A 251804-nucleotide genomic window follows, 5' to 3' on the forward strand; every position below is an offset into this window, starting at 1 on the left:
CTGTTAATTGATAGCTAACAAACACTCAACTTGCGCAACCAGAAGTTGCAACATACAGTACAATAAATCCAAAACACATAGAACACAGCCAAACTAACATCAAGCATTACCCTTTAAGTGAAGCACTGAGCATACAAAGTAATTATGAAGAAAAAATTAACATTTGCTTACAGTGACCTTCATACAGACCATCATGCAGTAGTTCCCCGTCAATGCTCATGAGGTTGGCCGCATGCCTTTTTTACATTTTTCTTAACTCCTTTTAGGTTTTATGAAAGGAATAAACTGTATTCCACCTTTTAAACATTTGGGATAGCATGTGGCTGAATTGTACTTTTCCGTTTAAGCATTTTTACTGATGTTTTTTAAAGAAATTTCTCTGACACAAAATCCCAGATCAAAAATACATTGGAGTTTGTGGACGTAAAGTGACAAAATGTGAATATTGCAAGGGACTTTAAATATCTATTTTATCTCTGTTTTTTGTGATATTAGATGCCTTTCTCCACAACAAATCATGCAACAAATCATGCACAGTGCTACCCCGCTGCGCTTAGCGCAACCCATATATGGAGGCTTTAGTACTCGAAAAGGTCGACCCGAGTTCGAATCCGACCCGCGGTCCTTTGCCGCATGTCTCACCCCCCTTCCTGTCAGCCTACTTTCAGAAAAAAGCGAGCCACTAGAGCTGCAACCCCCCCCCCCCCCCCCCCCCAAAAAAAAAAAAAAAAAAGATATCAGTTGACATTTTTTATATATAATTTCTTTAAAAAGTGGAAGATGTTCACTAGGCTGTATACTGGTGGTACCAAATCTCAACGTGAAGTCAATTGTGGTAAATTTAACCTCCCTAAACTAGCTTGAAAACAGGGCTTTCCTCTTAGATGTATTAATAATAGAACTATACAGCATTTCTCTCTCACTCTTTCTTTCTCTCTCTCTCTCTCGATAGGAGACAGCTTTTCTTGACAAATGAAGGAAATCTCTGCCATCTTGCAGCCCCGGGTCAAACTCATCACCAAGCTCTACATTGATGAAGGGGGTGCTGAATACTAATGAAAGTGTCCTTGACTCACTCACATCAGGTTAGGTGATGTGTGCTTAGATCCCTTAAGAGAAGCTTGTCAGGCCAGCTACCAATTTGGGGCTGTTTTCTTTGCATTTTATTGCCCATAAATATATATATTTTTCAGTTCTTATTTCGTGTTCATTTTCTGTTGCATAAAGTATAATCTCAGAAAACTGTTCCTGAAGTGTTTGAGCTAGAAAACTGTGAAGTTCAAATAGACTTAACAGAAACAACTTTGGACTGAGAGTTTATTTCACTTATGATTGTCTTTAGGTACACAATGCTTTGTGAAACACTTGGTGCAAACAAGGTCTTTTAAAAAATCATATTAGCAATTGTAGTTTAGTTCTGTGCAAAATCCTTAAGCTAATATCGCACCATTTATTTTTTTCTCAATGTATGGTGGCATATTGGACAGCATGTCTTAATCAGGTATAAATCTGAGGAAACAAGGGATCTTATATTAAATAATTAATTATGTCATATCTTTGAAGTGTGCTTAGCTTTCAATGCACTGCAAGGTTCAAGACATCAAATAATTATTAGCCGATTTAATCAGAAAGTAAGGTGTGCTATCAGTTTAATCAACCAGCATGCTGAGGTGGATGCATATAACCACAGATCATGAAGCTGTCTCTACACTGTAATCTCCTTGGGTCAATGTCATAAGAATGAAAGGTGATAAAGGAATTAAAGTTAATCTCAAAAATCTATAAATTGTACTTCACAATTAATAAAGTTAGACAATTGCCGAATGTTTAAGCTTCAGGTTAATTATGGCTTATGTCATATTCTGATGACTATTGTACTTGATGGCAATAGCTTACTCTAAAGAAATTTATAAGTGCAAATGTTATCAAACGAAAGTGGCATGATAGCAGTTAAGGAGGATAAAGTATTGTATAGGCACAGAGGTTTAATTATATCCAAAGAAAACTTAATCAAGAGATCAGGCATGAAACATAACAGGCACGGAAGAATCAGGGTGGTAAGAGGCAAGAGAACATTCAGAATCAGTGTTGCCAACTTAACGACTTTTCAGACCCCTCTAGCACCTTTTTTGTAAATGATATGGTGACTTTAGCCACTTTACGTGAATGCACCAAATGATCTGCCGTTACTGTTTTGAGGCAGCAGCGAGTGCTGCCGTGAGTCTCTCTTTACTTCCCCAAGCGCTGTTTCAAATACACAGACAGCTGCAGCCTGAAAGCCCCACCTGCAGTCAGATCGACGAGAGCAGAGAGAAGACCTTCCCCACCCCAACTGTATATTGCAAATGAATAACTCATGCGCAAAGCTGCTGCTGATTTCACCCTGAATTACAAAGCGCACTAAAATAATCCTTGAATTTGATTTACACACAGCTTAAATCTGTTATTCTATGCATTGACTGTGTGCCTGTTGTAATAGTCTTTTTGTTAGAATTTGGTGTATGTATTGAAAATAGGTAGTGACGGCTCCAGAGATATCTTTTTTTCTTCTGCAGGTGCTTGGGGGGGGGGGCTAAGCATTTTTCTGAGAGTGCTATGAAGGATAATTTTTCCTACATTTCTCAACACGCACAGACACAAGCACAAGAGGATCCAGAACTCTGACATATGCAACAGTCACCAATTAAGTTGATAATGTGGCATTCTGCTGTTCAATTAAGGCATATCCAAACATGACATGACTGGATAGTGTATGTAAACTTTTACAATGGATTCACTGTATTCTGCTTTCATTTTTGATGTGATGTTATTAGACTTTGCCACAATATGTATTTATAAAAGCAATACTTGATTTTTGCTAAGTAAAAGCCAAATTAGTTGCACACTGTCCCTTTAAGGTTTTAACAAAGTTTATTTTCTTAACGGTTTTTAACTACTGATGTGACAATTATGGTTGTGCTTTCCAGTCCACTCATTATAGAAATGTGGCAAAAGTATTTTGTCGTGCATGCACAGCAATTTCAATGTCTTCTTACTGATAAGTGCTACATAAATAAACTTACCTTACCTTTTGAATAAGACGGCTACAGATTGCTCCTAACAAGATTAAACATAACTATGGTTTGTTTAAACATGACACTTGTTTTCGTTTAGCTTCATAGTCGTCCGATAGTGCCACGAGTGTTCGTACGTAATTAATAGTGGTCAATAAAGTTGATTAATGGCATTTTGTGTAACTTGAGATAAAGCTATCAAGCTAATGGCCATGTGACCCGGATGTGCCCCAACATCACTAAGGTCATCTTCACATTACAGTGGGGTTGCCAACTGTCCTGTATGTACTGGGAAGACCTGTGTTTTGAGCCAGATTAAAGTTTCCCACTGGGGACACTCTTTGTACCGTATATAGTATATATATGCACAATTCAGGTAAACTACATTATATAACAGATGAGCAATGATTTCTGCTGATAAATTCTTATACTTGAAGATAAGTTGTCATTTATTGCGTATGTGTGCAGATTTTGCTGTTTGAAGAATGCCAGTACTTGAATCATTCTTTTAACTACTGTCCTCATATCAAATCCAAAATGGACCGGTATTGGCTGGTCAATACTTTACCTAATAGACCAAGATTTATTTGATAAACACTAAATAACATAAAAGCATGTCAAATTGCACAACAGAGTGAAGAAACCAATGTGTTTAAATACAGAGGAAGGTGTGGAGAAAAGTGAACACTCGTGAAAGTAATCAGATGAGAAATGAGCACAGCTGAGAAGAACGGGGGCAGAGAGCTGAGGGAGAGGGAAAATAATTGTCAAGAATGGACAGGGAGGAACACAAAAATGAAATGTGTTATATTTATTTCAGACACATAAGTATATAATAAATGACAGTATATGTCCATGTAACATAAATTAAAACAGTCTAAAAAGAGTGTATTGGCAGAAGCAATGAGCTTACAATGCCCAAATCTAAGCAAATCCACAAGAAAGAATCAAGAACCTAATCTAAAATGTTTGAACTAAAATAGGAGCAACAAGAACACAAGAAGGAAGACATATTATAGATACTAAAAACATAAACACTTATCGCAGGAGGATCATGACAGAAAGACTGACAGTGGGAAGTATCACTGCCTGGATTAAATCTGACTTTACTTTGTTGTACTGGTCATCTGAATAAAACTGTTTGCTGGACCTTGCTCTCCAGACCTTGACTCTTTCAAATGGAATTTCACTTTGACACTACTTCATCTTCTCTTTTGCTAATTAGTATTGTCGTTCCCTCTGGGACGTTGTGGTTGTAAAGACGATCAGCTCTCTGTCCCTTGGGTCAGGGTCAGCTTTAAATGGCTATACGGGGAGGGCCCACAATTCCTATCCTCATAAAGTTGGAAATTAGGACATATTGGGCCTGATCTTCAAAAGGTTTGTACGTATTAAAACAAATGCAAACTAATTAGCATGTACAAAGCTGATCCTCAAACCAGGAGCAAAGCAGTTTGCTTGTATAAAATGAGAACAGTGGGTGCAAACTTTGTTGCGTGTGTGCCCTAGTGAATATGCAGATCACATGCTAATGACCACACTCTTCAAAATCGATGGGATGGAGATATGCAGATGTAAATACTTACCACCTGCAAAGTGAGGCACTGGTTTAATGACAGATGAAGAACGTCACAGACTTCTGGCTAACCAATTTTGAAAATTGGCCTTTCTCATTTCTTTGAAAGTATTATTTTAGGTTGAAAAATGAAAATGTTCTGTTAACTCACACAACTCATTACACCGTCGCCAGCATACTACAAAAATGGGCAATCGTGTTCATGTTTTATGTGCTGCGACCTGGAGGGTGGCGGAGTATGAAGTGCCTCTTTGAGATTTAAAGAGACCGCACCAAAATGAGCTGTTTTTTTGGCCTTACTGCAACGGTGTCTTCACAAGTCTGGCAAAAAAAAAAAAAAAAAAAAAAACCTCAGTCAGACAGCTGCAGTTGATGCACTAAGACTAAGAAAGTAGAGCATATCACCCCAGCATTCTCTGCACTGTTCTTACACAAGTCACCATCACTTCACTGGGATTCCCAAGTGAAGCGATATGACTATTGTGATATGGTAATACCTTGTGTGGAATATTGTATATATATATATATATATATATATATATATATATATATAACAATGTGTGTATTCTGGAGCATGTAACAAAAGTAATTTCCCCCTGGGATCATTAAAGTATGGCTGAGTCTGAGTTCTGAAGTACACTGGCTCCCTGTATCTCAGAGAATAGACTTTAATTACTTCTGTTAGTCTTTAAATCCCTGGATAGCTTAGCACCTAAATACATCAAAGACTTGTTATCAGTGTATCAACCCTCCAGACCACTCAGGTCTTCTAGCTCAAACCTACTTTTCATACCCAGAACCAGAACCAAACATAGAGACGCAGCATTTAATTATTATGCTCCACTAATGTGGCACAACCTCCCAGAAGACCAGAAGTGCTGAAACCCTGAGTTTGTTTAAATCAAAGTTAGTAACACACTATTTGTCTGAAGTTGCCTTTGAATGTTAATGTTGACGTTTGTAATCCAACTTGTCTTGACCTGCTGCTACTATTCCACTGCAATGTACTTTCTTCTGTAATGTTTTCGTGTCTTATGTTCCGTTCACGTCCAGCACTTTGAATTGTCATCTTACCAAAATGTCTGTACAAATTCACATTGCCTTCTTGCCTTGAAGAAGTAGCATACCTCCAGTGTGTGCATCCAAAACATAACACATTTATATAATTGTACAGCAGTCAAATGAATAAAAGAGGTTTCTGTAGACCTCAGGAAAAAAAAAAGTTACTGATGGTCATCAGACTAAAAAAATTACACAGCACTGTCCTGAATGGGATTGGTCTACACCAATCAATCAGAGAGATTGTATTTATGTGGTATTTTCATCCTACTGTTAACCTTCTCAGCCAGCAACCCTCATCAACCAGCCAACATCTCTGTGTATTAGTTAAAAACCCAGCAGGATTTCTATGCAAGGTAAAAATCGGAAGTTATTTTTTTTTAAAATACAACTCCCTCTCTGCTGACTATTCATTTTTAAATTTTGTTTCATGTGTTCCAGTCCGAATGCTTCTGGCAAACAACCTAGTGCCCACTTTTCCTGATTTCATTTCCTGGACATGAATAATCCCTCATTCATACTTTTTCTAAAGTCTATAATTTGCTATTCATGCCAATAGCTGAACTTAAATGCAATATAATTGTTCGGATGGTTCTTCGCTCCGCCGTTGTTAGATATCTGAAGTGTTTCCATATGAAGTAATGTATTATTACTGTATAAATGGATGCTATCTTGTACTAAGAGGAAATTTCAATCTCTTTGCCTCTCAGAGATAAAATATGATTACTCTCCCAATACTAATTACAAAAAATAACCTTTTCTATGTATATTTTTTTATTTAAAGGTTTCCCCTTGACAATCAAATTTGTCGATTGGCCAAGTTTAAATAGTTTGCCTGACTATATATTCTGATATACACATCACTTTACAATATGAGTAACCTGCTCACAGTCATCATGTTCCACTTTAAGACCATATTATGCCCTTTCTGCCCGTGTTTTTGTGTTCTTCAACGATTGTTCGTCTCTGAAGAGCCACTCCAAAGATTCTCTGTGGAGAAGACCAACAGAGCATGTGATATCTCCCCAAGGCGTTTTCTCAGGGAGCTATTAATAGGTTCAAGGGACATCCTCCACCCCTCCTCAACTCCAGACACTCCCAACAACTTACACCCTCTTCACAAAACTGTCCACAGATGGGTGAACCTCTCTCCTGGCATGGCTGCTGAAAGGGCGGTGGGCAGTCAACCTTGATGTGCTTGCATTAAAAAAGCCTGTTGAGGGAGGATGCCACTTCCATACGGGGTACCAGTCTCGCATTTATGTTTCAGACTTTTAGGGAGCTGTTGAACATTAAGGTTCAAAAAAGATAAACAAAAACATTATGTTTGTAAACATACAAACACAAAATGTTAATAGTTATCTGTGATTTCAGTTGTATCTTTGCACTGTTTACAGATTCATGTTTAGAAACAAAGGGCAAAATAAAATTATTTAATGTTTGTGGATCTGATTTGATCAGTCTGAATGTTTTTTTTAGAAGCACTTATTTTTTCCATTTTGTAAACAAGAACCTGGATTGTAAATAATTAGATTTATGGATAGAATGCTGGTTGCTTTGTTGGTTGATGATATGGCTATGGTAGCTTACCTACAGGATGTTAAAATCCCTCCTACTCTAGGTATGTCAACCATTTCATTACTTCCTTCGTTAGCAACTATTTTGACCTCAGTATCAGTAAAACCAACTAGCAGCATCTGGGAGGGAGGTTGAAAGATACAAAGCCGCAACAGGATGTTATTTAGTTTAATAATCAGAAAATATCAGGAAGTGGGGCAGGTTACTAATTTTAAATGCATGGGTACAGTTGTGAACAACAGACTTTCTTGCAATTTCATCCAGATCACATTTATAAAAAGTCAAGACAACACCTCTATCTTTTGAGGAAATAGTGACATTTTAATGCCAGTAAACATATGCAGACCATACTTTGTAAGTTATTCACTGAGAGTGTTGTCTCCTTTAATATATTACCTTGGTGTGGAGATCTCTTAACTAAACATCAAAACAAACTAAATCAGGTGGCCAATCAGGTCAGTAAGATCACTGGCTCAAAACAGCTCTGATTCCATAAATAATTTGATTGATCCATGCATAAGAAAGGCACTCAGGTCTATGACTCATGTCTTCCTTTTCACTCATTGTTTCAATAAGTCCCATTTGGCAGAAGATTTAAAGTACACTTAGCACTCTAAAACGAATATATATATATATTTTATTCCTTTAACTGTAACTTTTTCAAATAAAGAAATTGTGAAATTGTTTCCCTTTCACCAAATTTATTCGAAGTTTAATGAGTAATGCTGTTTAAATGCTATAGTTTTCAAACATTAATTGCCTCCGTGAATGGATTTTTGAGGACATGTTCTCAACTTGTTTACTTTTGCCAATGAGCTTTGTGCATTTTAGGATTTATTTGTATGGTCCCTTCTTGCTAGTTGCTGAAGAGAAATTTCTTTATCAGAATAAGAATAAACTTTATTGGTCAAGTTTTTGCACACAAAAAAGGAATCTGAATTCAATTTCATTATGCTGTCAATGCCCGGACATTTTTAATGTAAACATATAAATCAAGGTGGGATTTATTTTCTTTATGAATTAGTGCAAATATGCGTAGTATTGCTCTAACTATTAAATGTACATCAGAATGACAACCTGTCTTTTGCAAATAGTGGTCTTTAGTGCCAACCTGAGGGTAAAAGTTTAAATAGTTCATGTCCAGGATGTGTGGGGTCCTGAGATGTTAGTTGCCCTTTTCCCGGACCCTAGACCTGTACAAGTCCTGGATGGAGCGAAGGTCGATCTTGATGATCCTCTTTGCAGACGTATTGCTTTTGTTGTTGTTGCAGTCTGACCCTGTCGTGTTTTATGGCTAAGCTTATTCAAACAGTGATGGATGTTCACAGGGGAGACTGAATAATCACAGTGTCGAAGATGACCAGCAGCTCTTGTGTCAGGTTGCGATTCTTAATTTACTGTAGGTATAGTATAGTCTCTGCTTCCAAACAGTGTTTATGTGTGAGGACCATCTCAGGTCCTGAGAAAGGGTGGTTCCTGGGAACCGAAAGTGATCAACAGCGGACACGGTGTCAAAGAATGGTGAGGGGACTGAATGTTGGGGGTGTCCAATGTCATTTCCACAGTCCATAATCCTTAAATCTTCTTGCCTGGTATGCAAACTTAAGGGGTCCAGCAGGTGGCCTGTAATATTATTCAGATGGTTTAGCACCAGTCACTCGAATGATCTTATGACCACAAACATCTCGGAAATAGATCTGTAGTTCTTTAAACTTGTAATGGTGCATTTCTTAATGACCAAGATGATGGTGGAGCGTTTGTTGCAGGAGGGAACCATGAATCATCCAGAGTTGTTGAAAATCTGAGGACCAATGGGGCTAGGTCATCTGCATAGGCTCTCTGTCAGAAGAGGGACACGCCATAAGGTCCTGAAGAACTCAAAGGGCCTATTCACATCTTCTTCAAAGATCTCTAGCCCAGTAAGGAGGTCTGAGGAGAAGAGGGTGGTTGCATTTTAACACTTTTGTGTCAGTGAGATGTGGAAGAGTTGGTGAGAGGTGTGAGCGGCTTATTTTCTAACTTACAGAATAACCTTTAATGGTCATCAGCCTTATGAGGGTTCTGCTCATGATGACGGTTTAGTCACTTGTAGCTGTAGATATTTTGGGGCCGTTACAAACTAAGGTTGGGTATTTTGCTGAAAAGCTGCTGTTTAGCTTTTCACTGTATGTAAAGTTAATGGGCATTGGTGTCATATCTATTTTAACAAACACACCAGTCTGTGCATTTCCACACTTTTTATATGAAACATGTTCGCAGAAATTCAAAATTATTTTCAAGATACGTGTTCTGTTTAGATCACACTGGTTTGGTCACATGTTTGAATATTGAGAAAAAACTGACCATAACAAATGTGGACACTGCTGTCATAAGTTTGCAAACACCAAACATATTTTATTTATATTTAGTAATGCTTCAAATCAATTAAAGTAAGACTTCCTAAGGGATGGACAAGATAAAGCAGAATCTAATTGAAATATTAAAATTAACCTGCAATAAAACTTGTACCCAAGTTAATGCTTGAATATAACTGTCTCCTACATTTTATTTTAAGCTAAGGTTTATTTTTACACATGATAAAAACAGTATGAATGCATTTCCAATATTGATTAAGATCAAGTCATTAAAAGAGGAAAATACATAAGATGGGAGGGTGGGTTGCTGTGTCCCTAACATTGTTGAAGCCGAACCTGTGCCCTTGGTCTTTCCATGAACAATCTACATGCACAGACAACGTCTGAATACTAATAACACATTATGGTTTGCCCATGGACAACAATTAAAGTGTCTCCTTGGCTAGGTCAGTCTGCATGATAATAAATTCCTGTGACTCAGTATTTAAATGTAGTATTACCATAGTAAACCTAGAAACACAAATAAAATTAGTTTATTGGAAAGGAAGCATCAGCTAAATGATTCTAAGGCTAAAGGTTATTGTGATTTTCAGCAAAAAGATTTGAGTGATGACAATTCTAACCTTGGTATGCTCTTCTTGAAGTTCTATTCAGTCTGAATGATTGCTCATATTGTTACCGCATGTAAATCAGTCTCTGCTGCTTCTGTTTTTCATCCAGAATGAAGGGCAGTACAATTACAATGATACTGCATGTCACAGGATATTAGTTATTATTACAGAGATTATACAGATAATGTTCAGATATTTATGTACTGGCATCCTACCTCAAGTATTTAGCATAATGTAGTCTAGTGCTTTCCTAATTGTCAGGACCCTAAATGCAGACAGGAAAGGAGGATCAGCCTGGTGGGTTGAATATAAAAAAAGACATGAAACATGAAACATTTTTTTTTTTTACAATTAAACAATGAGATAACAGGAGTATAAAGGTGCATTGAACAAGTTTTGAAATTAAATATAATTTATCTTCTTTCCCATACATGCGCTTACAATTGCCCTATGTGTAAAATTAGTTTTCCTGTATTTACAGCAATTGCCTTTATATGCTGGATTAGTGAGTTCAAGAGAGAGTGATTCAGGCCGGATTCTGTGGGTGTGCACATTGGTGTGACATGCTGCGTACTCTCGTTCACCTGGCTACTTTGTTGAGTCTCTGTGTAAAAGATGCATTAGCGAGAGAACATGGATAACTTAAATATGTATAGCTTTCTTACCACAGAAGACATCTCACCTCTAAACAAAAGACCTGTGCAGTGGCAGCAGCAGCTCTCAACACTGGTGTCATTTAAATTTGTCGCAGGAGGGGACCGATGTTTGCAAAAATCCTGCCACTTGCACTATGCTACGGAACCGTTTTACTGCCAGAAATAAATGTATTAAATTAAACAAATTTAAGAACAGTATCTCATTAAAACAAGAAAGCTATCTTGTTATAACGAGAAAGTTTCTCATAATGAGATAGTTTTCTTGTTAAAACGAGATATTTTCCTGAATTTTTATCCGTTTTAACAGTTAGGCACTATCCAAGCGGTCATTTAGACTGCTGCATATGAACCTCAATTAATTCACCTTGTAAGTTTATAACTTAGTGAATTTAATTAGCCAAACAATATTTTATGAAACAAAATGACACCAAAAGAGTATTTTTAATTTACTATTTTTTATTTTATTTTAAGCTTTTACTTGTACCAATCATCTTCAATTAACCGACAAACTAAACAAACAAATATTGGCAAGCAATATGACACATTGACATATACAATAGTAGACACCCTTATCACAGAAACTAAATCTAAAAATCAATATTTATATTACTGAATAATGTTTAATAAACAGCAATCAACAAGTATGAATTTAACAGAACATAACTGGATTTATATCACTCTAACTATTTAGACTATTTATATTGAGGCTAATAAAACTTGCAACTGGTGCCGATCTCCTCTTCATCTGGCAGATGCACCAGCCAAAGTGGGATGGATGCCGTCTCTCCAGATGAGACCAGGTTTTTTTCAGAAAGTTCGGCAGTTATCAATGTAGCCCACGTCTTTTTCAGGACACCACCTAGACGACCAGCGGTTGAACGATGACATGCGGCTAAACATGCCATCACTGGTCAGATCAGGCAAGGGACCAGAGAAAATTGCGTAGTTCGACATTGTTTTAGCAAACTTAAACAATGAGCTCCAAGGTAAAAAAGTTCAAACAAAAAAAAAACAATTGAAAAGTCAAAGACCTCAATCATGACATTAATAGTATTGTCTCAATGATTGTTTGAATAGCCTGACTTTTGTAAATGATGAGTTGTAACAATCTCGCTTGACAGGCAGATTTAGTTAAAAGGTTCTGCATATTTATTAGTAAATTGATGGATTTCAGTGTGTCCCTGTCACATTGTAGATGGATAGATAAATGTGTAAATGAACATGTAATTTGGTCAAAATAAAATATTTTTCAAAGGCAGATATGGAATACATTTTTCTAGTCTTCCTATTAAATCGTTTTACTATTTGTAATTCCAAGAATAACCTACAGGATGATTTTTTTTTTTTATCTGTGTGAGATATAAAACAACAGGCCATCTTCTGAATGCCTCACCGTTTTTTTGTGTGCTTGTTTCCTACCTTGAGTCATACTGCAAACCAAGCAAGCCAAATCCGTCCCATCATCATCATCATCAACCTTGACATGCAACTGGAGCAGTGCCCAGTCTTTGGGGGTTGTTCTGGCTGTTCTGTTTGATGCAAGTTGCCTCTTATCTTTGCAATCTGTGTCACTCATTATGTCACTGCTAACACAGTTGAGGGTATCTTGACAATCACCCATGCTAAAAATGATCCAAAAAGTTGGGGTCTTTGACACCTATGATGCACCTGCCTCGGGCAGGTCATTTATTTCTTAACCTTGAGGTACCTTATTTATATTGTGCCATTGTTTTTTTATTTTTTATTATTATTATTTCTTACTTCATCTTCCGTTCTGTATTGTGTGTCAAACACATAAGATAAGACTGCATGGTGTATCCCTTTAAATGCGTGAGTTCTCTCTGGGTAGTCTGTCCAAAAACATGACTGCTAGATTAATTACTTTCTCCAAGTTGCCCTTAAGGTTGTGTGTGTCTTTATGTAAGCATTATGGAGCTGACCCTTTATGGACATTTTTTTTGTTCTTTTTTTTTTTTTTCCCTTAAGGCATTTGTGTCCAGAGACTGTGTGAGTGACAATGCTTCCATGGTTTACGTCAGAGATTAGCTGTTAGCTCTAGGTAGCTCTGCTGTATGGGCCAAAATCAATATCACGCTATATTGAGCAGTCCACCTCGGTAACGATAAATGGACAATAACATTAACCCCTCCACCTGTCCACCCAACACGGAGACATACTTAACCACTAGTTATATTTATGGTTAGATTCCCCTGGACAGTCACAGCTAAATGATCACAATAGATGAACCTCCCAACTACACACATTTCCCTAATAGGGCATATAAATTAAAAAAATTATAATAACCCCTATGGAGCGGCCGAACCTATGGTCAACTTTACACAAAAATAATTCTGTTAAGATATGCGCACTTACCGACTGCCAGGTGCAGCCTGTGACCAAAACACTGCACTCACATCCATCTATTGAGCTCAGCAGCTCTCTGGTGCACAGATTCCATTTGTCATTTATGAATGAGGATGGAAACATTGATGAGTTTCTGTGATTTACCCCATTTTCTTAATTTGATATTTGAGTACTAATATGTTGAAATAAACTTTTAATGATGTTGCTCTTTGCTGCTAAGTTAAAGTTTTTCAACATGCAAATATTTGTAGTGTTCTGTGGTTTTGTGGTTGTGTGGCTTTTGTTTGTGTTTTGTGAGAATGAAGTGCTGTTGTAAGTGTGGGATTATATGTCCTCTTTAAAGCTGGAGTGTTTGCAGGACAGTTGGTGGATGTGAGAACATATGATAGATTTATTTGAAATTTTTTTTTGGATTGTACTTTTTATTTAGATATAACTGGTGTGGTGATTTGTAATGGCCAGGAAGAAGGCCACAAGCCGAAACATGTTAGAAATATTTGGAGCCATCTCTAAGAAAGATGGCTCCAAATATTTCAAGTGTTGCCGAAGTTTTCATTTTACCTCCTCATGGGAAAGACATTGACCACATCACAGAATGCCACACGGACTACATAAACCTTTGTGTGGACAACACTCTGTCCTCACAAAGGTATGATGTTTCTCGAAAAACAGGACCTGGATCAACCCTGAATTAAAATAGCCTTCAGTTCAGGAAAAAAAAGAGATGCTGAGAGGTGTGCATCAGAAACTGAGAAGGAAGATAAGGGATGGAAAAAGTATCTACAGGAAGAAGATGGAGGGCCACATGCAGCAGAACAACATCAGATGAGCTTGAAACAATTTTTAAACCAAACTCCCAGGCTTTAGGGTAGTGGTCCTCAATTCCGGTGATCGAGGTCCAGCGTCCAGAAACTTTCAGATGTGTCCCTGGTCCAATACCACTGAACCAAATGGCTGAATTACCTCCTCAGTGTGCAGTCAAGTTCTCCAGAGTCCTGTTAATGAGCTGATCCTTTGATTCACGGGTGTTGGATCAGGGGCACATCTAGATGCCTAAATGCATCTAGATGTGCTGAAAACAACCTGCATATGAAGTCGACATATGAAGTCTGGTCATATGTCACTTGTCTCACATCTGTTAATCCATTGGACGACTTCATGTACAACAAAAAGGTAAGATCCCTTTATTGTTTTATTTAATGTGAATGATTTGTCTTCAGCAGATCAATTTAAAAAAAAATGTATGGCTGTGTGAGAAAGATAAATGCTTGATCTACACTGCAGGTGTGTGTGTTTGTGTGTGTGTGTTCTTGCTGAGCGAGAACAATATTTTGTTAATTTTACTAGTAAAGGGAGTACTTTGATGTAAAGTGAGGGCCAAAAAAAGGTCCTTACTTTTTTCTGGGCAATGGCTTAGGTTTAGGACTAAGGTGTCAAGTTAGGGTTAGGTTTAAACTCCCAAAGTGCCGAGGATTTTGGTTAGGGTCAGGGTTAGAAAGGCTTGAAAATGAATGGAAGTCAGGGCACAATCCTCACTATGCACATTAAACAAGGGTGTGTATGTGTGTATGTATGTTTCTGGGAGGGAGGAATACATTTGTGTAAGTTGGATTTAAAAGTTACATTGCTAACTAGTAATTTTTTCTGGTCTCTCTGACGGCATAGTTAGGAAAGTGATTGTATGATGATCATTTGGTTGCAGGCTTTCATACTTTGTCAAGCCTCTTTGTGCAATCTTTTTCCTTTGTTTTAATAGAGCTGTTTGCCTGTGATGAGTTCTTGTGTGTGATAGTTTTATCCTTTTTATCATGAGCTTGATGAGACGAGGTTTGGGCTGTTTTTTTTTTTATTGAGGCAAGCAGCTTTTACATTGTATTGTGGTTAAAAACTCTGGTAACCCTGAATGATGGTCATCTTAGCAGTAAGCGGTTAGCTTCCACTAATTTCTCTAATTGTTTAGTGGTTTAGTATTAGCGAAGCTAATATTTTAGTTAGTGAAACAAGAGTTAGTGAGGCTATGTTTTTGGTTAGTTGTGCCCACACCTCCAAGCCTACCCGAATGAGTTCCCTGAATTCCATACCTCAATTTAGAAATTTGAAGTTTAGCTCATTTGATTAGAATTTAGATTAAATTTTAAATAGAAATTCAAATAAACTTATCTCTTATGAATCTTTATATGTAGTACGTCTCCGTTTTGTTGTGACTTTTAAGCCTGGTCTTATATATGGTCCACCTTTTTTTTCTTTTGGTTACAGCTTATACCACAGCACAAACAAAACATTGTGGCTAAGGAAATGGCCCAGGAGTTTCTCAAGAGCATGCAAGTAAGTGTAACCATTTGGTATTTCTAAATTAATCACAACATACTGAATTAACTTAAGAATTTACTCGAAGAAACAAAAAAGTCTCTTAGAACCTCCATCACCACCACCACTTAATTCCAGCCCAGTTTAACCAAATATTATAATTAACTGATCATCATAAAGGTTAATTAATAGATGACAGTAAAGTCTTTTTTCACCTAATACAACAGTCCTACAGGTATCTTGTTCAATTCTTGAAAGCTGGAAATTCACATCTGGAACATGTTGACCATGTTCTACTGACAAGTACCAAAACTTGTCAGTAGATTTGCTTATTGTTGTGCTTAGTGACTATTTGTGATCCAGTCAATAACAACAATTAAATACATTAAAACAATGTGTCAATGTGTCCCCTAACATAGTATGAGCTGCAATGTGTATGACTCATTTGATGCATACAAACCATTAGAAGAGTAAATACATAATTTATTGTTGCTGCTATCAAAAACCTATATTAGATTCTGAGGTCAGGTCAGTTAGAAACTTCTTACTTTACTTTCCTAGTGGCAATTCTGACTTGAATTGCTGTCCTTATTGATTTTTCTCAAGGATATCTGATCAACCCTGATTTAGCTAAACATTTGCTTTTTCAATTAGCTCACCAGTGCTACTCAATGGCTTTAAATATTTATTTGCATACATCCAACCATAGTCACTAATCTTCAGCATAAAATAGCACAGGTGAGTTGTAGACACGTGTCTTTAAACTACAGTGAATATGCTTTTTAGCTCCCTTGTCCTCAAAGGATTGCCAAGCTGCTACTGTCTCAAATATTTCCAAAGAAAAAAACACTTCATCAAGGAGCAAATAAAAGACAAATATGAGTCATACAACATGAACCTGAGAAGCGGTTCTGACAAATATACAGGCTGACACAGAAGGAAACTTTTTTTTTTAAACTGCCCACGTTATTTTCATTTATGCCTTCAATGGTCTGATTGGCTTATTTAGATTGGGGGAAGGCAGAGGGAATGTTTCAGTCCTTTTTCTATTTCCATCACTGTGTCAAAGTTGTTGCTATATCAAACCAATATGTACACTATAACTTGGGTCTAGATGGTGTCTGACTCAAAGGCATGGGCATTATCAGGAGAATGGATTTCTGAAATATGAATAGGATCTTTTGCCACCTAATGTTTCTGATTGTCTAATGTGCAGAGTATTCCATCAACTCTGTTGTTTCAGCTCTAGATTACATGCATTTAAAAAACACACATCGATACTATTTAACATGTAGTACTGTCAGGGGAATTCAGACTGGGCACCGTTAAAACCTCTCAATATTTCCTCATGTTGCTGAAGTGATTTTGTTTGATATGAAATACACATTGGGTGCATTAGTGTTCCAGCTATGTGGGTGGGAAATGCTCCTCTTCTTCCACTCAGCAAAGGAGACTTTCCAGTGCTATTAGACATGTAAATGTAAATTGCAGGTAGGTGGTTATGCTTTCTGCCTCTTAAAGCTGTGCAGGCTCTTTATTGGAAGACCAGTGCCACCCAGTGGTGTGATTTATAGCCAAATGTAATTTATGAAAAGTGGCTTAATTTATAAAAAGTGGTTCGCATATTTACTATTTTGTAGCTGTGTAAGCTTAGTAGTCATGTTCAGGGTCACTGCTTGGGCTTCATTTTGTCTTATTATAAATAGCTTGCTGTGGCTGCAGGATTCTTCCATTTTGTGCTCTTAGGAAACCATCCTTTCCTTAAGGCTTCATCAGTATAATTATATTTTATTGTTCATTGAGAAGGGATTCACAAGATGCAGCTGTGTACATTGTTCAGGCACCCACAAAACAAACATGAGCACATATATAATTTTTCATGGTGGCAAAATATGTCAACCAATCAGCAAAAGAAAACTCTTAACATACAATTATTACATGTTACAGAATTTAAGCAAAGACTTACCTAGTCAAATTATATGCCTTTGAGACACAAGTTTGTGTTTTAGCCTTCAAAAGATCCACTATTTTCTCTGTGCAAGAAAACTTTTATTGCACATCACTCTGAAGACACAATGTTCACAGTAAAACGTAGTGACATCAGCATCACGATGTCGGGAATATGGATTTTTTGCAGGGAGAAGAAAGCGTGTCAGCATTGATGGGAAGCTGAATGGGGCTAAATAAAGGATAACAACCTTAAACATTCATCCATAGCTACAGTTAAGTGGTTAAGATCCCAACGTATCCGTGTGCAAGAATGGCCCAGTCAAAGTCCAGTTGAGAATCTGTGGCAATATTTATTAATCCGTGTTCATAGACGCTATCCTTCAAATATGAACCAAATGACTGTTGAGATTTCTACTAGAAAACATTTTAGAAAATCATGTATCATGTTCCTCTTACTTTATAAATGTCCACTACTTTGTGTTGGTCTATTACATAAGATCCTTATAAAAATACACCACCTATATCAGCATCAGTTTCCACTCATCTGACTTCACTTACATATGAACCTGAGTTATGTCTCCTTCTAAATTCAACTAGATGCTTGCCAACTCTTTGCACCAATAACAGCTTAAGTTCTTTGGGGGAGGTTTCCCACATTGTTTAAAGGATGGTCAAAGATATTTTTGGCCAATTCTCCAGCATTTGCAAGGTCAGACACTGATGCTGGATGACCTCAGGCAAGTTGTCCAAATGCCTTGGTTTGCTGAAGCATCAAGAGCTATTTTTTCTAGAATAGGCTTCACTGTAGAAAAACAGTCACGTTCCATAATTCCTTCTACACTAAACTTTATACTTAACACAATCCAACCAAGATATTACCATTCTCATGTGAAATTCCTGATTTGTTAATTGAATTGACGGATAGAGATTCTGCTTCATGTTTCACTTTGTGACGCAAGGTTCCAATCTAGCTGCCTGCTCATAGCAACCCATTTCATGGTGATCTCTACCGATTGTCCTTGAGTTAATCTGAAGGTCACTTGAAGTTTGGAGGTCTATAACAACTAACTCTCCGCAGAAGTGGGTAACTTCCGTACACTCTGTGCCTCAGCATCTGTGATACTGGTCTTTGATTTTCTGTGGCCTCCAACTTTCTGGCTATTGGTTGCTGTCATTCCCAATCAATTTCACTTTCTGAAAATACTGCAGACAATGGAATGTGGAATATTTATTACTGCGGAAATGTCTTGAAAGGGCTTCTTGCACAGGTTGCATCCTTTATTCAGTGATCTGGATAGGACAGCATAATACTTTTGGATGTGTAATATACATTTGAAGTTTTGGTTGTAATATGATACAATGATAAAATGTTTGAGAAGCATGACACTATTAATACATTGTAAAATAATAGTATAAATTGTATTACTTGCAGGAATCTAAACTACCAAATAAGATCACTTAGTGGAAAAGCTTCTCTGGTGATCAGGTTTGAAGGTGTGTGTTGTCTTGTTTTCGAAATGATTAATCAACATTAATAAAAATAAGCTACCAGGACCTATTGGCTTGTAAAAAGCGTGTCAGCACATAGATTTGCATACATATTGCAAGATATAAGTAGTTCAGGCAGAATTCACACTTGTTTAGATCCTAGATTGAATTATGCTAACTTAATCAGACACTGTTTAATGAATATAATTTTGCTTCTGAGTTGTGACAAATTTGATCAATCTACATTTTCAGTTTCCTTTTTTGTTGTTTTAAAAAAATACATTTAAGAAATCTAATTTACTAAAGTAGTATATTCATTTTTTTCATAATGAATAGGTTCTAGTATAGGTAAAAAAAAACTATGGATTCTATAGGTTTAAGTTAATCCTTTTTTTTTCTAATTGTCTCTCATTATCTTCACCTCAGGCTGTATTGTTCAACTAATGATGGACGACGACGTTGCTGGAAGCCAAGATGGGTTCTCACTTTGACCACACAAATGCTGCGCTTTCAATACCTCTCCAGAAAGATTCATTACTGTAATTAGAGTTTTGTTTTCTCACATTATTCCACAGAAGTCGCTCATTGCAATTGTTCCCTACTCTCGGCAGAAGCTGAGTCCGCTGTGGTTCCGCTGGCATCAGGAGTGGGTGGCTAGACGGGTTTTCTATTTTTATCGAGGTGGACATCACCAGCTTGGATAATCAACTCCAACAGATTGCTCTCTGAAAAACAAATTGCTTCATTTAAGCATGAAAATGATTGAGCAAAAGGCTGACAAACACAGCGGAGTGCATTTATCAAAGCTGTTTACACGAGACACGAATCATGGCTGCTGGAACCACTTGAAAAATTGCTTTGTTATAGTTACAATTTATCATTGACATGTTGTATTTACCAAAAAACAAATCTGTCAAATGTTTGTAGAGATGAATCCAACAAGTCAATTATTACCCCTGACTGAATTTGCAGAGAAATCCGACGTCTGTGCAGCACATGCTAGAGCATTAAAGGTCAAAGCCTAATAAGGTTTCATAAATCAAATCACATTAAAGTTTCCAATGCACAGCTGGAGCTTATCTGTAACCTTGTTGAGTTTCAAATCAGTTCACTTTACCATGCTTGACAACATGTTTCCTGCATTGAGACCTGTTTTATTTAAATGTTATTTTTTTGTGGATTGTCTCTAATTCAAACATCCAAAATAATAAAGATTTCAAATATATAGACACAGTGTCATATAATATATGGACTAATGGCAGTAAGAAGCTGCATTTTCTAGTTATCAACAGTAATTTAGCATAATTCTGGGTTGATAGCAAACCATTATTTTTGACCAAATTAGTACAGCTCAACTAATAAGTTGATAGGGTGCCTAGCAGTTCATAGCACGTCCTCAATATTTCAAATTTTCAGAGGGGTTGAAGTTGGGTTTTGTGGGAAGGTCATTCAACAGGCTTATTTTGTCCTTTCCAAAATTCTCTTTTGCATCCAGAAACCATCCAGGCTCAAGGCTGTAATCAACTGTACACTGCTGAAACACATCGTGTCCACAGTGACACAGCGGCTCCTGTCCCAAAATGAACACATTTAACCTCAACTCAAATCTGCAACTGGCCACAAAGTGAAGCCAAATGACAATGACAAGGGCAGTCTTGCCACTACAGGTGATGATTGGCTCAAGATGGATGCACAATCTCTGATTCTATATTTTTTTTCTCAAGTTGGAGAGAAAAGTTAAAGAGTCGTACAATTATGTTCATGCCAGCAACACAAAGGAACCTAAAGAGGAATGTTGGTGCCATGGAAAAACATATTTTAGTCATTACCTGTAATATTTCAGGATAAGTCTTGGAAGGTAAAAACTAAGTTACTTTCATTGTCTAATTGTCACTTGTTTCATACCAAGTGTTAAGGTAAATAAATCCTCACAGCAAGACAGAACATTTTACACTGTTGTTCATCCTAAAATGACTAACGTAGCCAAGTCCTTACATCCTTACTCATTGTATAGGGATAGAAATGATGTGGAAGGCTGGTAAAAAGAAAGAAAATATCTGAAATATAAAATTGCTGTCTATTGAAACAACTATACAACTATACAAAATTTACTTAGAAAACTGTTAGCTACTTCAAATGTTTTCTTTTTGTTAAGCGTGGCTGTATAGCTATTTCCCGTCATGAACAGACTGTGCACTCTTTAGTTAATTAAACTATTTAAAAAGCCAGGCCTTCACTTCTGTCTTTACAGGGCTTGGTAAGCAATCTCCAGCTGTTGTTGGTGTTTTGATTTTATTTTGACCACTTCTTCATTATGGTCCCTAGGTTTTATTTTCTTTAGTTATTCACTTTCAATTATGTCTTATTGTTAGGTGTTTTTTCTTGTTAGTTTATTTTTGTACTTTGAGATTATTTGTATGCCTTTCTTTGTGGTTCGAATATGTTTTGCCTTTGATTCTGTCAGCTGCTCCACATTTCTCTGATTGCTCTCCCTTCACTCTGCCCCAGCTCCTCCTTTCTCCTGATTAGCTCTTCTGGTTGGCCTGTCTTTTCTCCACCCTGCCCCGGTATATATTGTCTCCCATTCGCACTGTTTTCTCTGTTGGATTTTCCTCTCTCCCTATTATTCTGTTTCATGCTCCACGTGTCTCCATTGCTCCGGCTGATTCTCTGCCCATCAACCGGAGTCAAGCCCTGTTCCTGCTTAACAGTTTTTGTATGTTGTTCTTATTATGAAGGACATATGCGAAACCCACAGTTTTTCAAGCCCTTCATTTTTTGTGTGTGTACTTGGAGACTGTACAAATGCAGAATAGGTTGAATCTAGTCTCTCCAGGTACTGCGTAGATATCTATATTGTTGGTCATATCTGTTCACTTTTCTCTATGCTCTATAATGTTTTTCTAAAAAAAAAAGTGTCACAGTATTTGATGTAGAACTGCTAAACAAGGTCATGGACTTCCAGCTTAACAGTGTTGTGAATCTGGCACTTTTATTTTTCGCAGCCGTTTGTAGTGCAAGCTGAAGGACTGGCAAAGCTATAAGTGGATAAGTGAAAATGTTTGCTTTTTGGGTGCATTAACCCACAATTCATTACACCGACCCCCAGGATACTACCGAGGCGACAGAGGCTTGGGTGATAGTTCATCCTGTAACCGACGTGTTGCCGTCCACTCTGATCGTCTCAGTCATTGTATCCCTGGGCAAGACACTTCACCAGCCTCACCTGCTGCCGGTGCCCTGTGGTGCCGAATGTATGGCAGCTCCACTCTGTCAGTCTGCACCAGGCCATCTGTGAATGTTGCTTACCACCCTCAGCATGTGAATGTGTGAGTGTATAGGTGCAAGACTGATTGTAGTATGAAACACTTTTGGAGTCCTTGAACTTCTCAAAGGGCTATACTTGTACAGGACATTTACCATTTACTACGAAAATGGTCGCACGGGGTGGAGTGTCACATTCAGCAACCTGGAAGAGGGTGTTGGCTGAAGTGCCTACTTTAAATTTAAAGAGACCACACCATAAAGTTGTACTCATAAAGTTATACGCACCTCATAACAGGAGCAAAGGAATTCGCCCCAAAATATTGCAGTTCCACTTTTTATAGACGACAACTGAAACTGAATTTCAATGTGAGAAAGAACTGAAAAGCAAATGTCCTCTTTAATTAACTATATTTTTCCTACACCATGTGTTGCATTTGGGTCCTCCTTTCAACTACGCTATGACACGTTATCAGATTAAAAATTGGAAAGTACAACAAAAGTGTGGAATGAGTTTATTTACTTAACTGAGACTAAAAATAAAGTATATATACACTTTATCAGTGTATGTTTTAGGACACTTCAGGAAGTGTCCTAAAATAAGTCCTCAAAAATAAAGCTCCATGGATAATGTAGCTGTGACAAGCTAACAAACTAAAATGTGATTTTTAATCAGATATGGTCAAGTCACAGACTTTTAAGGGATCAAAACATAGGATATATTACTGATAATTTAATATCTTACCCATAAATTACTGGTAATTTGTCTTTCTTTAATTACTTATCCATGACGAAAGTTCCTCTCTCCGCAGAAGCACGCAGCTGCGTACTTTGCACCGTCTGGTGTAAATTAACGGTTTTAAAAATATGCATGCAAGCCACGCAGCTTACATTACACGGCCAGTGTATTTCCTCCTTAAGGTGACCAGATTTGATTTCTCAAATCAAAACTGGGGACGTCTCTGATTTTGTTAAGCACAGAATCTGTCCATGGGGGTTGGTTTGTTTTGTCTGAAATGCAACGCCGACGGGGTGCATTGGGCAAGCTCTGCTACATCAGGACAGCGGCAGGACCGGGTAAATACCTCTTGTTGCACTAAAGTTTTTTACTCCATCATGATGCACTGAAATCGGGGACATTTGCTGGGACAGCTTTTGCTGGGGACAGGTCATCCAAAACCCCGTTTTGGATGACCTGTCCCCAGAAATCAGGGGCATCTGGTCACCCTAGCGGAGGGGCGGAGTGATGTAACAGACTTAGGAAGAATATATTACGCACCTTATAGTCCGGTGTGTCCTAAATGTGGACAAAGACACGCATAGACTCGTAAATTCTGGGTGCGCCTTATAATCCGAAAAATACGGTAACAAATTTAAGATAAGAACCAGATCAATTTCAAATGTGTTATAAAATGTAAAACATTAGAAAATGTATTAATTTTCCCAAAACCTGATGCATTTCAGCTGTTTCAGAAGCTAAAGATTATTATCTGCAATGTTTTGGTTTGTCTAATACTTACACTTATTCAAGAGCCTGATGCATTGACTCTGATCAGTGCACTGTGTGCCCCCTAAGTATCACTCTTGAACGTACAGGATTTAATCAGCTGGTACTATAATAGTTATGAGAGCCACTTGTCTTTGAGGCTATAGGAGAATAAAACAAGTGTAAAACTTTTAATCTACACAGCTTAGTTTGATTCTTGTGTTAAATCGTCATCATATCTGTATTAAAAAGGTGGATGCTTGCTCTGTTTTCAATTACTGGGCGATTAGGTTTGTGCAGGTTGCTCTAACTTTGTGGCAGTTTTGTAGTTTTGGTAAAAGTTTACTTTGTTTCAGAATTAAGTATTTGATTACTGTGATGAAAGTATTTGCACTGGAATGAATACCAAATTAAATAAGTCACGGATTTGTTTAAAATATTAGAAATTGATATATGAATATCTTTAATACTTATTTTCCGCATTAGACATTATGCAATCTCAGTTACTGAGCATGGATTGGCCAGAATTATCTATTAATAAACAACTTTCTCTTTACAATGATAAAACAAATTGTTTATTTCTTCTGAAAAGCGAGATTTTATGTATTTTACATATTCCGAGCAAACCAGCAATTGTGTGGTGCTGACATGTGCACAAAATTTTAAAACCAGGCTAAAAGAGATATGACAATGGTCTACCTCAAATGCCAAGGGATTGAATTCATGGTTTGCCATTTGGTAAGAAAATCATGTGAGTTTGATTAGACGCGGCTTTCCGTCCCATTTCCTTCCAAAAGTCAACAACTGGTTTTTCAGTTCTTGTGAATATTCTCCTAACCTTTCCCACATTGGCACGCCATCATTTTCTATAAATAGGTAAAAAAGAGAGAAATTAGGCTGCATACTCTTTTGTGAGCAACTTTTGAAATGCTTATGCACCCAAAAATTGGCTTCATTTACATTGAAATTACTTAAGAAATCCCCTCATACACAATAAAGGAATATCTGTTGTCAGAAAGATTTGCATTCACATTCATGAAGCTACATTGGTCTTTTTTAATGTCTGAAAATGTTTTTTAACTACATAACAGACCAACTACAATTATATGAATGTAATTTATTCATGCAACATTTTAGAATAGTATATCCTCACTTTAAAGTTGTTTAGTGAAAGCTTAAATGAAAGACGAGTTAGTCAGAGAAAAGTTCAACATTCTGCCACACATTCAATGATTATTTTTTTTAGATCAATATTTGACATACTTGGGAATTAACTGTGAAGCAAGTGACATTTTCTTATTGCATCTACCCTGTTCTGTTCATGTTCTTTACCACATCCTTTACCATGAGCCGACACAGATTCACATTCCAAGAGCCTGAATATATATATATATATATATATATATATATATATATATATATATATATATATATATATATATATATATATATATAGGAGAATTTACAAGAAGGCTTAGGAAACTATAAAGACCTTGCTGAAAAGGAACTGAAGATGGAAAGAAAACTGTGACATAGAAAAGCTGATTTGGAAGGCACGGTTCCAGTGAATTTAAAACAGCTTGACCAAAAGGGAGAACTCCACTTTGCAACTGAATTAATATTAAGTCATATTCAATGAATTGGAATATTATTGAAAAATTCATTTATTTCAATAACTCATTTCACTAAGGGAGACTGAGGGTGTTTTACATCCTTTTTATTTGTTTCATTTTGTTCCACCTCCAGCTAGTAAGATTATAATATTGCATCAGACCAATAAAAAAAAACATTTCCATGCAGAAATGGGGCTTAATGAAAAGTATGGGTAATACCAGCTTAAAGTTCTTTTTTTAAAATGTGCTTTTAATCTGACAGCCCTCATAGAAATACATACTCTAATTTATTGAATATGACTGTTCAAATGAGTGTGCATGCTAAAATTACACTATTGGTGTAGTAAAGTTACTATGCTTTTTCTCCTGTTTCCTCCCATTAGTGTTACTAGTATGTCTGTATGGTAAGAAATCAACATGAGCATGATGCAATTTAAGTTTGTGCTTATCAGAGCTTTCTGGAGAGTTGGGGCTATGCTTAAGTGAGATTTCTTGCCACAATGTTCGTTTTCACAACAAAAGCTTAGAAAATTGGCAAGGACATCAAAGTATGAAGTCTGTGAATCGGCGAGTGGTGTGTGCGCTTCAGAGATTTCAGCAGAAGTCTCTTGATTTCCCTGGAAGCAACATTAAATCCTATTCAGCCAGGCCGGCCATATTTTTTAGCTTGTGTCCAAAAACGAGCTTGGAAAGAGCCCAGTTGTTTTCCTCATCAAGATTTAATGGCTCTGCACTCGACAGTTTTAAGGTGCATGATGACAGTTTTCTCATTGAAATCAGATTCATTGTTCCAGCTACCCCAGATGGCACTTAATGCACACAGCCTTAAATTCTTACATTATAAGCATTCAGTGTCTTCTGTTTGAATTGCTTTTCTTCCTGACAGTGAAGTTGTGTTCCTTTTACATAAAGAGAGCCATCTAAGACAACACGTTTTTATCAACTTTTTGAGAATATCTTTGTGATTCAACTGAGGAGAGCAACAATGTTTAATTAGACCAATCAAAAAAAAAAATACTGACATTAAGCTATGTTGAATCATGGAGTCAGAAAAATAAGGTTGGCTATAATGTTGCTCTAAAGTATGGGAGATTTGTTGATGTAAAAATGCAAGACGTGCTTGCCTACAGATGGAGACATTTGTATGGTAAGTGGCGGGATGCTGGCACAGGCACCACTAAATTAGAGATTGTCCATTTGAATTTCCACCTACAATTAGTTTGATTTCAGTATAATATAATTTGAGCAACATTGGGAACAATGGGACTCAAACAATTTCCAGTATAACACGTTTTTCTGTTAATGCTGCTTTATGTCAAATAGGCTTTGAAACTGTTTAGCAACGTATGTCAATAAGCAACTTTTATGTTTCCTTGTTTTTCCCTTCAGTGTTTCCACATATGGCTAAACACTGTGAAATCACTTTGCTGCATAGTCCCAGGTGTCGCTCTTTCTGCCTCTGCAATAGGAAATTAGCACTCCATTACTGCCTAATGTAGTGAAAACATGACACATGGCTTACATTCTTTTGACATGTTAGGTGTACATGTCACATAAATAGTACTACAGTAAAGTTATATATAGAGAGAATAAAGATCTAGATTTAAGCTGTAAAACATACTTCTGTAGCAGCTTTATTTGTTCCCCACTATGTGTCAGGCCCTTAGCTTTTAGAAACTCCTCATGAAAGTAGCATGTTTTCATCAGAGCGTTATAGGCCTCAGGATAGAAATCTGCCAGTCTGACATGGCACAATTTTGTTTCAGAAAATATTTGACACTTGGTGAGACTCTGTATCTCTCAGACCTCCGTTGGCTTTGCTATAAATTGCTTTTGTGAGACAGGCCCCAAGCTCCATTACCCTCGGTGGAAAACCATCTAATGCAAGGAGTTGTCAGCTTGAGGCTGATGTGTTCTCACGACTGACTGACAGAATTCCCTCTCTCTCATTCGCTGCCTCTCTCTGTCTGGGCTCTGCTATCTCCATCTTCCATCTCTGCACACCCTCACTGTGCACTGTGTTAGGATCATACTGCTCCTGCAAGCATTTCTGATTTTCAATCGATTGCAAGAGCAGCTCCTTTCAGCGTTGTCAGCCCGTCGGTCCTCAGAACACCCACTGCTGATGGGAGAGGAAGCTGAATCCATTAGGGACACAAACTGATAGCATTTGCCATTTATATTTGAGCCTGAGAAATATTCCCTGACCACAATAATACCTTCTCTCATTTAACACTAATAATATCCACAAATTCTGCTGTAAGCTTCAAAGTCAACAAAATAGTTGCTGGAGGGTGAAGACGATAAATGCATTAGAGATGCAAACCTTTTACTTGCCAGTTTAAAATGTAAAGAAATGGATGAAAAATTGTTTTATGGAAATAATCTTATTGTGTCAACAGAATATTTTATTAAGAGATGGGGGCATGGTGTCCAGCTCTGTTTTCAGCACCACGATTACATGCTTTGTAAATAACACAGTATCAACTAATGCATCAAGCAACCCTATTAGGCTATCACTAACTAATTATACAAGGGAGTCTTCAGTAATCACAGAACGTTTTCTTGAAGCGAACAAACACTGACGGGGGCTTTAATCATTCAAGGTAATTGTAAAAAGAATGCTGTGTTAAAAATAGGTTAATAGGTTTTGTAGTCATTTATTAAAAGATTATTTTCTCGAGTAAGCCATGCATATTTTGAGCTACATTGTAGGCAGTAAGGCTGAACAATTTCAGAGTGTCACTCTTTATATGTGTCAAAATGGCTCAAAGTCTTTTTAGGGTAGAACAAAGTGATGCAATTCACTGCTATTATAAAGGCAGAGGAGGTAAATATCAATTTGTGGCATTCAAAATAACAATTTGTCTGCAGAATCCTCATTCCAGACAGAAAAAAATAATGACACTATGCATACTTATGAAGTAACATTTCAACAATGGGGAACTCCCTGTCATTGTGTTGCATCAACTACTTTTTTGGCAATACCCTGTAATTGTTTTGAGACCTTAAAAAGCCATTTCAGAATCTCTGTTACATAATAATTTGAATCATTAATTTTCATAGATTTTAAAGCTAACAATTATGAGGTGTATCTTTCTGGGACTGTTTAAGTCCCAGAAAAATCTTTATTTCCAAATAATCTTTTATGCAGTGTTGAATTGTATAATGCTTGTGGTAACAAATTCAGAAGCTTTTCAAGACACACAAACATTTTACTTTTAAAATTGTTTTTAAGGTGCGTGACAAACATGAACTGGGTGAATTTTATGCATTGACCACCTGCTGTTAGTTGTTTGACATTTTACCTCTCTCTCCCAAAAGATTTGCGTGGACAACATGGTGAAATTTCACCCAGTTCACTTTACCGGCTATCTGCTTGCTGGTTCCTCTTGTCTGTTCAACTTGTCTGTTCAACTCACCATGGCGGACCTTGATTCTTGCTCGGACCACTTTCCGAGCAAGTCAAAGTGCCATTTATAATGTGGAAAACAAGACAATGATGTCGGCGTCCCTGGGCCCACCAGAATCTGCAGAGATGCATCCGGTTTGGCGGGTACCACCAAATGCTCCAGGAGCTGCATTTGGATGATGTCACTTCCAGCGGTACTTACGTCTGCCCAGGACCCACATGGATTAGTTTTTTCCCAATCTTGCTGAGATACTAGTCATTTAATCCTGGAAATGTTTTTTCAGGTGATAGAAGGCTGACTTTGTAATTGTGTTTAGATACCTTTGGAGGTTTAGGTCTCAGTCCATCACTGCACCCAGAATTTGAGACTGATCAGTAGTTACTAGCAGTAGCAGCTGAAGAGTTCTAACTTTTGATTGCTCCTCTATTGGTCCAAATTCAATTCAATTGAAGATAAATGTTGGCACATAAATGTGTTAATTTCTTCTAAGCATTTACTCAGCAATTGAATGGGTTCATTGTCACCTGGTGACATGGTGATATAGAGCTGTGTGTCAACTACATAGACATGGTAACTGATGTTGTTTTTTTTAGGATCTGAGCTAAAGAGAGCATACAGATATTGAATAGGGGGGGACCCAGGATGGACCCTTGGGGAACCCCACATGTGATTTTTGTCATCTCTAAATTAAAGTGACCTACTGAGACAAAAAAGTCCCTGTCCTTTAAGTAGGTTTTAAACCAGTCAAGTACTGTGCTAGAAAGGCCCAGAAAGGAATTTTGTTTCATCTTAGAGAATGTTATTGCAAGACAAGTTTTTTTATATACCAAGAATCAAAGTGCTGTACATGAAGAGGGAAACATTAGAGAGGGAAATATCACATAGGAAAAATAAAAACATTACTTTAATAAAGGAATAAATTAACAACATTTTTGACTCTACTTCTTTCTTACATTAACAAACATACAGGAAGTATAAAATCACATAACTTAATTGTTTCTATTGATAATAAGAAATAAACTACTAAGTAAATTCTTGGAGGTTTCTGATCTAAATAAATTTTGTCCAACTTTTCTAAAGCCACAACTAGAAAAACTTCTTTTGTTTCATTGTTTCCCTGGAACAAGCTTCATCACTAACATTTCAAAGCTTAATTATTTCTATTCATATATTACCAAAAGAAAAAACATTACATAAAGCTAAGTAACCGTTGTCTAGACTTTTTTATTTTCACTGAAACAAGTTTGATCACTCAAAATTCAAAGCTTAATTTTTTCTATCCATACACTACCAACATCCTTAAAGATCCAACTGAAGGTTGCTGATCTGACCTTTCTGAAGTACAACTAAAATAGGAGGCAAGTAAGGGGGAAAAACACAGCAAAGGCGGTGTGTGTGTGTGTGCCTGTGTGTTTTTGTGTAATCATGTGAGTGTGTGCACGTGTGTTAGCGTAGGTCTGTGAAGTGTGGCAGATAGCCCTCGCAGCAGTAACCATGTATAGTGATGGGACATTATCAGGCAGTTCACTAGCGCTCTGTTCCCCGCCCACAGATGTCACAGAGCGTCTTGTTTACAGAAAATTCAACAGAACATTAAGATTGTCTGCTTTTCAAGGCCAACACAGGGAGGCCATGAATAACATTAATAACATTTGTTTTCATGCAAGCAGACCCTGTTTTTTTCTGTCTGCCTTAAACTCTCATTGGTTCTTCTCAATGATTATTCCAAACAGCCAAATCTGTGGTCATTCTGCCAAAGCCAGGCATCCAACTGCTCCAAGATCTATTCTACCCTGCAAGCAAGTTCAGGAACCACAGCTGGCCTGCAGTTCTGCTTACACAGCATTTCAGTCTGAGTGTTGGTAGCAGACATATCCCTCACATAGTTCAGGCAACCTTGATATGGGCCGAAATAGCTGCCAAAGTTTTTCGAATTTCTCCATACTCCAGGTGACCACCAGCTCCAAAGGCAGAAATGATATTATCATAAATCCAATCTTGAAAGCATTTTCAACATCCTCGACCAACAAAATGGACAGACACACAATCTTCCTCCCAGGAGTCCACCGTGTGTGGCTCTCCTTTGCCCAGTCTTCTCGTTGAGAAATTTTTATCATTTACATTGAGAGTCCAGCTGACCAGATCCATAATTAAAAATTTGGAGGATATGTAAAAAGAGGCGCCAAAAAGATTGATAGAAACCAAAGCAGGGCAGATATGGGGAAGGGAGCGGAAAAACAAAAGGTCCGCCTTCACAGAGAGCAGGAAGAGAAAAAACTGCTTGAATCCCTCTTTGACCTATTGTCATTATATAATAGCCAAGTTGGGCTGATATTCACTGGACAAAACCTGACAGACTGAGGGTAATTTGATAAGACATTAAATAACTTAAAAGCATGTGATTGCACTTGAGTCACATTTATAAATCACCTTGTATTTTTCTTTTATGAAAAAGCAGAACATCTTGCTTTTTTCAGTGGTTTTGAATTAAACATTCTGTAATTGCTTCATATGAATGTTTGAGTTTCCTTTTCGAAATAAAGCACCTCATAGTTCTCAGACTTCATGACACTGCATTATATGGTCAGCTTTGCATATAGAATTTCTAAATAAAACTACTATTATTACTAATGTAAAAAAATGTTAGCAAAGGTTAGTCCATCTGGCATTACCAGTATGGGAACTGTTCTGTACTTGTAAATAAAATGTTGTATCGTTGTGAAATAATTTGCCTGAAAAACTTAATTTGTGAGATTGGCGAAAAGACTGCATTGTCAAACTCAGTATGTTCCCCTTGAAGAGCACATTTCAACACTCTTTACCCTTCAAACTGATTGGACAGACAAATTGGCCTGTCACAACAATGATGTTGTGTTGTGTTTGGAGTTCCTAAGAAATAAGGGTATACAATGGGGTTTAACTGCTTAGCTTTTTTTCAATCTGACCTTGTTATTTCTGCTCTTATGTAAAGCCTAATTTTAGAATAAGCAATATGTAGGACTTTTTTTTTTTAAAGGCACATTACACAGTATGTTTCACTGTAGGTAGTAATCTGTAGCAATGGGATTCTCTAATTTCTAAAGCACAAATGCATTTTTAATCATCATGTGGTATTGCACTGCACAACCTCTTTAAGATGCTCCAGAATGTATGTATTTTCAGCTGAAAAACTAACAATACCCTTAGGATACCAATATAATAAAAATGAAAGAGCCTGGTTGCATAAGCATGTAAACACACTAATAATTTGCTCTTTAATTACAGCAAACCTGATTAAAGTTCCTTGCAATGTTTTTTCTTGCATTTTGTCATTTGCCTCCTTTAGCTAAAGCTATAGCTTGCAGATATGCTTTGTTGTCAAAAGGTACTCATTGTTCAAAGTTATCAGGCAGCAAAATGGCACAAGTGGTAAAAGAGTGCCACTGGTGGTACTTGTGTTGCCTGAAGAGCTACTCTCCAGAGATTTTTGGATCAACAATTTATAAAGTACACACTGTGACACGGAGCACAAAGGTACAAAAAGTTGAGCTTGTCAAATGTACTGATCTTTGCTTCAAACTTGCCTACTCCAAAGACAAGGAGTGAGGATTTATTTTCAGGACACCAAGTTTAAACTGAAGCAGACAACCCTGAACTTAGAGCAAGTGCTGGTTGTTGTTGTTGTTAGTGGTGGTGTGTTTTATTTATTTATTTATTTATTTATTTGTATTATTATTTACCCCTAAACTCAAATTTGAAAATATCACAGAACCTTAACCAATATCCTATTGCAAGTCAGACTATCAGTCAAATATGCCGATAGCTGTGCTTATTAAGATGCTAACCACAATTTGCAATACATGCTACTAATATTGTATTTTTGTATTATTATTGTACATATATTTGCACACTGACCCTTAAATGTTTACTAACATAGGTTGTAGATGTGTTTGAATGGCTGTACTCCATGTTATGAAATGTAAGGTGTTAGAAGTACAAGTAAAGTCTTCCTCCAGCTGTAGCAACACTTTAAGCATAGCACAGCCATAATGCATTTTGAGTTTGGGTTTGCTGAAATATCCACTTTTCCTTTATAAATTCAAACCTCATGGTATCCCCTCATTTATCAGTTCAGCTTGGAATGTAGAATATTAAGTATAATCAAATCATTCAACTTGACACAATGTGTGTTTACAAAACAATCTTTGTATTTTTTTGTGTTTCAAAATACACAACAGCTTATCAGTATGGTGGTGCTTTGAAACAATGAAAAGCACATGATATTATTTTATAAAAGCCTTTTGTTTTAATATCACATAATGTACAGTGCCAGAAGAAAATTACATCCTGGCATCTCTGTTCTTGCCATGCATTTGAGTCTGTCGCTTATACAGTTTGATCTGCAGATAAACCACAATGTCACAGATCATTTAGACACGTGGATAAACATCACAGCATGAACACCAAAGCTCATACATGCAATGGATAAGGCACATGTGCACCACTGCTACAGAACTCATAAAACACTGACTCAAATATGAAAGGAATGACCCAATTATTACATTATTGTTCAAGGTTCCCCGTCCTATAACAGCTGCACGCTATGACCACCACACCCTTCATCTCAATATAGATACGCAATTCAGAACTGATGGCATCAAAAGTGGATCACATACCTCAAATGTGCGGCCTGACTTGTTCACATTTGGACAAAAATTACCTAATATTAGAAGCAATGTCTTTTGTCACAACTTACTCATTTTTGCCATCTGTAACCAGTAGCTCGATCCTTTTAGTGTCTTATGAAAAAAGGAAAGTGGATTTTGAACCAAATCTACTGTAATTAAGTTCACTGGATGAATCATCAGCAACAATCAACAAGAGAGGAAGTCAAGTTGAGAGGGCACAGAAGCAATGCAATGTAAGATTTCACAGAAACGTCTGATCCAGTTTAAGTAATGAATTGCTTCATGCCATATGTACTTGTACATACTTCGTTTTTATGACTTCGGCTCCAGAAGACTGTGGACCAACCATGTCTCACAACCCCACACTAGGCAGCATCCATGGAACAGGGGGTTGGTCTCACAGTGTTGCAAGAGGGGTAAAGTGTAATTTAAATGAGGTAGGGGGTGTGGAAGAAACAGCTGGCAGACAGTGGAGCTCTTTGACATGCTCCCCCTAACCGGGGACCCTCAGTTTCAGGCAATGTCAAAGGCAGGGCACGCTGCAGAATTGGGAGCGCGGCCCAAGTAGCGACTCTCCAAGTTCAGGCAATGCCCACCAGCTTCTGCACAGCACTTCTATGCCCAACAGCAGTGTATGTGTGTGGTGTAAGAGAGTAGTATGAGATGGCCATTAATGCATGATTAAAACTAAGAGGTAAGTGTGCAGAAAGTGCGGAAAACGGAGCTCTCTGGATGACCCCCTACATTTATTCCCCCTGCAAAATTTACAAATAAATAAGTGTGTGGGTGTGTGTTGTGGACTGAGATCAGAGAGGAGAGGGGTGAAAACACCAACTGGAGAGAGGCTACCCCGGATAAGAAAGCCAGACAGCTAGAGTAATAATATTAAAGAATAAATAATAAAAAATAAAAAAACTACTCTGATCCCAAATACACATTTAACATTGTAGTTTTCATAATTTTACCACCGGCCATGCAATTCTGCCATCATTTTTTTTTCTTTTTTCTCAGACATATCCCAACATTCAGCAGAATGAGTGCTACAGCTCTCATGTGTACCTCAACAACCTAGCAACTGTTACTCAAGTAGGACAGCAATTGCCCAATAACAACATTACTCCATCTTATGAAACAATATGTAGACACTCTCTCTACATTGATGCTGTTCACACATCTTAAGATGAAAGACGCTAGAAACTAAGTGAAACTAACGACATAACTTACTTCCTGATTGATTATACTTATTTGACCACTTTGGGGCACTAAAATAGTCTTCAGATTGCATTACTATATGGTCAGTTAATAGTTATGTATGGGCGAAAAATTAGACAGTGATGCCACAACAAAATGAGGTACCCCATCTAGTTGCAGCAAAACACTGTAAATTTCACAACCTTGATCTTAAGCCACATGCGCTCTTCAAACTACAAGCACATCAAAGTCAGCAGTTATAAAGATGCAACAGAACTCAATGTTCTTAGTTTCCACTTATCCACTTAGTTTATTTACATTCAGACCTATGTATCATAATTTTTAGTGCAGAAACATGTATGGCGAGACAGGAAAAGCTGTGAGAGCAGCAAAAGACTCTGCAAATTGTACCTGGTGTTGCCTGTCATCTCCTCATCCTCGTGTCTCTATTTAAGGATCTGTTGACGTAGTGACAATAGATAAGCTGTGAGGTGGTTAGTCTAAGGAATCACCATCTGAAGTCAGTGAACTTAAACTTATGGTTGGTGACCATTACCAGAGCCGCAATAAAATACAGGTCCCTCCAAGATGTGCATTTCTGGTGACAGCGCCCTGACAAGCTCTGCTTCATTCCACCGTGCATCCTTCATTAACTTTTCCATTTACCTGAGAGTGACTGGTGCCTAGAAGGGAAGCAGGGTTTTCTTCACCTTGCGACTTCTCTTCCATTTACTCCCCCTGTGGCTAACAGAGCTCGCTCTCTAACTCTTGGATAGCTGGATCATCTTGATCCAGCAATCCTCATTTGCTTGTCCTCATTAATGATAAAGTTAGAAAGGTTCATTTGCTGATGGAGACTTCTGCGCTTTTCCCCTTAACACTCATGTTCCATGCATTATTACCAGGAGGGTTGAGGAGGAGATTAAACAAGTGCAAAAGTTCAACCTCAAATCTTTAATTGCCTCTGTAGCACATGTATCTGTAGGGGAACGGTATATTTAGGGTTTAAAGTTAATGTTTGACTTGTACGCTTGCCTTGTAGGAGTATGCATCATTTTTGAAGGGTTCCTCACATTAAACTCTTCCATGCATTCATTTATATTTTGAAAAAGTTTTGTTTCTGTCATTGTGCCTCAGATTTGTGCTCATGACTGGGAACAAAAATATAGTCCTTTAGCACCCTCTAAATCTAAACATCAAGTTATAGTAGTCCCAGTTTTATTGAAGTAGCATGTACAAGAAGCAAAGAGAAAAAAAAAATCAAGGTTCTTCTTTTGTAGGAACTAATAATCTCAGAGAGCAATGGTTTGCTGATTGATAAGTAAATGGTTAAATATCTTTCTACCAAAATGTAAAGTCATAAGATTTTGCCCTTAAATAACTCCTAAAGCTATTTGTTAAAAAATACTTATATTTCTTCAGCAGCATTTAAGAAAGCCCATTGCATGGCTACCACATGCACAATAACAGAAACTGTTGTGAGGTGTCTTGTCACGATTAAAATTATTTAACTTTCATGCAGACAGGCTTTGAAAACATAAAATATGTTTTGGATGCTCTAATGATTATCAATTTTAACAAATGATCACTAAAATGTAGCATCATCATCGTCAAAAGGTCATGTTTGGATAATAGTCTCGTTCCTGAAATAAAGCGTTTCATATACATTATAGCATGCTGAACTGAATGTTACATTTACTGACACGTTAAAAACAATCATGAAATTGATATAGAAATGGCACTTCTGGGATTTGAGTTGCCTAGATATTTTCTATTCACATGTAGCAAGGGCTCTTTTTTGTGAGATATTTAGTGAAATATTTCTGTTTGACAAACTGGCTAATTCTTGTCAGTCTTCTGGATCTTTTTGTTTCATGAGTTAACCTCTGTATTTTATTCTTATGCTTTGGTGCTGATTAGTGTAGTTTTTGGTTTTCCAATACTTTTTTTAAAACAAAAGTCTAAAGTATATTTGATTAAGTTATGTTTCCAGCTCCTTAGTCATCAACTGTCTCACACACTCCTATCATCCAATCAGAATTTGGATCTGAAGAGGACGTCCCACCAACCTTAACCATGTTCTGGTAATGAGGCAAAGCCAAAGAGTCGGATTTTCCAATTGTTTTCTTATGGGAAAATGCTAAGAAACTCATGTTCTGCTGTACTGTGGATGCCAGCCTCTATTATACTGCACTGTACTTTTCTCACCAAGCCTAATTTGAGACACAAATCAGCAAATGCAAAATAGGAAAGGTTAATTACTGCCACTTTTAACACTTTCTTGTTTGCAGTATTGGGTTTTAAGGTCAGGGTTGGGTAAAAACTTCAAATGTTCCAAGTCAAAATATCACTTCGGGGAGGCTAGCCAATTGGAGGTTTAGACTTTAAATTCTAAAACCCAACTTCAAATGGAAGTTCAATGTCAGATTGTCTTATTTGAGGCATCATTGAAGCAATTTGTGAGAATAGTGGGAATAAAAGCTGATTGATCTGGTTCATGTTTATAAATTTCGACAAATGTTTTTATGGTTTGAATGTTGCAAAAAGAATAAAAAATAAAAGAATAACAGAGGGCTATATTACACTAAATATGATAGTGCTAAAAGATATTGGCATTCTTTGAAAAATACATTCTTCTAATTGATTTGTTCATGAATCTCTATCACAACATTAACAAATCTAATTCAAATTAAAGTAGTTGCAAAATATTTGTACTCGTTTAGTCTTTAAGAGCTGTTAGATTTATGGCGCCTCCCTCTCTTTTTCAGGAAACCGACAGAGATGTGCAATCATCTCCTCCTCTAGTATTTGTCTCCATTATATCTGAATGAAAAAGAGCTCACGAAACTGTCTCTGACAGCCCTTTTTATAGGAAAAGAGACATTTCAAAGAAAGTCCAATTAGTGTCACAACCTCAATAGGAAAGAAACGCATGCAGCACATCTTGAATGTGTAAGATGTATACATTTAAAGTAAAACATTTTGTCATGTGTTTGGAGCCGTGTTTATTTCTGCAACCTTAGAATGCAACATGTGCCATACTATAAAACAAAGACTGGTGCTTGTTGTAAAATGTTTGAGGGTAATTTTCTTCTTTCTAGCTGACTCAACTCTGAGAATGCAACTGTTGTGTAAAAAAAGAAAAACAGCAAATGGATATATCTAAAAACGGCTAGAGAAGGTCTTGTTTAGCTGTGGTGTTGTTTAATGTCCCTCCGTGTGTATATGTGTGGTTTGTGTGGGGTGAATGTTGGCCAGACTGAGGATTAACTTGCCTCAAAGTATCCCTGAGTATACCATTACCTCCCACATGTCTGGAATCAACAGGTCTGTATTGTACAGTGTCATATTCAGCAATGTCTTATATCTTTGCCCAAGACTTTCATTCACTTCTGCTTCTGCTTGAAAGGTGGTTGTACAGTGACACCTTCTGGTCAACTTTTTAAACAAGGACTGAGAGAATTACATGTACCAGTGCATATAATACACACGCACGCACGCGCGCGCGCACACACACACACACACACACACACACACACACACATATATATATATATATATATATATATATATATATATATATATATATATATATATATATATATATATATATATATATATATATATATATATATATATATATATATATATATGGGCACAAACATTTCGGTTTGTCTGGGACTTTCTCTAATTTGCACAGGGTCAGATTTATGCCTGCAGACTCACATATTTTGATACAAACTCAGTAATAGTTGCATACATTTTCCTTAAGGAGCTAAACCCACACAGACTTTTCCTAAGCACCAACAGCTTACAGCTAGGACTTAGACCTAATGCAAATATCTTAAATATGTCCTTGAGTTAAGGTTAGGGCATGGAAAAGGCTATTCTAGACATTTTTTTTAATCCAAATCCTTTCTGTTGTAAAACTAAGCTGTGTACAAGTTTCAACTATCAACCTGCTGATTTGACATCATTTTGAAGAAATTAATGGTAGTCTGGATTCCTCATTTATTTAACCCATTTTGTGTAATATATTAGTACCGCTGGTCACAGAACTGCCCCGTAGGATGGGTCTACCACCACTCTGCTTGACAGTGGCTTTAGTGTTATTTGGCTTCAAGGCCTTATCTTGATTGTTCAAAACAAAACTTACTGTTATTGTGGTAAAACAAGTCAATATTTATCGTCTCACTATGTCCCACGATCTACCTGAAGGCCCTTGCTATTTAATCTTGGTATCTGCAATTTACAGTAAAGCCTTCAAGCTGCCAATTTTTTACCAGATGCTTATTTTTTTGCTGGCATTCAGGTTTATGCCAGACACTTTTTGAAGGATAAGAAAAGTCATATAGTATTAGTTACCATGCTAAGGTAAATCTAAACAATTTCTAGTGGCTGTGTATTCCAGCCTACGAGTATAATTTTGACTTGGGTGGATTAGAAAAAATGGCACATGCGTTTAAACGTTTTCACACATTTCAGCAGTCAACTCCAAAACATTTTTCTGAATTCAACATTATAAAATTTCATCTGTAAAGTTGTGCATAAAAGGAAAGCATGTGGTAAATGTTTTAAGCAATGTTGCCTGTAAGAAGAAGGACCTTTTTGTGTAGTTTTTATGTTCTCCCTCTCCAGAGATGGGTTTTCTCTGGGTACTCAGCTGCTTCTTACTGTCAAGAAAAATACACATTACGTTGATTGGCCACTTCAGTTAACCTGAAGTGGGAACGTTTCTGTGCTTGCACAGTTATCTGTCCTTTGTGATGGACAAGAGGCATTTAAAGTTGTATACTTAACACAATTGAACATAATCTCTGCCAGTACAATTATTAAAAAAGAAAAGAAAAGTGGATTTTATGCAATCATCTTAATGTGCTGGTTACAAGGCCATTTAGACTGAATTTAAGAGAGCCCCAAATTAAAGTGCTGCTACTTCTTTGTGTCAGTTGGGGGTGCTGTCTACCTATGCATTGATGAAACCCTTGCTTACTGTAAACCTGGAATGACTGAATAGACTGAATAATATCCATTAATCTTCATGATAGATTCTGTGCAAGGGATGCAGCACTGGATAATGAATATGCATATTTATGAGCTCCTTCACTCATGACCAAGATAATCCTGGCATGCATAAGTTACATATTTCTCCGCAGCCATTTTACTCCCATTTCCAGGAAGCTTTATTGGGTCACCCACAGCATGAAGCTCCCACCGCTGGACCTTTAACCCCGCTAATTTCCCACCAGTCTCCACGGCACAGAGAAGCATATAGAAAATGGTAATTACTGGAGCCTCCGACTACCCACATATTATAACTGGATAGAATACAATTACCATATTACTGGAATGGTCAAGTGCTTTTGCACATATAACTCTTGTGCAGCACAACACCGTAGTAGCATTTAAGAACATGAGCAAAAATGAAAAGAAGCGAGACAACTTGTGTGTAAAAGAAAGCATTTGATGCTGAAAAATGTCTACAACATAGTTTCTGTCATTCTGAAGAGCAGCACAATGAAGCATCACTGTCATTATTCAGATAAATGTCAAAGTCATCCTGGCTATGGCTTAAATCTCATCCCATCTCTATGCAGACCTGTACAATGTGTAGGATAATTGTGTCCACAGATAACCACAAAGCACTGAGTTTGTCAAAAACAGTGTAGTAAAATAAAGCCAACATAGCTTTACATGAACAGAAAAGCAGACTGTCATCAGCCTGATAGCAGGAATGAAGGCCCAAGAGGCAAGCCCAAGTGCCCAATAGCTTCCTACAATCAAGACAGTGAGGGGAAAGTCCTAAACAAGCAGTTTTTATAATATAATTAGGATTAAAACAAGATTTGCGATCAGGAGATTGTTAACGCAGTTGCTGGAGAGGGCATGTTACGTTCTATATGTTGCATTTTCTTTCTTTTGCTTTTATTAGTGCTTGAGGCACCTAAGAGAATGTTAGTTCGTTAGGTAGTGGTACCTTTTATTTGAAGGGAAGATCGGATGACTTATTAGCAGTCACTGTATCTGCAAGAACAAACTGTCAAAACAGAAACGGAAATAGGTTTTCACCGGAGAGTCTATCCATTAGGCAGAGCGAGGCCTGTTCAACAGCTTATTTTTACCCATCAAAAAAAAAAAAAATATAGCTGTGTCTGCAAATATTATTTTGTTAGGAAATAGAAAGCATCACTTTCACATAGCATGGTTACTTGGTAACAGAGGTAATTTATTTGGCTGGAATAAGTATTATATATAGAAAGCTAAACAAAGTATGTACTAAGAATAGGTTAAAGGGAAATAGGTTATTTCCTTTAACACAAATTTAATAGTTAATGTTATAAAGACAGAATTTACATCATCTATGTCAAACATTGGTTTTGAAAAGAAACTACTGAATTATTTGTCACTGACTGCTATTTTGGACTTTAGAATGATCTGATTAGATTTGACTGACCCTCTTTCAAAGGATGAAATTAGATATGGTTAGATGGTCAAATTCAGCTGCATAATACAGCTGATGTCGTTGTGTTGATGGCTTTAGGTCACACCCGAGAGTGCGTTTGTTTACTCAAGAGGAGATTACTCTTTCACCTGCTGAGTAGTTACCACAAGTCAGCGCAAGCTGTGTTTGACATTTACAGACGGACCAATGAATACGTCATAAAGTCAATGTAGACAGGCAATATTTTATACGACAGTATTTAGTAAGATTGAGTTCTAAGATGCTCAACATGTTAGAAAACACTCTAAATTCCCAGTAACTGTGTGTGCATGGTTGTCCTGCGTGTTTCCCTACAGTACATAACCATGTCTTGCAGCTGCCCTGGGTGGAACAGGGCCATCACCCATTAACCCCCTAACATTAGACACTTGAACCCATTGTACTGGGCTGATAATCTAATTTAGCACAATGTGTCAAGCTCATAACCCAACAATGTTGTGTTGGGTTATGGGCACAAAATTGTCCATATTTTGCCCAGGGCTTGGTTTGCAAAATAACCCAGGTTATTATTATTATTATTATTATTATCTATTTTATTTAAAATTTTTTGCACTTACCACATTATAAATTTAACCTGCTACATTGCAGAGTAACTATTCGACGCAAAAGTAGCAGCTATCAAAAATATTTTGATTGGTTTAGGTGAGCACTCTGAATTACTTTTCCAGTCTGTGCGTCATCCTTTACTTTGAGGAGACCTCTCTTGTATTTTTCGGGCTTCAGATAATCTTTCTCCAATTATATACAAGGTACGAGGTCTCTAACAGGTTTGACAGGCCTTTTACTGAATAAAATTAAACTCATCTGAGAAAAAAAAAATGAATGTGACTGGAAGACCCAGATTCTGTTGTTTACTGCCGGGAAAGAATACCCAAGGAAACAATCCCACGCCATGAATGCAGACAAAACCAGGAATCATTAGCCAATTTTATTTACTTCATTTATAACAACGAATCATACAGAAACATAAATGGCTAAAGAGTGAGTGTGACCCAGAAAATACATAAATACATGTAGCATTGAAAGAACACTGTTATCTCTGTCGGTCAATATACAATAGTAATGCTGAATGTATTGACATATTCATTTATACAACCTTGTGTATCTCGATGTGTTACATTTATGCTATACGTCGTAGAGAATTGTCATATATGCTCATCAAAGTTCAATAGGTTTGAGAGAGAAAGAACATTAACATATCAACTCATTCATACCCTGATTTCTTTTCACCCTACTATCATCACACAGTACCAACAGTGTCTCCTGTAAGCCCTGTGTTAATTGCTCCTTTAGTTCACTGGAACGTATTTGTTGTTTTGCACATTTAGAAACACCAAAGCCAGTCTGTGTAAACTAACTTAAAGATATATTTAGTCTTTTTTTTTTTTGCGTGTGGATTAAGCCTCTGCTGATTTTCAGCTTGTTCTGCCAGCTAACATTCATTTTAATTACAAAGATGTTTTCTTGTGCAGATGCACAACATTTCTCCCATGTAAGGCATTATATAAGATCTTTCCTTGAATCAAAGAATCATTTCAGTCTGCAGCAAGTGTCTTCAGTTGCCTAGCAACTCCAGCCCTGGTGCGGACTAATGCTGTCTGGTGTGTGGAGGTAAATCGGGGGGCAATCTGATTTCAAAATAGGTTGCGTGTAGGCGCGGGTCAAACTTTGTTGTCGCTTTAGTACGGCTACTTTCCCAAGCGTCCCAGGTTTCTTATTGTGCAGCTTGTCTTTGAGAATAGAGTATATATAGATACTAAAATGAAGGATGAAGCTCAGAGGGGAAGCTGTGCCTCAATTAAAACAAGCTTAAGAGACTAGAATCCAAGGTAAAAGTATGAATCAGACAGAAGCTAGTCATGGGAAAGTAATGTGTTTTTTTTTTTTTCTTTTGACCACGTAGATTAAAGCTCTAAAAGTTATCCGAAACAGTGAAATTAACCATGCTTGCCACCTGAGCTGCCAAGTCCGGAGGCAAGCTGTGGCTCCGTTCAAAGCATGGAAATTCACTCTGTGGACAACAGCCATGTCCTTACTCGTTGGTATGTATAATTGCAGCTTGGGCTCCTATGTGCACATGTGAAATGTGAGCGCCTATAGCAATTGTTCTTCAACAAGATTTCCTGTTCCATGTTCGCTACGCTTCACTAAAAAAACGTCCACACCGCCTTCAGCAAGTCGTATTCTCTTTTTCACTGCTCCCTTCTTTATATATATATTTTTTGGTCATTAAGATTACATAGCAGATTGTTGCTCTTAATAATGAAGGCACACTGTGTGTCTCCCGTGTTAGTTGCAGGTGCATTGTCACAAACATTATATAAGCCTTTTGCAACTGTACATATGTGCCACTTATGAAGCAGTTTGTGTCTGTGTTAAAACAAATCTGTTCCGGAGGTGTTACTAGATAAAAAGAATACACCACTGGATATATTGTTTCAGTTTATTTTAGATGTGTTTATTTATTTATTTTTTAACATGTCCTGTCTGACAATGTAGCATTAATAATTGATGTCTTAATGCCAAAGAGATCCCAACGGATTTTACTTTCACAAGTCCAGCATTACTTTGCCATAGTGCTTCGCTCGATTTATATATATGCATAAAGCTTAATTATATTTTATTCTGGGACTATTTCATGTTCAATGGACACAAACGGGACTGTAGAAGAGAAAAAAGAAGAGGAAAAGATGAGACAAAATGCTCAAAGGGAGAGAAGGTAACTAAAATAGAGAAAAGGGAAAGGAGAGAATAAGATAACATCTTCAGAGTCTGCTTCTACACCTGCGAAGAGAGATATAAAAACAACAGCAAAACCAACCGATAAAGTATCACAGGTACAAACAACCAAGGCCTTGATAACATAACAATACATAGTATTATTTAATACGTGATGTATGAAGTTACAGCTAAAGCTAATAATAGAGGCCTTCTGTATAGAAGTGAATCTGTAAGCACCTGAATCCAAGCACCTGTAAATGTTTGTGAGAGTGCACTTGTGCATGTAAGGTTCATCCATATGAAAAATGCTCAATAGTGGTTGTGTGGAGTTAAAGACCCATCTCCTAGAGCGCCGAGGCAGACGCCTGGAGAACCAGAACCCCAGATGCCCTAAAGGGCCATCAGACCAAAGGTGTAAAAGGTGACTTTATTTGCATTTAAATGGTGCTACAACTAATTCTCGATGGAAGAAATTATTTTTGATTTTCTCAGACGTCATAACAGACGTCTTTGGCTAGTTGGGTGGAGTTTTATTCATTCATCAACACGCTTTGATTTCAAGCAGTTGCAGCATTTTACACTGATCACAGCTCAGGTAAATTTCAGCCTTTTGAAAAAAAAGATAAAATGTCGTTTAAAAAGGACCACCACTCTCAACTAAAGTCTCAGGCTCAAGTCTTTGGCAGCCTCAAGCAGTTTTCATGGTTTTCTTCTATTTTTTTCCTGGATTTAGTACCAAACCCCAGCTAAACCACTGGCACAATATCCTCTTTAATTAATAATTAAATGAAATTTAAAAATCTAATGTATATATTTATCTCCAAAATCCAATCTGAAAGGTTTTATGTATTTCAATAAGGGTCTTCATTATGTATTTTAACTGAAAAATTTGAGTCTCTTCTTGCCTTTGTTTGTTTTCTATTGTGATTTTTTTTCTCACTATGTTCTTCTCCATCTGACACTGTAACATTAAACATTTAAAATTGACTCGCAGCTAACATTGTTTCCCAGCCTATATTTTACATGTGCTGTTGCTGACTTCCGTTGGCACTCAGGTTTGCAATCAATTCACACTACAGGATAGCCAAAATCTGGCTGAAAAAAAACTCAAACATGCTTTCTGACTGCCACTGAGTTTGAATCTGTTCCCCTGTCACATTTGCAGACTTCTGACTTTTCCCTTTCTCATGCTAACAGATTGTTATGCCACCTCGTCCTGCCGACTGACCCCATCTAGTTCAGCCTTAAGCCGACTATTCCTGACTGGGAATCCATGGTAAAATCAGGGAAAATTATGCAGTACATCCCCAGCTTTAGTGCTGAGCGGTGTTTTTGTTGGTAATCAAGCAGCATCATGAAAACCAAGGAAAACACCAGATGGGTCAAAAAGAAGAGTTCAAAGAATAATTATGCTATAAAAAAACTGCTTTGAATATCTTTTGAAGAACAATTTAATCCATCCTCTGACAATTAAGAGTTTGGTACAACTGCAAAGCTACCTTGACATGGCAAACAGCTTTGATCAGAGCAAAAGATAAAAGAGGTCAATGGAAACTCTGGACGACCTGCACAGACTCACATCCAAGTTGGGAAAATCTGTAAAAAGGACAACAAGCCACGCAGCCCCACAAATCTGGCCTATATGTAAGAGTAGCAACAATTCTTAATTGTTGGGAGAAAACCAGAATAATTTCCCTCTGCAGTTTGAAACAAAGCATAGGAGACACAGCGAGCACATGACAGAAGCTAACCTGGTTAGATGACATTAAAACTGAACTTTTTTGCCCTGATGCAAAACAGTATGGGTGCAGACAGCGCACACTCCTAATTTACAAAGCTCGCTGTGGAAAACAGTGGGGGCAGCGTCCTTCCGTGTGGTTACTTTTTTCTAAACAGGAAAGGAGAGCTGGTCAGAGCTGATGGAAAGGTGGAGTTAAAAACAGGAAAGTCCTGATAGAAAACCTGTCTGAGGGAGGAGGTTCACTTTTAAGCAGAACAATAGAACAAATAGCCAGAGCTTTACTGTGTTACAATTACTTTGGAGGCAAATAGAATTAAAAAAGGGAGTGAAAAGTTGAAACATTTTTGTTTTTCAGACACTATCTTTTCCAATCTGACCAGGCCTGAAGTGTTTTGCACAGAAGAATAGAGGAACAAATACATGTGTACATATGCGTGGCTAGTGGCGACTAGCTGATGTAGTTGAAACTAAAAGGTACTTCTACAAAGTACATAATAGATTCAGATGAGGAGAACACATGAGTCAGCCACGCTTTGCAAATTTTTTATTTCTAGCGAAAATATTGGGAAACCATGCAACATTTCTTTCCTCTTAAAATGATAAACTAATTTGTGTTGGTCTGTAACATAAAGACCCATGGAAATGCATTGAAATCTGTGGTTGTAGTTTGAAACATTGTGAGCAAGTTTATGGTGTATTCATACTTTTTATAAACCACAGTAACATCTGCATAGTGGCATCAAAAAATAGAGAAATCCCTTTCAAGGTGCATTACCAACAGTCTGCTCTCCGTGTGTAAAGGATAAGAAAGGCAATTGAAAAAACTTGTAGCCTGCTAAATATTTACCAATCAGATAAAATATGTTATCATTTATTAGTTTGTTTATATATGGCTGATATTTGAATAAGACTGTCTCTCCTTTTTCCTAAAGCTGTTTGATGCATTTGGTTAACTTTCTTCCTGCCCCAAAAACTCACTTTGTCACATAGTGACGCATCATTTCACATGCTGAATTTTTAAAAACTGGAACTGGAAATCCTTTCTCAGCATGCAATATCCATTAGGGAGAAAATTATTCATGTGATTCCTCTGCATTATTTATTGCTTAATGAAGAGAAATATGTGCCACTCATGCTCTCACCATTGTGACTTTCCCCCCCTTCAGGATTTCGAGTCTTTTATTGGATCCTCCTGTGCCAAGAATGGAGAATTGATCGAAATTGTAAAAGATCTTAAGCCCTTACTTAAATATTGCTCCTTTTAAAGAGCTGTAGAGATCAACAGCGTTGTTTATTATACATTTGATAGAATTTTACTAGGCTTGTGCAGACAGCTTGCTCCTAGAGTAGATTCATGTAAATAACTTATAGAAGGCCAAAGTCTAGATTTTGCATCATACCTTTTTTATTTTCTCCATTTCTGCTGGGGCAACTCTGTCCGACTGCAGACAGGGGGTTTCAAGAGTTAAGATACAGTACAACCCAGGGTTCAGAGTGTAATTTTGACAGAAAAAAAAAAATGATATCACATATAATACATCAAATACATTCATCCAGCAGACATTTATTGGCTCTGAAAAAGACTGCAAAAGCATCAAGCAGACATGCCTGTTTCACATACTGACTGTCACACAACGTTACAGTCAAGGCTGGCTTGCCTCCGTCGCTGGTTTTGGAGTTTTTCTTGTTGTTGTGCAGCGCAGAGGGAGCAGATGGAGACGTTGCAGGTGGGAGAATCAAGCTTCTGTTCTGGGTTGGAAGCTGGGAGAGGCGGAGCTGTATGTGTGCCGCTAATATATCCCATCCTCTTCAGGGTTCCTAATATCACAGTACAGAGGGTGATAAATGGACCTGCAAAGGCGACACTAACCATGTTCACAGTTCAGTGATTTGGTCACTTGTTTTTTTTTTTTTTTCTCCTCTTGTTGAACAGAATTAATAGTAATTCTTGTACAGACACATGTGAGAACTGTTTCTGTTTAGAACACACCAGTTTTCACAGTGCAATGCTCTAAAGGAATCCAATAAAATTTGACTGCTTGAGCTTACATGTTTGCAAACTGGGGTAAAGACCATAGTATTTGTAAATGAGCCGTCACTGACCTTTTGCTGCAAATAAACAGTAGAGGCTTTTGCTGCTGGTTCTATGTAACCTGCAGCTTTTATGGGTCACACAGAACACTTAAATGTGCACACAAGTGGAAACATTAATGCTTTTGGCTATAGTGCGTGGTTCAACAATCCAAAGAAATTTGATTTGAAGGTTATCTTTTTTTTTTTTTACATTGCCGCATTTCATCTTTCACTCTTCTCAGCACCATCCTGCAGAACCTTACCTTTGTTTACTCTCTCGCCCTTTCGGTTCTCGGCTCACTTTGATAAATAATTGACATGTTCTTCTTCTGATGTGCACTTTTAATGCATTTTAAAAAAAAAAAAAAATTGTGAAAATCATCTCTCTTAGTGTTCCTATCCTGCTGAGTTCAGAGTGCACCTCAGCAGGTTCAGAGCCAAGGACAGGTTAGCTTCTTTAGTTTGTTGAATGCATTAATGTGTTTCATTTACCAAAAGTGAACATAAATAAACATGAAAACCAGCTATTCACTTGATGCTACACTGTAATTCTACCGTGGATTGTTATCTGTCTCTTAACTTTTCTTTGTTCCAGTCATGTTCCAATATTTTCAGTTCAAATGCCTTTTAATGTGCTTGTTTGTTGGAGTCTTGTTAAACAACACGGTGCACCTACAGCTCATAGTATTTAGTGTGTTGTTGACAAAAGTTGCCGCTTGCTCATCGGAGCCTCATTTGTTTGAAGGCTCCTGGCAAAAGGTATTTCAAAGTGAAAACCGTCTTTGAGAGAGACCTTTCTTCCCCCCTTGCTATTACAATTGCTGAATTTGTAATGGAATTGCTCGGCAGATATACTGCAAATGCTAACAAAGTGTTTCAACATGGGTACAAGGGCAACCTCAAAAATGTTTAAACTCCCACATTACAAAAGCACATTATTATATTCGACTGAAAATCAATACATTTTGTTGTTACTTCTCATCACAATACGCACAGGGCCTTCAAATGTACTTCATCGTGAATGTATTTGACAGACCAACACAAAAAAAGTGCAGAGCTAGAGCGTAAGGGAACTGATTTGCTATTTACAAAATATTTACAAATACAATTGTAGAAGGTGGATCATACACTAAATGGCATCGTAAAGATTGAGGAACAAACCACTCAAGTCAGGGAAATATGCAGATATGGTTTAAAGCAGTTAAATTGAATGCAAATGCAAGCCACACTATTTAGATGCAATCTGCAAAAAATATTAAAAACATGTTTCTTTTTCCCCCCAACTTCCCAACTAATTGCTGTTTTTTTTTCCATCACATAAAGCAAATTGAAGCTTGAGGTTGTAAAATGATAACGTGTGAAAAATCAAGAAACTGTTCTTAGTTTATTTATTTTTTTTACAAAGCACTGTGCAGTTAATCACTCAGCATGACTATGTGGGCAGGTCTGTTGTGCTGATCATTAATTAATAGTTTATATGGAGAACAGATGATTTGAATTAATTAAATGTCAAAACAAAAATTTTGCAGACAAAAACAAAAAGAAAGCGGGAGGGAAAGGGAAATAGTGCATTTTACCCCTTTCTTCATAACCTTGCTAGGGCTCATCTGGCTGCAGCCCTGACATCAGCCAACCCGCTAATTAGTTCCCACTGTGATGAAGCAGGGCTCCAAACGTCCCCAGCTGTCATTACTAACAATAATAAATGAAAACATTGTGGTCTGCTCTGGGTATACGACTGAGATTTATAGTAATTTCTACTAACAGGTCAGTGACAACTGCTAAACACCCATCTTAACGGCGAGGACTGCTACATTTATGATCCTGCTTTCTGTTCAATCAGGTATGTAATTATATGTAAAACAACACGGCACACTGTCTTGAGAATCCCCACAAGTAAAAAGTTCAGAAAGTCTCAAAAAAAGTTCTTAAAAGGAATAATAGATTTCTTTTTTCTATATAAAAACAGTTTCCTGTGTTTTCATCTTATTACAGTTCATTGAAGACAATTTGACACAAAAGTGATTACGAATCCAGGCTGGGAAATGGGAAGCGTGAACAACAATGGCATGCAGATTCAAGAAGCCAGTGAAAAGTGATATTCTGTTGAAATGCAAATTCTCTGAGGAGTTTGTTCCAGAGGCATGCACAATGAAATTGCCCTTTAAATGCATTGGCATACTAATATCTTAAGATGCCATGACCCTTAGCCTATTCAGAATAGCTGTGGCATTATAATTGACTTGTAGTTCAGACCATAGTATATATCATCAGATAGACTTACCTTTGCTCATCAGTGTATGTGGGACTGTGGACACAGTACACACTGTTTCTGAAGGTACAAAGGGAATACACTGTGTACATTGCATTTTTTTTCATCCCCCCCCCCCAACAACACACGCTCCATTTTGAGCGGCCACCCTCCAGGCTTCAGTGCTTTACTGAAAACTATGAAACTTGAAGGTTCTACACAATATGTTTTCATGCAACAATGTTCTTTTGGATAAATATCTCAGATGCTGTTCCTGGAATGTGACGCCACCACTCTCCCAGTTTTGGGATCACAGGACCGCGGTGTCCTTTTCAGGCACAGTGGCCTGCAAAAATATTACACCCCACCACCCTCTTGACATTTAGCGTGTTTTGTTGTCTCACAAACCTGGAATTAAAATGGATTGATTGGGACTTTGTGGATTGATGGAGATTTCATATACAGAACATGCTTTCAACGTTAAAGATGTACTATTTTGTATTATGAACCTAACAATAAAAGAGACAAAATATCTGAAAATGTCTGCGTAACTTTCCACACCCCTAAAGTCAGTACTTTGTAGAGCTAGTTTTTGCAGATTACAGCAATCTTATCTTTATGGATAAGTCTATGAGCTCGCCACATCTTGCCACTGAGATTTGAATCTATTCGTCAAGGTGACCCTGCTCCAGCTCCCTCGTGTTGGATGGTTTTGGCTTGTGAACATCAATCTTTAAGGCTAACCAAAGACTCTCAGTTGGATTGAGGTCTGGACTCTGACTAGGCCATTTCAACATATCTAAAAGTTTCCCCCTAAATCCCTCGGGTGTTGCTTTAGCAGTATGCTGCGGGTCATATTCCAGCTGGGAGGTGGACCTCTGTCACTGTCTCAAATCAGAGGCAGACTGCCACAGCTTCTACTCATGAATATCCCCGTATTCAGCACCATCCATCTTTCCCTCGACTTGGACCAGTTATGTCAGATCAGAAAATCTAAATTTTTTCTTGTTGACTAATATTCTCAACTTGCTCTGTTTTGCAGTTTAGAACATGCCTTGAAACATATCTACCTCATGAGCATGATCATTTTCTTTTATTCAGATTTAGAACATTTACATTTAGATTCACTCCCATCTTATGTTTCACAATAATTTACAGCACCAGATTTTCCACTTGTTGAACTGAATGTTCGGAGAAATAAGATGTTAAATGTACGTATGTTATGTTAGACACAATGATAATTATTTAAATTAATTGGCTTCAGCAATTCCGTGTCAAGGCAGGATAGAAAGCATGCATCTGGTAGGAAAATTGAGACGATGAACCCCTATTTCAAACAAGAATAAAAATAATTGCCCTCTGAAACCAGAATTCAAACTTGGAAAGTCAGAGGCGTCAAAGTCTAACATTGCTGCCTTACACATGGGTAGTAAGGCTAATGCTCATATGCATAAAATCCAGCATAATACGCCCTTATCACGATTGAGGTTGAGATGAAAATGTCATTCCCACATTTGTGATGCAAATTCCAAGGTAAATGCAAGGCAGAGTAAGCCCGGTTATTCTCGACTATTTCAAAGGTGTCTTCTATTTTAGCATCATTGCTGCTAAATTATATGAACCCACTTGGTTGTGGTGTTCCATATGCTCTGAACCGGGCCTTATCTTCTCCACCGCTCTGTGTTGGATTAAAGGAGATAAATCATGAGTCCAAAACAAACTGAGGTAAATCATGCAGTGAAACCTGTAACTTGGAAAAAAGGGGGAAAAAAAGGTTATGAATCTCTTTATCTGGCTAAAAACCCACCTACACTATATGCACAAAGATTTTATTGACCTCCTTGTTGAAGCCCTTAATGTCAAAGCAACCAGGGTTATTCAGTGAAGGAAAAAACCTGGAGCTTTGCTCACAATGGTAAAGCATTAATGTTTGCCCAGGCTAGGTCTCAAACCGTCCACAGAGGAAGAGAGGCTTCAAACTTCAGTAGGAAAATACTTAAGAAATGTGTTATATTGAAACATTGAAGAAGCTAAGAGAGAAGCTATGGTGTTCATATTAGTTATGAACTTGCAGCAGAAAAAGAAGACAAACTCAAGGAGTAATATTAAATTAACTAAATTTGCATATGTCTTCTGTCTAACTCAAACGAAAACACAGCTGAAACCAGATATTTGGATACACTTTATAAAAGGACATACAAACATTAATCTTGTCTGATATTATATAATTCCAAACCTTTCCTGCTTTAGATCAGTTAAGACTATCGAAATAATTATTTTAAATGCCAAACTCGTGAGAGACATATTTCTTTAGAGATTTCCTATTACATTGTTTAAAATCAGAAGTTAACATATGCCAAGATTGCTCAGCTTTTAAACAATTTGGGAAAATGCAGATTTCAATGTCATTGTTAACTACTAATAGGTTAACTACTGATGGGTTAATTCACATTTGTTAAATAGAGGCTCACCGGTCAGTGTATTTTAATATTTTAAGGCATCATATCAAACATACTACTTCCTAGACCTAGAGTGACATTTTGTTAAACAAAAAACTAAACAAACAAAACTAAATAAATAAATAAACCAACCAGGATATCAGATATGTAAACAAGTCTGATTAATCTTTGGATACAATTTCCAGATGCCTGAAGGTGACGCGTTGCTCTCCTCAAACAATTATATGCAAGTATAAACATCATGAGAATGTCTAACCCCCTAACCCAATCAAGAAATAGATGGGTTCTGTGTGTAATTGGTTTAGAATGTGCACATAAACTCCAGAACAAAGGCAGGATGTTGGTTAAAGCTGGTAAGCGTGTGTGTTTACACAGAGCAAAATGTGTATCCTGTATTACCATAGTCTGAAAGACAACTCAGAGAGGAAGAAATCGTTAATCCAAAAACATTGAAAACCAGATTACAACTTGCAAAAGTGCTCTGTAACATCGATATTGAGTTTTGGAGACATGTCCTATTGTGTAATGAAACTGACATTGTGATACAACAACATAAATAAACTTTTCATTACAACTCTTTCTCATTATTGTATTGTTGATAAAGCAAATAGAATTATTTTGGTGATAAAACGGGAAAAGTAAAATACGTAATGTTTAGTCTGATAAAATATCAGGCGCTGACAAAATAGAGCGGTATCTTTTTATACAGTGTTCAGAAGACTGTCAGGCGTAAGAGTTAGTAAATATTACTCTTTTTCAGCATGCATAAAATCCACAACAAGCTCGACTGCTCTCTTCGCTTCTATTTATGAAACAGTGCTCAAAACCAACTAACTTGTATATTAACAAGTTTTTTTTGTGTTGATTCATTTGTCACCCTCCACTCAATGCCATCCTTTTTTCTTCACCATCCTAAATTGGATGAAGTTTCAAATAGTGAATATGTCTTTTTAGGGAAACATGGGTTCTGTCCATGTAATTTCCCATTGCTGTATGATTATTGCAATATAAAAAAGATGGAAGGCAATGAGCTCTTTTACAATTCAAGTGAGATACTTACTCTATACTATAATGCTGAGCTTTAAATATAGGTTTGAATCAATCAAGTACTATACAGTATGGGGTCTGTAGCAGGGCTCAGAGTGTAGATACATACTTGCATTGGTGAGTCAGCTCTACGATTGGCATTCAGTTGAACTCCCTGCAGGATTTCAAGCAATAAATATGGAAATCTGAGTATGAGAGCCAAGCTCTTGTCTAGCTGCTTTTTGCCTATTGCACAGTTTAGTCAAGTATCACTTTAGGATAAACAGACTAATAGCAAACAGGGAAATTGGGGGGTTTTCACTACCGGCATTTCATTGATGATGGCTTGAAAAACATGTTGGATGCAATAATCAACCATTTCCAATTTGCACGACCCCTTGTTCCCTAGCCTGCTTTGTTTTCCAGAAACCACACAGGGGATGTATGATGACTGGAACAGAAAAATTCAATGTCTACAATAGATTTTGCGTGCTAGATTTGGCTTTCCGTTGGACTTGTGCAAGGAAAAGATCAGCCAAGCCTCAGGCTCTTGGCACAAAAATATCCGTAAATCCCCTCTCCCACCATGGGCAGTGACACATGCTGTGACTAACCCTTTTGCTTGATAATGCCTTTAAGTATACAATACAGAAAAGTGCATGAGCTAATAAATACTGTGTGGCGGTAAACATTAAAACCAGCAAAAACTGTGTCTGATGTAAACATTGGTATTAGGAGCATGCTTCAGCAGCTTGATTAAAACTCTTTATTTGCTCAACTATTGGCAACCCAGGGAGATTTGCTGATTTTTGAGACTACTTTGTAATCAGCCTCTACCTGAGATCCAATCACGACAAGTGGAGAAGGTCTCAAAATACCATAAATGTGTTCTGAGACCAAAAAAAAAAAGCAGTCAGACCCTAGCTGGAGCTGGATGTTTATGTTGGGGAAACGATGAAATGGTATGAACTGTAACCAGAGGGATTAACACGACTTGCATTTGTACATAAACTTCAAGAGCAGTTATGATGTAGTGTAATGTTATTATAAAAGTCTGCGAAAAAAAACACAATAGTTTTACTTATGTAAACTCCTCCTGCAGCTTCTAATAAAGGAAACTGCATTCTTCCATCATTTCTGCTAAAATTTAATCTTAGCTTGAACGATGGAATTATCATTCTGGATTGAGATTCTGCCTGTGTGCACGGTGTGGCTGTCTCATGTCCGCTGGAATTAAAATAGGAAGACAATAAACTAAAAGGCCTATTAATGAAATACAAGGTTATCTTTCCCGCAGTATTGGATGTAATATTGCATTAATTTATGTCATGCAACATCTGCCCTGTACTCACTTAAATTTTTTAATCTTCAAACCGGAGGCTGAATAGCATAAAAGGTGCTTTGAAAGTTAATCAAGCTATGACAGACATACAAGTCTTTGGAATAATCCTGCAATTACAAGAGAGGAAGGGAGGAGAAAAAAAACATGCTAATCACTCAAAATGAAGCAGGAATTATTTCGTGCCACCCATATGAGGACAGTGTAATTCTTTGCACTGGACATCTGTTACAGACAGAACTGACAGAAGCACTCAGATCATCCGACCGTAAACAAATGAGGGAAAACAGAGGATCTTAATTAATCTGTTGAAGGTCCAACTAAAATAAATGATGTCAGCTTGAAAAAAAAAAAGCATGACTCATATTTGCTTTAATATGACAGACAGATTGTTTTTTTTTTTTACTGTTTTTGCTATGTTTATTTGCCTTGTTAAAAAGTATAATATATATTTGCATCTGGGTTTTACCAATTAAATAAAACACAAATGACATTTGTAAAAGAAAAACTGCATGTGCACTTTAATAATCTAGTAATTTAACCGAGCATGTTGTTTGATGTTGTTTGTTGTTGATGTGCAATGTTAACGTTAGGTAAAAGCGTGCTCCTGCGGTGGAAACTGCAGCCATTGTCTGCAAGATCTTTGATATGACAGAGGTGGAAATGAGAAGAGACACGTATGATAAGATCACTGATCAAAAAAGGGAAGACAAGTCAAGAGATGCAAAAATCATTTGAAGACATGAAAGTGTCTCTTTTAGTGTGTTTGACTTCATTATCTATTGTCAAAGAAAGGGCATGTTAAAGATGTAAATCTCACACCTCAAGTCTACTACAGCACTCTGTCTCTCTTGCAAATTAATGGAAATATTGATGGTCATTGAATAAAGAACGTTGTGTACAAAACAATACCCCCATCTACATTCATCACTAGCTCAGGGATTTATGTCCCTCATTGGGTCCAGAGTTTCCCGACAGGCAGATGCCATCTTGAATTATTGAGGGTTTCCTTTGTATTAGGAAGTCAGATTTTTCAAGTTGTATGCTGGAAAAATAGACTTAAAAATATCTGAGTTCTGCATACTGACCTGGAAACATAACAGTACCTCAAAAACCCCAACCACATAATCCACAATGGCTGCTCTTCAAATAAAAATGCACAGTTTCTTGTATCACATTATGTAAGACATACACATAGTGTTAAAAAATATAAATGTCTGCATATATAGTATACAGCCTGTGCAGCTGACATCACAGAATGTAAGTTTACCTGGACAATGGAGAAAGAGGCGTGGGGAGCAAAGGATTATTTGCTGTTAGGTCATTGCATTGTGATTTAACTTTCAAGCTAACTTTAAGAAATTATAGGATTATCACTTATTCTGTGTTTGGTCGGAAAATCTTTCAGCCAAACCAAACATACTTTTTTCAGTGTTTCCTGAGCAATGTCCAAGAACAAAGGGTGCACTGGATTGAGCTCATTCCATAGGAACATTAGGAATCAAGCCATTTTACTTGTTTAATGGCTCGGGATATACTGTGTGCAGTGCTTATGCCAGTCTGTTACACTAGGCAGAATGACATCTTCAGGATTACATGTCCATTTAATTTTTTTTGTGATCCTACAAACTTTAATAATATAAATATACTGTATGTATGTGTAATATGTCCCACAGAGTGCCATCGGGTTTTTTGAGCTGTACATGGCTTATTTGGGTGCATGAGTAATGTCAGGCTCCCATCTGTGATCAAAGCTCTGATCTTTGTTGTGTGATTGCGATTTTGGCCATCTGAAAAAGTAACAACATGCATCCATTTTGCAACCAGACTTTCAGGCTCACAGTATATCAGCAGAACACAGTCTCAAAGTTTAATGATTGGGCCATGATCATTTGTTTCACCATTACTAGTCTATATAATGGTGAAAATGCCGGTATTGCTTTCATCTATACTCGTATCTCTCTGCATCCCAGAACCACCAAATGCAATGTTTTTGCTTTATTAAAAGAAAAAAAGACAACACACACACATACACAAAAAAAACACTTAAAATCCACCTGCTTGAACAGAAACACAAGGCTTTTACTTAATCCACGACCTTTTGAAATTATAATTTTCATCTTGATCATTTTAGGCCACTTGTGAAAATTATTTCACAATGGAGATTGATTGTAATGGTTTTATTATATTTCTTAATTAAGAGCTTCCGGGGGGAAAAGCAAAATTCATAAGATGTGCAACCACGTAAAAAACAAAGAATTGCCGTCCCTTAATACAGATTTATCATTACAGCTTTTTTACAATATCCCTGTGTGCGAAAATTGAGTAATTTACCACTCAGGCCAATGTGTCATTATTAACAGTTCATATAAATGTCAGAAAGGTGGAGAGGGGGACTTGCCGTGGACACACACAGAGAAACAATGATGAAGATAAATGGCTTAAAATATTTTTTTTTCATTAAAGCCACAGGCATCACAAAGCCCAGGCACAAGGCGATGTGTAAAATGATCAACCTTATTGCCAAGTTTGCATATAGTGCCCACAGGCCCAAATATACAACAATAACACAAGTGAGACCTCAACGCAGCATCAGAGATCCACAACTTTGGATTGAAAAATGTAAACACAAATATTCTAAATTATCATACAACCTAATTTGTTGTTGATCTAAATGTAATTTTAGTATTGTAAAATTGCCCTAACGAGATCTCGATAACCCATGATTTGATTAAGCTAAACCCTGCTGCTTAGCTTATTTGTTTTCTGCGAAAATATGCCATTCCTTCAAGATACTACATGGAGCAAAATAAAAAATCGTATTAAAGTGAAACGAGGAGCTCTGGATGTTGTCAACCAAAGCCCAAGAATCACTTTGCTTTCTGTGATAATTCATCAACAATGTAATAAACGTCAGATGAACAGACCCACTCCCACTGTAAAACATGCTTCTAACAAACGGCAGAGAGCTGACCACAGAGCGCTACTTTACTGCTTCCTTGTTAGAAACTGATTCATTGCTGACAATGATCTCATGCACAGTCACTCCAGAGCACAGTGCAAGTTTATTATGACAAAAAGACTTTAAAAAGCCAATGTTTTTGTTATGCCCCTCATCATCTAATGAGATACACAAAAAATACAGGAATTAAGAAACAAAACCGCGCTGACGGAAAACTGCCAAGAATGTTTCAGTCACATAGGAGGATGCTTACGGTTGAAAGTGTGGCAATTAGACTAATCATCTTTTTTATGTAGGGTGGTACAATCAGGCTGTGGGCAAACTTCAATCTGCCTACCAAATTAGTGTTTTTCTCCACTTTGCATCTCAAATTACCCGCATTATCTTTAAGATATCAGGCTATTTTAAGACCAGCAGTATAATTCTAATTCTAGCCACAAGCTCACTTGGGCATTCAGTCTTAACACTGATCACGATAGAGACAAAACAGATACACTATTAATTAAATTTGAGGAATTTATGTTCACAGCTTTCTGCATCTTAAAAAAAAAATACAAATTGTTAAATTGAGTTTTAAGATTTTAGTGTCGGCAAACATGTTTTGATTGAAGGTTATGGCCAAAGAAGCAGAGAAATACTGAAAAGTAATAATTGTGTACGAGAGCAGTCCGATTCAAGTTTTAGATGGGAACATTAAAGTGAAGTGTCAAAAAAATGCTTTAAATAAACCCTAAAAAAAACTTTGTTTCTGATCCAGTGCATGTCATCTGGTCTGCCTGTGACATTGCAGGAGGATAGGAATCAAAAACATCTATTGTTTGTCTAGATACATAATTTGAAACATGAACATTTCACAATATTCTTTCATCTTTAACATTGTATTCAATATGCACAAATATGTTTAGAGTTTTTTTATTATTTGAAACACTGATAATGTTTATTATATTTTACCAATATTTACCTAATTAGATATATATCTACACATTTGTTTATGAAAAATAATAGGAATATACTTGTTAATGTCAAATTTCTCAATTGCTTATTTATTCCGCCCTACATTCTGCATTAAATGTTTTTTCCTGCTCATGCTGGGTATAAAAACTATCAAGTTTATTAGTAAACCACGCTTTAAGTCTACATTTACATATTCTTCAGTCATTGAAGACCAACAAGGCCAACCAAAGGAAACCCTTATTAGCCCTTACTTCACCTTCCTGTCTCCCATCTCATCCACCTCTGGATTCTCGACTCCCTCTCCAACACATCCAGTTGCTTAACATCCGTCACCCTACCTTAGAGCTGCTTCTACATGTGATCATTATGTTAATATGTAATGCTAACACAAGAAAAGAACATTATCTTTATAGGAATTCTCAAAAATGTGGCTCCAGTGAAAATTCGAATAGATTTCACGTTGTTTTTTTTTTTTTTTTTTGTTTTTTTCAGTTTCTGTGTGTAATCACCTTCAGAAGACGCTATCATGGCAATATAAGAGAGAAAACTCGGCCTTTAACATTGAGGACGTTTTCATCCTACCAGCTAAAATGACTCTTTATTGATATACAGTCCTGTTCATCAGAATGGCAGTTGTCCTTTTTACTATTCTGCTGACTCTCTCGTCTTGCTGACCTGTCGTATTTATTTGTCTTTTCCTTCTTGTATCCCCAACTTGACTGTACCGTACTTGACAGGTTTGAGCTTTGCTGTCCGACGTTTGTTCTTTTTTTAGCCCTTCTACCCTTTCCCCCTTTCTTCTTTTCAGTCTGTTGCCTTTAGTTACCTTCATGTATCGGAACCAAATTTCGTAACTTTCACATTGATATTAACATTGTTGAGATTAAATATAGAAAAACGTCTCAGAGGCAATAGTTAGTAGGCAATAGTTTTCAACTCGTTACTGCGCCCTCCTTCTCTAGGCATTCAGCTTCCTTGGGCTCAGCGTTGTTTTGTTTGTCGCTGGGTTGATATCCTTTAGGAGAGGGGAGAAAAAAAACTTGCCCTTGTGATGACTGAACTTGTAAAGCTTAGCACGCACTTCATGCCACAGTGGTGCAGCTCGGTAAGGGTAAGGCCACCAGATACCCTTTCAGTGGTAACATTTTCTTGTTATTCATGTGTGTTTTTCCAGCATCTTGTCCAACCATCGCATGCCCGGCACCCTGGCCAGTATCAGTTTCTTTGCCTCTTTTATATGTATGATTGCTGTTTGATTTGAATGTCAAACGCGAAAAAGCCACTGTGGCATCCACCCCTTGCTGTTCCATAATTACAAAATCTCTGCACACAGGCGTGGCATAACCCCTTGTATGGATGCAGGTTTTTGTTCCACATCACTAAATGGGTTATAAATGAGTGGAACTAAAAATAAAATGTTTGAAACGCTGCTTTAATTGCCGACTCTCTCTCTGTTTTTCTCTATTTAGGCCCGAGCTGGTGATGTCTATTTTAATGTTTTTATTAGCTTAAAAGGTGCTTTGTTTGCATTCAAGCTGTTCTGAACTGCACTTAAGGGTCAGCCTTTTGTGTAAAATAGCATCCTGATAAACAGACCGAAACTTAATAGACTATATATGAAAGAAATGCTCTTTAAAACCTATTTCATCATTGTAATGAAACACTCTTAAACAAGTGCTGGGCCTAATTACAGTTTTTCCATCAAAAAAAAAAATAAAAAAATAAAAATCTCTCTCTCTATATATATATATATATATATATATATATATATATATATATATATATATATATATATATATATATATATATATATATATATATATATATAATTTATTTATCTATTTATTTCAAGTAAGGAAAACTAATAAACCAAAAGACACAACACCAGGATAAAAACAAGTCAACATGTAAATAATTGGGTTATGAAATTCACCACATGGCTCTCTGTTTCTTTGAGTTATTGTGTTATTTCCTGATGCAATTTGTAACCGGGACAAAGTTTCTCTTGCTTACCTGTGCAGTCAATTAGGAATTTGCATCACCTTTATTGCTACTGAATAACCATTGTGGATTCCAGTTTCGTCCATATTTTATTAGGCTATTTCACAGTTTTCCTAAGAAATTTGCACAACAATTGATATTTTTGAGTTTGAGAAATAAATTCAGACATTGTCTTGAAAGACCTGAACTGGCTCTACATTGTAGAGATAGTTAGATTTATGACATCTTTATTGTACTTATTTATACAAAAAAGAACACTTTCACTTTTTCATTAGGACAATCTTGGATTAATAAAGCATGAAAACTGCAATTTACAAATAAGGAAACATGGCCTGATTATTTTACCCTAATAATTGATTATTTAACACATCCTTTTTAATCTGTTGAACTTTTTAAACTAATTGCAGAAATGGAAACATTGGTATCTGGCACAGAATGAGGGGCTTTCTTGGGTTACCATACATGTTAGTACTGCAACTGCATGCAATTATACATGGCAAAAAAACATTTTTTAATTTGTTTGCCATATATCATGAATACATACTCTCACACTGATAAAAAAAAAAAACCTGTAGATTGGGTGCATGTTAAGAAACAATTGCTTTTAATAAATTTACTGTTGTCACGTTTACAAGGATTCCTAACTATTTATATAAAACAAATGTTAATGGAGTACTTTGTTTCAATGTATACTCAACTATTTAAACTGGAACAAAGTCCCCAGGAACTTTTAATTAGTAGTCCATGATGGCCTGTTTCCCTGTAAATATAAAATGACACAAATGCCTATTTATTTTAGCCACTTTTAAACTTAGGAAGGACAAAATAACATGTTGTTCAAGTGAAGCACATCAAATTTCATAAGTTAGAGAATAACCACAAAAAAGGCTACTTACCAGATGTCACCCATATCTACAATCTGATCAACAGTTAAGTGTTTCTGAAATGCGGCCCAGACAGACAACCCACATTTTTCCTGCCACTGCACACAGAGGATGGTAGAGGAGGGAAAAAAATCTGAAAGTCTCACTCTTAGACAACTCCTGCAATGAGTTACATCTCTGTGTCTCTGTATCAACAACTTATTATAGGTTTTCATGCAAATCTTCACTGGGGATGCGCATCACTTTGGAGGACTAAACTTTTCTATGTTATAATGGGTTGTAATTATGACTACTTTCCGAAAATTACTTCATTTTTTTTAAATAGACTGTTTACACACCAGCATGCTGTAAATTGTTTAATTTACAAGAGGTGTGTTAATATTTGACTAATAAATAGATTAGAAAGAAGACTTTGGAGGTTTTTGATGCTCTTTGTCTTATTTTACATGTGTGTATTAGAAGCATTCAGGCTTTACCAGTAATGCTCGTATTTTCGACCAAAACCCAGAGTTACAATTCTCCTTCATTGTTATTTTTTTGGTCAGAGGTTGAGCAGTTTGAGAACTGCTTGTGTAAAGCATGGTTTGACTGCAGCTAGAAATGCTGTGTTAAAAAAGGGAAATTTCCATCAAGGTTTTATGGACTGATTTGTGCTTATTGTAGGGTTTTGATAAAACAAGGTAAAAAAGCTGATCATATATAAGAGTAACGGGAATTAAGTAGTAAAATAAACCGGCTTTTCTCTAGTTTCCTTCACAGGTCAAGAACCACAAAATGCTTTAAACTAACAATATTTGCCTAAACAAGCATGCTTCCTTGGGGAAGTATTTACCGATTGAAATAGTATGATCAACTGTATCTGCCTTGCAGCAAGAAGGCTCTGGGTTTGAATCCCGGCCAGGGGTTCTTTTGCATGGAGTTGGCTTGTATCTTCCCATGCATATGTGGCTTTTCTCTAGTTCCGATAGACTGGCAACCTATGCAAAATGAATGGATGGATGGGTTTCGGTGATACGGCTTTCGTATTGCTTATTTAAGTGCTGTAAGATAATTTGACTAGACCATGGCTGGCTAAGGTTGCTGTGTGATTTGGACTTTCTGATATGGTGCTTCTAAGGGTTTATCCACAGCTTTTAAGGGCCTAACAGAGCACTTTCTTCTACATGGGTGGGTCACCTTCGTGGCTCGAGGCAACCAACAAACTACTTTGAACGGCTTTCTTTCAACAGATCAAGACTCTTGAGCTCCTCCAGAGTTTCCATGGGCATCTTGAGCTTTAACAGTGCTGCACGAAGATATTCCAAGGCTGGAATATTGTTTTATGGTCTAACTATACATTAGATTTCTACACATCTTTATTCCTGAGCTGTCTGGTGGGTCCTTTAGTTTTCATGAAGCTGTTTGTTTTGAACAGCTGCATTTATACTGACATTAAACTAAACACATGTAAACTCTAATTACTAATTGGGTGACATCTGAAGGCAGTTGGGTGCAGTGGATGCTGCTCAGGGGTATCGGAGTAAACAGGGCTGAATACAAATGCACGCCACACTTTTCAGATTTTTATCTGTAGAATATATTGAAAACCGTGTCTCATTTGTTCCCCACTTCACTATTATGTCACATATAATCCTAATAAAAAAAAAAAAATCTGACGTTCAATTGTGGCTCAAATGTGAGAACATGTGTGGGTGTTTAAAGAGTATTGATAATTTTACAAGGCACTGTACGGATTTGGAGACTTTGTCACTATCTCTTAAAAGTGATTTGTTTCAGAAAGGTAAGACGAAGTACTAAATTTACTGTTAAACTTATTAGGATTCTAAGTCGCCCGCTCGGCATGCTCTTCATTCATTAATTTCCCCCTGCCCGATAAAAACAAGCCTCCATCCTGATCATAACTGTCATCTTTGTAAACATCCCATCAGAATTTAATCTTCGTTTTAAACTTTGCTTCCGCTCCCGGGTTGGGTCATCTGCGGGGGACATTAAAGAGTGACCCCTTCGGCGTAATAAAACAAGGTTATATTTGACGAGTCGTCAAAGGAGGCAACGCAGATGGGCAGAGGAAGGATAGTTGGGTGGCATAAATCGTCCGCTTCTTTTCATGTATGATGCGAGTGCCCTTGGTTACCTAGTAACTCTCTTTCTCCGTCTCCAGTTGGCGCTCCCGCACACACGTCTGCTCGGGAGAGCGCGGCGCGGTCCCGCTATGCTCGCGTTGAGCAGAGTCGAGGCGAAAGCGTCAAAACGCGCCAGGACTTGGAGGGGAGCTTCCCGCTGGAGTAACAAAACAAAAAAAACAAAAAAGATAAATGCGTGTCGACATTGCCTTAATGGCATGGGAATCCGTTACTGTGAGAGCAAAGAGAGGACAATGAAAGCCGAGATCGCTTCGCAAGAAGGTTATTCCCTAAAAACATAAGCTTTGAGCAGAATACCAGGATATTTGGAGTACACAGACTACAACTGCAAGTGAAGACCCGGAGACGGTCAAAGATACTCCCGGCTTATTAATATTATTCTTATTCTATTCTTATTCTAAGCAAGACATGGGGAGATTTTAACCTCGGCGAAGCAGGTGAGTCATTTCAAAAAGATACTTAGGGCTGCCTGTGTGCTGAGGATGCAGGGAGATGGGCACTTGCATTTAAATATGACTTTCTATTTATTTATTTTTTTCCCCTCTTAGAAGAGTTGTAAATCGCAACGCGACGTCGAACCTGCCCTGCAGCCAAAGCACACGCCGCCTATAAGCGCTTGGCTTATTTTAGACTTTTTCATGTTAGAATACGGGATTTAGGATGCTGATGCCCGAAATGCATCTTTTGCCCAGACGTGCTGTATGTTGCTTCAGAGACCAGCCACGGCTCGCTCTCAGCTTCGATGCGGTAAATTTAATGTTCTGTGGCGTAAACGTGCGGGGCACTTGTTACTTGGGCATAAAGACATCTTGTGCGTGTGATGGAGCGATGACGCGCAAGCTCCCTGTCATTGCTCTGGCTGAAAGACAAATAAACTAGGATACACTTGAGGAATTCAAAACAAGTGGAGGAGATTATGACTTTCATTTTGCGGGATTCAGGGGGTCTGTAGCAAGCGTTCTGTACAACACTAGCGAGGAGATCCAAATTTTACGCATGGACTACATATATATATATATATATATATATATATATATATATATATATATATATATATATATATATATATATATATATATATATATATATATATATATATATATATATATATATATATATATATATATATATAGCTTTTCACATTTGCTAACTTATTGGAGGTTGCCCCATATTCACCCCAAGTGTTTGAGTTCTATCTAATAATATCCAGTCACTGAGCAGAGGGCTTCATAATAATTGCATGCAGTATTTGAACTGAAACTCGGTTATATTTCAGAGCTCATCTCTGCTGTTTGCCAAACTAAACTGATCATTTGGCTTTTCAAGTCTCAGCCTTTAGATTCTTCTAAATGCTGCACAAATTGCTCTGAAGAAGAGCCTATTAATCAATGCAGGCCTTGTGTGCGTCTGTGTGTGCGCGCGCGCGCGGGTGCGTGCGTGTGTTTGTGTGCGCGCGCGCCTGAAAGTGTGATATTCCTGGAGACATGACACACGCTCAGAAATAAGTGGTCCGATTGTAGTTGGTGGCAAAAAAAGGAATAATTAACTGACTGAGAGTTGAATTCCAAAGAGGGAAGAAGAGGAAGTGAAAAATGTCATACAAGAGTTGTCATGGTGATAAGTTGAATAAGCAAAGTGTCCCTGTAGCCTGAGCATTTAGGAAATAATCCAGCCTTTTATTCGCCTTGCGCGGCACTCTCTTGATGAAAGAGGCTCTTAATTGGTGATGATGACACACACACACTTGGAATTCCTGGTTTCTCTTGCATATATTTAAAAGCCACTGCAGGATTTTGCATTAGAACTAATTTTTTGTTTGTTTGCAAGCAAATTGTGTTCATTTATATGGTATGCTGCTCCACTATATCATGTGAGGGATTATGCATGCTGCTGCTGTAGTCGCTTGTTAATTCTCTCTCTCTCTCTCTCTCTTCTTTGGCCCTCTGTATTTGTATTCCAGCCCTGCTGTTTCAAGTTCCCCTGCTGTTTTAATATCCACTTTTCACTCCTTTTGTGATTTTTTTTTTTATTATTATGTTCTTGGATGTACTTGAGCTGTGGAACAATCACGGCCGCTTCATTTACACCACAAAATAAAAAAAAAAAAAACTGAGCTGTCGGTCTGAGCTGTGGGAGAGTAATTACAGGGAGCGCGGCCCGCTGAATGCGTTCATTTGCTGTAGCCAGATTACACCGGAAAAGGCCGAGGCCATCAAGATGTGGTCAGTGCGTGATCACCGGCAGGCGCTAGCACACACCCGGAGACACAGACATTCATTTCAAAGTGAGGCATAGAGTCTGTTGTTTACCCATGTGAGTCTCAGGGCTGCTCGAGGAAAGCTCCATGAGACTCTTTTGTCCGCTGCAAAGGTCAGCGAGGCTTCCTCTTGACCTAAAGAGAATACACCTGGGTACACCTTGGCCCCGATTTAACATGGATGAGCCACACATTGGTTTTTTGGCCCGGGAGGCCTCTTGTGCTCTGCCTTTACTCGTTCTTTCAGCATGCACATGTTGTTGCTCTCAAATCCAGAGAGAGGCAGAGGTGTGCAAGTTTGTGTCATCCTGCCTTAATGCAGAGGAGCCCTGATGCACATATGAGAGAGGCGGGACAGCTTATTTGTGTTTTCTAATATTCTTTATTGTGCTGGACGTGTTGCCTTGAAGAAACAGGAGCAGGAGCTGAATAATTTCCCAAATGGTTGTCACTGACCTTCTGAAAAGTATGCCTAATCACAGCCTATTTTTGTAGCTGCACAGGTTGTCATAGCACTGGTTTCACAATTAGTTTCACAAAAGCAAGGAAGCAGTGAGTGAGCATTGGCTGTTTACAGGGATCAAGGTTACCGAGGTTTTAAAACGTTCCTCTGTCCGTCGCGCCGTTCCTGCGGTTTACAGTGCCTTCAATCAAATGGGAAAAAGTGCCAAAGTACTCGGGAGTTTATCTTATCTGCACCTGACCATAGGGTCCGCCAGGACTCCGCGCGGAGATCTGCATGCAGTCCAGGTAGTTGTGACCAGACCGACTGCAAGAGCAGACAGAGGCAATGCTGTTCCCTTTCAAAGGGGGTGGGCACCAAACAAACATCTGTTTAAATCAGAAGAATGAGAAAATGCAGTTCAGCTCAGTTTATTTATATTGCACCAATTGACAACACAAGTCATCTCAAGGCACTTTACAAAGTCAATTATCCTAACAGATGGGTTAAAATGTTTCTAAGGAAACCCAGCTGATTGCATGGAGTCACCGGGTTGCGGCATTCGCTCCTACCAGGATGAGCCTGTAGAGATCATTGTTTTGAAGAAGAACGTGAAGAGAGATTTGCTGGTTTCCCCATTTGGATAATTTATCTCTCAGGTACCACAAGGACAAAAACATCACATTCCCATCTTTGGCAGAAATCAGCTTATTCATTCTCTTTAGTTAGGTTTTTTCCTCTTCTCTTTTAAACAGTCTGTGTAAAACTCAAAAAATTACACACACACCCCCTACCATGATGCTCAAGTGAAAACTGTATTTCTGAGTGGCTTTGTGTGGCTGAACAGACCCAAAATACTGTGTGTATATGAATGAGGGTGCATGCTTGTTGGGAAGGTCAGCGCCGAGGCATGTTAAGGTCTTAATGCAGTGCTTTCCCGTCCCACCATGTTACTGCACACTCCTGGCCAGCCAGCTGAAGGAAAGCAAGTATGTATTGCTCATACTTACAGAAAGGACCAATATGATTGTTTAATATTTCTCTTCACGAACAAAATGGATAGTCATGGTATGGAAACCACCCATCACGCTTATGAAGGCAACACCGTTTGAAACTCACAGCTCACAATACAAGTTATGCAGTTGAAACTGAATATAATTTTTGCTCCTTTGCATATAATATCATATATCTTAAACCACAAAATGACCCAATGTGTCACTGTAAGAATTAATCTGGCCTTTTTTGCCCATTCAGACAATTTCAAAACATCAAACTGGCTTCTTTTAAACAGTTGCAAGAACAGAGACTCATTAGGAAGAAGAATTCTGCCTTTCACGTATTTACCACTTAAAACGGAGGTTATTCAGAGGTCTCTTGGATATATTTTAACATTGCTGCACAGTAACTGAAGTAGAGGAAGCTCTGTCGACACGTGACACAAAGCAGCAAAATCTGGACGCACATTACTGCTGCAGAGACCTTGAATTACCTCAGCTATATCAACGGGGAATCATGATGACATGGTGACTTGGATTTCCGGTTATAGTGAAAATCGGGATTGCTTGGTTCAATGTGGGGATCTCAAGCATTTAACTGGATTACTCCCCTGACTCTGGAAACGGCACTTTTTTTTTTCCCAAGCCTTCTTTTTTTCGCCATCCTCTTTTCGGCTTTAACTGGTTTTATCTCTCTTGTTGACCAAAGGCGCTCTCTTCCACCGTTTTGGTTTCTCATCTCATCTTCTGCCAGGTTGTGGTTGAAGACGGCACATCTTGGCAGCAAATGGATTGGGCTTTCTGAGAGAGACACATTTGTTCGCACTCCTGGTCAAGATGTGTAAAAACCCTGAGAAGAAATTAATCTTTTATTGAAGAAGCATCATCTTACACAAAACTTGTGGAGAAATACCCCATCGTAAGAAATGTAAAAACAAAAGCCTTCTGATAGTATTTTGCACAAATCTTTTGCCATACAACTGCACTTAGTCTTCTCCTATATTTTTTAAGGTTGGAGCATACAGAAACGCTCAGATCTCAGACCACTAGCACAATCTGCCTTGGTCATTCAGAGTCTTATACTCTTTTCTCTTCAGCTTTTCACATGTTTTCTTTATGATTTAGGTCTGAGGGCTGGGATGGCCAGGGAAGAAGCTTGGTTTTGTTTCTGACAAACCAGTTGAATGTTGATTTGGCCGTACGTTTTAGCATTGTAATGCCGAATGAACAAATTATTAATTTTCTGATAGAAGCAAACGTTTTTTTTTTTTTTTATTCAAAATATCCTGGTGTTTTAAAAAAGTTTGCAATTACCTTGTCTTTTGACGAGAATTCAAGAAGCCAAGCAGACCCACTGCATCACGTGTCTTATGCCATCTTCAATAGTGGCCATGAGCTGCTTAATCGAAGCTGAATCACGTCCCGCTGTTAAAGTCCCAGCAGAGTTTAGCAAATTCCACTCCTTTATATTTTGTTAAAGAAGAAAAGCATTTTTTTTTCAGGCATCACTCCCAAACATTTGGTTGGCTTGTAAATGGTTATCAAATAGTCTATTAGTTGTTATAGTGATTTGGTGACCTAAGAAAACATTCTGTGCTGCAATTCTCTTAACAGCGAGCTCTGGAGGTTGTTCCTTTCCCTTCCTTCCCCATCCTGCTCACTGTGTGTGGTGGCAAGATAAATATGGGTCGTTGTCCACCCTAGTGGCCTGTGGCTAAAAATATAGGCTTCAGTGTGGTGTTATATTTTAACCCCAAGGTAACAGAAAGTTGTGGCTTATTAACTGGATATCCCAACACCCTTTGATCAACTAAAAAAAAAAAAAAAAAAAAAGAAAAAAGATACATTTAAAATACTTGAGTAACATTCTTTTTTAAAAACATTTATTTCTAACATCAGTTTTTTTGCCCTCTCATTAAATGTATTTAAAGGTACTAAAATGTCTGTTTTTTAAGTTTGAAATGAAGCCTTTTCACACATGTTTACTTGCTCATCTCGTGTGGATCTCTGTCATGCACTTTTGTAATATCTAGTCATCTTGCCTTATTCCCATTAAAAGGCAACGTTGGGAGGGAGAATCAAATTCATTTTAATGCACACTCAAGCTGAGCACCTCACTTGTCCCTCACAGACGTGGCTGCGCTGTGACTAATGCAGGAGGATCAACTTGTCTCTTCGTATTTACTTGTGAGGATGCGCTTCTGTCACCATCAAATCGCACCTATTGTGACAAAATATCCAGGAAGAACACAGAGGGGCTGTTTCTGGTGTCATTATTAATAATGTATCAGACATAATTGTTTGAACTGTTGAGAAGATGGAAGGATCTTTGGGTGACTAACAAAGTGATTTTGGCCCCAGGCACAAAGAAATGCCTCAATGCCTGCTGCACATAACATATTTAACAGCGATATTACATTGTTCATGGCCCAAAAACATCTCCCCTGACTAACAGGTTTCTCTGCCAAAGACCAGTGTCTGCTTAGTAAACAAGATTCTTTTGGACTTCGCCTTTGTAACTACAAAGCAGATGTCACACAGTATGTCTCCGCTCAGTGTCTGGCAGAAGTTATCCACTTATTAATTAATTATTAATTAGGCTATTTACACTCAATAACACACAGCCAGAGCACGCTGGGTTCAAATCAGAGATGTAGCCCGACACGCAGCTGCAGCGAGGGGCTATTTTTGATGATTCTGCTTTAGAAGATGGACTTTAAAAAAATGAAACGTACAGGGAGAAACACCAACAGTATTCGGAGGAATGGGGTGCGCAAAAGTGCAGTCTCTCTGAGGCAAAGCTGTACTTTAGGCTTACATATGCTTAGTTTGTGATAAATAAAGCTGAGCTCGTCCATTCATGTCATCCGCAGAACAAACAAAAGACCATTTCCTCTGGTGCAAGAATCAATCCACTGAAGCAGTGTGTGCATGTTTGTTTATGTTCCCCCAGCTTTATTTAAAGAAATTTGTGTGCTTTGGAATTACTGTGACCGTGCGGTTAGAAGTGACTTACAGTAATATGTGACCATGACTCGGGCATTAAATGCTGCTGGTTTGTTTTGGATTAATGGAAAGTGTCTTTCAGGATCAGCGATGCAATTGTGAGGTACTGAATAATGTGAAAACAACAAAGTCCACATGGGATGGCGGGCTTTGCTATTGCAGCTTTTTCGTTTTAGCTTCGCTTATTGTTTAGTTTTGGTTTAAACATGATGGCCATGGTGGTTTGGCTGATTTGACCAAGATTTTACCGTAACACTCTGTTCCCTTTGGAAAAAGGAAAAAGGTTCTGTTTACCTTTGCTTTGATTTGGAAGGGCAAAAGTTACTGATTAAGTGCAATGTGACCCAAAAGAAAAGAGATTGGCCTTATGAACAGTCTGATATTAGAGGCAAATTTGTCTATTTGGCCAGAATTTATGGTTCACTCTGCCATCAGGCCTAAATGAACCAAAGTGCTTCATCCTTCCCCATCTGTTTTTTGGCCGTCTGAAAATGGATACCAGCAAGGAATGACTTGACGATAAAACATATGCAGTACATGTTTTGGTCAATATTGAAATCTTAATTATTTGTCACAAATTATTTGTCAGATTGTTTTTGGAAACAAACCGAATGTGCTCCAGCCATAATCCTAATGCTGTCAGATTTTTGACATCCATTTCTATAATGGAGCTAATGTTTTTTTTTCACCTACATATTACCTAATCAAATTTTTTTTGTAAGAAATTTCAACAATTCTGTCGCAAAATATAAAAATGTCAAAAAACAGCAATACATTGTAATTAAAAGACAGGAAATTAGGAGCAGTGGTGGTGCTGGGGTAGTGTGCAGAACCCATGTATGGAGGCCTCAGTCCTCAGTGCAGCAGTCCCGGGTCCAACTCACGGCCCGTGGACCTTTGCCACTTGTCTTCCACCTTTCTCTCAACCCTATTTCCTGTCATTCCACTTTTGAATAAAGGCCACTATTGCCATGAAAATTAAAAATAAAAAAAACACAGAGAATTATGTTTCAGTTTGTTTGATGCTTTTTTGTAAAGTTGCGTGTACAAATATACCTCTCAGTCACTTAAACATATTATTGTTTTGTAAAGCAAATTTGCTCAGATATGTATTTCTCATAGATGTGATTATGGTCCATACTGATTTTCTGATGCCGCGCCGACATTCACTGCTGTCTGTTCTTTTACACGACAGCAGCATTTTATCCATGCAGGAGTTTCTGCAGGACACCCTCTTCTCCAACATAGTACTAACAGGGTTTTTGTTAGTTGTTCTAATGAACTCAGTTAATTTCTACATTAAAGTCTGACTCAGTTTATACATCTACAAGCCTTCAGTAAATCTGTGGGCATAGTGATCTAGTGGTTATAGCAGGGCTTTTGAATCCTGGAGAGGCCCAATATTCCCTTGTTTGAATCCCAAAAACTATTACTCTGGGTCTCTGAGCAAGACCCCTGGCCCCAGAATGCTCCCCCAAGTGTTGCTGAGTGGCAGCCCACTGCTCTCCGGAAAAAAGGGATGGGGTTAAATGTGGAAGATAAATTTCATTGGAATGTATGTTGCAACGACAATAAAGATGATACATTATTCTTGCATCCGCTGAAGAACCAATGTCTCTTGCCTTATAAATGTAGCGCTTTGCTTTGAGCACCATTCTAAAGGACCAGTTTTTCCTTCAGATAGGTATGTTAGTGGCTGTCTGATGGAGATCCAAGTCTTGATCAGATTGAGCTTGAATAGAAATGTAAAACAGTCAGCCTTTGTGTTTTATTCTGAACCCTAAGCCTACGTTTTCCAGGACCAGTGAATAATTTTTTTGTGTTCTAATGCATTGCATTAGCCATCACTGTCCACCATTTTAAACAAAGGTAAAAAAAAAAAAACTGTGTTATATTTCTTCCTCATAGATATTTTACCTTATTACACCAGTGTTTAGTATAATTTATTCCTATCTGTTATAACTGGTTTTATATTTCCATTCTTCCCAAACAACCTTAGAAAATTAATGTGCATGCCAACATCTGCTGCTAGGTTTAAAACATATGACAAGGCATACACAGGCTTTTTGACTGGACATCTGTTTACATATAAGGAAGTAGCATTACTTGATAATGTGTTGTGTTCTTATAAGAGGTTACCATGTGAAACTCAGATATTTCAGATGTAACTTGAATAAAGTGCTAAGAGATGGCAGAGGTGCAAGTGTATAAGTAACAAAATTATATTTGGCATTAGAGTCAAACAATGAGCAGAGGAAGAAATAAAACATCAGCCTTCTTTTGAGAAGATTGTAGTTAACCATTGAGGAGTTATTACTCAGGTGTCACAAGAAGAGGAAAATTGTGCAGAATCAATGGAGAGACCATTTCTACCATTTTTATCCTCTCATTATTTTCTTTTGAAAGGACAGTTAACAGTCTGCCCATCACCATCACCTATTATACCAGAGTAAAAAACTGTTGACCCGTAATTTGAACGCTGTGGTGCAGCTGTCCTAAAAACAGTAATGACAAGAGCTGGTGAACGCCAACAAGATCCCACCAACTTTCATCCCACGAATGGGGCTTTAAAACATCCCCGAATGAGACATGCCAGCGCAGTTAATCCTTAAAAAAATATTATAGGCCAATTTGTTATTGAACAGCTTAAACGCTGTCTCTTTTTTTAATGAACCTGACCGAGGTGAAGCCCGGCGTGTTTGTTTTCAAAAATTGCTTGTTAATCCGGATGATTCAAATAGCTTTTCTTTTTTCTTTTTTTTTTTTTGTTTCACTTAATCCACCCCGAAAATGTGGAAGCAGGTGACAGGAAGTCAACAGTTTTTAATTCCAGGAATGAGTGTTACTGCCCAGGTGAGACTGATGTGGCAGTTTGCCTTCCTCTTGTCATATCCCCCCCTGGCTTCTTATCCCTCTAAGCGATCGCAAAGCCCCTCTCTCTCTCCTCATTTTCCTAACATGGAGTGATTATTGTGTTGGTCTGGCAGGACACGGAGACAAGGGGCCGTCTAATTCATGGGGTAAATTAGTGCAGATAAGGCCTGAGTCAGTACCTTCAGCCTACCATAGATCCCCTGGGGCAGACTCTTAAGGAGCTTAGTAAAAGCCTGTCGTATGAAGACATGACATGGAGCTGGCTAAATGGGCTACGTTGGAGTGTTTTCCATCAGCCTAATATTTATATATGGGTCACTGTCGTTCAAGCTTTAATCCCATTCCATTTATTCAGTTTTTTTTAAGTCAGAGTTTCAGGAAAATACAGCACTGTGAGTAAGAAAGGTGGAAGAAGGTCTATTTGTGAGTCTCTAATGTAGCTGTGCATTAAACTGACACGACACTTAGGGCCCACTTAGAAGGCTATATTCTGCAAAACTATGAATCTGTGCCACCAAATCAATAATGAGTCCTAGTTTATCCACAGCAAAAGAACAAGGAAGCACTCTTCCAGAGTCACTGGGTCACATTCACTGGGGAAACAATTAAAGGCTCCTCCACACTGCCACAGCTTTCTTCCATTCTCCTTCCTCCTTTTTTTTTTTTTTTTTTTTTTTCAATCTCACGCATTTGCCTTAATTTTTCTCTTGGGTCCGGCTGCATGTCTGTTCCGCTGTTGAGAAATTACAGACACTGGCTGCTAAGTCTCTTCCAGCCAGAACGACAAAAGGCCGTGTCAGGTCCTCAATGATGGATGTGGGGCCATGCGAAGTGGAAGGCAAAATGACGGATAGGACACCAGACTTGCGGGCGTGTGTTCGTCGCATAATGCTGACAGATTACAGATTTAAATATTTTAGATCTCGCAGAGCACATGCTGCTGGTGATGAAGAGAGTGGAAATGACGGCAGTAATGCCACAGATTAATAGATTTCCCTCCTCTCTCTCCCACGCACACATATATTAGCATACACACAAACTTTTTTTCCCCACTGCAACTAGATGGCCATCACAAAACCCCGTCTTGACAGTTATCCTCATTTGGCAGTTTTTGACTTTTATTTTGGTCTTTCTCTTGCTGCCTGTTTTACTTACTTGAAAAGCCCAAATAAGTTATTTCGAAGTTCTTGTTGTTTTTCAACTTAATTTGTGTTAACTGTTTTCCCAAGGTAACTTGTAAATAGCAAATAGCCACTTACTTTTCTGTATTTTAAAAGTCAGCTTTAAGCAGACTGGTCTTGAAAATTTAGGTTGCTATTTATTTCAAATAACCAAATATGCAGATTTAGAGATTTTCTTCGTCTACAGGGAAACTACAAAACGTTTACTGATGAAATGTCCTTCAAGCTGAAAGCTGAGCTGAAACGTCTTAAAGTTTCAGCTCCTATGTTTTAGATCCAATTTCCCAGCACACATGGCAAGATGGGAAGCAGTGTTACTGCAGCATGAAGTTTTAGTTTTAACCAGAGATATCGTTGCAAGAATTTCACCATAATTTTAAAAACACGCATCCTTAACTACCTAATTGCTCAGTTAGGGCCACAGCCAAATTTGCTGCATGCTTTTGTTTTGTTTTGCTTCTCTGGCAAAGGTGGATTTTTTTTTTTTGCCACCATGTGTTTTGATGCAAGATTTTATTTTTCCTGGTTTTCAGTGGAGATAAGGACAATCACTGAAGTTGAATTGATGATGATAGATTAGCCTTGCCTGCAAGATAAATTCTCGTGGTATTTGTGCATTCCTGAACACACGGCAATCCATCTTGTATCATTTGTGTCTGAATCAATCGTTTGTGTCTGAAACAAAAACAGTTAAGGCCAATCACGTGGCAGTACTGTGGTTTAAGGCGGGACATACCGGTGCAGCGACAGCAAGAGCTGCTGTGCCGACAGCTGGACCAACATAAACATGGCAGCTCAGGAGGATGCATGCGTAACTACTGCTATCACATCTGTTTTGCCATAATCCATGGTTCTATCTTTAAAAGAATAACAGCAAGAAGTGCGTTAACTAGCTTACTTTCTTGCGTTTTTTCATGACGCGTGCTGCTTACGTTTTAATTTGATACTGTGATTGGCTAAAACCAACCTTTGGTAGGCGGGCACTAGGTGTTGCTTCGTCCAATCGCTTGAAGAGTTCTGCTGAATGTCCCTCCTTTCCCCAAACGTATTCATTAGGAGCAGTCCCAGGTTGATAATGTGCAGAGCGTAGAGTGCTACACATTATCAGCCTGGCTGGCCAGGTCAGTGATAGATGGCTTTTATCGAGAATCATTTACTGAGGAAGCAGCCAACTGAGGAACCTGGCAAAGTGAGAATGTATGAAGCGCTGTATGCTTGACAATGGCATGGCTTTGAGCTAAACCTACTAATGCCCCTTCCTCAGAGGGGAGTAAGAGTCTTTTACAAGGTCAACATTTTTCAATATTAAACTTCATTAAAATCTGGGATCTTTCATCAGTTTGTGTTGGATTCAGAACCAGTGACTTTACAGGCTCCGTGATTAAATTAGCAAGCACAAAAAATCCCTATTAAAAGCTAACATTAAAGATGCAATGGTACCTGTATTGGCATTGATTAATTTTAGAAGAAAGTTAGATTTAGCTGGCTCTCCTTTCAGCCCAAATGTTTTCTTTTATCTCTTTTGTATTTGTTTTTTTCTTAATCTTAGCAAGAAGATTTAATAAAATATGATTTTTCACTGTAGTGTTGCATGTAGGGATTCCGATAATTTACTAAAAACTGTATGGAAATGGATGAATCTAACTGACGCAACTGATGCATGTACGGTTGACATGTGGTAAAATGCAGAGGATCCTCTGAATAAAATGTGTTTAATTTAAACATGCAATTTGCATCTTACTAATTTACGTGTGGAAAATAAATAATTAAATAAATTGTTCAAACTATTTTTAGCATAATAGTGTCATCAAACCTAACTATAACACAGACGCACTGCAATCATGGCATTTGTGACATATCAATGAAACCTAAATAATGACCACAAAATAGATTTTCTTTGGGTTTTCTTTGAGTTCATATTGCAACATATATTTTGCTTTCCTTTGTTTTATTTTTTTATGAAAAATAAGACATTTTCATTATAATCTTAAGGAAGATATCACGGTTGCTCTCTGTCTTAGAACATTATACCCTGATTCTGTCACCCAACAAAATGGCCGCACATTCATGGCACTTCTGGAATCCCATACAGAATGTCGATACAGCTGCTGGCAGAACTTGTGTCACTATCTCCAGGCTTGCAATTAAGAATGGTCTGAGGCACTTTTTTTTCCTGCCTGGATTTTAATAAAAATAGTGAAAGTGCTTAAAAATTATGGTGCAGAGATATGCTGCATAGTAGCCACCCGTTATTTGGGTGATGCTGTGCACAGCTTCTTCTTTTTTTTATTCCAGCTTTGTGCACACCTCTCTGATAGTGCTGGATGACAGGTTAACAGCATGGTAGATGCAGCGGGCTTGTTGTAGTAACAAGAGTAGGAAATATTGGCAAATGGCGGGGGCATGCCTGGCATGGTTCCACGATTGTGAGCTTGGCGCTCTTCCTTTGTAACACATTTTCTGTTCGATGTAAGATATCAAGTCTTTTCAAGTTAAAGTGTCCAAGTCCAAGTGAAGTTATAAGTCATTGGTGGGAAGGTCCAACTCCTTTCTAAAGTATTTTATAAAATCATCAAGTCGGGTCTGAGGTCATTAAATTTCTGATTTGAGTCGAACTTGATTCTAGGTCACATGACACCTTTGCTGAACAGTAATTGAAGTGTTTGGGGCTATTGCCACCCCGTGATCATTACAAATATTTACTATGAGGGTTGAAAGCGGGCCAGTAAAGGGGCATTGCTTGCCAAGGATTCACACTGATTTCTTCTTTGGTAACTCCTCCTGCTGCTTGGTCATTAGGAGATGTGTTTGGTGCTTCTCTGGTCCCAGGTGTTTCTTGAGCTTCTAATAACTGAAGAAATATTCCTCTTTGTTAATATCCTCAAGAAAAGAAAGAATGCAATTTAATTTAGGCATTTGAATACACATCAAAATGAAAATCGAATATGTATTAAAGTAGATATAACAATTATTTTCTTGCTTTATTTCAGTTAATTTCAGTACAGTGCCGATGGCTCCTTTTAAAGCTGTTTAAAACCTGAAATTTAATTTAACAGCAATGGATTTGTTAACATTTAATTAAAAAAATTCCTCACCTAGGGTTTAATGTTAATATTGTGCTTTATAAAACCCGAATCTAATGCTTGTGTAGAAGAAGAACATAAGTCCCTCTTCAGATCCTTACATTCCCTACATTTCTAACTCCATCTGGAGGACATGTCCTTAATATCTGAAGACGTGCCTGTGTCTCTGTCTTCCCACTCACACTCCAAACCACAATTACAAAAGACTTTCAAATGCCTGTTGGGACAGTGTGAATGTGATTCAATGTATCTGCGGCCATTGCATCCTGTTCCTTCTGTTGTGGGATCCGCTCTGGCGCTGGGATGGCGTCTTGTGACCAGAAGTGGTTGGTTTCCCTGCCCAGCAGGAGAAAATGTGGGCCTATATGAGCAGTGGCAGGGAATGATGAATGCTGAACAGCTGAAGTGCTCCAGAGCAAGGCACCCTTTCCCTACTCACCCCACAGCTACAGTTATACCACTCTGTAGAGCACTAGAAAGGGCTCTTTATTCTCTGCCGGCATGTGCTCTTTGTCCTGCTCTGTGTGTGTGTGTGCTTACAACTTGTGGTGAGGGTAGATGAATGGTACAAGTTTGAGTCTGTGTAAAAGGATGCTGGTAAATCAACCTATCGTTTTTAAAAGAAAAAACTGTAGCGTTAATGAAGAGTAAGACACACACACACACACACACACACATAGATATAGATATAGAAATAAATCAAATCTTAAAGCTTGAAAGTCGTTATACTTTCCTTAACAACATTGTAAACCCTCCTGAATTCCTGTGTAATAGGGTTTCCTACAATGTATTTTGGAGCTTACAAGTAGACCTACTCCTGACTGTTGGTTATTTATATCTCTTGCCATCTTGGCAAAGCCTCCTGATAGACTTTGAGAAGAGAGAAATTACTTTATCAAGCTCAGGGCCCATCTGTGCCCATATTCCTCCCAAAAGGAGCCATCTCCTACTATTATAGCTTTCCTCCAATGATACCATCATCATGCCATCTCTCTTTGTAAGAACAGGCTCCAGGAAATTGACTTGATATTTATCTGACAACACCACCAAGAAAGGAAATTAGGCGAGGGGGGTTTGTGCTTTTTTTTTTTTTTTTGATGTACCAATTCAGTTTTAAAGGCAGGATGTGTACCTTTTGGATCAATCTTAATTGGATTATTTTAATCAGTTTTCTTTTTATCTGGACAGAAAATTAAATGTTAAATTGTGAAAAAGGGAAAGATGGCACATTTGACTTAATGTGTTCTCTTTGATTTGCAGCAGCTCATTACAATGACACAGATCAAGACTCACCTGAAAATCTGGGTCATTACAAAAATAGCCTTTTGACTTACTCTCCTAAGATGGCAGCTCTTGATGAAGTGTTCCCTCTAGGCCATTATGACAGCAATTCTGAGTGGAAAAAGTAAGGTTGAAGGGAGGAGCTTTGGGTTAGGCTTTGATTTATTTATTTTTTTATCATTATTTGATTTATCTATTGATGCGGGGGAACACACAGGCCTAAAGAAGTCCTGTCGGCACTTTTTTGATCCTTTAAGCAGATGGGATTTGTGGGGTTTTGCTAAAATGCCACAAATTATATGTCCCAAAAGCTTTTAATCGCATATTATCTGCATAAAGCTGTGAATGTGTGGGGCGACTGAACCCACTAAGTTTTTTGTGGGCTAAAAGATTGAAATGGGAAACTTAAAAATGGGTTTATAAGTTACTTTTTGGTGTTTCAGAATTTTGATGTTCCAACATGCATTACAGTGCCTTGCAAAAAATATCTGTACTCCTTGAATGAGTTCATACTTTGTCATGTTACAACCACAAACATCAACGTGTTTCAATGAGACTTTATATGACTAACACCAAGTAGTGTTTAAATGCAGACTTACTTACACATTGCTGTCCACCTAAACTGTCAGAGTGGACAAAAATAGTATTAATTAAGGAAGCAGCCAAGAGCCTAAAGGGTAACTTTGAAGCTGGAGAGATCTACAGCTCAAGTAGGAAGAAAGCTAGTATATACTCCACAATTCTGGAGGTTCAAGAAGATATGTACATACAGCCATTGTTTCAAGAAAGTCTAAATTCCAGTTTACCCCCAGCCATGTAGGGGATCTGACAAGCATAGGGAAGAAGGTGGTCTGGTCAGGTAAAACCAAAATTAAATTGTGGGGTCTACATGGAAAATACTATCTTGGGATGAAAGAACTCTGCACATCATCTCCACAATAGACTATGTATTTTGGCAGCATAATGCCGGTCAGAATTAATGGTATGGATGGTAGAGCTGATACAGGACAACACTGGTAGAAAACCTGTTCAAGTTCAAGTCCAAGTTCAGACCTAAACTGCAATGAGAATCTGGTGCAAAACTCGGACATTTATTTTCGCAGATTCTTTCCATCCAATCTGGCTCGGCTTGAGCTATTTTTCATAGAAAATTTCAGTCTCCAAATCTGCACAGCTGCTGGAGACATGCCTCAAAAGACCCGCAGTTGTAACTGTAATAAGCGGTGGTTTAACAAAATATAGACTCAGGGCAATGAATACAAATTCACACCTCTCTTCAGATTTCTATTAGTAAGGAAGAGAAGAATAATTTAAAACCATGCATAATTTCCCTTCGACTCTGCAAGTACATGCTACTCTGTGTTGGTCTATCCAGTAAACTCCTAGCAAAATGCGTTTAAGTTTCCACTATGAAACAGTTCAGGGGGTGTGAATACTTCTTCAAGAGCCGGTGTTTGAAACATAAAACTATATTGACAAGAATAGACCCCAGAGTTGTAGCTTTTGTCGCGGTCACGTCTTTCCAGGCCACTTCTGTGAATTTCGACACTGTTTAAGTACAGGTGTTGAATGACATAATAGTGGTGGGCAGTTCCGTTCCCGGAGCGGGGGAGCGAGTTGATACTGTTGGATAGAAATGGTTCACTGAGAGCAGCCGAAGTGGAGAGGGGATCATCAAGGATAAGAGGAAAGACAGAAGGAAGGGGTGAGATTGAAAAGAAACAAGAGGAAAATGGCCGGGGTGGAGGACGGTAAGCGCGGATAAGTCTTTAGACAAGTGAGCTCTGAGCTAAAGAAAGCCAGTGAGACAAAAAAAAAATCTGCCAAGTTTGTTTTATTCATACTGTGGACAGCTACAGCTTCACTATGTACTTTTAAAGCCAACACACAGATAGTAAGTAGAATACAAACGCTTCCGGACTGCTTTCCAGAGTGTTTCCTGTTTTGTGATGTTTCAGTGAAGCAGATCTCTGTGTCATGTTGAAGATTATTAAATGATTCAACATTGTCTGACAGCCCAGAACTCGCTGGCATCCTCGTCTCCTATTCTCTTTAATCACGTCCTCTTTGAATCCAAACCTGTTTTGCTCAATTTTTCGTGCATCTAAAAAAAAAAAAAAAAAAATAAATCCCACAGAAAGCCCCAACTCCAAAGTAAACAGTGACAATCAGCATTTATTGTTGAAGCTTTTTGATTTCCTGGCACCTAATAATATGTTCGGTAATGGGATGTTTGAATGGAGTTATTTGTTGCTGCTGTTCAAGAATAACAATCCAGCGGTATATTGAATTTAGCTCTTTGAGGTCCCTCTCAAAGACAAGCTATCTCCTAAGTCGGAAATGAATTATTTAAATTAAGCTGAAGTTTTTGTGTGTTTTACAGGCCACTAGGCATTGGAGCAAAAAATATATTTCAGGAGCTCTGCCAAACTGCTTCACTTGATTGGATGTTGAAGGAAAAAAATAAAAATTCTTCTGAAAAGTCACAAGCCAGCTTGCTCACAGACACACACTCAGTTAACGCAACACACCAGAAAACTCCTCAGGGTTCGTTCTAATGATACCCGTGTGATTTATGCAGCAGATGAGTGAGTAAAAAAAGAACTGGAGAACTGACCTAATAAAACCCAAATCTTTGCCTTTGTTTCCCACTATGCTTTTCTTTTTCTTTTTTCTTTTTTTTTTTTTGAAAGAAGCCAAAACTGGCAAACCTTATCACAAAAGACGCTGGAACTATGACATATTTCCTTGAGCGTAAATGCGCGTTGTTGCTCTTTGTGGCCCACATTTCCTGACGCTTGATGCTTTCAGACGAACAAATGACAAACGGTTGCATATTGCAACAACATTGTATTTCCCATTTGGGATTAATAAAGTATTTCCTTGAATGGAATCGGATAAGATTTTACTTAATCCATTGTCAAATCTTCAGAAAAGAGAAGTGTCCTACAGAATAACTCCCCGCGTTGTTTTTGCACACAGTGAATCAACTTAACATTTTGGCTTTCGTAAGTTTTCCATTTTCATCTGAAACTCAAAAACTAAATGGTGCCGGAGATAAAACATTGGCCTAAACAGTGAAGCATGGATATAGTGGTGAAAAGCTCACAGAGGATACTTTATGTAATCTCAGGGCACCAGGGTTGGCTCACACTAGACTCCAAGCCGCTGTTGCAGAAAGAAACCCAAAGACAGTAGCAAATTTTCTAAATCCCTTGTAGACACAGAAAGTTAAGACAAGCAGGCGCTATGAAACAAAGCCCCAACCCGTATATCTAAACATCCCACAAAACCCTTGGCACAGAGTTATAGCCCTTGGCATTTTGAGTTCCCCAAATCTTCTTGCAGCCAGATATTGATAAAAAAAAAAGCGTGAAAATCCCACCTAGGAATTCTTTGCTTCCCAAAGCATGAGCTGTTTCTGCAAAATAAGCAATAGGAAACCTTATGTGCTATAATCGCATTGTAAATTTGATTTATTTTTTTTGATGTTACTCTCTTTGACATTTCCCTCTTTCCTTCAACTTGTTCTGCAAGTATCTTGTGCTACGTGGCAATAGGAGTTTATAAGGATTTCTCGACAAAGCCGAGTCTTTTGATGAGCATTTGTACCCTCCGGAGACAGAACACAGCCGCTATTCCATTAAGAGCGAAATGCTTGCTTGAAAACAAATAAAAACAGGGCCTCTCTCATCATTAGATCTTAAGCGCTTAATCCCACACGGAGGCGGGTCCACTCTTCCATGGTAAATCTTCTCATTGTATCTAGTACATATGGATTTTCCTCCCGGAGTGTCGTCGCATGCCAAGTGGTGGATGCTGACCCCTCGAGGCAGAGGGCAATCTTTGCCATCAGGAAGCTCTTTTGGGTCAATCCGGGGGGATCGGGAAAAAAAGTGACTTATGGACTTACGGATTAAGTGGTGAAAGAGGTCTAAAATTGAGATGGAAAAGATCATTACTGGTTCAAACAAATGCTTTTGTTCCTGAAAACCTTGCAGAATTGCCGTTGTTTTGTGATGCTATGCATATGAGCTTTGAATCAAAGCTGGATTTTTTTTTTTTCCTGCTGAGAGTGAAAATGCAGACTTGATTTATGTCTCCTTTCTTTTCTTCGCCTACTCATAAAAGACGCCCACACGCATACACACAAAGAAATCCTTACCTACGTGCAGTATTTATTCAAGTCAGAGTTGCTCTTCACCATAGGGGTAAATATTGATAATAGGTGACGAACTCAGCACAAAGGGTTTTGCTTTTAGCATTTATAAAAACTGCCGGCAGTCTTTGTAATCACATGGCATTTATAGCAGGCATGCAGGCAATTTTATTGTTGTCTTTGCTCCTTGTGAAAGCTTCAAGGCTCCTCAGTGAGAAAACAACAATAGCCTCGTTGTTCTGTCTTTTCTACATCCGTCTCCTCGAAGAGAGAACATAAAACTCTTCCTACTGTGCGCTCCAGCTAGTCTCACTTGTATCTGTGCTGCTTCGGTGCAGAAGGGATATTTTGTAAAGCGTTACAGTTTAGGGCATGGCAAGCATGTCAGCAGTGAAATCAATAAATAATGTGCCTTCAGGTCTCATTTGAAGAAGCAGAATCTGATCTGAAATGACTTTTCAGTCTGGGTAAACCTATAGCATCTAGATGTTAGAGAGGAAGTCTTCTCTCCTTCTGTCTGCTTAAAACAGATGGGGCAGGAGTTGAGGTGCACCGAATATTTTGTGGCTGTTTTCTGATCTTTTATTTATTAATTTTTTTGTATAGATAGGCTTTAGGTATCAAGTTAAATCATGCTGATTCTGTGGTTTAAAGTTATATTATTGGTATGCCAGAGAACTTGTTGTGGTGACTGGAGTTTTCACCTGCTGTATGAAGCACAAAGTGGTGTCACTCACACTCCTCTCTCCAAATTCTGCTGATGAGTTGGCTTCAAGACACCTACTGCACGTTTTCTTTGCTAACGAGAAAGATACAATTGTCTCTTTGGGAACATTTCTGGTCGCACAAAACCAGTCATGGCTTGGAATCTAAAGTAGTGGCAGCTTTTGCTAATTTCAAATCTACAGTTGGCAAACAATGACAAGCATATCTCTTACGAAGACAATTGTAGCCAGGCACCCTGAGCAGATAGCCCAACTAAATATCCAACTAAAATCAGCTGGTTATACTTCCAGTGTCACTCCACAAAGAGCACAATGGTAAAAACATATACTGGTTTTGGCCAATAAGCACCAAAAGCCCACTACTAAATTAAGTTGGTATGTATTTTGTTTATTGTGGTATTTCTTGTTGACCTTTCTTTTGCTTAGATATATGTATAAAATCAAAAGAAGAGATAACATTCTTGTAGATCTATAAATCTTCAGGATACTGTAGATTTGAGTAATTATTAATTGGCAAGGCAAGGCAAATTTATTTATATAGCACAGTTCAGTACACAGACAATGCAAAGTGCTTTACATGATTAAAATACAGGAAATAAAGCAGAAAAAAAGCAAGTAGGAAAAAGCAGTTGGATTATATATTAAAAAAAATAAAAAAATGCATTTGACTGTTTAACTAGTGCAGTCGAAGGCAGTCCTAAACAAATTAGTTTTTAGTCTTGATTTAAAGGAACTCAGGCTTTCAGCACTTTTACAGTCCTCTGGAAGTTTGTTCCAGATAAGTGGAGCATAGGAACTGAATGCTGCTTCTCCGTGTTTGGTTCTGGTTCTAGGTATGCACAGCAGGCTGGAGCCAGAAGACCTGAGTGGTCTGGAGGGTTGATACACTGATAACAAGTCTGTGATGTATTTAGGTGCTAAGCCATTCAGGGATTTATAGACTAACAGAAGTATTTTAAAGTCTATTCTCTAAGATAGAGGGAGCCAGTGTAAGGACTTTAGAACTGGGGTGATGTGCTCTACTTTCTTAGTCTTAGTGAGGATGCAGGCAGCAGCGTTCTGGATCAGCTGCAGCTGTCTGATCCACTTTTTAGGCAGACCTGTGAAAACACAGTTGCAGTAATCTATTCGACTAAAAATAAACGCAATTGTAATTCTATTGGCAGCAATGGTGACATTGCGCCATCTGTGTGAGTAAGCAGTGACTGCAGAGCTGTGTTTTGAAGCTGTCCTTAGGACCCTATATTAGCATTGTTAGTGCTGTACTAAAACTTTATTTACTGACTTTTAGAAAATAGATCCTTTCCTTATAGCGAAGTTCGTCAGCTTCAAGAGCCAAAATAAAATCCAGTTGCATTGCAAAGAGCCACTCAACAAAGTGTCCACACATTTCTATAACTTGAATGCCTTGATTAAAACCTAAACTACTTTGAACATTTTCATATCAAATTTTCTTGTTCCTTAAAGCTGCAGTAGGTTACTTTTGTAAAAAATAATTTATTCTTTTTACAGATTTGTTAAAACTGCCACTATCCCCTAACAGTATGACATTAGACAGATAATCTGTGAAAAAGTCAGGCTCCTCTGGCTCCTCCGAGTGGTCCTACTGTCATTTGCAGAAATACGCTGCTCCTGGGCAGAAACAACCAATCAGAGCCAAGAGGAATGCCTAAGCAGTTTCAGTCACTCTCGTGTACGTGCCGCTCACACCCATCCCCTGCTCAGACCCAACTGTCATTCAAGGTCAAGATCGTAGAAACAACCTAACCTTACAGGAAAACTGACAATTTCTTGAGTGGCAACTCCTCAGAAAACAAAGACCGGCAAATGAAAGCTAAAAAGAAAGAGAGAGACCAAAATAAAACATCGGAGCAGCACAGCAGGCTCCGATGTGGGGGAGGAGCTGTGGACGGAAGATTGTCTCACAGCAGAGAGCAAGGGCGAGGGACCTGTAAGGTGTACTTGTTTAAATGTTCAGGCTAAGGCCATGAATAAAAATAAAAACAGCTGAAATCACAAAATGTCCTCAGGAAGTTTGGCTCTGGTCCCCCTAGTGGATCAGTAGTGGTAACTGCAGTAAAGATGGCTGAACTCTAGACGTGTCAAGTGTCCTCACTGGATAAAGAAGTGGAACACAGGCAAAGTTAATATCCATCCATTTTCCGAACCGCTTTATCCCTCATGGGGTCGCGGGGGGTGCTGGTGCCTATCTCCAGCGTTCACTGGGCGAGAGGCAGGGTACACCCTGGACAGGTCGCCAGTCTGTCGCAGGGCAACACAGAGACAAACAGGACAAACAACCATTCACGCACACACTCACACCTAAGGACAATTTGGAGAAGCCAATTAACCTAACAGTCATGTTTTTGGTCTGTGGGAGGAAGCCGGAGTACCCGGAGAGAACCCACGCATGCACAGGGAGAACATGCAAACTCCATGCAGAAAGACCCAGGGGTGTACTCGAACCCAGGACCTTCTTGCTGCAAGGCAACAGCGCTAACCACTGCGCCACTGTGCAGCAAAGTTAATATATTAAAAAAAAAAAAAAAAACTTCACAACCTGAAATTAATATGAGAACCTGGACAGATCAATCAAGACGCTGTGAATCGCACAGGTCAGGAACAGGAAATGGAGCCCCATGTGGCTTGGGAGTTGCACGTTCGCTTTGTGCACCTTAGATGTCGAAAGCTCCAAAGGATAAAACAAAGTGACTTTATTGTACTCCAATTAGCCTTACCGTTCTCTGCTTTGAGGCTTAAGCGTTCTCACTCTCTTACATTCAGAGTGAATCACAGACATTTTTAGAAATAGTGTTTCCTTTAAAACGGCACCTTACATTTCTATGTTTTATACTTTACTGATGCTGAAAATAGATAATTTCTTCACTCTGTAACAACACCAACACAGAAGTCGGTCCTGTTAAAAATAGGACCTATACAGTCCACACTTGGACCAGAATTTCAAAGTGAACACTCATTGGTGTGGGCAGATCAACCTAAAAATTATCCGATTTGGGTCGACAGTCGAATCTCTAAGGGCCTGTTGTTGTTCCAACAATAATATTTGGAGGGAAAGTTTGAAACAGGGACATCAGAAAAAAATGAGGGGGAAATGCTGCAAATGTTTGGAAGTGCAGTCTAAACTATCACTGCCTATCTTCGGTCTTTGCTCTGGTCTTTGATGCAAAACAGGCACAGAATAGGAGAAAAAGATTCAGTGGTGTTGTGCAGTGTGTGTGTGTGTTGTGTGCGGTTTTCTCGGAAGCACAGACGACTTGAGGCCACATTTGCCCGCAGCTCTTGGACGTGGCCTACTTCTAAGTGTGCAGTCATTAATGTGCTCCGCTTTAAGTACACAAATGGGATTTTAATTCATACCCAGAATTCTGTATGCAGGCCATCTGTTCTGTGTCTTTTCGTTCATTAAATTCAGAGCTGTGTTAAATACATAAATATGAACTGCATAAAAATAGTACGGATTTGAAAAAGTGCCACTTTGCTGGTTGTAACCTTGACCATTCTAAAAAATGTGGCGACGTTAAATCATGTATGGGACCACTTGTGTCTTGTGGATGTTGTGCTTGAATGATGTCTTGCAGGAGACGCTCTAAGTGCAATGTCTAGAGCTCAGGCGTCTGCAATGATATCAGGTCAAGCTCTCCTCTCCTCTGTGTGCAATGGCATGCCAATGTGATATTAAAGCATTTTACAATGCATAAATTATAGCCATATTGGTTAGGTCATTGTTAGATCAGTTTCTACTATCGTGGTACCGGTGGAAAGATTGAAAAGGAGAAGTAAGGGTTATAAAAAATTAAACCTTTTGGGTGCTGCCCTCCTTTTTGATCTTAAGGCTGCCATGCTATCATAGAGCGAGGCATGGCTGAGTGTTCCGTACCACAGTAAATGGATAAGTGCACTTTTCAAAGAGGGGTGTGGAGGTGGGTTGGGGGGCAACCAGCACAATAACAAAGGATGCATTACCTAATAGATCTGGCAGAAATACAGAGCTCAGGGTGGTCTTATAAAGCTGGGTTACAGTACTTTAATCAATCACGAAGAACACAAGCCAATTTAGGAAGAAGGCTGACATTCAAGATAGGCTTTCAGACAGGATTAGAAATAGTGAATGGAAAGTAAACATATCTGCCGGGCCGAGCTGAAAGGACTTTTGTCAGCAGACGGTGTTCCCCTCTCCCTGTGTGATACTGAAGCATGTCTCTGGCTCACACCTCACCGTCAGCCAACCCTGCCCATCTTTCTGTGTTTGAAAGGTAACATTATGTCTTACCAGCTTATCTCCTTGGATGTTTTCCTTTTTTCACGAAATGCAAATGTGTGTTTGTACAAAAAGACAGCAGTGACCGCCTCAGTAGTTTACTCTCCCTTCAGGAAAGGGCACTGTCATTTAAAATCTTCCTCGGGAGCTCATTCTTCTGGATTCTCAAGGCTGACTAATGATATCCAGAATGCCAATGTGAGCAAGCAAGACAACCATGATAACGGTGGAAAGAAGATGGTGTTTCTCCCCGCAACCTATTATTCTTATTTATCTAAAACTAAACCACTCTTATGTTATTGTTAAATAATTAACTGGTCATAAAGGAATTATATTATTGCACCAGAAATGAAAAATTAAAGGTAGAGTCAGCGATTTTCCCAGAAGTTTCCCCAAGACCGTCTTACCTGCTTTTCCACTACTCGGGGGTTGTGTGGAAAAAAAGCATTCCCAAAGTCACTCTGGTCTTATTTCTTTCTACTGAGGTCTTCCTCTTCTTCTTATAAACTTGTACAGGGTTTGCTACTTGTGACTCTCGGCCATGTTCAAAGTATACGGTACCAGCGGAGCTGCAATGAACGGCTAATACCGAAGCTAACTACTAGGCTAACCGGATACATACAACTCTAACCAAATCCTGCCATTCGGACCAAACGGCAAGGATTGGTTAGAGTTTTACAGGCCTGAAGCTTTCACAGAGATCTATTTTTTTAAACTCCTTTTTCTGAATACATAAAGTATTGACTACCTTCAGGATGGAAGGACCATTATACTCAGTAAAATAAAAAGTGATTCTGAACAGGAATACCAACTATAGCTTTAAGGGTATCTTGTCTCAAATAGACGTAGGCAAATATGAGATTCTCATAGCATGATAATCCTGAGGAAAATGCAGTTGATTTATGTTATCAGAACATTTGAATTAATATTTAATATGTAACACCATAGGGGTGTAACAAAACACCCAGCTCATGAAATGGGATCATACGTTTCACACAAGACAAGATAGAGACATGATTTTAGTACTATTTTGCTAAAAACATTTACCACTGCTATTTTTTGTTTTCAAAAAACACAAACTGTGTTTGAGGAACATGAAATCCTCTTGGAATGATTGACTGGAACACATGTTCAGTCTTTGAATCATAGGTGATCATAATAATAAAACGATGGCATAATAGAAATATTTGAAAAGAAAATATTAAAAGCTCTATAAAAAAAGCTGTTTAGGTTAAAATTTCCCAGTTCAAGTTTGATCAGTCTATGTATTTTAAATTTAGAACTGAATGTGGAGGAGGGTGACCATTTCCACAACACCAAAAAGGAGGACATGTGGAATATCAATAAATTACTACAGTGTACATACAACTCTGGTATGCTCTTTTATAGTACAATTTTGAGTGGTTTAAAGATGTTTTTGTGGCTGAAAAGGAAAAAAATATTAATGAAAAGTGAAAAACTGTTGGTTCACAATATTTGTATTCATTCACTACATTGTGGTGGTCAAAAAGTGACCACTGAGATGAATCATGTATAGAGTGCCACAAAGCATGTTATAACATGTGTGGACTTAAATGTGGAAAAACAATTAACAGGTAACATACATAATAAAAATGCTTTTAAAAAGAGCCTAAATAACCTGTTATGCAAACAACAAGAGATTGTCAAAAAAAAATACATTCAACTGCTCAAAAAGTATAACATTTTTAAAGTGCTTCAGTCTTTTGAGGACTTGTCTTCAGTGTCTGTGTGTGTGTAGCAGACATGTCTTTAAGGAAACTCCACATTTACCCTCTGTAGCATTTGAAACCCTCAATTTTGGTGCTTTCCCATTCGGGGTTTTAGAGACTCTGTTCAGCATAGTATAAGTAAGCCTGGTTAAAAAAAACAATATTATTTATTAGCAGCACTGTTTTATTTTCTTTATGTTCCACATGTCTAGTCGTAAACATAACGACAACCAAGTTTCAAGCTTCAAGTACTAAGTTAATTATGTGTAAGCTATTACTATGGGGCTAAGTAACAACTGGATAGTGTTTTGTTAGACAAACTTCAACGTGATGTAGCATTCTAAATTGCAAACCCCTATAATGTTAGTAATATTGCTGTTGATAACATTTATTTATGTTTCATAGAAATACATAGATACAAAACATCAGTTTTTAAGTTCTTAGGGCAGAATAATGGCTTTTCAGCTAAATCTGATGTCTTAGGTTAATTGTGACATTGTTATGTTATACATTGATGGGTGGTGCAACATTTGTTTCCACACCATGGCTTACCAACTGCCAAGGCCTTTAAAATTGTAATTTTTAAATACCTTTTTTCAGCCATCTGACTAGAAGTAAGCTCTCTCCTCTACCGGGGATGAGAGAATCATTATTCATTCTTGACAGATTATTCTGTGGTCTTTAAACCAGAACTTTTTAAATCTCAGCTACACCTTGAACCCAAAAATCACCAGATGCCTAGTTTCAATCTTGGAAATTTGAAGACAGATTTTTAGATTCTTCAAACCTCATTTGTTTCCCAACATTCAAACAAAGCCCTTAATTCTAACTCTGAGCACATAACATTTTAATGATTACTATACAAAGCAGTTATGACTGTGATAAGGCCATTGTTCAACAGTGCTTATTGATATCACTCAGTAATCCCTTTATATTTACTGTAAATCCACCTACCTCTGAAGGAGTCTTAATGTGATGAATTATGATTGAAAGACTGGAACCATGTTTGAATTTCCAAACATAGATGATGTGTTATTGGACTGAGGTGAAAGCATTAAGGATTTATATCGACATTTTACCAATTTAAATTTTCACTCCTCTGTATTCATGCTCTGGGTGCCAAACATCTTTATTTGACCTTCCTTAGATCAGAAATCTTCCCTCAGAAAACCAGCATCTTTTACTCAAATGTCAAAGATTATATGTTAAAAAGCTCTTCTGCATAATAAAATGTGATTCAATTCTTAAACACCCCTTATTATTGGCTGATAGAGGCCGTGCAGCTCAGTGTGCATGTGTTTGGTCTTTGTTTATGCTGGAGATGAAGGTCAGCCCCTCATTAGTGCTGCTGCATCGTTTTTGATGTTGTGATATACATAGCAATCAAGTGCGGCTCGCATTGGTAGTTACTGTTGACCTTTAGTTAAAAGCACATCAAAGTCTGGTTCTTTCAAAACTTAATTATCCAATAAAACTCCTGGCTTCATGTACAGTGGACAGACCTCATTTAATCTTATGTCATTAAGCTACAGTAACCCTAAACATACCCCATGTGTGCAACAGAGCACATGCTGTCATGTTCATGAGTCCATTATGCTTTTATGATCACTGCTCAAACTTGCACATTTTTTTTATGTTCATACATTAGATACTCTGGGTTTTGCTGTTTGAGGTGCACTGGCTCCCAGATTTGTATTTAAAAATTCAGCTTCTTACACGGCATTGCACACTGGCAGCTTTAACTTTTGTGCAACTACCAGGCATTTGCATGTCAATAACATAATTTTACCACTGTGCTCCTGGCATTTGTAAGCGCTCTGCAAGGAAGCCAAGTAATCAAGAACTGTGAACGGGAACCTTAGATAGATTTATTGTACATTGCTGCATTTCTGAACATTCAATTTTTCTCAAACATCATCCGAGCTTAATTGATCAGCGCTAACAATTAAAGACTCTCAGACACATGATTTAGGACTGTTTTAAAAAAAAAAAATACAAGTAATATTTAAATGAATCTCCCTAGGGAAAAGTTGATGATATAGCCGAAAATGCTGCCTGCGATGCAGTAGCAACCGTATAAAGACACAGTGTGATACTTTCAGATCTGAGCCATTTAATTAATTTATGTTCCTTCAGGAAGTCCAGATCTGAAACCATATCCTACCTGAATGAGAAAAATCTTGCAGCTTGAACATTAGCGCTGCAAACGTTGAGGCACATAATGTGTTATTAGCTCATTAAATCTACAGGCAGCATCTGGGTCATATCTCTGCTTGCTGTATGTGGGATTATGAGAGGCTTTTCACATTCAATGATAAAGCTGAAATTTCAATTTTAACAAAGAGCAGCATCCACCTTCCCTTAAATTAATATCTTATTTAGCTTATTAGGCCACTGAAAGACTCATCTCATCTTGCTTTCAGCACTTGCTGTTCATGTGTGCACCTTTGAGCACATACACAAATCTTTTACATATTCTTATTATTATTATTTCAAGTAGTTTTCAAAGGGCATATATTGCTTAAAGGGGAAAAAAATGCTGTAGGTTCTTTGAATAAGACAGTAGTTTAAAATCCAGAAATGTTATGCGTTTATAGACTGAAAATGATGAGAGTGATTTGTTTCAGCGCATTCAGTGAATTGAAGAAGAGTATGAGTAAGTAGCTAACTAGCCAGTCACAAATAAGACCCAATGAAGGAAAAACTGTCTGTTTCCAATCTCTAGCCTGTTGAAATGTTCATCTGTTCTTGGCCAATACAGATTTCTGTTTTTTTGTCAATTTTCACTTTCTGAGTTCTTTGTAGTTATTATTAAATTATTACAACCCTATTAAAGTGCATGCTTTTCTTAAAGCATTTCTAGACCAAACAGCAGTTCCAGGTTTTAGTTTTGAAGCATCCATTAAAAAAAGAAAAAAATAGCTAACCAATATTTGATCTACTGGCTGATTCTGATCTCTGGCAGATTGTTTGGTGCATCTTTATGTATTTATTTCATTTTTTCTGTAAACGTTTGTCATTTTGGGAGGTAAAATTTGTTATATCTTCAAACAACAGAATTTAACATGCAATTGGATCAAACTGATGGATAGTTTTCATCAATACATGACTCTACTGCTTTTTAAAGTAATGCACAGCTAAGGGATTTCCAGTTGGCGACGAGGTCTTCAAAGGGCTGGCACAGAACGAGGACCTTGTTTGTGTTTCAGCTTCTTCAGTTGAGAATCAGATAGCTGGGGCAGGAATTTGTTTTCTGCATCTGCAGGAAATGTTGGCCAGAATAAACGTTCCCCTTAACACAATGTAGATTACACACATCATTCAATTATTATACCAATATGGTGCAGTTTCTATTTTATTTTATTTATTTTTCAAATAACCTCCACATTAGAACCAGCATTCCTTCTTGCTTGATGAGGCCATTTCCCCCCTTCTAAATCAGCAAATTAACTTGTTTTAAAGACATCTGTATTTGATACTGGTTGAGTACTTTATTAACTGCCTGGTTGCTTTCACTGAAAGAAATAAAAGTCAACATCACACGTATGAGCTGATTTAATAATTTAGTACCAATGAACTCAAAACAAAGGTTGTGAGATCAGCTCCATGTTGCAATTAGCAGCCAAATCAAATTAGCTCACATGGAATCCTCAGTTCAACACTGTATGCTCTTTAGGTTTTAAAAGCTGCTTAAGGGGAAACAAAATGTTTCCTCACTCCTTTCTATTGATACCCGTAACTGATCCACTCTGATCAATGTTCAATGCACAGCATGTGACTGCCACATTTGTTAAGTAGTGTTCAGAGAAGCAATGGAAAATAACCCGAGTGATTCCCTGCAGGTCCTTCAAAATGTAGATGTGTTGACCAACTCCCATTTAAAGCATAATTTACACAAGAGAGCTGGGGAATAATTGATGATTTAAATTTCAGATGACAGTTCTAAACTCTGATCTGCTTTATATACGCAATGCCATAGCAATGCTGTTCAGATTCCCTGCCCTTGCCTGACTTTTATTAGAGAAAGATCCCAGAAGGCTGAAAAAATCCATCCTCCTTTTCACTGTAAGCCAGAAATTGATGTTTGTGCTGCCATGTTATACGTGCTGTCCTCACAGCTGAGCAGATGAGAAGAGCAGCTTGAAATATCAGCTGAATTCTCCTTGGTATGCTTGAGTGGATCCTACTCACTATATCTAATAAAAACTTACTTCCAACAGATGATGGGCAATCAGAAGACATAACATTTTGGATGTTTTAATATTTTATATAAATAGATTATACACGAGGCAGGTTGTATATTATAAGAGTGTGTTTTTGATCTACATGCCACGTTAAATAAAAATAATATATTCTAGCTTCAAAACCCACCTCTACTACATCAAGCCGTAAGCTATTTTCTTTCATTGTTTAGTTTGCATTATTAAAAATACAGAGGAACCTCTGAATACATATTGTATTTATTTGAACAGTTTGTTATTTCAAACATGTGACCCCAGTGAAAAATTTAATGAATAATAAATAAATATTGAATAAACTGAGTTGAAAACATTTCCAGCCACCCTACTGTCCAAACATGCTCAGCACTCAGAACCGGTCATTATTAACATCAAAAAGTAATTGCTAGAAGTATCCTACAATGATATAATAATAATAATAATAATAATAATAATAATAATAATAATAATAATAATAATAATAATAATAATAATAACAACAACATTATACACTTTTTTTTTCTGGGACACCCCTTTGTTGTGGACTACAACCTCTAAAGTGATTTTTAATCTGGCCCATTGCCAGTTTAACAACCATGAATTTCCAAATTACAAGCATCCTATCCCTACCTACCTGGAAACCCCAGTAGAAACCACATCATTATCTCTAAGTTTGCAATCAAAAAATATGTTTATCAACACTTGCTTAACACAATCTGAGGTCCCGTATAGCAAGTCCCTATTTAAATCACCCCGAAGACTGAACTCAGAGCTATTTAAGCCACATAGATATCTGACATGCCAATTGATCATCCTTTACATAGCGGTTCTGTTCTTTATAACCGTCAATCGAACTTTATTGATCTATCATGCATTTCTTAAGCCAGGTTTCAGAAAACATGATTATATGAGGATTCAGTGTACGTATTTGCTCAGATTCTGCTCACTTAGGAGCAAGACTTCTAACAATTGAAGAAAAGAAAAAACCCATATCTGATTTGCTTTTAAAGTCAGTTGGAGTTGAAAGACTGTACAAAGAGGTGGTAGCCTCTGGATTACGTTGAGAAATGTACCTTTAGATTGTATTGTCAAACAACCAGAAAGAGATGTAAAGGTCATTAAAGTGAGCAGCAAAAAAAAAAAAAAACATCCAATCAGGAAACTATCTGTCCAAGTAGACAAGTAGCAGTGCAGAGACGCCGCTCAAAGCTGGCCACTTGAACAAACAACTAAAGCCGTAATACCAAGTCACTGACACTGTCACTCCGTAGCCAGGCCAGAAACCCAACTTTAGCAGAATGGCTGCCCTCTGTTTAAAGCGACAACACAGCACATAAATACAGCAGGTGACTCACCAAGAGTAGGCAAAGTAGATGCAGTGATATCCACTGCATACCAAGAGGAAACACCAGCTTGCTTAGACTGCACAGTCTAAGAGTCTAGAGTCTCCACAGTCCAGGTTTAGATTGCTGTAGTAATCCTAAGACTTCTGGCCAAAAAAAATACTCCAGAAAATACTCAATTAAGTGGAGATGTTCTTGAGAAATATCACTCAAAAACGTTATATTAAAATTCTATAAAATATCACACAAAAGACCCATAAAAACCCAGACAACAGTCATGGACAAACAGTGAAATCACTTGGATTGGGCACATAGCCAAATGTATTGCTCAACCATTCTGTCATGTCATTCGATAACCCTAAAATGACACGCAAAAGGCAATTTGTGCAATTTTTGCAATCATAAATCCACAATTTACTAAGCTTGACAATACCACTGCCTGAAATCCTGCAAGCCTCCTATGTATTTTACAAAATCTGTTCTTCCCTGTTTGCTTACATGCATATGGATAACGGTTTTTGGTTTTCAGCACTTTAGAATGTAATTGATATTAATTGGCACAAAATGCTGCGCTTTCCTTGTTGAGGTTTAATTATGGACCTTATCATAGAGGAGCAGCAAAAGGATCAGGTGTGTGTGCTGCTTGTTATGTGCATACTCAGCAATGGTTGAACATTTCAGAGAGGTGCTTTTCCTGGCTGATGGTTAATGCTTCAATATTATTTTAGGAAGGCTTAACAACACTACATTCAGTGGTATCCATGCTATATAATGTATAAAATTTTAAGGTATCCATTTAAATGCTGTCTCTGTCTAACACTTTTCCTGGAGGTATCATCACCTTCTGCTCTTTGGTTAGCAGAACGTCATGCCTACTTCTGTTGATTAAGCGGGTTAAGGCTTGTTTTATTAACATTGCATCACAAACATAGTCCCAGACTGCAATTGCAACCGTGACAGTTTTGAATATCACCATGCCATGTATAAATCTTAAATATATTTACATTGGCAATCAATCCCCGTGGCTCATTTGCGTGATTACCACCTTTAAGTTTTATCAGCGATAGTATCTTGTGGGAATCTTCACAGATCAATGAAAGTTAGAATATTGAACTCCTTCTGAAATGTAATTATCAATTTTCACACGTAAGCTTCATTTGTTTCCACGACATAACACCACTGAAAGTTGTTTTCCTACTCGGTATTTGCACACGTTCACAAAAAACAAAAAAAAAGAAGTTGTAATGGGTCGCTGGGTCTGGTTACAGCTTTAAGGTTTCTACATCAAACCTGTCCTTAGACAGATTGCCACTGATTGCACCCACCTGGGCAATGCACTGTTTGCCCCTCTTCCATTACGTTAACATTTCAGGAACATTAAATCCAAAACTAACAAACTTAGACACAGCCTATTTGCAAAAGCTGCGAGAGCTATCGCCCCCTGCTGAGAAAATACTATTGAAAACACTATGTCTGTAGTGTCTACATTCTATACATTGTTTGTGTGCATCTTAAGCCTGTGTCTGTCTAAAAAAGAATTTCACAATGACTATAAAAGATTCTTGAGTCTGTCATTTTAGTCATAAAGAGAAAACGGTTGATTTAAGCATTGTCAGCAGTTAAGAGAGAGGCCATTATTTATTTGCAGTGCAGCAAGATCCTCAACATGTGTTCACCTGCAAATCTGTCTTTATTCATGCCGCCCAGCTTCCTTATTTGAATTTTCTAGTTCATTTGGCCAGTAATGACACTCATGGCAGACTTTATGCAGTGGCCAAGAAATGAGATAGCGACACACGGCTTCGCCAACAATCAAAACAGCAGCAAAGGCCTTGCTCACCATATTCTACATGGTTGGTCAAAAGCCTCAGAAGGTGCTACCATTTTGTCCTTGAATTTTATGCCAAATCTCCTAAGTAACAATGACTGTACCAGCTCTGTGTTTGATGAAAAAGCTAATGAAAGGACAAGGAGGCCCTTATAGCTCACTGTTGTAGTGGCACTCATTCCCAGCAGGAGTCTTTATGAGGCCACAGTTTGGTTTGACATTTTGTAAATGTTGGTTCTGAAACATGCCAATCACCTTGATTTAACGTGGCACGGTGTTGTTCATCAAGTTCAGGAGCTTATATCAAAGAGAGTGCCTTCGAGTGCAGGTGTTCAGTATGTGTGTGCATTTATCATTGATTTTCCTGTATTGAAACATGTGATTTAAAGCACACTTTTTTGAGCAAGCAATTTAGGAAAATGTTTTCAACATTAGTGGGTTACAGCCATAATGCCAGGGAGCCGTTCTGTCACAAGTTGAAGTTCTTGTACAAGGTAAACTGTGTCCGGATGTGTATTGCTGTCTTTGGAGAGCAGAACTGGAGTATGGTGACAAGAGATTGTATTTTTGATATTTCTTTGTGATGTTTCAATTTTTTCATTTTTATTCTTTTTTTTGTATTAGCCTCACAAGAATGAACCACATTTTTTGTAATATGTTTTTGAAAAACTAAGAGTCCAATTTTTTTTCATTCACAAATGAAAAAAGGTTTCAAAAACCATCTTCTGGAATCTGGAACCAATATAGAATATTTTAATCTCTATACAGAGGATTTAATGCCTGTCAAATAAGGTATAAGTAGGTATAAGGATGTATAGGTGCTCTGCGATGTTTCTGAATAGTACTTGTCATTAAAAGGAGTGAATAGCTGCTTTCAAGCTTGGCTTTTTTTCATTCAATGTTGCCAACAAGCAAAGATTTACAGTTGTTTCCTCCTATTTGATTTATCAATACGAAATATTTACAGTTAATGGACAACCTATCTTTCTTAACACCTTTTTATGCTTTTACTGAAATAATCCTTTTCAGAACATAAAAAAGCTTGACTTACCTCCAACATTCTGTTCTCCTTTTCAAGCTATCATTAAACTACATGTTCAGTTCTGAAAGGGGACTGATTATGCAGAATTCATGTTTTGCACATTTTTGTACTTCCATTTGGGTCTCTACTGATTCTAGAAACAGTCCAAGTGCTAACAAAAAAAAAAAAAAAAACAAAGAAAAGAACATCCAGCCATTTTTGTTTTATTTTGCAATAAATAAATGTTTTATTGGTGTCTGGAAAATGAGCCCTTTCAGGAACCTCCCGATTATTACGTCACAATTCACAAGCAGTGCCCCTCACCTAGCAACCCCGACCCCTCACCTAGCAACCCAAGCAGAGCTTCGCCCACTTCATCAGAAGAAGAGTAGGTTTGGTCAGCTGGTTTTATCACAGTATGTGCTGCCACAATGGCTGCTGGAAAAGGCAAATATTTTATTGTTGGCTGCAATAAAGAACATGCGTCCATGCTCACTCTCCCAGTCATGGAGAATAGAGCTGTGTGCCTTCATTTTTTTTTTATTTCAGTGTCTCAGTCACGTTGCCACAGAACGTGCGGGTGTGAGCATTGAGTTAAGGGGGGGTGCAGCCAGCTACAGCTTATTTGCATGAAAGTAACAGAGCCCTAAAACAGCTCATTCTGAAAGGAGTTTAAAATAGGCAGGACCAAGGAGTTGAAATCTCTTTGTGCAAAAAAAGTTTAGGAACATGTTTTGTATAGCACATAGACCTATGTTTACTTCTTTAAAGCCCCAATATGCAAGATTTACTCTCATCTAGTGGTGCACTAAAGAAATTACTAACAACTGAGAAGCGCTCTCTGATGCCACGCTGTAATAATATGGAAGCCAAGGAGTGTTAAAAAATGTGACAATGTCAACATACCCTAACCCTCTCTGAAAATATAGCTGAAAGAACTGTATGGTCGCGTGCTGGTATGACTTCTGTGAAGGATAAAAGCAACTGATTGCTGTTGCAACGGTGCTTGTCCAGTGTTAGCTAACAAACAAACTAGCCGTCTGTGCCGGGAGGACAGAGTAGTTGCTGGACTACACTGCCCAGTTTCTAACATAACGTCAAAATGAGCTTCACTGTTATATTGAATTAACTTAGCTGTCCAGTGGAAAGCCTGAAACCTCCGCATCCTTTTGAAGCCTCACTCCCTCATGAATTATCTCCAGCTGGTAATAGCTACACCAATGTAGACTCTCGTTTTCTCCCGGTTATTACTACTTTTTCTTTTCTCGGTTACTTTCTCTTCCCTCTCGCTGGGCAAAGAGTATGGATGGTCCTCCATTTCAACAGAAAACGGCAAGTAGAATGATCTACGGTCATCTTTGCTAGTTTTGTACTTCTCCACCGACAGCATGTGTTCATATACAGATAAAACATTAATACGTGTGTCCGCCTTTTGGCTACTGTAATAAAAAATGGCGACGTAACATGGAGTCTTCCATTAAGTGCACCGCCACCTAAACAACTCAGTCTAAGCAATGTGAACGCTTTCATTTTTGATGCGATTGTCACATTGTCACATGGTAGAATATATATTTATGAAAGCAATACTTGATTTTTTTCTAATAAAAAGCCAAATTAGTTACACAATGTCCCTTTAAATATATTAGCGCTCAATGTTTAATTTATTTCGAAACTTGACATTATCTTGTGTTAACTATTTTCAGCTAATTTATTTTACATACATGCATATTCGAATTTCTAGTAGGGCAAATATCACACCTTACTAATAACATTATTTTACATGTTGAGTGTTGTAATAAGAGATATAGATCTTAACTGTTAATTTCTTCAATTAGGGTTGAAATAGCAACTAGAATCATTAACAAATGTGTATTCTGTGTTTTAAGCAGATTGTGTTCAGCAGAGGGGACAATATGTATTTCGGTCTTTAGAGACTTAACTGAGTCTTGAGGTGAAAGACATGAGACTTAACTTGGACTTGAAAAAATCGCTTGTTCACATCTCAGGTTCTACTACTTAAAAAGCATTGGGAACATAAATATTAATGTTTCCCCAAATTAGTTTTAAAGACTCTGTTCAGTATGGAAATACCTAATTCTGGTAGGACCAGCCTGTAGTTTAAATTTCAAACTAAAGATCAATCAAATACAATTGACGCTCATTTAAGGAGGTATAATTTGTTAGCTGGGATTCTTGTTTTTTTTTCTGCCAAGTGCCTAAAATACTGCCTCACAAATAACGTACCGTGGGTGAAGTGGAGTATTGTCTGCCTGGCTAATAACGCTCCACCTTCTATCAGATCTTTATAGGCAAACTATTACAACACAATGGGGCAACAACTCATTACCTATTTCCTTTCTTACTTCAAAATAAGAATCTTACACTACGACACGAGTAGCATACGATACAAGATTAAAGTATAAATATTATACTCTCAATGCCAGATGAAGTGCATTGTCAAGGCAATTGGATAGCACTTCACGCGCAAACTTTACTTTGACAAGAACCATTGTGGCCCGTTAATATCACCAGATCTTTGCACCCGTAGAAACTGACTAATGTATGGATTTTGTGGTTTCAGTCATCTTTTCCTTCTGTAATTGCACATTCTGCCAAGCTAACAATATAACAGCAACTGATTCCTTTGTAATCAGTGATTACGCCTTCTCAGGTCAGGATACCTTGCTTCGTTTGAAGTTTGATGTTACGGAGCACTAATGCAGCTTTGCGAGTGTCTTTGTTGCAGTGTAGTTACTATAATAACAGTGTGGAGAGTCAGATCCTCCATCTACTCAGAAACCCTTATTTGTTCCTTTTTTTTATCAGAGTCCATTCAGCCTCTCTCTCAGGGATGTTGGGGCGTAGGAGTACATTTGGCAGTGCGCACAGACTTTTTATTGCAATGCACAGTTCTCCCTGCTGTAGGAGAATAAAGGCTCTGCTACAGTATGCGCTCAAAGAGGAATGAACTATATGCATTTTCCTCTGCATATGGGATCAGTTAGGGGACATTCAAAGTGTTGTGCCAGCGGGGCCATTTTGAATAATGATGAATAGGAATTGGACTAGCAGAATCCAACATGTCCCATTAATCAGGCACTGAAGAATTGGGGAGGAGGGTCTTTAATGGCATGTACTTGTTGGAGTGCCATCTTGCATTAAGGGCTAATAACCTGATTTAGAGTCAGCACAGCGCCCACCTCTTCTCCCCTCTCCCCACAGCTTCCACCCCCCTGCCTCCTATTTCCATCACCCCAGTTGTATTTATTATGGGCTGCAAGGCCACGGTGATGAGACGATCAATACATCTGGGATGATGAGGGAGAGCTCATGCAGTCTCTCCCTCTCACTGTTTCGTCCCTTGGCAGTGCTTCAGCAGGTAGGGAGATCAAAGCCGAGAGGACCTCTGAGATGCTGCTTGTGAAGAGACTGATGAAGTCCTCTGTGCTGCGTGTGTCCTCCAAACACACACACTTCATAACAATGTTCCCCGTCCTTGCTCTGTCCTGATTAGAAAGTTTGACCTGATGTGGTTTATGTTTGAGTGGAATTAGTGTTATCCCACATATACTGCGGCGATGTGGCAATTCAAACATAAAAAAGGCTGGGCTGAAATTGGAATGGATCATCAAATACATATATGTACACTTATAGATTTATAGTATGAAGCTTTGAAGCCCTTCGGTTGATATGCATTTTTCTCTGCTCAGGGGATCAATAAAGGGCGCTTTTACCAGCTGAAGCTTTAACATATATTGTGTGACAGATCTTAATTTAAAGTGAAAGAAGCCAATGTCACTATAAAGAGTGAGGGCTTGAAAGTGAGGGGGTAAGAATTGGACCTGCAAATAGACATAAAATTAAATAAAAAATAAAAAGAGATAATGATGTTATTTAATGATATTGCATTTGGTACAGTTGCATTACATATATGTAATGCCAGTGTACCAAATTTAATATCTTGGTCAACCTGTGTTCACATTTCAGAACTAGAATCGGCTTTATTGGCCAGCAGTGTGTACACTAACAAGAAATGTGACTTTGATTTCGAGCGTTGACAGTGTACAGAAAAATATATAGAGTTCAGAGGAAATAAAATAAAAGATGAAAGGAACAGCATGCACTTGCCTGTGCATGTACATCCAATTGTTAATCTTTTACAAATCAAGAAAAGAAAAAAAAGAAAGGCAAGTTGTTGTAATGTAAATATGCTTATTTTGTTTCACAGCAGAGCAGCTGCCTAATCAGGCTGTAAGGTGTTCATTGTGTTCATCAGAGAGACAGCCTGGGGGAAGAAACTGTCTCTGTGGTGACTTTTCTTTTTTTTTCTTTTTTTTTAATGAATAGTGTTCTGTAGCGCTGACATGAAGGTAAAAGCCTATATAGCTTGTGTCCAGGGTGTGTGGGGTCTGCACAAATGTTAGCTGCCTTTTTCCAGACCATGTTCTTGTACAACTGTATTTAGGTAAAGTCAGCCGGTCCTGATGGTCTGCTCTGCAGGCCTAAATGTTTTTTTTTAGTCTGGGTGAGTCTTTTTTTGTGTATGACCCAAACCACACAGTGATGGACGAACATAGGACTGGCTGAATGATGACAGTGTAGAAGATCACCTGCAACTCTAGTAGAAGACGACCAGCAGCTCTTGTGGAAGGCTGTGCTTCTTGAGCTCCTGCAGGAAGCTAATGGGCTTGGAACTGAAAGTGATTTGTCATACTGCTAATAAACATGAAAGAAAGTTGTAAAGAATAACATATTTCTCAAGTGTTAGACTTATTTTATCATCACAGCAACCGTTAAAATGCTTAGTTTGTATCGTTTTCAATGCCGCTGAACAAGTTAAATGAAAATGGAAAATAACAGTATTTCTCTGTTTAAAATAAAGTGGCACCCTTCTGTTAAAATGCAGGGGGGGGGGGGGGGGGGGTGACTGATGAATCATCTCAAAATGTTTTTCAAATATAATGTGGCATATCTTATCTAAAGTTTAACTAAAACACAAACAAAACTATTAGAAGGAAATAAACAAAAGAATTGAGCTTATCCTTAAAATGATACAGCGTTGAAGTAACAGCATTTACCCTTCTTTGATAGGAGTCTATCAGCATCCCACACCTTGACTTGACATTTCTCGTAACTACTTTTCAAAATATCTCTATATCTATCAGATGTCCATATGGTCAGATTCCATTCAGGCTTCTGGCTTTTCTATTTCAAAACTTCATTCATAAAGTCTTTCATATGTGGAGTTTGGTATCCGCCTGGACACCTGAAGGTTTTGGGTCAAAGCTGACCAGTATTTAGAATTGTTCGCACTTTTGTCCGCCTTGATATAAACTTTGGTTCTATCTGAAGAAAAGTACCAGAGCATCATGGTGGCACTGTCATGTTTTACTTTGGGTATGTGCTCTTCTGGTGATCTTAAGTACTGTATTTGTAACAAACATACTCTTCGAAATCTAACCTCTTGGCCTAACTATATGGTGCTTTTATCCTTTAGATCAACTGTATATTTTCAAAAGAACTCAAACTCAACAGCCACTTCTGTGTGTTTTTGATGTATTTGGATTAACTTAGTTTTGTAATTCCAAGCGAAAAACAAGCATTAAATATAAGAGTAATTTCATTCCTACACCGGCTGCACGATTGATGACTGTTTGTACACCAAATGAAGACACACAAAGACACTTACACTGTGTTTCTGTGTAAACAGACGATATATCAGCTTCTCAAAGTAGTAACCCATTTCTCTATGGAATATTTAAACCATTACCTGATTTCAGTTGGTTAGCGTCTGGGGGTAGGAAAAAAGGGTAAGGATAAACCCTCAACCAAAAAAAATAGACCCTTGTGTTTCTCTTGTTGGTTTACTGTATTTATGTGAAGATTATTCATCAAAACAGCAGTGTTAGGTTTGCACAACAGTTTCCTAAGGCAATCTAATATATTTAAAGTTAAAGAGTCAAAACAAGATGCCTAGAGTTTGGAAAAAATCCTTATACTGTTATTGAAATACATTTAAACATATCTTTAAATGCTTAATTGAGATGCATTTTAAGGAAGCATGCTATGGATGGATGGACAGATAGATTTTTTTTTTCTTTTTTGGCAGGGTGTAGCAACAAAATGCAATCGTGCAGAATTTAAATTCCAGTCAGATCTGCTATTTACAATCTAAACTGCAAACAAATTTGTATGCTACCAAAAGAATCATCCACAAGACAGATCAATAATTTAAAATAATATCTATGCTTTATTTGATTGAGAAGAGTAAAACAATTCTTTAAAAAGGAAGTTTCTTCACATTAACTAATATGTGCTTATTTGGAAAGCTGTTTTTAGAAAAGCTGGGATAGGAGCTTGTTTACCCCTGCGTTGCATCACCTCTTCTTTTGACACATGAACTGAAGATCTCCTGTAAATTTAAAACAGAAATATTTTTGCACTCTTGTGGCATATAGAAACGTTACCCTCTCCATCCTTCAGAGCTGTTTTATCTAATTTTTTCCTTTCATATGGAGTCATATATTTTCAGTCAATAACATGTCTAGACTGCTAGTTGATATTTACACTGTTTCAGTCATACTTTTTTTAAATAATTGCATAATCCAGTTTTATAGTGTATTATTAAGATACACAGTGGGTTATTTGACAGAGGACATAATCTAGATTACAGTAGGGGTTGATCTTGCATAGTTTACATAGTTCAAGATCATCAGAGACGCTGATTTCATCTAGGTAACTTTGTTCTTTTTCTTTTCTTTTCTTTCTTTTTTTCTTTTGTATTTAAAGCTTTACTTGTTGTGTTCACAGAAGACTGTTTTCAGAAGTGGTCTTAATTCCAGGCATAAGTAACTTCAACAGAAATGGGTCTGCTTGTATTCTTCAAAACATTTATCAGTATTCTGATCTAGCAAATAGATGAAAACATTGCTAATCCCAACTGACTTAAATCAGAAAACATTTTAATGTCAGCCAGTGAGAGAAAAAAAAAGGTTATGCATCTATATTTAAACAGTTTAAATATCTGGTTTCAACAGCAAAAATGCAAATTTACCACGAGAACCCTTAATTTCTAAACATTTATATTTCCAAACATTTATATGTATATATAGACAGCTTTTTATCCAGTAACGCTCTTCCCTGCCTTGAATTTATGAAGGTACCTCTTTTTTGCAATGCTGTTGCTTTAACATATATTGCTAACGAGATGGACGATACGGCCACATGTGGCGTTGGATTTCCTAATGGATAATTTCACTTGGAGGTCTTTGAAAGATGTCTCGTCTTTGTAATTAAATGCATTGTTCTGCTTTGAAATTGCAGAACAATATATGTTGCAGAATTTAGCTGCAACATACACTCATTCAGAGTTGTTATCCCAATATTAGTGTGTGTAATATTGCAATCGCAAGGGACTGCTTAGACGCAATATTTGGTAGGTTGATATATTTTAAGTGTCACTCGTTTACAATTTTGCATTTCAATAATATACTGTGTGTGACAAGTTGGTTGCACTCAACTGCCCTTAATTACCAAGGAGCTAATGGGATTGGCATTATACAAAGAACAAAGACAGAGACAGGAAAATATGGGTTGATCGTGATCAGTATTGTAATTTCCGTTTTACCCATAAAATTGCAAATAAATATTTCCCTGATTTTTGAGCGGCCCCGGTAATTCTAAGAAAGTAGGTATAACCAAGTTTGAAAAAAATAAGAAAGAGTACTGTAGTGTTTATGATGGTAATATATAGGGGCACACTGTTAGATTTTGTTCGATTCTTTTAAAGATCTTTACCTATTGGACGGTGTTCCGTAAAAATGGTTGGGATCTGGGGTAGTTCGTAGTCTTGTATTGTACGGACATAAGCAGGAATTCAATGTTTCCGTTGCTTTAGTGCGTAATCCTTTGAACACTAGGATATGACAGTAAAGTCTACTAGTCTTTTTTTGGCTCTGCGACAGGAATCCCACTGAGCCAGGGAGGCATTTTGTCAGTATGACTTCTCTAGCATTTTGAAGGCTTTGTCAGCCCTTTGCCCCCAGCAATTCATGCCTTGTAGTCCCCAGATTGGATATGGATGGCTTTTCATGTATTATAACATAGCAGGTGCTGGTTTTGTTGGCTTCTCTGAGCCATATTGTCCACGGCAAATATTCCATTTGCAGAGGTATCGGAGCAGGTGGAATCATCTACAGCACTAACAAAATATACGTATGTATTGTAAATAAAATGAGGGCTTTTTATCTAAAGCTGAGAGTGTGTATGCCACCAGCAGGTAATCTGGCAATGCGCGGCTGCAGCGATAACAGCACCTTCAGGGACGTCAGGATTGCTTTCTCTCACTGGTTGCGTGCCCTCCAACGGCTGTTGATACATTATAAATCATTTACACAGTCATTTTGGAATGCAATATCCCCCTCTAAATGCTGGCTCCTCTTTTCTGTGGTTATTAGAATGAACTCGGCAGTAGGCATGCAAGTCTGAGGGGGACCCTAAGCCATAGAAATTGAAAATTGATCAGCAAGTGTGGGGAGCTTTTAGTCCTGGCACCACTGCTTGCACCTTGGGACTATTGATTAGCATTTACTGTACAACACGCTCCGTTGTGGCGCCTGCAGCTTGATGCCCCATCCCTCTGCCCCTTCCTGGGTTCTTCCCAAAGTGTGATCACCTGTAAGAGCAAACAAGAGGGATGAAATTTTAAAAAAGGGGAAATGAAGAGAGGAAATTATTCGTGACACTAAACAGGACATTAACCTTTTATTGTGTTATTAGTTTTCAGTGATTGGCTCATGCTTTAGGGTTTAAGCACACGCTGTAAATGCCCCTGCTGATAACATGCAGTTCTTTGGAAAAGTATTCCTCTTTTTGCAACATTAAAACAAAAGAGGATTTCATGTAATAGACCAACAAAAGAAGTGGATAGTAAACAAACCTTGATATCTGATGGAGCTGCAGAACATTTCAAGTCACAATCATCTTTGCAATGTGATTGTTCTGTGTATATTTATATATATATATATATATATATATATATATATATATATATATATATATATATATATATATATATATATATATATACATATATATATATATATATATATATATATATATATATATATATTTATATATGAATATTACAGACAGATCTAAAAAAATCCTATCTTAAAAAAGATGAATATTTTATTTCAGAAAGTCAAAGTCATGCATTATAAAGATTCACAGAATAAAATCATTTAGGTGTTTATTACTTTTAATTTTGATGAATATGTTTTACACATAATGAAAATCCAAAACTCACTGTCTGAGAAAATTATGAAAAAGTTAATTATTGGAAAATTACAGTGCCACAACCCAATCATTCAGTTAAGTTCAAACACATGCAAAGATTTCCCCAAGCCTCCAAATGATCTCTTGGTCTGGGTCAGAAGGCTAAACAATCATGGGGAGGACTTTTGCCTTGGCAGATGTCCAGAAGACACTCAATGACAGCCTCCACAAGGAGGGTAAATCACAAAGTCATTGCTAAATAAGTTATTTGTCTACAGAGTGCTGTATCAAAGCATACAGGAAGTTAAGTGGAAAGAAAAAGTATGATAGGAAAGGTGCACCAGCAACAAGGATTACCATCTATTTGATAGGATTGTCAAGTAAAATCCACTGAATCTGCAATCAGTGCATTGTGAGCCCAGTCCAACTCTACACATGAGTTTTCCTGAGACAACAAGATATATTTGCTTTCACCTATCCCAACCTTACTGTTTTGGCTTTGTTGAGGGCCGTGCCCCATTGAAAACATTACATGTTCTCTAGTCTCCAGTGTGTGTTACCTATATAAGACTTTCTTTTCAAAGTTATTTGTGTTTAGCTCTGTCCATACCACCATCAACTCTAAGAAGTTTCCGTATACCTACTGAAAAAAGTATCCCCACATCACAATGCTTCCACCACCATGTTTCACAGTTGAACATATTGTATTTTCTCAGGGGGATATGTAGTTCTAGGTTTCTTTCCCCTCACATAGCATTAGTGTCCCCCATACTGTCTATTGCAAACTACAAACAGGAGTGCTGATGACTTGAAACAGGGTTAGGTTTTTAAACAATATTAGTAAAGTGAAAATAGCACACTAGAAAACCTAGGACCTTCCTGGCCTAAACTTACAAGCCATCCAAAAGAGTTAACTGGAAAAACAAAGTAGCCATAAGTAATCCTCAAGAAGCTGTAAAAACGCACAGCTCTGGTGGAAGAGTCTCTTGACAGGACAACTATTAGTCGTGCACTCCACAAATCTGTTTCTCTAACCAAACTCTGAGGCCTTAACTGAACCGCTGCATTTTTACTGAGATTAAATTATACACAAGTGGAATCTGCTTAATAATTGATTTCTGAAGCCAGTTGGTTGTACTAGTTTTCAATATGGAGTTCAAGAGAAAAGGGGGTACTACTAATATGTGCTAAAAGTTCTACAATGTGTTTTTTTTTTTTTTATGAAAACCATGCGTCATTTCCTGCCACTACACAATTCTATATCACTTTATGTAGGTGCATCATTTAAAATCCCAATAAAAGGTTTGTTCTGATAAGGTGATAGAATGTGGGAAAGTTCAAACGGTATGAATATGCTAGGAAAAATAATTGGCTTTGCCTCAACTACAGAATAACTACAGTACCTACTGACAGTTTTATGCCTTTTCCATACAAGTTATCTTATTAGCATCTTCAGGCACAGCTTGGCAGGTTGCACCACACTTAATTATGTTATGGATTGATGACAGCACTAAGAGCTGTATCATGTTTGTGCGAACTGTTTAATATCATGACATTAAAGGACTCCAAGAGTCAATAACAATGACTGGCTAAAAATGGTGGGTTGTCAGGGAGCATGCACTAATTTTCCTGTCCTCTTCCTTTTGCAGCACTGGGTGGAAGATCTGACAAGCGCACCGGGAGGAAAGTGAGCGAGGATCCGCATCACTGTGGCTGTTTTTCATCATTTGTAAGCTGGTGGGCTTCTATATCACAGCTGATGACTGTCCCTCCGGAGGCTGGATTACAGGGGTTAGCGGCAAGCCGGCGCGTTTGCTGAAGGGCGTGCCCCAGCTTGTATGTTGGTCACCTACGCTCGCTCTTGCTCACAGGGATCATGTGGCTTTGTCCAAGGAGAAATCGTTTCCCCTTGCAGAACTGGCACGGCGTCCACAATTGCACCAATTTCAGCGTGTCCTTGTGGGTTTTAAGCTTTTGTTGGTGCTTTGCGGCCCTGAGAAGTCATACCTACCACCCCACTGTGAACACACAGTACGGGAAGCTCCGCGGCGTGAGGGTACCCCTGCCGAGTGAGATCCTGGGGCCGGTCGACCAGTATCTGGGGGTCCCCTACGCGGCTCCCCCCGTGGGAGAGAAGCGCTTCATGCCCCCGGAACCCCCTTCTTCCTGGTCAGGGATCAAGAACGCCACCCATTTCGCCCCTGTCTGCCCCCAAAACATTCACAATGCCGTGCCAGAAATCATGATGCCAATATGGTTCACCTTCAACCTGGATATAGTTACCACATACATACAGGATCAGCACGAAGACTGTCTTTACCTAAACATTTATGTGCCAACGGAGGATGGTGAGTGTGTCGAGTATGAAATCCAAACTGTCCTCCTCTTTTCTCCTGTCTCTTCTTCCCCCCTCCTTCTGTCCTCTCTCAGAAACTCTGTCACTTTTTTGTTTCTTTTGAGCGGAGCATGACCTGTTGTCTGGCGCATGCTGTGTCCGTGTCCATTAGCTCAGCCTTCCATCTTGACTAGATCTTCCACTTAGTCTTTTCATCAACTCTCCCCTTCCATGCCAATGTTAGAGGTTCCTCTTTTGACCAATAAACGACTCCTCGATATGACTAAATATGAAAGAAAAGCAAATCTAATGCAAGAGACAGATTGGAAATACTCGATGCACCTTTTTTGCCCTCACTGTCTTGACTTGCTCTGGGGATATGACCAATAATAGCCTGCCTCATAAGTGAATGATCTATTGTAGGGTTGGTGAAATATTCTGTCTGGTACATGAGAAGCCTGTGGCATCAGCCTGATCTATGTAAGACCCTTTACTCTCCTGTCTTTGTCCAGAGTGTTTACTACAAAGTTTATTGCCAGAAAAAAGTAGAGCATTAGAATGTACAGAAAGCCAGACTCCTTAATGTTTTTCTTTTCTTTTTTTTCAATTTCTGGATATTGACTTCTTAAATTGCATCCATTATTGACCACTTAAAGGAGAGCCACACAGCAAAATGGACTCGAAATAATAAATTAAATGGGCAATGGCAAAAAAACAAACAAACACTGAAACGCTTTGGAAAGTTCTACCTCTCTCGCCGCTGTGTGGCTGTAATGGGTCTTAAATAGAAGTGCATGTGAATATGGGCTTCTTGTGTCCCAAGGTGCAGCAAATTCATTCCACAATTTCAGAATATTTCTGCAGCAACACCCCAGTTACTTTTTTCAACAGGTCCTCTGTTGTTCTTGTTGTTGATAAGTCTATTGAGGGTGGGTGGCAGGGGAAAAAGGGAGAATAAATCTCAGCTGTTGCATGTCACATGGGTTCTGTTCCAGAGCTCGCTGTTATTTTGTAGTTTTTCCATTCATTTTACAGTCAAAAGAATATCCAAGGAATGTGCGAGGAAACCCAACAAGAAAATATGTAGAAAAGGAGGTATGTAAAAAAAAAGCAACATGGAGCGAAAGGGAAGGAAATGAAAGAGTGAAGAGAGTGGTTCGTGCTTCCTCCCAAAGCCGTCAATATCACCATCTACCAACTCCAAAATCAAAGTGCTAATTGGGAAAAAATGTGGGCCGTGTGACTCAAATCAACCTTGACATAAGTGTGAGGGTTGAGTAAGTGGTTATGTGTGTCAGTATGTGTGGAGATTGTACTGTGGTCTCAGTGCGTGAGTGAGTCAAGGGGTGAGAAACATGGTCCTTAAATAAATAATGGGTTGAGAACGAGTTTTTGGTATACAACATATTTTACTCTGTGGCTTTTTTAGGAAGTTTATTTTGAAAATGTCAAATTTCTTTTAAAGGGATAGTTCAGATTTTATGAAGTGGGGTTCTGTGCAGCAGCTATCGGCACTTGTAACCTTATCTGGAGTGGAAGATCCTTTGAAGGATGTAGGAGGAAAACTGAGAGCAACAGTTAAAGCAATTTCAGCCTTAACAAAAGCACAGAGGTCGAAAGTTAACTATGCATGGTGGTCGTTCACCACCCAAACAAACTGAAAAAAATTAAAGTTGCAACATCAGCTAAGTCCGCTTAATATAGGTTCAAACTGAATTAGTTCATGTTTATTGTTCATTATAGTCTGTTCGCTACCAAGCTAACATACTGCTAACATACTACAAAGGTGTAAGCAAGTTCTTCTGGCTCTCTTTCATCAGACGTAGCTAAGCAAAAGCCATCTGGATAGCATGCCAACTAGACATTGGATTATGCATTTTTGCAAAGTATGAGAAAGTACTCAACAAAGCAAACTGACTAATCATTACAAGAAGAAGATATTTGAAAACTATATGCATCACATACACTTAAAGTAGGGTCACCAGAAACCCCGATTTCCGGGGACGGTCCCTGTTTTGGATGACATGTCCCTGGAAATGCCCCCAGTTTCAGTGTATCATGATGGAATAAAAAACGTTTGACACAGCCAAAGGTATTTACCCGGTCCTGCCACTATCTGGATGTAGTAAAGGAGCTGAGAGACGCCTTCCCCGCACCGTCGGCGTAGCAGATCGGGCAAAACAAACCAACCCCCAGACCGAGACTCTGTGTCGTCATCATCGTTACCCCCTCCCGTCCCCACCAGCCCTAACCCTAATGCCACAATTAGAGCACACCATCAATCAAACAGCCTCCCCGCTCCCCTCTCCTTCTCTTCTCCTTCCCCTAGCTGATACATCAGCCGGCTAATTCAAAGGTGTGAGTCGCACTAGCATGTGTGACTACTCAGCTCGAGCAGAGGATGGCTACTAAAAAGGGGAGTTTTGTCAGAGGGTGTTCAAAAACTGATGGAAGTTTCCACTTACTTCTGAAGGATGATATAATTAAAGTGAATGAAGTCTATTTATGGGGAAGTACCACACAATTATAACCCCAGTTTGAACCGCTGTGAAGTTAGTTTTAGATCGCATATTGGATATTCGTGTTGCATGCCTTCAGCAACACCTGCCTTTAGTTTGAGCCAATATAGGGAGGTTGATCTGAGACTACCACTCTATGTCTGCTCATTCGCCAGTGAAGCCGTGGAGCACACGTATCCAATATGCGACCTAAAACTAACTTCACCGCCATCCAATACGAGACTGTGTTATGTTGCAGCAGGCCGTGGACTGTGTTCCCACTGTGTGAATGATAAATCACGCCGCCTGGTTAAAGCCTTTGGTCAACTTGGCCTCGCCTGTCTGACACTCAGCAATACAAATCCACTAGCCATAATGCCAAGAAGAGAGGTGTTGATGGACGGAGAAAGGGCGTGTGGGGGGCACGTTTGACCAGTTTCCCAAATATGGTTGTAGCCAATCAGAGTGAAGTCAACGACGCAGAGCCACATATCATTACCCTACCAAACCATTTTACTGAAGACGGACATGTAGCATGCCAAAACAACGTTTTTTTTTTTTGTTTTTTTTCTAATTAAATTCTTTGGAGAGTTTACATATGTAGCAATATGAACAACATGAAATAGTCATGGTCTCTTTAATAATGTGTTACATATAGGTGTGGATTCCTTTCTCTGCTCATCTCTCTAAACCCCCATGAACTCAGTCTCTGCCCGCAGCAGGCTCATGGGCAATAACAATAAAACAGGGGTTCACAGCAAGGACCAAGCTTAGAGGGGAAATATCTTGACTCTTTTGTGCATGAAAATGCCTATAGACTCCACTTGCCTTCAAATGATAAATGGCGTTGTTTGATGATGCCTGGGAGTGCTCAGTTCAAGTCTGTCAAGAACAAAACAGAATTGTTAAGTTCATTCAACTTCAAAAGCTTAAGAACATTCTCATTTAAATATGCTTATAAAAAACATTGATTAATAGTTTGGCCCCCAATAGATTGTGGGTTGTGAGGTGTACTTTAGTCTTATATGACAACTCAGACTGCTGTATCAATCAATTGTAAACCTTATGCTTACAGTAGTTTTTTTTTTAGTTAATTCATTTGTTTTTATGTACTTGTTCTGTGCCCCCTCACTATCAGATTTTTGGCAAAGATCATGTTTTTGCCAAATCTAAGCCCAGCAAGATTTGGAGCAAACTTATGGATCATCCCCTCTAGTGTTGGATGTTTTATCTAATTCAGCTATGGAAAAAATAAAAATAAATAAAAAATAAAAGGTCAATAAAACACTAGAATCCAGGAATCCTAGGAAGTCTGCACGTTGTGTGATACAAACTGAAAAACTGGCATCCTCCCTGGATAGACCGTGAAGTTATGTCTTTGCCAAGTTCCCTTCATAGCAGCAACAGCAGCAGGGATGTTATGGCAGCCGAATACAGTCATTGCATTTGCACCACCAGGTAGCTCGTGTTCTCTTTGGAGTTCATATTTCCTCTCTGTGCTGTCCCTCTGTTCTTTCTCTCCAGCCAACAATTCTTCCTCAGCCTATTCTGGCGAAAACAGATATCATCATGCCAGAAATATGTCATAGTCCCCCATTTTTATTGGCTTGCAGTTGTTTAAAAGATTGAACAGGTAAACTGAAGCAACCAGAAGCATCACAACCCATTTCTTTTGGTAACATCAATGTTATCTGGCTGAGGGAAGAACTCTGCAAACTAAACCACTATTTAATGAAAAAGTGCAAAGGTTTACATTACGTTTGCATGGCATTTGGTTGGGCTTTTTTTCTTTTATAAAGCTGATGTCTGCTCTATGGACTTTGGTCTGTTTTTTACTGAGTCTGATTGGTATTACCACTGCAAAGCATTTTATTTATCACTATTTATGGCTACTGCACAGAACCCCTCTTCAAAACATCCAAACTACCCCTTAAGGTGAAACACAGCTGCTGATTAAATCAGAAGCACGAGTGCTGGCTTTGAGTCGTGAGACTTCATCAACTATGGCAACTGAAAAATTTCAAGTCCTAATTATTTAGATAATTTGAACTAAAAGTAGAATAATTATTTTTTGTTGCAATGACAACTTTAATCTATCCATGAGACAGTTTCTTACACACAGCAATGGAGAAATACATTAATAATAGCTAAATTATCACTGCTTGTAACCGCAGAGGGATCATTTTCCATGAGTGCCTGAAGGCAACACGTAGCCTTAACATTACGATCCTGAGCATATTTTGTGCCACAGCAAAGATTCACTTTCAACTGGGAGACCTTTGCCACTGATTTCCACAGAGGCAGAAGGCAGCTACTGCCCTCATGGTGCCCACTTCATTCGTTCATTCTGCTTTGGTAAACCAATTTTGTCAGAGACAGACTGGCCCTTCAGGCGCTCCTGCTTCTGAATTAGTCCCAGATGTGGAATGTACGCAGAAATATCTATTTAATATTTCCCTTCCAGTTTGAAATTTTTTAATTATCTTCCATGTGTATGGTAATGAGAAAGGGGTTTATAAAAAGTTTCCAATGCCACTATTTTGGTATCTTAATATGAAATAACTCCATGGTTTGTTGTCTCTTATTGATGACAATCTAAGTATGTGATGTGAAAAAAAATGTTATTAATATTGCAATTTTCCTAAGCAATGCTCATTTTTGGCCTGTGGCAAATTTGTTGTAATTTGGTTTTAATATGAAAACACATGAATGTATCTGTGCTGGTGTGTGAGACTGTGTTTGTCAATACAGAGGGGTGACAAATCAAGATAAATGGCAACAGAAAGTATTTCAGGTGCTTAGCCCTTATTTGTCAAAATGTGAGCTTTAATCCTAATGATGTAAAGGTCTGTTGGACTTCATAGGAAAGGTGGAATTGGATTATTTCAAAGATTTTTCTTCATTGGGTGTTTTATTAGTGGTGAGACAGGGAAACCTGCTGGTCCCAAAAGATTCTCGATTTGATTGAAATTGCAGTCTCTGTCAAAAAAATAATAATCCAAAACCAATAACGGTCTTAGAGGATTTCCATTCTGTTATTTTAATTTCATGGATCTAAGCGAAATCTATTTCATTTAACTGCTGAACATTAGGGTTTTGTTAAACGGAGGCTAATACAAATAAATTACATGGTAATAAAGTTGAAAAAAAAAAAACTACAATCCTCTTGTAATTTGTATTTCTATAACAACACAGGTAAAGGTCTAAACATGCAAACTAATGCCCTGTTAAAATAGATCATTTGCATGATTTGAAATAGCTAGTGTGGGTTGAAACAATCAAAAGGGTTCTAAAACACCTTGGAAAAAGGTGAATTAAAAAGGAGATAAGCAGGATATGTTAATTGTTCCCAGTAAGGTGGATTAACATTTCCGAGAAACTATAATCATGCAGAGAAACTGCAAGATTGCATTGTTTTTTTCTTTTTTATGGCTACCGTCCCAAAGAAACAGGTAAAGAAGCCCGTCTGGAGAAAACAAATAGGTCTCAACAGTCAGTAGTGATGGGAATGTTCAGTGTAAGGTAAAGGAGACGGAGTTGATCCGTCAAGTGCGATATAAGAACGTTGGGACCTGGTTGTTGAAGAATATTGTTTTTCACGAGGAAATTCTGGCCTCACTTCAAGTTGTCATAAAAGCCACAGGATTTGCAACACAGTATTAATTGGGATGATTTCTAATTCATGATTCCATTAAATGTTTTTATCAGTTTTATTGGGGGGGGGGGATATCTGCCTCTAATTACAACAATGTCATTTACTTATTTTTGAGGTATGTTTTACAAAGCCACAATGTTCAAGAGTCCATTTTTAGTAATTCTTAAAATATTTGGTGAGACTTTATTCCCTATGGATGAAGGTGTTGTCTTTACTGAGAGAGACCACTGTCATCAGCATAGAAACGCTCAATGAAAGAATAAAGAGGTATCCCTCAACTACATTGCCGTGCAAAAGTATTCATACACCCTGAGCTTTTGAGGATTTTTAAAACAAAATGTGAGCTGCACATTGGAACAGTTGGTAGCAGTGTTGCCTTGTAGCAAGAAGGTCATAGGTTTGAATCCTGACCTGGAGTCCTTCTGCATACGCATATGTGGTTCTCTCCGGGTACTCCAGCTTCCTCCCACAAACTGTTAGGTTAATTCGGCTCTCCAAATTGTCCTTAGGTATGAGTGAGTGGCTTCTCTTCAGCAGAAACAGGCAAGCTGGTCGGATTTGATGGGATTTAGTGGATCTGAAAGACCAGCCAATCCTGGAAGCAAACCTGTTAGATGTTGCCAGACTTCCGATTGAATGGTTTGGGTAAAAGCATACGTGTGTGCTAATGTGGTCCTGTCAAAGTCCAAACAACTTTGGTTGTAATGTAAGAAACTGTGAAAATGTTCAAAGGGCCATGAATACTTTTGCATGGTAAACTCTGTACCAGAGCAAACAATATGTTGTTATCAAGACTTAGACTTTCTATTAATTTGCCACCTATCTGAAAGCAGTTTTCATTTGCAAAGCATTCAGTGTAAACCTGTTTAATGCATCCGAGTCATACACACTGTGCATATTCAGGAGTGATATACATATATTAAATGATTCATTATTATGATCAATAAGGTCCTGCTAGACTTTTCCTCCCTGTAGGAAGCCATTTGATGTTTGATACTAAAGACGCAGCTTTTTGTCCCCCATTACCCCAAAGGAAACTCTGCCCTGAAAAAGATAGGCTCAGTAAATAGACAGACAGACAGACATTAATGAAAACAGACTATTTTCTATCTTTTTCACCACCTAAACAGATGTTCTGGCAAGCAATTCCTTAGGTCATGAGTAGGTTATCTAATGTGCAGCCTCAGCACCAGAGCCCCCCCACTTTGTCCCTTTGAAGGAGCCTTATAGCAAGTGCTCAGAGCAAAGAGCAGTGACAGAGCTGTGGGACACTGGGGCCTTGGTCATATCACTCAGTCATTTTCTCTGCTCTGAGTTAGAGTGAATGGAGTGAGGAGAGGGGTAATGATGTGCAGGGACACAGCTAAGCACTATTCAGCCTCCGAGTGTTAGATATGTTCGAGATGGCCCAATTTTTTCCCTAGAAAAAACCCAAAGGAGATCTGTGTTTATCTTTGAAAGAGGTTTAAAGTACATTCTTAAATTAATTGACAAACTTTAAAGACAGTTACTACGATCACAATATTTTTGATGAGACACCCACTTGGGGATAATACAATTAGTGAATTGTGTCCTGGATGCATACAGTCTATATGCAATACATAATTTTGAACTCGGATTTACAATATGTTTCTCTCCTGTTTTGAAGCAAGCTTGGAAAATCCTCTGTGGAGTAGGGTTATGGTTGGCGGTCACTATTCTCTCTGAGTTGCACTGCATTTTGGGTAATACTCTAAGATCAACCTTCCTCGTTTCCAGATTTATCTCACCGCAGGAGTTTATTTTGAAAGACAAAATCTGGTTTTGGTTTTGGCTTGATCTGGAATGCCCAGCTATCATTCCCATGCAGCTCTCACAAGCAGCGGGCTGCCATGTTTTAATGTAGCTCCATGCCAGTGCTGAATGGTCCAATCAGCTGCCAAACCTGTAGATTAACTACCCCAGCAGAAACACTGGACATTCTTTCCACTTTCAACATGACCTCCAGTTGTTAGAGAGCTTGGAAATCTACAGCACAACTCCGGTCCCGGCTAGACTGCACGAGGGCCATGGCAAACAGTAACACACCGTGCTAATCCAATTGGTTGGCCGACTCAGACTCGCCTCAGGGAAGGATGGGCCACTCCCTGAGTGCTGCCGAGGAAATCTGTACGCCAAGCAGACTGGGGCTAAAAACTTTCCAAGAAAACGAGAACAAAAAACTGCTTCTGTGTCTTGAAAACAGAGCGGATTCACCATAAAAACGACAGAACTGTTTCTTCATAGGATCTTATTCCTATGAGTCTATAGAATTGTTTATTTTCGACCATTTTGCACACTAGAGTGAGAAGTGATTTAAAAAAAAAAGTAACTCCAATCAGACTGACTTAAGATGCACAATGTGACTAAAGCAGGAAGTTCCTGTTCAGCTTTTTTTTGAGCCCTCCTGTTGTTGTGCTGTCCAGCTTCCAGTCAGCCCCCTCAGTCTGTTCTTGTTGTTTTTCCCAAGTTTAAAGGGAACAGCAGGAACCGTCCAAGAAGTCCTCAAGCTCACTCAAAGAGGAAGACTCTGAAATAGGTCTCTTGTTAGTGTTGCTTCTTATTAGGCATGGCTGGTGGGACATTGTCATGATCTGAGAAGAATATGTGAAAATATAATGTTTATATTAGAAGCAAAATTATTCCTAATTCTGCTCAAATCATATATTGATTACTACAGTTATAATAATGTTGTATGTAACACTTATTCATTGTTATTTTGATTTTGTGCCATAGCCAGACCCTAACCCTAACCCTAACCCTAGAAAAACACCGTAGAAATTTCACCATAGAAATTTCTCAGAGGCTATCTATACTTGTGTTAACGAGTATAAATAGCTGATATTAACTGGTTAATTTGTTAGGCTGTGTTAATTTGTTAGCTTGTCAACTGTAGCTAGCTGCCTTACCTCGATAAGAGTGATGGGTGCCACTTATTTAGTTTCTACACCAGGACTGTCTGTGTTGTGACCAGAGGTGTTTCTGAAAAGCCAATTTTGTCTATCTTGTGAGAGAAGGAAAATCACCTAATAGCGTTCTTTTAGCCAGCTGACTATCAGAGCGTGGCAGCACACAGGGCAGGGGCAGTGTGTATGCTGCATACAGCCCGAGAAGCTCCAGTTACTCCAAAACTTTCCCTGGCATATCATTTAAAGAACTCAAAACCTCTGCTCTTAGCTTACCAAGTGAGGCCAGCAGTCGCAGTTAGTGATGGCTGGCGCCCTGATACTTTCTTGAGCAACGCTGTTGAGATTACCAGAAGCACTGTCTGAACGGTCGAATTTGTCTTCTTTTATGTAGGCAGGATAAAGGTGTGGGGGTGGGGCAGTGCCACTTTATGCTTTATATAGCCGGAGAAAACCCACCATGGCACTTTCCCTTGCACATCATTAAAAGGCGTTTAAACCTTTTGCACTGTTAAAAAGGGAAATTTGCCGCTCATGGGTTTCGGTTTGCAGTTGCAGTCTGCAGCTTTATAGTACTAACCAGGGCTATGGTTAGTGGTTCTTTATTTTCCACACTATGACTGTACAGGTTTTCCACAATTATAAATCTTTATTTATTATAATATTACACTATGCCACATTAAGGCATATAAAGGCCTGGTCAATTATACACATTATCTTAATAACTAAGCCTATCTTGTCTTTTGACACACGTCATATATTATTGCACCTGTCATAACATTTGCAGGGACAAGCGGGTTAAAGATGCCCTGTGGATGTTCGTTGTCAAAAGGCATTGCTCATAAAAGTGCTTGCCTTCTATCCTCCTTGAAGATTCCTAAATATTTTAAACTCATGCATTGGTCAAAATTCCACCTTTTATGTGTTTAGTTTTCCGCTTCTTTCTGCTGGTCTGTGCTTTGTATTCCGGTGGATTCTTACAAATATTAGGACTTTTCTTATATGTTGGGATCAGCTGTGGCGCAGTGTGAGTTTTGGCTGTCCTTTACTGCAGGATTATTGCATCCTTAACCTTTTAGCTGCATTCTCCATCATTCTCTCTCATGTGTCCTTCCCAAGCTGTTCCTTAACCTCTGCACTGGGAGACAGATTGCGAGAGAAGGAGAAGGACAGACAGGCTGGAAGGCAGACATACAGCGAGAGAAAGAGAGGATCGAGAGCCTAAATGCAAGAAACAAATCCAGGCAGTGAGAGAAGTGGCCACCTGAGGATTAGAGACTGAATATAACTGCTCTGAATTGTCAAGGCCGAAACATTTCACAAAGTCTCTTTCCACATCCTGACCTTTCTGATATTTAACTCCAAGGCCCATCTATTGTCATTGAACCTTTATGCAGCAAAAGGAAAGGCAGTTAACATTCAGCCCTTCCACAGCGTATTGAGTGAATCGTGGATTCAGTCCAGAAGTCTCTGGAGTCCGAGGGGCACTCTCTGTGTATTTATGTCTTTGAGTGTGTCAGTTCATGTGTGCGCATGCTTCGGTTCGTTCGTGTAAAACGCTTTAGCCAATTACTACAATGCGTTCTGCTTGAGATTTCATCCTGCTGAAATGCTACATTTCAATACCCTTTATGCAACAAGGCCCGTCTAGTGTGGCTTCTTTGCTCCTGAACTGATAAACGTGACAGCTTTCTATTAATCCTGTCAAAGGAACATAAATAATAGATGTTATTCAAGATGCTACCTGTTTTTTATGCGATGCAAATTGTGACTCCTGAAGGCCACCAGTGCAAAAGCTCCTCTTCTTGTTATTTTATTCCATCGTTACATTCTCCCACTAATGCGTCGTTTTGATAGATCCAAGGTCAAATTTTGGCTTGCTCACCTTCCTCGACTCATGTACAGATTTTGCATGTTTTTAGCTTGAGCCCAGGATGTCCTGACAAAGGCATAAACACACATACACAGGCTCAAAGACTACAAAATTCAAAGTGACAGAGCTTCCCTGTCGACACCTGCCATCTAATCTATGGTTGTCTGAAGCTCTATCACTCAATAAACCTATTGTTTAGCCATGTCAGTAACACAGGCCTCACCGCAATAATAGTACCTATTCAAATGCTTAACCTTTTTTGATTAATGTGAACACATTGTTGATAAAATGCTGTTGATAGAATGTTGTCTCATAAAAGTCATAGTACAATTTGTTATGCTAAACAATGATGGTTAAACAATGGTATAAAAAAACCATTATAATAATCATACAGAAAATTTGATTACTGACTCAAATTGTTTAGTTGTTATGCTAAACAATGATGGTTAAACAATGGTAAAAAAACATTATAATAATCATACAGAAAATTTGATTACTGAATCATACAAAAAAGAGACTGGCCTTCAAATGTTATTTAATCCACTTGTTCTCAGTCTTCTATGAAATAACACTAATAGGTTTTGTTGAGAGAAAATCTAACAAGGGATGTAACACACAATGAAGGACATGTTATCTAGGAGTGCCGAGGCATTTAATTCCAGCAAAGTTGTTCCTGGTTGATTAACCACCTCTATGGAATATGGTCCAGCAAAATTTAAAACAACCATTTTGATATATTAGTTCCAATTGACACCACCGTGGCCTTCCAGAAATATCCCTTGTTTTGACTGGTGCAACAGCTATATTTACTGTGTTATTACATTCTTAGCAATAACACAGTATGTAATGAGTATTTATGTTCGCTAGTAATTGTGGTAGACCGATAAACTAACTGGTTAAAAAAGACAAAAATGAAATTCCTCTTGCAATAAGTGAATTCATATCACAATTTCACTTGTTTACATACAAGTTCATTACAGTACACAAAAAACAATGGTCAATATGTAGCTCGATGGTGAAGTCTTAGTTAGACTGTAAAAACTGCCTAAACATAAATGTTCTAGTGAGGCAAAATATCTAAAAAGGAAAAACATACCGTATTTTTTGGACTATAAGTCGCACTTTTTTTCATAGTTTGGCCGATCCTGCACCTGACCCCCAGATTCCACATCCTCCGCTCCAGTACATGTCCGCTCCGTTCCAAACCGCCTTCGTGAGTCCATGAAAAACAATGCCTACTACATCTGCGGTCACTCCGTCTTGCTCCGCTCTGAGTTCCTTGGAGCTCGAGGAGAGCATGCAAAAGAGGTAGAAGTTCACGTGATAAAAAAGGAGATATAAAGGAGCCGGAAACAAAACAAAATTTCTAGTCATCCTTTTTGACAGTGTCCAAAAAGTTATGTGTTGCTGATTATACATCTATGTGTATTTTTACTTCAATCAAGTATGGGTGAGTACATTGGGCACCACAAACCTTTTGTATTTATATTAGGGCTGGGCAACGATTAAAATATTTTATCGCGATTAATCGCCCTGATTAATCGTGATTAATCGCGATTAATCGCATTGTATTTACAAACTCCAAGAATGAATTCAAAAGTAGTGTAAAGAGCACTTTTATTTTAATGTTCTGCTGCCATATGAACAAAAGTGTTTTAACATTTGTAGCACTTATCAGTAACACATATTTAGTGTAAAGCTCAACTTAAACATGTAAAACAAAAAATAGCAATAATAATAAATTAAAGCTTATTGCCACTGACAGGGAATTCTCTTTATGGGGAAAAAATCTACCAAAAACAGGCAATTTCTGAGGTAACAGCAGGGAGCAGCATTACCATTTTATGTTCAATACCAAAGTTTAACTTGGCAGTGGTTACAACTAACTTGTTTCTGTCATACTCGATGCTGGAAGAACTTTAAACTGAAATGCTTGCTAACTCGATATGCTTGCGTTGCTTGCGTTTATTTGACGTTAACACGCGGTTTTTTGTTGTTGCTTTCTCACGTGCATATAGTGAATGGCAGGGAAAAACAGGCAAAAATACATGGATACTTTGAAACGAGAAGCGACTTCACCGACTGCGTCGATGCAGACCCCCCCGCTCCGCACAAAACTTGTTCCGGCCGCCAATTCACCGCCTCGCCTAAGCAAATTCCTGCGGGAAACACCGCCTTCCCCATGTCGGCTTTGTTTTTTTCCGGGCAGCACTTTTCTTCCTCTGAATCCGAGGTTTGGCTGACAGCGAGGTTATTGGCGCATTATCGCCACCTACTGTTCTGATTCAAACCCCTACACCGCAGCAACAGACCTTTACAAAATAAAAGCATCTGAGCAACATGCGTTAATGCGCGTTAAAGAAAATATCGCCGTTAATAGTCTAATGAGTTAACGCGAAATTAACGCGTTAACTTGCCCAGCCCTAATTTATATACAAAGCCTATATATATTAAATGACAAATCCGCTTCCTTGTTCGGTGTAAAACCAGTAGTTTGCATCCAATATTCAAATAAAACAGTCAACTTTATTGGGAATATTTAAAAAAGGATGTTTTAATTTGTAATTACTGATCCCTCGCTACCCAGATCTTGTTGACGTTTTTTTGTCCTCTTTAATACGGTTGAAGTGGTGGAGCTTGACATGGCTGGAGTCTGACGGACTGGAACGGAGCAGAAAATTGGACTTGTTCTGTATTTTGATGGTGAATGAAAACAAACTTGACCCCTGACGGTGATGTTTGGAGAAGTCACAGAGAATGTAGAACTGTTCTCATTAATTCAAATCACAATGTAGTTGCACAGTCGGACGTACGTGAACAGAACGGAGCGGTCATGGAGGATGTGGAATTTGTGGGCTATAGTCAGGTGCGACTTGTATATCAATTTTAAATGGTAAATCAAACTGATCAACATGAACCAAGTGTTAAACATTACCGTCTATAGCCGCAAGAGGGCGCTCTAGGCTTGTGAAAACTATATGCTGCTCCTGTACCACTTGAAAACTAATTGAAACATTAACTTATTGACAACAAAGACTGAATACGGTTGTATGTTGTTTCGCTGTTTCAGTCAGCGTTAAAGCAGAGCGTTGCATGGTGCAGCTTGAAAGGAGAGCCCAGACTGGTACAGAACGCTGTTATCGGGCTGTCCGTGAAGCTTTTAACAGCTAGTTCTAGCTTATAGGTCTGTTCTCCAGACCTTTTACAACTTCACTGATGCTGCATGTCAGCTTTATATTGCTTTCAAACATCCATGTCATACTGTTAGCTTAGCACATAACACCGCTAAATTTACGGTCTAATTTCAGCATAATTCTAACAACGCTCAGCGTAATGGGCCCTTATGCTAAAATGCGCTGACAAGAACTTTCTGGTTAGGGGGCTTGTTATTCTAATTTAACCCATTCAACCCCTCAGGCATGTTTCATATTTTTTCAGCCGATTGTGGATGCAGCTGTGCAATTGAATCAGTTGCCTTATCAAATTAAATGATTAAATGTCAGTTTTTTGTCTTGGATTGAGTGAAATAAATTTCTAAATAAATGTGACTTATAGTCTGGTGTGACTTATATATGTATTTTACTTCTTTATCACACATTTTCTGACTGTTGGGAACAATATTCCGGAGCGATTTATAGTCCGAAAAATATGGTAATAAAAGTTGACATTTAAAACATTAACTCTACTTCACCAATGTTGTGTTTGTATTCAAACTAGTATTACCACCAGCATCAAAAGGAAGTAGCACCAGCCTTTGATAAGTGGCATAATACCACAATATATTAATGGAACAAACAGATTAGTCCAATTTCTATCAAAAAGGGATCTCATAAATCACAGTGAATATGAAACGTAAAAAGAGAGACTAGCCGGTTTCAACTGGTTAAAAAAAGTCCAAATAACAGCATGCAATGTTATGAGGTGGATTAGCTTTGCCTGGACTTCCTGTGTGTATTTTCATCAACAACAACAGGATATTAGTTAAATTATTTAGCCAAATTTAATAAATAGGTTGGCTCAAGTCTGGTTTTCAGTGAAAGTCACTGAATGTTTGTGCTGTTATTTGCTATGAAATTAAATTAAAAGAAATAACACATGCTTTAGGTAAGATAAATACATTGTGCTGCACCTTATATTTCCTATTTTAAGATCTCCATTTGTATCTTCCTCGCATCGGTAAAAATTGCACACTGACATTTTCTTTCACATGTATATCTGCACCAACAGGCCAAGTTAACGAACAAAAACTATTCCATTCTTGAACTGTAGTTGAGGGTCACACAAAATCATGCCAAGGCTCATGGGCTGCGCCTTGAACACCCCTGGTGTAGGCACTGCTAGCCGACAGACGCCTTACAACTGGTGTGACCGAGTCGTGGCATAAGCCTTTGCTAAAGCGTTTAAGTGGATAGGAGCCATCTATTAAGCACTTTACAGGCTAACATCAGTGACTTAGATTTGATGCGGGTGGTTAAGGGTAGCCAAAGGAGCTCAATGAACAGTGAGGTTACTTGTGCTCTTTTGGGCTGATTGAAGACCAGCCGGTCTGCTGTGTTTATTTCACAACACAGGTTGGTAACATAGTTATAAATGCAGAGGGTTTTAGAAGCAATTTGAACCTGAAAATATGCAACTTAAATAAATCAACAATGACTCCACAATTATCAGATCTAAATGCAACCTTACAGTACCTCTGTAAAGGTAAGACACATTTTTTTTTCTAGTGAAACCACTATCACAACTGTTATTATGCCTGATTTATTAATCAGACAAAATAATAATAGATCACAGTGTTTTTTGTTCTAAGTAAATGGTGAAATACACCATGGAAGTCCTTTTGAGAACTTAGGGGACGCCTCAGATTGTATTTACCAGCATCTTGACTATACCTGCAGCACATCTGGATTAAATCAGCTGCAGCATATTTGTTCCACAAAGGTTTTAGTGGGCAGTGTGCCAGGCGAAGCTGTTATTTTGGCAAAATTTCCGCCAAATGTACCAAAACTGTGCCAAATGTGTATTTCACCTCATAAAAGGTTTCCTGGTTAAATAAAAGTGCTTTCCATTGTAAGACTAATTCTGCACATGACAGAGCCTTTGATCATGATGTTTGTGCTGTATATCATCAACTGTGTCCGGAGCAGTTCATAAAGCGTACTGGGCTTTACACACAGAGGTTAACTGACATAAATTATGAACAGTTCATACTGATTTAATGTCAGACATTAGAAACAGTCATGTGCCTTTTAGACATGGTGCCTTTTTAGAGATGGTATATTAATTTCTCGTTACAACTATAGTAATCATGCGTGACACTATAGTAAGTGTCATGCATACAAATACAAAACATTTACAAAAATAAATGATATATGAAAAAATATACTGTTTGGACTATTATTAGGAGTGATAGTTCCAACAAAGTCAGTCATTTAAAATTTGTATTTTTGCTTGCATGTATTGAATATTTATTTATACATTTTACTTTAAACTATACATTTGGAATAAATTGATTAAAATAAGAATTTAAATGTGTTGTCTGGAGGGTGACCCCACACACCCACAAAATAAAAAATATTTAATAGTTTCAATTTACTTATGTGACGTTGTAACTGGAATAAGTTAACAATATTGTTTATTTCAAATCCAAAAATTAGGTTTTCAACTATTTTGAAAAATAAACTAATAATAAAATAGTTATTGCCATACAGTAAAGAAAAACATTTATTTTGCAAAAACTGGCTTAATTTACTAACAATGAATCTTAAAACTATGATGTTAAAACCTGTTATTCCAATTCGGCTGAGATTTGGCAAATGTTTTTATCATTTTCCCTTAACCGAAGCAACCTGGAAACCTTCTGCCTCGACATAAATCCATTCAAACCACAGTGTCATATGCGAATGCTAGGTTTTGCAGCTGTAGCGCATATCACATCCCATATTCTTTAAACTGCATTATTCATGGTGATGCAAAACTGATGAACACACTTAACAAGGTCATTGTAGTTGCTATGGAATCAAAGCAAATATGCTCTTTACTTCGCAGAATAAATGTAAGTGAGTAAATGTCATGACACTCCACCTTTTACATTATGCATCATAGTGTGTTGCACCTACAGAATCAATTAGGAAGGCAGAAGACAAGTAAGGACACGAGGGGAGAGAATCAGGATGGAGCACATGGATCCATATACACATGAAGATACAACAATAACAAACAAGCAGCACGTAAGATACATACAATCCACATACTGTCATAGTATAAATAATTCCACTGAACAGCCTTATGAATCCTCAAGCTATTAGCTGTGTTGAAGTATAAGTAGATGATTTCAAAGGTAGTAGAGGAAATGTGATTTCAGAGCGACCAGACTTTCCTAGAGAAAACGTTTTTTCAATTATCTTTTAATTGATATTAGCAGCAGCGACCTAAGCCTCAGCAAAGGGTCAAGCCCAACTCTGCTAATAAAACATTATTCCACAAAGACATCTTGTAATAATGAAAGGATTAGCTCATGTTTTTTTTGTCAATAAGCCTGTAAGATTTGTTATTGATTTATATTTTTGCTGTTGTAGAGATTGGAGGAAAAGTCCAAAGTCACCGGCAGCATTATGATCTACTGTATTAGGCGCTGTTCGAGTGGAAAATATAAACTGACAGGGTGCTGGATAAAAGGTCATCTCCAAAAATAACATTTCTTTAAAGTCCTGTCAGAAGATGATAGACTGCTGTATAGACGGATTGATAGCTAAGTCAGTTTACTAATTGGTATTGATATCCTAAAGCCTTTTGGCTGCTGGCGTTAGGCAACAAAGAATCATTACTAGTTGTAAATGATGAGTGACTCGGTTATCCTAAGGGTAGAACTTTCATAACTATGGCACATAACAGAAGGACAAAATTGATAACATCACCGCATGATGGCCAGTAACATTGTAAATCAATGTTGCTCATTTTGTAACTTGCCCCATCACAATGTTTAAAGGAATGTGCAGAAACAGATCAGCACTCCCCTAGTATCGTTACCAACAACCAAGAGAACAACTCCGCATATGATCGACTGCAAAAAATGACTTGGTCCAATGGGATTTTCTTGCCTCTCCAGATACCAATCTTTTTGGCGTCTGATTTTATTTCTGAGGAGTTAACCGCTCCCTACAATCCAAGCCGCCTAAGTAATTAGGCATGGTGTGTAAAGAAATATTTATACCTTTCTCAATGATAAATATCAATGCATTATAGCAATTAAATGCTTCTTATAATTGCAGACAAGCTTTATATATACACAGTTTATCCCTGGTATTTTGACAATTTGTCTTTAGTCATGAGTTTCAAGTCTTTAAGGTTAAAAAGCCTCTTTGCCATTACCCTAATCTATAACTCCTTTGGCTCCTTTTAACTCATTCTCAGTTTGATTCAAGTCAGGATTCTGGTCGGGCCACTCCAAAATGTTAATATTACTCCCTCTCAAAAGAAACATGTTGGTCAAATTAAAAGGCTACATAATGAATATTTACTCTTCCAGAATGTAGAATTATTTTGGGCTCAACTGCACATTTAAGAAATGTGCATTTCGACTTAGACATTTGCTTGTGATTGACACCATTATTCTACCTGATCTCTATTGGCTCGACAGGTAATTTATCATAGCCTCCTTCGCTTTCATTATTTACATGTTTTAAATTATTTTCTTCACTGCAGCATTTCACAGCGGAGCCAACGCTTTGTCATCTGGGTGGAAGGATAATAGTAACTGATAAAAACAACCACATCCAGGTGGATTCAAAGATGCTGGTCAAAGACAAAAACACACCAGTCCCTTACCTGTGGGTGCACACATTGTATATGTACTTTTGCCTGCTTTTGATCCTGTTATCCTAGGGACTTAACAGAAAAAAAGCAGTGGTTTAGTTGTTTCATTAATGTCTGCTCTTACCATTCCTATCTCTTTTGAGCTCTGAGAAAACTACATTGTAGCACATGGAGACAAAAATAAATATATTTACCTGGAGAAATAGCAGCTATTGTGGGCGTTCCTAAATATTCTCAAATTTAAACACATCTGAATACTTGTCTTGTGCTTTTTTTATCTTTTTAGCTGGAAAATAAAATATACAAAAAGTGGGGGAGTATTTAAGAGAGAGGATACTAAAATACAGAAGAAAGGTTTTACAAATCTTTATTTTAGAACAATCTTGGAACACTTTAGCTTGATTATTTCCCCCCTGATCATTCTTAAAGTTTCTTTTCTAAGATGTCAGTGCTGTATGACTCTGGGTTAAATATGTTACATTAACAGGTGAGCTTTGCATAAATCAGGTTTTAAAACCTGTGTTCTCATACGACTCAGTGTAATTCTTTGAATGTGTATCCAAAATGAATGATTTATGTTTATGTAAGTTATAGGCATTGTGTAGAAAGTTAAATGTGTGCTTTTGGGTTGTATTTAAGTGAACATTGTTCTATTCCCATGCATTTTTAAATGCTGCTGTCAATGAAATGACTCCTTCCCCCATTTGTCTTTTTTTGCCAAACATGCTATTTTGAATTTCTCTGCACGTCTCTATGTTTTTCTCCTTACTTCAACAACAGGGGCCCATGCAAAAAAACAGGGCGAAGAGTTGTCTGAAAACGACGGTGACGAAGATGAAGGTATTTTCCACGGTGAACAAAGACGGTGCATGATTTCCTTTAAAAACAAAATGTCACTGTTTTATAATCCTTTATAGGTTTTTTTTGATTGCATAGGCACTCATCAAGCACCCATGTCTCATCACCATCTGTAGAGCATCATTTTCACAGAGATTGCACGGGAGTGAATGTGATGGCTCTTGTTCTCAAGGATTTATATTCAGTGGATGGATGAGGAGAGTTTTTGACTTTAGAGACCGATAACATCCAGTACCTGTCATGACAACTAAACCCTAAGTTGACTCTTGTTAATATCTCATGCCGTGAGAGCAACAGCTGATATTGAAGGGGCAGGGTTAGCAGTTAGAGCCCTTTTGTTAAGGTGTGGCCACAAGCTGTGGGTTGGTGGCGATAATAACAAAGGAAAGAGATGCAGCAGTGTAATATCAGACTGTTCTCCAGGTCTGCTTGCTCATTCAGATGAGGAGCGGCAGTTCAGGAGCGATGCTGAAGAGGATTAGAGATGAGAGGTGTAGAAAATGGGAAGTTGCTGCTCAGCACTCACATTGTTCTCTTTCCATATTTATCTTGGGATATTCCTGGCTCAGGGTGGATCGCTGCCGAGATTAGAATGAGAGACAGCTCTTGTGCTGCAACAGAAACAGCTTAAGTCTCTGAATCTAAATCAAAACCCTTGATATAGCACGGCCCTTCTCTTATGTTGCCACTGTAGGGAAGGTGATGAAAGCCTGATGTTTTGTATCATCACAAAGCCCTTGATTTACACTCAGTTTCAATAATAATGACACCCTGGATTTTCACATCACTTGAACAGCTGCATCTCAGTAAATTAGAATATCAAACTGGTAATTTATTTTAATATTTCAATTCAGGAAGTTAAACTCATATGGATTCATTACACCGAGTTATTTATTTAGAGAATTTATTTGTGAGACTTGATGATAATGGGTTACACCAATATTCTGTTTTTCAGAAAATTTTAATATTTCACATTGCCAAGCATGCAGAAATGTTATGGCCATGTTATGGCTTTACAGGCATGTCCAAAATGCGGCACTGGGGCCATTTGCGGCCACTGTAACGAGCGTGTGCGGCCCCCCCAACTGCATTTCAAGAAAGATTTTTGCCCACCAACACAGGTGGCTGGTGCAGATGTAAACTTTTATTTATTTTCAATTAGGGCAAAATTATTACAGACAAGTTAATATCTTCAGTTGAAAATGTTTGGTACAACACAAAGCATTTGTCTTTTAATAATACTTTTTTCTTTACATTCTCCTTAATTTCACAATAAATAGGATCAAAGCTTTCCAATGACTTGTACTCAAATGTAGACTTTGGTGCATTAATATCAGCTTTGAATGCATTTATTAAAATTGGTTAAATATAGCAGGTGTTTTCAAAGAAATACTGACCCAAGGTCTGTTCTTATATTGCTAGTCCAAAAAACAAAAATCAGATTTTTCTATTGAACCCAAAATGATTTACTAGCTGGATTACCATCTTTTATGGCAAATTTTAAAACCTTTTTTAAAATTCTGGATCTAAAATGATTTACACATACCTTTCCTATAGAAATAGAAAAAGTCTGGACACCCCTGCTTTACAATCATAGAGAAGTTCTCAAGCAGGTAATTGTTGATATGCTCCAAAAGGAGGTAAGCCACAAATCTCATTGCTAAATAAGCTGGCTGTTCGCAAAGTGACAAGTTGAGTGGAAGGAAAAAGTGTTCAAAAAGATGATCAAGCAACAGGTATAACCAAAGTTTTGAGATTTCGAACCAAAGTCTATTGAAGAATTTGGGGGCTAATCCTTTTGTATTGTCTTTTGAAATAATTATATTTTCTGAAATATTATAATTTTGGGTTCTCTTTAGCTGTAAGCCAAAATGGCCATTTTAACAAAAATAGATGCTAGAAGTACATAACTTTGTGTGTAATTAATATATGTTTCCATTTTTTTATTACATTAGTAAAACTGTTCATTTTTGATTATATGAAAAATATTTTACCATTATTAACATTTTGGGGTGTTTAGATTGCCCAGTTAAGGATACTGAAAATGTTAATTTTCTACACAAACTGAAGCAGGTAAATTAGACAATTATTTTACTCGTCTTGAAAATATTCAAGAATACCATTGTTGTTGCCTTCTATGCTTCCTGTATAATTATTGTAAATTGAAAGTGGGACAACAAGAGACCTGAAGCTGTAAATCAATGATGTTTCCTCCAGATGTTCAAGGGTTATTCGGGAAGGTCCTTCCTTATTGCCAACAGGCTCATCGTTCAAAAAGAAGCCTCCTGCTGGCCTGGATCATATATCAGGAAGTGTTGCCATGGCACCACTTTGACACACAGGTGTTTCTTTATTCATGCCCAGGGCAAGCTTTCACAACTACGGCCAAGCTGTCTTGATTTTCGACCTGTGTCTGTGTGCACACACAGCTCATGCATGTGCAGCTCTGTCCTGCTTCAAGTGGGCTTACGTGTGTCTGTATGTAGCCCCCTTTGTATGTTTAAAATTGCTGACAAGTGCCAATCCTTTTGTCTGGCAAGTCGTTGCATGCATACACATTGGCTTGGTCTCTGAGCTGTTGTGCTAGACTAGCCTCACCGAAAATGTGACAAGTCTATTCTTTACCGAGCGCAACTAATGCTGTTTGCAGAGCATCGCTGAGGACACGCAATATAGTCCCAGAAGCATCTTTGCTGCAGAACTGTATCTAATGCAAGCATGACAGAGTTGGCCATGACTTTCTAAAATTAAGATTTTCATTGTTCGGCTGATTGTGTTTAATAGGTATTGCTTTAGGTGGGTTACCCTTCTATTCCTCCTTTATTTTACTTTGGTAGAAAAAGAAATGGTACACTGCACATACCACACTGTCCTTGTCCAGTGAGAAAATGAAATATTGAAACGGCTCCATTTGTCTCTAAATATATTTGGGAGAAGACTATTGACATGATTTTCAAACCAGATTTTGAAAAAACCCAGGTAGTCCACAGGTACAAATATATTTTAACAAATGATCCTATAAATCAAGAAATAAGAACACTTAAAAAATAATAATAATAATGTGAAAAGGTTTGACACTTTGTGTCACTCATTAAAGAAAACGAAACTCATATAATATAGATTCAAAATATATATATTGAAAATTATGGCTTACAGATAATGAACACTTTTAATTTAGTTTCTCAAAATATTAAAATAATACATAGAACAAATCATATTGAGTGAAATAGAAAGTGCAGTAAGAGAAGGTGCACCAGTGATATGGAGAACCGCAGCCTTGAATGGAATGTCAGTCCAAATCACAAGGAGTAAGTAATTACTGATTAAGTAATTTCCCTCTGGAATTATTAAAATATGTCTGATTCTGATTCTGATTCTGAGTGGACTGAGGCTGGAGTCAACCCAGATGAATCCTACGCATGGCCTACCACCGTCATGTTCCTTAAGTCAAGCCACTGCTGAATGGATGTCAGAAGTGTATTACCAGGATTAAGGAGAAAAGGAACATTATATATCAATTTTTATTGTTTATTATTATTATTTTCTGAGATACTGAATTTTGAGTTTTCATTGTCTGTCAAGCGTAATCATCAAAATGACATAAAGGATTGAACTATTTCACTGTGTTTTAACTCTATACAATATGTGAGTTTGACTTTCTGAAATGAGTAACAGGAAATATTGAACTTTTTTACAATATTAAAATTTTTTCAACAATACTTATATGTCCAAAAACGTACAGCATCTGAATTACGTTTGAAAAATTGGACCATAGGAGGTGCCAAATTCAACTGAAATCTGTCAGGGTTTAACAAACAGGGCAAGTGCTTCTTCATCTCAGTGCGAATTAGTCAGGAAATGTATTATTAATTGATAACCTGTAAAAAGAAGGTTTCCCATCACCAAGGTATTGCACTTGAATGTCATGATGGGTAAAGGCAAACAGCTCTTTTAAGATACTGATACTGATGAAGCTATTTACATTTAACCTTGCCAGCAAGATGAATTCTCGCTGTAGTTGTGCATTGAGAATCCATCTTGTACGGCTCCGGCTTCAACCGTTTATGTCCGAACCAAAAACGATTTGGGCCAATCACGTTGCAGGGTTGAGGTCTAAGGCGGGACACACTGCTGTGATGAAAGCCGAGTCATCATACCCATGGCAGCGCAGGAGGACGCATGCGTAGCTGCCGATATCCAGTGTTGGCTCTACACTGAAACTGGCCTCCTCAGCCACAAATAACAATAACAGCAACAATAATAAACATTATAGAATGGACAGTGTTAGAACACAAATACAATAAAAAAAAAATTCGGAAAGCGCTAAACACAAACAAAGTAAGACAATTACTCAATTGCTTTCTATTTTTCTTGGGGTTGTAAAAATGGTTAATGTAGAAACACAACAGGAAAACAGAATGTAACCTATAGTTATCAAAATGTAATCTTTTCAATTCAGTCTCCCCTGTAGTGTCTTTCTATTCCTGGTCAGCCAGTATGGATTGACATTCATTTTAATTGATAAAGCAGAGTAGTTATTTATGCTCGTATAGTGTAACCTTTAATGTTCTGTGTACGCTGAACACACCCAAAACCCACTCATAGTATCTGCCTAGTATGGGATGGGCTAACCTGTAGTCATGCTGCTCGGTCCACTACTGGCCCGGCTGACTGGAATCATGCTGACTATGGCCCCTCCAGTAAAGAACTGTGGTCCCACAGTTGATGGCAGCAACAAAAAAACGTAACAAATAATTTTGCGCACAGGCTGCATCCTGCAGAGGGTTTCTGTACTGCTTTTTTGGGGCGCAGATTATATTTAATTTCTTTTTTTTTTTTTTTTTTTTACCACTAGTGCCGCCCCCTATGTATTGTTGAAAAAAAAAGTGCCACCTCGGTCAGCTGCCCGGTTCGCCCGTGCCAAAACCCTCTACTGCTGATATCACATCTGTTTTGTACAAATCCACGTCTTCATCTTTGAAAGAAGAACAGCAAGAAGCACCTTTACTTGCCTTCTTGTGGTTTCTCATGACACCTGCTGCTTACATTTTAATTTGACACAACGTGATTGGCTAAAACCAACCTTTGGTAGGCGGGCACTAGATGTCATGTCGCCCAATCAGCTCAACGAGTTCTGCTGAGGGTCCCTCCTTTCCCCGAATGGATTCAATGGGAGTAGTCCTAGATTGATAATGTGCAGAACGTAAAGTGCTACACATTATCAGTCTGGCTGGCCAGGTTACTTTACATTCATATTTCCAAACTTCTGAGTGTTTTCTCCCGTGAGCACCACTCAGGCTTTCATCCAGAGGTGAAAATAATATTATTTCACCATTATTCAGCCCCAGCCAGCAGCTCCTTTCAATACTTCTGGCAGAGGAGTCAGAAGAATAATTATAAGATTTGGGCAAGAGATAAGGGCCCTTTGGAAATATCTGTAATTGGCCGATTCAGTTTTTCCATGAAAACTATAAGCAACGAAACAAAAGACGTTTGATGACATTTTACATGCCATGTTTTGAGGAGGAATGGCACTGCACATCACCCCAGAAAGGGCAGACTGTACTAACAGGGTGGTTTGGAGGTAGGAACATCATTGTGTTGGGTTGTTTTTCAGCCTGTTTCGCTGGAAGCCTTCAGCTGAATGAAGATAAATGGAGACCTTCTTGATAGGAATCTCAAGATAAGGCAAGGGTGGATTTTGAAGATCGACAATGATCTTAAACACAAAACCAAGAAAACTCTCAGTTAGTTTCAGAATAAGAAAATACAGCTAGTGAAATACCACAGGCCATCACCCAAATTGAATACGATTGAAAATCAATGGCAAGCACTAAAGATCTCAGGGGGCCCCCAGAGCTTTGAAGATTTGAAGATAGAAAAATGGATTAAAATTTCTCCTTAGCAATAGAAGTGGCTGTTTTCTTAAGACTGGAGAAGTCTTGAAACTGTCATTACCAAAAATGGCTTTTCTCTAAAGTAGTTAATACATTTAAATAAGCCTGATCAATACTTGTTCCCTTTGTCACTCCATTTTTTACTACACATAAATTATAGACTTATTTGTTTTGATTATATGTTTGGATTAATTAGGTCATCACCAACGTCTAGTGTGATTTCTTTGTGAAAAGCCAATTAGAAGAATTTTTCTTCATTACTTACTTTTCCTGCTGTATGTACTCTCACCAACTTTGGCTCTCACAAGTGGCCATTCTTTTATTGCTGATAATAGCGCCATCATAGTTTCTAGTAATTTTACTTCATGCATTGCTGATGAAAAATGAAACATTTGTATTCATGCTGAAGAGCAAGAACAAATCAGAACCCAGGCCAAATTCCCCCTTCTCACTCTCCGGCTGACGTATCTCTTATCCAGAAATTCTCATTCAGCTGAGGGAGTAGCTGCCTCGTCTGGTTTCTCGGCGTAACCCCTTCTATCTCTCCCTCTGTTCTTCCCAGCATCACCATGGTCATCCTCTTGGCCATTCGTCTATCCTGGGCTAATTTGCTCCCTTCATCCAACATATTGGAATGGCCCTCCCCCTTGTTAAAACCCTCTGGGCACGTTCTTCAGTTTTAATCCTGATAAATATAAGAACAATAAAGGATTTTGTCCGCTGCCAAAGGAATAAAGAATATGTAATGAAAATGTAATATATAAATTAACCATAAAAAAAGGCTGCAGAGCAGCCAATAAAACATTTAACTCAGACAAACGGACAAGCATAATTAAATATATACAGAGGAATATAATTTTGTTTTGTATGTGTTTAAGTTCCTGAGACTATCCGTCTTCATTTTTTCTGTTTGTAACTGGGCATCGGCTCTTTTTTTTTGCATCCGCCTGTCTACGTGAGCACCAGTCAAGTCCTAGGCGCCCCTAAGAGCATTCAAATTCTGCACTACACTCCCTCCAGCAGCACAAGCGTGTGGGCCAAACAGCAGTGATTTACAACAGCCCACAATCAAGACTCAATTTTACAGAGGCAGTTATTGCACTGTAAAATGGAGTGCAAGCTTTCAATCACTTACCTGCCGTTGTTAGATAAAGCTGGGTATGTAAATAAAGGACTGAGGTCTGTGCAGGAGGTAAATTTCCCAAGTGAAGCGTGGCAAGTGGTGTTGAGGGGCTGGACCTGGTGACAGGCACCGGGAGGCAACCACCTACCCACCCCCCTCAGCCCCAGCGTACCACGACAGATGAAAAATAGATCCGTATTCATGTCTGCCATTTGAGGCTCTAAGGACTGCCTCCGCCAAGAGTGACTGCACATTTGCACAAGCATGTTCGTGCACACGATGCCTTCTTCCGAGCTCTAGAAGCAAGCCCCCGAGGAAGGCACACACACACAAATATAGACACCCTGCCACTACCCTCAGAGACACTCTCCATCGCTGCTGTGCCAGAGAGCAGAGCTGAGCTCCACCTGCCTGGGTATTACCATTAATTCCATTGCACAGTTCTGGCTGGATCCCCATCCAGCAAAGCCCTTAGCTGAGGCAGGCTGGAGAGTGGTAAATCGACAGTAGGGGGAATTCACGCTCCGCTCTCTCCTTTCTGCCACTATACTATTCTCTCTGATGTAGGACTGAGATGAAAATTCATAGCCCCTAAAGTCCATCTATTCAGAAATCCTTGGATTGCTGAAGGGTCTGCTTCTTCCTAGGATGAGCATTTCTGCTAATAGCTGATCCACAAGACATCATCTCAGCCATTTCAAAGCAAGTCTCTACTGTGAGCTGTTTTGTTGTGCTTGTTTTCTCCTGCTTTTGGCCTTTACCTTTGAGTGGAAGAAAATAATGGATATGCAAAAATGTTAAAAGACCCTGCTTCACAAAAATAGGAAGTAAAGGGCAATTAACTTGCAGAAGAACATTTCATGAAAAGTTGAGGAAAGTATTGCATTCAAAAAAGGGCACTTTCTAAATTATGTTTTTATGTTGCAGACAGCCAAGAAAAGAAACATACTTTTTTTAAATTTCATCTATTTGTTAATAAACTACAATCACCTCAGGATTAGCGTTTTTGAGCGACAAAGATTTCACCACATAATGCTGTGAAAATGAAATTCTTCACAAACTGTCAATGATTCTGCAATTTTTCTTGGTAATCAGAGCACTTATCGTATATGGATCACACATGAAAAAATTCGTCAAAGAGCCTCTATGTCATCCTGACAACAAGACTCCTGAAATGCTCCTTTATTTATTACTTTTACTTGTTCGAATCAATATATCTGATTCGATGGATATACCCCGTCTTATTCATGCTGATGATGTTTTCATGCAGTTTGCAGTTCAACAAACTGCATGAAAACATAAAAAAATGATAAAATATATTTAAGAAGTGACTTTTTTAATATATTTTAACTTTAACATATTTCAGTGCAAATCCAGTTCTTGCAGAAAAAAAAACACTTAAAGAAAAAGTGTTCCTGCTTTGTAAAACTTGTGCTTTGCTTTAAACACAGTACAATTCAATCACACGTTTCAGGTGCTCTCTGCACGGCAGGACAAGGACAGCTGTCTGAGCAAAGAACAAAGGTCACATGACACACGTCTTTCCTCTCTTGTGAAGGGTGAATTGTTATGACTTGTCAGAGAAACAAGAAAATTAGCAGTCAATATGCTGTATTTTTTTTTTTCAAACTAAGCATTATAAATAGAACATTTTAGGAACCGGAGGTGCAAACCACAGCCATATAGTTCACTGGGGAGGCTTTGGCTTTCAAAAGAGGACAGACGTTACACCAGCAAGCAGAGTTTCATCAGGATCGCCGATGCCCATTATTTCAAAAGGGCGTAAAGCATTTCTTATCTTTTTTTTTTTTAACTCATGAGGCTAAATAGACTAGACGTGAAGCAGCTCTCTGAAACACTGCATTATAAAAGTCACTCGAGGAGCACACTTTCTCTGCGTCTTTTTGGATGACAACATCTCCACTGCCTTGGCCTCTCATCCAGATTGAAGCCAGAAGGGGAGGGGGGCTTTCTCTAATAGCCTAGTTGGCTTCCCAGTCTCATCCCTCTAATTTAACTCAGACAGTGTCTGTCCACATCTTTCTATTCTCTCGTCTCTCATTCATGTACATGCTCATCCTGGTCTGCCGCCAACCTCAGCGGCCAGGGAGCAGTAAGTCAGATTTTCAGAAAGTGTGTTGTTCTCATTACATCTAGTTGTGTCAATATTTGCAGAGGTGCACACACCAACAGTCACCTCCATCTCTATGAAGTCTGCTCAATCCTGTGATTAGGCTTTCTTTACCTAAAGTCACATGTGACATCACTCTGTTACTCAGAGCTGTCAGAATTTCTGGAGAAAACTGCTCAGTGCGATATTCTCTGGCTGTAGAGTGCTTCCTCCTGCCAAACCCATCACTTCTGATAATGTGCTGGCTTTTAAACTTGCCTGCCTTAAAGGTTCAGTGTGATGACTTTCGAACAGTACAACAGGAAATGGTTATTTGCTATTATCGAAGACATTTTGTGAAATAATTGTAAAATAGTGACACTCTTAGCAAAGGATAAAAAGATATGACTTCACACAATCTGCCACTCAGTGTTTTTAGAAGCTATTCATTTCCTTTTGAATCATATAGCTCTTAAACATGAAACGACAGACCTTCTCTACAAAAGTGTAAAAGAGTGACAGAGTGTAATGTGGATCAGCAGGAGCCTGGCTTTTTAGATTTCCCTTCGATAAAAAACATTGCATTCTTCACCCTAAAAGGGCTGAGATGTGGGAAGGGACAAGACCGGTGTTAATGTTGCCTGGCCTGAGATAAAACAAGCCTTCAGATCGCCTGTGTTCTCTTGGTTTTTGTTTAAGATGCTGGTGCCCCTGTTGCCTGGCAGCTAAAAGGTTTGTTTAAAAAAAACATTTTACAGCTTTTAAAGACTGTTAGGATAAAAGCCAGCTGTTTCCAAAAATAGTGGAATGTTGAATGAATACTTCTACATTCTGAGTTAGATGCAAACTCCAAATCTTGGTATAATCACCTAAGAGAAGCGAGAAGGCGATTACAGTACACTTCACCAGACGCTTTGCAGGCTACTGTTGGTTATCTTCTTATCTAAGTTTGCCAAGTCAATCTGGTTCAGCTGCCTAACGAGGTAAATATTCAGTAGTTCCTGAATGCTTCACACAGCAGAGTTTAAGGCAATCAAATTGGAAGTGGGCTGTGAAAGAGGGGCCTGACAGCAGAAGAAGAAGGAAAGCAACAAGCTTATAAGTGAAAAAAAATTTATTTAGCTGGGACAAACTAAGCATGAAGCTGCATTCACATTGAACGCGAATGGCGCCACAATGTCGCCACTTTTGATGCTGTCACTCGCCTGACATTATCGGCGGCCATTCTCATGGCAGGCGAGAGCAATTGCACAGCGGGCGCTTTGCGTCACATCGCTCTTGTGTTGCACCTGTGCATAGGGATATCATGTCAATCCGTCACTCTGCCTGACACATTCGGGTTCAATGTGAACACACTTTAAGAATCAAGAATCTTACTATTATGTGTTACCGTAATAACATTTTTACGAGGCCGGCACTGTCTCAGAAGGCACAAAATCACACATAACATGCTGAAACAACAAGACTTGATCTTTCCATTTTTTATTTTTTTTAAGTTGACAGCACTGGCCAACAGCACTACCTGCGGAGCATGCAAACAGTCCTTAGCTGCTAATCAACTCATTTACCAGTCACAAATCAGACATCGCTGTGTAATACTGTGCAATAATTGCAAAACTGTACAATTTGCATAGTTGTCTAAACACAGTCTCTGATTTGCCTGAAGTCGGCAAATACACATTTGCAAGTGAGAGGTTTCAGGCAGGCAGGGACTATGGAGAGCTGCAGGGAGAGATTGAAGATCTCCAGAAAAAGAACAGCAGGTTGGTCAGAATATGGGATTAGCATCCAATCTGACACAATGTCGGGACCTTCAGCCTTGTTGCTGCTGATCTTCTTTAAGGTGGAGGTATCTAGGTTCAGCTGAAGGAAAAGAGGCTGATGCTGCACCTCTGGCTGAGGTCTGCCAGAGGTGCAGCATCACCTCTGACAGACTGTCTGCTGCTTGGAGAGTTGAAGCGTGCAAAGAAGCTGTTTGAGGTGTCAGGGAGAGCTGGGTCATTGCTGAGCTGCTGGTTGCTGTGCTTGTAGTCTGTGATGGTCCTGATGCCTCTCCACATATTGCATGGGTTATTGTAGCTGAGGTGGTTCTCGTGCTTTGCCGTCTGGATGCCTCTTTTCAATTCACTTCTAGCCCTACTGTAGACCAGTGTGTCTGCTGATCTGAATGCTGTATCCCAGGGCTCCAGCAGCGAATGCACTGTGCTGTCTATCCATGGTTTCAGGTTAGGTAACAGTCGGATTGTCTTTGTGGGTAGGACAGCATTAGTGCAGATGCGAATATATGACAGAACAGATGATGTGTTATCATATAGATCAGTGCCCTCTTTAAACACATCCCAGTCTGTGTTCAAAGAGTCCTATAAACCTTAGGTCTCCTCTGTCCAAACCTGAATGGTTTTGATCACAGGTCTGGTTCTGCAGATCAGCGGTTTGCAGGCAGGAATCATTGGGGAATCCAAAGTTAAGAGCTGCTGCAGCCTTATATACTCCTGGGATGTTGCAGTAGACCTGATCTAATATACTATTGTCTCCAACATTTTATGAATTGATGGAATTTGGGGAGCAGAGCTTTTAATTCTACCTGATTAAATTCTCCAGCTATAATCAGAGATGTCTCTGGATTACTGTTCATTTGGCTGCTGATGAAACAAAAGAGCTCCTCCAGGACTAATTTAGCATTAGCTTTAGGCTTAATGTATGCTGCAATAATAATCACAGAGCTGAACTCTCTAACCAATTTAAATGGCAGCACATAACTGAAAGATATTCCAGATAGGGGGAGCAGAAGTTTCCTGTCGCTTTTGCAGCTGTGCAACAAGAGTTGGGGATGCACATAGCCGAACCTCGGCCATTGCTCCTCTGTATGGCTTCAGTCCGGTCGGCTCAAAACAAAGAGCGGCCTGCTAGCTCAACTACAGCGTCAGGGATGTTTTTATCCAGCTAGGTCTCCGTGAAGATCGCTACATAGCTTTCCATCTTACATGAGGCGATTGTCAGCTGGATCTCGTCCAGTTTGTGATTATTGATCTGACATTGGCCAGGAGAAGACCGGGTAGAACTGCCCTGTGTGGATTAGCCTTTAGCCTAGTGTGGAGGCCACCGCAGCTGCCGATCTCCTTGGGATCGTCTGCCTGCGTATAGGCCTCAGAGCCGGGGTATTGCAGCCTCTGTTGTTCGCTGCAGTTCGGGTAGAATAAAGTCTGGTTTCAACAATTGGTACAATCCGTAGAATTTGTGGTTTAACACCTGTTCAAGTGGCTCTCCTCTACTATACTGGAAATGGTGATAAGTTGCATAAAAACATGAGAAAAACATAAAGAGCCAGAGGCCTCGGGTAGCTGCAGGCTGCTGCGCCGCCATCTTAAGCTTAAACCCACTGTACTAGAATGCTGACTAACAAAAAAATAGAAACTAAAAAAGGTAATCAGCAACTAAAGATATGGCAAAGCATAATTCAAAGTATTGTAAGTAGGGCTGGGCAAGTTAACGCGTTAATTTCGCGTTAACTCATTAGACTATTAACGGCGATATTTTCTTTAACGCGCGTTAACGCATGTTGGTCACATGCTTTTATTTTGTGAAGGTCTGTTGCTGCGGTGTAGGGGTTTGAATCAGAACAGTAGGTGGCGATAATGCGCCAATAACCTCGCTGTCAGCCCAGCCTCAGATTCAAAGAGGAAGAAAGGTGCTGGCCGGAAAAAAACACAGCTGACATGCGGAAGGCGGTGTTTCCCGCAGGTACCGCGAGCGAGCTTAGGCGAGGCGAGGCGGTGAGTTGGCGGCCGGAACAAGTTTTGTGCGGAGCGGAGCGGGGGGGGGGGGGGGTCTGCATCGACGCCGTCGGTGAAGTCGCTTCTCGTTTCAAAGTATCCATGTATTTTTGCCTGTTTTCCCCCTGCCATTCACTATATGCGCGCGAGAAAGCAACAACAAAAATCCGCGTGTCAACGTCAAATAAACGCAAGCATATCGAGTTAGCAAGCATTTCAGTTTAAAGTTCTTCCAGCATGGAATATGACAGAAACAAGTTAGTTGGAACCACTGCCAAGTTAAACTTTGGTATTGAACATAAAATGGTAATGCTGCTCCCTGCTGTTACCTCAGAAATTGCCTGTTTTTGGTAGATTTTTTTCCCATAAAGAGAATTCCCTGTCAGTGGCAATAAGCTTTAATTTATTATTATTGCTATTTTTTGTTTTACATGTTTAAGTTGAGCTTTACACTAAATATGTGTTACTGATAAGTGCTACAAATGTTACAACACTTTTGTTCATATGGCAGCAGAACATTAAAATAAAAGTGCTCTTTACACTACTTTTGAATTCATTCTTGGAGTTTGTAAATACAATGCGATTAATCGCGATTAATCGCGATTAATCAGTGCGATTAATCGCGATTAAATATTTTAATCGTTGCCCAGCCCTAATTGTAAGAAAACGTTAAACAAAATGATTGGGAGCAAATTTATAGTGGATGTTTCTAAATCAAAGATTAAAATTCTACAGTAAGGTGCAAACAACCGCAGACAGCCCTTTGCCAACCCAATTAATTTGGTTAAAAATCCCTTAGCAAGTTACATCTCAACCAGAGTTATGGTAGCCATCAGCAATGCTCTATATAGGCAGATTTTGAAGAGTAAATTTAAATAGCTTGAGTTTAGCATTTGAGTCTGGTTTTTAAAAATTTAGTAAGGCTTTGGTTAGGGCTTCAGGGATGTCATTCAAGAAGTTTTGATAGTCTGGGTTATTATTTCGGAACCCATTTTTCTGTGTGTTCACAGACTCAGTTGGGTCACGGTCATTTCTGAACCATTTAGCTTGTTCAGACCATCACCCACATAAGGAAGAGTTAGTATATTTGGGAACATTGGTCAGCTTGTTTAGGAACAACCCGGAATCCACCATGGCTTAAGTCCGCTAACAACAGGAAACTGCTAGAACACTATCTACGGTTCCCATAGCAAATTAGGTTTAACATTATCATGGACAGTAAGTATATCAACTAAGAAAGAAGACCCTGCTCTAAAATTAGGGTTACAGCCTTACAACCATCAAATTATGGGCAACTATACTTTTTAAAAAGAGTTTTTTCAAATAGGCCTGTTTGTGAAGAAAAAACATAGCCCTGATACATAATTTATCTGAAAATTGTATTCTTATTTATTCTCTTCCTATTGTCCTTAAAATATATTTAAAAAATCTCTTTATCTATTTCTAATCATCATATATAACAATTTATATTGTAACAATCTAAGAACCTATTTATTTTTGGGATTTGTCTCATTGTTTGTGATCCAAAGTATGGAGCGGATGGGAGTGGGGTGGGGGTTTGGGATAAAGAATGACATACGTGATGGAAAAAAGGTGACAGAATACAGCATCAATCATGTCTTGAACAGGTAAATATTAATTAATTCCTAGTTATAGAATGTCATGGGTGGGGGCCCATCTCAAATTATCTTCTTCTGGGACCAGGCAAGATTGTCAGCCTGCCTGCTGGTGCATTGCACAAAGTGGGGGGTTGATGAAGGAGGAGGACAGTCTCCAAATTTCTTCATATCGCCTGAAATTAACAACTCGACAGCTGAGACTTGGGCACTGTTGGTTATTGCACCATTTGTTGTTTCTAAATGTGTGTTATAAAGAAAATTGGATTGCATTGGATTGCAACAGTGGAACAACCCCAAACACAAATTAATACTCATTTTTGAATACACAAAAGTGACAAAAATTTAACCCTCTAGAACGGACCCTCTAAAACACCTGGAAAAAGTGATCTGAAACTAGCTGCTGTACATGATTTTACCATCTGTTTTGTGAGGGCCACCCAAGACTTTTCCTAAACGTGAACATTGCTTGTAATGGACCTGTCAGAAATGTACCATATAGCCTGGCCTGACACGAGCACTACAGTAGGGTACATGACATGTCGTACCACATCCGGACATAGTCACCCTTTCCCTCCCTCCCTCAGACCTCATTGATAGCCGCTGACAGCCACCATGTTTCCCCAAGCGTTGACACAGTGCTTGCCACAACACTTATCTCCACTCAGCTTTGTCCCGTCCCATGTCGCAGTGTTCTGGGGCTTTCAGTGTCATATATATATATTTATATATATATATATATATATATATATATATATATATATATGTATGTATATATATATATATATATATATATATATATATATATATATATATATATAGACAACTTCTTTCAGTCCTGGGAAAAGGCTAAGGGCAAGAAGGTGCGGGGTACAGCTGGAGAGAGACAGTAAGATAACAGAGGAAGGAAGGAGTGCTCAAAGCCCTCCTGGCTGGTTTCACTTGCAGCAGCAACACTAAGAGGCTTGGCATCAGCATGAGTTATGCCTCCCACCGACACTTCAATCAGTCCAGAGGCACCTTTGAAAGGTTGTGCCCCTTAGTCCTTTTCTAAAATTCATGCCCTGTGATGTATTTGTAGGTCTAACTGTCGCCGCTGTCCAAGCAGAGAACCTTTGATTTATTTATGCGCCGGGCAATAGTAAGTTAATTTGTTCCGCTGTGGTGCAATAATCTCCAGTTTATAGAATAAGTGTTGGGAGTGTATGGATGTACATCTCTGCGCAGTAGGTGCTGCATGATTGCACTCATCTGTGGGAAAAAAATATATAAGAGAAAGGAGATTTGTGTAAGCATTACTTTTTGCACATTACATTTCAACATTTCCATCATTCACAGTTTTTATATTTTTTTGTTTTTTGGTTGTTTTAGCTTCCTCAAAACATGACTGAGTTTGTTTTCCCTTCACATTTTGATTTAATCTTGCATGGACTTTTAATGAAGCATACCAATAGGCATGGACCAAGATTACTCAAGGTATGACAACCTTAAGTAAAAATGCCACGATTTAACGGTATCACGGTATTGTACATGATCTAGATCCCTCAAAACAGAAAAGCAACTGTTCCTACTGCTATTGAAACAATAAAACGTGTTGACTATCGTATTTTCAAAAATGCCATCTCTATTGTAAATCTCTTGGGGGGTGGGGGGGGGGGGTTGTACAGAGAGTTAAGCAAAGATGTAGAATAAACACTTATTAGATATATATTTTTGCCATTCTGCTCTACTTCAAGTAACAGCAACATAACAAGCTTATCTTTGCGTATTAAGACCCAACGATTTTACATCTATTTGTGGTGTATACGTGTGGACCAGATATACCAAATTTATTTATTTTTATTTTTAAAATGATGACATAGAAACCAAATTTGCACATGCCCAATCTGTCAAGTGTACTCTTTAAATATTGGTTTATGAAGTAAATGACAGTCCAAACGGGGGCTATACTTGTTTTGCTCGAAACCTAGCCATGTGTGGTCATTGTTAGCCACGGCCTATCCAATCCATAGCTCTAGTCATGGTCAGGATCTTCGTATTTTAAAGAAAATAAGAGATTCTTTCCCTGTTTTTAAAAAAAAATTTAAAATAAGGAAAGAATCTGGAGTAGTGCAGGTGGTGCCTAAGAGCACATTTACACATTTCCGCTGATATTTGCGTGTTAATTAATTGGAATGTCTGCACAGCTAGGAGCCATGTCTACTGAACAGCCATGGTGTTTGAATTTTTAAACTGTAGTTTAAAACTCCATTAGCTTAGCAGCCTTTGTTTGTTTGTTTTTGTTTTATTTGCTTGTTTGAAAGTGGGAAGTGCAGCAGACTTTTTTGAGCCAGCTGCTAATCAGTGCACAGCAGCAGGTTGGGACAGAGGAGTGCTGTGCTGTTCTATGCTCCAAATAGCCAAAATAAAAGTCTGACAACTCAGTCAGTTTCTCTATCATGTCATCAAAAATACTTTAAACAAAAGGAACAGCATGACATTCAATTTTTTGCAGTTTTAGATCCATAACTTTTTTAAACCTTGACATACCGTGATACCGCTAACCAGCCAATGTATATATATATATATACACCTCTCTGTGCATTAATTAATGTATCTCTCTTTTTTTTCAGCAAAAGCTTGGTGCTGAATCTTGATGCTAATAATAATACATGTGTTAATGTAATGATGTGTTTACCTCCAGGGAAATTGTGAATCAGGACGCTTTCTAATGAAAGCAACTTAGTCACCTTGTTCAGCAGATTTGGCCATCCGGAGTAGCCAATAAAAACACTCCTATGACACTCCAAATTGTCCTTTTCGCTGCGCATCTGGTGCAGATGCGTTTGTAAAAAAAAAAAAAAAAAAGTTGTTATTTTATTTTGTCTGCGAAGCATCACTCTAGGTGAGACCTTGTATATGCTTATACATTCCTCTGACGAAAGAAAAAAAAATCACTGTCAGGAAGATCATATCTGTGACACTTCCCATGTCAGATCGACTTAATAAATAGATTAGAATAAGTGGGAGCTTCTCCCAAACGGAAACCCAATGTGAATCAACAAAAGAGGTGACTGATAACATTGACACGACTAATCTCTCTCTTTTTTTTCCTGTTTCTGCTCCCTCTTCCTTCTACCTCTCTGCCATTCTCTTTTTATCTGTGGCCCTTTTGTTTGAATAGCTTGTGGAGAATATCGTTCTGCTGCTCCCTTGTCCCTCCTCACCTCACCTCTCTGTTCTTTCTCTCCTCTCTGACTGTACTTTTAATGCTTTTTCTCACCACCTGCCCCCCCCCCCCCCGCCCCTCCTCCTGCCCGCCCGCCCCCTCCTCCTCCTTCTCCTCCCCCTCTTGTCTAAGATAAGTGTGTCCAGAGAAGTGTCAGCTATAAATCACATTTCACCGTGTAGCCTTCTCAGATACCAGCAAGATAAAGGTAGCCATAAATAAGTCCACATCATAAACAAGTTACTGCTTTGCTTTTAAACCTAACAGAGTCACGGATAACCTACAAGATAGTACAATAAAGAGGAAAGAAAGCAAGGTTCTGCCCTGAAATGTGGGTTAAATGAAAAAAGGTGTCCCATTTTTGCAGTTATCCTCTGCAATTAGCAGATAAAACATGGGGTTGTATGATCAGGAGGAGTGCCTGTAGATTGATGCAGGCTATTCTGAACAAGATAGCTGAGGATTTTGGCTCTCTGTAACCAGAGCAACCAGAACACAATGCCATCCCTTTTAAATCTGACTCATTCCTTCTCTCCTTTTATGCTGTTTTACTGTTTCCCCCTTCCCCCCCCCCCTCCATTCTTTTCTCTCCGTCTGTTTTATTCCTCTCTCCCTCTGTCTTCATCACTCTTCGCCCTCCTACCCCTTCTCATTCTCGCCGCTGCAAAAAAGGAGAGGGTGTTGGACAGAGATGGAGGGAAGGCATGGGAGAAACAGGGAGAGACAGGGGAGAGAGAGAGAGAGAGTGTGAGTGAAAGTGATACAAAGAAGGAGGGGAAAAAAGGCGGGGGGGGGGGGTAGTGGGTGGAGGCAAAGAGCTACACAAGAAACGCTGGGGGTAGAAGGAGTGAAAATGAGGGAGAGTTTCTTGTCTTGTCTCCCAGCTCCAGTTAGTCAGTCAGTAATTCAAGTCTCTTCCTTTGACAGAGGCTTTTTTCTTTCCTTCCTCTACCTCTGGATGTGCTGTATTCGGCTGGAGTGTCGCCCCAGCTGGGCATGAAAACCCCTCCTTTGGGAGCAAAATAAACAACATTTTACCAAAAACTGAAGCAGAAAATGTAGCCTGCAGCGATCGCCAGACTGGAACTGTGCAAACAATTGGCTGTTGCTTGGTGGGCCTGTGTAAGAAAGGAGGCGCAAGATAGCATTGTGTAATTAGCTGGTGCGGTTTCCCTCTCTTACTGTCAGGCGAGATTAGCCTTCTCCATGCTTAGGAGATGTGTCAGAGTACCTATCTCTTTATTCCCCCTAATGGTTTTCTGCATGTTTATATTAAATAGTGGCAATGCCCCTGGAAGGCAACATGCAGCAAATGCAAACTAATACTTTGGCACGACCATAGTGCTTTGCAAACATTTTTCCACGTTTTTTTATGTCATCAATATGTTGTTTTTTTCTGGGACAGTAAGCCACAGACATACACAAAATAGCACATAATTGTGAAGTGGCAGTAATTTGTTTTTATTATATTATTACAGAATTTTTTAAGTAATCATTTAAGTAATTTTGGAATTTCTAACAAATTGCAAAAAAAAAAATGTATTCAACCCCCTCAGTCAATGTATGGTATAACCACCTGCTGCAAAGTAGAGCTAATAGTAGAGTCTATTTAGATGCTTTGTAAACAGAGAGTGAAATTTCTCCCAACTATATCTATCTGTCAGAATGGACGGACATCATCTTTAAACGTCCGTTTTTAAGTTGTGCCACAGATTCCCCATTCGATTTAGATCTTTATCTTTGAGTAAGCCATTCTAAAACATGAAATTTCGATATTTAGATGTAACCCATTCCAGTGTAGCTGTAACTGTAGTTTTTGGGTCGTTGGGCTGCAGGAAGATGAGACTTTACCACTCTGTGAAGTCTTTACAGCTTTTGTCAGGCTTCTCCCAGGTCCGCCTTGTATCTAGCTCTACTGATCTTCCCATCAGCTCTGACCAGCTTCCCTGTACCTGCTGAACAAAAAGCATTTCCATGGCATGATGCTGCCATCACTGCGTCTTTTAATTTGTTCAGTCCCATCTGCTCTAAAAGTAGCTTTCTGTATGCTTTTGCAAAGCACCCTATATATATAATATATATATATATATATATATATATATATATATATATATATATATATATATATATATATATATTGCACTAGAGTTTACCTCAAGTGGACTTAAATAGCGGATGCAATAGAAGAATTTTGCATCAGTTCCCACAAGCAGGCCAGCACGCTGTACCGTGTGATTCCAGCTGGTATCTGGGAGGGGGCTGTCAGTTTGTTTGTTTGTGGCCACCATGTGCTGAATCTGAGTTGACCCTTTGACCGCAGCGGGTGGACGACTATGTGAACATGTTAACAATGGCCGCTCTTGCAGACATACGAGATACCGGGGCCAAACCAGTGATGGTCTACATCCACGGAGGGTCCTACATGGAGGGGACGGGCAACATGATCGATGGGAGCGTCCTGGCCAGCTATGGAAACGTCATCGTTATCACTCTCAACTATCGAGTCGGCGTCCTCGGTAAGCGTACTTTCCTCTGTTTTTCCCTACCTTTTCCTTCAAGGGCATTTTTCTGGGGCGTCTTTATAGGGCATCTGGGTGTAATGAGCGCTGCTGATTGCCTCACACACTCTAAATGAGGCCTAATGAAAAACACAGGCACAACTGTAAAATATGGACTGTCCTTTAAGCTTCTTGTTGATGTGCTGCCTGCATCCAGTCTGGCTGTGGATGAAATTGCAGTAATTGAGTTGACAGAGTGTGGGTTTGTTGTTGTGGCTGTGATTTGGAATAAATTAGGAAATTGTTGTAATGAGGTTGAAAAATGATGAGAAGGGTGTGATGCAGGAGGGATAGAGGGGAGGAAAGGGGTTTGGTAGTGGTAATAGAGGATCTCCCTGAGTTGCGTTTGGCCGCAGACAAACTCACGCAGACGAATCCCCCTTTCAGACACTTGTGTGTTTATGTGTGTGTTTCTGTGGTTTGAGGAGGGCAGAGGGAAAAAAACGAGAGAGGGAGACAGCAGAAGAGAGCGGCTGAGAGCTCCATGGAAACAGCTAAAGCCACACAAAATGGAGTTTGTTAGTGTATTTCCCAAGCTTTTTACCTTTTCCATCCATCTCTGGGACAGAATTGATCTCCATCCATGCATATTTTTCACATTTAAAGTGGTTATGGACAAACCATTTGAATGGGAAATCAAATCTCCCTGCTGTTTGCTTGTTGATATATTGTCTCAGAATGTAACTAATTGGTTGCTGGCTGTTAATATAAAGTGTGTCTGGTGTCACTATGTCCTTTTTAAATTGATAAGAAATTCTTGTAACAACACCAAAGGGCCTATTTGTTAGTCAGTTAATACTGTCCCATTTTCCTGGGGTGTTCCAGCTTCTCGGCCTTAAGGAAAATCTCTTCCAACTGAATTCCTACAGTAAGGAGCCTTTACGGTAATTATAACGTTATTCACCATGTAACAGGAGCAGTGTGGAGGTTCTGAAGTAAGGTTCTGATGAAACATTGTGAGCAGTTTTTATTTACTTGCAACTGGCAACTCTCACAATCGTTCATTGCTTGTTAATTTGTCGAAGCTTATAGCTAGGAAGAGAGGGATCAAGATCAAGGGGCACTTCTTTTGTCTTTAAGCACCTTTAGTCTCAAATATGGTTTTGTGGGTTGTGCGAATTAATATAATGCAACAAATGATATGAACCTTCAAACCAACACTACATTTGCCTTGGGTGGTTTTGCACAGAGACGCATTGACTTTTCACAGGTAATGGAGGTTGGAGGTCGTCGACCCTCAAGGATCTTCCTGTGTGAAACAGGTATTTAGAAAAGAGAATGTGCTCCTTTTGGTCAGATTAACTCCGTAATAGATAAAAATAACCTTCAATACAATATTCTTTAACTGAAATGCTGTAATATTTAAACATTTATTTCTTTCTAACCCAATAACCTGGATTACAAGTTTTTGTCTAGGATTTGGATAAAACTAGACCAACCTCTCTCCCAAAACAAAAAACTTTTTAACCAACACAAAAGCATCGTATGTTATCAGTGGGTATGGTACACATGTACAGGCTTCACCTCTTTGTTTTCATGTGTCCTTTTTTCTGTCAAGGTTTGGCCTTTACTATTGTGCTTTTGAATTCAGGTCACGAGTTTGAAGCAGCACAATCTCAGAACATTTGTGTCGCTCTATTCATCTTCCTCTTTTCATTTCCAAAGAAAATAAAAAAATAATCTAAACCAGGTGTTGTCCTATGTGCATGTAGCTCTGCCTCATTATATTTAACAGAGAAACACAATATACTATACTAGAATATTCTACATATCTGCAAGTCATAATATGCTAACTGAATCACTGGGAAATATTCCTAAACTGAAAGCTTCTTAAAAAATATTAAATGATTTCACATTCTTTAGGTAAGCCACTTTGAACAAGGCAACCTGCATGGTAGCCAAATTCCTATTCAAAGTGTTCCCACAGTCTTATGGTCAATATGAAATGTTCCGAAATTTAACTGTTATTATAAGTCTGGAAGGTGATGGATGTTTGAGAAGAACGCTGAAGTATTGCTTATTCCATCATCTAAAAGACAAATCTAAATTTCTGAATTTATATTCATATAAGGTCTGTTTCATTTTCATTTGCTACATACATTCGCTCTAAATTTACCATTTTCATAAAAACTTACCCAACCAATAGCATCTAAAAAAATGCCATTTAAAAAAACATCACATGAAAAGTACAACTGTGTACTGCAAACTGTGAAAACCTGTAACTTCTATCACTGTTGCCGTACAGCAAGAAGGTCAATGTTTTAAATCCTGGTCCTCCGTGGAGTTTGCATGTTCTCCATGTGCGTGAGGGTATTCGCTCAGTGTTCTCTTGGTTCCTGCCACAGTGCAAAATGGGTTGGTGACTCTTCACTATTGTTTGTCTCTGGGATCGGAAAGCTCCATGTGCAGTATTAACCCTGCTCCCCCGTAATAATACCAATCGATGGATAGATAACCATAAGCATTCATTCCTTTTGGACTATCCTTTTAAAATCCTGTTAGACTGGATCCGGTGATTACACAGCAAAGATTATTGTTATGAAGGATCGTATTGGAAGCACTTAGCAGCAACCACCAATTAGCAGTCAAAGTGTGGACAATAACCGGTTTTCATCTTAGAGTATTGAGCTGCATTTGGAATACTTTGATGATAGCTAAGCTTGGAGTGGACAGAAATACTGTTTGTCTTAGTTTCATTTCAAAGCTACGTTTAGCCAATGCAGTGTCAACAAAACAATCCATACTTAATTTACAATCACCTTGACAACAACACAAAACGTTTGTGATGCAATATTCAAGCAGTGAGGATTTAAATAATGACATCAAATGTGTGAAAGAGTCCTTTAATCAGAAGTGTAGTAAATAACTCCCTTTGTCTGTTGTTTCTGTCATGGATTGTGGCAAGCTTCTGACCCACATGTAAGAGATCTCTCAGGAGGCAATGGTTAAAAAATAAAAAAAAAAGTTTAATTGAAATACAAAGAATATGTCGATGCCTGGTCCAAAGAGAGTCGAGTAACTCTGAATGGTGGATCACTGAGGAAAAAAAGGACAGGAGATGAGCGGAGGGAACAAATGGTGAATTTTGAGAGAAGAGTTATAGAAATTGATCTTACAGGTGAGATGTAGATGACTTGGAGAACAGGGGAGTGAACAGAGTGGGGGGGTGTTGGTCCGTGGGGTGAGCTGCATCCCAGCACGAAGCTGAAGGCTGAGCGTTGCAGGGCGGACAGGTAGGCTGGAGGTTCCTGAAGGAGTGAGGAGCCAGTTGTTGCCTGCCTCGCAGGAAACTGTCTAGGAGGGTATGCTGCAAGCAGGTTTGAGCTGGTAATCCACGAAGCATCACTGAGAGACAGATCCAGGGGACCTTAAGAGCAGTTAGAGAGAGCAGGTTTGACATAAGCCAGGGAGCGCAGGGGGAAAACAATTAAGAAAGACTCAGAGGGCTAGAGGGACCAATTGGGTTGACACTCAGGCATTGTATGATTGGCGGCCAGAGGTGTGGAATCCGGCTTCGGGAAGTTAAACACCCTGCCCGGTCGTTCCTTCATCCTATTCACTTTACCAGGTGATTTTAATCCCTGTCTATGCTGTGGAGCTGGAATTGCAAATGGTACTAATCTCTGTACCGGCTTTTTATTTTCCCCGAACCTGGATTCCCCATCTCTGTTGGCGGCCAGTTTGTCTTAAGCTAGTTGAACAGGAGCAGGTGGAGAACACCACACAGTCACACCCAGATCCCTCACGTTGTTATTATTTTTGGAGACAGTAAACCTCAACTGATGTACTGTACTCAAATCCCCACATTGTTTAAAAAGAAAGTGGCTATTTGAGTCTAGAAACATGAGTGATAAATAAAATACATTTTATTTATTTTTTACATCTCCTGTCCGGCAGTGTAGTGTTAAGAATTGCTGTCTTGATGGCAAAGAGAGCATTACTGCTTCCGCCATTGTGCTCTACTTGAGATCATGTTCTATGGACACAAAAACGGAGAGGTATAAGAGAAAGAAAGGAAGGGAAAAGGATGAGACAAGATACTGAAAGGTAGAAATGTAATAATTATATAAAAGTTTACCTTTAGATGGATTCAAAATAAACCTCAGTTCCCGTGTTGACCATACTGATAGCCATCGGGACAATGTAACTCACTGTGCTCATATGTGTTTAAATGGTGCGTAAAGGAGGTCTTAGCTCAGAGAAATAAAGACGTATTAAACGTTTTTGTCAACGAGGCCTTAAAGTCCTTGAAGAGATCTATAACTGCGACAATAATTTCTTTAACGGTCAAGCAATCACTGAACTGACACAGACAACATTTTTTTTTTTTTATCTATCACAATTTATGTGCTGACAACAAATTGAGACACAAAAGATGTCTACCTTTACCATTTAAAGGGCAGCCTGCCTTAGCTTTCAGCACAGAGAGCTCTACATGTGAGTAGCAAGAGGGTGACTGAGGAGTGCTGCTTTATCCTCCAGGACATTGAGATGATTGCTGTGGGTGAATCGCAGAAGCACAGCTACATTCATCCTGAGACTCTCTTTTTGATGGAGATGAGAGCGCTACGGCCTATCGATTTTGTCATCAGGATGGCTCGCCTTGAATACGCTGTGTTTTCCTCTATCATTTTTGTGGAGTATCCTTTTGAGCGTTGTAATCAGCCTTCAGGGTGGGAAGGTAGTCAGGCTGAGCATGCTGCCTCCTGCTCCTGCCACTGCTTTAAAGCTGAGCACATAAGCCTAATACAGATTCATGACCATATTTCTTTCATGGCACTTCAATTATGAGTCAGATGTTTCCTCTCCCGCCGCCACGTTTCACCAAATGTCATTCTACAAGCCTGCGCACCCTGCTGACAAACACCACGTACAAATTCTAGCAGCACGCCCGCACAAGCACACACACGCTAGGTCTCACATCATCTAACACACTGCAGACACAGTCAGTGAGACGAAACAAGAACAAGCCATACATGCGCGCGCACACACACACACACACACACACACACACTCAAGAGCACCAAAACACACACGTTCGCAGACACAAATACAGTTTACAAAGCATCTCTCGTGGCGAGCTCCCCAACCACTATTCCAACCAATGAGCGGAGAAGAAGTGATGCATGTAGTAGAGTGATAATGTCCATCGCTGTAGCATGGTCAGATAATCTCTCCATGGTACGGCATTAAAGCTTTATTACAGGCACGCTCATATAAACCAAATAAAACTGAGGCCAGAGAGAAATAAGACCGTGATGGGCCAATTAACACTAAGCTGTGTGAAGATATTCAGTCATAAACTGCAACAGCATGAGAAACTGGGATTTCCTGTCCTCCGTTTCATACATCAATATTTGTGCCTGCAGTTTTAGAGGTAATCTACATCAAACAGAATTAGGTAAGCTTGATAGATAAGGTAAGCTTGTTTGTTTTGGATGTACGCGTAATATCAGGTCACCTGACGTCTGGATTAATGTAAATCCCAAAGCGTTATTTCATTATATTACATGTCAATAGATTCCACACAGAAGAAGTAATTGCACCAAGAAAAGAAAGGCTAGATCCATAAACAGAGAAATATAGGAAAAGGAAACTCTATTAAATTAGGTGACCTAAAGGGAAAAAGGAACAGTGAAAGCAGAGAGAATTGGATATGAAGATGACTTTAAGTCAAAAGCAGACGAGACATCTGAAACTAGACTTTCTGACGTTATCATAGCTCTCGCACCCTCCCCTTGCAATCTGGTTGTCTCATTAATAATGCAGCAAAACACCTTTGAAATCCACACAACATACTGAATATTTGACACAACTAGCAGAAACAATATGTCTAAAGCTATTAGATGTACCCTCCCCAACAAGCCCGTTGAAGAGTTACAACGCGGAGAGTGAGAAAAACATTTTCATCAACAAATTCTTTCTGATTACAAAAAATGCAAACCATGATAAATAGAATTATAGAATGTCTTTTTTTGTGTGTGTGTGTGTCTCTGGCAGCCATTTCAGATAAGCACTCCCATTCTGCTGTCATTTAAGCATTATATTTGCAGAGCTTCTCGCTCAAATGCAGCAGAATAATAGATTTTTCTCTCTGCTATAAAATATAGATTAAGGGTGAGGTGGGTACTTTGCTATGGACTCCGCTGTGGACTTTCCATACCGGTTTGTGCAACATGACTTGTAGCTCTGGCCAGACATTTAGGCTCCCAGTCCCTGTGAAAGAAAAACATCGCCATGCTGCGGCGATGCTTTTCTTTCACAGGGACTGGGAGACTGCCCATTGTTGTTTGAGAGTTTGATGGAGCTAAAAACAGGGCAATCTACAAAGAAATCTCTTAGAGGCTTCCAAAGACTGGAGACTGGGGTGAAGGTTCACCGTCAAGCAGAAAAACAACCCTAAATGTTTGGAAAGAGGTCGAATTCAATCGTTTCAGTCGGAGCGTGCTCATTTTGTACAATGGCCCAATCAAGGTTGAGATGTAAATCCAATTGTTAGTATGTGGTAAAACTAAAAAAAAAATGTTTTTCTACAGATTCTCTCAATGCTGTCAGACTGAGCTTTTGCTATGTTGTGCAAAATAATCAAGAAAATGGTCTCTAGATAAAAAAGGCTGCCTCAGACCTAACCCAAAAGTCTTGAGGCTGAACGGTGGCTGGACCAACGATTGACAGTTATGGGTTGCTAAAATAAAATGCCAACAATACATTGATATATGGGAATATTCAAACATATGCACCAACATCTGTACTGTCATTCAAGTTTTACATTTCGGAGCGCTTTCACTCAAATGCTATGAAATGATATAACTATTGCTCAGTGTGTTGTGAAATATAGATTTAAATGAAAACCTATGTATCTAGTTTAGCAGGAGCTTCTATAATTACCATGGGGCAACAGCAGGGAAAAGGAAATATAATTGGAAAGAAAGCTAAATTCAGGTGAAATCCTTACAAGAGCTGAATATCGGGGTAAGGCATCCTGATTCGTTTCAGGGAATCTGATCGGTCGAGTCTCCATGTCCCAATTAAAGAGGAGTCTCTGCGATTCCTATTGGAGCTCCATCAGCCCCTCCCTCCTGCGACTCTTAGCCCCGCGCTGCTGCATTGGTAATTATTGCTTCAAAGGGTGGACCACAATTTTCCTTGCAGCCCCATTTGCAAACTTTCATATTTGAACCTGTTAAGATGAATGAGAATTCATTTTTAGATCTTATCTTTAATTAGTTATTGACCCAACGCAGAACGCTTATCACCGGATGAATTATCGAGTGTAGAGTTTTACACCATTCAGACTGTCCTCTTACTACTTGTCTAACTGGGCTTGGGTCAGGGCCCCGAGGTGGAGGGTTTGTTTACCAGAGACAAACAGTGTTTGGATTTCTGCTCATTGATCTGTGTGTGTGCATGTGTGTGTGTGTGTGTATATCTGTGGATATGAGTTTGTGTGTGTGAATGAGAGAGAGATGGAAAGAGAAAGCGAATAAGACATTGTACGTGCGTGTGTGTGTTTGGTCGCATGCGCAGGATGCATGTGCACAAGCCTCATTGCGGCTCTCTTCTAATGATGTGTAATCAGTCCCAGTCAGGGGGGAGTATCTTGTATCACTGCTCTTTACAAATATAATTACTCACTGGGTCTCCAGAGCATGTCAATTTTTCAGTCCATGGGAGGTGGAGGGGGGTTAAAAACTTGGAGGTGGTGTGTCTGAGTATGTGGGAGGTTGGAGGTGTGGGCGCTTAATTACTAGTTTCCAAATGCATCAGAAATTAACAAAGGCTGGCTTACTTGCCAAAGCCAAGGTGAGGCTCTTCATCGCCGCCAAGTGCTTGTAAAAAGGAGAGTGGTCAAGTACAGGCCGTGCGGTACTTGTGGAGAGTTTCCACCTCCAACGGGGATTATTTTGTGACCTTTGATGTTTATCTGCCATATCTCACTGATCGCAGCCTTTTTATGGTCAGGCCATCCACACTGTGTACTGTCATCTCAGTCCGCTCTTAAGTTTTTTTTCTGTCTCTCAAAGAATAGTTTCCAGATCAAATCTATATAACCTTCTGTATGAGTGAAACAGTGAAAGCAGCAGCGTTGTTGCCGAAGCAGCAGTGCAGGTGGTTCGGCTGCGTTTCCCCGTTGTTTTGTGTGATTCTTCCCTCTCTCTCTGTTACGTTCCTCTCTTTGCTGTTGTGACCGTCAGTAATTCAGACAGGGATTTGGGGAGCGGAGGATATTTGCCGCTGTGTGTGAACAATGATGTGGAGCAAAACGCGGTCTGCCACCCAAGTTTGCGGAGCGGTTTTCACCAGCGAATGACAGCGCAGCTCCTCTGAGGGTCGAGCAGCACGCAGTGGGCTTCTGGCCTCCTGACCCCAGCGCTGTACTCTGCTGGGTGTTCGTTGGGCCCTACTGTAAGATCGTCCTGCCTGGGCTTTAAAAGCATTTTTGCAGGTTCACTGGTCTTTCTGAAATTGCATTTGATTCTCACTGCGGTAAAATTTAAGAATATCAACTAGTCATTTCTTTACAAAAAATATGTCTTTGCCCAGTCAAGGCACAGCTCTGCAGTGAAGTATAGATTTCCGCTGCAGGACTTAACAAAACACAAGGTGTTGGAAAAGCTCTCTGAAGAAAGAAATGTTAATTCTGCTGCGTCTATATCACAAGGACCTGAAGAATCGAGCTGATGAGCTGACATCAGTTAACATTATGGCAGACCAGTGACTATTGGCGTCTGATTGGTTTCTTTGCTCATTCGCCACTCATATAATGACTACATGCCATATTATGCTTGTTTTAGCTGACATAGGGATGTGATTTGTTAGTACAGCGTAGCATACAGTTTGATTTTCAGTTATCTATTTCCGACTGCTGAGTGAAGGTACTTCTTACTTTTCCCTTGTGGTGTTGTCTGAAATAGAGATTGCTAGATTTTTAAGGCCAATGCCAATACCGATTATTTTGATTGATGTCAGTCTAACCAATGCCCAATATGTGCTGCCGATTTTTGGGGAGCTGATTCTTGAAGCCGATATTGCTTTTGCTTCCTCTATTTACATGCTAAAAATAAGAAACGCAAGTTCTGAGACACAGCGATAACATTTGTTGCTTCTTCTGTTCAGCGGGGAGAAGGAGCAGAAAAGACTGACCACTGCCACGGAGGGAGCAACAATATATGCACTTCACATGATGTCAAGGCATGGCTGCTGAATGCGCTAATGGATGCATGCACATATCGGCCGATGGAGACCCGGGAAGAAAACAACAATATCGGCCAAAAATATTAGCCGGACGATGTATCGGTTGTCCTCAAGTCTGTAACAATAGTGATAATATGGGAAAATCTGGAAGCGCTTGACTGATAGGACTGGGCTCATCAGATATCCGTTTATATGTCTGCTTGGTAACTGTTTTTAGCAGAAGTAGCAAGCGATGCAGAAGTCCTGCAGGAAACATCGACATCTGGTCGATATGTTCCATTAGGATGATTTTTGATATAGACATCTAGCCATTCCACCCTGCCCTGGTCCTCTTCGGAAACTGCATTTGTGTGTTTTATTGTTGCCCTTTCTTCCACCCCCCGCTGGAGTCCCTCCAGCATCCTCACACAGGGATCAAAAGAATACAAGAACTCTCCTTAGAAGGATGACGTTCATTTGAAATATTGCAAAAAAGAGAGAGATAAACAGAAAGACACAAATGGTTCGAACCAAAAGGAAGCTGATGAGTTTACAGACACGGTCTTCCGGCGACGTGCTCGTAGAAGCTTGTTTTTGGTAGACAACATTTTTATTGTGAGTAGATATACACACAATAAACACAATGGGGAGTGGTGGCCTAGTGGTTAGAGCATTGCGCTTGTGCCCCGGAGGTTCTGAGTTCAACTCCCACAGACTGCCACTTTGGCTCCATGAGCCTTAACACCCTGGGTGCTGCACACTGCTCCCCAAGGGGATGGGCTAAATGCAAATTTCATTGGAATGTATGTTGCAATGAGAGTAAAGGTGATTATTATCTACAACAATGTAGCAAAACAAATAGAAGAACTTGTTGTTCTACATCTGGTGATAGATTTTACTAAAAAATTCTGTTAGTGCCGTTAAAATGTCTTCAGCTTTAGATCTTTAACTTAATCTGCTGGGGTGGTGGGGGGCATTTACTGTTGTGCACTCTGAGAAGCTACAACATTACAATCAACCTCGTATTGTGTTGTTTCCCATTGATCTTTGACCTAAGCTGCCCCCAAATTTTCTTTGTATTGTTTTCCTGCTTTTGTAAGGTTGTTGTGTCTTTGATGTTTGACAAGGCACTGTTTATTTAGTACGATTTGTGTGCCTTATTGAGTAAATCAAATGTCTAAAAAAAGCAACCTTTTACTGCAATACCTGCAAAGGAGCATTCCCTCCGACCACCCTCTTCCAGGCAAGAGTGAATTGACTTAAAACAAACCCTTTCCATAAATCAAAACCTGCTCCAGTACATATTCCCAGTCTAGGTCATTTTGTTTAGCATCTGATATATGAGCTCAGCGCAAAATACATTCACAAAAGTAGGTGGTGGGTATAAGGGGGAGAGCAAAAGCTGAGTGAGCTTCCTTGGTCTTTTTTTATCTGTAGCGAAGCAGAGATGGATATTTACTTGTTTTCATTGGCATTTGGATAAATTCATCCAAATTAAGAAGGGAACAAAACATTTATTCATCCTATTAATGTCAGGGAGTGAGGGATTGAAGTAATGGTTTTCATGCTCCAGTCTGCGGCAGCTTGTTGATGCTTCTCTCCCACAAATCACAGCCAGGAAATTAACTCTTAGGCTGTTCTTGCAAGACACACTGCTACAAATGTCTGGCTCTTCAAGACGGGGCCAAGAAGAGGCCAATTGTTTCTCACTGCTCGGCTTTTCAGCGTCCCCGAGAAGATGTTTCGTGTCTTGCCGCATCAAACCAAGGCAAAGTATTGATTACGACTGAAAGGGAAACGTGCGTAGTGGGGCAGAGCTTTGCGAAATGAGGAAACATTTGGACTCAGACGAGCTTCTCACAGCAGGACGCACAGTCTTCTTTCTGTCTCATAATTTTGTTACAAAGCACCTCGAAACATTTTAAGTTTCAATATTATTGGCTTTAGATGAATAATTTTTTTTTTTTATCTGTGCTCTATTGAAATATAAGTTGAAGCACAGCAGGCAGTGACTGGCACAATCATTGTGATGTCAGAGAGAGGCTTCGGTTTGATGAGTCACCTACTCTGCAGCTTTCACGCACTAATTAGTTAGACAACAAAATTAGACGGAGGTATTTTAAAAAATTGCTTTAGATCTGTTTCAGGAGTGCAGAGTTTGTCGTCTATACTTCAACTATAAAAATATAGGTGACTTATTTCAATTAAATCTGTTTGTGGTTACTGTGCTAGATTTTCATTATGTTTTTCGGTTTTATAGGAAGTAATCAGTAGTCTGTATTACTCAATAACTGCCCAGATATTCAGATGGAAAACGGAGACAAACTGTGCTTTTTCTTCCAGAATGATGCCCATGGGGATTTTTTTCAAGGGGGAAAATGTGTTTAAGTTTAATAAGTTTAAAATAATTTGATTATGAAAAGATGTGGACTTGAGCACCGCTCTACGCTACCCTCCTAGATGACTAGGTTGTTCATATTCAGCTGGGTTGTTATTTGAATCTTGGCTGCAGGCTTTCTGTGCACAACAGGAGGCAGCATTAGTTTCTGTGCTCCTCCACTCTGGAGCTTCCTGTAGATGTGATGTAGAGAGGCGGTTGGCTCCTTTAAATCGGGAATAAAAACAGTATAGTTTGATGCAACCATGCAGTAATGGCTATAGGTTTATTTGATCAGGTAATTTATCAATGATGGCTCAATGATCCTAAAATTGCATTTTTATGTTATGTTTATGTCATGCATAATTTTAGTGCAATGATCTTTATGTAACTGCCTATTTATTTAGTTCTTTAAATGTAGTTCATTTAGGCTTAGTATAGTACTTGTGTATAAATTAAGGGTACAGGAATACATCCAGCTCACAAGACGAGGCGGCTTCATGAGAAGGAGGTAAGATTTTAACATTTTTGGGTACGTTAAAAATAGAGCAAAGGTTTCACAAATCACAAACTGTGTTAAAAATAATCTAATCAGTATAGAACATTCAAGCCCATATTTATATGTTGTGGTATTTGTGCTCGTCTAACTCCAAATGGTCCTGATGCCCCCAATGCATTGACATTTCCACAAATGCGATAAAGATTTTGATAAATCTCTAAAATGCTTTTTAAAGAATCTGGTGCTGCTGGTGCAGCTTTATCTAGTTCTGATTTAATCAGTCTAAGCATTTTACATTTTGAGCTAATCAAAAGACTCACTAAAAAAATTGCATTTTTATCTTAATAAAGGCCCTATTTTCAATAATTGCACAATATTTTCTTTTTTTGCCCTTCTCATAAGTTCATTTTCTTTTGCTTTAGAACTTAATTTTAAATTAGCTTGTTATTCATATTACTGATCTAGTGTGTAACTCTGTGTTTTTGCCGCTGTTGTGCCTAAATTTCCCCGTTGGGGGACTATAAAGGTATTTTCTTATCTTATTAGGAGCTATTTGCCACTCTAAACATTCTGCCTGAACATCATTTGTATCTCATCTGTCACTCTGTTTTTTTTTTTTCTACCGAGTATCTATAATGGTGGATCTGCCGACAGCACCTTTATTATTGTGAACACGACAGGGCAGCGGAACATAAAAAAACGCCTTTCCAACCTTAAAAGTCTGTGTCCTAAACATAGATAAAAGCAATTTTAATGGCTCACATGCTGAGAACAACTGGATGGTGCTTTGCAAGATAAACTTCACTTTGATGAGAAGTATTGTGGTATTGTTATATCATAAGATGTACTTACATCCCTACCTTGTTTGACATTTGCATGTTTATTGCCTACAGTATTTGGCAGCTCACAGAACAGGGAAGTTGTGTTTGAAAACATTGCCCAAAAAAAGGCCTTTCTGATTGCCCTTTCCACTAAGCATAAGTTTGGAGTAGTTGATACAAATTATAGATTATCTTTGTTTCTTCTTGTCACTGCAGAGTTAAAATGTATTAAAAAAAACATTGCAGTGACACCTGTATGCCAGGTTATTTACCACATATACTTTGGAAACATTGGATATTGTGGTGGCGCTCCTATGGATCTTTCAGTGGACAGGACATGCTGGCTCATTTAGGTGTCATCAGTAAACTAAACAACAAACAGTAAAGTAGAAAACTTAATATCTTCGGAGATTTAGGGTTAAAGCAGTGCAATTCCCTACATCTTTCACAGTTGTTTTCTCCTGCTATTTGCTTTTTTATTCCCAGTAATGGATTCTGAAAGCAATGTGCGCCAAATAAATGCAGGAGCAGTCCTGCTCATCAAGCCCAGCAGATGGGAGCAATTTGCACCAACTTTTTTATCAGGTCGCAGTTCTGCCTTCAATCGCAAACACCACGGGTGCAGAAGTTGTGGGGAAATATGTTTTACCTTTTTAGTATTATTTTTGATTAACTCTTCAGAGCCCTTTGGACATTTTGTTGTTGTATATTTCCTTTTTTTTCATAAAGTTTGCTGTGTTAATGAAAATCGTGTAACACGTGGCCAGGTTGTCATGAATTCTTTTCTTCAAATCATTCACATGCCTGTCCCTTTCTGCATTTTCCGTGCTGTCGCCTCCCACTCCAAATAATTTATTTTGACTACACTGCTCCTGCAGTGTGATTTCTTTTTTATTCCCTGGTGTTGAAATCCTTTTAAAATTTCATGTTTCACTGTCACTGTTTCTTGTTTTGTTGTGTTTTTTTCTGGCATAATAAATTGAGAAAAAGTCTTTGATCCCATCACGGTGCACTGGCGGCGTGCTCGCTTAGGAGCCACCCACTGCGCCCGACCTGTTCCCTCAAACTGACCCCTTCACTCGCTATTCGCCACTCCCACCTCTCACCCCTTTTTTTTAAGCTGTAGGGGCAGGGATTCTGCAGTGGGCCTCACCCTAAAGACCGAATAAAGATGGATCTTGGTTAATCTATTTACTATTTATTTATTAAAATTAGTATGTAAGGCATCTGTTGGAATGTCCCGCTGTAAAATGACAAATTGATTCCAAATAAATTTTTACTGATTTATTTCCACATTAAAAACATTCGCAAAAACATCAGGGAGACTTTGTATGAGACAGAATCAATTACCTGACTGGTGTTTTTTTTTGTTTTTTTTTTTTGTCTTTTTGCAGTTTTTCTGTAATGTCAGCAATGCAGATCTCACTTTCTCTTCATTCTTCTGCAATGCCAAAATTATCACTAGCTTTATCCGCTGCACTAGATTTTCTTTCAGGGGAATCTGTAAAACATAAATGATTTTGGTGATCAAGAATGAGGAAATATTTTCTCTGGTTGCATAAATATACATAAATATTGGTGGCGTCTCCCTTAAATGAATGCATAATGCCTAATACAAAAACAAAACAAAACAGTGTTTGCTTTGTTAGGCCATCTTTGGAGCAAATCTACCTGTGTCCCTATTTTATAAATCATGTGCAAACTCAGGTTTGATAAGACAAGATACCTTTATCGTCCCAGAATGGGGAAACATGGGTGTGACAGGTGCAAAGACACAGTGTTACACACTAGACTGGTAATATGAATAACAAGCTGATTTAAAGTTACGTTCTAAAACAAAAGCAAAAACAAACTCATCAGAGACGGGAAAATATCGTGAAATCATTGACAATACGGCACATTTAGATGATAATGCAATCTTTTAAGTTAAATAGAGGAAAGACGGCAGGCGATTTCCAGACCATCAAGACATGCATTTGCAACATGCCTCTTGTTTTATTGAGATTTTCCATGAGTCACTGGTGGTCGAAGCCATGAATATGAAAAAGTTTGAGTTCCTAGCGAGTAATGGCTTCGGTTGATCGGGTGGATGTAGACGCTTGTGTTTGGCTATTCACTAAAAAGGATCGACGTATCAAACTGTATTTTTTTTTTTTTTAAAAAGTGTTGAAGTTAGATTGCATTCAGGCTGTTTCATTGCATAAACTTCAATAACCGTTGATGCTACAAATTCAAATCCAATCATTCTGCTCCTTCTACTTCACTAAAAGACAACACCGTGGCATAAAAAAAGAGGATGGCTTTTATGTGCACCTGTCACTGGTGATACAGTATATTTGTCAGGGAGTTAGGAAGTGACAGGGGTCATTTATCATGACTGCATCTACAAAACAAGACAGGTTTTTTTTTTCCCCCAGCATTCTAGACATGGAGATTGATTTAAAATACAGCCAGGTAACACAGCAGTTTACATATCGGATGTCATAGGTTCATTTATTCAAATGACAATTACCATCTGATCTTTTTTTTTTTTAGCCTTCTGCTGAGAAATGCTTTGTTTTCTTTTTGTTTCACCCAGCAAAGGTCAGGGGAGCTCAAAAACTGGATACCGTTGTAAAACTCCACATATATAAAAAATAGCTAAAACAAGGGACTTATTAATACAATGGCTGAATTATTTCTATTTATCGTTCCTTTTTAACCACCAGCTGAGTGGCAGTGTCACCAGGTTGTACGACATGTCTACACCAAATTAATACATTTCATCTTGCTTGAATTAATGTGTTTTGTCTTTTTTTTTTTTTTTTAAATTGAGATTGGTGGTGCATTGTTAATAAGAGTTTGTCCTTCCCCTTCCTCCTGGAACAAATGGAAACAAGAACAGAGCTCATTATATTTCATGAGCATGACATTTTTGGAAAACTGTGACATTAAGAAATTAATGTCTATGGTACAGAAGGGCTTTTCACTATGCAAAGCAAGCCCTGCTGTAGCACAGTCCAGAGATGAAAACACGTTTATATGATTGTAGTACTTTCACCAAAGCCGCAAATATGCATTACAAAGACATCAGAGAGCTAACCGACAATTGCTTTCATCTGGTCAAGGGGTCCTTCAGAGCATCTCGTGTAAAAATGGAGCACTTCAGTCAAAGATGGCAATATGAAATGCAAAGATGGAGCTGCAGTTCACGGAGGGAAAATGTCAGCCTTGTGTCAGTGTTTGTGGATGAGAAGGTTTAGCGCTGGAAGTTTGACCTTTACTGTTAGTGAATGAGGATGTGCTTCGTGGGGAGCATCTGCAGACAAAACATTTGTAAACCTTATTCTGATACAGTGCAAAAATCCACAAAGATCTGCGTTAGATAACTCGATAACCATACAGTACCTTGCAACAGTGTCTACATCACTTGAGCTAATATTTCAAATATAAAAATGGAAAAGAAAATTGGCATTTGTTTGTATTTGTTTATATTGAGCCTGACTGTTCCTGTTTGCAAAAGAGCTAAAGCTTCATTAGAATTGAAGGGTAGCATCTGTTTACATCAACATGCTTTCATTTAAACCTTTAAACCCAATCTTTGTGCTGACAACATATCACTCATTTCTTATGCTATAGACTGAATGTAGAATAGTAGTGTTGCCAATACAGTGATTAAAATATTCCATGATTCCTTTGATTTTATTTAGGTCAAAGCTATAAATCCTTCCCAAATGGAGTTTTTATGTGAATGCATGACCTTTTCTTTCCCTTTCAGAGCCAGATGCCCCTTTAACAGTCATAATAATGCATGAAAGAATATATTCACACCAACTGCTCCTTTTGTGTGACCTGCAGTACTTCGGCTTGTTTGGGTTGGTTTATTGCCTAGCACATGAAAAACAACCTTAGCTTTTATTGATTTGACTTGAAGGTCCCTTCCACCTTAAATGAATAGCAGCAAAACATGTGAAATGCATAAAATGCTTTGAAATATGTTGCTATAAAGCTAAGCCCAAAATTAGCTATCATAAATACAGGGCAATCCAGCAAGACGGCTGTTCGTAAGTTGCACGACTTGAGACTGGGGCAAAGGTCCACCTGCCAGCAGGACAACAACTCTGAACATAATGCCGGAGCTACAATTAAATTACTTGAGTCAAAGAATATTCATGTTGTAGAATGGTCCAATTATAGTGCAGATCCAGCTGAATACTTTGTTTGTCTGATTACATTATTTTTAAACCCAAATATTCTGGTCAAATACTTACTCAGTAACTGAGTAGCTTTTTGACTAAATACTTTTGCACTCCTACTTGAGCAATTGTTACACGGCTGCTTTGTATTGAAGTAATACTAAGGCTCAACTCGGTTATTAGGGTTTTCCATAATGTTTAATTGGTACTAGCCCCTTTTTAGTACCTTCTTGGCAGGGAATCAAATGCCAAATCACTCTACACCCTCTCTCTCTCTCACACACACACACACACACACACACACACACACACACACACACACACACACACACACACACACACCTTAGCTGTTCTGTATTCTACTCCCGTTGGTTATCCACAGACCCAGCGTGACAGAAGCAGAGAGGAGAGACGAGACTGTCTGATTTGCTCCAAAATCTAAGGCTTTATGAGGAGGTTTTTGCCTCAGCCATGATGAGAACTTTTGAAAGAAGGACTTTAAAATCATTTTTATAGTAGCAGAGCAAAGCTCTCCTCCCCGTTCAGCCGTTTCTTTTGCTGTTTGATGGCAGACCAGCGATTATCTAGCCGCACAGAACCTTTCGGATGTTGGGGAACAGTGTAATGAATTGTATGGGTTGATACACCCATCAACCGAACATTTTCACTTATCCACCTGAAGCGTTTGCATCCTTGAAGTTGGGCAATAAAATTGCTGTAAGAGATAATAATTGTTGAATTTGTGAAATTGGTTAGCCTGAAGTCCATGATCTTGTTTAGACCCTCTGCAGCAAATACCTTAGGATCATTGTTGAAACATTTATTGTTAAAACATTTTTTAAAAAGAATAGAGAAAACTGAACGGATTGAACAATGTGACCCAAGCAGAATACAAAGATATCTTGCACCAGCACCTGGAAAGACTCCATTCAACTTTAATGCACTCCTTGAGACTTCAAGTGCACAACAAAATGTAAAAGGCTAAAAAAAAGTGGACTTTGCATGATATGTCCCATTTAAGGGGCACACATTCACTGAAAGTCGTGGCTTGTGCCTCCAGAGCGAGATGCAGTTTGTTGCACAGCAAGCTAAACATTTTTTTCGCACATCCTAAAGTTTTGCAACCGCTGCACGTTCATGAAACCGGGCATAATGACATTCCACCCCTGAGAGGCTCGGTTGAACGCCCAGATAGACAGTTTGCATCAATATATTTGCAACAGCACGGTCATGAGAAACACCCACAGCGTATATATTACCATACCTAACATCTTCAATCATTAAATCGTTGTACGTTGAGTTTATTGTATATATGACCGCCATCGCAAGCTAACGTTGGGTCCCATCAGCTTACGCTCCCACGTCATCTGGCTCATACTCTTCCGTTTGATACAGCTCTATAGCTTCCTACACGCTCCTGCATCAAGAGTGTTTCATCTTAATGGTCTCACCAACGTTAAGGTGGTTCCCCATTGTTGTGGAAAACGGCCCAAACAATGTAAAGTTGAGTAGAAGCTAGTCCAGCTTGAGCAGAGCAGTGCTAATGGAAAAGGACCATTAGTTGTGCAACACCCCCTGTGATGCCTAGAAGAAACAACATTAAGAATTACCCAAAAGGTTATTATTCTTTAATCCAACTGATTATGTTAAAAAAATATTTTATTAAAATAATGTGGGTTTTTTTTACCCTTCTGCTTTGTATCGTGAACTGGCTGTTTAAACACAAACAGTGCCGTTCTTAATGGGTTTTAAAGCTAATTTTACCTTAACCCCAGTTTCTCCAAACTATGGTTTGTCATCAGACATACACTGAACTCTGACATCACTGCTTTGATATACTGGTCTTTGGCTTCAATTCAAATCTTTCATTTGTGACTTTTTGGGCCACACAGAATCATTCGGGGGTCAGCAAAAGGCTCCCAGGCCTTACTATGGACCTCCTTAGCCTACCACAAAAAAAACAAAACAATAAAATACATTGACGTTTGTGGTTGCAACGTGACACAGTGTGGAAAATATTCTGGGGGTCCGATCACTTTAGCAAGCTGCCATACAGGAATCTAAACGGAAACGTCTGAGCCTGTATGTAATTATACAATAAATGAAGAATGAACTAAATAATGCAAAGGTTTTCACATTACTTTGCTTAAGTGAATTTAAGGACACAAAGCACTGCAGAAGGGAAAATAAAAACAATGCAGTCTGTGTAATGGGAACAGCAAATTACTGCTCGGCTTCTCCACTAGAGATATTGACACAGGGACAAAAAAATCAATTAAATGAAAACAGTACATATCTCTGTATGAAGTCTTTGAACAAATATCATTCTGTCAGGAGATGACACCGGCAAGATATATTGTACACCCGAAGGTGAATATTTGTATTTCTGAGACTATTATAACTTTAGTCTATTCCCAGCTTGTATTAGGATTCTTGTTTATGGTGCCTGAAAGATCTATCTGAGTTGATTCATTGCTTGAATGCTTTGTTTTGCTTTATGCTCCGCGCCAGGAGGGAGCATGGGACTCCTAATGGCAGCACAGCTTTTCTTCTTAGCGCATTTGTCCTTGAGGGATTTTTAACTTCACAACCACAAAACACACAGGCGCTTCTTCTTCCTGAGGGTAAAACGCAAACTGGTAAACTGCCTTATCGAACAACAGCCAGCATGTACACCTTCCAGATGAGCCCAGTACAACGTGTTTCATCATTCTGAAAGGGGGAGAAAACCAAAAAAAAAAAAAAAAAATGTGTTTGTGAAGCTAAAACTCCCCTGTTTGCAGTTGTTCGCTCCCTCTCTTCAGCAGCAGTTTTGAAGAGAAGATTGGTGTATCATGAGGACAAATCTTTTACACGCATCATCTCTCGGACGGGGAAGATTAGTGTTAAAAGATATAGACTGGCTGAGGCAGGTGGAGGTAGGGGCTTCTTGTCTTGTAGAGGCATTAATCATGGCGGTGACCAAGCCTAAACACCAAGGTCAACAATTCTTGCTTGTGTGGGAAACGCTCTCCACAGCTGCTGCCTCGCAGCGTCTCTGCAGAAGTGCTAACAGAGGCAGGCGCTGGAGACAGTGAGGACAAAAATGACAAACTGACAAGGTGAAAAAGTAGGCGGAAGAGAGCGGGGAGAGGAACGCGCTTCAATTAGCGACGTTCCGAGGAGAGCTGCAGGTAAAAAGTGTAACATCTCGGCTGGTGGCGAACGCGACCACCGAGCGACGGTAGGGTGACAATCTTGGAGTGATGGATTAAAACGGGAAGCAGGGTTGTTTTGGGGGAGGGTGGGAAATTAACAGCTTGTGTTGCACTGTCACAGTGGATGCAACCAACAATCAGGGGGGAGGAAGGATGGGAGACAGAGTACGAACAAGGTCTGGTCACAGTTCTTTTAATTACACACCTCGAGTGGGAGTTTTCTATTAATAAAACGGGACAAGAGGTGAGAGTTGCGTTTCTTGGGAGAGAGACTTGTGACTGCGTAGAGTTTGGAGGAAGACGCCACGGTGGTGTGAAAAAGTGCTTCCCCCACTTACAGATTGCTGCTGCCGTTGCTTTCTTGTCACGCTGAAATGTTTCCGATCAAACAAATGTCAGTATGAAAAGAAAACCCTGAGTACTGATGAGTTCATTTATTTAGGGGAAAAAAAGCACTCTGATCCCGTAAGAAGTAATTGCCGTAGACCTAATGACTACTTGTGCCTCCCTTGGCAGCAACAACTATGTTCGAATCTTTGTAAAAGCTGGCAATGAGTCTTTAGCGTCGCTGTGGAGGAATTTTACATAACTGCTTGAGTTAAGATTGTGCTTCTGCATCTCAGATACATTAAAGTCCAGACTTTGACCAAATCCTTCATTTTGTTCTGTTCTATCTGTTTGTTTTTTGTAGCAGTTTTCTTATTTTCGGACATTTAACGTAAGACTAGCTGGTGGTCTTTGGATCCGTGTCCTGCATGATTCAAGTGCACTTTAGCTGAAGGTTTTAACTGATGGCCAAGCATTCTCCTTCAGGATTTTCTGTTAGATACCAGATTTCAGGATCCATTGATTAAACCATGCTGCCCGGGTCTATCTTTCTTTTTTCTTTCTTTTTTTTTTTTGTCCAGCTGTTCCAAGCTTTTTATGGCAAATGAGAGTCAGTCCTCTGCATTATTTTCGGTCAGCAGTTGATTTTACCTTGGGACTCTGCCTCAGACGCCATTTTTGCCCAGTCTGTGTGTGTTATTGTTAAAACCTTGAACGCTAATTTTAAATCAGGCAAGTGAGGCCTGCAGGGCTTTAGATACTGTTCTGTGTTCTTTTGCGACCTTCTGGATTAGTTAGCGATTGAGGATGTTGGTAAGCCCGCCTCTCCTAGGAAGGTGGGGAAAATGATTTTGTTTTAAATTAAAATATCGTTTGAATACATTATTGCTGCAATTGCTATGACTATTTTTGTGTGATATTAAAATTTATTTGCTCATAAGAGACAATTAGGTCTGACAAAATCATCAAAATTAGAAGAAATCTGTGAGCAAACTGAACATGATAGAAGTGCTTATTACCTAAGCAAAAATATTCACAGAAACATCATAGGCAGTGTTTCTTTGCAGATCATGTGGAATCTATTGTGCACTATGTTCCCCACAGAGAACAAATTTTAAAAGAAGGTCATTTGTGGATTTGTATACAGCCTAAGATAACCTTAAGGAAGTCTAGCAACGTGTGGGTGGGCACTTTCACTCAAGCAGCGAGGAGAAAAATACAATTGTTTTTCAGCTGCAGTGTGAAATTCAATATAGCCTCTTATTCTCTAGTCAAAGAAGCCATGGCTGCAGTCCAACTCAGTCCAACTTTATTTTCTTCACTGAAAAGCCATGATTGGTATAAAATAGATCCATGTTGGATTCTGTACCACATTTTTTGCCCACTCCTTCTTTTCAGCTCAGTTAAAAAGTAGATAGTCTTGTGAGGAAATGTTGAGAATTAGAGGATACTGGAATGGCTTTAATGTTGCAAGCCAGCATACAAAAAAAATGCTGGGTTTTTACCAAGTGCCAGAGTGATTATTGAAGCACTGCGATGATTTTAGGCTGGTAGGTGAAAATGTGTTTTCCCTGGTCTGTAGGCATTATAGAATTATGTAAGAAGTGCACATAATTTATTGTTGGAATTCTTGACGTTAAAGGAAAGAACACAAGCAAACATTTTTCTGCTGTATGTTTGTTTCTGTTTAGACAAATTTCTTTCAGAATCAAAGGAAAAACACAAATTGATGCACAGAGGTAGATGGTAAGGAGCTACATTTACTCAGTTACATTTAATTGAGTTACATTTTGAACAAAATGTATTTTTGGGAGTAATTTTACTGTGCTGTCCTTACTTTTACTTGAGTAAATATAATGAAGAATTATCACTACTCTTACTTGAGTAAAATGTCTGGCTACCCTCTCCACTGTGAGTAACTTTACTGAATAAAGAACAACCAAAAATTCACCAGACAGACACACATGTACAGTTTATATTAAGGTGAGACTTTTTGTTTGCACACAAGATTTGTTGTTTTAATGGTATTTTCTATCTGCTGAGATAGAAAATACCATTCACAACACATGTTATCTCATCCAGCCATTTACAGGTGAAGTAACCTTGCAGTAAACAGTAGATGTTGTTATTGGAACAAATACCTTTTTACTCTTACTTGAGTAATTTCTTGGCGTGGTACTTTTTACTTTGACTTGAGTAAAAGTATGTTGAAGTGTTACTCTTACTTGAGTAAAATCTCTGGCTACTCTACCCACCTCTGTTTATGCATTACACGTTGTGACTAAAGAAGTCAACAGATATGTTATCCCCACGAAGGGGCCTTATGCCTAAAGGATTTTAATGATAAAGTCACCAGGAGCAGAGAGAAAAATAGAAAGTTTAAAACAGTGGTAAAATAAATCCCCAAAAGTTTAAATGATTTACTGCTGATTTTACTGTTTGGTTGGCAAATTATTTTCAATTTAATTGTTTTCCAAGATAGGTCTTGGTTCTGGTGACAGTTCTTTATCACACAATATGTAAAACAGCCTCAGATGTCTGGAAAGGAATGTTTTGCCTTTGTAATAACTTTAATAAAAAAAAATCTTAATAATTATAATATTAGAAAAAAAAATAACAGAAAATGTTTTGTTTTGGCAATGTATGTGAGTCCTGTCTAAGTTAACTCCGGTGCTTCATGAAAAGAATCCAAAGTATAAGATTAATTTACTGCAAGTTTGATATATCTCTGTTGTAATAAAGCCAACAACTGTAACAAAAGATTATTTTTGTACCAAGGGAGTTTAAAACATTCATACATTACATCACAGCATGACAGAGCTGCTTACTAAGAGGAGGAAACAGCGCAGATGTTCATAAATTTATTTTAGTATCAGTCATTAACTGAGCTATGGAGACATGATTTCCTTAAAAAATAAAAAGGGGGAAAAAAACTGGATAAATTAAGAAAACTTTTTACCCAGCAGTATTTGTGCGTATGCTTTTGGGGAGGAGGAAGAAGCTTAACGCAAGCTGCACAGTTCTACTTTCTCGGTTTTTATCATTTAATTCGATTTGTTATGTTCATCAGAGGATTAAATATGTTTTTCAAGGGTTGGGGTTTTAAGCAAAAGGGCTTCATGGGTAATGATTCAGCAAATACAAATGGGTGATGTAATGATAAATCCTGAACCAATAAAGTTATTGAAATGTTGTAAGTCCCAGAAGTTTTGTTTAATTTAATCAGATTTAGTCGGTTTATGTCATAAGAGTTCTATTAATTCACATTACACACCAGAGCACACTTTTGTGCCACGTTTTCAATTTAAGGGATACAAAGAGTGAGAGAGGGTAAAATAAATTAAGTGTTTTTAGCCAACTACAGCCACATTGCAATAGAGTTCAGCCTTCGTTAATATAACAAGTGCTAAAGCACCGCCTGGTCTGAAAGGAAAATTTAAAGGTACTCATGTGAAGAATAAACGAGACTGAAATTACTTATTTTTTCCATCATAAGGTATTTGTATGCACCATGCAGAAATTTGCCAATGTTGCAATGAGTTGCTGTACATCAGTGTAATTTTGATTCAGCGCCATGCAGAAGTAATTATACTTTTTTCAACATTTTGTCACCTTACAACAAGTAGGCACAATTATGTGCTGCACTAACACAACATAGCACATGTACAAATATACGTTTACTTTCTATGGTAGCTCTATAGTTAGGCCCCTCCATCTTCCCATCAACTCTGACCAGCTTACCTGTTTCATCTGAAGAGAATAATCCCCACAGCATGATGTTGATACCACCCTGTTTTACCATATGGATAGTGTGCACAAGGGGTTAGTTTCCTGCCATACATAGCATTTTGTATACAAGGCCAGATAATATAGTATTGGTCTTATGTAACCAGAGCATTTTCACTGTTTGATATATCCCATACATGACTTGTGACAGCCTGTAAACTTAATGTCTCATGGTTTTCCTCGTGTCATAATACCATATAGAGCATATTTTTGCAGTGGCTGACTAAAAGTAGGTCCAGTGAACAGATTCTCCCACCTGAGCTGTGGATCTCTGCAGCTCCTCCAGAGTTGTTATAGGCCTCCTTGCTGCTTCTCTAAATAATGGCATCCTTGACTGGTCTATCTATTTTATGGTGTGCCTGCAGTTGTACCAGACTCTTTCTGTTATAGTTTTATATATTTGAGAGTGCCCTTTGTGATGTTCAGTGGTTGGACATTGTTGTTAAAAAATATGTACCTTAAAGAACTTCACAATTTCATCCCAAATCCCTTTTTTTCTAAGAGAACGGCTGTATTTTTACTAAAATTTCCTTACATGCAGGTATTATCTATATACTTTTCAGGCAAATTCTTAAGGAAATTGTTTGTGCTGGATTTTTTTTATTTCTGTTGATTTTTTTTCACGGTTACCCAAAAAAGGGAGATAAATATAAATTTGCGGTAAACTTCAGATTTTTATATGTAAGTTATTCATCTCCTCTTTCTCACTTATGCTCTGCTTTGTGTCAGTCACAGAAAAACCCAACAAAATACAATGAAGTTTGTGGTTGTAAGCTGACAAAATGGGAATAATTTCGACGGGAATTAATAGCTTTGCAAGTGACCGCAAATATTGAGCGCCTCAATGTGTTTGATGCCAGTCAAGTCTTTATTAGGCTATAAGAACACCGTCGCTGAAACCCACCGTCATATTTTTCAACAGCGCTGTTTCTGCACTTAAATATCCTGCTTCTCCTCTGTTGTGGCGAGAGTTTTATTGAAAATCTGTAACCTCAATAGTGTTGGCTGTCCTCCCTCATAATCCAAGGTTTCATTTGTTCCTGTTTTGTTTACATACTTACGAGCCTCCCTGTTTTTTTTCCCCCTACCCCATATCAAACTCTATTAGTTTCTGTCATCACATAACCTGACGTAGCAGACTAATAAAAGCATCAGTGAGGAGAGCAGCACCTGGCAGCCGCTCTGGGAATGGGATTGCTGCACAGAAACAGCTCTCATCTGGTTTGGAAAACCCTGGCTACTGCTGCCATGTATTGGCCAGGAGCCTGTGTGAATTGTGAACCCTGGCCACTTGGCCTTTACACTTGCAGGCTACATACTGGCAAGTTGACCTTTATCATTAACCCCGCTGCGTGCTTGTCATTTCAAGTCTTTATTATTCACGCTTCCCTTTGGGTGTATTGTATACGGGGGAGCATTGAGGAGGATCCTGTGCTACCTAGCACATTCTTGCGCAGCTTTCATTGCACTTAGTCTCTGCTGAGTGATTGAAAGAATTATAGACAATGCAGTTTGGTAAAAACACAAAAATGTGTCTACACTGGGTAGTGTCGGTTTTACCATGGCTATGGAATGGTGGATCAGTTTATATCCCCTCAGAATTGCTGAAGGGGTCATAGGAGTTTAGTTGACCAATAATGTGTCATTTCTGGATCTGGATTTTTTTGATCGAGGGTTCTGGAGGAGGTGAGGCACCTTGGCTTCTTTAAACCATCCCCAAACGACCAAAACAAGAACTTCCAGTCCAGATAATCTGCCCAAAAAAACAAACTTCTTCTACCCAGTGCAGGCTGCGCTCGGTCAGGGTCCCTTTTCAAGAATCTGGTTAGTGATGTTTATGTGCAGAAACCTTAGGAGAAATCCTGAGGGGGTCTTATCTGAGAAGCTCAAGGTCAGAGATTAGCTTTTTTTTCAGATGATATAAAATACAAATAGATTTTGATCTAGTACTTTTCCATCTATACCAATCGGTCAAAGTGAGGCACATTAGGGCCAGATGATAATTCACGAACAATAAATATTGATCAATAGACGTGTGGTGGGACAGAAAAAAGGATCAATAAAAAGTTCAATAGAAGAACAGTTTTCCTTCCTTTTGCATTCTAGTCTATCATGTTGGTTAATGCTGCAGTCATTACGTTCTCCCAACGAATCACAAATGCAGACCCAGGAATGCTCTGTCACCAAGCTCCGCCCCCTTCAAAAACTTCATAGAGCATGTTTTCCCTTATAATTTTAAAACTTGCAGTTTTGGTAAAAACTTGTTTGAAAAATGAGTTGATTTGAATTCAGTGTTTGTGTGTTCTTTATTTAACAATAGGTCATTAAGCAACAGCATAAAATGGCCAGTTCAGCACTTAGAATATATGTTTTATAGATATGCTTTTTTTCTATATTGTGAAGCCCTGAGCCACATTCATAATTGCACACACATTCATACACTGATAGGTAGGCAATTTGAGGTATTCGCCTTGCCCAGGGACACATCAACATGTGATAGGAGGAAGCTGGAATGTAACCCACTACTTTTGGATTGCAAGACGACTTCTTTTCCCACGGAGACACAGTCATCTCTGCGGTTGTGTTGTCATCTTCAAACCATGACCTTCAGTGCCCAGTGGAGCAGTGCGATTCAATACAATTCATTTCAGTTTTATTCATATAGCGGAAATTCACAACACATGTCATCTCAAGGCACTTTACAAAGTCAAATTCAATCATATCATACAGACAAATTGGTCAAAAGGTTTCCTATCTAAGGAAACCCAGACTTGCATCAAGTCTTGATGAGCAGCATTCACTGCTCCTGAAGTAGCGTAGAGCCATAGTGGACAGCCATCTGTCTTGTCAATGGCTCTGCAGCAATCCCTCATATTGAGCAAGCATGAAGCGACAGTGGAGAGGAAAACTCCCCATTAACGGGAAGTAAAAATCTCCAGCAGAGCCAGGCTCAGTGTGAACGGTCATCTGCCTTGACCGACAGGGGTTAGAGAAGACAGAGCAGAGACACAAAAAAGCACAGAAGCACACATTGATCCAGGAATCCTGTGTATGTTATAAGGTAATAGCTGATGATCTGTCTCCCCTGGATGGTGTCACAGCTAAGAGAACACCACACCAGGGGTACCTACTATGAAGAGAAAAATGTCAGAGAACTCAAAGTTGAAATAACAACAAACAATGCGAATTGGAGAACAGTAGGAGAACTCATCAAAGTGAGAAAAATAGACCCTGATGTCCTCCAGCAGCCTAAGCCTATAGCAGCATAACTACAGAGATAGCTCAGGATAACTTAAGCCACTCTAACTATAAGCTTTGTCAAAAAGGAACGTTTTAAGCCTGGTCTTAAAAGTAGACAGGGTGTCCTCCTCACGGACTAAAACTGGGAGTTGGTTCCACGGGAGAGGAGCCTGACAACTAAAGGATCTGCCTCCCGTTCTACTTTTATAGACTCTAGGAACCACCAATAGACCTGCAGTCTGAGAGTGAAGTCAAGAGTGAAGCACCCGAGATCAGAGTCCCTTCAGGAGCTGTTACCTCCACAACCCAATCAGGGAAAGGCGTATGATGATGGACCATCTATCCATCCATTCGTCTATCGACAGACAAAGCTGGCAGAAATAAATTGTTACTATATCTTTTTTGGTAAAATAGATCCTACTCTATCAACCCCAGCCACATACATTAGCTTCGGAAAAGTGCATCATTTACATAAATGCCCAAACAAACTTACATCAGACTAAACAGATTTTTCTACTGATTCGTCTTATCTCTTTACACTCCCTGTTTTACGGGCCATTTAGACTCTGAACTTTTGAGAACCAGCCAGACCAGAGGCGCACAGCGACGGCTGAGGCACTGTTGATATCCACTGAGCAGTCGTCTTTGGTCGCAGCTTGCGCTAACCAGCAGCCATTCTAATTAAACTCAGTTTGCTCTTGAAATACTTTAAAACATGTTCAAACACTTCTGAACGACAACTGTTTGATTGGACACATTTCCGCCTCCATCCTGTTCACAGGTGATAAGAGCAGCGTTTGCAAAGGGAGTCGGCAGGGATGTATTTTTTATTTATTTTTTTTAAGTGCAGTTCCAGCATGTGCAATGAGACCAGCCCAATCCATGTCACGCACACACTGCCTATGATAATATTCATGACTGTTTCTCTCTTTTTCTTGCACACATTCCACATCCATTACATCTTTATCACAACTATGTTTTATTATCATCCAACTCTGCGACTTGCCTTCGCTCAACCCCATTCTGCTGTGTGCAGAAGTCAGCAGTCTGCACAAAAAAAGTAATCCACTGCCTCTCCTGATGGGATGCGATATAGCTCTCATCACTTTCAGTGCCGCTGCAGCAGCTGCAGAATGTGGCAAAGAGGCTGTTGACACCCCCACTTCTGCTCTGTCAAACACTCCATTTGAACAAAGCGCCGTCAAAATAAATCCTATCAAATTACTGGATTACATTAATCAATCGCAGTGTTTTGCAGCATCCGCCATCACGCTAGCTGTTTTATTTGGAAGAGAGCGCCGTGTTTCGTAGTCTGAGTTTAATGATACCGCTCGGCTCTGCCTCATATTTGCATGTACACTTGCTTGTACACCACTAGCCAGAGGACAGATTACAAAAAAAACGCTGTTTTAGCCTTGCATTATTAAAAACAGAGCCCTGGAAAGCTATCCAGATTACAAATGTGAAAATTGGAAATGCATGTTCCCCCTCCTCTCCCATACCCTGTCGGAATCAATTGAACCATCCGCCATGATATTTGATGGCTTGTGAGCTCCAATTATTAGAGCACTATTATGGCAAGTCCGGGATACTCCGGTGGAATTCCAATAGTGTTTGGGAGCTGTTGGTGTTGGTGCTAGTCCTTCAGGGGCTGCAGAAGGGCATACAGCTCAATAACTCAATTCTGAACAATTAGCCCCTGACATGTCCCACAGAAATCAGATAGAGAGAGCCCCAGTGAATTATATTTTGTAAAGCACAGACATCAGTGTATCAGAGGCCTAAGCAGCCGTCTGGAAAAAAAAAAACAAAGTTGTGACTTTGTTTTCTAAACATATTACTGATTAAATCAAAGCGCTGATAAGTGTTGAAGTCTTCACCTCTCAGCTGTTTAGAGAGGGGCTTTTTATTTTGGCAGCATCAGCATGGAGCACATCACAACCAATGGCTGCTTTTTTTTTTCTTTTTCAGCCGTAGCGAGGGGAAAAAAAGGTCACTTATTATCAACTGCACAGTTGGAAACACTTTCGGTGGCACAATCCTTATCGCTCTCAATTTTAACTGTATTCTAGTGAAATCAAAGGTGCTCCAGGATATGTGAGCAGATCTCATCTAACTGGCCACGAGTCACCCTCCCCCCTCCCCCCCCCCCTTTCCGGCAGAGTGACCTTGGGCTGCGGCCGACTTTGCTGCATCACCGCGGCCTGATGTTATTAGATTGTCCAGGAAGGAGAAAGGTTAAAATAGCATACGCAGTCCATCTTGCTGTGGTTTGGTCCCCGCTGCACTTCCAAGGGGACGGGAGAGAACAAATAGAGCTGCTGGTGGACGTTTGACTTTTGTGTGCCACACGTGTCCGAGCTCACGTGTCTGATCAGCACCTAACCTGCACGCCATCAAGAGGATGAGGTGGTATTTGAAGCATCATGCTCAGGGTGGAATGCTTGAGGGGATCAGACAGGATCTCCTTTGGGTTCTGATGAGCTGTGGGCTGTGGCCTGATTGCAAAGAGGTTAAAGCTCTGTGAAGGAAGCCCAAGAGGCCCGATAGAACAATTAGAAATATGTGTTTCTGGGTCACTGGAGCACAAGTCTGGTAATGTGTTGTTTTTTTTCCCATTTTCTGACAATGGGGCATGTGGAAGTGGCTTTTTTTTTCTGGCTTTTGTCTGATCTGTTATGTGAGCATCTTTATGCACTTATCACCCAGTTCACTGCTGTTTTCTCCTGTTCTAGTATATTATGGATCAGTGGTTGTCAAACACCTCATTACAGGTACTACTTAAGTAAATTCTGTTTCTGAGTATCGCCACCATTATAAGGCTTTGTAAAGCAATGTTGCAATGACTTAGACTTTACTAATTTCTGTTATTCCATAAAAAACTAAATCTTTTTTATTCATTGGCACTGCATAATTGGTTGGTGATTGCAGTTTTTTTTTTTTTTTTTTACTTAATCCGGGTTACAAAAAAGTAAAAAAAAAACTGACAAAAAGGTGTCAAGTCATCTTTAGTAATAGAATAAATAAATAGCAATACCAGCTGAATAAATCATACAAAATTCTGGGAACAAAGACATATAGGTAATCCTGGAAAATACAACAAACAGGAACAGGAGAGGAATCAGGGGCATAACAGGCATGACAACAGGGTTGATCCAAACAGGTGTTGCAGTACAAGCGGGAAGTAAATGGAACACAAGAGACAACAGATTACCAAAATAAAACAGAGCTACAACTCATGAAGAACACATGAGAACACGTGAAAAGCCTCAAGTAGAGGAAAAAAAACATGACATAGAAAATTATAGTCATACTGATTATGACAAAAGCTCATAAGAAGTTGGAATTTGAATAAAAAAGACTAAATTACTCAAATCAATTAATCAAATGAATCATGGAAAATTGTAAACAAACTATATAATATTCATACATGAATATAAACTGCTTTTTTGTCAAATGATTTGAACAGATCTATTTGTAAGTAGAACTTAATCAAGTTTGAACTTTTTATTGAACAATAAAGTCATTCATAAATACTACATACAACCACCATCATGCCCATTCAAAATACCACCAAAAAATAAATAAAAACAGAAGTCCCATTGAATGAAAGGCTCCCTCTAAAAAATAAATGTGTTAATCAAAACCTATACTTCCCTTTCTTTGTGTTTGCCAACCCTTTCAGGCAATGGTCTCTTACTTGGCGTTTTTAGCATTCTCCACGACAAATGCGGCCTCAAAAACGCAGGATTCTCAAAATCATACATTATCTATAGCAAGCATTGTTCTATGTGCACACAATTAAGAAATAGTAATAATATCCTCAATAATAATATCCTTAATCTATTTGCATAAACTTTTGTTGTCAACAATATGGTAAAACATAGGTTACCCAACTAAATTTAAATTCACTGTTATTTTCCAATGATCAGTATTTTAAATTTCAGGTATGGTCCAATAAATTCCTACTAATTACAACTGTAAATTTCAATAACAATGAATAATTTAGCTACCCTGGGTAGAACACAGTAGTAATTGCCAATACCACTTGTTCCTGTTTCACAGTTGCTAAGTATTTATTCACCTTGTAAATAATTGATAACAAATTTTGTCTTCAGTACCACCTAGACAGCCCAAGTGTTACCAGTGGTGCTCGCACCACAGGTTGAGAAGCATGGCCCTGGATTTCCTTCTACCTTGTATTGCATATCAAATCTTTCTTCTCCAAATGTACTGGTTGTTGCATCAACAGCAAGCTGTGCTGCAAACACTGTAGTGGCAATATAAATGATTGAGCTGTGGGCCTTCTACCTGTAAGCTTACCCCAAAATAAACAAAGCCATAATTTCACATATGCTTAGGGCAGCATGTACAGAGGAAATGCGAGCAGTACATCCTGGAAAATTGGCCTCTGTCATAAATATTTGATGAAATCAAAAAACACAGAGCACACACACACACCACAACGCAACCTTACAAATTTAATTCACTTCTCACAAAACACGGCTGTTGGCCCTGTGCTTCCATGGCCATGAGCTGTATACATCTCCACTCAGGCAGCATATCTGCTGCTTAATTTAGCAGTAAAGAAGTTAACAATGCTTGACAGCGGCTGCAATGGATACGGATTCCTGAGTGTCAGAAATTTAATGGTACAGATCGTATTAGTTGAACTACTAAAAGTGCCAGACCATGAAGTTTGAAGATGCATATGTTTTGCTCCTGATTTATTCAGAAACAATGTCATTTTTATAGTTGAAAACTTAAAGGGCCAGTGTGTAATTCCTTTGGCCTTTTATTAGCAAAAATAAAGTATTTATTTAAGGAATACATATTCTGACAAAGTCTAATAACAATCATGTCGAAAATGAAATTGTTCTCATAGCTTAGAATGAGTAATTTATAAATACATAGTTGGCAGTGCACCCAATGGAAGAGGCCATGTTGCGTCACCATTTTTGTGATTACAGTAGCCGAAAGGGGACAAACTTGTCACCCTTACGTGTTTTACCTGTATATGAAGACGTGCTGTCAGTGGAGGAGGAGTATAAAACAAGCAAAGATGACTGTAGATAATTCTATTTGTTGTTTTTTGTTAAAATGGAGAACCATCCATACTCTTTGCCCAGCGAGAGGGAAGAGAAAGTAACCAAGAAAAAAAAGAAGCAATAAGTGGAAGAAACGAGAGGCTACATCACTGTAAATGTTACCAGGTGGAGACAATTCATGAGGGAGCAGGGCTTCAAAACAGATGCAGAGGTTACAGGCTTTCTGCTGGACAGGTGAGTTAATTCAATATAACAGCGAAGTTTATTTAGTCATTATGTTAGAAACAGGGCAGTGTAGTCCAGGACCTTCTCTGTTCGTCTTCCTCTCCCTCGCATTTCATCAGATGATCTCTGAGCCTGCAGGTCACCAAAAACCCTTTCAACACGATGACCGTAGCTATTAGCTTTTAGCAGTATCTTGGTACCAAATACATGGAGGACATACTTGTTGACATTGTCACATTTATGAAACTCCACAGCTTCCGTAGTAGTTATGATGCATTATATAGTGATTTTGTTTGTAATTCATTTAGCGCACCACTAAATGGGTGGAAATCTTACACACTGGGGCTGTCAAATTGCTTGTACCTGGATTTTCAAGTTTTATTTTCATAAAACAAGAAAGTTAATAAACACAACAATTTTACTTTGCCGTTAATTCATGCAGCTTTTTTACACTGTCTCACGTTACAACCATAATCTTGAATGTTTTGGGATTTTGTTTGGTAGACCAACACAATGTAGTACAAGTTTTTATACAGGAATAGTGTGTCCGAAAGCTCTGGACAAAATGTTAGCATATTGAAACACGGTTGTGGCAGTATTAAAGAATGCATTTCTTCAGCAGCGATAGTGTAACCAGACAAAATGGGAAAAAAAAGGTCTAATCATGGCAGTACTTCTAATAATGAAATGGTGATGTTTCAATCAGACCAGTTCAGAAGATCTGAGGAACACCCTGAGCCTGGAAGATGAGTTAACTGTGTCAAACCACATGCAGAATCCTATTTAAATAATTAACTGAATTGAACTGAACAGCCTTGTGAGACCCAGCTATTAACAAGAGATACAGAAATACAAAACAAAACGTGTGCTGTTTGATTTACAAAATAAAGTAAAGTTGGACGCTGGTCTTTAATAGTCTCTGGCTTCCCCAGTTATGTCAGTCTGTGAACAGCAGGTATGAAATAAAAACGTTCCAGTGATCTAAGCATGCAGTGTAGCTTGTCCGATCACACAGTGGGCAACCAGAATAGGTTTTTTAAATGAGCAGTGGCTCTTCATTAATGTAAAATCCCCTAAGGTTTTCACGCTCATGGATCCAGTCTCTCATTTAACTCCAGTTCTCCAGATCTTGACAGCAACAAAATAACCTGACCTGGGGACAATGTAAAAATCAAACTACTCTTATGCTGTATATAAAACCAAAGCCATTACTAATCATGTGATAAAGATTAAAGCAGCACCATGTAAGTTTTGAAACAAGAATTAGCTTGATTTGAGACATAGCAAATGATTTTTCAGGTCAATATACAGCACTTGGTGCGTATCGATGCTCTGTGCGGGCTGCTCTTCTCATAAACTCGCCTGTGTAACTTCAGAGGGTCGGCTCCATTGCTTAGTGAATCATGTGATCTAGAGAGGTGCTCTAGGTCACATGACCCAATCTAGATCATGGCAGTCTGGGCAACAACAAAGCAAAACAGATATGACACTTACCTGATCAGACATACTTTTTGTTCTCTGATGTAGAAATTAATCTAGAGGGGTGAATGTGGCCTTGCCTTTACAAGTAGCTCCGTTAATTCTCCATCTGCTGGTTTAAAGTAGTCTGCTATCAGATTCCCAAACATGGAGGGAGACTGTTTAATTTTGCAAGACTGTGCAGTGTTGCTAGTGGCCTTCAGGGGCTCTAAACCTGGAAGTCACAGCTCTAGGCCCCCTTGGTGGCTAAAAGTTACATCGTGCTACTTTAAATGTAACTCTTCTAATATTTAACTTCCATTTCTGTTTTACAACTACTTAACTCCATTAAACACCTCACACTTTTATTAATATTCATGAATCCAAATAAAATAGTATTATCCAGTTAACACACAAAACTTACACTCTTAAGGTAAAATAACACAATAAATGAATTATTTAGCAAAAAGGAAAAAAACAAAGTGCACTGCAAAAATAGTTTGTTATCTGTGTATCCTTTCTAGCTTGAGTAAATCAAGATTTTACCCATTTTCTTTTGCTATTTAGCTCATGGACTCACACATTACCTGTTCTAGTATAAGTCATGGGAGTTTACTGTAGTATATGTTAGCATAGCAGCTAATGGACCCACAAAGTCAATGTGAATTTAACACACTCAGCATAGGTTGCCAGTCTTCTGCTTGGGTAGTAACATCAAATATACAGTCTATGCAGTTAAACATATACTAAATATGTCAAATTTGAGCATTAACCGCAAATAAATATAATGCGGTATCAAAGTACACAAATTTTACCACGACGCATGGAAGTTTTTCTCATCACAACAAATGGGATCCCTTTGCTCACTGTGACTAGCTAAGGGCAGGACAACCAATGTGATTGGCTGAGGTTAGCTGAAACCTCTCGTTCTCTTGGCTGCTCTACAAGCTCTTGAAGATACACATTCATATATTTACATACTGTCTTAACATCTTTTTTTACACACTGTTTTAACATCTTTAACACATTAGTTTTAGTTTTTAACCCCCAGGTTTTATGGATTTTAAACTGTCATTTCAATCATACACTATAATGAAAGTAATTATTTTATCATCATTTTATCAGTTTCTAATGTGGGTTACAATAGGGGTCTGGTAAGAGTTTATGGAATGGTGCTTGGATCAAAATACAGGACAATCTTGGAAGAGAAACCATTAGATCTTATATGAAATAAAATAAAATAAATCTTGCAGTAACAAAATCTTAAGCATACAGGAGGAGCTACAATTGACTGGCTTAGAATGAGATAAGTTAAAATACAGCTCTAAATCCAAATGGGAATCTGTGGCAGGACTTGGAAATTGATAATCACAGACACTCTCCATCCATTCTGACTCTGCTGGATTTATTTTGCAAAGAAAAATAGGGACGTTTTTCAGCTTTTATATTTGCAAAAGCTGGTATAGACATAACGAGGGTTGCAAGACTTGACTGACAGTTTCCAGCCCAAACATAACATAAAACGCATCCACTTTAATAAAAACAAGCCCATATCTCAACCTCTCAGGAAACTCATGCACACATAATAAATAACTTGTCATAGGCGCACACAACTGATCTAAAACAAAGAAAAAGGTTACATCGACAGACTCCCTAGTATGTAATCAGGCAACCAAACAACCAACACAAAGATAACTTACACGACTCTGCCATCATAGCGGCTTCAAAAAGGTTCTTCACTCCAGCATATCAGCACAGAATGTAGATTGATCTGACATTTCTGTTTCACACACAGCCATGAAACATATCTAAGATGATCAACATAAGATGAATCACCCCTAAGAATTAAGTCAGGCGCACACACAATGCACAGAAACTATAAAGTAATCTTAACTTTGTGTAGAATATAATTTGCCTTCTGTTAAATTGATGAATATTGAACACAAAGAACTTTGTAAATTTAGTAGAAGCAATCTAAGTGGGGTAATACATGGAGGATTTAAACGTTCCCAACAATCCTGTGGAGGTTTGAAAGTGGCCAATGTCCACTGGTTCCTTCCTACTCAGGCCTGAGCGCATGCCCATCAGGCTGAAGAGGAGCTACAGTCCCAAATGATTTCTTGTGTCATCCCTCAGTGAAGCCACTTGGAAACTGCCCTCTCAATGTGAGCATTGGAAATGGGCAGAATGAGCAATTTGATGGCACCCAATGACAGTTCTTTGAAACAATTATTCCCTCCAGAATCTATGAAAGTTTCCACTTTAAGCCAAAATGCATCAATAACATAATATGTTCTTCGTCAATCCAACCTTGGCAATCCAGGATGTCGTTTTGGATATGAGAAAAACTGAGTGGGTGCTTCTTTAACCCTATCCGCACAGGATACGCATTATCTGGGGACCCCATGAAATAAATAAATCACCCTCCTACGTCTGCTTTTTATGTGGCGCATTCGCACGGCATAACCAAAACCTGCGATTTTACTGAAATTTATGAACATCTCCCAGATATGATGTTAATGCACTGCGTATTGCAACCGGTCGCATTGTGTATGTGAGCAGTGGTATAACAGAAAGCTGCAAACGGATGAAGATGATTCTTACCACACAGTATAATGCACAATGTGATCCACCATTAGCATCTGATATTGCTTCTTATTCTCTTCAGCATTTTGCTGGCCTGGGAAAAAAAACAAAAACTGCCTGATCTCGTATCGGCCCATTTCACTCTAAATCACAGAGATGCCTATGCACATTGGATTAGTAGTATTATCACAACTAGCGAAACCCCCCGTTCGAATTTTGTAAAGCTCGTCTTTGTAACACTATACCCGGTGACATAATTTCCGTGCATAGAGCTGATGGTTTCGCTTTATGCACTGCTTTGTGTATTATTGACATTATGCTGTGCACAATGGTACATTTTGAAGATACAAGGGTAAATGTGTTGACCAAAGACTGTTTCATATGCACGAAGAGTCCTACAATGGAAATAAGCCCTTTTATTTAACTAGATGAAATTTTCCGAGGTGAAAAACACATCGGCAATGTGCCAATGTGGCACATTGGCTAAATTGCGCCAAAATTACAGCTCCACCTGGCACACTGCGCACTAAAACCTTTGTGGAACAAATATGCTTAAACTGATTCACTGACAAATTTCTGCTGTTATAGTCAAGATGTGGTTCTATAAAATCTGATGAGTTTCCTAAGTTTTCAAAAGGGTTTTCATAGTTTAATGCTTATTCAGACAAGATGTGGGCAAGGCTCAAAAAATATATTTTTTTTTCGCTTAATAACCCGTAAATCAGTGTTACAACTGTGACAACTCATAACAGTTGTAATAGTGTTTCCACTGGAAATATATTATTGAATATCTTACTGTTACAGATTTAACAAAAGTTTTCATTCATACTTTAATAACTATGGAGCTGTACTTGATTTATATCAGGTATGTAATTTCAGGCAGACCTAAAACCTTTAGGTCTTAAATGACATAATTCATGGCACATTTAAGGTGGACATCACCGGTTTGGAGGAAAGCAGCTCCAGTTTGTGTAGCATTTCCATCAATGCAGGCAGGCATATTTGATATTGCATCAAAGCCTTTTTCAGGAAAGCCAAACACCATACTGAGACCATCTCCTTCAGTCCAGGAGTTAGCGTGCTTTGCCTCCAGCAGCAGTCTGAAGATGGTACCTAGGTCTGCATCCTGATGTGAAAGGTAGATGATGATTTGAGATCAAGCTCACAGAGATGTCAGTGTCTATCCATTTACAATACAACAGGCGTAACAACCCTTCTCAATGTAGAGATACACAGTACATCAAGGTCATTGAACACACCCAGCATGTCTCCTGTAACCAGGTGGAAGAATTGGATTTATTTCAACACAGTGCGGAGAAAGTGAATGTACAGGCTGTTTGCTTTGTCACATTTCCTTCAAAATCCTGGCTGAATAGCATGGCTCTGCATCTGACACCAAACGGAGGTGCAGTTGAAGGGTTCCCTCTTGATCTAGAATTATGTCATCATAGCTAGAGATCACTAACCAGTGTGTCAAACTGGGGGATAGCAACTTCAGCGGACAGTCTTGTAAACAGCCTTATAGTCACTCCAGCACTTTGCTAAGGGAGCAAAGCAGTTATATGTGTCTCTTATTATGTGTCCAAGATTCCTAGGGAGAAGATGCATAGTTTTGTTTGTCACAGGGGAATTGGCTGTAGACTCGGTTGCATTTCTTTGAGGAGTTAAAAACCAAGGGATTTTTGCATACCATGACACCTTCTGCTTCTGTTGCAACAACCCACCCTGTTTATGATATCCAGGCCACAATCTTTTAGAAAAGGATTGAATCTGATTTTCCATTAGCCTTAGAGTTCAAAAGCTCAACACATCCCAGATGAGTTCTGACAAGCTTGCAGTATTTTACTGATCAATACTTCACACATACACACAGCAGCTGTATTCACGGATATGCAGTGGTCTCGTCAACATACACTAAATATGGAGACTCACCATTATCCTCCCCTGAAATGGAACGCAAGAACAGACGTTATCACTTCAGAACACTTTGTCCTGTGCATTTCGAATACTCCCACCTACTCTTCAATAATATCCAACATGTATTAATAGCTACATTAATACCTACCGGACAAGCACTATGCAGTCCTCAGTTCACTGCATTTTTGGTTGTCCTTTATCATATTCTGACTATCACCTGATCCCATTTGGATTGCAAAAGACTTGACACTTCAAACATAATGAGACTTAGGGTGTTTTTTGGCACCACGTTCTTTTAAATCATAAAGTTGCATTTGAATTTCTGCGTTACAATACTTACAACAAGCTGCGGAATGATCCTCTGGGACATGGGCAATCAACAATTTTAGCTCCAGATTAGCCTCCCATTCTTTTGAGTGTATATTTTTGTATTTTTCCCCCAGTTCGCCATGACGCTGTCTCCTAAGATCAAGTCAAAGCTTAACAGTAAAGGCCTTCAGGTCAATGCACTTCAGTGTTGCTTAGTTGAACTCTTAACCCCATTTGAGGCATTCACAATTGACATTGACTAATATAATTTCACAGCATAACTTGTTTAACCAATCACTATCGCTGAGTTATCATGAGAAGTTTGACAGATTGTGTACATTTTCAAAATGATCCAACTTGCGACATTGCTGCAAGGACACAACATTGTATTGAAATGTGTACGTTTTTACTTTTCTGCCACTCAATGAAAATTATTTTGATAGCATTTTTTACAATGAAGACTTTCTAAAGACATAGGTGGTGCAAAGCAGCACACATTTTTGCAACCCACCTAAAACAATTTTTTCGAGGCCAACATGTTCAAAAGAAGCACAATTGGGCAGAGACCCGCCCAGTCTGGCTTGGATATGCCCCAAAAGATTTGCAGCTGTACCTAAAGGGAAAGGTGTTTCTACAAAGCGTTGGCTCTGAAAACAAATGCACACTCAGTTGCTCAGATTTGTGTTTAGAAACGATTTGGAAAACCATGTATCATTTCCCACCTCTGCAGTACTTTGTGTTAGGTTTACAAATTAAAACAGATTGTCTCCTCCGTGAATAAATTTGCCAGATTGTGAATAGATAAAATAAATAAAGTTCATTAAATAAGTTATTTACTCAGACAAAGCATATACAAATAGACATACACAAAACAAATGCAATACCTATTAAAACTAAATGCTGTAAAAGCCAATAAAAATGTAAAATGACACAGAATAACAACAAGCTTATTGATAAAATACAAGTCAATAAAACTATCAACAAAGACTTGATTAAACGAGCTGTTTTTAAGTTTTTAAAATGTATCCTGTTTTGTCTGACTAATGTAAGGCCAGTCAAACCCAGTGGTCTAACTCCAACACCTCCAAGGCAGTACACTTGAATTATGGGTCAATTATCTCCCCATGTCTTGCAGGCCTGTTTCTAAGTTCAACTTTAAGTAATCTTTATGTGGTATCCTAGTTCTGCCATCTAAATAGATGTGTCTCTTAACATTTTCATGCCGTATTATTACATGCTGACTGCATGCTTTTACACCCTGCATTTGCAATTCAGTGTTTGGTCCAATTTATATTCTCTAACAATACCACTGTGGTCAAAATTACAATGCTAATCCCAGTAGTCGGTTGAAAAAAATGGAAAATACTGAGGGGGGGAAAAGTCTCTAAGCCTTTTAGGGAAGGTCTTGTCTCCTTAAAATAAAAAGCTAACACATTTTCCTCTGCAAACAATTCAGGGCCCAGTGCCATTTGCTGGTGGTACCTCTGCTCTACTGCTCATCTTCCTCCATGTTGCAAAAGGCTAAATTAGCTTCCTCTGGAGCCAATTTAGCTGAATTAAGGAGCTTAGAAAGGTCATACTTACATTTCATTTAAACCTAATAGACATTGCATTAAGAGTGATTTCCTGTGTTTGCCTACATTACCTGCAGACTTATTCAAATTTAATAAAACCAAATTTCCATTCATTATTTTTTGATCCTTCGTCATCCAGAAGCATTACATGTAGCTCAGGCAAAAAAAAATAAATTAAAAAATCATGTATCAAATATCTTTGTGGCGTTTTCCTAATTTAAACCTGCAATTCACTTCATGTTTGGCCATTGAGCCACCTCTTTAGATTAAATAATGAATGAATTGCATGGGTAATTATGAAAACTGCTCACAAGCGGGACTAATGCTTCTGCAGGTTTAATTAGAACAGGAGCCTGCCACTCAAGATTTTTCCCAGTGCCAATCCAAAAGGATGGAATTGAGGATTCTCAGGCTAAAGGAGATAAGATTCAGCTTGGGAGCTTGCTATACATCAGACCTCTGCACATGCAGCTACAGTTAGCGAGGATGCAGAATGTTTTGGCCAAAAGCTTGGATGTGGCTGACAAAGAGTTGGGGGAAAAAAACAGCCTGTTACAGTTTTCCTCAGTGGACAACAGAGGAGCTGTTAAGCAGATGTTTTCTATAGATGGAGCTGTTTCAGTTTAGTTAAGCGGTGAAATACATGGGTAAAATGTTACCATTAGCTTCTGTCTTCATGGTTCATCAAAAAGTGGAACAGGGGGGAGATAAGCTATTTGATTTCATTTTGACTGTTAAACCATTATGTTATTACCCCTGTCACAGTGCTACATATCTCCTATTTTTTTCAGCGGTGTTGGAAGATGTACAGCTTTTGGTAAATGATGCTGTAGCATTGACCTCTGAGGCATTTGACATTGTAGAATACACAGTTTGAGTACAAGTTAAGCCAGACTCACAGACACCACACTGATGCAGCACTTCATAATCTTTGTTCAGGGAAAGTATAAAATCTTTCATATTTTAGTTTCACCGAAGCTGTTTACTAGGTTCTCCGAAAGACGGAAGGAAGTGACGTTTTCGACCTACGTCGTCGAGTTGCTCTGAGATTCTGGTACATAACAAACAACATTTAAGCAAAACATCTGCAGTTCTATGCATTTTGATGACATCTCTGGCGAAAAGTATGCATAATATTTTTTATGATCTTACTCCAGGGAAGGTTGACAATCTTTCCTTTATTAGTTTCGCCAAAGATAGACATAAGGCAGGTATGTTGCGATGCCGGTTGCTAAGAATGCAGACATTTCGTCAACGATGTGCACCGACTTCCATGTTAATAAAAAACCTATTTAACAAAAACATTGCAGTTATGTGCATTTTTGATTACATCTGTAGCAGATAGTATGCATAGTATGTTTATATTATTTGTTCAAGGAAGGTAGACAATGTTTCATTTATTAGTTTTGCCGAAGGTTTCAATGTCACGTGTTCTAGCGCGTATAGGCTGGAGCAAAAGCAGGGAGGCGTTGCATTTACTCTCAATCCATCCGCCGCATTTATAGAGGGAAATGCAACATTTAAAGACAGGATCTGCCATTTTTTACATTTTGATGACATTTCTAGCAAAGGTATGCATAATATTTTTAGTTTATTCCCCATTATTCCTTATTACCCACTTGTTAAGGCGGTTTCAATCGAGGCCGCTATCTTTTTTGTCTTCAAAACCTTTATGGCAAATTGTAAGAAGGAGTTTGTAGAAACAGTCTGCATACCTGGTGTTTGATTTTATACACCTGTGGCCTTGAAAACGGTTAGGACATCTGATTCCCATTTTTTAGATGGGTGGGGGAAGCTTTTTGTCATATGTCTAGTTTTTGAATTCTGACAAATTGTAGACTTGTTTGCTTATGACAAACCTAGACTCTGATGCTACCCTTTCCCCCTTTTTCCCACAATTTTTAGTAATGTGCAAGCAGATATATGCCAAGATCATCCTTTTACCCATACTAGGCCCGGATCTATTTCATTCCTGTCAGGAGACCCTTACGCCTAACTTAACACTCATAAATAAATATAGTGGTATTAGATCTCATTTTGTATTTGTGTGAAGGCTTCCCAACCACCATTTGGGAGTCTGGAGTAAAGTCTATGTATGTGCCATAGGGTTGTGAATGTCAGTTACACCCATGATAATTGTGTAAAGTTGGATCTTAATTTGTAAAACAGCTGGAAGTGTAACTTTACAAGAAGGGTTATACTCTAATGGCAACTTTAAAAGAGGAAACAGCCTCACCTTACAGTCTTTCCCTTTGCAGAAAGTTTAACATTTGAAGGTGCAGTCAGCTCCACAGCTGATCAATCTGTGCCCACATTATCATTGTAATGTGTATTGACTTCTTTCTTTTTTTATTAAATTTAATAAAAATACATTATTAATCTCAAAGGGAAATTAAATGTTGGTATAACATTTGTTGGATGGCTGCATGCAGAAAGGATCTCCTGTAGCAGTCTGTTTTATGGTAGATCTGGATAAGCTTCTCACTGAAGACACTCTGTTGTTGTATGACAATCCGATGAAGAGGATGCTTAGAGTTGTCCATAATGCTCTTCATTTATGAGGAATACTTCCATTTAAAAATCATCTCCAGATGTTCTTGGTCAGTCTCCAGAACAGAGCCGGCTTTCTTTATTGAAGACGTTCAACAAGCTTTCTTCAAGTCAGTTGCATCTGATGCTACCCAAACTGATAATGGCAGAAGAGATAACATACTACACATCAGAAAAGATCTGCAGCCTCTTGCTATGAACACTGCAGGACCTATAAGCTTCATAGAGATGTTCCGTCTGCTTTGTCTCTTTATGTTGACACTGTACTGAAATGACCTTTAGACTGCTTTGTGTCAGGAAAAATGTAACGGCAAGATTGCCCCATCAAGAACTGCATATGCAATAGACTGATGGTTGGTTCACAGGGCATGTTAGTATTATTTATGAAACAGAACCCTAGGCCACCCCATAGCTATAAATGTATCAAGTTATGTGACTCGTGTATTCCTTTAAAAAATTATATAAGATACTCTCTTGTCAGTTGATTCTGCACCTCATATTTTGTTTATCTGAACCTCTGGTTTACATGCAACAGTTTGTTTCATGGCACAAGAAAGAAGGTGCATCTCCTTAAAAAAAAGCCCCTATAAATACTAAGTTATTTACCCCTTGGGCACTTGGCATTATGATTATGTGTTGATTAACCCCTAAAGCCCAGGGGGTTTCAGGAGCATTTTTTGCATAAAATTACGTATGTGATTTTAATCAAGTACAGCTCCGAAGTCATAAAGTGTAAATGTAAATGTTTTTGTATGACACAAAGGCACTAATGAATATTTTTCAGATGGAACCACTATTGCAAATGCCACCATGTCTGATTTATAGGTGATTAAAGAAAGAAAAAAAATCTAAATGTTTGACCCTCACCTAGTTTCTTCCCTAAATGAACACTGCAAAACTACATGAAAACCCCTATGAAAATATAGGAGAAGCTTTAGACTTTATAGATCCACATTATAAAGTCTAATCCCCATTATAACGACTGATTCAGTTGAAGCACGTTTGGTCCACAAAGCTTTTAGCGGGCAGTGTGCCAGGTGTGCACAGTTGTGCCAAAATGGGCTAAAACTGTGCTTTCTCCCAAAAAAAGAAAATCTGGTCAAATGAAAGTGCAGATTTCCATTGTAGGACACCTTCTGCATATGACAAAACCTTTGGACATAAGATTTACACTGTGTTTCATCAAAATGTACCATTGTGCACAGTAAAATATCAATAGAATGGATATAAAATTGGATGAATTGTATAATTCTGTCTCCAAACAGAGGTATTTTATTGAAAACAAGAATTATCAATCCCAAGATGTCTTAAAATGTATAGATAAATAATATAGGTAAATATAGATAAGTGGCTCAGTGTCAGGGTCACATGGACTGTGTTACATGTCCTCGCTGTCATTTGGCAGAGGTGTAGCCTGACTAACCTGTTTTGAAGCTTTTTCCCTCTTTTTGTTTATCTGGATGAGCTGCTCAGGTCTTGAGGCTGACCGTAGCTGCCTGTAAGTAAATGGAACGCCCCCTTTCTTTTGCTCCAGCCTATATGCGGTTGAACACACCACACTGAAACCTTTGGCAAAATTAATAAAGGAAAGATTGTCTACCTTCCCTGAATGAAGATTATAAAGATACTATGCATACTTATCACTAGAGATGTCATCAAAATGCATAGAACTGCAATGTTTTTCGTAAATATAATTTTTTTTATTAACGTGGAAGACCACGCACATCGGTGACGTATATGGCTGCGTCCTTGTAACCTGACCCTAGCCAGCTGAATTTCGCTCTGCCTAGCTTCACTCAATATTCAATATATGACGAGTATAAGGAGTGAGAATGTGTTGGCTATGCAGAGCCTGTGTCTGCACAAATGAAGATTCAACTCACCTGATGCTGAATGGTTGAAGCAGCTGCATCTAATGTTCTCTGACCTACTTTCTAATCAGTTCAACTGATAATTATTTGACCATTTGGGGAAAATCAACAGGCTGTGTATAGAACAGTGAGTTTTCATCACCAGAAAATGAAAACGAAATGAGGCAGTGATGTGACAGAAAGGTAAGCAGAAAGTGGCAGATAGCAAAACACAATCTTCATCCTTATAAACATGCTCAATACGAAATATGGTTGCATTTAAAGATTCAAGATTCAAAGATTCTTTACTGTCGCCGCGAGTTACTGTTGTGAAATTTATTTTTGGCCACTCTGGCTAAGAGTACACATAAGAAAGACAAGCAGGGAATGGACAAGGCTTACAGTGTTTTGTTTTGTTTTTTGTTTTTTTTTCCCATTATTTCATTTGTATGAACTAGTTGTCCAGTCACAGATAACAGATAATGAGATAATAAGGTGTTTATTGTGCAATGATGATTTGAGGCTTTAAAGTGGCGACTCTATTTGCAGCCGAATTCTAAGTTTGCTAGTGAACAGCTGAATAATTAGGAATCAAAAGGCTCCAGCAAATACATGACCTAAAATACACAATTTCCACAGTCAAAGATGGAAGTGGAAGCATTATGATTTGGGACTATTTTTCTTCAAGGGGTTCAGGATGACATCAGCGCATGGACCAATTTCCAGGGGCAATAAAACCTACTGGTCTCAACTAAAATACTGAAGATGGGTCTCCTTACGTGACAAAGACCCCAAACTCTGGCAAGGCTGGGAAGGAGTGGCTAAAGAACAATCGACTTAGGGTTATGTAGTTACATGTTGAATCATCAGACCACTATCCTTGATATTCTGTCTCTCTCCATTCAAACGAAGCTACCACAAAAAATCTGCTTATTTCTTTAATAGTTAGCCAAAACGGAAATTAAATAATTATTTTCATTGCTGGATTTAGTGAAAGTATTGATGTAGAATTGCACTGCAGAAGATGATTTGATCAACACAATTGGCTTCATTTCTGCTCCGCACCTGCGAGCTCTCAGCTGTTGATACTGACACAAAGCCTGAGGGCTGCTGGAAAAGTGACTGAAACAAGATGTCCCTATAATAAGATTCCGGATCCATCCTTCCATCAGGTCATGTCTGGTTCCCTCCCTCCCTTTGGGAGCGTACTCGTATTGCTGTTGGGTAGGAAACCACCTTTAGAGACCTCTAAAGAAACTGGATAACAAAGCGTGTTGGCTTAGAGCTGGAGGATAGGAGCTCCACGGCGAGCAGCAATGCCCATTCAGGCTTGGGCCAGACTGGAAAGAGTGGATGTTGGCCTTGACCGACCACAAACACCACTGAGCAATCTGTATAATGAGTGCACCCCCACCCCTACCCCTACCCCCGAACACACACACACACACACACACACACACACACCACTGACCTACTGAGAGGGTTCGTCATTCCATTTATACGCTGTTGCTCGATGCATCCTTCCCTGCTCCACTCAGCCCTCACAAGCCCAAGGGCAAAGGACAGTACAGTGGGGATGACACAAAGAAATGAAGTGTTCGCCAGGAGGAGGGAAAACATTCACTGTATATTAAATTAAGCAAAATATCCCATTTATTCAGTTCTTTTAATCATATTGTTGCAATTATGGGGTAACCATGTTAACAGAAATGAAAGACAAGCATTTGAATATTTGTAATATCTGTATTTTTTATGCAAATACACTTAGCTGAGCAGATTTTACCTGGAACTAAAGGCATTTGTTTATGTCCTTGGTGAACAGGTAACGTCTAATCTCTCACATTGTCGTTTACATGCGTTTTAATCCGTGGACTGTGCCCATGTGAGGCACAGTACAAACATATGAACTCATAAATGCCTGCTATCAACTAAAGCAGAAAGAAAAACCTAATTAGGGAAAGAGATCTGTTGGGGATTGCATCAAATTATGTGACTGACGAGCTCAGTAATCTAGAACATATAGCATTTTTCATCTAATAAGTCTCGCAGATGTCCTTGGAAAATGGAGTGCGCGTTGATGTTAAGTAGATAGAGAAGGAGGAGAGCAGAGCTTCTGAGGTGTGGGTCATCTAGGACTACAGTGACAATTTCTTCCGACAACGTCCCATCTTGTTTTTTGCTCTGTCAGCGCAATCTTTAAAGCAGGGATGTCGTATTTAATCAAATTACCTGCAGAAGCTGCTCCTTCTTTTACTAATTAATTGAGGGCTGGTGGGGGTCGATGCCTGTGAAGGAGCATGGAGTAGCTCCTTTGGGATGAGTGTGTTTGTGCTCTCTGAAACACGAACTGGAGCTGAGATAACAGGAGCTGACAGCGGCAACCGCCCTAGTGCGCGGCTGCGAGAGAACCAGTTGGCTTTTTCATTTGAGCCTCATTAGGGAAACAGTGAGATAAGTCATCTCAGGCTCAAAGACGGCAGTTGGGTTTGGTGCCGCGACTTCTCAGAGGAACATGGATCAGGTTTGACTTAAGATGTCAAAGAGTTCGGGATTCAGAAGCTGCCATGTTAAGTGGTCGTGCAAGATGGTGGGCTCACATCTAGCCAGCAATTCTTAACACGCTGAAGGACAGTGAATTTGCATTATTAATGAACTGTGTATGATTTAGTTTTTTCGTGGTATAATTACACAACTGTAAGGGTAAAACCTAAATCTAATTATACTTTTAGGTCAATGTGTTTGGTGAAGATACGGTGACTTGCAAAAGAGTTTACATCACCTGAACGTTTTTCCATTTTTTCACCTTTACAAAAACAAACTTCCATGTAGTTTAATGGGATTTTATATAGTAAACCTACAAAGCTGTGCATAATTGTGAAGTGGAGTAAGAAAGATGCAGTTTTTACAGAGCCATGGAGTGCATTTGTACTTACCTGCCTACCCTACTCCTGAATAAAATGCAGTCCAACCAGTTTCTTCAGAGATGTCCTAATGTTTGAATACAGTCCACTTACCGGTGTGTCATTTAATCCCATTCTAAAGCCAACCGATCTCTGAAGGCCTCAGAAGTTTGTTGGAGCAGGGTTCTTGTTAGAAAGTGGGGGACGGGACCCACAGGGGTCACGAGACGCCATGTGAGGGTTGCGGGAGGATTCAAATGATCAACATTTCTGACTTTATAATGTCAGGGATATACTTTTTTAATATAGTACAGTTCTTCTTTTAATCATGGAAAATATTTTTTCTTGAAAATTAACTATTTGACAGAAAAAAATCCAAGTATTTTCTCTCAAATATGTGAAATTAATCAAATTCTTTTGTGGAAATTTTGTCCTGTGTGGCTAGTAATTTATTTTCTTCAATCAGCAACGGTGGTAATACTTTTTTTCTTTAATTATGAGAATAAAGTTATAATATTAGGTGCACAAGAATATGAGTATAAATATGGGGTCTTTTGTAAGAGTTCTCATAAAATGACTACTATACTCTCATAATTTTATGACTTTACTCTTGTAATTTCTAAAAAAAAAAAAAAAAGGCACACCCCACCCCGCCAAAAGGAGGTCGCCAGTCCCGCTGTTATTTTGGGGGTTGCAGGCTGATAAGTTTGGGAACCCCCTGTGCTTGAGAATATTAGTGAATAAACAGCATCTTGAAGACCAAGGAACACAATAAAGAGACAAAGTTAATGTGTTTAAAGCATATCCAAGCATACACCATATTCCATCCAAGAGCCCCATGATGACTCTTGAGAAGCTGCAAAGATCTGCAGGTCAAGTGGGAGGATCAGCTATTAATTGTTCGCTTCTCAAATATGGATTTTGTGGAGGCATTTTGAGAGGCAAGAAGAAAGCAATTAGAAGTCCCTCTTAAAGTTTACCTCTAACCTTGTGAACCTTGAGACCAAAACAGAAGTTTTTTTTTCTTGTATGCAAAATTGTATGTATTGGGGAAACTGAACAGCAGTGTACAATAAATTTGAACACATCACCCCAATGATGACACATGCTGGCAGGAGCATAAAGTACTAGGATTCTTTTTCTTCAACAGGGAAAGAAATACTGGTCAAAGTTTATGGGAACTTGGAAAAACCTGAATACAGGGCAATGATGGAAAAAAAACTAATTTGAGGCTGCAATTTTAGACTTAAGCAGAAGTTTACCTTCTGGGAGAGTGGCCCTATTAAGACATAGTATGATTGGGTGATTTAGATCAAAGCATGGTTATGGCTCAATCTAGGTCTAAATCCAGATGTTAAAAAATTATTGAAAGCCATGCATCGTTCTCTTTTCCTTCATAGTTATTTGCTAGTTCCTCATGATCTATCACATAAAATTTAAATAAAGCAGATTTTGTACTTTGACAAAACTTGAAAAAGTGAAGGCATTGATACCCTTGCAAGGCTCTGTAAAATGCAAGTTGTTAAGAAGCTGAAACAATAGGTCTAGCTGTGAAACCTAGGTGGAAGTAGGCTGGCTCTATCCCACCTCTTTCCCACCAATTTCGCTTTGCACTCTGACCCTGCAGCTCTCGGGTGTACAGTGTGTCTCGCCAGCCTATAGGGCATGCGGAACAAAGCCACTGTGACATTTTATCTGACGGTGCCCCTGTGGGGCCTGAGCCAAGCTGCCGAACTGTCAGGCAGATTTCAGCGCAATGAGAAAGGGGAAGAAAGCCAAATAAACAGAGACCCGGCGCAATCTCCCATCGCTATGCAGTGCAGACGGACCCAGAGAGACGTCCTCTGGGATTGCATGAGGCTGAGATGAAACGGAGCGCTAGATCTAACCTTTTTTGTTGTTGATGAAACCCAGTTCTTTAGTGCTGCTAGATTTAAAGGAAGAAGTGCAGAGCAAAATGAAAAGGAAAAAAAAGGCAATGTAGCCCCGTTCTGGAAACAAGACCACCATCTCACCCAAAGGGAAAAAAGTCAGACAAATATTGCTTTCTTTTAAGAGGACAAAGGTACAAGGTTTTTTTTTGTGTAGTCCATGCCTTTTATGTTGCACACAATAACTATGCTGCACCTCCTGTAAAAGGAAATATCACACACTATTCTAAATGAGCTTCAAGTTTTATGGGTGAAGGAATTGGCTCATTTCATCAGCACAAGAATATGTGAAGTTGAGCCAGCTGGGAAGTCGTGAATTTCTCTTTATGCACAAACTGGTGATTGCAAAAAGACGGCCTTCTGTTAATTTATCCTCTTGTCAAATATGTTCAGTATCAGTGCGCACCATCAATAGACCGCCATTCTGAAGGTAAACATTCACCTGCTTTCACACAGTTTCTTTTCTTCTCTACTTTTGATTTTAAAATTTTAAACTTCTGTTCTCAGAGTCATGGCTTAAAATACTCTTGTACTGATGAAGATGTTCTTCTTTAACTGGCTTTTTTTTCCAGTGTTAGATTTCAAGGGAAACCCTTTAAACTGTGTTTAATTGGCTAAATGAAGATGTGGAAATTTCCAATTAGGTGTGGCACCCGTAAAGCCCCACTCAACCCCTCATCTCTGTAGGGTGGTATTAACCTCCTGATGCCTTCACAGGCAAATGATGAGATCCCAACATCTGATGTTAAGCTGGAACTGGAGCCGTAGCCCCAGGAAACTCTTATCAAAGCCTCAACTTAGTCCTCCACAGCGCACTGCGCAAGCCCTCTTCAGTCTCACGTAGCCCAGGCGACCCCAGCTTATTGCAAACAGAATCCTCTTGCTTTATTTTCCTAGTGAGAAGAAGAGTGAGCTCAGTGCAGTCAGATGCAGAGATCAGAGAAGAGGATAGAAAGAAGTGGGAAATCCAAGCATAAGAATGTGCAAGAGTGGTAGAATGGTGATTGAGAGGTGCTTTAACTGGGAATCTTTTTGCAGAAAGTCGGCAGTTTTCCTGTGTCGAAGTTCACTGCAGCTAAACAGGAGTTGGAAACTATTCCCTCTACCCCAGACCTCCAGGAAAGAAGTGAACACTTCTTCTGTAAGTGACAGATACTTTAAAACACACCCATTGGTTAGCTGTTGCTGGCCTCTAAAAAAAAAAAAAAGCCCATCAAGAGCAAGTGAGGTGGTCAGACCTTTAGTACTCTTCTGTTCTGCAACAAAGAGCAACAGCATGCTATTATCCCGACGTTGCCATTGTTTTGGCACTTATTCAAACCGATATTGTGAGGTAAAACACATGGGCCGTGTCCAGTCTTTAGATGTTAAACCTATGTGCCAGTTTCCACTGGCTTGTGTGCCGGCCATACACCATAGTCAGTGCTTTTGGCTGATATTATGCATGGCACTGAGTGAGCGCTGCTGGGAGAGAAAGCAAAAGTGCCATCATCATTGAGTTAGATTAATTAAAGACACTGTACTGTATTCTTACAGATCAGTGCGTCTTGTTAGAGAGCTGTGGGCCGAAGCACTGGAGGAGGTGTGCTTTTGGACACCCTGTATGTGTTTGTGCATGTGTAACCTGCAGATTGCAGACTAGCCAGGTTGTTGTGCAACGAACTAATTGAAATGAGAGGCGATGTGCGAGTCTCAGCCAACATGGCCGGTCCATTTGTCAGGGTGACATCACTGCACTCACACCCCATCCATCTCCGGGCGGCAACACAGAACCATGCTCCTCTTGGTGATTAATATCCATACCCTCCTCACTGCAATGCATAGCCCACACTGCCCCACACTTGCACACTGCTACACACATGCGTACATGTGCCAACAGCAACAAAAAGAAAATACTCCGGCACACTCTGTTGGAAAACCTCCCATTCACTTGTGCACACAGTTACTGCACACTCCCACGTCAATAACACCCCTGTTTACACTTCCATGCATACATAGTGGAAACCAAAAGCCAAATAGGTTAAACAGTGTTTGGGTCTTGGAGTTTGCAGAGCCTCTTCTTTATTCTGTTTATAATTTTGAAACAATGTTGGTTTATATTTAGCTATATAAACATTTCCAGACCAGCATCTTTTAAGCCAATATACAATGTACTTTGTGCTAATTTGCCTCATATTTACCACCAGTATTATTTGTTTTTTTATTATTAAGAAGATTAATATAGGCTTGTTTTTGTTCGTATCCATTTACAGCACATTTCAAAATTAGTCAAAACAATTTGTTGTGTTACAACCACAATTTGAATTGTCTTGTTACTAAAAAGTGCTTCATAAATAAACTTGCCTAGCCTTGAAAGCCAGCATAACGGTCTGTTAAGGTGAAACCAAAATGTAATTAAGCATGATTAGCCCTGCACCTCACCTTAAAAATGTCATCCTCATAGTGAAACGCATGGTAGTGCCATCATGAGATGGGAATATGGGCTAGTATTGATAGAATGACAGATGAAGATGAAAAAATACAAAAACATTATTGAATAAAACCTGTTAGAGGCTTCAAAAAAGCTTGTGACTAGATTGGCCTTTAGTGTAGCCAAAGCTACAATGAAATGGTTTAAATTAAAGCATACAATGGCCTAGTCGAAGTCCAGACCTATGTCTTACTGGGATGTTGTGGCAAGATTTAAAAATAGCTTTTCACAGACACTCGGTCAGATCTGACTGTGTTTGAGCCAGTTTACAAAGAATTTCAAACTTTCGGTTTCCAGAAAGCCAAACCTGTTATAGATACTGTTTACCACAAAAGACAGTTGTAATTGTGAAAAAGGAAAAAAAAAAGTGGTTCAACAACTAGTTATGCACAACTGTGCACTGCTGTATCACATACATTTCCTGATAAAATAACCAGAGTTTGAAGCAGCGATATAAGAAAAATGTAAAAATGACTGAAATGAAACTTTTACAAGTCATTAACCAAAACAGGCTTTTTCTTCACAACTCCTGCATGTATCCACTGCATTTCAAGTAGAATCAGGCAATGAAACAAGTTGATACATCTAAAAAATAATAAAATATTGTAATAGAAGCATACGTTATTCAATAAATTGTTTGTTTTTCTATTATGCATTCTACTAAATATAATATGTAGAAAACATTTTTTCATCTGCTTACACTGGATCAGGTTCTGCTGCAGGTTGCTTCCCGTTAAAGGGGAGTTTTCTCCCCATTGCAAAGGTAATGACATGATGCAAGGGACTGTCCACTGTTGCCACAGGCTCATCTAGGAGGACTAAATGCTGCAAGTCAATGACGCGATGTAATCTCCTGGGTTTCCTTTTATAGAAAACATTTTAACCAATTTGAATAGTAAATCGAATGTGACTGCAGTGTTTCATAAGAGGATCAAATTGAAAAGTTTGTACTTCACTTGGAATCTGTCGGTATGATTCGATTTGAATCGATTTTTTATTTTTTTTTTGTAAAGTGCCTTGAGACGATATTTGTTGTGAATTGGATGTAAATGAACTGAAATTAATTAATTTGAATTGTTCCCATCTCATGAATCAATGAAAAACTCGTTAATGAATTGACAACAATCAAGTCCTTCTTATAATTGTTGACAGGCTTTTTGCGTGTTTCCGCTGGTATTTTCTGTTTTTTGGTTGTTGTTGATTAGCTGTTTGAGCTCAAAAGGCCTAATTGCCATCACCCTAATTTTTACCTCCCTCTGAAAATTTTCTATAAAAATCAAGTTGACTGACTGGGTCACACCAAAATGTTATTACTTTGATTAGAAGCTTAGTGGACAAATAGAAAAATTGATTAAAATTAGATTAAAATATATAGTTTAAATCTTCAACGTGCCAGGGGTATGAATATTTTTGGACTTAACTTTATTTAGGTTGGTCGGTTCACAAAGCACTTAGTGGTCCGCTCTGTAATGGCAAAATGCCCAGTTCCTAAGGCAGCAAAAAAGCCCAAATGATCACCCCTCCACCGCAGTGTTAAACACTTTGTATTAGGCGGTTTGATCTCATCGGGCTGAAATCTCCACTTGTGGGCAGGCTCTCAGTATGGGAACACTGTACGCTACACTTTCCTAAATGTTTCTCCCTTGGAGGTAGTGGTTCTCGCTTTAGGATGATGAACTCTAAATATTGGACAATAGCCATATGACCTTTCCTAGACAGGTTGGCAACAACATCGTCTTCAACAGCCTCTTTAAATGTGTACGAGGAAACTGCAGAAACTTGCCCTGGTATACTGGTGCTCAGACTTAATGATGAGGATGATCGGGTAATCGATGGATTTGAGTAACTGCTTTTGCGCGCCACTTATCTTTTTCATTTCTGACAGCAGGGTGCAAAAATGCAAAGGGGTTTCATACAACTTTTTCATTTTGGTTTAGTTTTTGTCAAAAAAAATATAAAATATAGTGTAATACCATATATATTTGCTTACTGCTTTCATTCCTTTTTATTTATTTTGTTTTTGTATTTCCCAATATGGAAAATCATTGCACCCCTACTGTAGCAACCTGCAGTGTACCCAGAGCACAGTTATGACAAATATTTTTCATAACTTTGTCCCCAAAAAACATTTTCCCCCTGTAAAGTTGGAGGAAGTTACCAATCAGAGAGCAACCTCAATGACAGCAGCTCTATGTTTTTTTAGCCAAGAGTAAACTTACCATCTTAAGACAAATAAAGATCCCTCGTGACGTGCCACATCTGAGCGCTAAGCTTAAGGAAAACAGCTTTTATTGAATTTGATGCTATAGATTTACAAGTAAAGTTGTCATGATTCTAGAAATGAGCAAACATAAGGCGACAGGTTTTATGGTATCAGGAATAAAAGCTGCAGAATGCCTCGTAGATTTGCTTCTCGAGTGCTTGTGCAGAAGTGTCAACCAAGACTAAGCTCATTACGGCTAGATACCAGAGCTACTCTAACCTGAGGAGAAGAGGATTTGGGCTTTGAAGATCCTTAAAATGATGACCTTTCTCTCCAGCTCTGCTCCTATGATGTGCTTTGATAAGCTGGGGCTCTGATCTCTTCCATGGTATCACGGCGCATCAGTGAACACTGAGCTGCTAAACTTTCTCACCACACCCTGAAATTACATCACCCCAGCTTGCATGTCATGTTTCATGCAACGTCTTTGAAGTTGCTCTGCCACGGGGCCCAAACATCACCCGAAGCCCCCTAAAGATGTGTTGCTTTGGACAAAAGATTTTGATTACACTGGCAATGCATAAATAGATGCGGACCCTTGCACGATCATGATATAACATGTCATTGAAGTAACTTGACACTGATAAATGTTTAAAGGCATCTATTATTTTTTTTACATTTTTAACAAAAATCAGACTTTGCTTTTGCTTGTTGATTTACTTGAATATGTTATATGATTAAACAAATACAAATTAAATAGTCAAAAAAGATGGTGCCCTTACAGTCTTCATTTTTTTTTTTTTTGTTTTTTTTGATGCAGCATCTTCAGGAACAATCACTGTGCAGGCTTTTAAAACTCTTTTCCACTCAGTAGCCATGTTTAACAACAGAGACTGTTGCTATCAACTGGTAACCTTTCATAAGGTACTGTGCATTCAATAATTGTAAAAAGATTGTACTTTTGTGTTTCTGCAGTGCTCATAGGCCCATTAAAGAGGAGTTTTTAATGATGTTGGAAATTCTCTGGTTCTAGTCAACAGCTGATTAGGTTCAGATTCATACTTTACATTAATCAGTGCATCTCCTATATCAGTGCTGAAATTTTCAGATTGTTCCACAGATGCTTATATGATCCAGACCTGGATGGACGATTTAAGAATATTGCAGCACTTCCATCTCAGCATTTCTTAAGTTCCTTTAGCTGGATGCTACGGGTTGTTATCCTGCTGGAAGACCCAGGACCTGTAACTGCTGCTGAGCTTGCTTACACTGGGCAGTGTGATTTGCTCCAGTATGTCTTGATAGTCTGGAGACTTCATTGTGCCCGGCACAGATTCAGTGTTATTTGATCCAGCCCCAAAACAAAACTAAGCCCCCTCTGTTTCTTCCAGGAAGTATGCTGTAGTTTCTTAGAGAGCTTCTTTTTTCCTCCTGTGAACATGGAGCTGATTTTTCCTGTTAAAAGCGTAGCTTTGTTTAATCATTCCAAAATAAATTTTCCTTAAGTTTTTATGGCTTGTCAATATGGATTTTTTTTTCTGTCAATAGTGGAGCCCTCCTAGGTTTTCTTCCATGGAGTCCATCATGGTTTAAAGATAGAGTCTGTGATTTTTCCGGAAGTTTCCACAAGTCCCTTTTGGAATAACTCTGCATGCACAAGGCCGTCTTATCTTGCTTTCCTGCTCCTCAGGGGGATCTCGTGAAAAAAATCTCCCAAATCCACTCTGGTCTTTCTACTGAGGCCTTCCTCTTCTTCTCATAAACATGTATGCAGTTTGCTTCTTGCGACTCTCAGTCATGATCAAAGTATACAGCGAAATGACGTCACATTTGCCCGGAGACAGTTCCGCAACACTAATCATTTTGGAAGATGACAACCTCCTAGAAGCTTCATTTCCACATGTTTCACTCGACAAACACAGAGCTCAAATGGTGGCTGAAACATAGAAGCCTCAGAATGAGAAGAAATAAATCAGTATTAGTAGAAGGGTAGGAGAGCCTGTCCTCTCCTCTCTCACAACAAACCAAACACAAGGAAGAAACCCGCTGAATCCATGTAGAATTACAGCTAACACAAAGAAAAATATATACTATTATTAGAGGCATATGTTTTAAATTATTATTGGCATCATTACAAAAATTACCAAAAAGCAGCTTATTTTCCAAAGCTATAAAGTCAATTATCTTGCTGTAATCAGACTCTCAGATCCCATCCCACCATCACACACACAAACCCCTCCGCAGACACACACAAATAATATCACCTATCTTGTGCGAGAAACAACTGACTTGCTTCATGAAAACAAGCTCAAACGTCAAACAAACCACCTCAATGTAATACAGAGGCAAATGCATGTTATTTAGCATGGTATGTATACATACTGTGTATGGAGTGACACTGTGATGTCACTCCAGCATATGCCAACACAGCAGTGTTTTTTTGTTGTTGCCATAATATATGACAGATCTGTTCACTATTTGACTCAAAAGTAAACTATTCAAACTTTACTGCTCAAGGTTTGTATGAATCTAATATGGCAGAACTACATGCGCACCGGTCCTTGCCCGCTTCAATGCAACTTCCTTATGTAGGTCTAGAGAAGTAAGGTGTGGGGCACCATCTCGTATTCGTATATACATATTATAGGCTGCAGTCAAAATACGATTTGAAGAGTGTCAAATACGGGAAACTTAAATTTGGCTCAAAATGTGGGACAGTTGGCAGCCCTACTAACTGGATACATAAACACTAGAAGTAAACACTAGAAGCAAGCGGAAACTAACTAGGAACGTGCACGCACACTGGCATTAGGTGAGCAAGTCAGAATGATCGGCATGTGGGACAACCAATAGATAGAGTGATACCCCCTGGAACTCAACGGACAGAGGAGGGTTGGGAACAGGACCAAAACTCTGTCCAATCCCTGTCCTTTGGACCGAACGACAGGGATTGCTTAGAGTTTTTACAGGCCTGCAGCTCTCACAGAGATTGATTTTTTTTTAACTTCCTTTCAATGAATACATAATGTATTAACTACTTTCAGGATGGAAGGACAATTTTACCCAGTATAACGAAAAGTGTTTCTGAAAAGGATTACCAACTATAGCTTTAAAACACGACAAATGGCGCAATCAGAAAGTGACGAACATTGACTTTGGAGTTCAGCTTTGGTTTCCTTGGCTCTTATTCAACAATTAGCATTTTCTGTTGTATCAAAAGATCACCCGTCCAACAGCTTCACTTCCTAAACATCTCAGGTAAAACTTTCTGTGTCAGCAATGATGATTGTACCTCTAGCTATGCTAAACTCTAATGGACATACCACAAGTATCTAATTTTGGTCCTCTTTTGCTCTTACCGTACTCAACGCTGCTTGGTACTATTTTCTGGAACATAGCATTTCCCTTCACTTCTTTGGAGACGACTGCCAGGTTTATCTGCCTCTGAAGCACATCAGTGGATGCTCTGTCCAGTCTCTTCAGGATTGCCAGTATGGCACAAAACCTTCTCACATGAAATGAGAAGGTACCTGAAGTCATTCTGTTTAGACCAAACACCATTTGCAGGATCCTGTCTCAACTTTTTATTTTTTAAATGGATGCAGACACGCGTCGGTCAGTTTCTTTTAATGAAGTCACTTTTCAGCCTAAATGATGCATCATTTTACTGAGCTGTAAGGGTACTGACAAATGTGTCCAAGTCTGTACATATATGCATTATATTTGAATATCACACTGTTCGTTAAGGCGCAATGTTGTTAATGAAGATCTCCCCGCCGTGTTATGCGCATCCAAGTGGAACCAGCGCGCTGCTTAACCTCACAGTTGTGACTCTCAAACACCAGCTTCTCCCATTCCTCCTGTGGAAGCAAGCACGCCCGCCTCCGCACCAGCTGTGAGATGCAAAGCTCCCCTTCATGTAAAAGCATTTCGCTGTCTTTGAGCGTTCTGTCTGTGCTATTATGTGAAAGGAAAGATGCCGCTGTGAGATAGTGAGAAGAGAGAGGGTGTTAGGTAGGGGCGGGTGGGGAAGGAGAAACGGTGGTATGTATACGATGGACAGCGGAAGATGCAAAGAGGTGGAAGATGCAAAGAGGAGGAAGATGCGAAACATGACAGAGATCCAGCAAATGGACAGATGTAAGAGGTGAGGGGTAGCGGCAGACGGAAGCTGCACAACTAAATCTCAAGAGCTACCTTGGCTGACATGTGATTGATTGAGTGGCACTCGGATGCCAGGGGTCATACATATGCAAACTGCTCATTTGTAGTGGCTGCCAGAGCTGCCGTTCACCGGCGTGCTTGAATTGTGTCGCCTGACCACCGACACATCGCACACAATCAGATTAAGCAGCCCTGAAGTCACATGCAGGACGGCCGGCGGCTGCCACGTGCGCCGTTGTATATGACTTTAAGTATCTTGTTTTTCATCCCTGCCTGCCATAACAAGCTCTTGTCTGTCTGCAACAGATCCGGGTTTTAGAGGCTCAGATATGTGTCAGAGGAGCTTTGGTGTTTGTGCAGCACAGATTTTTCCTCTTGACATTTTGTTGGTTGTTTGTCTTTTCTCGTGGCTTTGCTGCACACAAGCCTCATCTTTCAAATGAGCGGCTTGCCGTGCGTGTGTGTACAGCTGTACGGCGTGCACAACGCTTCTGTCTTCAGAATCACACCGCCACCTTTCTTCAAACCACGTCAACATACTGTAGGTCAAGCTGATCGATGCATTTTTAACATGTAGCACAACCAAGGCCACAGGTCTGGGGCTACAGCTATTGAGTATTATACTCATCGACTAGTCTTTGTAATAATCCTTACATTATTCAAGAAATTGGATATGCCATCCTAAGAGTGCCCAACATATCTTTTTTTTTCTTGAGGCCCAATAAGCACTTGGATAGAAAATAAGGTGAAACTCATTGTTGAGATAGCAGCTACGTAGTTTAATAGAAAAGCATTTACCTGTGTTTCTTTAAAAAGTACTTTGTCTGCATCAAATCAATTTCAAAGTATGCGGTATTTTGAGCAGGGAATGTAATAATACACCTACTCATTATTCCTTTATAACAACATCTGATCATTGGGGGTTTGATAGAAAATGCCAAAATATTTAGTGTTAAAGCCAAGTCTTTATTGTGAAACACCAGGCAGTTGCTGTCAGCGTGTGACATCCTATGGCAAAATTAATTATTTAAAAAATGTAGAAATAGTAAACTGTTATTATGCACCCCGTAATCAAGATGAGTGCTTTAAGCTTTATCTTTGTTTAAGACTCTTATTTTAAAGTAGTCAAGCTGTTGGTTTCATCCGTTTTCGAGGGAGTTTAAGAAAGACTTTCTTGAGCTGCTCCACTGGGCTCTAAAACGAACTATCCATATCCGATATACTAAGTAGTATATAACGGGTTTTAATGAGTCTGGGCCGAATTCAATCATCTGTTCTTAAGAATCTAAAACATTTTGGCTGATCCATCTAGAAGTGGATAATTCTACATTTAACAGATTCTTAAAACACAGTTTGACTTATATAAAACCATTGTCCTGTTTGTGAAAACACAAAAGGGGAGATGCTTTTTTTTTACATTATTGACCACCTTAAGGTTAGACAAGCATATATACCAAAAATGTACATTTAAGGTACATACGGACTAATGTAATGGAAAACTGTATTGATTAGATTTGATTAGATATTTGATCAGGTATTGATTAGACAAACACAGGATATGGTTTCGCAAACCTTTACTGTTTTGGGCATTTTTCTTTAGTTTATGCAAAGAAATAGCTAAAATCTCATCTTTTTCTCATGAACCCAGTATTCTGCATTGGCTTATCTCATTAGCCTGATGCATTGTTATAATCCTAGTCAGCCTCATTATAATATCACTAATCTGCTCGCTGAGATTGCTTAAAATCTATGATGTACAGAATTATATGTCGAGGTGTTTATACTGCGGGTAGTGGATGTGTCTTGTTGTTGCTCAAATAGTGAATACCCCCGGGGAATGCCGTTTCAAGAACCAAAAAGCATCTGTCTACAAAGTTACTGTTGAGAATTTACTATTGTGTAACGCTCACTGCAGAATATGCTCTTTTTTTGTTTTGCTTGTGTAATGGTGCTGCATTTTTTTTCTAATTTGTTCCTGTCACTATTTGGGCATATTTCTTAGTCCTAGTTGATGTGAACAGAAACATGTTGAGTGACCACAGTAACAGTTTCCCATGAAATATGTGACCGCTGAGCGGTAAAAAGGGTAAAAAGGTGTCTGGATAAAACAAAAGCATCAAGTCCAAGGTGTTTCCTTCAGTATTTTTGTAACCAAGTAATTTTGGGAGTTGTTTAGGCCCTATGCAGGCCTAGAAATAAGAATTCTAACTTCCCTAAGGTAACATTGTCAGCAAAGACCTACAGTTTAATGAGAGTTTTTATTCTGTTTGAAGTTGTCCAGTGTCGGGGAGTGGGTTCCTGGAACGTCTGATGGTTTTGTTGCCATTTGAGGCAGCCTGATATTTCCTTTAATTATTCATTCCCGATGAGGCCAGCAAGAACTGGGGGCTCATGCATAAATTCTTTTTAACCATTTTCGTGTTTAATTAAGCTATCATGTGATATTCAGTAATATAGAACTAGTAACCAGAAATTATTCACTTTCATTACCCCGGCTCTTTGTTTTCTCCTTCTCCGGAAACAAGGATTTGGTGCTGGGTAAATGGCTTTCTGTATTCAGGCTGCCATGAAGAGGCTTTCTTGTGCTCTTTATCTCTCCCAGCCTCCTCCTGTCGGATAAGTCTGTACTCGAGACATGCTGTTGGTCCTCTGAGCTGTGAAGAAGGGAGTCACTGAACTGAGCTTTGAAACCGTTCCAAAAAAATTTTTATAACTAATCTAAAATATTTCGGTCGATTAAAAAAAGGCTTGATAAATAGGTGTATGTCTCTCTCATCATGGCACACTGGCCCTTTATGTGGCTCTGTGCAGGGTGGCCTCTTCCACCCCATGCTTCTCATCCACACCCCAGAGGCTCCCATTCAACCCAGGCCTGGCTCAGGGGAAGTTGGAGCCCTTTTGTAGTGGAAAACTCTTAGTGAGGACCGTCAATGCTGCAACTGTGTGGACCTTTATTTCCCCCCACACAGAAAAGGAGGGGAAGAGATACAGGGAGCAAGCCAGAAAGGACTTGGTCGGGAGGGGCAGCACTAGAGGAGAGCTTGGACACAGACTGCCTTGTTAATAGGCACCAGCCAGAGAGGGAGCTGATGAGAGAGAGAAGGAGGCGAGACAAACTGAAAGCGAGATTGAGTTTGACTAAATGCCCCGAAACATCCTCTCTGTTACGTCACTGTTGTTATTTCCATTTTCCTCCTCTCCTCCTTCTGTATTCTTTGTTTTTTACCTCCCTCTGTCCGGCTTGATAACAAGCCCGTCCCCTCCTCACTTTTTCCTCACCTTCCATCATTAGTTAACCCGCATTCCATTATCTGGGAGACTGGGCTAAGAGAGATGTCTGAGGTCAAAGTGATCATTATCATCACCTCTTTCTGCTACACTGTGAATTATGGCCCCACCATATAGGAAACAGGCATTTAAATCATAATCAATACAGCAATATCACTGCTGAGAAGCTAAACTGTAGGAAATCATCTTCCCAGGTCAGGAAGAAATACACAGTTAAGTCGAGTTAGTGGATGCTCATGTGAGGATAAATTATAACGAAGCATTAGAAGGCATCTTATGTCATCAGATTTTTGTTCATTTATTATAAAGACATCCCCACACACCAACGTTAGATCAGGGTTTTTTTTTCCAATGGACTATACCACATAAAGAAATGTGACTCAGGTTCACTGAAAGAAGTAGTTTTGAATAAAGTAGTGTTGAAAATAAGGGACCTGCAATCTCATCCGGACTGCGTGAGATATATTTCCCTACCCTTGTGAGTCAAGTCAAAGAAGTATATCAAAGTATGTGTTGCTCCTTTTGATGCGTGAAAATAGACTATACACACACACACACACACACACACACACACACACATACACATATGTATATATATATATATATATATATATATATATATATATATATATATATATATATATATATATATATATATATATATATTAGCTGATTCAGATGTCTGGCCGATTGATTGGTGGCTCTCTAAAGGATACATCTTAGAAGGAAAGGTCAGAGTTTTTGAAGATTCCCTTAAAATGTTGTGTTAATATTTTAGCTGTGGTAAATAAGGCAGACCACTTGGTCCTAAAGGCCAAACCTAACACTATTCTGAGAGGGGCCATCACCAAAATGAATTCCACTGAAGTTGCACAGTACATCGAATTGAAATAGTCAGTATATGTAATATTCAGTATTGCAATTGCAATGGACAACATTAAAAGGTCTATTGGACATTTTGTCCGTTCATTTTTGCCCAGGTTCAGGGACTTTCACAGCCCTCAATACACTTGATCTATATTTTTAGTGGCCCAGATACTAAGGCTTAATATAAGAGGTAGGACATTGTTAATAAAGGAAAAGGGGGAAAAAAGAAAATGTAGGCTTATAGTTATCAATAGAGTCATCACAATGAAGAGCAATACTATGGCAATTCCATATTTTCCTGCTATCATGCGACCTAAACTTCTACTATCAAATTTACTGAAAAGCTGATCATCTTTTACCCCACCAACAATTGTCTTACATGGAACAAAGCACCAAGAACTTACAGTCACTGCCTGATATAAAATTAAAAAAAAGAAGCACTATATGTCAGTGGTTTATACAAATGCTATTATTATGAGCCTTTAAACCCTCATCACATAAGCTTGAGGTTGTTCCTTACAGAGAAGCTGATGATTGTCTGCATGGGGATGGGAGGTTAGAGGAAATGGTGAAGCGTGTTAAGGATTTCCGGACAGTATAACTGCCTTATATAAAAGGAAAAAAGTTTACAAAACAACAATATTGTAGTGGCTTAAGTGAAAGCTATTATATTGATTGTTTTGCTGGCATTTTTATATTGTGCTTTTCAAATTCCAATTATCTGTATGTGTTTCACACAGGAAGAACCATTGTGGACATTCCTACCTCCGATCACCTTGTAAACAAATGTTCTACAACAGCATTTTTATGCACTGTCATAACATTTTTAAGATTGCAGTTGCCTTAAAAGGTCCGCTTTGGAGTAGTAGTTTGTGGCCTAAAGACCAACCAATTGAGATTTTTGCTAACTCGAGACAGCAAGAGAATTATCCACACAAAGTAGGATATTAATTGCATACTACCCCCACAACAGAAGCTTACTTCAAAAATCCTGAACCATCCCTTCAAAATGGTTAGTAGTGTAGAGTAACGCTGTGTGGAAAAGGGGATGTGGCGGGTTTGAAGAGGATTCCCCTGCTCTCCGGATGTCTCGGCGCATGCTTTTCATGCACTCCAACATATTAAGTGAAGCTCAGAGAGAGGATGCTGTCATGTTGTGTACATTAACCAACCCTCTGGTAACGTTAACGCAACAACAACAGCTATGTTTCTTGCAGTGGGAGATGCATATCCACACAAACACACACAGACACACACATACACCGTTACGCCCAACAAGGAGGATGCGGTAAGACAGGTGCGACCTGACCCGGCTCGGACCAAACGACAGTTGCTGTTGCCGCTCCGGCTAAAATCCGGGCTGCGACTCCGAGCTGCCACAAGGAGAGAATGTCAGTTCCCCCCATCGCGTACAAGTGGCCCACATCAACGTCAAGGCAGGCTCGCTTTAAGACATGATAGAAAATCACATCATGTAATCAGTCAGTCCAAATTACAGCTCTATCATCCAGGGGAAAGAGCACAGAATCACTGTTATTAACTCATACAGTTTGTTTGCGTGATGAAGAAACTGCCATGCAAATTTAACAGCCAAGCCAGCTGACATGTGTAGACATGTCAGCTGCCATATTTGGAAATCTTTGTTTTCAACAACTGAGACAAACCGAAAGTCATTCTTTGACCTTTCGCAAGTGGTGCCTGTATATAATCCATTTTTCTCGATAGATCCTGTAAAATATGTTTTGGGTTTGGCATAAATAATTCAGGAAGGCTGCCATAAAGGAAGATGTTTCACATGTTTTTTTTTTTTTGTTTTTTTTGCTCTCGTTCAGATCAGCTTCAGGGCGTCTTTTCCATTTTGATGGGTCTGTTTCTTTGTCAAAACAAAGTCTTCTCGCAGAAATTCTTTGGCTTTTAAACAAAACAGTGTTAGTCCTTGTTTCCAAGCAGTAGAGGTTCCCTGTTTGTTAAAATTGTTAACTATAGTTCCAAAACCCTGTAAAGGAAAAATCCTCAAACAAAATTCATTAACAGAATTTCATATACATATGCAAATTAATTAGCTGGTACTTGTACATTTTGTTTAAACTTTTTTTTTTTTCTGAAGAGTATCAGTTACAAGCAATGGTCACATGCCTTTAATTGGTAATAGATTAAATCAAATTGTGAATAAAGAGATTTTGTTTTGAGAGATATGCTAAAATAGTAAGGACATATTTGTTGTTATCTCTAAAGTGACCAGCAAGCATCGCAATATTGTTGCGTTTCAAACTTGTGCCTCTATGACACATATAGCATATCTTACTCACAATGTGTGGCTATAGTGTACAGCGCTTTGGGTGGTCAGCATAACTATACAAGTTTAGTCCATTTACCAATTTAGTGATATGGGACGAGACATGGTTGTAATAATTTACACTCCAGCATCACCTTTCATTACACATTTGACTTTAGTATACAAATTTGAACTTCCATTATCTCTTTGCACGTGTAAAAAAAAAAAAAAAAGAAAAAAAAAGGGTCTGCATGAGCATCACAACACTAAGGCACCACATAATACAGTACTTTAATCTACTTTCTGATTAAATCAGCTGATAATTACTTGACCACTTGGGGACCTTTATAGCCTGTGTATAGTGCAAAAATAAAAACAGTTAATTTTGTGATAGTAAATGTAAGGCACCTGTCCTTGCCAAACAGCACAATGGGAATTATGTACCCTTAATCCAAATATAACTGCACTATACAAAATGGGAGTGCAACAGAAGGAAAAAAGACTTAATGTAAAATCTGCTTCATTTCATCGAGTTTAAACACATTTTTAGAGACACTAACATGCATGGTTAAATAAATAACAGGGTTACAGCAGCTTCAGTAATAAAGCTGCTGTATTTCTGTCACAGGTGGCTTTAAGCATTAGTTATTCAGCCTTTTATTAATTAAAGGAGAACAAACGTTTTCCAAATGAAGGCTACAAGACCATCTCCAAGAGGTTTTATATTCCAGTTGCCACCATTGGCTGTATTATGTAAGAGTCTAATGTTCATGGGACTGTAGTCAACACCCCAGGATGTGAACTTGCAACTTCAGGTTCATCAGACATACCCAGTACCCAGATCTATTTGGACAGTAACATCAGCTATGTTTTTTTTTTTTACTGAGAGAAATAAATAATGCTTTCAAAGACAAGAATGCTGCTGCAAATAGTGGGAGGAGCTTGACCTTTTTTTTGCGGCTGCTTTGCTGCAACTTTCTTGAGGAACCTTGAATCTTTGCGGGTTGCAATGATTCCTCAAAACTACCAAGACATCCTGAGGTGAAACATTCTGGCCACTGACAGAAAGCTTGGCCTTTGTCACAGGTCATGGGTCCTACAACAGGACAGTGAGTCAAAGCAAACAACCAAAAGCACTTATGAAAGGATGGACATAAACACATAATAGGCCTTCAAGAGGTCAGATCATATCCTATTGAACATCTAAGAGAAGATCTGAAAATTAGGCATCTTAACCAGTTTGGCCAGAAAAAGAATGCAGACTTGAGATTGTTAATTATAAACGTAAATTAAAGGTACCATCTTTTTAATCAATTTTCACCAGTTACGTTGCTTCAAATCTTCGACGAAATCTGTCACGAAAAGCAAAGTCTAATTTGTGTTAAATGTTATAAACCAGTGCGTCTGCTTCAACACACTCGACTCCAATATGAGCTCATTAGCAGCGCTTTGGCTGCACGCTAGAGAGGCAGTTTAGCCATTTGATTCAGGTGTGTAGGGCAAGAGACACATCTAGAGGTTGCTTGACTCCCGCCCTCGAGGATTTGAGTCTGAGACCAATGTTATAGACAATAAGAGCGGTCACTGAACTTTTGTCAATCTGAAGTTATTTTAGAAACCCATGTTGTTTGACTCAATCTGGAGGGGCAACAAAAAACTTGCCCATATTTGTGGATGGAGCAAACTTTCGGATCAACTATCCTGCTATTTAAAGTATTTCAAAACCAGTGCCATCAAATGACATCAAAGGATTTTTTTAAAAAAGAAAAAAAAAAAGAAAGCACACTGAGTTGAGCCAAAGAACTAAACAGGGACGGCGTCCATCGGTTGCTAAAAGCTTATTGTGAAGTAGCTTGTGTTCATTAGCGATTCGAACTGCCTCTGGTGGAGCAGTGCAGTCAAGCACATCACCAGCCTAACACAACAGTTCACAAGCGCTGAGCCTAAGCATTAAAATCCCGGGGTCATGTGTAGGTGTGAGCTGCAAACAGAACGAGAGTAGACTGCACCATCACAGCTCGTGTGAAGCCAAAAGCCCACGCTGTGCTGATCAGACAGAGATCATCTGCTAAGTCTGGAAATCTATAACCCAGTCCCTTGTGGGTGAGAAAAAGATTTACATAACTCCGAATTGGAGCAAAGTGAACATATATAGTTAATTACATATATTACAGTGACCGCAGCGAGCCTGTGCTTTCAGCGGGAACGTCCAGAGGTGATGAATATGTGATCATTTTCACATGCCTATAGATTTATATGCAAAACAGCAGCGCCGGCGCTTCTGCGTCAAACGGCTGCAGTGAGGACAAAAAACAGAAATAGCCATGCATTAAAACAATTATTTTTGCTATCTTAATTGCTTTCCGAAGCAAATACTTTCTGTCACCTTTCCAATTAAAACATACCCAGCAGCTATGGCGGATGTATTTTTTTTTTTAAATGGTGCCTGCAGCATGTCTTGTTTAAGACTATCACTCCACATGTTAATAACCCGTTTCTTTTAACCATGCAGAGCAGTCAGGACGGTTTAGCAAAAAAAACGTCTCACCACAAGACACCGGAACTGAGCGCTCAGTATCACAGATGAGGATCCAACTGTAATAATATCCATTTTGTCGTCAAGTAATCCTCAATAATACAAAGCCAAATGGATAATGTTTACTGTATCCTTTCAATTAGGCTAACAGTTGTACAAATTCCCCCTTCCATGTCTGTCTCATGACATTTCTCAACCCATCTGACATATACTTGGTGAAGTGTGAACTGCTTTGCAAATGAGGGTTATTCTTGGAGTCACGTCTCCTCTGCCTCTCTCCCGTGTGCCCTGGAGAAGGTTGTAAAAGCTGTTGTCCTTTAGTTATGATGGAGGGCTAGGAGGAGCCGTGAGATAAAAAGTGAAGGAAAAGCTCTTCAGCCCTAGCCCTCCTTTCTCCTCTTTCTGTCTGCGTCTGTCTCTGCCTATCTCTCTTACTCACTCTGTCTCTCTCTCTCTCTCTCACCCTCCCTCCCTCTCTGCATGTGCCTGCTGCTCTGTCATCCTCAGGGATGTATCTGAAGGAGACCATCTGTTGATCCATTTGTCTACTGCTTCGCTTCCTGTGCCACAGCCTCTCTACTATCGACAATTGGCCCTGGCCTTTCCACTGCCCACCCTTTTTTGTTAATGCCAACAAGCCCTCGGGATAAGGGTGGTCTAATGTTGGGGTGGGGTAGAGGGTTGCGTCCGGACTCTCTCAGAGAGCAAATGGCTCCTCTGTGGTGTTTTTTTCATACCGTTTCCATACATGCACTGCAAAGTAGTTGTTTTTGTTTTTAGTTTTATCTTTTTAATTAAACATGAGAGTTGCGTGGGAAAATCTTAATAGTTAAAATAACATGACAAAGGAGACGGCACTAAAGCTTACATTAGCACTATTAAAACTAAGGATGGACAATATGGCAAATCAATACCTTTTTTTTTTTTAAATGACATAACTATTTCATCAACATTTCCCATGTGAGACCACAGCTTTTAAAGACAAATGTAGAACATTTAGGCCAAAGAACATTCCTAAACAGATTTTAATCAGTATGCTCAGTGTTGCAAATTGAATCAAGTATAATTAACAATAAGTAGCTACCTAAGACTTGAAGTACACTCTGTGAAAAACTGTTGTGCCCAACTTTAAAGAATTATTCCGATTTAAAAGCTGGACAGCTACAATGCTGCTCAAGTGGATAATAAGAATGCAACAATATATGTTTGATATTGTTGTGTGAAAATTAATCATGGTGATTGGCGGTACAGTTTACAAACTTATATTTCTAGTACTAGTAGAAGTAGTAGTAAATACCAATGCACAGACTATATACATTATTAAACTATTTCATTGACAAATTATAGTCTGCAGCTCAAACCCACAATGAATTAAGACTTTTTCTCAGCAGAGATAATACTGAGCTGTTTTAATGAGCTTTGGAGAATATGTACTCAGGTTTCACAGTGCAATAAGAGTGCTTAAGGCCCTTATTATGAAGGTTTGAAGGAAGTTTGTACTTGCTTTATCTATGTTATAAAATAGACACTCGTCTTGAATCAAAAAGTGATATATTATAATTTTTGCTGACCTGCTCAGCAGGAGCAGAGCATTTGCTTTAGTGCAGATAGTTTTGGTGTATTTAGGATATCTGGGGCAGGAGCACATTGATAGATTTGCTTCAAAGAAGTGACGGGACTTCATGCCCCACAAAAATCCACTTCATTTCATAACATTTAGACTCAGGTAACATGGGTTTTTCAACATGGTAGCAAAAATGGCAGAACAGAAAACAGTGCAACGGACCTTTTAATTTAATGATGGCAAAAGTAAATATCAATACTACGTTTTAACATGGTGATTTTTAAAAGTAGTTACTGTTTCTTCGCTACTACATAAAAATTAAAGGAAAAGGAGGAAAGTGCATGCTATGAGTGATCAAAGGACAACAAGGCATATGATGTACCCTAGAGGATCATATGATTTCTTTGCTTTGGCACATTGTCAGCACATTCTAATCTTTAACAGTCTAATATCATTATGTCACTCATCCCTAAGTAAAGCACAAGCAACCTTTTTTTTATTTAAAAAAAAGATATTTGAAATCAGAAAGCCAAAAGAGCCTCAAATACCACACAAATACTTATGGTTAATTAAAAGGTGCTTCAGCGTTTGTAAATGCTTTATTCTCCACAAAAATTAATCTACGTCTGAACTCGACACCAATCGAAAGAAGGAAGATAAATGTGACAACAATGTGAACGTAGAAGGATAATAAAACACTCACAGATGGTCAAGTACAAAAGTCAAGCTCCAATTTTATTTTGGATTGTTTGGATAGAAAGTTGGTGACTACATTGTCACACACAATCTCAAGATATGAGTGTTTTTTTTTTTGTTTTTTTTTTTGTTATTTGAGACAGTTGCTGTAGTGAGCTGAAAATTTTAAAGATCTTACTTTCATTCTGGGTTTCTACACAGTCTATAAATATATGAAAAAGTATGGAATATGATTTCAGAACATTTCAGGTGTGAAAGGGTGTGAAAGAGGAAAATAAACAGCATAGGGAAAATATGTACAGACTACCGTACACTGTTTTATTTATACATATTCTATCTATCTATCTATCTATCTATCTATCTATCTATCTATCTATCTATCTATCTATCTATCTATCTATCTATCTATCTGTCTGTCTGTCTGTCTGTCTGTCTGTCTGTCTGTCTGTCTGTCTGTCTGTTTTACTGAACAGTGTTTTGTTCTTTTTTGTTCAATGCTTCCATTTATCCTTTGTTTCTTGACTGATCAACGCATCCATCAATTGATTCTTCAACCCTATCCTATCTTTCCTTTATGTGTTCCTTAATTTTTATGCTCCTGTCTTTTTTGTCTCTGGTTTTAGTCATTTCCACATTTAATGTCAAACTATGAAAATCTGAGTCTGGGGAAAGTGAGTAATTTGACAGGAATGTGAACCATGTAAATTGAACCCATGTTTTGTTATTAAATATAGTCGTCTAAACTGGATTAACGCAATAAGTGCTGAAGATATTTGTGTCTCTGTGCTTCTTCTGTTTTTGTACAATCAGTTGAATACATCTCTTGATGTTGCAGATTTAATTAAATACAGCTACTGAAGAAATTGTTACAAATACATCTCTTATTGTGTGGGGCAAACAAAGCAAAAATATGTTGTTTTCCATGACACACCTTTTGCTCGTCACATCCTCTAAAGTAGATCCATTGAAAGTTGAGAACTGATAGACGGGAATGATCTTAGTAGACTAAGTACATCCCATAAACAACTAATGGCCCCGAGGAGGGTCACTCTCTAATCTTTGCTTATCTTAAGTGAGCAGTGACATCAGTGAAATCACACAGATTAAAACTTTTTTTAATCAGTTTAACATTGCTGTTAACTCTCTGCCTCCCCCAGTGGACTTCAAAACAGACTTCATTATTAGATGAAGGCACACACCATGAAATAGATGTTGGAAGCAATGCCACGATGCTGAAGGACCATCACCGGAGGCCTTTAAACATCCTCCATCAACACATTTATTGCTTGTGAAAGAGAATCGGGTGTTGGTTCCCATACCTCTCTGAGCTGTCACCTCACATGCATGCCTGGGGATTTGACGGACACTGAATCCACCATTGGGACTTTAGGGATTGGCTGGCTTTGATCTTCTCCCATGACTCTCGATTACCCATCATTCAGCAGGGCTTACGCCCTGGAGAGAGAGAGTGGTATGTTAACATGAGCTCTGATGTACCCAGGAGACGCACGCTTTTCCAACTTAGACCTCACATGGCAGATTACGCCGACATCCAGTGAAAACGCACACAGATTTTGCGTGTTGTCACCCGAAAATATGACAAGTGCAAGGGAGGTTTCGAATGTGTCAAAGGGAAATAGAGGAAATGATTCGAAATTTAGAAGTGGCATCGTTCTAACGCAGTCTATAGGTTTTCTGTAGATGTGCAAGATTTTCATTTGAACCGGTCAATATTGCTCAGCGCACAGTAATTCATGATTGATGTTCACCTGGGGAGACGTGCCATTGATTTTCCATAAGGTGCAGATGACATGTGGGCACATGCACTCCTATTTTACCAACCGCCATGTCATGTGATAAGTCATGATTTCGCTGCTGCTGTCACTCACCACGATGGCCCCCTGTGACAATGGGAATGTGGCATTACACATTGTAGATAATCCAGCAATTTTAGGTTTTCTCCTCTTCAAAACCGATCGTTCTCTTTGCTGTTTGCGGGTTTTGTTTTGATTGTTTTCATCTTTGCATGTTTCAGGCTTCCTCAGCACAGGGGATCAGGCTGCTAAAGGGAACTACGGGCTGCTGGACCAGATCCAGGCTTTGAGGTGGATCAGTGAGAACATCGGCTTCTTCGGAGGAGATTCCAACCGCATTACCGTATTTGGATCTGGGATCGGCGCTTCCTGTGTCAGTCTCCTCACCCTCTCCCATCACTCTGAAGGTAGGGCACGTCATTAAAACGGCGAAAAGGCTGTTCAACGGACTGTTTGAGCAAAGAAGCGTTCATGTGTTGCTGTGATTCCAAAATAACACCTTATTTAATCTCACATTTAAATTTAATTTTGAGCAAGCCATGCTGCTGTGTTTTTTTTTGTTTTTTTATCTACGTCTTCTTACCAGAAACAAGCATGTTGGTTTAATGTGTCTTTTTTAAGAAAGGGTGAAAAAGAACATAGCTTCATAAAGAGGAGGTAGCTATATTAAGGCAAAAATGACGCACACAGTCTCTCACTGTCCTCTTTCTAAAGAGTGTTGTTTATCTCTTGGTTACCTTAATGGCTACCTCATGATGATTTACAGCTCACATTGGCCATGACTTTAATACATAATGCAGCTTTCGTGCTTGACGTGGACATCCAATAAACATCTTTCAAGCTCATGCTCTTCTAATGCATCGCTGAATTAAGATAGAGCTTTACGGCTAATACATAAGCAAGGTTCTGAAAGAAGCACTTTGGCTTGTACAAATAAGAGCTGCGTGTTGGTGCTGCGCTCCATCTGTAGATATCAAGCTCCAGCCGAGTTCCTGCAAAGTCAAATCGTCACTTTATCATCCTTAACCTGAAAACTGTTATTCCTGCTTCAGACTTAAGAGCTTTCTGTTGCCATACATTTAAATGATAGTGCTGTTTGTGTGTTAAGTATATAGATAGAATTGTGTAGTAGCCAAACAAAAGCCTCCTGTTTAGTCTTTCCTATGGCATTAATATGTTGACATGCTGTAAAAAATATTGTTTTTGGAGAATATGGTTAAAAACTTTGATTATCTGTGTGTACTCAGCTTTACTCTCCACATGGCATCCCTGGCAAAGATGTGTACAAAGCCTCAGAGCATTAAAAATTACATTTTGTTGATGTAGGAAGCAGGTACTAGGATTGAAATTTTTTGATTAATCTTAACTTCAAACTGAATGCATTTTTAATTTAAGTAGAAATCTCAAGCAAGCATTTTTTTTTTACCAGATCAGTGATGTGAAAAATGTTGTCACTTATGTTGTTCATACTTTACAGAACCCCATTTTGCCAGTATGACACTTAGCCCTCCCTGCACCCACTAAAAGAACTGTAAGAAAGAACAAAAGGACTGTAAGAAAAATCACATCACTGACGGACAATGTCTCCCACTCCATGCCTGGAGCTGTTACAGAGCTTTTTAGGCTACATTCCCAACGCAGGCCTTAATGCTCAATACCGATTTTGTTCTGAGATCATATTTTTTTGCGATCCCATTACAATAATGAGGTCTAACATCTCGCTGTCCCTCCACTGAGCGGTGCTTTGGCAGGCAGCTGCTGTCTTACTAATGCTAACTGCCATCACTTCCAGCTGCTGCTGGCGCAAAGTTGTGACACGTGTCTTTTAAAAGGGACGTCAAAGACACATTAAATCCGTCTTGGACGTTCCTTTTATGTCGCTACAGTCACATAAAAAGAAGAAAATATGATACAAATCGGGTTTAGGACCACAGATGGCAGTGGCTCAAATGTGACCTGTTAAAAAAAATCTGATTTGGACCAAATTTGCCTGCAGTGGGAATGGGGCCTTAGTGACAGACTACTGCATCCCAGATGCTCTAAGGAGCGCTTCCACAGGTCAGTCCTCCCAGCTGCTGTTCGATTTTATAGTCTCTGCTGCTCACAACAGACTCAGTAACTGTTTTCAAACATGCTAATGGTTGCACAGGGTTCTGATCATGAATTGTTTACGGTCTCTCAGATATTAAGGTACACTTTCCCATGCCTTAGCTACATCAAAATGCTGCTGTACCTGCTGCTGTATCATGAATATTACATATTATTTTATATTGTTCTATAAAGAGGCTGGTGTTCTTTTTTTCCCACTGTCCACATTTCATCTTTTTTTATCTGACTATGCCATAATATCAGCATTTATTTATCTTTACTTTTATTTTTGCCGTTTCTGATAAAGCTCATCCACTGCTGCTTTAGAAATATCTTTTGATTAAATTTGCTTGTTTTTTTTTTCACTACAATAAATTGTATGCAACTCTGTGTCTTTGCCACTGTTACGCCCAAATCAACCCCATTGTAGGACAACAGGGGATTTATTATCTTATAAAGTATCACATAGTTGGACAAGGTTTCTGTCCTCTCTGGAAATAATTTTCCAAATTGGGTTAAGTGCAGAATAAAAAAAAGTTGGTAAAATTATCTGCAGATTATTCCCTGTCCCATTATCTAAAGTTCAATCCATCCATCCATCCATCCATTGTTTTGTTTTTCTTTTTTTTACTGAACAGTCTGTTTTTGTTTCTTTTTTTTTAGTTGTTAATTTTTTTTTTTAAAGCTGGCCATTTCAGAAATATTGTTCAGGAATTTATGATGAACTTTTGTATTTAGAATTTACAAAATTGTTTAACTATAGTATGTCGGAAATCTTGCATCAGGAAAATCTAAAAATTTTAAGGTAAAACGTGTTCCTCTTAGCATAATTTCTCTAGATCATCCTGAATGGTTCCTCTCTCTTATACTGTCTTCTTTTTGTTCACCTGTTGGGTGTTCTATAAATTTAAATTTGGGGACAGAAATGGCCATTGAACAATGTTGATTTTGTGTCTGGTTAACCATTTTTGAGTTGATTTGGTCATGTTTTGTAACATTATCCTGATAAAACAAACACTCATGACTGTTTCCGTTTTAAGGCAGAAGACGAGATTTCTGTTTAAAATGTCCTAGTGTGTCAAAGAGTCTCACACGATTCATTTGAAAGAGAAACTGGACAACAGCATCACAGATGCTCCACTGTAATTATAAGTGGGCATGAAGTGCTTACCACAAATTCACCTTTGGTGGCACACCAGACCCACCTGGAACGTTTTTTGTTTTTATTATTTATCATTTTTTTATGAACAAGCTCAGTTTTAGTCTCATCTGACCAAAGTACACCAGTCCAGGTAAAGACCCAGTAGAGTTTTACACACTCCTGATGAGTAACTTTTTAATAGTTGGATTGAAAGTAATTATCTTAAACCAGAAAAAAAATTGGTTGCATGTAGATAAGATCTGCTAGAAATAAACCAAGATGCTACTTCTTGCTGCAGCTACTTTTAGTTTTTTATAAATATTTCATTGCCAGATCATGCAGCTGCACTAGAGGAGGAGACAATTTTAAAGCTTTTTACACATCTTTATCAGAAGTGCCATTACCGTGTGTGTGTGTGGGGGGGGGTGGTTTATAAAATAAGTGGATCATTTAGATCATCAGTCTTTCAGTAGACAGACACTGCTGCGCTCCAGAAGCTTTTGAGTCATGCACAAACAATGGCAGGACAGGCCAGCATACAATAATGCATGCACTTTTATTTTCTTGTCACTCCTGTAAACTCTGCTTGTTTGATTAGTCGTCCTATGAGCATTTGCAGGAGGTCATGTGAGCTGATCCTCTTCTGGACCCATTACAATGCCAATGTTTGTGATCTGTTTATGTGTTCCCCAATTTGCAGTAAAGTGTTACTAATTGCTTTGATTTCCTCCAATGAATGATGACTGCGTTTGGATTGAATTTTTATCATAGATGCCTCCTTTATTCATACTCTATACTGCCACGCTTCATGTAGCATGTTATTATACTGCTAGTGAAACCATCTCTTCTGCCTTCCAGTAAATTGGATATTACCGGGTCTGTTTTTTCCCCCTGAATGGAAATGTATGCCCTACTGATGGGGTGAAAAAGAAAGGAGCAAGCAAAAACTTGAAGGGATCCTGGGAAATTGAAACAGGAAGCCTTCTATCACAGCAGGACTCTTGCTGCGAATGTTACCAATGGCAATCAGATTTCACACAGACTCTCTAGGAGCACAGATTGTTGTAATTATAGAAAGTTTAGGACTGGAGTGGGCTGCAGGATGTGACAGGAAATCCGAGTGGAGAAGTGTCTTTTTGCACCTGCTTTCAAAGCAGTCAGCGTAGCGAAAACTGGTGGGATGCTCTTGTTGCCAAGTCAACGCAATAAACAGGGAGGAAACAAAAAAGTTTCTTTCTGTATTACTGGGGAAACTGATATGAAACTTTATGACATGACGCATTCACAAATGTACTGTGCCTTGCAAAACTACTCATACCACGAAATATTAGCAACTGGAACTTTTTCCACTTTTTGTCACGTCACAACAGCAGAGGGTAATGTACGTCAGTATTAACACAAAGTATCACATAATTATCTAGTAAGATAACATTTTTACATGGTTTATTACTGTTTTACAAAGAAAAATCTGAGAGCTGATGCATTTGTCTTCAGCCCAGTTGAGTCATTTACTTTGTGCTGCCAGTACATTGTAGGGTAAAGGCTGCAGGTCGCTTGGATATGTTTGGAAATGACTGAAATTTTGCTAATTCTTCTTTGACAACTTTGCTAAAGTACACTCAGATTGACTGGAGAGTGTCTGTGAATATCTGTGCCCATGTTTTGCAACATATTCTCAATTTGTGGTCTCGACAAGTCAAAGCCAAGATCCAGACTGTGCTTGAACGGTTGTGTCAGTCAAGCCCATTAGTTCACATTTAACTAAACAATTCCAAATGAGCAAACAATTGTGCACCACACTTCTCAGATTTTTGTTTTTTAATCCATTTGAAGACTAGGAATCACTTTATTTCCACTTCAAAAGGGTTTTTTTTTTTGACCCATCGCGAAACACATCTCCCAAAAATGCATTGAAGTTAATTGCCTTGATGTGATAAATTGAAATGACTTCTAAGGCTGTAAATACCTTAGAAAGGAACTGTATATTTAATTTCCTCACATGAACCCGTCTATTATGTTTTTTTTTTTATTCAAAGAGGAATTCAGTAAACTTCACTGATTTTATTAAACCTTTATTTAAGCAGGAAAGTAACCATTGAGATTTACAATGTGTTTTTTCTAGGGAGACCTGGCAAATAAATAAATAAATAAATAAAAACAAGTAAAAAAACAACAACAGTTACAAAACATTACAAGTAAAACATTTTATATAAATAGCGTCCACAAAGGCTATTTAAAAAGATGAAAACTGATAACAGATTATTAGATCTCTTGATTTTTTTTTATTCCCATTTGCCTCAAAGTCTAATCTGATTTCGTGTCCCTGGAAATCCTAGGTGTGGTATTATATTGAATGTGTTGCATTTGGACTCCTATGAGAAATAAGGCAACATCGGATAAGATTAACTTGAGGAAATACACAGCACTCACACACACAAGCTTGTTTTTTTTTTCTCTTTCCCAGCTTCTTCTCAGATCCAGGATATTGAAGCCCAAGTAAAAAGAAAATAGAAAAACGCAGATCAACAATGACGCATTGTTCTCATGCTCCCCTGGTGTGTCGGTGTCTTTAATGACAGCAGTTCTACTCGTACTGTATACACTCTGCTAACACCTTGCATAAGACTTTCAACAGAACTGGCACTTCTTTATGCCTATTCGTGACTTAGATGCTCTGTAATCTTCCTGAAGGTTATTTAATAAGCCGAATCTTCCTATACCATCGCAGCCCTGCGGCTCTTCTTTTTGATTACCTGCTCCTCTAGCCTGGCCTTGGTGCCGTCCCTAACGTGGGCTTGCCGAGGGTTCCAGTCACAATGTACATCCATCACATAGCCTCTCCCTTCTGGCTTGTTTGAGAGGCCTGGATCACCTCTCATGTGGACTCGATTTTTTTTTATTTATCTTTTATCTCAAACTCCAGTCCCTGGGCTGAACCCCACATCTAATCTCCTCCTTACTGGACCCATCTGTCTCCCCTGCCTCCGCAAACAGTAAAAGCATGCAGCGTCTCCAGCGGTCTCTCTCCATTTCTCCCGCTCCGGGCTTCAGCTCCCCAGTCCGCCGCATGTGCGGTGCGTTGCTATTAATAAGATGGCTTCCTGGTCCGCTATGTGGCCATCTAGCTGCACATCTGTGACTGAAGCGGCGAAATGGTCATTAAAGGCACAGTCTCTCTTGGCAGGAGAGTGTTTCTGACCAGCTTATTAAATGTAGCTCAACAGTTGGGCTCTCAGGGAGGGAGGAATCTCCGTCTAAATCGTCTCTTCCTTTCGGCTTCAAAAAGAAAAAACAGCAAAGGAATTTCAGAAGCAAGGACATTAGCCAGTCCCACATATTATCTCTCTGGCATCGCAAAGGCACTAATTGAACATGCAGACTTGGCTTTTCGCTATCTCGTAATAATCATTATGATTTAAATAGTGAGATGACTTCTCGGTACATGAAGAGAATACCAAATAGCCAGTGATGTGTTTGCAGACACGTCTTTAAGAGCACATCAGAGTCCGCGCTGTTTCTGTGTCATTCATTCAGAACACAAAGCAAACATGCATCCCGTCCCTGCACGTCTGCATCAGCGTGTGCATCCAATCTTTTTGCGTCTCCGTGCGCGCAAACAGCTCTGTTCACAGATCACACGTAAAGGGCTCGTTGCAAACGCGCTGAAGGTCATTTGGTTTCTTTTTCTTTTTTTCCCCCCTCCCTCTCTCTTCCTGTAAGCAATCAGGATAAAAGCTCTGCTTCTAAGGAAGTGCTCTCCTTTTAATGGAATGTCTTGGACATTAAAGACAGCGAGTGTGGAGGATCCTTCATGCCAATGTCAGCTTTCATTTTTATTAAGACTTCTGGGTTATCGAGGACCATAAATACACATGTTAAATACTTTGGTTTTATTGCAGCCCTGCAAGAAGTGCAGAGACTTTTGATAATGTGAGACACCCCTCTTGCAACAAGCCTTAACACTTTGAGTCCAGAAGATTGCTCAGGCGTTATTTTTTGTTCTTGAATATTATTTAGGAGAATTATTGTACATAAGATTATTAGGTGATATTATCTTTTATGAAATGCAGATGTTGGTGTACGGGGAGAGCTTCCAATTAAATGTTGATTACGGACTTCATTCATGGGTGCTGCTCACTTTCTGTTGATTTTTTGAACAAGGATTTGTGAATCATGCAGTTTCATAGAGGATGGAATTAGAAAGTCCTCGTAATTAATGTATTACTCCTTTGTTCCTGATTGAGTGAGATACCATGGCTTCTATTAGAGTGATGTTATTCTGATGTAATAATGGAAAAGAGAAACAGGCTCCCACGACCTTTAACAGAAAGTATTTTGAAGTATGCACACTGGTGAGTCACATCAAGTCAGAAATAAACAGAAAAAAACAAACTCCCTGTTGGATGAGCTTTAATTTACCATGGATGGACAATGATGCACAGTATCTGAAACAAACTACAGTCTCTAGTTAACCCCATTAATCCAGTGAGAACATTATTTTAAATAGTTCTCCTTTTCATCTAAGTGAAGCGTTTAAGGAGCTAATCTGTTCATTTGTGTCAAGCACTGGTGAATTTAGTGCACATATTGGTGCAAATGCGTTATTTCTGGCGGGTATTTAACTCAAAAGACTGCTAATACCTCTATTTAATCCGTGTTTGTTAATCTGTAGTCTCTATTAATCTGTCAATCTCTACCAATTTTTACCATGAACATTTAGGCTCCTGGTTATCCTTAGACTAAAATACACATGAAACTAGGGATAGGCCTGATCCGATATGGCCACCAGACCCAATAATGAAATCATTCTTGGATTGAATATCAGCCCATCATGGAATCAGGTTATTTGAGATTATATTTAATTAAAATTGGTACGGTTTTACCACAAATCCAAATTTTCTGAAAATAGTTGCACAGATGTTTGCACATATTTCAATATTATTATATAAAAGGTTAATTTTAATGCTTTTATAGGCTTATTGTGCAATTATGAACCTTATAACTATAAATACAGCTGAACATATGGACACAAACTGCAGCTGTGTATCTAACGATATCTTTGTAGTTTACTCATGTTTACATGCACAATATTAAATAAAATAATGTTGGTAATATTGAAAAAATATTGGTAAGAGTACGATTTTGACATCACGATCAGATCAGAACCTTAAAATCTTTGCTAGGAGAATCTTGCTAAAAAAACACACTATAGTATCTAATGTCCCACTGGCAAGTTCAAAGATTTAACAAACTCTGAAACCTTTTGCACACTGTAGTATCTTTATCAAGGATACTGACCGTAATGTATAGCATACATAAAGGCAGCTTTATATCAGCTAGAGGGAGTATGAAGGCCAGTATTATTATAAATTATGACATTCTTTACAATTTCCGGTATTTTAGTTCTGTAACCTTTAAACCTTTGGAAATGATTTCTGTAGATTCCTCTCGGTAATCTTTCCCATGGGTTTTTCCTCCTGTGGAATGGTCTAAAAGCCTACCCTCCATAATGTCCCTGTAGCCAATGCTCATCATGCATAGGTGCTATCAACGCCATCTATCCCAAGTGTCATCTTCGTTTCTGCAAGCTCAGGCATCCATTTCTTATCGGGCTTAAGGAACAAATAAAAGGAACTTGGCTAAGTTAGGAAATGAATTGGAATCAGCAAGAAAGATAGCTGCATAACCTCATCCTTGGGATGTTATTCATAGCCAATGCACCTGTCATTGTTGTGCAAATTCCTCCTGCTTGAGGGAAACCAGGGACAATTGTCAAAGTTGAATAGACCCCATTTCTAAGGTGTCAGTGGCATTCAGCGGCTCGGCACTGTAAAGTTACCTGCATGTTTGGCCCAATAGAATGCCTCTATCTCGAGGCTTGATTTGGCTGTTTGCTGAAGGGTGTCTGTGCATCTCACGGTGTGAAAAGGGTCTATATGAAATGAGAGAATGGGGGCATGGCTTGTCAGGTGCCGTATTCTTCCACTGCGATTGACAAGAGCGATAATTAAACTGCGGGGATCCCATCTCTGTGGAGCAAGAATGCTTGTATTTCTTTACGCTGACTACTCTGCTTTGTTGTGCGCTATATACGATGTCAATTCATTGTGTCGAAAAGCCGGCTTTTTTTAACACGTGGCCTATCTTGTGTTATTCAGTGACTCTTTGAACGACAGTGTCTTTGACAACTGGAGCCATGCAAATATACTTCTACAAAAGCGAAGATGGCAGATTACTCATGACCCAGAAGGTATTACTATGTTTTAGGCCTCAATGAAATCACAAATTCCCTAACTCAGGCAGCTATTATTTGTTTTCCATCATGTTTTTTTTTTTTAACCAAAGTAAAATAAATCCAAATATATGTTAATCAAGGACTTAAAAGAAAAAATTATAAACAAGAAAAAAATCCAAGACAGCATGGACGTTGTTATTTTAACGAGAAACCTTTTGTGGTCAATTTGTCAGTTTGAGGTTAACACAGTGTAATATCCAGTTGGACTGTCAATCAGGCAAAGATAGGTTTGCCTGTCCCCTGGCAGAAGACAGCAGAGGAATGAAGAATTGAGGAATGGTCCTAAAAGGGTAAAGGCAGTTTATTCAGGTACTCCAGGCATCAGTCTGTCAGCTTGCAGCAGGTAGCTGAACCAATAAAGCATGGAGTTATAGGTGTTAAAGAGACAAGCAGTCGGTCACAGAAAGAGGCAGAGGATAATTGAGTACTTTAGTAAATCCATGCTTCCATCAGCCAAGGTAGCAGCATATAGCTAGACTCCCCAGCTCCAGTAGCTTGTCCGCCACGTGGCACAGTGTCTCTTCAATGTCCTCAAAGACAATAGAACGAGGACCATCTGGTGATGTACTGATGAAATTGCTTTTAAAATCTAATCACTGCCGATGAACAACGTGACTACAAAACATGTCATCTGTTGAAGACCTGCAATCACCCTGCGAAGACTCTGGCAAATCATTAGTTCAGGTAGATGTCATTTATTAATAATTTTTTGGTAAATCACTGTCCAGACTGCATTGATGGCACTCCTGGCAGATGGAGGGAATAGTGAGTGGTTGTAGCTGCAGCTGCCGGCTGTGTCTTGATGCTCTATGATCCTGTTAGACTTTAGATCAATTAAACCGATAGCAGCATCACATTGTGCTCAGACTGTCTTGTCTGTTTCCTGTCTTGATTGGTCTAATGACTTGATGGACGTTCCTGTCTGGTTGTCTATCCACTTCCCCTTGTTGCCCCTTTATTGAATGATCTCTGAAGCATTTTCTTGAGCTCCTCTTTTCCCTGATTCTCATAGCAGTTTCTTTCTTATTACCCACCCCTCCCGCCCACACCCCTCCTTCGTCTTCTCACCATCTCTCCCTATCTCAGCCTCAGTCTTTCTCTGGCACCAGTGTAAAGCATCCATTATAAAGCGATGCATGGGTGTCTGTGTGAGTGGGAGAGAGGGACTTGGCACTCCTCCTGCCCCACCTGCAGAGGAAGCACTGACAGCTGAGCACTGGGGGGCTCATCCCCAACACCACCGCCCCCTCCTCCTCCACCCATCTCCATTTCTCTGCTGACCTCCCTTCTCCTCTCACACCTTATTCCATCTCTCGCCTTCTCTCCAAACCTCCTCTTATTCCCCATTGCCGTGCGCACATTGACCCAATTTCTGCCGACGCGTTACGTTCCGTCACACTATTTTCACATCATCAAATGTTGTTATGTCCATGTTGTCTTTTGTATTTTCTTTTTGTTTGTTTGTTTGTTTGTTGATTTTCCATCATCGGCGTTTGTGTACATGCACTTCTTTTCCTTGCACCCACTATTGTCTGCCTTTTTCCATTAGCGATTCCACACCAAACAACAAGGCTGACTAGATGTGTCATTAGATAGCCCGTTGTTTCCGTGTTTGTCTGCCCGATGAACTATGGTGTAATTAGCTGAACTTTCTCCTTTGGTGTTGACCATGAATACTCTGTTTGCTTGTTGTTGCTGACAACTCACCCCTGCAGTTAGCTAGGTCAGTCCTCCGGTGCCCATACATCTGTTTATCTGGGCCCAGTAAAAAAGCATTCAGTGTCTCTGCATGAATAACAGATGGATTGTGTGCGCAACCTCTCTCATGCCATGCCACGCCGTGCTTGGGATCGTCATAACATGTCTCGCCACGTCCGAAGACTCCTCTGGGACAGAAACAACATAAGGTGTTTTGTAAGTAGGGACATTTCTTAATGTTTTTGGCCCTCAAACATTGATCCAAATCGTTTAAGAATAGACATTTGTCAATATCGAGTCTAATCCAATAATGAAACTTCAATACAACAAAAGTTTTGTAGCAAAATAACACTGCATGTTTTATCAGCATTACCTTGCCTGAATCAGTATTTTGATTAACAGCACTTGGGATGTTCAGGACGTTATAGTAAATGATTTTTCCAGAGAGCAACTGATGTCTTGTCTGCCGTTTCTGCAGGAAAGGCCCCAATATGCAGCTTCAACATGCCAACTAAAATGCACAGATCTTAGCCATGTGTTTCCAAAGATATAGCTGAGTTGACACATATAGATACATTCTTCAATTAACACATCTTGCTTCTGCCAATGATGTTTCCATGCCAAGCAGTGTGTTGTACTGCTAGGCTAACACTAGCATAATTACTCGCTGATTCTATGAGTAATTGATAGATTTGCGCAGAGTATTTTTACATTGCAGCTCTGGGTAACCGTGTGCGGACGAACATTAAAGGAAAACTTACTATCTGCAGCCGCACTGTACACTGAGCGGTTTTGTTTGCACACAGACAAGCTTTATGGTTAGCCAGCTTCTCAGCTTGTTGTGATGTAATACCGACAGAGGGACTGTGCAACCTGCTGGCCAGAGCATTTAAGGGAAAAACACAGCGGCCACCGTGGACCGGTTGTGTTGACACATTTCATTCCATTAACAGATGTTGGATGGGTCACATTGAAGTTCTGTGAGAGAGAACAATACCCAGGGGTAGTTTCCTCAGTAGCAGCGAGGTTTGAAAGTAGATCAAAACTAATAAGGTGTCACGTGTCCTCCATATGTTTATCGCTTTAGAGTAGGGGATGTCTAACACACATTTTATCCATAACGATCAGCAAAGAAAATATATTTTTTTTATTAATATGAAATTCAATAATGACTATGCTAATAATGACTAATAATGACTAAGTTCACAACCCTTTGTTCCATCATGCTTAATTTTGCTCAAGCTCAAGTGATCAGGACATAGCCTGATCTTGATTGGTGACTTATGAACTGCCAGGGGGCACCTTGAACAGGGCTCAAATTTGTTGTTTTTAGACTGAACAGTTTATAAGATTTTTTTAATTGATACATAAAAAAAAAGAAAAAGACAAGAGCACCTCAGCCACTGCAGGTCCCTGCGCCGCCATCTTGGAGAATACTTGCCCAGTGACAAATAAAATATTCTTGATTCTTAAACCAAATAAAATGGGGATGAACTAAATGGAGGCTGTATTTTAACTTACTGGGATAAAATCTCAGCCAACACAAAGACAAGTATTTGGAGTTGGTTTTAGTGGGGGACTGTAATAAATTTTTTTTAAATGCATTGATCAAGACATCCCAAGAACAAGAATGTGGTCTATATTTCACTCAACATTTTGAACACAAATAGATTTTGACAACAGGAGGGGTGGTTAGCAAGGAAAGGAAAACCTTCTATTTACAACCTTTCATTAGAATTGTCAAATTGAAAAAAGTCGAAGTTATTTGCTGAGGGGCCAAACTTAAAAGAGCTGTCCCTACTGAGAATCTATCAAAGTACAACACAGATACTGGTGTTCATGTACCCTCAGCTGGATATGCTTCCCTGACATAATGTGCTCTAAGTGTGGACTGTAACCTTTCACTGTGTTTGCACGTTAGTCTCACTGCTGCCGCAAGCTGCAGTCTGCTAAAGAAGGTGTTGGTTTCTGGTGAAAACAAATGTATTAACTGTAAAATTTGCATAGTCCAACTACAAAAGAATACACGGATAAGAGGAACTTCTGCTCAACATGCTGAAAAGCAAACCTCAAGTGTATTTGTGCCAGCACCGTGCAACCTGAATACAACACTAAATCTTTAGACCTCAAGCCCACAAGGCTCGAATGGATTCTTTTAGCTTAGAAAGGTAACATGAGCCATAGATCCTTTTCGGAGTTAAAAGAAGGTAACTCACTGAATCGAATGAACCTGTTAGGGGCATAAAACAGCCAAGGTGTTTTTTATTTCACAACTTAAAGGTAGAGACAAACACTTCTTTTTGCAGTTGCAGTACTTGTGTTAAGGTTCAAACTGAACAACAGCAGCACGAGGGAAATTACCCTTCGCTTATTTTAAAAGCTCATCTGAGCTGCAATCACGGCAGAAACTAGTTTCTATCAAGGTATGTTAGATGAGAATATGACTTGATGAGTGTGAGCAAATATTTTAACTTATATTTTAATGCTTTATGAAAAATGAACACTTGCTAAAAGCGTTTGTTTTTTTATGTGGAATTAGAAACTACCTACCTAAGCTGTTCAACGACTTATTGACTCTCCAAACACTGGCTGCGTGTTGCTTACTGCTGGATGAAATTGTCAACATTTCACCAACTTTGAAATATCCTGTACCCGGTTAAGTAAGAACCGTCCAAATATTTCAGTAGAGGGCAAAGATTAACAGAAGAAACACAAACAACATGATAAATAAATCTTGTCACAAAACGATGCTTGATCAGAAGTTTTAACCTAAGCTGCTTCCTATCTTGCTATGAATGCTGGCATATTGAATGGCATGTATTAGATGTGCATTCTAGGGAACATTAAGTAATGTCCTGTCTTTAATCCCCTGTGCATGCCCCATTTCAATTATGAATTGTGCTTTTGTATTGGGTGTGGATGTGACAATGATGTGCATGTCAGAAGGCATGTGAGAGCTCCAGTAGGATTTTAATGCATAGCCAAAAAAATATGTGGCAGCCTAACCTGTTCATTAAATTCTGTATGCTACAAATGCATGGTAAGGCAACTGTGGACCACAATGTTCCTATGGTGTTGTTTTAGTGTGCAACCACAATAGTGTGGCCTAGCAGTTGAAGGCGTGTACACAATAGAGTGGCCTGGATAATAAGGCATACAAACAATTATGTAACGTGGGTCTAAGCTAGGGTGACCATATTTTCATTTGGGAAAACCAGGACACCTTGGAGCGGGGGGGGGGGGGGGGGGGGGGGGGGGGGGGGGGGGGGGGGGTGTCTCTGTCCCATGCATAGTGATGTCTGTGGCATGCACTCACTTAACATAGGCCTACGTGATCCTACAATAACATGATATTTACAGTTGGTTTATTAAAAATGCTTTTCAGTAAAAGTCAACAGCAATAACTCCAATAACAAATGATAATTTTATTCAAAATGTATTTATTAAAAAATGCTTAACGATTCCTGTAATGAATGAATAGCACAATAAAGGCCTCCCATTTGTCTCGACCCGGTCTGAAAGCGGGGAAACTCTTTTGTAAATCGTCGGTAAACATACATTTGCGCTTCGGCATGTTGTTAGCGTACTGACAGCCACGCTATCGTTCTTCTGATTAAGAACAGGGCTGCCCGCACTGACGCGGCTCAGGGATTACGTCACACGCAGCGCCGTGCGCAGTGCCCTAGTGCCTGTCAATTTAATGGTCCAATGAAGGTAATTTAAAAAACAGGACATTTCCTCAATTTCTAAAAAAAACCCGGGACGCCCGGGACGCCCGGGACAGGACGTGAAATACGGACATGTCCCGGGAAATACGGACGTTTGGTCACCCTAGTCTAAGCTTCTGTTGCAGTTAGCTGTGCTGCTTTGCTAAATGTTAGCTTGAAATTAGGATCATTGGGAAACCTGAGCTGTGGTGTTTTTTCCTGGTCCTGCTGTTTAGTGTTGCAAAAGCTAACATTATTTTTGTTAGCATCCCTGCTTATGAATGTGAATTTGCCCTTTTCTTATTTATTAAAGGAGCAATAAGCAATTTTTAACGACTAGCTGGGCGCTTGAGCACTGCCAGTAGGCCAAAACAAGATGTGTATCAAGACACATCTTTCTCTGCCTCCACTCCAGCTTCCACCTGGCAACCATTTCCCCTCCCCTTCTCACTCATTGCTTCGTATATGTATATTAGCAAAGGATAAATACACAGCCACACAGTACCACCTTTCTGAGGAACATGTCTAGTGAAGACGTAAGTAACTTTATAATGTTGTTTGCAAGAGAATGATTTGATCCACAGGGCGTGCTCTCTGCCATTTTGTGCCTGGCAATGGCATTTTACAGGCAGGGAGGGGCTAAGCCCTGAGTGCCAGCTGTTGATATGGACATATACATGCACATGCGGCCGGCCCGGCTATGTAAACAAGAGACTGGAGAACAACACAGGGAGCTTGTGTGTGACGTCATACTATAGAGTCCATCTAAAAAGATACCTTTAGTTCTTCACAAAACAATTTTTTAGTCCTTTCTATCCAAAATAATAAGAAAGTGCTTATAGCTCCTTTAAGTTTAATTTAAAGGGACTCTAAAAAAACACGATTTTCAAACCAGAATTTTAAAATACGTGAAATGTGCCGCAGAATTTGAACTGAACTATTTATTTGATTTAAATTTGAAACTTAACTTCAATACACAAAACTGAAGTTTTATGAAGTACTCCTTGTGTATGGTTTTGTGTTTTATTAACACATAAAATAAAGCCTAATAAGCATCTTTGTCTTATAAATAAGCACTATAGTAGGTCAAACCTATAACAAATTATGTAGACTGGAAAACTGAGTACTTACTGTCTTTGTAGGAGTTTTCACCCCCTTTCCTAGAATAGTTTATTTTTGTAAAGGCCTAAAATATTATTTAATAATGTATGTTTGTTTGTATTTTTCTTCCTGTGAAACTAACTATCACATCTAGAAACAAATCTTTTAGAAAAAAAAATGAGGCTGTGAGTGATTTACACTTTTTAGTTAAATCCCAGGCAGGGTGAGAAAGATATATAATATACTTATGCAGCCTTGCATGTGTACTGTGTGAGATCTGTGTATGTCTGCATAATCTGCCCACAAACAAATGTCCTCAAAAATAGAAAAAAGGTACAGCATCAAAGCCAACAATTTAAAGGCTGAACTGAGAACCACAATTCCCTTTACCTGACTCCGCCAGATGGATTTGCTCCGCATATCCATCTGGAAACCTTCCGTTGAAGTAATTTTGGGAAGGGGCGAAAATACTGGTTAGCTGATTGGCCTATGTTGGTGATAGACGGGCCAAATAAACCAATCGGATTTGTCGTCGCCCGTAACAGAGCGACGACGAAAACACAACCACAAGCCAAGCTGCTCTTGCTGCTGCAGGTAAAGGCTCGTTAGCTCAGCAAAGAAATACTCTGTAATTCCGATAAAACTTGCTCGATAGCCACGCTAACGCTAGTTTTATCGGCTGAAGCCGCCATGTTCTTTAGACTGAACTGTCGCTTCCCGTTGCGTCACACCTCAACCTGCCTCAAAGCCATCGCTGATTGGACGTTCGTTTGGTGAACGGCTCCAAATTTTCTTTAACGGAGGGTAGCCAGACTGATCTGCGAGTGAAACCTTGAAAGCTCGCGAGATCAGGATGGTCTCACGAGGCTACAATTCCCTGCCTGGAAAAAAAAAACTCCTAAGGCTTTCCTTACAGTGAGAGGGATTTCAACTTTTCTGACCTTGACAAGAAGAGAATTTATGTGTGGGCACCAGTATTGTTGACAATGAATGCAACAGGCAGGTTTCCTTTTATTTTCAGCACATACTGCTGTCCTCAGATGTTCTAAGTCTAGCAGAAGTGTCATATGAGCGTTAACATTTTTGCAGCATGATGGCTGAACATGTTTAGGAAATCTTTCCACCAACACTCCCTATAAACTGGGCTTTCAGGTGTGCAACACTAACCTTAACCACTGTTGCTGCATTGTCCTCTTTTCAGTTGTATTTGCATATTAAGATTTTTTTTGGACAAGCCTCATTTATCATCATCAAGCCTTGTCTCTAACATGTTTCAAACGACACAAAAAATATTTACACAATACATTTTCCACACCATGAACCTACCTGCTTTGTGTTACAAACAGAAGCTTCCTGACAGCCACGCCTTGTAACAGAGGCGGCTTGACACAGTAAACATAAGTTACAAAATAAAGATCAATAATCACCTTCGTTCTGTCATAAAATGTGTCTGACTTTTGATATTCCAGTAGTCCCATTCTATTTTGTTTTATTTATTTGTAGACCTCCTAATTTGAAAGTTTCCATGCCGAGGGGCACTGGACAAATGACTGTGTATATGTCTGTGTAACCTTCTGGCTTCCATGTGACTTCTTGCTGGTCTCTAATTGGTTATTAAAGATTCTCCTCAGGGTGCAGCACTCTGCGTATGTGGCCAATCGCCGCTCTTTGCATAATTCTTCATCCAATTAGATTAGTTCAGGATACGTGTCAATCAAAGTCATAGCCTTGGCATCTCAGATGCACAGGTGCAAATGCCATTCAAACATGATGCAAAATAATACAAAATAATAATTTCACAAGGCTTTTACTGTAGGAAAAAAGTGAATAAAGGAGGTTGGACTGGACAGCCAAGACTTAAAAAATCCACCAGAAGGCAAATGGTCGTGGCCGGATTTATGTTTAAGCAGCCATAAATCCGTCCATGACCCCCCCCCCCCCCCCCCCAAGAAAATGTTTATCACCAGCTGCCACTGCCCTTTAAGCATATCCAGCAGAAAATCTGCCACCATGGAGTACATGCTGTTCATTCATCCGGCAGGTGTTTATGTGTAAAAATGCCTGTTTTGGGGTTTAAGTGCCCTATGAAAGCTACCGGTTTCACATGCTAGATGTTTAAGCAGTGTCCAATAAAATGGCAAAGAAAGAAAATACTGAAGAAGTAGACGATTTCTGCACCAGAGTGTTCTTTTTAGCACAACACATTGTGGTTTCTAACGAATATTTACTTCAATTTTTGTTTCTATATGTTCCTGTATTTCCATTCCATCCAACTGTGTTATTTGGTATAAAACCGTATACTCTTTTATATTAAATTGACTTTGAACCCTCTGAAATAGAATAACACTCTGAAGTACCAACTAAAATGAAAATAGAGAATGCAGAGAGAGAGTTGTTTTAATTTGTATTCATTCAGTTGACTTTAGACACAGCAGTTTTTCAGATGCAATTAGTTTGCTTACTTACTCTTTTAAATCTGCTACAGCTTTCAGCCAGATCGTTACAGACAAAACAAATAAATTAATAGACATTAGCAGTGAAGAAGTCACTGAGATTAATAAAAAATAGTGAATGGAGAGAAAACAAAGAATGTAAACATTAGTGGGAAGAATATAACCCAAAATGGGATTCTAACAGGATTCATTTGAGCAGATTTACTGAAATGGTTAAAAGCCTTCTCTTTTCTAAAATAAGAGTTTTTGCATCAAATGGCTACAAAGATGGCCCCCATATTTAAGCTGCCTTTGCTTGTTTCCATTCAAACTGAACAAATAGGCATAATCCTTATGTGGCACGTACATTTAATACAGCACTTTGTCGCTGTGGGTTAGCAGGAGGCTTTTCGTAAGAGCCTGCACCACTGGCACATAGTAGGGTGACATATCCCTCCACTCCTTCTTACTTTTATTTAAAGCAATCTGAGGTGAACCATATGGTTCAGTACCATGCAAATAGCCTTAAACATAGTCATATTTAATTAAACTCTATCTGTGTGCAATTTAATCCTAAATAAATCCAGCTCTTCTGTTGAGGCATCAAGAAGTTTCTTAGAGTTAATTTGTGAACAAGCAGCATCAAGAAGACCAATGAACACAGCACACAAGTCAGGGTTAGTTGTGGAGAAGTTTAAAGCGGGATTTATGCTACAAAACACTATTCCAGGCTTTGAACGTCTCAGAAACCATCATATGAAAAAATATGACACAACCGCAAAGCTACCAATACACAGACGTCCACCTAAACTTCAACATTAATTAGAGAAGCAGCCCAGAGGCCTTTGGTAACTCTGGAGGAGCTGCACAGATCCACAGGTGGCAGAATGTGTTGAAATGACTCTTAGTCGTGGAGTCCTCAGGTCCGGCCTTTATGGAAGAGTGGCAAGAAGAATGGTGTTTGACGTTGTTCATAAGAAATCCTGTCTGCATTGGGCCACGAGCCATGTACGTAAAGTGAGGAGAAGGCAAACTGGTCAAAAGCCGAACCAAAAGGATGACATTTAAAATCTTACAGGGGGAAAAGTAAAACTGTACATGAACTGAACATATCATCCGTAGAGGGAAACATGGTAAGGGCAACTTACGCTCATGCATAAAGGAAATATGGAGAGAGCTAAATACGAGATAATCCTGAAAGAAAATCTTTCAGAGGCTGCAAAAGATTTGAGACTGGCAACACCAGAATGGTTTAAATCATAGCATATATTTGTGGGATAGAATGATCCATTCAAAATCAAGACCTAAATTCAACTGAGTAATTGTGGCGAAATTTTAAACGTAATGTTCCTAGAAGCTCCTCATCCAAGCTGACAGAGCATGGGCTGTATCACACCAAATAATTTCCACAATTTTCAGACTCTAGGTGTGAAAAACATGGAAGAGACAGCACAAAGGACTGGCAGCTGTAATTGCAGCATTGGTTGGTTTTACAAAATACTGACTAAGCCGGTCTGAATGCAAATGCATGATATTTTTTCAGAAACTATTTGCAATAAACATAAAAAAAATCCCATATTTATGTTCATCCAATTTTAAATCGTGCACTACCCTGTGTTGGTCTATCTCATTAAAATCCTGACAAAATACACTGAAGTTAGGGGTCGTAACATGAAAAAGGTTTGTGTACATGTTGATATAGCAAAGAACAAGTAGTTACCACAATCTGCCTCCTCATAACTATTTGTTGTTCTGTACTTGGTTTATTACTGATTGGTTATTGTTTTTAGAGCCTATCGATCGCTCTTTCGTCATCACAATTATTAACAAAAGTAATCGCATCACCAGGAATCGCAAATTACAACACAGGCATGCAAATTATATTTGGAATGTGTGAAATAAACAACAGATGTAGTCTTATTTTAACCACAATGATTTCTCCTGGGCAATTTGGTGATAATTTCCCTGTCTAGAGTCTTGAATCTTGACGTGCTCTATTAACGTTTAGATGCAGTCCTACATCTTTGACAATCCTTCATTTAAAGCAGGATCCCCCATGGTTGTCATTGCCTCTGAAGGTGAATCAGGCCGTCAGCAAACAAGCATGTTTTTGACAGACTCAACAATGTGCTCAGAGAAACCGTGCTTCTGTCATATGTTGCTCACATAAAAAATAGACATCGCCCTTAAAGTATTGTCTGCTGTTTACGTGAAGGCTGCTGGGAGTGCATGCATCTTCTGCAACTTTATGGGTGCTGACAAATCCATATGGCATGTCACTAATTTTGATTGATGCCCAGGACTGCAAGTGCTACTTACACTGCAGAGAATAGTGAAATGTAAGAATACAACATTTCACAAAACATCATCACAGTGAACTGTTTATTGTCCATTATAAAAAACACATTATTGCTTCTGCCATTTTCCAGTCAAGGAAGTGATACAAAGAGTGTTTACCTTCCAAACATACAGCAGCACAGAGTGCCAATAAAAATGTCTGCGCTCACCCAGTGAGCTATTCTTAGGGTTCCCCTTGGAGCCACTATCTAATTGGAGCCTTGGTTGTCCTATCAGTGGAGCTATCCCCTGCACAGACTTTTTATGAGGGATGTGAGTTACTGAGATTTGCTGTCTGGGTGTCTATGCCTGTTCTCCGGCATGTCCCGGGACTCCTGCTCATCGGTGAGGGCTTCATTAGCCGAGGATGGGAGGTAGCTTCAGAGACAGAACAGCTGTTTAGCTAACAACTTGCTTTGTTAGCCAGCCTTCTCCGTATGCTTAACTGCCTAAATCTGTCCCCTTGCTGCTAATAGAAAGCTCATTAGAAGAAAAGAGGGAGACTGTGAAACAGCGCCACTGTGCCACAGCCCCAGCTTCTCCAACTCCTCCCCTCCCTCTGGACTCCATTACAGAGCTGTACAGAACAAACCTTCCTTCTAGATCAGCAATTTTTCCAGCCCTTTTCACCCCATGACCCTGACCCAAAGGATAAAACAAGGCTTGTATGGGTACCCCTTTTTTCCCTTTAGAGACAGCCACCAGTATCTACCAAATCAAAACATTCCTTCCAGTACAAGAAAGAGACACAATTGGAAAATCCCACAGGATAGGCAGGTATGAGTCTGTCTTTTTTCCCCCACATTCCCCTAAAAGTAGTTTAAAGTAAAAAAAAATATATATATATATATATATATAAAAATCGACAGCATCAAATGTACTGCTGTAATTTGTCAGCAACCCAAAAGAACAAGTCTACTTTTCGACGCAAAAACTGATGAAGCTGGCAGGAAGGACTGAGAACTAGGACATCAGAGGTGGTGCTCCGAATATCTGACGCCATGCACTGAAACAGCCACAGATCAGAGCCAAAAACTCCGCACACCCGTCACAGCCAACACACATCCCAGGCGGTGAAACGATGGCCCGTGTTTGATTAAAATTCAAACAGGAGAACGTGTTACCATGGAAGTACTTCACTGAATTAACACAGATGAGGCTCAGGCGTGAACACTGTCCGTGCAGAAATGCTGATAAACAATGTGCACAGCTTCATGGTGGGAGTCGGAAAGAAAATCAGTGAGCAGTGGAAGTGAAATGTTTAAACCTTTTATGTCTGGTAACCGAAATAAAAGACACTCCTAGCTGCACACAAATGCATAGACAGGAATATCTTTCGCTTTTGAGCAAAGTGCCGTTTGAGGTGAAAATGAGACAATGACAAAGAGTCCAATAAATGTACTAGACGTAGATAGATTTATATATCTTTAACGTATTACGGCTTCAAATCTATCTGGCAAATTTCTCTTTTCACTTTCAATGCACCTTAATTTGTGAAATAAGTAAAAGGTTTGCTCCCAAAAACCTTTATCATGAACTACTGACTTTTGGGTATTAGAGCCTGACTGAAAAAATAAAAAAAATTCAGATTTGGTCCAAAGATCAAATATAACCTGTGGAAATGTCTGATAAACTTTACCCACGTTTTAATAAGTTGTTGAACATGCATTCAGAGGAAAATCTGCTCATGTTTAAAGCACCCAATTTTTCAAGACTGGTGCAGTTTGTGACAGAGCTTTAGCATCAAATTATTAACCTCTTTTGAAAGTTTTGAATGCAACACGAATAAATTAACCAAGAATATGGACACCTGTAGATGCCTTTATAGAAAGAGAAATGGATTGGTACAGAAGGTATATTCATCCTGTCTTCCACTGATGGGTGGAAGAGTTTTGCTAATGATTTCATTGATCTAAAAATATGTTCTCCAAACAGTGGAGGAAATCCTATTGGTGATATTTTATGTTTGAAATATGTAAAATTCATCATTGTAAAATAATATAGCCAATAGTACCTGATATTCAGAGGTTAATCTTTAGCACTCTAAGAATGCAACTATATATAAGACCTGCCTTTGTTTTTCAAAGCAGCTTGAGATCACTCAGGATGCTTTACTTCAGTCAGCTGTTACATTAAGGCCAAGAAGAACTTCCCTCTGGATTAATTAGTATATATTATGGGTGTAATAATCCCCAAAATCATTGTTTGGTACCTATTTGGGTTTTACAGTTCAGTACAGTTTTTGTACCCTTGAATCAAGGTAAATAAATTAAGAAATACATTTTTATTTACTTCAGTGAGCAGTGAACAAAGACTTTTTTCTGAAATGATTTTATTTTATGATGATCTAAAACTTACAAAACAGCAATACATGTTTTATTTGAAAAACTAAAATGTTCTTTAGATACTTGTCCTCGCATTGGTGCATTTTTTCTTAGTTTGAAAAGGACATTCAATACAGTTGATCACCAAATATTATTGTCTAGATTGACAACATTTATTTCCCCAACCAAGCAACCCTTTGAATGAAATTGTAACTCTCAAATTGAACCCATTGTGTGTCTGTCAGCAGCAACAAATCCTCATTTCTTGATTGTCAATTTGGAGTACCCCAAGGTTCCATACTTGGACCTCTTTTATTTTCATTATATATTAATGATTAACTGAATGTTAGCAATGAGCAGATGATGTTGTATTTTTACAAATGCTAAAAAAAAAATCTAACATCAGATTTGTTGATGAGTGGGTTTTTAAATCATGTCTTTTACTAAATCCTCAAAAAACAGTCTGTATGATATTTTTTAAACGTCTATCTGCAAAGTCTTGTCAGCATGTCTTGTTGAAAGGAGAGGAGCTCCAGTTTGTACATACATTTAAATATCTTGAAGTTATCTTGGACTCCACTTTATCTTGTAAAAACATGTAAAGTATATCTAGAATAGTTATTTTTAATATTGATAACTTCAGACAAATCAGGTTATCATTGCCAGAATATGCTGCTAAAATGTTTTTTTATTGCATGTTTTTGTTTTCGCATTTTGAGTACTGTATTACGATTGGTCATTGACAAACTTGGCAACCTTAAAGACAATAGAATCACTGTTCTAATATGTTTTAAAACTATTTAATGTATTGAGAGTATGGAAAACCTCTGTCAATTTATCATTGTCTCATTCTTCAAAAATACAGTATTCTTAGTTTAGAAAATTTTAGAACATTTTGAATAGCCTGTTCAATATTTAAGGTTTTAAATGGACTCCCTCCACCACCCCTGGGAGAGTTTATTAAGCTAAAATACAGCACTAGTGAAAAGGTAACAAGAGCATCTACTAGAGGTGACTGTGTAATACCTCATAGATGCACAAGATTTAGTCAACAGGTGTTATCAGTCAAGGGTACAGAAATCTGGAACAACATTCTTGCTGTTATAAGAGACTATACTATATTTAGTTTATTTAAAACCAAATGTAAAAAATGGCTCAAATGGAACAAGATCTGTAATCTCTAATGTCAGTATAGAAATTTAAGCATTTTAAATTAACCATGTCAGTTTGTTCCAAGGATTTCTTTTGTAGTGCCCTACATGGAGTCAAGTGGCAAATCTTTTCCTCGGTGTGAAGTGACAAATCATGATGAAAGTTCGTACTAAAACTGTATTCTAAACGTATTTCTCAGTTACAAACAGTTATGTCAAAAATAAAAATATGAATTACTGAATAGAAACAATTTGTTACATAATGAGAGAGTGAGAGTGAGCATTTCAAACAAAGCATATGTCTTTGGATTAGCTAAAGTTGTGCACTGTGTGTGAGAAGCAAAATGCAGTCCTTTTAATAATCCTTAAGTGATTTTTGGAGTTATCCTTAGCAGGAGGAACATCCTCTGAGTGACCTTATTGGTTTCTAACATCCTTATAAAGGAATTTGGACTCACTCTTCTTCATAACATTGCTTCGGTTCATTGATTTGTTTACAGACAGCTCTGATAAGTTACTGCAGCAGCGCCTCAGTAAGGCTGTGCTAGTCTGGGCTTTTCTTGACCACTGTAACACTTGGGATCAGTTCACCTGCATTTTACACAAGGGTGTCCAGTATGATCTTGAGTTAAAAAGAAAAAAAACAATCTTAAACCTTAAACCTTATCCATTTTCTTCACAAAAGAAACATATTTTCCAACTTGCCCTTCAAGAAAACTCTGTGTTCTATCCTTTACTAATTTCACAAAATTGTCACAAACTTTGACATATTATGTTAGATCTGTGGTGTCAGGAATTTATTAGTTACTAGATTTATTTCCAATTTCTCTGAACAGCTGCTAGATTTGACCTCTAGGTGAACTGAAGGCTTTCTATTTCTATATAATCATCTTTCAAAGGGATCTTGTGTAACACATTTGGCTTTTAATGATCAAAAACCAAGTATTGCTTTTATAAATACATATTCTGCCAAAGTCTAATAACAGGGTCCAGGATCTCTGAATTTCTCAAAGAAAAAAACTCCTTTGCTTTTACTCTGTTTACTACCTTAAGCTGGCTAGGCTAGTGCTGGCAGCCTGCTATTACTTTTAAAATTACTTCTGTTATAATAAAATATCACAGATAACCTCCAATGAGTAAGGACAATTATAATGCAAAGTCTAAATGAATCTCCTGTGCATGGCGGAAATAGAGGGTCTCTTATCTGGGTAGGCTAGCACTAGCAGTCAGCTAAAAGCTCTGTGTAAAACAGCATAGCAAGCATTGATTTAAATTTACTCATCTGAAAATGCCCTGAACACACACGTATCGGCATATGGCATTGAAAGTGAGGTTTAGTCTCACTGCTACTGAGAGTCCATTCTGTGTCTCTTTGATGGTTCAGAGATCCGAGCTCCTTGGCTTTGATTCCACATTGAAAAACTGAAAAACCGAAGCAAATCGTGTGAAGTGTGACAGATAGAGACACAGCACATTTGCACCATGTTTTTAACTTTTTAAAAACAAAACAAACAGAAAAGGAAGATAGTTTTGTGGATGAAGGGGATGTAAACAAACCGAAGCCGATTTCCAGATGCCCAGCTATCCCACAATACAGTGTGATTGTTACATCACCCTTTCGAGTCCTATAAGAACAATGCAAAAAGACAATCTCGCATCCTGACACCAATGAACAAATTATTTTGCAAGATCCGCTCCTGTTTTTCCTCTGGAGTGAGCCCTGTCTTGCTTTCTCTTGTTGGCTTCCTTCATCTTTCTGCTTCCCTCGGCCATGACAAACGTTGATACTAGGATGAGAATAGTATTAACACGTAAGGTTAGCTCTCGTGTTTAAGAGGAGCTCAGACTGCCGTAAAGTGGCGCTCTGGTTCAGATAACCTCTAGGTCACATGACCCATTCCAAGCCTGATCCGACCTACTCATTTCAAATAGGTGGTTTTTTAAAAAGGGCAGCTTGCACGGAGCATCACCAAGTGACTACTGCTGTATATTTACCTGAAAAAATTAAAATCAAAAGCTAATACTTGGGTCGGAACGTACTCAGTGCTACTTTAATAACTTTCAAATTATTTCTTTTTTAGCACTTTGCTAGTTTTCTCTGCCGAATTGCCATGTATGGCATACTTCATATTAAGACATATACAATGTGATTTAGGATGTAAAGAAACTGAATTCATCTATGGATCACATTTGTCTACCTGTCTTCCTCCTTCACTGGCCCAGAAGCTACAAATGTTTTGTCCTGAGGTCAGAATAAAGGCAATATTTGTGGAAATAAGACAACAGCTAAGGTCTACCACAGGAAACAGGGCCCAAGGTAAAGGCTGCCCTCCAACTGTTAGTATCACTGTTGCCTTGCAGCAAAAAGGTTCTGGGTTCAAATCAGCCCAGCCTGGGGGCTTTTCGTATTAGGTTTTTGCATGTTCTCCCTGTGCATCCATGAGTTCTCTCCAGGTACCTCAGCATCCCCACACCATCAAAAAACATCACTGTTAGGTTAATTGGTCTTTCTAAATTGGTATTAGGTGTGAGTGTGTGCATGGTTGTTTGCCCTGTGTGTCTCTACGTTGCTTTGTGATGAACTGGCAATCTGTCTAGGGCCTATCACCCAATGACCTCTAGAGATATGCACCAGCCCCCCCTGCGACTTTGCACAATCCTCGTTTTTATGCATCCATGATGGTGTGTGAGTTTTGAATTTTTATATTTTCAATCATGCATTTGTAAAGATAGTTATTGTTTTTAAACATTAATAGCCTAGACCTTAAATAATTGATGGACACTATAGTATAAGATTCAACATGAATGACAACATGGCTTCAGATGGTTCCTAAGCATCCAAGGAAGGGAGGTGTGTTAAGCAATGTGACTTCAGATGTTACATTTGTATTTAGTGAGCACAGAGTAAGTGAAGCATGGCAGCATGTGGCATAACTGATAGAGTGCCGCAGTTGGAGTTGCTCACACATGAAAACCGCTGCACCACAGAATCAAATCAATACTTCTCAAACATGCATGTGTGTGCACAAACATAGGGATATTCATTCTGAACACAGTATGGCAGGCCCAAGCCCATGGGATTGACTGGCATTAAAGGTTGTCCTGGGTAAACACCCCCCAACCACCCTCCATGCTTAGCTAACCCCATGTGTCTTCATGCATGCATAGACACACACAAACACACACATACACACACATTCCTTGTGTAAGCCCACATATTCTCCTTCCCCAGGGTATTTCATGTAGCCAAAGCTACAGGCCTACTAGCATTGGCTGAAAAGGGAAAAACAGAGACAAGAAAATATAAAAGATGGAACTGCAGCACAGCAATAGCAGTAAATGTTGTGCTACCATGGACAAAAGGACACACAATCTGGAAACTGTGCACTCTCTTACATGATCAAGATATTGTTTCATCTTCCTGTTTCAACTTCCCTGCTGCGCACATACGGGTTCAAATGCAAAAGACCGATAATCTGGAGTGTGACTGCTGAGGCAGAAAGAACCATTGAATGTCTTTCTTTCCTTCACGCGGCAGTCAGGCGACTTCAGCAGCAGCACAAAAACATCAATCCAGACAATGCAGATGGATATACATCCACAAAGACCCAAACTGCATGAGCAAGAAGACTGAAGGTAGTGCGTGAAAGAAGCCTGCTCATGAATGCACCCCCCCCACACACACACACACAAACACACATGTATGAAAATAAATAGTGAATGAGGCTCCTAGGACAGGAACTCACCATAGCTCAGCTCACAGCTCTTTGCCCTTGTGCCAGGGACCTCGGCCTGTCACTGTGTGTTTACTCCCTGAAGCGGCAGTCCACTGTAAGCAGCCAACACAATTTCGGGTATTGAGGTGGTGGAGAAACTGTCCACCACTACTCATTTGGCCTTTTCAGAGCTTGACAGGAAAGACTGGAGGTAAAAATACATTGCTGCCTGTCCTGCCAAAATCAGAGCTGAAGGGAGAGGGAAATGTACAGTACAGCACATAGGGCTTATTAATAGGCTGGCCAGTTTGAAATGAGGCTGACACTGTGGCAAACACCGAGGTAATATATATTTTCTTATGTTTTTTTTATTTTTCCTTATTTATTTGCTTGTGTGTTTCATCCAAAATTAAAACAATAAATCTTTGTGTCAAACGGAAGCAGATCAGTACACATTAATTACTTGTCATCTGCACATTGTGACACTATCAATCTGTTATCAGCCGCTTCAGAAATAACTGGAATTAACTGTCACTTTTCAACTTCAAGCCAGCCACCGCTGTGCTTTCTTCCCTCCATCACCCCGATTTCTTAAATGGTATGCTGATGAGATCAGAGATTGCTGATTCACAAGTTGCCAGCTTTATCTTCGCAAAGTTGGTAAATATCAAAGCAAATGTCGATATCCGTGTTACGTACCTAACAATCAAACACCTTGAAAACGTCATAAGCTGGAGAAAATAATAGGACCACAGCCCTATTGTGATCTCTTGAAGTTCATGTATATTTGATGCAACCCGCCAGATGTGATCTCGGGTGTGTGGTTGTGCCATCCTCCTTTCTGAGCCCTGCAAAAATTACATTTCATCTGAGGGCCCAAAATCTAATACACAGGCTTATATTTACTCACAGTTGCAGAGCAATCATAAGCCAGTATGACCCCAGGGAGGAGTGGCAGAGCAGCACAAATGCGGTTAAATGAAAAGCGCTTTGAGCAAATTGTTCCGAAGCCGTCAAGGCCGCTTAGAACCCCAGGAATCAGCTCCACTTGATGGGTTTAAACCATATTAAGAGAGGTAAACTAACAAAAATAACACTGAGAAATGAAGTTGATTCTTTAAGGTATTCTCGTTGCTTTGCTGCGTTGGATATCGAATACCTCTGACAGATCTGAAGGAAGAGGAGAGCACGCTCGCTTTAATTTCTCTCACAAACTGGACCTATGTGTCTGACTCATTTTGATTTGAAATGTCAGGATGTTAGGAATTTTAATTCGACTAAACCACTCAACCCCTTTGTATTGAACAGCACCTATTCGAGATGAAATTCTTGCATGAGTCACCAAATATATTAGGATGTCTGCAGCTTCCTCCCAATGAATGCAAAGTCACATTTAGCATGCAGAGTGCTATTTACCCAAGCACAAAGCCTCGGCTTGTCTGGAATATTCCCTTGGGGCAAACAGCACAAGCAGAGAACCTTAGAGAGTCTTATCACCATTTTCTTTCCTTTTCATTTTTTTCCTAACCATCGTATGACCCCCTCGTTTCCCCCCCCCCACTCATCTTGCTTTTTGTTTGTAACGCATTAAGATACATGATAGATGTTGACAGCTTAGTTTATACAAATAGTTTGTCTGCCAAGATGTTTGTTCTAGTCTGTAGAATAGATAGAGGTGTCATCAGCAGGGGTGTAATGGGATCTGGCGTTATTAAATCGCCATAATATTTCTCGTAAAGTCTCCCAATGGGCGGTAGACTTGATTTCAAGACTGAGGCTACATGTCATGATTCAGTGTTAAAGCTGTACGCAACCTTAACTGCGTATAGCATCAACAAAAAGAAGAAGAAGAAAAAAAAAGGAAGGAGAGTTTCATCCATGTTTAGACTACGCTTAGACAAAGCAGTTTATACGTTTCTATGTTTTTGCGTAGCCTACACAATGAATGAAAAATTCATAAGGACCATAAAACAAAGGCTAGAAACCATAAGAGAAATGCCAGACAGCCCAAACCCAGACTTAATTTTTCTCCTTCATACTGCAGTATTAATATCAACGTGCAGAAAAAGACAGGGTCTTTTATAGGCATACCATTGAATGCTGGAGCCGTACAAACTGTGTGCTCTTTTGGATATTAACTGATAACAAGGTTCTTTTATCTGAAAGGAAAATGTCAGAGTCTTTCTGGATTGATCATGATTTCCAAACAGACCTGCTACACTCTCATACTGCAGCAGCTTCTTTGTGCGTTTAAAGTAAATTTACAGTCGCCCTCGTTACACAGATGACGTGGTGCTGTCACATTGTCTTCAAGGCAGATGAGAGAAAATGTTTGTGTGAACCATGAAGAAGAAAAGAAGTGTCAAGTG

General features: G+C 38.8%; 1 protein-coding gene across 3 annotated transcripts; it reads left to right on the forward strand.

The window, feature by feature from the left end:
- The first annotated feature begins 63734 nt into the window (after window positions 1–63734).
- On the forward strand, window positions 63735–222232 carry nlgn3a (neuroligin 3a). 3 transcript variants are annotated; one of them, XM_036134980.1, is made up of 6 exons: window positions 63735–64124; window positions 109034–109732; window positions 110755–110814; window positions 129262–129321; window positions 149433–149582; window positions 221667–222232. In XM_036134980.1, exons 2-6 carry the CDS (start codon window positions 109261–109263, stop codon window positions 221867–221869), a joined length of 945 nt encoding a protein of 314 aa, XP_035990873.1. In that variant the 5' UTR covers window positions 63735–64124; window positions 109034–109260; the 3' UTR covers window positions 221870–222232. The 3 variants fall into 3 exon arrangements, with proteins under 3 accessions (XP_035990873.1, XP_035990874.1, XP_035990875.1); XM_036134981.1 differs by lacking the exon at window positions 110755–110814; XM_036134982.1 differs by lacking the exons at window positions 110755–110814; window positions 129262–129321 and having other exon boundaries at window positions 63736–64124.
- Window positions 222233–251804: the final 29572 nt, after the last annotated feature.

The sequence above is a fragment of the Fundulus heteroclitus genome, unplaced genomic scaffold (genome assembly GCF_011125445.2).
Source record: "Fundulus heteroclitus isolate FHET01 unplaced genomic scaffold, MU-UCD_Fhet_4.1 scaffold_97, whole genome shotgun sequence".
Lineage (NCBI taxonomy): Eukaryota > Metazoa > Chordata > Actinopteri > Cyprinodontiformes > Fundulidae > Fundulus > Fundulus heteroclitus.

Bases quoted from the DNA above. Each gene is read 5' to 3' on its own strand.
- nlgn3a (XM_036134980.1), top strand. From the start codon at position 109,261: ATGTGGCTTTGTCCAAGGAGAAATCGTTTCCCCTTGCAGAACTGGCAC. The intron at 109,733-110,754 runs GTGAGTGTGTCG...TTCATTTTACAG, and splicing joins TTATGTGCCAACGGAGGATG to TCAAAAGAATATCCAAGGAA. The intron at 129,322-149,432 runs GTATTTTCCACG...CCGCTCTTGCAG, and splicing joins CGACGGTGACGAAGATGAAG to ACATACGAGATACCGGGGCC.